The sequence below is a fragment of the Neoarius graeffei genome, chromosome 26 (genome assembly GCF_027579695.1).
Source record: "Neoarius graeffei isolate fNeoGra1 chromosome 26, fNeoGra1.pri, whole genome shotgun sequence".
Classification (NCBI taxonomy): domain Eukaryota; kingdom Metazoa; phylum Chordata; class Actinopteri; order Siluriformes; family Ariidae; genus Neoarius; species Neoarius graeffei.
The window spans coordinates 33,644,665-33,888,457 of NC_083594.1; the positions used below are offsets into that span (position 1 = coordinate 33,644,665).

At 43.1% G+C, this 243,793-nt stretch overlaps 1 protein-coding gene across 3 annotated transcripts; it reads left to right on the top strand.

Annotated features, from left to right (window-relative positions):
* The first annotated feature begins 92,166 nt into the window (after positions 1–92,166).
* On the top strand, positions 92,167–239,200 carry hdac11 (histone deacetylase 11). Of its 3 annotated transcripts, XM_060909880.1 has the most exons (12): positions 92,167–92,392; positions 92,746–92,806; positions 93,204–93,352; positions 116,018–116,118; positions 142,184–142,300; positions 158,152–158,194; positions 160,585–160,661; positions 161,841–161,903; positions 221,976–222,072; positions 234,642–234,820; positions 237,336–237,538; positions 238,064–239,200. In XM_060909880.1, the coding sequence occupies exons 2-12, from the start codon at positions 92,772–92,774 to the stop codon at positions 238,092–238,094; spliced, it is 1,095 nt and encodes a 364-aa protein (XP_060765863.1). In that variant the 5' UTR covers positions 92,167–92,392; positions 92,746–92,771; the 3' UTR covers positions 238,095–239,200. The 3 variants fall into 3 exon arrangements, with proteins under 3 accessions (XP_060765863.1, XP_060765862.1, XP_060765864.1); XM_060909879.1 differs by having other exon boundaries at positions 237,336–239,200; XM_060909881.1 differs by lacking the exon at positions 142,184–142,300 and having other exon boundaries at positions 237,336–239,200.
* The last annotated feature ends 4,593 nt before the right edge of the window (positions 239,201–243,793 follow it).

Sequence of the window (243,793 nt, forward strand, 5' to 3'; positions counted from 1 at the left end):
GAATGGACTCTGAGTCAGCTCTTTTAGATGAATTTTAAACTGAAAAAGCAAACAATGACCTGTATCTCCCCACAACCGGATGAGGGTAAGAACTTCTACTTTAGTCCAGTTATCACTGAGATTGGCTTGGAAATCATTTGACTCTCTCGTTTAAAGGAGGAGAAGTCTCATCTCATCTCATCTCATCTCATCTCATTATCTCTAGCCGCTTTATCCTTCTACAGGGTCGCAGGCAAGCTGGAGCCTATCCCAGCTGACTATGGGCGAAAGGCGGGGTACACCCTGGACAAGTCGCCAGGTCATCACAGGGCTGACACATAGACACAGACAACCATTCACACTCACATTCACACCTACGGTCAATTTAGAGTCACCAGTTAACCTAACCTGCATGTCTTTGGACTGTGGGGGAAACCAGAGCACCCGGAGGAAACCCACGCGGACACGGGGAGAACATGCAAACTCCGCACAGAAAGGCCCTTGCCGGCCCCGGGGCTCGAACCCAGGACCTTCTTGCTGTGAGGCGACAGCGCTAACCACTACACCACCGTGCCGCCAGGAGGAGAAGTTTGACAAGGAAAAGCACTTGAGAGGAATTGACTACTGAATTTTCCGCAAAGTGGTCTTATCTGGATGATAAATGACCCAGATGAATGCTACTGCGCACACGTAAGCCCTCTGCCTTGCCACTGATTGTGTTTCAACGGTGAGTGGGAACAAGTTGTTCCCGAGCAAGTTGCACCACCTCGTAAAGTGGAGCAAGTTGCACCCACTGGTGTCAAATTGTTCTGGAACAAATTGTGTTTAGATGGGCAGTTGTGCCGGGGCAACTTGTTCTGGGAACAACTTGTTCCAGAGCAAGTGCCCGTGTAAAAACAGCTTTACTGTCACGTTAATGTTTTAATGTAGATACTAGTGCATCTCAAACAATTACAATATTGTGAAAAAGTTTTTTTTTGTTTTAATTTTGATGATTATGGTTTATAGGTCCTGAAAATCAGAAATCCAGTGTCTCAAATTATTAGAATATTAGACCAAAAAAGGCCTTTTGCCCGTAGTCAGCTGGGATAGGCTCCAGCTTGCCTGTGACCCTGTAGAACAGGATAAAGCGGCTCGAGATAATGAGATGAGAGATGAGATGAGACCAAAAAAAAAGGATTTACAAACAGAGAAATATCCAACTTGAAGTATGTTCATTTATACACTCAATACTTGGTTGGGGCTCCTTTACCACAAATTACTGCATCAGTGCAGTGTGGCATGGAGGTGATCAGCCTGTGGCACTGCTGTGGTGTTAAGGAAGCCCAGGTTGCTTTGATAGTGGCCTTCAGCTTGTCTGTATTTTTAGGTTGGGTGTTTCTCATCTTCCTCTTGACAATACCCCAGAGATTCTTTATGGGGTTCAGGTCTGGCGAGTTAGCTGACCATAAGCACTGTAATATCATGATCAGCAAATAATTTGGTAGTAGTTTTGGCACTGCAGGTAGGTGCTAAGTCCTGCTGGAAAAGGAAATCAGCATCTCCATAAACCTTGCCAGCAGATGGAAGGCATGAGGTGCTCTAAAATCTCCTGGTAGATGGCTGCATTGACTTTGGACTTGATAAAACACAGGGGACCAATGCCAGCAGATGACCTGAAACCCCAAATCATCACATGTTGCGTGAACTTCACACTGGACTTCAAACACCTTGGATTCTGTGCCTCTCCACTCTTCCTCCAGACTCGAGGACCTTGATTTCCAAATGAAATGCAAAATTTACTTTCATCTGAAAAGAGGACTTTGTACTACTGAGCAACAGTCCAGTTCTTTCTCTCCATAGCCCAGGTAAGACACTTCTGACATTGTCTCTGGTTCAGGAGTGGCTTGATATTAGGAATGTGACAGTTGTAGCCGCTTTCCTGGAGATGTCTATGCGTGGTGGCTCTTGATGGACTGACACCAGCCTCAGTCCACTCCTTGTGAAGCTCTCCCAAGTTCTTGAATTGACTTTTCTTGACAAATCCTTTCCATGTCAATGCTGCAGTCATCCCTGTTGCTTGTGCACCTTTTCCAGCCAGCCTTTTCAGCAATGACCTTCTGTAACTTACCCTCTTTGTGGAGGGGGTCAATAATCGTCTTCTGAACAACTGTCAAGTCAGCAGTCTTCCCCATGATTGTGGTTGCGTAGAACTAGACTGAGAAATACACGGTATTAATACTGTTTTACACAAACTTGAAATGAAATACTCTAATATTTTGAGATGCTTTTTTGGGCACTGTAAATTATCAAATTAAACGTGCCTTGCAAAAGTATTCATCCCCCTTGGTGTTTGTCCTGTTTTGTTGCATTACAAGCTGGAATTCAAATGGATTTTAAGGGCGTTAGCACCATTTGATTTACACAACATGCCTACCACTTTCAAGGTGCAATTTTTTTTTAATTGTGACAAAAACAATAATTAAGATGAAAAAACAGAAATCTGGAGTGTGCATAAGGTATTCTCCCCCTCAAGTCAATACTTTATAGAGCCACCTTTTGCTACAATTACAGCGACAAGTTTCTTGGGGTAGGTCTCTATTAGCTTAGCACATCTTGCCACTGGGATTTTTGCCCATTCCTCAAGGCAAAACTGCTCCAATTCCTTCAAGTTAGATGGGTTGCGTTGGTATACAGCAATCTTCAAGTTATGCCACAGATTCTCAATTGGATTGAGGTCTGGTCTTTGATTAGGTCATTCCAATACATTTAAATGTTTCCCTTTAAACCATTCCAGTGTTGCTTTAGCAGTATGTTTAGGGTCATTGTCCTGCTGGAACGTGAACCTTCATCCCAGTCTGAAACCTCTGGCTGACTCAAATAGGTTTTCCTCCAGAATTGCCCTGTATTTAGTGCCATCCATCTTTCCTTTAGTCCTGACCAGCTTTCCTGTCCCTGCAGATGAAAAACATCCCCACAGCATGATGCTGCCACCACCATGCTTCACTGTAGGAATGGTGTTGTCAGGGTGTTGGGTTTGCACCATGGCATTTCCCATGATGGCCAAAAAGATCAGTTTTTGTCTCATTTGACCAAAGAATCTTCTTCCATGTGTTTAGGGAGTCTGCCACATGCTATTGGGCAAACTCCCAACGTGATTTTTTTAAGCAATTACTTTTTTCTGGCCACTCTTCCATAAAGCCCCACTCTGTGGAGTGTACGGCTTAAAGTGGTCCTATGGACAGATACTCCCATCTCCACTGTGGCTCTTTGCAGTGTTTCAGTGTTATCTTTGGTGTCTTTGTTGCATCTCTGATTAATGCCCTCCTTGCCCAGTCTGTGAGTTTTGGTGGGTGGCCTTCTCTAGTCAGTTTTGTTGCGGTGCCATATTCTTTCCATTTTGCTATAATGGATTTAATGGTGCTCCCTTGGATATTCAAAGTTTGGGACATTTTTTATAACCCAACCCTGATCTATACTTCACAACTTTGTCTCTGACCTGTTTGGAGTGCTCCTTGGTTTTCATGTTGCTTGCTTAGTAGTTTTGCAGAGTCAGGGTCCTTCCAGAACAGGTTGATTTATACAGACATCATGTGACAGATCATGTGACACTTTGATTGCACACAGGTGGATCTTAATCAACTAATTATGTGACTTATGAACTGAACTGGTTGGACCAGCTCTTATTTAGGGGTTTCATATGAAAGGGGGGTGAATACCTATGCACACTCCAGATTTCTGGGTTTTTTTTTTCATCTTAATTATGGTTTGTGTCACAATAAAACAACAATGTGCACATTTAAAGTGGTAGGCATGTTGTGTAAATCAAATGGTGTTAACCCCCCAAAAATCCATTTGAATTCCAGCTTGTAATGCAACAAAACAGGACAAACACCAAGGAGGATGAATACTTTTGCAAGGCACTGTACACACACACACACACACACACACACACACACACACACACACACACACACATACACACACACATTGCCCCTTCATGTTTTTCCTTTTTTCCTGTTCTGAAAGGCCCTCTGCAACACCACTAAGCAAGCAACATGAATACCACTGAGCTCTCCAAACAGGTCACAGACAAGGTTGTGGAGAAGTATAAATCAGGGTTGGGTTAGAAAATAACATCCCACACCTTCCAGAATGACAATGACCCTAAATATACTGTGAAAGCTACGCTGGAGTGGGTTAAAGGGAAACATTATATGTCTTGGTATGGTCTCGTCACAATCCAGACCTCAATCCAACTGAGAATCTGTGGCATAATTTGAAGATTGCTGTCCACCAACACAACCCATCTATCTGTTTTGCCCTTGAAGAATGGGCAAAAATCCCAGTGACTGTGCATGCTAGGCTAATAGAGACATACCCCAAGAGACTTGCAGCTGTAATCCTAGGAGACCACTGAAATACTCAAACCTGGTACCAACAACGATGCCATGGTTAAAGTCACTGAAATCACACTTTTTCTTCATTCTGATGTTTAATGTGAACATTAACTGAAATTCTTGGCCTGTCTGCATGATTTCATGCATTATGTTGCTGCCACATGTATTTAGAATATTGAACATGTTTCTAGACCTTTCAGTTCATTTGAAATTGTGCTTCAAACAGATAATTTTGCTTTTTCAAGAATCACATCTTGAGGGGAAAAAGTAAACTTATCAGGCAATGACATTTCAAACTTAACCAAAATGCTTAGAAATAATTTGAATAGTTGTAGTCTAAATGCTGATAATGATAGCTTTATACTTATTTTATAATAATGTCACATTATGAAGTATTTGATAAACTTACCCACATTCAGGATTTTTTTCAGTGTATGATTCACAGGCCCGTAGCCAGCATTATGGGGGGGTCTTTTTTCCCCAAAAGTGGACTTCGTCTGGCCCCCTACTCCCGTACCCCCCAAATACACGAGCACACTTAAAATCTTCTAATTTAGACATTTTTTTATTCGTTATAAGTTCTCTGTTGTCTAACTTATTATTGTTATCTTCCTACAACTGTGCTGTGACTTCATTGTCTGTCTCTGTTGCTCACCTCAGTTGTCTGTTGTTGCTCTCTTTCATTGTCTGTCTCTGTTGCTCTCCTTCATTGTCTGTCTGTCTGTTGTTGCTCTCCTTCATTGTCTGTCTCTGTTGTTGCTCTCCTTCATTGTCTGTCTCTGTTGCTCACCTCAGTTGTCTGTTGTTGCTCTCTTTCATTGTCTGTCTCTGTTGCTCTCCTTCATTGTCTGTCTCTGTTGCTCTCCTTCATTGTCTGTCTATCTGTTGTTGCTCTCCTTCATTGTCTGTCTCTGTTGTTGCTCTCCTTCATTGTCTGTCTGTTGTTGCTCTCCTTCATTGTCTGTCTGTTGTTGCTCTCCTTCATTGTCTGTCTGTTGTTGCTCTCCTTCATTGTCTGTCTGTTGTAGCTCTCCTTCATTGTCTGTCTGTCGTTGCTCTCCTTCATTGTCTGTCTGTCTGTTGTTGCTCTCCTTCATTGTCTGTGTCTGTTGTTGCTCTCCTTCATTGTCTGTGTCTGTTGTTGCTCTCCTTCATTGTCTGTCTCTGTTGTTGCTCTCCTTCATTGTCTGTCTCTGTTGTTGCTCTCCTTCATTGTCTGTGTCTGTTGTTGCTCTCCTTCATTGTCTGTGTCTGTTGTTGCTCTCCTTCATTGTCTGTGTCTGTTGTTGCTCTCCCCTCCTCTGTCTGTCTGTTGTTGCTCTCCTTCATTGTCTGTCTGCCTGTTGTTGCTCTCCTTCATTGTCTGTCTGTCTGTTGTTGCTCTCCTTCATTGTCTGTCTGTCTGTCTGTTGTTGCTCTCCTTCATTGTCTGTGTCTGTCTGTCTGTTGTTGCTCTCCTTCATTGTCTGTCTGTTGTTGCTCTCCTTCATTGTCTGTCTGTTGTTGCTCTCCTTCATTGTCTGTCTGTTGTTGCTCTCCTTCATTGTCTGTCTGTCATTGCTCTCCTTCATTGTCTGTCTGTCGTTGCTCTCCTTCATTGTCTGTCTGTCGTTGCTCTCCTTCATTGTCTGTGTCTGTCGTTGCTCTCATTCATTGTCTGTGTCTGTCGTTGCTCTCCTTCATTGTCTGTTTGTCGTTGCTCTCCTTCATTGTCTGTGTCTGTTGTTGCTCTCCTTCATTGTCTGTGTCTGTTGTTGCTCTCCTTCATTGTCTGTGTCTGTTGTTGCTCTCCTTCATTGTCTGTGTCTGTTGTTGCTCTCCCCCCCTCTGTCTGTCTGTTGTTGCTCTCCTTCATTGTCTGTCTGCCTGTTGTTGCTCTCCTTCATTGTCTGTCTGTCTGTTGTTGCTCTCCTTCATTGTCTGTCTGTCTGTCTGTCTGTCTGTCTGTCTGTCTGTCTGTCTGTCTGTTGTTGCTCTCCTTCATTGTCTGTGTCTGTCTGTCTGTTGTTGCTCTCCTTCATTGTCTGTCTGTTGTTGCTCTCCTTCATTGTCTGTGTCTGTTGTTGCTCTCCTTCATTGTCTGTTGTTGCTCTCCTTCATTGTCTGTGTCTGTTGTTGGTGCTCTCCTTCATTGTCTGTGTCTGTTGTTGTTGCTCTCCTTCATTGTCTGTGTCTGTTGTTGTTGCTCTCCTTCATTGTCTGTGTCTGTTGTTGCTCTCCTTCATTGTCTGTGTCTGTTGTTGCTCTCCCCTCCTCTGTCTGTCTGTTGTTGCTCTCCTTCATTGTCTGTGTCTGTTGTTGCTCTCCTTCATTGTCTGTCTCTGTTGTTGCTCTCCTTCATTGTCTGTCTCTGTTGTTGCTCTCCTTCATTGTCTGTGTCTGTTGTTGCTCTCCTTCATTGTCTGTGTCTGTTGTTGCTCTCCTTCATTGTCTGTGTCTGTTGTTGCTCTCCCCTCCTCTGTCTGTCTGTTGTTGCTCTCCTTCATTGTCTGTCTGCCTGTTGTTGCTCTCCTTCATTGTCTGTCTGTCTGTTGTTGCTCTCCTTCATTGTCTGTCTGTCTGTCTGTTGGTGCTCTCCTTCATTGTCTGTGTCTGTCTGTCTGTCTGTTGTTGCTCTCCTTCATTGTCTGTCTGTTGTTGCTCTCCTTCATTGTCTGTCTGCTGTTGCTCTCCTTCATTGTCTGTCTGTCGTTGCTCTCCTTCATTGTCTGTCTGTCGTTGCTCTCCTTCATTGTCTGTCTGTCGTTGCTCTCCTTCATTGTCTGTGTCTGTCGTTGCTCTCATTCATTGTCTGTCTGTCGTTGCTCTCCTTCATTGTCTGTCTGTCGTTGCTCTCCTTCATTGTCTGTGTCTGTTGTTGCTCTCCTTCATTGTCTGTGTCTGTTGTTGCTCTCCTTCATTGTCTGTCTCTGTTGTTGTTGCTCTCCTTCATTGTCTGTGTCTGTCTGTCTGTTGTTGCTCTCCTTCATTGTCTGTCTGTTGTTGCTCTCCTTCATTGTCTGTCTGTTGTTGCTCTCCTTCATTGTCTGTCTGTTGTTGCTCTCCTTCATTGTCTGTCTGTCGTTGCTCTCCTTCATTGTCTGTCTGTCGTTGCTCTCCTTCATTGTCTGTCTGTTGTTGCTCTCCTTCATTGTCTGTCTGTTGTTGCTCTCCTTCATTGTCTGTCTGTTGTTGCTCTCCTTCATTGTCTGTGTCTGTTGTTGCTCTCCCCTCCTCTGTCTGTCTGTTGTTGCTCTCCTTCATTGTCTGTCTGCCTGTTGTTGCTCTCCTTCATTGTCTGTCTGTCTGTTGTTGCTCTCCTTCATTGTCTGTCTGTCTGTCTGTCTGTCTGTTGTTGCTCTCCTTCATTGTCTGTGTCTGTCTGTCTGTCTGTTGTTGCTCTCCTTCATTGTCTGTCTGTTGTTGCTCTCCTTCATTGTCTGTCTGCTGTTGCTCTCCTTCACTGTCTGTCTGTCGTTGCTCTCCTTCATTGTCTGTCTGTCGTTGCTCTCCTTCATTTTCTGTCTGTCGTTGCTCTCCTTCATTGTCTGTGTCTGTCGTTGCTCTCATTCATTGTCTGTGTCTGTCGTTGCTCTCCTTCATTGTCTGTCTGTCGTTGCTCTCCTTCATTGTCTGTGTCTGTTGTTGCTCTCCTTCATTGTCTGTGTCTGTTGTTGCTCTCCTTCATTGTCTGTCTCTGTTGTTGTTGCTCTCCTTCATTGTCTGTCTGTTGTTGCTCTCCTTCATTGTCTGTCTGTTGTTGCTCTCCTTCATTGTCTGTCTGTCGTTGCTCTCCTTCATTGTCTGTCTGTCGTTGCTCTCCTTCATTGTCTGTGCCTGTTGTTGCTCTCCTTCATTGTCTGTGTCTGTTGTTGTTGCTCTCCTTCATTGTCTGTGTCTGTCTGTCTGTCTGTTGTTGCTCTCCTTCATTGTCTGTCTGTTGTTGCTCTCCTTCATTGTCTGTTTGTTGTTGCTCTCCTTCATTGTCTGTGCCTGTTGTTGCTCTCCTTCATTGTCTGTGTCTGTTTGTTGTTGCTCTCCTTCATTGTCTGTCTGTTGTTGCTCTCCTTCATTGTCTGTCTGTTGTTGCTCTCCTTCATTGTCTGTCTGTCGTTGCTCTCCTTCATTGTCTGTCTGTCGTTGCTCTCCTTCATTGTCTGTCTGTCGTTGCTCTCCTTCATTGTCTGTGTCTGTCGTTGCTCTCCTTCATTGTCTGTGTCTGTCGTTGCTCTCCTTCATTGTCTGTCTGTCGTTGCTCTCCTTCATTGTCTGTGTCTGTTGTTGCTCTCCTTCATTGTCTGTGTCTGTTGTTGCTCTCCTTCATTGTCTGTGTCTGTTGTTGCTCTCCTTCATTGTCTGTGTCTGTTGTTGTTGCTCTCCTTCATTGTCTGTGTCTGTTGTTGTTGTTGCTCTCCTTCATTGTCTGTGTCTGTTGTTGCTCTCCCTCATTGTCTGTGTCTGTTGTTGCTCTCCCCTCCTCTGTCTGTCTGTTGTTGCTCTCCTTCATTGTCTGTGTCTGTTGTTGCTCTCCTTCATTGTCTGTCTGTCTGTCTGTTGTTGCTCTCCTTCATTTTCTGTGTCTGTCTGTCTGTCTGTTGTTGCTCTCCTTCATTGTCTGTCTGTTGTTGCTCTCCTTCATTGTCTGTCTGTTGTTGCTCTCCTTCATTGTCTGTCTGCTGTTGCTCTCCTTCATTGTCTGTCTGTCGTTGCTCTCCTTCATTGTCTGTCTGTCGTTGCTCTCCTTCATTGTCTGTCTGTTGTTGCTCTCCTTCATTGTCTGTGTCTGTCGTTGCTCTCATTCATTGTCTGTGTCTGTCGTTGCTCTCCTTCATTGTCTGTCTGTCGTTGCTCTCCTTCATTGTCTGTGTCTGTTGTTGCTCTCCTTCATTGTCTGTGTCTGTTGTTGCTCTCCTTCATTGTCTGTGTCTGTTGTTGCTCTCCTTCATTGTCTGTGTCTGTTGTTGCTCTCCTTCATTGTCTGTGTCTGTTGTTGTTGCTCTCCTTCATTGTCTGTGTCTGTTGTTGTTGCTCTCCTTCATTGTCTGTGTCTGTTGTTGTTGCTCTCCTTCATTGTCTGTGTCTGTTGTTGCTCTCCTTCATTGTCTGTGTCTGTTGTTGCTCTCCCCTCCTCTGTCTGTCTGTTGTTGCTCTCCTTCATTGTCTGTCTGCCTGTTGTTGCTCTCCTTCATTGTCTGTCTCTGTTGTTGCTCTCCTTCATTGTCTGTCTCTGTTGTTGCTCTCCTTCATTGTCTGTCTCTGTTGTTGCTCTCCTTCATTGTCTGTGTCTGTTGTTGCTCTCCCCTCCTCTGTCTGTCTGTTGTTGCTCTCCTTTATTGTCTGTCTGTCTGTTGTTGCTCTCCTTCATTGTCTGTCTGTCTGTTGTTGCTCTCCTTCATTGTCTGTCTCTGTTGTTGCTCTCCTTCATTGTCTGTCTGTCTGTTGTTGCTCTCCTTCATTGTCTGTCTGTCTGTTGTTGCTCTCCTTCATTGTCTGTCTGTTGTTGCTCTCCTTCATTGTCTGTTTGTTGTTGCTCTCCTTAATTGTCTGTCTGTTTGTTGTTGCTCTCCTTCATTGTCTGTCTGTTGTTGCTCTCCTTCATTGTCTGTCTCTGTTGCTCTCCTTCATTGTCTGTCTCTGTTGCTCTCCTTCATTGTCTGTCTGTTGTTGTCTGTCTCTGTTGCTCACTTCAGTTGTTGTTTATGGCATCAGAACACTCCTGATCTGCCCATGCTTTAGCATTAAAACAACAATAATTTCTAACTGAGATAAATGTTTCAAGTAATCCTGAGATTGAAATAATGTTGCACAGCCCTATAAGGACAATTAATTTAAAATTGCCCAAATGCAGCAACAGTGGGTGTTTTCACACACACTGGTCTGAACATTTTCATTTTTCAGCTAGTGCACACGTTTCTTTTCACTCTGATCCAAATGCCAAACCACTGACAGGGCGTCATGTTACCATGATGCCATGTTACCATGACGACTGAAAAACACGTGCTCTTAAAGTCTCGCATTTTACTGTCTTCACACCACACCTCAGCTCCGATTTCCCAAGCTGAAAAAAAAGTAAAAGCAGCCCCAGGTCCGACGCTACTAGTACCTAGCCACCTACCTCATCTCTGTGTGTGCGTGTCACTGACACACATAGACTGACGGACGGGCTGACGCTACCCCCCACTGATCACTCTGACAGATCGATCTACCACTACTGTTGTAAACAAAAGAAAAACAAAGTCCTGCACTCAGCACCTTACCCATTTTGGCCCTTTTTTGGAACATGGCGCCAATATTTTGGGACAAAGTAGCAGCAGATTTCCTGCGTTTTCTGTCTTTATCTTCTTTTTTCCCCATTTTCTCTTCTATCCAGGGCTACCGCGTGACGTCTCCGTACCGCGAGATTGTGCTAGGGCGCCATATTGGAAGACCAAGTACATGCATACATACATACTCACAATATAAAACAAAGTACGAGCGAGAGTAAAGTGACACGATGGCTGATAATTCTGGTTATGTGAGTACATTACCAGCTGCAGAAAGGGCACGGTATGTGGAGAAACTGGCTGTGATTGATGGGTTTGACCCATATGATAAGACTCGGGGCAAGGGAGAATGGATTTTTTTATTTCATAATTTATTTTTAATTTACTACTTATCTGTTTTTATTTATATATATTTGAATTATTTGGACATGGGGAAAACTATATTTAAAATTCAAAGAGGGATGGAGGGAGGAAAATTAAAACAAAAGAAAGAAATGAAATATAGAGTAGAGTATATTTGATAAAATTAAGGATGTTTTTATTGAGTAAACATTTAAAAAAATGTTCTACAACACTCTAGCCTAGTGACTTACCAGTAACAAAATAGACTTGAAGTATTCAGATCCGCTCTGCATAAAGCAGCTAAATACTCTCTCTGTCTCCTGGCAGAAAGCTCCTTGGTTTGCTTGTGTCTCAATCACAGCTGGTATTCTGTAGAAATACTTCTTTTCACCTTTCCCATCAGCTTTGTTGGAACACCCTAACACAGCACAAAAGTTTACCATTGTAGGTTTTTGATGAACCAAGTGCCTCGTGGGTTCACATACCGCGCGCTGCCGTTATTTCCCCCTAATCACGAGTTTGCTGATCTTCCAATATGGCGCAGGGTTTGTTTACTTCCGGTTTCGGGTGACGTCAGTGAAAGGGGTCTAATGGGGGCATTACCGCCACCCACTGGATTGGGGTGTAAAGCAGTCTGAACAAAACGTGTAAACATAAACATAGGAGAAATGAACCCGGTTTTCTAACTCGTCCTCACTTAGTCTACTTTTCTTTTTTGATTAGTCTGGATTTGATATTGTAAATTTAAATGTGAATCAATGTATATTCATCGGACATGAACAAATGAATAAATCTTGAGTAATCTTGAGGGGCGTGTGTGTCCGGGGGGGGGGGGGGGGATCGAACGAACCCTCCGATCCCCCCTGGCTACGGGCCAGATTCAAATGACAGAACTGGAATCAAAGCTTGTTTTCTACTGATGTGTAAGCTGTTGTCATTAATAGCCATTAGGGAGGGTTTTGTGTGTGTGCACATGTGTGCAAGTGTGGTTGCATTAACAAGGCCTTTATCCTGCTCTAATGCAATTGTACACCTGCATCTGAAGTGCTTGTAGGTGTATTGTTTACATTCTGCTTTTGACTCGGTGCTCATTGTCTTGATTAACATTCATTAACGTCCATTTTGTGGTGATCTCAGCCCACATAATCATGCTGAATTGAAGAGTAAAATACAAAGATGCATGGGAAATCACAATGTGCCACAAGATTGGGTGGCATGTTTTGAGGTTTTGATTGTAAGGCTCTGAAATCTGATGTGTTTGATGTATTTCTCTGTCACGTTGTTAACATGCAGGATGTTTTCCTTCATGCTGCATTTGTTTCATAGACGCGAAAGCTTTCGAGTTGTCATGGGAGACTGTTTTTCCCCCATTTGCATTTTTTTAATCTCATGGGTTCAGATGCATTGTACAGGGAAGACAGATGCTGTGTGACTGTCCTCTACTATGGTTTTGTGCAATGTTACTAGCAAAAAATGATCTCAATATACTTATGCATTCATCTCAGTATTATTCAAATAACACACAGCCAAAAAGGGCATTCAACTGTACAATATTTCTACATTTGTATTAATAAAAGAAGATAATAGAAATCACTGAGATCTTGATCAGGCTGTTTTGAGAGTACACTTGTTTAAAAGAAAAAAAAAAGGTCCTTAGGTTTTCTCTCTCTAGGGAATGCCCTTAAAGGTTCTATATACAGTAGAACTCTATAGCACTGGCTTTCCCTTTAAGAGAGGAGTCTAAGTTGAGCCCTGTTATGAAAGGAAGAACCCTTGAGAAATCCTTTTTCAATGAGTGTTAAACATATCTGATTTGTAAATATTACAGCTCTAGGGTCTTAGTTTTGTGTGTGTGTGTGTGTGTGTGTGTGTGTGTGAGAGAGAGAGAGAGAGAGAGAGAGAGAGAGAGAGAGAGAGAGAGAATGTGACACTCCTGCCCTGCACCCAGTGTTCCCATTATAGTTTCTGGATCCCCCATGAACCTGACCAGGATGAAGCTGTTACCAAAAATTAATAAATAAATGAATACTATATCAAAATTGATGATCAATGGGACATGCAGTACATTGTTTGGAAGTAAGGGTGAAATAATCATAGAATTCTGACAGCACAGACAAGTTTATGTCTGGAAGTGCTCTTGGAAGTGGTGCAAGTTGTCTATGGCAGATGGCTGTGTCAGTGGAGCTCGATGACTGTGGGCACATCTCTCTGTATGGGACCATTGTTTGAGCAGGCTGAGGGTCACATGTCATTTTGTAACAACAGAAGGCAGTTGAGTTCAGGGATTGGTACAGATGGGGGAGAGACAGGAGGACAAAAATGATGGAGATAAAATCTTGGGCGTTTTTCCAGCTGTCACGGCTTAGCTGCTCTTGTTGTTCGGGACATAAATTTGTACTGGTTTTTACTTTGTTGATACAGACACTTATTGGATTGAGCCTCAAAAAATCCCCAAAACACTACAATTGTATGCTGGCTGTGCATATTGTTTGAGGCTAGACTTCAAATATGTACAGCAGGTGCTTATGGCATTAGGAAAACAAAGGCTATTTTTCCCCTACTCTTCCTTTCATAACAATGTTTAATTGCAGCCCATGAATGTAATGTGATCTTAAGAAATCTGTAGTGGCTTGGACAGTCTTTTGTATGTCACTGTTAATTTCAGTTATAGAAAACAGCAGTAAATGATCACAAATGCCCAAAACTGAGTCTGCCAATAATAAACTGTACTTTAGCACCTCCACCTTAGGATTTTTTTCACCAAAACAATGTGGAAATGTTTTTATTTAGGCTAAGTTCTATCCTTGCTTTGGCTGTGTGCCTGCAAATATCACATTGTGTAAGGAGCCAGTTTAACAAATGCAGCAATAAATGTAGTCTGCCTAAAGATATCTAAAACCTTGCTAACTGTGATTTCCTTATGCACTGAATTTCAATTCAATTCAACTTTATTTGTATAACTATTTTAAAAATGGATACTGACAAAAAGCAGATTTACAGAAATATATAAATTCCAGATATACATTTTTTAAATGTATAAATTTATCCCTACCAAGCAAACCAGAGGTGACGGTGACAAGGAAAAACTCCCTGAAACGACATGAGGAAGAAACCTTGAGAGGAACCAGACACAAAAGAGAACCCATCCTCAGCTGGGTGACACTGGATGATGTAATTACAAATGATTTCCCTTCTATAACTATGTACTATATGGTCAGAAAGTACAATTGTGCAACCAGGAACTTATGATCAACTTATGAATAGGAACATCTGAGTCACTTCTTAATTTAGTATAGTTTTAACTTTGTCAATTTTGCTGATTATTCAATAATGGAAACTTGACTGCAAGATTGTTCACAGTAGTCCTAAGGCTGCAATTTATTCACTAAAAAATTGACTGTAAATTCTATCTTAATTTACCGGCAACAGCATTGCACATAAATTACTATAAAATATTTACTGGAAATAACAGTAAACAGATTTACATCCATCCATTATATATACTGCTTATCTAGCAGGGTCATGAGGGAAACTGAAACCAGTCCCAACTGACAGGCAGGTCACACCCTAGCCAGGTTGCCAGTCTATCACAGGGCTAACAGAGAGACAAACATTCATACTCACATGGGCGATTCAGAGTTGCCAGTTGACCTAATCTTCATGTCTTTGGACTATGGGAGGAAACCCATACAGACCTAATGAGAACATGCAAACACCACACAGAAAGGCTACAGTCAGTGAGATTTGAACCCAGAAACGTCTTACTGTGAGGAGACAGTGCTCTCCACTGCACCACAGTGCCACCCATAACAGATTTACAGTAAAGTGTAATATCTTACATCATATAAAATAATCCAGTACATTTGCTCTAAAAAAAAAAAGTGCAATTTGCAATTGAGGCAGGATTCAACTGAGTCAAAGTTTTAGGGTCTTTTTTTAAATTAGTGAAATTACATTTTCCTAATTTAGATATGGCTAATTCCCATCCATCAGACATCTCACATTCCGTATCACATGACAGATGCTAACCAAAGGCTGGGCAAAGGGTATCATGTGCTTCCTCCAAGGCATGTGAAGGAAGCTGACTGCGTCTTTTTGAGCTGCTGCTCATGCAATCCACCCACTCCTGCATACATTTCATAGACACCCATAATTGATTAGTGGTCACTGATTGATAGGGGAGAGAGTATGCCACTCCTCCCTACAAGAGAGCATTTCCTCTCTTGGACTCCTGGCTAAGGACGGCTGTGGCATCATCAGGAGTTGAATTCATGATGTCCGGATAAAGAAGAAGAAGAAGAAGAAGAAGTAGCACTTTATCAGACTCATACTTCAGCACAGTGAAATTCCCCCATGCATTTAACCCATCTGAATGAGCACACACACATACCCAGAGCAGTGGGCAGCTATGCTACAGTGTCTGGGAAGCAGTTGGGGAGCAGTTTAGCCCATGTTTACATTAGACCGTATCAGCGGATCATCAGATTAACGCTTTTAAAACGATTAGTGTGCACACAGCAACACCAATACACGATTCGCGTGCACACAGCAATGCCAATACACGGATACGCTCGTCTCCGCAGGCATCCTGCGCTCCAAATCACTCCGCCCTGAACAGCGAGTGCCCTCTGGAGGGTGCGCACTCCGGCCCTGCGCAGCTCACAGAGCGCGCGAGTGAAGTGCACAAGCTGTGATTCGGGACTGAGCCGCTGTGTGTGTGATCCCAGCGCACATCACTTACCACTTGCAAGTGGAAGGATGGCAAGCCTAAAGACAATCATAACTACACAATGGGCAGTATTTGCATCAGTATTTGCAGTATTTTCATACTTTTATACTCTTTAATGAAAGGTGATACAAGGCGGAAGTCCGCGCCGTTTTTCAGCAGTCGCGTCACATGACCAACGCCAGCGAATCAGGAAGGTGGATGTCACAGTGACGTTGTCCAATGAGATGCCAGCTAGAGCTCAGCACAGCGTATCCGCGTATTCTGAATGTTTACACAGCACCGGAGCTGACACGATCTGGATTGAATACGTGGACGCTGGCGGATTCCCGTTTCCTGGCGTTTCCAGGCGGTTTAATGTAAACGGACAGTGCATCCGCGAAGAAAACAAGACAGATACGGTCTAATGTAAATGTAGCCTCAGATGCCTTGCTCAAGGGCACTTCAGCCCAAGGTTGACCTGTGTTAACCTAACTGCATGTCTTTGAACTGAGGGGGAAACCGGAGCACCCGGAAGAAACCCACACAAACATGTGGAGCATATGCAAACTCCACACAGAAAGGCCCCGTTGGCTGCTGGGCTCGAACCCACAACCTTCTTGCTGTGAGTTGACAGTGCTAACCACTCCACCACTGTGCTGCCCAAAATAAGGTTAAGTATCTTGTTGAAGTACACAACCAGAGTAGTTTTGCAGTGCTGAGATGTGAACACACAACCTTCTGCTTTGTAATGCAAATCCTTAACCACTGAGCTACCACAAATAGCACAACTGGCTTAAAATGATTCAGCCTCGTCTACCACTGAATTAACTCACACGAAAAGATCAGTGCAAGTTAGTTGACTTATATATATATATATATATATATATATATATATATATATATATATATATATATATATATATATATACACACACTATTATAATACTGTTATTCTATGTAAAACATTACAGTATATTACTGTACATTACTGTAAATATGTTTATAGTTGCTTAATATAATTTTATAGTACTTTATTTTCAACAGTAAGTTACTGTAAAAATTCATCAAATTTTTATACAGCATGTGAATTATACTTTATTCATCAACACTTGCATTGGTTCATAATTGGTGATCTGTGAAAATTATTAATATTAATGGTGGCTAATAAATGCATTATTAGTGCAGTCAGTGCTTTGTTATGTAAATTCTTGAACATAGATTCAAGATTAAAAAATGTATTGCCATTTCAGTGAAGCATTGATTGGAATTTGTGTATGATCTAAGAAGACATAAATACAATGTAAATGCACAACAGTGTAAACATATCCAATAATGATGTTACTGACCACTAGAGGATCTGAGACAACTGAGTTACAACTGAAATCAATTCAAACAGCCTACTCTCCCTCCCAGATGAATTTTGTTATGAAATGGAATACTGCAATAAAAAAAAAAGCTTATGTAGACGTTTCATCTTTTATTGTATCAAACTCAAATTTGAAATAAAGGGAAATTGCAGTGTTGTAGCAGCAATTCTCATAAATCACAAAAAAACACATAAATTATAAAAGTACACTTTAAGCTAGGTATTATACATAAAATTAATATGGACTCTGGGTATTGTCCATACTTCAGGGTGGTGGTGATTGTCCTACCTTAAAAGGTGAAAATTTGTTGCAGTAGGCCACTGGTCTCTGCGACCTTGTCTATCATCTTATCAGAGCCCAAGGACATAAGAATGTCTTTTGCTGTTGACATGAGCATAAATGCTTGTAAGTGCTCTTAGGTGAGAGTGCTCCTAAGTTTGTTCTTAACAAATTTCAGTATAGAGAAGCTCCTCTCACAGGCCAATTGGGTGACTGATAAGGTCAGGAGAAACTTATAGGCACGTCTAATGACATGTACTGTATGAGTAAAGAGATTATGAGATGTACACAAATGGCATAGTTCTTGTATAAAGAACAACTGCTGTCCACTGATATAAAATAAAAACAGCTATTATTAAGAGCACTACTAGCCTACATCACATACTTTAACTTGATCACATAATGACATAAAAATGACTTGGCTTGTTTGAGAATTATTGATCATGGACCAGGTCCATAATTATGTTTATTACATTATACAATAAGAATGCATATACATATTAGGCCTATAGCATAATATTTCTGAGATTTCTACATATGTTGAAATTTGTCCTGTAATTATCACTAGAGATAATGAGATGAGATTTTAATCATTTGCATTAGCAGACCGTTAAAAACAAAGCAAAATGGCCAGCTAATACAAGCATAGGGCTGCCTAGTGTTGTAATACTTGAGATCAGTCTTGGGCTCAAGACCACTTTTTGTAGGTCTCGGTCTCATCTCAGAATTGACCAAATTTTTACTCGGTCTTGACTCGGTCTCAGACATAGAGGACTTGAGATTTTATTTCACTACATTGCCTGTGCATTATCTGATTTATTTGTTAATATCATTACTGTGATTGGACGTAAAACTTCCTGCTTCAAATGCAACCAATAATTTGACTCATTGCTAATTTGAAATCTTCATTACTGTTAACGGCTGTCACCCCTCCTCCCCACCCCTTCACGCCCACTGGTCTTGTCCTGGTCTTGACTCAGTCTTGCCCTGCCTTGGTCTTGGTCTTGACTTGGTCTCAATCCATCACAGTCTTGGTCTTGTCTCAATCTTGATACACTCTGGTCTTGGTCATGACTTGGTCTCGGTTTAGGTGGTCTTGACTACAACACTAGGGCTGCCCAAAAACTAGTAGCTAGCCATGCTGGCCAAATTTAATATCACCTGCGCTAGCACCTAGCTACAATGCCCTAGCTTAGCATTTCACCTGCCGAGTCTTTACTGGATGCACCTCAGATTGTATCTGTTATTTTGGTACATTTCGCTGCATCCTCCTCCAGTGTTTTTTTTTTTTTTTAATCCTAGCCTTCTCTGCACTACCTTTCTCCTTTCTCTTTTTGCTACTGTCCATGCATTTTTTTCAATCAATGTAAACAGTTAACACATGCTCCCTGGATAATACCAGCAGGTCTCTGATAACTTTCTATGAGCCTGAAGGAGAGTTCACAGCTGTTATAGCTGACCAATTACAATTCAAGGCTTAACAGGGTTGTGCCACTTCAAGAGCCACCACTCATTTACCCCCCTAAACTACTGTAAATATAGACTTAGCTGCAGCTCGTGTGTTGGGAGACACAAAGGGCTGCAGGGGCACAGTTTACGGCTGGCCAGATGGCACAGCAAGGTCGGCTACTTTTATATAAAACACTATTGTTAGTCTACACAATAATTAACCCAGCCCTGACACATTAACGGCCCACTCGGAATTCTCCCGACCGACCTGATTACCAATCCACCACTGATGGGCAACAAATCTTGGTAACAAATCCAAGATGTATATTAAATCATCTCCAATTATGATCCAATACTGGTTATAAAAAAGGATTTATGAATAAAGTCTTATGCATATTAAATAAACTGTTTACACATTGGGGCTTTATTGAACAATGAACAAGAATCATGGTTATGCCAGTACATTGGTAAATTGATTTGATTGCAAATAACTGAGCTTGTCTTCAAATCCAAACAAACAATCTTAAAAATATTTGCAATATGAAAAAAAAATTCTCCCCAAAGAGATACAAGGGGTGATAACACATACAGACAATTCAAATTGACTGAATAATGAATACTGGTCAGCATGTTCTAAAATAAGTTCTGTAGGTCATATGAGAATGAAATAATATGTCTAATTTTGAATGCTTACCAAATGTTGATCTCTAGAACAACAGGAAGTGCATGCCTGCAAGAGTATATAGGAAATGCAGCAAGTATATTTTTACTGATCCTCCCAGCAAGCATGATCCCTCAAGCATCCAGGACAAGGTTGCCGGATTGTGTGTTTCCATTTTATTTTTATCCATTTTATTTTATCATCACAAACCACTTTATTAGGAACATCTGTACCCCGTTTTTCCTTCTTCTTTCAGCTGCTCCCATTCGGGGTCACCACAGAGGCTCTTTTCCATGTATTTGATTCGGCATAGGTTTTACACCGGATGCCCTTCCTGACGCAACCTTTCCCAATCTAGCCGGGCTTGGGACTGGCACTAAGTTTGCATGGGCTTGTACAACCCCAGTGGTTGGGTATTTTACGTAATCTGCATGTCTTTGAACTGTGGGGGAAACTGGAACACCCAGAAGAAACCCATGCAGACACAGGGAGAACATGCAAACACCACACAGAAAGGCCCCCGTTGGCCTTGAGGTTTGAAGCTGGAACCTTCTTGCTGTGAGGCAACAGTGCTAACCACTACACTACCATGCTGCCCCCTGTAAATAATCTGTACCCCTGTTTATTTATGCAATTATCCTTTCAGCACATCATATGGCAGGAGTACAGTGCATAAAGCTATACAGATACAGGTCAAGAGCTTCAGTTAATGTTCACATCAACCATAAGAATGGGGAAAATTGTGTGTGACTTTGTGGCATAGATGTCTGTGCCAGACAGGCTTGTTTGTGTAATTCAGAACTTGCTCATTTCCATCCACTTCAGGGTTTGATGTATGTTCTGAGATGCTTTTCTGCATCAAGACTCTTTCTCTGTCCTGAACCCAGGTGGTGGAATTAACTTCCCCAGGCTGTCCAAGGAGCTGAGTCACTGGCTCTCTTCAAATGAAGGCTAAAGACCTACCTCTTCACCAAGCACTTTAATTAATACTTTGTTTATATATACTATTTATTAAAAAAACTTGTCTTGCATTTTCTTTTTATTCTTTTTACGGCTGCTTTAATGCGCTTCGGAGCTACCATGGACACTCATGGACGAACACTTGCAAGCCAACGTGAGGCCCTTGCTTGTCATGAGGTACTGCTTCAGCAAATTGGGAAAGCCCTGGCACAGCTGACTCCTCTGCCCCATCTCCTGATCCTGTTCCTGCTCCACCATTGGCTCCCGCTCCAGTGCCTCCTGCCACGCTGCCTCCTTCACCTCATGAACCCTGCCTTCCTGTACCACAGAGGTATGACGGCAAGCACGGTGAGTGCCGGGAGTTCCTTACCCAGTGCCAACTCACCTTTGAGCTCCAGCCTACCACCTACACTACGGATCGCCGCAAGATTGCATTTGTGATAACTTTGTTAGCTGATAAGGCACGAGCTTGGGCAACAGCCATCTGGCAGAGACAGGGACCCGAGTGTTCTGATTTCAAGCTGTTTACGGAGGAGATGCTTCGTGTTTTCGATCAGGCGGACATCAGTAAAGATGCAGCCAGGAAGCTCATGTCCATCCGGCAGGGAGGAAGTGTTGCAGACTACGCCATCTCGTTCCGGATGCTCGCAGCAGTCAGTGGATGGAATGAGACTGCCCTGGTTTCAGCCTTCCACCATGGTCTGTCTGACCCCATCAAAGACGGTCTGGCCTCTATCGGATGCCCAAGTGACCTCGAAACACTGATCTCACATGCCATTCGTCTTGACAACAGGATTAGAGAGTGCCGCCAAGTCCTGAGCTTGCCCTGCCTCACTGCCTCAACCTGGAGTCTGTCTACCTCCTCCAGTGACTGTCCGGAGCCCATGCAAGTGGGCCATACTCGTCTCTCCACATCTGAGAGGGAGCACAGAAGGAGGGACAAGTGCTGCATCTACTGTGGCAAGCCTGGCCATTTCCGAGCATCATGTCCTGAGCTCTCGGGAAAAGGACCGCCCCGTCCAGACGAGGGAGGGTTGTGACGGGGTCTACCCTCTCTCCTGAACTTCCTGGCCAAGGAGTCTACATCCCTGTCTCCATCTCCTGGGGTGAGTCCATCCACTCTTGCCAGGCCTTGTTAGACTCCGGGGCGGCTGGAAACTTTATGGATGTCCACTTCGCCCAAAGAATCAATGTCCCTACGACACCTCTTGAAGTCCCGCTGTCTGTGTCTGCCCTGGATGGCCAAGCTTTAGGTGATGGAAGAGTCACCCAAGTTACTTCTCCAGTCTTTCTCCAGTCTCAAGGTCACAAAGAAGAAATATCCCTGCATCTGATTCATTCCCCAGAGTTCCCAGTGATTCTAGGCCTTCCTTGGCTTACCCGCCACAACCCTCGCATAGACTGGGTAACAAGCCAGGTTGTGGAATGGGGCCCTGCATGCCATGCCTCTTGTCTGCTCTCTAGCTCTCCTGTGTCTCCTGCCGAGCCTCCTGATCTCACCGAGTTATCTCAAGTTCCCACAGAGTACTAGGATCTGAAAGAAGTTTTCAGCAAGAGTAGGGCCACGGTTCTTCCTCCGCACCGTGCCTATGACTGTGCCATTGACTTGCTCCCTGGGACTACCCCTCCTCGGGGCAGACTGTTTTCCCTCTCTCAGCCAGAACACAAGGCCATGGAGGAATACATCAAGGACACCCTGGTCTCTGGGTTCATTCGACCCTCCACCTCACCTGCTGGTGCCGGCTTCTTCTTTGTCAGCAAGAAGGATGGGGGGCTCCGACTGTGTATTGACTACAGGGGCCTGAACAAGATCACTGTGCGCAACCGCTATCCCCTTCCGCTGATGTCCACAGCGTTCGACCTGCTCCAAGGCACCACTGTCTTCACCAAGTTGGACTTATGGAACGCATACCACCTCATCCGTATCCGACAGGGAGACGAGTGGAAGACTGCCTTTAACACCCCGTCAGGGCACTATGAGTACCAAGTGATGCCCTTCGGACTCACCCATGCACCAGCAGTTTTTCAGGCCCTTATCAACGACGTCTTGAGGGATATGATCAACCAGTACGTTTTTGTCTACCTTGACGACATTCTGATATTTTCCAAGACCTTGCAGGAGCACCGCCACCATGTCCGCCAGGTTCTCCAGAGGCTGCTACAGAACAATCTGTTTGCTAAGGCCCAGAAATGCGAGTTTCATGTCCCCGAGGTCTCCTTTCCGGGTTTTATTGTAAGGACAGGACAACTCCAGATGGATCCAGCCAAGACCCTGGCCATCCAGGACTGGCCCACTCCCAAGTCCGTTAAAGAGGTTCAGCGGTTCTTAGGATTTGCTAACTTCTACCGCAAGTTTGTCAGGAACTTCAGTTCTGTAGCAGCGCCCATATCGGACCTCACCTAAAAGACAGGTGGATCTTATGTCTGGTCTCCTCAGGTGGAAAAGGCGTTCAAAGACCTCAAGCACCGCTTCTGCACGGCACCCATTCTGGTCCTCCCGGACACTTCGCAACCCTTCATCATCGAGGTGGACACCTCGGACAGCGGCGTCGGCGCAGTCCTATCTCAACGCTCGGATGGAAGGTTGCACTCTTGCGCATACTTCTCCCACCGTCTGAGTCCTGCGGAGTCCCGGTATGATGTGGGGGATCGAGAATTGCTAGCAGTTAAACTGGCCCTTGAGGAGTGGAGGCACTGGCTGGAGGGAGCACAACATCCATTTCTGGTTTGGACGGACCACAAGAACCTGGAGTACCTCCAGCAAGCCAAAAGACTTAATCCACGACAGGCTAGGTGGGCCTTGTTTTTCAGTTGGTTCAACTTCACCCCATCGTACCGCCCCGGCTCTAAGAACACGAAACCTGACGCTCTTTCCAGGCTGTTCTCTCCCACCAACAGGGAGAGTGAAGCTGGGCCTATTATCCCTGTGTCCTGGATTGTGGCCCCTGTCCGCTGGGGTGTTGAAGAGGTCATCCAACAAGCTCAATGCCAGGACCCCGGTCCTGGGACGGGGCCACCGGGCCTCTTGTATGTCCCACATCAAGCCCGGGACAAGGTTCTCCAGTGGGGTCACTCGTCCCCTCTCACCGCCCACCCAGGAACTTGAAGGACCCTGGACTTCTTGAAAAGATGCTTCTGGTGGCCGAGCATGGAGAAGGAAGTGAGGTCATTTGTCCTGTCCTGTGATGTGTGCACCAGAACCAAGAACCCACGACAGCATCCCCAGGGTCTCCTGCATCCTCTGCCTATTCTCCAGCATCCCTGGTCCCATGTGGCAGTCAACTTCATCACGGGCCTTCCAGACTCTCAAGGTAACACTGTCATTTTGGTCATAGTTGACAGATTCTCTAAGGCCTGCCGCTTCATACCGCTGTGCAAGCTCCCTTCTGCCCTTGAAACAGCCAAACTAATATTTACTCATGTCTTCCAAGTCTTTGGGCTCCCACAGGACATCGTCTCAGACCGGGGGCCCCAGTTCTCCTCCCGAGTGTGGTGGGGGTTCTGCAAGCTCATCGGGGCCACTGCCAGCCTCTCCTCTGGGTTCCACCCCCAGTCCAATGGCCAGACTGAGAGGCTCAACCAGGACCTAGAAACCACCCTGCGAGGTCTGGTGATGAATAACCCGACATCATGGAGCACCTGGCTGCCATGCGCGGAGTACGCCCACAACACCCTGCAGTCATCGGCCACCAGGTTGTCGCCATTCCAGTGCCAATTCGGGTTCCAGCCACCTCTGTTTCCGGAGCAGGAGGAGGACGCTGGGGTGCCCTCAGTCAACCAGTACGTGAGACGGTGTCGCAAGACCTGGAACAAGGTTAGGAGGACCCTCATCCAGACTTCAAGGGCCAACCAGACTCAGGCCAACCGCCATAGAAGGCCTGCCCACATTTTCCGCCCTGGGCAGCGGATTTGGCTGTCTGCCAAGGACCTTCCACTGCGGGTGGAGAACCGCAAGCTTGCCCCTCGCTATGTTGGTCCCTTCAAGGTTGTGCGCAGGGTGAACCCTGTCGCCTACCGGCTCCAGTTGCCCCGGACTCTAAGGATCAACCCTACATTCCATGTATCCCTGTTGCGGCCCGTACTGTCATCCTCTTATGCTCCTGCCCCTAGGAATCCCCCGCCTCCCCGCATCCTCCAGGGTCAGACCGTGTTCACTGTGCGCCGCCTGCTGGACTCCCGCTGGGTCCGTGGCAGGCTTCAATACCTAGTGGACTGGGAGGGCTATGGCCCTGAGGAGCGCTGTTGGGTCCCCCACTCGGGACGTGTTAGATAAAGAACTTTGTTGGGAATTCCATTTGGCCCATCCTGATCGCCCTGGGAACGTCAGGAGACGCTCCTTGGGGGGGGGAGGGTCCTGTTAGGACTTGGGACTATCTTGGCCTCTAGAGGCCGCTATTATTTCTTTGTCTGGTTATGTTTGTTTTTGACAGCTAGAGGCCGCTATTGTTTCTGTGTTTTGTGTTTGTTTTGACAGCCTTGTTTTCATGTGCCTTTTGCCCCACCTGTTCTTTATTTTCTGCCCCACCTAGTTTCTTAATTACCCTGTGTATTTATACTTCCTCAGTTTGGTCCCTAGTCATGGAGTCTTTGTGCTGTTCATGGCTAGTAACCTCTGTTCCATGTACCTTGCCTATGTCCTTGTGTTTTTTGACATTTTTGCTTTCTTGTGAACTTTTGGACTTTTTACTTTGTCATTTTTTGGATCTTCTGAGCATTTGGATTTTTGCCTTTTCTTTTCTGATGTTGGACTTTGGACTTTGAACTTTTGGATGTTTTATTTTTCCCGTATATCTTCTGAGCGGCGGCACGGTGGTGTAGTGGTTAGCGCTGTCGCCTCACAGCAAGAAGGTCCTGGGTTCGAGCCCCGGGGCCGGCGAGGGCCTTTCTGTGTGGAGTTTGCATGTTCTCCCCGTGTCCGCGTGGGTTTCCTCCGGGTGCTCCGGTTTCCCCCACAGTCCAAAGACATGCAGGTTAGGTTAACTGGTGACTCTAAATTGACCGTAGGTGTGAATGTGAGTGTGAATGGTTGTCTGTGTCTATGTGTCAGCCCTGTGATGACCTGGCGACTTGTCCAGGGTGTACCCCGCCTTTCGCCCGTAGTCAGCTGGGATAGGCTCCAGCTTGCCTGCGACCCTGTAGAAGGATAAAGCGGCTAGAGATAATGAGATGAGATGAGATCTTCTGAGCATTTGGATTTTACTTTTGTTACTTTTTTGCTTTGGAATTTTCTGAACTTCTGGGCATTGTCAATAAACTGTTTCTTACTCTACTTTTGTCTCACTCCTCTGCACTTGAGTCATTCCCCTGGTGGCCTAGTGGGGGTTTGCTGGACTACCATACCAGCGACCCTGATTTGATTCCCAGCAAAACCCTAACACCCTGTGTCCGTGTGGGTTTTCTCCGGGTGCTCCAGTTTCCTCCACAGTCCAAAGACATGCAGGTTAGGTTAACTGGTGACTCTAAATTGACTGTGAGTGTGAATGGTTGCCCTGTGATGACCTGGCGACTTGTCCAGGGTGTACCCCGCCTTTCGCCCGTAGTCAGCTGGGGTAGGCTCCAGCTTGCCTGCGACCCTGTAGAACAGGATAAAGCGGCTAGAGGTGATGAGATGAGACTTTACCCCCAACAGTGCTTTTAGATTGATTGTATTCTTCATGCATGACCTACTGAACTAGCAAGAGGTTGTGTACATAATGACAACAAAGCACTTCTGTAAGTCGCTATGTGTAATGTTGCAAATGAAATATAAATACTCATCATGATTGTAATGTGGTTATTTACCATAGTTTACCAAGTTATTGTCGCTTTCCTGTCAGCTCAAACCAGTCTGGTCATTCTCCTCTCTCATCAGCAAGGTGTTTCCAGCTGCGGAACTACTGCTCACTGGATGTTTTTTGTTTTTTTTACACCATTCTGTTGAAATTTTTGTTTGAACAACAACAACAACAACAACAACAACAAAATATAATAATCAAATAAACAAGTAAATAAATAAATTCAACAACAACAATAATAGGAAACACAATATAAATAAACAAATAAAGAAAGAAAACAAGTATTAAAATTGAGTATTTTAGTAGTTTATTTGTTATTATCCATAACCACTTATCCTGTGCAGGGTTGTGGGCAAGCTGGAGTCTATCCCAGCTGACTGTGGGCGAGAGGCAGGGTACACCCTGGACAAGTCGCCAGGTCATCGCAGGGCTGACACATAGAGACAAACAACCATTCACACTCACATTCACACCTCCGGTCAATTTAGAGCCACCAATTAACCTAACTTGCATGTCTTTGGACTGTGGGGGAAACCAGAGCACCCAGATGCCCTTCCTGATGCAATCCTCCTCAATCTATCCGGGCTTAGGACTGGCACTAAGTTTGCACGGGCTTGTACAACCCCAGTGGCTGGGTATTTTACCTTATATGCATATCTTTGAACTGTGGGGGAAACTGGAACACCCAGAGGAAACCCATGCAGACACAGGGAGAACATGCAAACTCCACACAGAAAGGCCTCTGTCAGCCACTGGGCTTGAACCCAGAACCTTCTTGCTGTGAGGCGACAGTGCTAACCACTGCACCACCATGCCGCCCCGTTTATTATTATTATTATTATTATTATTATTATTATTATTATGCATGTCAGATATGTTCGTCTTATAACAAGCTGAAAGGTTTAATGTTATGGAAAGTCCGTGAGATGCAAGTCTTCGGAACATAGGAGTTTGTGCTTTCCGGTTTCTCTGTAACATGACAAGGAGATGGGTGAGGGGACAACTGTATATAGTTACTATACTGGACTCAATAACAGGTGTTAACTCCCACGTTGGGAAAATTACTGATTTTTTTTTACAAAGCACTGATACGCGAGACCAATGTTCCCTGTAACTTTTTTCTTGCTATTGGGTAATCCCTTCTGCCATTTGGCCAGAAATATCCTCTCAGCTGGACAGATTGTCCATGCCTGGTTAGCATTAGCTGGGAAGACATCTCTCAGCAGCGCTACTATGCTAACAGGATTGAATGAGTGATTGTCAGAGGTGTTGACATGGTTTGGCATAACATGGCTTGCTAAGCTCATAGATGATGAAGCTAGCTGGCTGAACTTGGGGGCAGTGGGACTGTCTCAGTTTTGACCTGCATTTCTGTTTGGGCTTTCAAAAAATAAGAAAAATGCAATGTTGTAAGGAGAGTCAGGTGTACCTGTGACTGGTTCAACTTACACACTGTACTTGTATAATGCCAGTATCTACATGATACTGCCACAGTTCTAGTTGTATTGTCTTGCATATGAATCACTTTTACCAGCTGCTGCTGCCACAGGGAATCTCACTGAATCTCAGGGGATTTTGGGATTATAAATTGTTTTTTAATGTTGTAGGACAATGCAATTCTTTTAACTGCCACAATCTCTAAACACATTTATCATACAAACACTTTCACTTCATGTTTGGGACTAAGAAAACAGTTAGTTCCAAGTGTTTGAGATAAAAACAAATCAGTTAATGTTATAATGTTAATGTTGTGCACTTATTGTGGATATATTAATTTCAGTGCAGGGCTAAATTATAACCAATGCCAAGTTTGTTGGAGGAGGTTATGTTTTTGCCTCCATTTGTTAAAATCTGAGATTTTTGCAAGTATGCTGATCTGCTTGTTTGTCCATTGGTGCTCTGGCGTCGCCATTTCTTGACCATCCATTCATCCATCCATCCATCCATTATCTGTAGCCGCTTATCTTGTCCTACAGGGTCGCAGGCAAGCTGGAGCCTATCCCAGCTGACTATGGGCGAGAGGTGGGGTACACCCTGGACAAGTCGCCAGGTTATTGCAGGGCTGACACAGAGACAAACAACCATTCACACTCACATTCACACCTACGGTCAATTTAAAGCCACCAATTAACCTAACCTGCATGTCTTTGGACTGTGGGGGAAACTGGAGCACCCAGAAGAAACCCATGCAGACACGGGGAGAACATGCAAACTCCACACAGAAAGGCCCTCGCCGGCCGCTAGGCTCAAACCCAGGACCTTCTTGCTGTGAGGCGACAGTGCTAACCACTACACCACCGTGCCGCCCCATTTCTTGACCAATCTTCACCAAAATGCACAGGACAACTCACTAGGCTCAAACAAAGACATCATTAGATTTTGGTGGGTCAAGGTCAAAGGTGAAGGTCACCAAGGTCAAATCTTGTAAAAACACCTAATTGGCCATAACTTCCGTTTCTTTGTAATTTTCGCAAGTATCGTGCTCTGCACGACTTTTCTTTTGTTTGTTTGTCTGTTCCCAATATAACTCAAAAAGTAATTAGTGGATTTTGATGAAATTTTGAGGAAAGGTGGTCCATGGGCCAAGGAACAATTGATTCAATTTTGATGCAAATCTGAATATGTGGCTTGGCGGAGGTAAGCACTCTACCGAGTGTCCTTCATTTGGCCCTGGAACTTTTCTTATTTAGATTCTTCAACCAGAATTTTAATTTTAGTAGATGAGTTTTCTGTAATTGATCAAATAATTCCTGTGCCTCTTCATGTTACAAACAATCCTTAAAGGCAGGTTTTCAAAACACTTCTGAACCAGATCCAGTCTTTTTATCTTTTAACTACAAATGTTTCCTGCCTTTAAATGCTGAATATTCCCATTTTTCTGCTAGAGATTCAAGATGAAAATAAGTTTATGAAGGTTTTTAGTCATCTTGCCTGTTTTAATTGTCTCATAAGTACAACCCTGATTCCAAAAAAGTTGGGACAAAGTACAAATTGTAAATAAAAACGGAATGCAATAATTTACAAATCTCAAAAACTGATATTGTAGTCACAATAGAACATAGACAACATATCAAATGTCGAAAGTGAGACATTTTGAAATTTCACGTCAAATATTGGCTCATTTGAAATTTCATGACAGCAACACATCTCAAAAAAGTTGGGACAGGGGCAATAAGAGGCTGGAAAAGTTAAAGGTACAAAAAAGGAACAGCTGGAGGACCAAATTGCAACTCATTAGGTCAATTGGCAATAGGTCATTAACATGACTGGGTATAAAAAGAGCATCTTGGAGTGGCAGCGGCTCTCAGAAGTAAAGATGGGAAGAGGATCACCAATCCCCCTAATTCTGTGCCGACAAATAGTGGAGCAATATCAGAAAGGAGTTCGACAGTGTAAAATTCCAAAGAGTTTGAACATATCATTATCTACAGTGCATAATATCATCAAAAGATTCAGAGAATCTGGAAGAATCTCTGTGCGTAAGGGTCAAGGCTGGAAAACCATACTGGGTGCCCGTGATCTTCGGGCCCTTAGACGGCACTGCATCAAATACAGGCATGCTTCTGTATTGGAAATCACAAAATGGGCTCAGGAATATTTCCAGAGAACAATATCTGTGAACACAATTCACCGTGCCATCTGCCGTTGCCAGCTAAAACTCTATAGTTCAAAGAAGAAGCCGTATCTAAACATGATCCAGAAGCGCAGACATCTTCTCTGGGCCAAGGCTCATTTCAAATGGACTGTGGCAAAGTGGAAAACTGTTCTGTGGTCAGACGAATCAAAATTTGAAGTTCTTTATGGAAATCAGGGACGCCATGTCATTCGGACTAAAGAGGAGAAGGACAACCCAAGTTGTTATCAGCGCTCAGTTCAGAAGCCTGCATCTCTGATGGTATGGGGTTGCATTAGTGCGTGTGGCATGGGCAGCTTACACATCTGGAAAGACACCATCAGTGCTGAAAGGTATATCCAGGTTCTAGAGCAACATATGCTCCCATCCAGACGACGTCTCTTTCAGGGAAGACCTTGCATTTTCCAACATGACAATGCCAAACCACATACTGCATCAATTACAGCATCATGGCTGCGTAGAAGAAGGGTCCGGGTACTGAACTGGCCAGCCTGCAGTCCAGATCTTTCACCCATAGAAAACATTTGGCGCATCACAAAACGGAAGGTACGACAAAAAAGACCTAAGACAGTTGAGCAACTAGAATCCTACATTAGACAAGAATGGGTTATTCCTATCCCTAAACTTGAGCAACTTGTCTCCTCAGTCCCCAGACGTTTACAGACTGTTGTAAAGAGAAAAGGGGATGTCTCACAGTGGTAAACATGGCCTTGTCCCAACTTTTTTGAGATGTGTTGTTGTCATGAAATTTAAAATCACCTAATTTTTCTCTTTAAATGATACATTTTCTCAGTTTAAACATTTGATATGTCATCTATGTTCTATTCTGAATAAAATATGGAATTTTGAAACTTCAACATCATTGCATTCCGTTTTTATTTACAATTTGTACTTTGTCCCAACTTTTTTGGAATCGGGGTTGTATTATGTCAGGGCAATTAGACCTGCCATAATCATGAAAATAGTTTACCTCTCATAGGAGGATCTTCATCAGTTTGACTGAGGTGTGTTGGGAAATTTCTTAGGAAGTTGTGCGATTCCCATCTAAGACATCAGGACACTTCAAATTCAGATGCCAAGATATCTAACTACTTGTCCATCACTGTAACACTGCACTGTGTCTCACAACATACACTGCTGCTGTCATCCATCTTTGACTGTTGTCATGGAAACAGACCAACTGGGCATCCGAGAGCAGCTGGCAGATCCTCACGAGTGAGCATTTCTGAAACATCACGGAGCATAAAAGGAGAGCAACAGATGTTCCAGAGTCATGTGCAATATCCATATCACACTAGGCCCCTGGGTTTTAAATGCATGGAATTTTTGAAATTGTAACAAACACTCTGGATCATCACAATGCTACACATTTCTTTTAACCTGATCAACATGAAGCTGTATGTATTCCTTTGTATGAGTGTATTCACCTAGATTAAGCATATGTAAATGGATTTAACTTCATAAACCATACAACCTTGGTTAATTGGACAAAATTACAGTTTGCAGTCAAACCAGTGATAACAGAAATTGAACAGCTGCAAAACTCTGCATGATAAACCAAAAGATATATCCAATGTTTCGTACAGTTTTCACAAAACTGTTCTGGTAACGTTTGTTTTCTCAGCTCCTGCACCTTTTGTTCTTTTGTCGGCCCTGTCTGTGTAAATGGACTGTTTGTCTGTGCTCCTTGAAAAGTCATATATTTTATTGAATGGGCTCAGATTATGATGAGCATAACTGCCTAAATGACTTCCTTTCTTTTCATACTTTTCCTCTTCTCTTCTCTCCTCTTCATTGATTTTTGATTGCATTCAGATGTACAGGATGTAAGAGTTGGTGAAATCTACTTGAGTAGCCACATTAAGATCTTGAAAGCATGTGTCCGCTCCCATCTGTTGTACAGCGTCCAAGCATGGGAATTATCGAGTACAAAGCTACAGAAGATGGATGTGATATGGAATGTTTTTTAGCTCGTCCAGCCACATCCGTTGTCGTCATCCGTCTACAATTTACAAAAATCACTACTCCTCCTACAGGATTGATCGGATTTCGATCAAACTCACAGACAATGTTCCCCAGGTGGGTGTGCATAAAAGTTGTCAAGATGGTGGTGCCATCTGTCATATTTACGATTTTATGGGCATCTTGGCCGGTATGAGCTACAGCCTCATTGAGGCTATTTTTTTAAGGAAAATGATTGCTGGGGATATGCATGGAAAATTTTTCTATACCAAAGCATTCACAAAAAGGGTGTCGACCTAACATCTCAAATGGAAAGGGACCTTGATTGGGCCTTTAAATTTTCAAATACGAAACTTTATCAAATAACTCAATCTGAATTGATCCAAGAATTTTGCCATATTCAATATTTGAAATACATTATGCATCAATGCAAGGCAACACAACATAGCACTGCACTCCTGGGAAAACTGAACATGGAAAATATTGATGAGAGCATCTTCCTTGATTTAAAAGGAAGAAAGAAAGCATCCATTATGTGTATATGTGGCCTGTATTTTGTTTGTCGGAAAAATTAGTTTCTCCATTTTGTCTCCAGGGCTGCCTGGAGGTGTTCTAATGTTGCAGGTGATTGTATGATTGCCTAAACACACAGGTTCTGGTTAGGAGGAGAACATATTGTACATTGGTAGAGCACACTGGGTCCATGAGAAGGTGTGGAGGGGTGCATTTTGTGGTGAACAGACTGGACTGGAATACTAAAACGGATGTAGGTTGTTTATATGGCCTATACTGAGAAGATTTTATATATTTACAGTGGTGCTTGAAAGTTTGTGAACCCTTTAGAATTTTCTATATTTCTGCATAAATATGACCTAAAACATCATCAGATTTTCACACAAGTTCTAAAAGTAGATAAAGAGAACCTAGTTAAACAAATGAGTAAAAAAAAAAACATTATACTTGGTCATTTATTTATTGAGGAAAATGATCCAATATTACATATCTGTGAGTGGCAAAAGTATGTGAACCTCTAGGATTACCAGTTAATTTGAAGGTGAAATTAGAGTCAGGTGTTTCCAATCAATGGGATGACAATCAGATGTGAGTGGGCACCCTGTTTTATTTCAAGAACAGGGATCTATCAAAGTCTGATCTTCACAACACGTTTGTGGAAGTGTATCATGGCACGAACAAAGGAGATTTCTGAGGACCTCAGAAAAAGTGTTGTTGATGCTCATCAGGCTGGAAAAGGTTACAAAACCATCTCTAAAGAGTTTGGACTCCACCAATCCACAGTCAGACAGATTGTGTACAAATGGAGGAAATTCAAGACCATTGTTACCCTCCCCAGGAGTGGTCGACCAACAAAGATCACTCCAAGAGCAAGGCCTGTAAAAGTCAGCTAGGTCACAAAGGACCCCAGGGTAACTTCTAAGCAACTGAAGGCCTCTCTCACATTGGCTAATGTTAATGTTCATGAGTCCACCATCAGGACAACACTGAACAACAATGGTGTGCATGGCAGGGTTGCAAGGAGAAAGCCACTGCTCTCCAAAAAGAACATTGCTGCTCATCTGCAGTTTGCTAAAGATCATGTGGACAAGCCAGAAGACTACTGGAAAAATGTTTTGTGGATGGAGGAGACCAAAATAGAACTTTTTGGTTTAAATGGGAAGCATCATGTTTTGAGAAGGGAAAACACTGCATTCCAGCATAAGAACCTTATCCTATCTGTGAAACATAGTGGTGGTAGTATCATGGTTTGGGCCTGTTTTGCTGCATCTGGGCCAGGATGGCTTGCCATCATTGATGGAACAATGAATTCTGAATTATACCAGCGAATTCTAATGGAAAATGTCAGGACATCTGTCCATGAACTGAATCTAATATATATATATATATATATATATATATATATATATATATATATATATATATATATATGAGTGATTCCACGCTTATGGGTACTGAAATGGGGACATGAACTTATTCACCTAAAACCATTTCTTTTTTTACCATCAGGTCACAAAACATGTAATCTTTAACGAATTATATGTTAAAAGATAACTTTAATTTTCTGAGATGTAATAAAAACATATTTATATGCCAAAGTCAAGCCTATGAGTTCCAAAATGATGTCTGTTACATTACTTCTGTTACGATTGTCCATCTCGTGTCTGTTACAAATTAATTACAATCTAGCTATATACCATGTTAATCTTATTGAAAGAATGTGCATGTTTATTCTACTACACATGTTTATTAATTATATTTGCTAAAACATCACCTTCCTATGTTTCAAAAAGTAATTCTACATTGTTAAAATTGAGAATATTTATGTCCACAACACTTCTGTTATGTTCTGACTTTGGCATATAAATATGTTTTTATTACATCTCAGAAAATTAAAGTTATATTTTAACATATCATTCATTAAAGATTACATGTTTTGTGACCTGATGATAAAAAAAGAAATGGTTTTAGGTGAATTTTTAAAAATAAGTTCATGTCCCCATTTCAGTACCCATAAGCGTGGAATCACTCATTATATATATATATATATATATATATATATATATATATATATATATATATATATATATATATATATATAAATAAGTGTGTGTGTGTGTGTGTGTGTGTGTGTGTGTGTGTGTACACACGTAATATAATTTTTTGAGACATTTTTTATCTACAGCATTTCTTTATATGTGTCTAAAACTTTTGCACAGTAATATATATAAAACCTATGCTCTTTGCATTTCTTTTTGCCTTTCTTTTAGGCTGTCGTACTTGGGTCAGAATTAACTTTGAATCAGAGTCTAAATCTGACAGCCAGCAACGCCATCACCATGCAGACTGTGAAGAGGATGTCCAAACAGAACAATATTTCTCTAAGATAGTAGATGCCAAGGCAGTAGACACATAGCTGGTGTTCAGCCACCAAGCTTTTATCAAGAGCTGTCTTTAAACACATTCTGCTTCTTGAAGATAGAAATTTTATCTGTCACAAAGCACAAAGAAATGCAGGAAACAAAGTGAAATCAGATTAGAGGGACCAAATTTGCTGAACACAGACATCCTATAATGGCCAGAAAGGTTCTGTGTTCATCATTTATACTATAGAGAACCAAAAGAAGGAAGTGATGACAGGCAAAGTAAAGTGGGATTCTGTAATGCCAGGTGTAAGACTTACTTTTGCTTCCTCATCACATGAAAGAGCCAATTGCATTTAACATAGCAGTCAATTACACAGTGCATGGCCTTGCTGATTTCACATTGGATGGGTGATTGCAGCATTGTCCCATAACAACAAACTACTTTCAATTTACACGTCTTCTGCCTCTCAATAGGACACTTTTTTCTTTTTAAATCTAGCTTATGTACAACCCCAATTTTGAAAAAGTTGGGATGGTATGAAAAATGCAAATAAAAAAAGGAAAGCAGTGATTTCTAAATTTACTTTGACTTGTATTTCATTGCAGACAGTATGAACCCAAGATATTTCATGTTTTGTCTGGTCAACTTCATTTCATTTGTTAATATACATCCATTCCTGCATTTCAGGCCTGCAACACATTTCAATAAAAAGTGAGATGGGAGCACTTTAGGGCTAGTAATGAGGTAAAGGAATAAAATACACTGCAAAAAATGATATCTTAGCAAGTGAAAATATCTTGAAAATAGTTGAAAGAATCTAGCATTTCCTATTAGAAGAATACAAGACACCAATTCTGAGATTATTAAACCTAGTTCTGGATTGCAACCAACTTATTCTAAGACGTCTTATCAAGTAAAAAATTTGTCCATACAGCAAGATAATTTCACTAGTATTAAGTAATTTTCTCCTCAAATTCAGTTTTCAATTTTTTGCAGTGTAATGATGTGATTTGAAACAGGTGATGTTAACAGATGACTGTCATGATTTGGTACAAAATCAGTATCCAGAAAAGTCCTAGTCTTTGAGGGGCAAAGATGGGCTGAAGAGCTCCAGTGTGTCAATATATGCATGAAAAAATTATTGAAATGTTTTAAAATATGTTTCTCAAAGAAAGATATGAAGAGATTTGGATATTTCACCCTCTACGGTGCATAATATAATTAAACAATTCAAGGAACCTGGAAAAATTTCGGTGCACAAAGGGCAAGGGCACAAGCCTAAGCTGAACACCCGTGATCTCCAATCCCTCAGATGGCACTACCTCAAGAACCATCATTCATCTATAGCTGATACAACCACATGGGCTCAGGATTACTTTGGCAAACCTTTGGGAAGCCCTACAACATGGAATTACATCCACAAATGTCAGTTAAAACTTTACTGTGCAAAAAGGAAGCCTTATGTTAACTACTCCAAAAGCGCCGTTGACTTCTCTGGGCTCGGAGGCATCTGGGATGGACCATCACACTGTGGAAACATGTATTGTGGTCAGACAAATCAGTATTCCAGGTCTATTTTGGAAGAAATTTGATGCTGTGTGCTCCAGACCAAAGACAAAAAGGACCATCCAGACTGTTACCAATAACAAGTCCTAAAGCCAGGATCTGTCATGGTATGGGGGTGTGTCAATGCCCTTGGCAAAAGTAACTTACACTTTTGTGATGGCAGCATTAATGCAGAAAAGTACGGTACTTTGAGATTTTGGAGCAACATATGCTGCCTTCAAGACAATATCTTTTCCAGGGATATTTCAACAAGACAATGCAAAACTTGGACATTTGGGACTCAACACCTCTCTTTGTAACTGGGTGCTGGACTTTCTTACAGGGAGGCCACAGAACGTGCGGGTCGGCAGTAACACCTCCAGGACCATCATGCTGAGCACAGGGGCCCCACAAGGGTGTGTGCTCACCCCGCTGCTCTTCACCCTGCTGACCCATGACTGTGTACCAATCTACAGCACCAACCACATCATCAAGTTTGCGGACAACACAACTGTGGAGGGCCTCATAACTAACAACAATGAAGCCAACTACAGGAATGAGGTGAGCCAACTGGTCCAGTGGAGCAAAGATAACAATCTCTTCCTGAACATGGGGAAGACCAAAGAAATTGTGATTGATTTCAGAAGAGGTCACTCACAGCATCCCCCTCTGACCATCGACGGTGCTGCAGTGGAGAGGGTGAGCAGCACCAAATTCCTAGGAGTGCACATCACTGAGGACCTCTCCTGGTCCAACAACACTGCATTGCTGGCCAAGAAGGCTCAAACTTGCCTCTACTTCCTCTGCAAACTGAGGAGTGCATGAGTCCCACCCCCCATCATGAGCTCATTCTACAGGGGCACCATTGAGAGTGTCCTCACTGGCTGCATCACTGTGTGGTACGGAGGCTGCAATGCCTCCTGCCAGAAGACTCTGCAACGCATAGTGAACATGGCCAGCAAGATCATTGGTACCCCTCAGCCCTCCCTTATGGACATCTATCACTCCCGTCTCACCCACAGAGCCATCAGCATCGCTGATGACACCTCCCATCCTTCACACTCACTCTTCAGCCTCCTGTCCTCAGGTAAAAAGTCCCGGAGCCTCCAGGCCCTCTCCACAAGAATGCTGAACAGCTTCATCCACCAGGTTGTCAGGATGCTGAACTCTGTCCACTACCTACCCCCTGCCCCTGGTCTGTAACACATTCATTTACACAAGAACTCTATCTCATCCGTTTGCACATCGCACTACAATAATTTGCATTACTGTTGCATCTGGTGCTATTGGTCATTTGCACTACTGTTCATGTACACCTCATAAGCTACTCTTCTAATGGGCCTTTTCCACTACCCTTTTTCAGCTCACTTCAGCTCACTTCAGCCCAACACGGCTCGCGTTTCGACTACCTCAGAGCAGCATGACTGAGCTCACTTCAGCCTTACTCAGCACCCAAAACTCACACGGTTTTGGAGTGGGGCTGAAGTGAGCCCAACCGAGCCGAGTGGGGCTAGGGGCATGAGGAGACACTCCCCTATGCACGGATTGGTGAGGAGGAGTGTCCTCACATGCCCACACACGCCCCGCGAGCACGCTGGGATCTGTAAACACCGTAAGCCCAGAAGAAGAAGAATTACGAGCAACACTAACCAGCAGCAGAATTACCAGCAACACTAACGACTCCATGTCCTCCATGTTTATTGTTTACTATCCGGGTCGTGAGACTACCGCTTAAAAGGTCACTGATGTCACTGTTTGCGCCGCCTAATGACATCACGTGACATCTACCCACTTTTGCTAACTCCACCCAATGTGTCCACCCACTTCCAGCCAGCACGGTTCAGCGCGGTTGTAGTCGAAATGCAACCCCAACAGCCCCACTCAGCTCGACTCAGCCCAACTCAGCACCGCACGGCTCAGCCCAACTTAGCCGCGTTGGTAGTGGAAAAGCCCCATAAGCATCTTCTCCATTATGGTTATTGTACTGTATTTGCACTACTGCTATTTTGTACATTGTTTGATTTTAGAGTGTATTTTCTCTCTAAATATATATTGATATAAGAGTCTCTCTCTCTCTCTCTCTCTCTCTCTCTCTCTCTCTCTCTATATATATATATATATATATATATATATATATATATATATATATAATCTCATTATCTCTAGCCGCTTTATCCTGTTCTACAGGGTCGCAGGCAAGCTGGAGCCTATCCCAGCTGACTAGAAGCGAAAGGTGGGGTACACCCGGACAAGTCGCCAGGTCATCACAGGGCTGACACATATGGCCCTTTTCCACTACCCTTTTTCAGCTCACTTCAGCCCGACACGGCTCGCATTTCGACTACCTCAGAGCAGCACGACTCAGCTCGCTTCAGCCCTACTCAGCACCCAAAACTCGCACGGTTTTGGAGGAGGGCTGAAGCGAGCCAAACTGATCCAAGTGGGGCTGGGGCGTGAGGAGACACTCCCCTGTGCACTGATTGGTGAGGAGGAATGTCCTCACATGCCCACACACGCCCCGCGAGCACGCTGGGATCTGTAAACACCGTAAACCTGGAAGAAGAAGAATTACGAATTACCAGAATTTCTGAAGCCTTATGTGCCTCAACTCATCTATACGCTCTTGCCAGTATCTGTTGGCATTGTCGGTGACAACAAGCCACAGCACCAAGACTAGCAACACGAACGACTCCATGTCCTCCATGTTTATTGTTTACTCTCCGGGTCGTGAGACTACTGCGTAAAAGGTCACTGATGTCACTGTTTGCACCGCCTAACAACATCACGTGACGTCCACCCACTTTCGCTAACTCCACCCAATGTGTCCACCCACTTCCAGCCAGCACGGTTCAGCGTGGTTGTAGTCGAAATGCAACTCCAACAGCCCCACTCAGCTCGACTCAGCCCAACTCAGCACGGCACGGCTCAGCCCAACTCAGCCGCGTTGGTAGTGGAAAAGCGGCAATAGACACAGACAACCATTCACACTCACACCTACGGTCTTTAGAGTCACCAGTTAACCTAACCTGCATGTCTTTGGACTATGGGGGAAACCGGAGCACCCGGAGGAAACCCACGTGGACACAGGGAGAACATGCAAACTCTGCAGAGAAAGGCCCTTGCCAGCCATGGGGCTTGAGCCTGGACCTTCTTGCTGTGAGGCGACAGCGCTAACCACTACACCACTGTGCCGCCCCATATATGTATATATATATATATATATATATATATATATTTTTTTTTTTTTTTTTTTTTTTTTTTTTTCTTTTTTAAATATAAATTTTTTTATCTGATTTTACAATTAAGGTGAGAGAGAAACGGCATTTCAATTCATCTATATATCCTGGATATACACTACCGTTCAAAAGTTTGGGGTCACTTTGAAATTTCCTTATTTTTGAAAGAAAAGCACTGCTCTTTTCAATGAAGATCACTTTAAACTAATCTGAAATACACTCTATACATTGCTAATGTGGTAAATGACTATTCTAGCTGGAAATGTCTGGTTTTTGGTGCAATATCTACGGTACATAGGTGTATAGAGGCCCATTTCCAGCAACTATCATTCCAGTGTTCTAATGGCACAATGTGTTTGCTCATTGCCTCAGAAGGCTAATGGATGATTAGAAAACCCTTGTACAATCATGTTAGCACAGCTGAAAACAGTTTAGCTCTTTAGAGAAGCTATAAAACTGACCTTCCTTTGAGCAGATTGAGTTTCTGGAGCATCACATTTGTGGGGTCGATTAAATGCTCAAAATGGCCAGAAAAATGTCTTGACTATATTTTCTATTCATTTTACAACTTATGGTGGTAAATAAAAGTGTGACTTTTCATGGAAAACACAAAATTGTCTGAGTGACCCCAAACTTTTGAACGGTAGTGTATAGTGAATTTACAATAAAAATATTTGAATCTTGAAAAATCACATTCTGCACACATTATAAACACATGGCTGTGGAAGGAGAGGGTGTCTGTCCCCTCTGTCCCCAATAGAGAAGGTGTGGTGAATTTTGAAATGAAAAACATGACAGTGATGACCCTGTACTGTGGAATACCTTCAGACCTGTTTGCAAGAAGAATGGCACAAAATAACACCTGAAACACTCCAGCACTTGGTGTCTTCAATCTTAAAACATTTTTAGTGTTGTGAGAAGGAATGGAAATATTATAAAGTGGTAAATGCTTTCCTGTCCCAAATTTTTTGAAATGTGTTGCAAGAATCAAAATTGAAATCAGTTTTTATTTTGAAAAAACAATAAAATTCATGCAGTAAAACATCAAACAATGTGCTCTTGTATTGTCTCATCTCATCTCATTATCTCATCTCATTATCTCATTATCTCTAGCTGCTTTATCCTGTTCTACAGGGTCGCAGACAAGCTGGAGCCTATCCCAGCTGACTACGGGCGAAAGGCGGGGTACACCCTGGACAAGTTGCCAGGTCATCACAGGGCTAACACATAGACACAGACAACCATTCACCCTCACATTCACACCTACGGTCAATTTAGAGTCACCAGTTAACCTAATCTGCATGTCTTTGGACTGTGGGGGAAACCGGAGCACCCGGAGGAAACCCACGCGGACACGGGGAAAATATGCAAACTCTGCACAGAAAGGCCCTCGCCGGCCACGGGGCTCGAACCCAGACCTTCTTGCTGTGAGGCGACAGCACTAACCACTACACCACTGTGCCGCCCATTATTTATTTATTTATTTATTTTATTTTATTTTTTTTACAAATCATTGTTTTCACTTTTAATTTCAATTTCAACATACCATCCCTACCTTTTTCTGATTTGGGATTGTATATTTTTGTCATAAGTACTGCAGATATACAACCCCAATTCCAAAAAAGTTGGGATAAAGTACAAATTGTAAATAAAAATGGAATGCAATAATTTACAGATCTCAAAAACTGATATTGTATTCACAATAGAACATAGACAATATATCAAATGTCGAAAGTGAGACATTTTGAAATTTCATGCCAAATATTGGCTCATTTGAAATTTCATGACAGCAACACATCTCAAAAAAGTTGGGACAGGGGCAATAAGAGGCTGGAAAAGTTAAAGGTACAAAAAAGGAACAGCTGGACGACCAAAGTGCAACTCATTAGGTCAGTTGTCAATAGGTCATTAACATGACTGGGTATAAAAAGAGTATCTTGGAGTGGCAGTGGCTCTCAGAAGTAAAGATGGGAAGAGGATCACCAATCCCCCTAATTCTGCGCCGACAAATAGCGGAGCAATATCAGAAAGGAGTTCGACAGTGTAAAATTGCAAAGAGTTTGAACATATCATCATCTACAGTGCATAATATCATCAAAAGATTCAGAGAATCTGGAATAATCTCTGTGCGTAAGGGTCAAGGCCGGAAAACCATACTGGGTGCCCGTGATCTTTGGGCCCTTAGACGGCACTGCATCACATACAGGCATGCTTCTGTATTGGAAATCACAAAATGGGCTAAGGAATATTTCCAGAGAACATTATCTGTGAACACAATTCACCGTGCCATCTGCCATTGCCAGCTAAAAATCTATAGTTCAAAGAAGAAGCCGTATCTAAACATGATCCAGAAGCGCAGACATCTTCTCTGGGCCAAGGCTCATTTAAAATGGACTGTGGCAAAGTGGAAAACTGTTCTGTGGTCAGACGAATCAAAATCTGAAGCTCTTTATGGAAATCAGGGACGCCGTGTCGTTCGGACTAAAGAGGAAAAGGACGACCCAAGTTGTTATCAGCGCTCAGTTCAGAAGCCTGCATCTCTGATGGTATGGGGTTGTATTAGTGCGTGTGGCATGGGCAGCTTACACATCTGGAAAGACACCATCAATGCTGAAAGGTATATCCAGGTTCTAGAGCAACATATGCTCCCATCCAGACAACGTCTCTTTCAGGGAAGACCTTGCATTTTCCAACATGACAATGCCAAACCACATACTGCATCAATTACAGCATCATGGCTGCGTAGAAGAAGGGTCCAGGTACTGAACTGGCCAGCCTGCAGTCCAGATCTTTCACCCATAGAAAACATTTGGCGCATCACAAAACGGAAGGTACGACAAAAAAGACCTAAGATAGTTGAGCAACTAGAATCCTACATTAGACAAGAACGGATTAACATTCCTATCCCTAAACTTGAGCAACTTGTCTCCTCAGTCCCCAGACGTTTACAGACTGTTGTAAAGAGAAAAGGGGATGTCTCACAGTGGTAAACATGGCCTTGTCCCAACTTTTTTGAGATGTGTTGTTGTCATGAAATTTAAAATCACCTAATTTTTCTCTTTAAATGATACATTTTCTCAGTTTAAACATTTGATATGTCATCTATGTCTTATTCTGAATAAAATATGGAATTTTGAAACTTCCACATCATTGCATTCCGTTTTTATTTACAATTTGTACTTTGTCCCAACTTTTTTGGAATCAAGGTTGTATAGTGCAATTACAACGCAGAAAAAAATATTGCAATGTAATGAAGGAAACCTGGATGGAGATGAATGAATGATTCTTTATATCAGGGCTTCTCTTTGAACCATGGGCATAATACAGAAGTGGGAGTACATATCTGTACCCCAAACTAGCAGTTGTGAGTCAAAACCAAAAGCCATCATTAAACACAAAGATTCTGAATTTCATAACAAAGAATGAGTCAAGGACCCAAGGAAATATGCTTTAGAAGTGCAGAACAAACACTGAAGAAACTGAGAAAAATGACGTAAACAGCAGTCTGTAATGAACAGCTTGACCTTTCCATGCAAGTCTTTTTAACCCTTCAAGACCTAACATGTCACTACTGTCTCTACATACTTTTTTCAATGCACAAATATCACATCAAAATTTTTTTTAGGTCTTAAAATCAACAGTTCACATGGAGGTAGTGAAATAAGCATAAATCACAAGAGAGTTCCAGTAAAATATTTTAGTTAATTTATAGTTTTGGTGTAAGTGGTCCTGTTATTAGAGTTTTGGTTTGAGCCTATTGATTAGTTTCACAGTAATGTGCAAAACAATACTTTTTTCCTCTTCTTTGCACACTATTTAAATCTATTTACATTTAATATTTTATGTGAGGGTGTGAATAACACACAGTATATTAACAAGTTGCAACAAAAATGATGAGATATGCACTGGTCATAGTGGTTTCGACATATGATGGCATGACAGATTTAGCATGGCAGTTTCATGTATCTCAGTGGGCTTCTGGTATTTTCCTCTCAGAAATAAAGGAACCAATCTGTGCCGAGTTTACCAAAAGCATCATGGCACAAAGGTCATCGTTAAATGGTAGCACAAGCCCCTCAATGAACACTCTCTCCTAGTTAAGGTATACTTAGCGTTAAGAAGATTTTGGGAAACTCGGCACTGTACTTGTCCTTGTTGCTGGGGGTCTTTCTTTCTTTCTTTTTTCTTTCTGTCTTTATATTGTCTTTTATATTGTATGGTATATTACTATTTCTTTCTGTCTTTATATATGTCTATATTTTAGAATATAAAGTAGTTTTTAAAATAGGTTTGTTAGGATTCGAACCTGGTTCGTTGGTGTAATGATCCAGCAAGCCCCCACTAGGCCACCAGGGGAATGACTCAAATGCAGAGGTGTGAGGCGGAAGTAGAAAAAGTAACAAAAGGTTTATTTATACTATGTACACTATATACAATCCAGGGCAAAACAAAAAAAAAAACAAAAACAAAGAGTATAATTCAAAAAGAAAAAGGCAAAAATGCAAAAGCTCAGAAGATCCACAAAACACAGTACAAAGGAAACTGGAGATAAACATAACAGCACAAAGACTCCGTGACAAGAGGACTGAACTCAGGGGTATAAATACACAAACTAATTAAGGACACAGGTGAAGATAATTAGGACTAACAGGCAATTAACAAAAACACAAAACACAGGAACAGTGGCGGCCTCTAGAGGCCAAAATAAACAAGACACGAAAAGGAAATAACAGCGGCCTCTAGAGGCCAAAACAGTCCAAGTCCTAACAGGACCCCCCCCTAGGAGCGTCTCCTGACGTTCCCAGGGCGATCTGGATGGGCCAAATGGAAGTCCCAACACAGTTCTTTATCTAGGACATCCCGAGCAGGAACCCAGCAGCGCTCCTCAGGACCATAGCCCTCCCAGTCCACCAGATATTGCAACCCGCCGCGGACCTGGCGGGAGTCAAGCAGGCGATGCACAGTGAACACAGTCTGCCCCTGGAAGATGCGGGGGGGTGGGGGGTTCCTAGGGGCAGGGGCATACGTAGACGTCAGTACAGGCCGCAACAGGGAAACATGGAAAGTGGGGTTGATCCTCAGAGTCCGGGGCAACTGGAGCCGGTAGGAGACAGGGTTCACCCTGCGCACCACCTTGAAGGGGCCAATGTAGCGAGGAGCAAGCTTGCAGTTCTCCACCCGCAGCGGAAGGTCCTTGGTGGACAGCCAAACCCGCTGCCCAGGGCGGAAAGTGTGTGCAGGTCTTCTGTGGCGGTTGGCCTGAGTCTGGTTGGTTCTGGAGGTCTGTATGAGGGTCTTCCTGACCTTGCTCCAGGTCTTGCGACACCGTCTCACATATTGGTTGACCGAGGGCACCCCCGCGTCCTCCTCCTGGTCCGGGAACAGAGGTGGCTGGAACCCGAATTGGCACTGGAATGGCGACAGCTTGGTGGCCGATGACTGCAGGGTGTTGTGGGCGTACTCTGCCCATGGCAGCCAGGTGCTCCACGATGTCGGGTTATCCATAGCCAGGCCTCGCAGGGTGGTTTCCAGGTCCTGGTTGAGCCTCTCCATCTGACCATTGGACTGTGGGTGAAACCCAGAGGAGAGGCTGGCAGTGGCTCCGATGACCTTGCAGAACCCGTGCCACACTCGGGAGGAGAACTGGGGCCCTCGGTCTGAGACGATGTCCTGTGGAAGACCAAAGACTCGGAAGACATGATTAAATATAAGTTTCGCTGTTTCAAGAGCAGAGGGGAGTTTGCACAGAGGTATGAAGCGGCAGGCCTTGGAGAATCTGTCAACAATGACCAAAATGACCATGTTACCTTGTGACTCAGGGAGACCCGTGATGAAGTCGACTGCCACGTGGGACCAGGGACGCCGGGGAATGGTCAGAGGATGCAGGAGACCCTGGGGACGCTGTCGTGGGTTCTTGGTTCTGGTGCAAACCTCACAGGACAGGACAAATGACCTTACTTCCTGCTCCATGTTAGGCCACCAGAAGCGTCTTTTCAGGAAGTCCAGGGTCCTCCGAGCTACCGGGTGGGCGGTGAGAGGGGAAGAGTGACCCCACTGGAGAACCTTGGCCCGGGCTTGATGTGGGACGTACAAGAGGCCCGGTGGCCCCGTCCCAGGACCGGGGTCCTGGCGTTGGGCTCGTCGAACAGCCTCCTCAATACCCCAGCGGACAGGGGCCACAATCCGGGACACCGGGATAATAGGCCCGACTTCATTCTCCCTGTTAGTGGCAGAGAACAGCCTGGACAGTGCGTCAGGTTTGGTGTTCTTGGAGCCGGGACGGTACGAGAGGGTGAAGTCAAACCGACTGAAAAACAGGGCCCACCTAGCCTGTCGAGGGTTCAGTCTCTTGGCTTGCTGGAGGTACTCCAGGTTCTTGTGGTCAGTCCAAACCAGGAATGGATGTTGCGCTCCCTCCAGCCAGTGCCTCCACTCCTCAAGGGCCAGTTTGACCGCTAACAGTTCTCGATCCCCCACATCGTACCGGGACTCCGCAGGACTCAGGCGGTGGGAGAAGTAAGCGCAGGGGTGCAGCTTTCCTTCCGAACGTTGAGAGAGTACCGCGCCGACACCACTGTCCGAGGCGTCCACCTCCACGATGAATGGTTGGGAGGTGTTCGGGAGGACCAGAATGGGTGCCATGCAGAAGCGGGCCTTGAGGTCTTTGAACGCCTTTTCTGCCTGAGGAGGCCAGCCATAAGATCCACCTGTCCCTTTGGTGAGGTCTGACATGGGTGCTGCCACAGAACTGAAGTTCCTGATGAACTTGCGGTAGAAGTTAGCGAATCCTAAGAACCGCTGAACCTCCTTAATGGACTTGGGAGTAGGCCAGTCCCGGACGGCCAGGGTCTTGGCAGGGTCCATTTGGAGTTGGCCTGTCCGTACAATAAATCCCAGAAAGGAGACCTCGGGAACATGAAATTCGCATTTCTGGGCCTTGGCGAACAGATTGTTCTGTAGCAGCCTCTGGAGAACCTGGCGGACATGGTGGCGGTGCTCCTGCACGGTCTTGGAAAAGATAAGGATGTCGTCGAGGTAGACAAAGACGTACAGGTTAATCATGTCCCTTAAGACATCGTTGATTAGGGCCTGAAAAACAGCTGGTGCGTTGGTGAGTCCGAAGGGCATCACCTGGTATTCGTAGTGCCCAGACGGGGTGTTAAAGGCAGTCTTCCACTCGTCTCCCTGTCGGATACGGATGAGGTGGTATGCGTTCCGTAGGTCCAACTTGGTGAAGACGGTGGCGCCTTGGAGCAGGTCGAAAGCAGTGGACATCAGCGGAAGGGGATATCGGTTGCGCACAGTGATCTTGTTCAGGCCCCTGTAGTCAATACATGGTCGAAGCCCCCCATCCTTCTTGCTGACAAAGAAGAAGCCGGCACCAGCAGGTGAGGTGGAGGGTCGAATGAACCCAGAGACCAGGGCGTCTTTGAGGTATTCCTCCATAGCCTTGCGTTCTGGCTGAGAGAGGGAAAACAGTCTGCCACGAGGAGGGGTAGTCCCAGGGAGCAAGTCGATGGCACAGTCGTAGGCCCGGTGCGGAGGAAGAATGGCGGCCCTGCTCTTGCTGAATACCTCCTTGAGATCCCAGTACTCTGTGGGAACTTGAGATAACTCGGTGAGATCAGGGGGCTCGGCAGGAGACACAGGAGAGCTAGAGAGCAGACAAGAGGCATGGCATGCAGGGCCCCATTCCACAACCTGGCTTGTTACCCAGTCTATGCGAGGGTTGTGGCGAGTAAGCCAAGGAAGGCCTAGAATAACTGGGAACTCAGGTGAAGGAATCAGGTGCAGGGATAATTCTTCCTTGTGACCTTGAGACTGGAGGAAGACTGGAGAAGTAACTTGAGTGACTCTTCCATCACCTAACGCTTGGCCATCGAGGGCAGACACAGACAGAGGGACTTCAAGAGGTGCAGTAGGTATATTGATGCTTTGGGCGAAGTGAATATCCATAAAGTTCCCAGCCGCCCCTGAGTCTATCAAAGCTTGACAAGAGTGGACAGACTCACCCCAGGAGATGGAGACCGGGATGTAGATTCCTTGGCCAGGGAGTCCGGGAGAGAGGGTAGGCCCCGTCACAACCCTCCCTCGGCTGGACGGGGCGGTCCTTTTCCCAAGAGTTCGGGACATGATGCTCGGAAGTGACCAGGCTTGCCACAGTAGATGCAGCACTTGTCCCTCCTTCTGCGCTCCCTCTCAGATGCGGAGAGGCGAGTACGACCCACTTGCATGGGTTCTGGACAGTCACTGAAGGAGGTAGACGGTCTCCAGGTAGAGGTAGGGAGGCTGGGGGGGCTCAAGGCTTGGTGGCGTTCTCACATCCTGTTGTCCAGACGAATAGCATGTGAGATGAGGGTTTTGAGGTCACTTGGGCATCCAATAGAGGCCAGACCATCCTTGATGGGGTCAGACAGACCATGGTGGAAGGCTGACACCAGGGCAGTCTCGTTCCATCCACTTACTGCTGCGAGTGTTCGGAACGAGATGGCGTAATCTGCGACGCTTCCTCCTTGCCGGATGGACATGAGCTTTTGGGCTGCGTCAGTACTGATGTCTGCCTGATCGAAGACCCGAAGCATCTCTTCAGAAAACAGCTGGAAATCAAAGCACTCAGGTCCCTGTCTTTGCCAGATAGCAGTAGCCCAGGCTTGCACCTTACCAGCTAATAAGGTGATCACAAAGGCAATCTTGCGGTGATCCGTAGTGTAGGTGGTAGGCTGAAGCTCAAAGGTGAGTTGACACTGGGTAAGGAACTCTCGGCACTCACTGTGCTTGCCGTCATACCTCTGTGGTGCAGGAAGGCTGGGTTCGCGAGGTGAAGAAGGCAGCATGGCAGGAGGCACTGGAGCAGGAGCTGGATCAGGAGCAGGAGATGCAGGCAGAGATGTCAGCTGTGCCAGGGTTTTCCCAATTTGCTGAAGCAGTTCCTCGTGGCGAGCAAGGGCCTCACGTTGGCTGGTGAGCGTACGTCCATGAGCGTCCATGGTCGCTCCGAAGCGTGTCAAAGCTGCCATAATTCCCTGAAGGTTGGCCGGGTAGACAGTTGAAGCAGCCTCTGCTGAGTCGGTCATGACGGAGTCTTTCTGTTAGGGTTTTGCTGGGATTCGAACCTGGTTCGTTGGTGTGATGATCCAGCAAGCCCCCACTAGGCCACCAGGGGAATGACTCAAATGCAGAGGCGTGAGGTGGAAGTAGAAAAAGTAACAAAAGATTTATTTATACTATGTACACTATATACAATCCAGGGCAAAACAAAACAAAAACAAAAACAAAGAGTATAATTCAAAAAGAAAAAGGCAAAAATGCAAAAGCTCAGAAGATCCACAAAACACAGTACAAAGGAAACTGGAGATAAACATAACAGCACAAAGACTCCGTGACAAGAGGACTGAACTCAGGGGTATAAATACACAAACTAATTAAGGACACAGGTGAAGATAATTAGGACTAACAGGCAATTAACAAAAACACAAAACACAGGAACAGTGGCGGCCTCTAGAGGCCAAAATAAACAAGACACGAAAAGGAAATAACAGCGGCCTCTAGAGGCCAAAACAGTCCAAGTCCTAACAAGGTTGTGTTCAGGCAGGGTGGCATGGTGGTGTAGTGGTTAGCACTGTTGCCTCACAGCAAGCAGTTCCTGGGTTCGAGCCCAGCGGCCGGTGAGGGCCTTTCTGTGTGGAGTTTGCATGTTCTCCCCATGTCTGCATGGATTTCTTCCGGGTGCTCTGGTTTCCCCCAAAGGCATGCAGGTTAGGCTAATTGGTGGCTCTAAATTGACTGTAGGTGTGAATGGTTGTTTGTCTCTGTGTCAGCCCTGTGATGGCCTGGCGACTTGTCCAGGGTGTACCCCACCTCTCGCCCATAGCCAGCTGGGATAGGCTCCAGCTTGCCTGCAACCCTGTAGAACAGGATAAGCGGCTACAGATGATGGATGAATGTATTCAGGCACGTGACTTTTGCCTGCGAGTTCACTTCCGGTGAAATAAGTGGTGATCAGTCAAACCAATTTGGCTGTCATTATGCAGAGAGCTATTGAAACTGTCTCTGACTATTTTTGTAGTTTAGAGGCCAATGCATGGTTAAGATACCTTGAGAAAATTGCTCTTTCCAAGGAGACAGAGCCTTACATGTTAACAAAGAAGGATTTTTCCTATGAGTTAGAAAATTATCCATCCATTAAGTTCCCCAATATGCCAAACTACCTGGTGCTGCAGACATCGTTCTACATGGCCAAGCAGATGAAAACCTGAAAAAGCATGGAGGCAAACAACTTTTTATATATGACTGGGCTAAAGATTTGGGGATCAAGACACTACAAGATAAATCTTGTATCATTTATGTCCAGGTAAGTACCGGTAGGCATTTTTGGGCTCTTTGTATGCATCTTTGCTAGGATACTACATGTTTTAGTATCAGATGTAAACAAACCACAGCCACTCAATTCTCACTTCTCCCTGCTCTTCTTTCCAGCTAAGTCATTCACAAAGATCCATTGAAACCCCTTTAAAGGTCCCATGGCGTGGTGGTTTGTTGATGCTTTAAATGGGCTCATGGAGGTTTCCGGATGTTATATCAGCAGCCTTTCTCGAAATGAACCCTCGGCACGTAGATATAGCCTCCTGGGAGAAAGCCCCATTTCAGCGCTTTTCCCAGTGTGTCATTTTGCTAATGAGAAGCAGGAGGTGGGGAACGGTAGAGGGTGGGGGTGGGTCTTATCATTAATATTCATGACATGTAAACGTGTTACCTCTGATTGGCTAACAGCACTGTGATGCTACCTCCAGTGGGTCAGAACAAGTGGATGTGGGTGTCTTACTATGGCGAGAGAGAAGGAACAAACCGTGAAGGGAAAAATACCGCGCGCTGACGTCATTAAGGTGCGACGCGAGGAAATAAAATAAATTCAACAAATGTTTGGGTTTTTACTGAACAAACAAACAAATAAAATGAACGAGTGACTTAAAAAAAGAATGTGGGTGTCTTTGTAAAAACTGTTTTGATTGGCTATTATAACAGAGCATGCTGCATGCTTTTTGGTTTTGTAGCGCAGAGTACCTGGCTAACTGCAGGAAGCGGTTAGCTGCACAGCTAATGTAGCCATTGCAAGGCTAACATGGCACCGATTTTAAAACATGGAAAAACGACCAGTTATACACTTACTTGTTCGGTGTTTGAGGCTGATGCGGCAGGGATGCTTGGCACAGACCCAGGCTTCATTAACAGTTGATGTGCAAAACCTGCCTGGTACTGTCCCAAGTTGTGGAAACATTCATCAGTAAAATGCTTCCGACAAACATACACCGTCTTAGGTAGACTTGACGGCGTATTATTGAAGTAAATAAAATTAAGCCACTGCGTCTTCAGGGGCTCTCCCGTCGGCAGTAAAAACAGACTCCTTTCTGTGTTGTCACATCCATGTACAGCACAACTTCCATGTTTCACTCGCTTAGGTGGTGCCATGTTGTTGTGTCCTCTATGGTCTAATCATTACAACTGAGCGGGCAATCCATACGGTGGGTGGGAATCCAGAGGGGGGGGGCGTGGGGATCATCTCCTTTGCTGACGTCGGCAAGGGAAGAGCTTCTCAATGTGTCGTTTTGACGCACCATTCTCAAATATTGGGCATAGTTTGGTTTACACATTATGAAATTTCTAGCCACTAGGGTGACTTAAGAAGGTCAGAGGAACTCATTTTAACGTTAAAAAACCTCAGAAAGTGAAAATTTCATGCCATGGGACCTTTAAAGTCCTGAGTATTGGTGAAACAGGACGGAGAAGTTATCATGGCTCACTGTAACTGCATGGCCAAGTAAGCAGTTTTATGCTGTTAACTTGTGAGCTTCGCTTTTGTGTTTCTGTAGATCATCTCGATTATCTTATCTATCTAGTTCAGTGTAGGAGCCCAATCGACATTGTCGTCCTTGTAAAGATTGCTAGAACATCCTGATAAATAAAGTGAAAACATATGCATTAGTTTACAATATGGCGACCACAATCAAACAGTAAACAAAACCACATCTGAGGACTTAAGCATCTCCTGAACATCAAAACATCACAAAATAACGGAAAATTGTGAGAAAAGTGATTTGCAAATCCAAACAAAATAAATCAGAGGAATTTACAAACCTTTCATGAAGTGATCACTGCAAACTTGAGTGTTCTTTGACTTGGCTCTTTTCCATCAGAGCAAAAGGTTCAAGAGCCACCTTTCTCATCGTCTTTTGGTAAATCCTTTGCTCTTTCACCTATTTTTATCACTTCATGGGGAACCCAGAGGAAACTTTTATCAGTTTCATGGTTTGTTCGATTTGAGCAGCCCAAAACAATATGAGTGTAGGACATTTTAATGACTAGCAAGGCACAAGGAAATACTCGTAAACCAACCATGTAAAGTACGGTTATAAAGTATAAAGTATACTTAAAGTAGCTAACTCCAGGCTAGACCATACACAGCCTAGGCTGGTCTAGACCAAAACGCAGTTACACAGTGGCCAGGGAAGAAGGGGAGAGGTGTAGTCTGAAGCAGTGAGTCTTCAGTCTGTGCTTGAAGGTAGTCAGGGAGTTGGCAGTTCTGACCTCAATGGGAAAGTCATTCCACCAATGGGGAACTAGGACAGACAGCAGTCTTGAGCGGGCTGGGCAGGAGTGGAGAGGAGGAGGGGCTGGGCAACCACTAGTAGCAGAGCATAGGGATCTGGCTGGTGTGTAGAGGCAAATCAGACTCTGGAGGTATGCTGGCCCTAACCCCTTTAGAGCCTGGTAAGCTAGCACCAATGTCTTAAATTTGATGCAAGCTACAATAGGTAACCAGTGCAGGTCGGCAAGCAGAGGGGTGACATGGGAAGGACGAGGGAGCTTGTAGACCAGGTGAGCTGCAGCATTCTGGATGAGCTGCAGGGGTCTGATGGCAGAAGCTGGAAGGCCATCAAGGAGAGAGTTGCAGTAGTCCAAGTGGGAGAGGATCAGCACTTGGACCAGGAGCTGAGTAGAGTAGGTGGTAAGAAAAGAGCGGATCCTTTGGATGTTGTAGAGGAGGAATCTACACATCCGGGTCACTGCAGTGATGTTTGCTGAGGAGGAGAGTTTGTCATCGAACATAACCCCTAGGTTCTTTGCACTGGGTGAAGGAGACCTAGAGATGTCCCCCAGAGAGATGACAATGACCAGGGGTGGAGAGGATGAAGCAAAAATGTAGATTGCCTCTGTCTTGCCTGGGTTGAACTTCAGGTGATGGTTGTCCATCCAGCTCTGGATGTCACACAGGCAAGCAGAGATGTGAGCAGCAATCTGTGTGTCAGAAGGTGGAAGAGAGAGAAACAGTTGTGTGTCATCAGCATAGCAGTGGTAGGATAGACCATGAGCATTGGGTCAAGAGACTGGGTGTAGAGGGAGAAGAGAAGCGGACCAAGGACTGAACCTTGAGGGACACCGGTGGTAAGTGGGTATGGTGCTGATACAGTACCAGACCAGGTAGCCTGGAAGGAGTGATCAGTGAGGTAGGACTTGAACCAGTCTAGGGCTCTCCCACAGATCCCTACAGCTGATAAGGATGACAGGAAGATGGAGTGATCAACAGTGTCAAATGCAGTGGAAAGATCAAGGAGAATCAGGACTGAGGAGAGGGAGGCAGCATGTGCTGCATGAAGTGCCTTACTGGTGGAGAGAAGTGCAGTCTCGGTGGAGAGTCTGGCTTGGAAGCCATACCGGTGAGGATCCAGGAGGTTGTTCTGTGAGAGAAAAGAAGAGAGTTAGTTAGAGTTCAAATGTCTTTGACAGGAAGGGGAGAAGAGAAATGGGGCGGTAACTCTGGATCACAGAGGGGTCTAAGGTGGCTTTTTTCAGCAGAGGGGTGATGTGGGCCCATTTGAAGCTGGAGGGAAAGTATCTGGAGGACAAGGAGGAGTTGATGAGGGAGGTGATAAATGGAAGGATGTAAGGAGTGATGGTCTGGAGGAGAGATGAGGGGATAGGGTCAAGAGCACAGGTTACTGGATGGTGAGAGAGCACGAGCTGGGAGACATCTGAAGTGGAAAGCAGAGAGCAAGAGGGAAGAGACAGGGAGGGTGGGAAGGGGGTGGGAGGGGGAGGCAGGTATGGTGAAGGAGTTGTGGATGGCTATGATCTTCTCCTCAAAACCATCTGCAAAGTCCTCTGCAGTGATGGAGGACTGAGGTGCAGCTGGTGGAGAGTTGAGGAGAGAAGAGAAAACAGAAAACAGTTGACAAGGGTTGGAGATGGAGGAATGAATTTTGGAGTGATAAAACTTGATCTTGGCTGATTTGAGTGAGGCTGTGAACTCAGCAAGGAGGGACTGGTAGCAGGACAGGTTGGCAGGGGCCCTGGATTTTCTCCACTTCCTCTTTGCTGCATGGAGACTGATTCTGTAAGGGCGAAGTGTTTCAGACATTCAGGGACTAGGAGGGGAAGATCTTGCTGGCCTGGAAACAAGAGGGGATACTGTGTCCAGTGATGAGGAGAGAGAAGAAAGCAGGGAGGATACAGCAGATTCAGTGGGGAGACTGGCAAAGGATTCAAGTGGAGGGAGGGAGGTAGTGACAGAGCAGGCAAGAGAGGAGGGAAACAGAGAGAGCAGAGGTTTCAATGGACTGTAACAGTGGGGGTAGGAGGGGGGATGATGGGTGGAGAGGAAGAGGGAGGGAGAAGGAAATGAACTGGTGGTCAGACAGATGGAGAGGGGTAACTGTGGGATCTGAGGCAGATCAGTTTTGGAGGAAGACCAGGTTGAGAAGGTTACCAGCTTTATGGGTTGGAGAAGAGTTCAGCAGGGAGAGATCAAAGGAGTGGAGTAGGAGAAGGAAGGCAGCAGAGTGGGAGGCTTCTCAGTGGAGGTTGATGTCTCCCAGGAGCATCAGTGGGGTGCCATCTTCTGGGAAGATGTGAAAAACAGATGAAAATACATAGGAAATGTATCAAAAACTTCTAACTTCCAATTGATAGTGAAAAACAGGTGAAAAATATATAGGAAATGTATTAAAAACTTCCAACTGATGGTACCACCATGCAACAAGAAAAAATACAGTTTGGTACCATCATTCTGAGAGTTTGATTGTTGTTTAAAGTCTTTTGCTACTGCAGGACTAAATCCTGACTGCAGTTTTGAAGACCCAATCAGAGAGTTTTTCAAGCTGGTCCAAGATTAGCCCTGAGCTTACTGACAGAGCAATCATATATACTGCAGGTTTTAGTAGGGATTATGTTATTATTTAAATTCCTGTTGCTGTGGGATTAACACTCAGGCCACATGTTGCAGCTATTCATGACTAGAAGCTAAGTGACAAGTGTAATGCATAATTGACCAGTTTGAAGGATTAAGGTCTCTCTTTAGTGAAAGTGTTGATGGAAAAGGAAAATGTAATTAAACAAAAGACTACAACAAAAAATATATTACAAAAATATTGCCAAAAAATGTAAAGTAACCAGACAAAATCCTTCTAAGCTTACTCTAATTCATTCTGGCCAACGCTGTTCCAGATACTGTAATTAGTTCAATAAATAAATAAAGAAATAAAGAAAGAAAAAGTCAAAAGTAAGAGTCTGTACATTGTATTCATTCATTTATGCATGTATTCAAAATATTTATTTGGCTTGAAAGCAATTAATATTACAAACAGCTCTCATATTTCTCCTTTGTTTGTATTTTATCATTTTACATTCACTTTGAAACTAAAATTAATGAATAACCTGGATGCATATCAGCAATTACAAGAAGTAAGTAGAATGCCGATCGCCATCAGTGCCTCATGGACTGCTAATATGGATCACAATGTGCTTTATAAAAATAGCAAGAGCGTGATGGTTAAGGAGGGCCATATAGTGGATGAAAAAATCTGCAGTTGTTTTTTTCAGGTGCTATAATTAAATATTTGAATCCCCCAACATTCATTTATGCATCATTTCTTTCCATTTTTATAATTTGTTTAAAAATTAAAACAGAATAAGCTTCCAAAGTATACACCAGAGAATAGAATGTATGGCATATGTGTTTGTCAACACTGTTCACACTGAAATATACTGCAGTGGCCTTTTTCATATTTGGATTCATAGATAGTTGATTTCTAGACTTTCTCTGGTAAAACAAGTGAAAGCAATGAAAGGTGAGTCAATATATTCTTTTGAAAAATAATTTTCTTTAAAAAAGCAACAACAATAATTTTCCTATTTTACTGTGTGCCAAAAAAAAACCCCACCCAAAAATAAAATAAAATGTGTTTCCTTGTCTGACCAATTTCATTTCAAAATACCAATAAAAAATGAATAAAATCAGCTCACATGCACTGGTAAGCAGTCTGCATTCAATAAAGAAGACTTGCTTCATTTATAAAGGAAGTGGACATGGTACCTAGAGGCACTTCTGTTCAGGTTAGGTAGTGGACATTTTTAATGGTAAAGTATTATGTAAGTTCATCAGGAATAAAGTAATTTATTTCTACCATGAAAATAAATGAAAACTGACAGCACCATTAATTAATCTAATAAAAGTCCATGGTTCTGTTCAAGCAATGCCATGTAATATTCTTGCTTAGAAGAAGGCATTGTATTCTGAGCTTTCTGAATACATTAATGCTGCTAATAAAAAATATTGAATATTTAAACCAGTGAGCTCCGAACACTTTCTGATACAATAGCTGTTTTGTTTTTTTCCTCTTGGTCTATACAATGACCTGAATATTTATAACTGATGACAGAGCAGATTCTGAGTTACATCATCTCTGATTGTGTAAAAAGACATCATTATTCTCCACATGCTGCTTTTTTATATAGCAGACGACACTGCTGTCAGGAAGCTAGTTCACACAGTAAACCTATTAAGATTAACTGCATTTCAAAATTACTCAAGCTGTTGCAACTCCTAAGAACTGTGCAGTAATTATGTAGTTCAATAGTTTATCTGGTTGCCATGACACATTGTTTGTTGCTAGATAGATCTGTAGGGTTGCAGATCTGTATACTTTAGAGCAGTGTTTCTTAACCACTGGGCCACAGCCTTTAGTGGGATGCAAAGCGCCATCTAGTGGGACATGATTTTTTTTCAAGTCGAAGCTAATTTTTACTCGTAGTAGGGTACAATTGCTGGGTTGCATCCGACGTCACATCCGCCTCATTAAGCTACAGTCACACTATCGCTCACGATGCTTTGCAATGGGTTATCAATGAAAATGAGGCGTTTTGATGGCGATATACATGTAAGCTAAAAGTTGTAGTCACACAGTAGGTGAACACTTGACTATCACGCCTTTGCGTGCTTGAGTCTGGTGCAGCTTGAGTGCACTTGAGTGTGGCACAGCTCGTGCTCACAGAGCGCGTTGTGCGTGCACTTGGGACCCAGTCATTATGGGAAACACCTGACACTGATTTGAGCGCAATCAGCACACACAGATACGGAAGCTGTTTTCACAGAGGCTTTGCGAAGCGTTATTATCATTGTTATGTTTGTTTCTTGCCATGTTTATAACACTGTTTAAATACTCTGCTTTCAGTTTTGCTTTTGTAAAAAAACACTTGGAAGATGGCTCTGGACACTTACATTTATGTCTGAGGACTACAGTTGACTTGCTAACTCTAGGACTGCAGTTGTCATGAACAGTTTTGCACTCAAGTTTCCATCAATGAACAGTTTATAACTTCAACAAAATAGACTTCATGTTAAAATTATCATGAATTTCCTGGTTTCATAGTCATACTTTGTCACTCTATAGGACACAGTTATAGAAGCGAGTTATTTATAATCATGTTATCTGTGATCGCCCAAATGAGCATGGGTTCCTTTCTGAGTCTGGTTCCTCTCGAGGTTTCTTCCTCATGTTGTCTGAGGGAGTTTATCCTTGCCACCGTTGCCACAGGCTTGCTCACTGGGGATAAAATAGGGATAAAATTTGCTCATTTTTTTTAGCAAATGAGCAAAAAAAAAGCTAATTTTTGTCTCTGTAAAGCTGCTTTGTGACAATGTCTATTGTTAAAAGCACTATAAAAATAAACTTGACTTAAATATCATGCAGCTAATAAACACTCTTCCTGCACTTATCCATCTACTGCCATCTATCTTGTAGTATACTGATCCCCAGATCTTTAACCCAGCCACATATAAAAAGTTGTACACCTCCATGCTTTTCCAGGTTTTCATCTGTTTGACAGTGTAGAATGATGTTTGCAGCACCAGGTAGCTTGAGATGTTGGGGAACTCAACGGATGGATAATTTTCCAACTCATAGGAAAAATCCTTCTTTGCTAGCATATAAGGATCTATCCCAATTAATGTTTTCTATAGCCACTTCTTTTGAGTGTATTTCTTGGTTTTAATAATTTGCTTGTTTGCTGTACACAAACATGGCAATAAGTTCTTGTGTTAACTGACCAGACTCCACTTTTGGATTATTAATCCCTTTTGACTGAGAATGCCCTGCATGCATGGTTTTATCTCTCAATTACATTCATTATGTCTTATATTAGATATGGTTAGTTTTTTCTTTTTTATCAGACATCTAGTTTTAGGTTTGTTTACCTGACATGTTTCGACGTACATAACTGTCGTCTTCCTCAGAGTGTCATCGGATGTTGCTGGTGATGCATCTTATCAGCTGATGTTTCCGAAGGCGTGACCTTCCTGTCTGGTTTGACAGGTCGGTCACATCTTCTGCTGTCCGTTCGTCCCCTGCAAGATGGCACTCCAGGTATGGGAGAGCATGTATGCTCCCTCATCCCGGTTGATGGTCCTTGGGCTTCGCTTTCGGATCTCCATGGCCTCCCTGATCCAGCGCTGATGTTTGTTATCTTCTGTGCAGATGACTCTGGCATTCCCCCAGTCCATAATGTGATTTTCTCTTTTGCAGTGGTCTGTTATGGCTGACTTGTAATTTTCCTGTTGTGCCTTTTCTTTTATTGTTCGGGTTTGTCTTGTAGCTGTCTCCTTTTCTCACTCTTTCTTATGTTCATTTTTCCTTGTGATGAAGCTCCTCCCTGTCTCCCTGATGTAGGTTTTATTGCATGATTGGCATGGAATCTCATATATGGTGTTGCATTTGTTTTCCGGATGTATTCTGTCTTTGGGATGAACCAGGATCTGATGGAGTGTTGTGTGTGGTTTGACAGGTGTGTTGATGTTGTGTTTCCTCATTACTCTTTGGATGAGTTCCGTTGTTCCTCTGATGTATGGAAATGTTACTACTCCCCTGTGTTCTTGTTTGTTGCTTTGTTTTTTCTCTTTCTTCTGTGTTTTGTTGTTCTTGACCTGTTCTGCCCCTTTGGATATTGCCCACTGTGGATATTGACATGCCTTCAGTGTGTGTTGTATGTGTTGTTCCTCCTGTTCTTTGTCCTGTGGATCTGTGATTATTGTTGCGTGTTCATGTAATGTTCTGACTACTGATAATTTGTGCATTATGGGGTGTTCGGAAGTCCAATTTAAATATTGGTCAGTGTGTGTGGGTTTTCTGTGTACTTTTATTTTGATGTCCCCATTCTCTGTGTGTTGTATTTTTAGGTCCAAAAATGCTATTGACTGCTCTGTTTCCTCTTCATGTATGAATTTTATGTTGCCGGTATTGTCTATGGTTTTGAGATGGTCGGTGAGTTGTTGAGTGTATCCTGTCTTCACTTTTTCCAGTATATTATCCACGTAACGTTTCCAGAGTGTTGGTCTGTATTCTGCCGGTATTGTAGTGAGTGCTTTCTGCTCCAGGTCTTCCATGAAAAAGCCACACATGATGGCCGATAGTGGGTCTCCCATGGCAAAACCTTCCTTTTGTCTGTATATTGTATTCCTAAACTGAAAGTATGTGGATGTGACGATGAATTGAAGGAGTTGAGTGATGTTTTGTACTGTGAGGTTTGTGCATTTCCTGAGCGTCCTGTCTGTTTTTAATCTGTCTTGCACTACCTGTATGGTGGCTTCCGTGGGTGTTCTGGTGAAAAGAGATATGACATCGTGTGATATGAAAACTTCTTCTTGCTGCATTTTGATGTTGTTTAGTTCTTCTGCCAGTTGTTTTGAGTTTTTGCAGTGTTGGTCTGTGAGTCCTAGTAATGGTTTGATTATTTCGGCAAGTGCTTTTGATAGGTTGTATGTCACTGAGCCAATGCTGTCTACTATAGGGCGTAATGGTGTTCCTGGTTTGTGTATTTTTGGTGTGCCATAAATCCTGGGGATGACGTTGACTGTGGGTACTAGGTGATTGTATGCCTGTTTATCTATTTTATTTTCATTGAGTAGCGGTTTGAGTAGTGCTTTGAGTTTCTTTTTCTTGTCTTCGGTTGGGTCTTTTCTTAATATCTCATAGGCGTTGTCACTGAGTAATTCCAGCATCTTTTATTCATATTCATCGGTGTCCATGATAACTGTTGTTCTGCCTTTGTCTGCTGGGAGGACTGTGATGTCTTTATTTTTTGCTAATGTTCTCATGGCTTTGGCTTCCTGTTTGGTGATGTTGCTGGGTGGTGGTTTGGCCGTTTTTAATATGCCAGCTATTGCATTTCTTAGTGCTGCTTTTTGTCCCTGATCCTGTATTTTTTCGCATGCTAATTCAGTTGCCAGAATGAATTCATCGTGAGGTATATTGTTCGGTGTGACAGCGTAGTTGAGTCCTTTTTCTAGTATACTGCGTTCTGCTTGTGAGAGTTTGTACCTTGATATGTTGTGGATCCATTTGTCGTTGATGTGTGCGTGCTCCGGTTCTGCCTTCTTTTTCTGTGCGATGAGTCTGTCCAGTTTTCGGATTTGTTGGGTTTTTGTCTTGGTGAATTCCTGCTCGTGTATGTCTGCCAAGTGTCCGTGTATTGCTATTTCCATGTCCTTATTCTGGGAAAACCGGCGTTTGAAAGTTTCCGTCAACAACATCTGGTGACACTCTGAGGAAGACGACAGTTACGTATGTCGAAACATGTCAGGTAAACAAACCTAACACTAGATGTCTGATAAAAAAGAAAAAACTAACCATGCATGGTTTTATGTTTGCTTCTGACACATCCATTGAGTTTTGAATACAAGACCTACAATTAAAAACAGTTTGTTTTTATTGCACTTATTTAATTCCTGGGCTCCCATCTATAACAGAGAGTGATGCTGCATTCCATTAATACACTTCACAATAGATTATAAGATTCTAATAGAATAGATAAGCCAAAATAATTGGGTATCTTTTTTAATGGGCCCCGATTCATTACAAAGATGAATAGGTGGGCAGAAAAGGTTGAGAACCCCGGTTTTAGAGTATAACAAGCCCTAATCTTCCCAACCATATTTCCTTCAGCATTGAAAAATTAAGTGCTTGCAAGCCACATTCAATTATACTTGCTACATAGCATGAATCATTGGGGGGACAAAGCATCCAAACCTCTCATTTTACCACAACTCTCTTTGTCCATAAACCCTTCAAGGACAGTAAGGAACATGTCCTCCTACACAATGAAATTCTTAGGACAGAGTGAGTCTGTAGCTGAATGGCGCATTCTGGGACTTTGTCTGAGAGCCAGGTCTCAGTGAAAATTAGAGCGTAGCACTCTCTTATTTCCCACTGTGCTGTGATTCTGGCTCTTAGCTCATCCAGTTTGTTTTCCAGAGACCGCACGTTGGCTAGCAGGAGCTTTTAGCTAAGCATGGAGACACACACCCCTGCCTCGCTTGCATTGCCATCTCCGGAGCACTCTCCTGGAGTCAGCTTGCTCACTCGGGCTCAGTGCTTCAGGGCCTTCCTGGGGCTGGTGGTGGCTGCAGGAGCGAACAATGAGTTGTAGCTCTGGTGGTATAAAACCAGTAAATTCCAAATGGCTGTGTGTGTTGGTAATGTCCAGCAGTGCCAGTCTGTTATATGTTAGCAGTGCATGACATTTGTGCACTGCAGAAAAACAGAAAATACACGAAAAAGAAGAAAAAGCCGGCATTCGAGAGTGGAGCAAGCAAACACGTCTGCCTCGGGGGAGGGCTGTTCCATAACTGAGTGACTGTGTGAGAGAAAGGACTGTCCCCTGCTGTAGTCTTCATTATTCTAGGTCACATCAAAGAGTCTGCACCTTTGGTTTGAGGCAAGCATGACTGATCATAAAAGAGTTTGCTCATGTAGTGTTGTTCGAGACCATTTAGTGCTTTATAGATAATTGGTGGTATTTTCTAATCAATACAATATTTTACTGGTAACCAGTGCATTGGCTAAGATAGGAGTGATGTGGTCAAATCTTTTGGTTCTAGTACAGACTCTAGCTGCTGCATTCTGGACTAACTGGAGTATATTTATGCACCTAATGGAACATCCAGAAAGCATTAATCCAAGCATGAAGTAATTTTTCTGCATCATGTAGTGATATTTGTATTTCTTAGCAATATTTGTGAGATGAAAAAAGACGTATAGTAGTAATTTTATCAACATAAGCTTCAAATTGGACTCAATATTGGAGGTGGAGATATATAATTAATTAATTCCACCTACTTAGCCTTGTGGTAATGAAAGAAACACTAGACTTTGAAATTTTAAAATTTTGGTGTTCTGCCACTAAAGGTGCCATGGCTTAAAGTGCTGATGACACATTTTTGACATCTTTGGCGATGTTTTATAACATAAAAAGTAATTCCCGATGATCCATATATTAATTCACGAAGGCGCCTATTTTACAAGTTATGATGATAAACGCGGCTATTTGGGCAAATTTGATGGGGCTGCAGCACCCAGGAGATATATAGCTATATGACGTCAGCGAAAGAACCTTCCTCCTAACTTACCAGTTTGTTGTTGATGCGACAGGTGTTCAGTTTATCATTATTAGTATTTTTATTATACATTATTATACATTATTATATATATAGTTATTATGCCTTCGCGTTGTGTTGCCGGCTTTTGCTCCAAAACCCACAAGGATGGGGTAAGTTTATTCAAGTTTCCCAGAGATCCCGAGCTGCATGCGAAGTGGGTGAAGCAAGTCAGGCGCACTCGTGACAAGTGGGAGCCCTCACCAACATCCGTCCTGTGCTCTGAAAACTTCGATTTGGATTGTTTTGACACCCTTCCCAGCTTAAAAGAATCTCTTGGGTGTTCAGTTCAGCACAAACGTGTGTTACTACCATCAGCAGTGCCTACACAGTGTTGCCAGATTGGGAGGTTTCCCACCCAGTTGGGCGGTTTCAAGTGCATTTTGGTGGGTTTTGAACATATTTTGGGGTGGAAAACGTCAGCAGTGCTGTTGCCAGATACTGCTGAAGTTTTCCAGCCCAAAATATGTTCAAAACCCACCAAAATGCACTTGAAACCGCCCAACTGGGCGGGAAACCTCCCAATCTGGCAACACTGTGTAGGCACTGCTGATGGTAGTAACACACGTTTGTGCTGAACTGAACACCCAAGAGATTCTTTTAAGCTGGGAAGGGTGTCAAAACAATCCAAATCGAAGTGTGAAAATTGCATGTTAATTTGGAAAATGCTTTCAAAACCCACTTATTGTTGTCATTGCTGTAAGAAATGTATTATAGAATGTTACTCAGGCAATTTTAATATGTAGTCAGTTTAATTCAGTCTCCTGTGTTCATACAACATTAGACTATGTTGGTAATTTTTGGCAAAGATTTTTAAAACTTTTGTGATTGAAATATGATTAATTGATGTCATGACTAAGAACACCTACATATGTGAAAAAAACTAATTGAGTACAAAAGTAATCAGTGGAAATGTGTGTCCCAAATTATCAAACATGTCATTATTAAAAATGGCTTTCAGTCAGTCTTGACTGAAGAGTAAGCCATGTTTTTTTTTAGGATATGACTGTGTCAGTAGGGGCGTGGTCAAGCATTGGTCTGTGACCGGAGGGCAGAGTCAGAGAAGGTAAGTGGCAGAATCACTGCACCTGATGTCAGTTAACCTGTGTTTGTGTGTCTTCCCCAGTGACCGCACCCTATATAAGGAGAGAGAGAGCAGAGGAAGGAAGCTCTCTCCCCAACCAGATGATTGATGTGTGTGTGAGTGTCTGTGTAGCTGGGAGATTGTGATAGCACTGAAAAGTGTAAAATAAAGAGTTTTGGAAACTCAGTTCTGGCCTGCCGTACTTCTGTGCTCCACCCACCCGCTCAAGGTTTTACAGTGGTACCGAAACCCGGGAACCGGAGCACAGAGGAGAACAGCCCCATGGAGTCCTCTCCCTTCGTAGACCTGATCCATGCCCTCACCACGGCCCAACAGAGCCAGCACCAGGCGCTGGTCGCCCTCTGAAAGGAGCAAGAGCAAAAGTTTGAGGCCCTGGTGCTGGCACAACAGGAAGATCATCAGGCGTTCCGGCACCTCCTCGCGTCGGCGGGATCCACCACCTCCACCGCCATGGGCCCTCCCCACCTCACTCTAACAAAGATGGGCCCGCACGACAACCCCGAGGCCTTCCTCGTGCTCTTCGAGCAAACAGCAGAGGCCTGGGGCTGGCCAGTGGAACAGTGCGCGGCGTGCCTCTTCCCCCTGCTAACGGGCGAGGAGCAGCTGGCCACGCTACAGCTCCCTGCCGACAGTCGGCTGGTCTACACGGACCTGCGCCGGGCCATCCTCCAGTGTGTGGGGCGCACCCCAGAACAACAACGCCAGTGCTTCCGCACTCTACACCTAGAGGAGGTCGGCCGGCCGTTCGCGTTTGGCCAGCAACTCCAGGACGCCTGCCGGTGGTGGCTGAGGGCTGACAACCGCGACGCCAAGGGAATCGTTGATCTGGTGGTACTGGAGCAGTTCGTCACCCAACTTCCCGAAGGGACCATGGAGTGGGTCCAGTGCCATCGCCTGGCATCACTGGATCAGGCCATCGAGCTGGTGGAGGACCATTTGGCGGCTGTTCCAACAGCAGAACAGCAGATCTCCTCTTCTCCTCTCTCTCTCTCCCCCTCCCCTTTTGTTCCTCGTCCTCGCCCCGTTCCCCCACCGCGGAGGTGGGGGCCGGCCCCACCCCAGCCGGCCCACCGCACCCACGGTGCCTTCCCCTTTCCCACTTCCGTGTCTGTCTCTCGCCCCCCTCAGGTGAGTGAGCCCCAGCGCACCGGTGCAGAGAGAGAGCCCGGGCCGGTTTGCTGGCGCTGCGGGGAGCCGGGGCACCTCCAGCATCAGTGCTCGGCAATGGAGGTGGGCACGCTGGTCCAGATCCCCGACGTGCCAGGGACCGCCCTCGATTGGGCTGGAGCGTATTACATACCGGAGAGTATCCAAGGGGATACGTATCAGGCTTTGGTGGACTCCGGCTGTAATCAGACCTCAATCCACCAAAGCGTGGTGCAAGATGAGGCATTGGTGATGAGCCCAATTGGTGAAGGTGTTTTGTGTGCACGGGGATGTTCACAGCTACCCTTTAGTCTCATCTCATCTCTCATCTCATTATCTCTAGCCACTTTATCCTGTTCTACAGGGTCGCAGGCAAGCTGGAGCCTATCCCAGCTGACTACTGGCGAAAGGTGGGGTACACCCTGGACAAGTCGCCAGGTCATCACAGGGCTGACACATAGACAACCATTCACACTCACATTCACACCTATGGTCAATTTAGAGTCACCAGTTAACCTAACCTGCATGTCTTTGGACTGTGGGGGAAACCGGAGCACCCGGAGGAAACCCACATGGACATGGGGAGAACGTGCAAACTCCACACAGAAAGGCCCTCGCCGGCCACGGGGCTCGAACCCAGACCTTCTTGCTGTGAGGCGACAGCGCTAACCACTGCACCACCTTGCCGCCCACTACCCTTTAGTGTCGGTCCATATTCTATTTTGAGGGGAGAAATTTAGTGTAAAGGCGGTGGTTAATCCTCGCCTTACCCACTCGTTAATTTTGGGGACTGATTGGCTGGGATTTCGGGAATTAATGACTCATTTAGTGAAGACTGGGTCCTTCCGTAGTTCAGCAGGGGGAGGTCCCGGTGTGGCATTGGTGGGAGCAGCTGTCACAGAGCTGTCTACATCATCACCGCATCAGAGTGAGGAGCAGCAGGCTCCTCCTTCCTCTCTTGGGGAATCCCTCACGGATTTCCCGTTAGAGCAGTCATGAGGCAAGACTCTGTGGCATGCGTTTGACCAAGTGAGAGTAATCGATGGTCAAATGCTCCAGCCAAACGCCACCCTGTCCTTCCCCTATTTTACCATTATGAAGGATAGATTATACCGAGTGATGCAGGACACTCAGACTAAGGAGCTGATCACACAACTTTTGATCCCAAAGAGCCGCTGGGAATTTGTATTCCAGGCAGTTCACTTTAATCCCATGGCTGGACACTTGGGGCAGGATAAGACATGAGCCCGAATAATGGCCTGGTTCTATTGGCCAGGGATTCGCGGCGATGTCCATAGGTGGTGTACGGTGTGCCGCGAATGCCAGTTAGTAAATCCAGCGGCCATTCCAAAATCGCCTTTGCGCCCTCTGCCGTTAATCAAGACCCTGTTCGAAAGAATTGGGATGGATCTTGTCAGGCCAATAGATCGGTCAACACGAGGGTATCGCTTTATTTTAGTTCTGGTGGACTATGCAACATAATACCCAGAAGCAGTGCCTCTTCCCAATATCTCAGCACGTAGTATTGCGGAAGCACTCTTCCACGTCATCTCCTGAGTCAGAATCCCCAAAGAGATTCTGACTGATCAAGCCACTTCGTTTATGTCACGCACCCTGCGCGAACCGTATGGGTTACTAGGAATTAAGCTGATCTGCACCAGTGTTTATCACCCACAAACGGACGGTTTAGTCGAATGGTTCAATCGCACCCTCAAGAACATAATTAAAAAGTTTGTACGCGAGGACACACGCAATTGGGATAAATGGCTTGAACCCCTGTTATTCGCAGTGCAAGAGGTCCCACAAGCATCCACGGGGTTCTCCCCATTCTAATTATTATATGGGCATAAGCCGCGTGGCATCCTAGATGTCCTGAGGGAAAATTGGGAGGAGGGACCTTCATCGAGCAAAAATGGAATTCAATACTTTATCGACCTGCACACAAAATTCCACACACTCACACACCTAACCCAGGAGAATTTGTGGCAGGCCCAAGAACGGCAAATCTGCCTGTATGACAGGGGTACGCACCTTAGGGAGTTCGCACCAGGAGATAAAGTACTCGTACTCTTGCCTACGTTGAGCTCCAAATTGATCGCCAAGTGGCAAGGACCCTTTGAGGTCACATGGCGAGTCGGAGACATCGACTATGAGGTGAGGCAAATGGACAGGGGTGGGGTGCTACAGATTTACCACCTCAATCTGCTCAAATTTTGGAACGAGGAGGTCCCTGTGGCATTGGTGTCAGTGGCTCCGGAGAAGGCAGAGCTGGGGCCGGAGGTCCAAAAGGGAACATTGACATCGCTTACCTCTCCAGTCCCCTGTGGAGACCACCCCTCCCCGACCCAACTCACGGAGGTTGCCCAGTTGCAGACCAAATTTTCGGACGTGTTCTTGCCCCTGCCCGGCCGCACCCGCCTCATAGAACACCACATTGAGACACCCCCGGGGGTGGTAGTGCGCAGCCGCCCTTACAGGCTGCCCGAACACAAGAAAAAGGTGGTTCGGGAAGAACTCGAGGCCATGCTCAAAATGGGCATTGTCGAGGAGTCCCACAGTGACTGGAGCAGCCCGGTGGTCTTGGTTCCCAAGGTCGATGGGTCGGTCCAGTTCTGTGTGGACTATAGAAAAGTCAACGTGGTGTCTAAATTCGATGTGTGCCCAATGCCTCGTATTGATGAGTTGCTGGATCGACTAGGCACAGCTCGCTTTTATTTGACACTGGATTTGACAAAGGGTTATTGGCAGATCCCCTTGACTCCACTATCCTGAGAAAAAAACGGCCTTTTCCACACCATTTGGCTTACACCAATTTGTCACACTTCCTTTTGGGCTGTTTGGGGCACCCGCTACGTTCCAGCGGCTTATGGACAGGGTCCTCCGCCCCCATGCCACCTATGTGGCCACATACTTAGATGACATTATAATCTATAGTAATGACTGGCCGCGGCATCTGCAACACCTAAGGGCCATCCTTGGGTCGCTGAGGCGAGTGGGTCTCACAGCCAACCCAAAGAAGTGTGCAATTGGGCGGGTGGAAGTATGGTATCTGGGCTTTCACTTGGGCAATGGGCAGGTGTGTCCCCAAATTAATAAGACAGCAGTGATTGCAGCCTGCCCGAGGCCCAAGACCAAAAAGGGGGTGAGACAGTTGCTGGGGCTGGCTGGTTACTATCGTAGGTTTATACCTAATTATTCGGATGTCACCAGCCCACTGACTGATCTCACTAAAAAGGGGGCACCAGATCCAGTCCAGTGGACGGAGCAATGCCAACGGGCTTTCTCTGAGGTGAAGGCTGCACTGTGTGGGGGGGCCACTCTTACACTCCCCTGACTTTTCTCTCCCCTTTATGTTGCAGACGGATGCGTCGGACAGAGGGCTGGGGGCTGTTCTGTTCCAGGAGGTGGAGGGGGAGGGTCGCCCAGTGCTGTACATCAGCAGAAAGCTGTCGGTGCGTGAGGGACGCTACAGCACGATAGAGAAGGAGTGCCTAGCCATCAAGTGGGTGGTCCTCACCCTCCGCTACTACCTGCTGGGATGCCCTTTCACCCTCTGTTCGGACCACGCGCCCCTCCAGTGGCTCCACTGCATGAAGGATGCCAACGTGTGGATCACCCGTTGGTATCTGGCACTCCAGCCCTTTGACTTCAAGGTGGTCCACAGGCTGGGGGCGCAGATGGTCGTGGTGGACTTCCTCTCCCATCAAGGGGGGGGGGGGAGTCGGCTGCAGGCCAGATGGCTCAGGGGCGGTGGGGGTATGTGGCAGCGGGGGCGTGGTCAAGCATCAGTCTGTGACTGGAGGGCGGAGTCAGGGAAGGTAAGTGGCAGAATCACTGCACCTGATGTCAGTTAACCTGTGTTTGTGTGTCTTCCCCAGTGACCACGCCCTATATAAGGAGAGAGAGAGCAGAGGAAGGGAGCTCTCTCCCCAACCAGACGACTGATGTGTGTGTGCATGTCTGTGTGGCTGGGAGATTGTGATAGCACTGAAAAGTGTAAAAATAAAGAGTTTTGGAAACTCAGTTCTGGCCTGCCGTACTTCTGTGCTCCACCCACCTGCTCAAGGTTTTACAATGACATTTATTATCCTATCATTTTTCTGTTACATGTAGAAAGGTAGGGGAGAGCAGGAAGACTTGGGACAAGTTTTCAGCTTTTATAGATTGTGTGAAATTCTTTGCAGATAGCATCACATTCATATTACATTAGAGAGTCTTTACTCGACTCTCTTACCGCAACATTAATTTCTCAGCTTGTCTCATTTATTGGCCTTTAGGCTTCACATTTTCTGTCATTATTATTTGTGGGAAGACATGAGACATTGAGGTGTAGGTATCATGCTGCCATTTTGTCTCTGGGGACTACAAGTCCCAGTCCTCTTCCGCGTGACCTACGTCACGCGTGGGCGGGATCATCTACGTCAGTCCACCATGCGCACATAAGTCCAAGCAGAAGTTCCGCTCTTTGTCTCTCGCGTCCGGATTTCAAGAAGCTAGATGCACAAAAGAGATGCTCTCCACCAAAAAGACGTCTTCTTTCTTGCAAGATCCATCACTCAGCGCGATTTTCTTTCTTACCCTTGGCAAAGGTAAACTCGAGAGTCGCACGATCTTTAAACTCAACCTGAGTTACAACCGGTTTACTTGTATTAGAAGTGACGTCACGACTGCAGCCCAGGCAGTTAAAAGTTAAGAAGCGATTGAATCCTTTTTAACTCAAAAGCGCTGTGCATCTTATTGTGATCAGAGACTTTTCCTCACGAACGCTGAGGTTCGGACCAAGAATCCTCTGCTTTCCACGGGAACCACCCAAGTGCTCCGCTGGACCCAGAAAGTTCTCTACGCCTCCATCACGAGCGGCTCACGTGCTGCCACGGCAAGGCCCGAGACTACACCGGCGAATATTTCTTCATATCTTGCTAAAGGCAGGATTAAGTAAGATTTTGGCATTTGGGCATAATTAAGATAGTCTTAGGAATTTGCTTTTATTGGAATAGTGTGAATTTAAACCCAGGTTTATCTGTTACACTGTTAGACACGCAGCGTGTTGATTTATTTTGGTTCTATGTTCTCTCAATTGTTTGATAGGTTGTGCATGCTCCTCTCTGACTAACACTTTAATTTCCTTATCATACATTTTGACCTTATCAAGGTTTCAGTGAGTTTGGTAATGTTATGAGTGTGGAATCTTTTTTGTTACTGAGAAAACACGTGCTCAACAGGCATGACCAGGCCTGATACACTTTAGATAGCTTCCCTTTGTCTTTAGCAACACGGGCTCAGTAGGCCTCACCAGGCCTAACAAACACACTTTAGCTAGGCCATAGGGCCTTTCACAAACACACACTAGCAACACAAGGCTAATCTAGGCCTCCACCACGTGTAGTTAGCTACACGAGGCTAAACACATGGTCAAGTCCTTCCCACACACACACACACACACACACACAAGCACACATTAGCAACAGAGCTAATCATTTGTTCTATTTAGATAACATTCCTTTGTTTTAGCTAGCAACAAGCTAGGCCATACACACACACAATATCATATTTGTATATATTGATTTATTATTTTTATCTTTGTATAATAAATTCATTTATCAAAGCTGTGTGTATTCATCTTGTTGGTGAACAATATCTGAAGTCCCCAATCTCCTCAAAGAATTCAAAAAGGTGCATATGTTATGTAATATGGTAAGTGATCGTAATAATTTGGAAATATACCATAATTTAGTTGTTTGGTAATTTATTAAGCACCAGGATTAATGGTATGATTCAGTAAATGATTCACTAAATGATTCATTGAACGATTCACTAAATGATTCACTAAATGATTCATTGAACGATTCACTAAATGATTCACTAAATAAATTCATTGAACGATTCACTAAATGATTCACTAAATGATTCATTGAACGATTCACTGAATGATTCACTTCAAATGAGACTGATTCTATGGTATGATTCAATTCAAATGAGTCAAAGTAAACGATTCAATGGGATTGATTCATTTTAATTATTAACCTTCAAAATTTAATCAGACTGATTTAATGAGATTGATCACTTAATTTCAATAATTAACTGATTGCACCCACAGAGGGGAGACATGGGACATTATGTTGGGAGACTTGGGACATAGTGCAGAGATAAGGAACGAAAATAAAACACATAGGCCTACATGTTAAATAATTATTTTTTTTAATCAAAACTTTTAACATATGAACTGTATGAACACACAATGCTGGTAGAGCTGGAGAAAAATGTCAGTGTACCCAAAATCTGATGAGACAAAACGGTTCAATTCTGAAAAAAGAATGTGTGGCAGCAGGGGCATGACCTAGTGTCAGTTTGTGAATGGAGGGTGGGGCCAGGGAAGGTGAGTGGCAAAGTCAATGCATCTGTTGTCGATTAATGTTTTTTGTGTGTGTGTGTGTGTGTGTGTGTGTGTGTGTGTGTGTGTGTGTGTGTGTGCTTGCGTGCATGCATGCGTGTGTGTGTGTGTGTGTGTGTGTGTGTTTATTGCTGTGATGATGGAGGATAAAAAAGGAGGGAGAGAGCAGAGAGAAGAGATCTCCCAGACCAGAACACAACTGTGTGTGTGTCTGTGTGTGTGTGTGTGTGTGTGTGTGTGTGTGTGTGTGTGTTTGTTGCTGTGATGATGGAGGATAAAAAAGGAGGGAGAAAGCAGAGAGAAGAGATCTCCCAGACCAGAACACAACTGTGTGTGTGTGTGTGTGTGTGTGTGTGTGTGTGTGTGTGTGAGACAAAAACGGATGTTAAAACTGAAACTCAACACGGGCATAATCCAAAATAAAAGTGTGTGTGAACGTCATCTCTCGCCTGCCGTGCTTCTGTACTCCACCCACATCCGGGACTTATTACAGTGGTGCCGAAACCCAGGAGTATGGAAGGGAACCACCACATGGAGTCCTTCCCATTTAAGGATCTCATCCATACTCTCGCTTACCGCCCAGCAGAACCAGCATCAAGGGCTGACTGCCCTCCGGAAAGAGCAAGAGCAATGCTTTGAAGCCTTGATGCTGTCCCAGCAGGAAACTCGCCAGGTGTTCCGGCATCTGCTTGTGTCGGCGGGGGCCTCAACCACCACCACAGCAGACCCTCCCCATGTCACCCTCATGAAGCTGGGCCCACACGACGATCCAGAAGACTTTATCGCTCTCTTCGAACAAGCGGCCAAAGTGTTGGAGTGGCTGGTTGAGCAGCATGCGGCATGCCTACTTCCACTCCTGACTGGTGAAGTGCAGCTCGCCATGCAGCAGCTCCCCACTGACAGCCAGCTCGTATACACCAACCTGAAGAGAACCATCCTGCAGCATGTTGGCTGCTCCCCAGAACAACATTGTCAGTGCTTCTGGATGCTGCCATTGGAGGAGGTCAGCCGGCTGTTCACGTTCGGCCAAGAGCTCCAGGATGCCTCCCGGCAGTGGCTGAGGGCGGACGACCTCAACACCAGCGGGATCATTGATCTGGTGACACTAGATCACTTGAGTTCATTGCTCAACTTCTGGAAGGAACGGCGGAGTGGGTCCAGTGTCATCACCTGGCGTCGCTGGAGCAAGCTATCGAGTCGGTGGAAGACCAACTGGTGGCAGTTCCGACAGTAGGTGAATGGGTCGCCTCTTCTTGTTTTCTTTCTTTCTCTCTTTCCCCCTTTCTCCTCCTCTTCCTTTCCCCACCCCATTCCCCCACCGCAGAGGCAGGGGCTGGCTCCCCCCAGCTGCCCTGTCGCACCCGTGGTGTCCTCCTGTCTCCCTCTTCCATGTCTGTGTCTTCTCCCCCTCAGGTGAGTGACGCTTATAATGCCGGTGCAGAGGGAAAACCTGGGCTCAGTCTCAGTGCTTAAGTCTAGGCTGAAAACATATCTGTTTAGTCAAGCCTTTTCTTAATGGTGTTTATGAGGTAAATGTATAGATCTGGAGGGTCCTCAGACATAGAGTGTTTTGGTAAACTGGGATGTATGGATGCTGTCAGTCCCCACTCGCTTGCTCACTCAAGTTTGTTGACAGTGTAGTGGCTGGCTGCTTTATGTCCCGGGGCTCCCTCATGCCTGTGTTACCTTCTGGCTCTCCCCTTTTAGTTATACTGTCATAGTTGCCGGAGTCCCTGCTTGTACTCAGTGCAATATGTATACTGTTCCTACTTATTCAGGTGACACTGGGCATACCTAACAACCTGTGTTTTCTCCCCCTCCCAATCTGTCCCTCTGAGTTACACTACCGTTCAAAAGTTTGGGGTCACTTTGAAATTTCCTTATTTTTGAAAGAAAAGCACTGTTCTTTTCAATGAAGATCACTTTAAACTAATCAGAAATACACTCTATACATTGCTAATGTGGTAAATGACTATTCTAGCTGCAAATGTCTGGTTTTTGGTGCAATATCTACATAGGTGTATAGAGGCCCATTTCCAGCAACTATCATTCCAGTGTTCTAATGGTACAATGTGTTTGCTCATTGCCTCAGAAGGCTAATGGATGATTAGAAAACCCTTGTACAATCATGTTAGCACAGCTGAAAACAGTTTAGCTCTTTAGAGAAGCTATAAAACTGACCTTCCTTTGAGCAGATTGAGTTTCTGGAGCATCACATTTGTGGGGTCGATTAAATGCTCAAAATGGCCAGAAAAATGTCTTGACTATATTTTCTATTCATTTTACAACTTATGGTGGTAAATAAAAGTGTGACTTTTCATGGAAAACACAAAATTGTCTGGGTGACCCCAAACTTTTGAACGGTAGTGTACATGTCGATCCTGGGATTGAGATGCTGACCTCTTCTGCTCCTCGGACCTGCCTGATCCATCCTGGTGCCCTGTGTCTGGTTGGAGTCTCATCGCATCGCTCCTGTGGAGGGCGGCCCCATGTGGACAGTTGGGGGTCACGCCTGTAGGGCACTCTGGACTCTTGCAGTGGTGCTTTTGTGGCTGGGGACTGCAGTTGACTCGCTGACTTTGGGACTACGGTTGTTGTAAACGGTTTTGCGCTTGGGTTTCCGTCAGTGGGGGGTATATGGAATCAACGAAGCTGACTTTATGTTAGGACTGTTAATGTTATAGTCATGTTGTCTGTTGTTGCCCGGATGGGGATGGGTTCCCTTTTGAGTCTGGTTCCTCTCGAGGTTTCTTCCTCATGTCATCTGATGGAGTTTTTTCTTGCCACCGTCACCACAGGCGTGCTCATTGGGGATAAATTAGGGATAAAATTAGCTCATATTTTAAGTCATTCAAATTCTGTAAAGCTGCTTTGCGACAATGTTTATTGTTAAAAACACTATACAAATAAACTTGACTTGACTTGACTTGGGCCGGTATGGTGGCACTGCAGGGAGCTGGGGCATCTCCAGAGTCAGTGCTCTGCAATGAAGGTGGCAGCTATGGTCCAGATCCCTGATGCACCAGAAACTGCCCCCAATTGGGCTGGAGCGTATCGTATACTGGTAAGTGTTCAAGGGGATACATATTGCGCGTCAGTGGATTCTGGCTGTAATCAGACCTCCATCCACCAAAGCCTGGTGCAAGGTGAGGCATTGGGGAGAGCACAAGTAGTCAAGGTTTTGTGTGTGCACAGGGATGGTCACAATTATCCTCTAGTGCCTGTCCATATTCTATTTCAGGGACAAAAGCATAGAATAAAGGCAGCAGTTAATCCTCATCTTACCCACCTGTTGATTTTGGGGACTGTTCAGAAACTTAATGGAACACATAGTGAGTGTGTGTGTGTGTGTGGGTGTGTGTGGGGGTGTTACCATGAGTTGGTCTAGTGGTTAGCATGTCTGCCTCTCGATTGTGAGATTGTGAGTTCTACTCACGGTCAGGTCATACCAAAGACCATCATATAAATGGTACCTACTACCCTCTGGCAAGGCACACTGCAATATAGATGTGAGTGGGGAGTCAAACTCTCACGGTTACCAGAGGACCAGCCCCCCACTGTAACCCTAGCTATGTAATAGGTGAGAGGCTGATGGCTATCGAAACAGAGATCTACACTGCCCAATGTGCCCATGGCACAGGAAGGACTTTTTATAGTAGGGGGTGGGTCCTGCAATGAGACGTCATGGGGGATCCTGGTGTGGCATTGACTGGGGAAGTTGTCACAGAGCCATCTACATCAGCACTATGTCAGGGCAATGCAAGGAGCAGGGCCGCGTTAACCCCTACCGAGGCCCTGGGCAAACACCCCCCCGAGGCCCCACCCCTGCCTGTTGTCAACTGCGCTCAGCAAATTCACCCCCTCAGACGTGCCTGTCTAACTAGACACAGAAACTTAAATAAAGACAGTGGCACAATTAGAAATACTATTGCACGATAAAACTTTATATCCATCAACACCTATTTAATTGAGAAAAAGCAATGGTGAAATAGGCAATTGCATGGTGAAAAAATCCATTAGGCATCACAGTTAACAAGTCTGGTTAACTAAAGTTTAGCCTCAAGAAGCCTTTGAATGAGTGAGTCAATGAACAACATGTCAAGAACATAACCTAGGCCTACAACAGTTTCTTTAGTATTCAGAACATGAACATTCATTTGGTATATAACCGTTCATTTTCATTTTGGAATCCAGGCAACTTTTAACTTGTGAAAACAAAGATCGATAACAAAGAAAGAAAAATATCTTGCTTCTCAGAAATAAATCTCAAAATGTTAGGCTATGTGAAACATTTCATCCTTTCACCACGTAATGTCCCAAACAGCAGTGGCACACATCTTTGCGCATTCAGTTTGACAACCATGGGTCAACTTACAAGGGCACTTTCCTACTTTTCTGGAAAACGACAGGACAAGGTGGGCTTCCTTACGGGTGGCGAAATGCATCAAAAATGTTATCAATATGATAAACCATATATGTAAACCTATACGGATTGTCCGGAAATTATATGGATTTTAGCTCATTTCAAGGGCGTATGGGCATATAAACAAAGTCTTACGGATTTTCAGTATTTTCTGACCTAAATTTATTTTGTGTATCTTACTTGAACATCGTCAGCTGATCGTCACAAAAACATACAAAAGCTCGATTTATAGACAAAGAACAGCGTGTATGCAGGGGCAGATAACCCAGACTATGTGAAACCGGATGTTTATTCCTCAAGCCTCGTGCAGTATCGCGACTGCGAGACTTCGCTCGTTCTGGTCATGCACACGATCTGCATTTCTCATTGTGCAGAGTGACATTGTTTACACCTGAGAGATTTTGAATAGCGTCTGCTGAGTGAAAGAATGGGAACACCGAGAAAGAAAATGAGATACGGCTGGCGGTATCTTCCTGAATGGAAGGAGACATTTAATGGTGTCATTGTTCAGGCGAAAAATGAGGAGTACGCGCACTGCACAGTTTGTGTGTGAGATATAAAAGTTGCGGCGTCTGGAGTTTACGACGTGAGGGAACACATGAGGTCCAACCTACATCAGCGAAATTTGCACCAGAAACAGAATCAGCCGCAAATGACGATGCTTGCAAAGCCTAAGACCGATGCTCAACCAACAAGTGTAATAAGAGCAGAGGTCAGGAAAATCCACACTGCAGAAAAAACCTGGGCACAGACACCCTTACTGCACTACTGCAATGCAAACTGAACACAGACTTCTGTTGTGACATCACCCCCACAGAAAGGCAGTTACAGCTGGCAAAGAAGGCTGCCAGTGATTATAATCAAGATCATATGTAAACATGACTGACTGTGGACAAAAATGGTGACATTTGAGTGCTTTCTCTGGCTATATGAAAAGTTGACTGTGGACAAAAATGGTCTCTGTGAAAAGTATCCCATTGAAATGGGAGCAGCCTACACTTTGACTGACAGTGCACAGACAGTGGAGTTTGAGTGTTTTCCCTGAGTCTGTAAAAAGTATTTTCCTTTGGAGTGGGAGCAGCCTACCCTATGAACAATAGGATAGCAGTAAATGTGTATTGTACAAATGTACATCAAAATAAAAGTTTGATGCGATTCGAAGGCTATAAGGATTTTATGTTGATTTTATGGATTTCTTCCTCTGATACTACAGGTGGACGCCCAAAGGGGTTGACATGTATGCAAAACTTCTGAAAATATAGTTTCATATTTTCCAATCTCGCTACCTCCGAGGCCCCCTAGTGGCCGAGGCCCTGGGCAGCTGCCCATGAAGCCCATTAGGATAACACATCCTTGGCAAGGAGTGAGGAGTAGCTCGCCCCTCTTCCCTCTCTTGGAGATTCCCTTGAGGATTTCCCGTAAGAGCATTCAAGAGACGAGACTCTGCGTCATGCATTTGGCCATGTGAGAGTAATCGATGGCCAAACTCTCCAGCCAAATGCAGCACCCGCCTTCCTGTATTTCACTATTATTAAGGATAGGCTGTATTGAGTCATGCAGGACACTCAAACCAGTGAACAGTTAACACAGTTATTAATCCCTAAGAGCCATAGGGAACTTGTGTTCCATGCGGCTCACTTTAATCCCATGGCCGGACACTTAGGACAGGATAAAACACTATCCCAAATAATGGCCCTGTTCTATTGGCCAGGGATTTGTGGGGATGTTCATCGGTGGCGTGCCACGAATGCCAATTAGTAAATCCTACAGCCACTCCAAAAGCGCCTTTGCACCCTCTCCCTCTAATCGAGACCCCCTTCGAGACAATTGGTCTGGATTTTTTCAAGCCATTAGAATGGTCAGCATGAGGATTTTAGTTCTGGTGGACTATGATATCTGGAAGCAGTGCCTCTTTGCAATATCTCTGCATGCAGTATTGTGGAAGCACTCTTCCACATTATCGCCTGGGTTGGGATTCCAAAAGAAGTCCTGATGATTTAATCAGACACTTAAAAATTTACGGTAATTCAAAATTTGTAAGTGAAGATGCATGTAATTGGGATAAACGGCTTGAGCCCCTGTTATTCACAGTATGAGAGGTCCCGCAAGCCTCCACAGGATTTTCACCATTTGAATTATTATACAGGCAAAAGCTGCATGGCATTTTGGACGTGCTGCAGGAAAATTGGGAGGAGGGACCTTCACCTAGTAAAAATGAAATTCACTATGTTCTTGACCTGCGCGCAAAGCTCCACACCCTCACACACTTAACCCAGGAGAATTTACGGCAGGCACAGGAATGGCAAGCCCAGCTGTATGACAGGGGCATGCGCCTTAGAGAGTTCACCCCAGGAGACAAAGTACTCATGTTATTGCCCACGTTGAGCTCTAAGTTAGTCGCCAAGTGGCAAAGGCCCTTTGAGGTTACACGGTGAATTGAGGACATCAACTATGAGGTGAGGTGACTGGATAGGGGTGGGGCCCTGCAAATATACCACCTCAACCTGTTAAAACATTGGAACGAGTGGGTCCCTGTGGCATTGGCGTCAGTAGTTCCAGAGAAGGCGGAGCTGGGGCCGGAAGTAAAAACAACCAAAGCAACAACTTAAACCGCTCTGGTCCCTTGTGGAGACCACCTCTCACCGGCCCAACTCACAGAGGTTGCCAAGTTGCAAGAGAAATTTTCCGACATGTTTTTACCCCTTCCTGGCCGCACCCACCTCATAGAACACCACACTGAAATGCCTCCAGGAGTGGTGGTGCGTAGCCGCCCTTAACACTTATCTGAACACAAAAAAAATGTGGTTCAGGATGAACTCAAGGCCATGCTTGACATGGGCATAATTGAGGAGACACACTGTGACTGGAGCAGCCCGGTAGTCCTGGTACCCGAGACCGACTGGTCAGTCCGGTTCTGTGTAGACTATGGAAAGGTCAACGCGGTGTCTAAATTTGACACATACCCAATGCCTCGCATTGACAAGTTGCTCAATCAGTTAGGTGCTGCTTGCTTTTATTCAACACTGGATTTAATGAAGGGATATTGGGAGATCCCCTTGACTCCTCTATCCCAAGAGAAAACGGCCTTTTCCACACCATTTGGATTACCCCAGTTTGTCACGCTGCCTTTTGGGTTATTTGGGGCTCTCACTATGTTCCAGCAGCTCATAGACAAGATCCTCCGTCCCCACGCCACCTATGCGGCAGCATACATTGATGACATAATCGTGTACAGCAATGATTGGCTGTGGCACCTTGAACACCTTAGGGCTGTCCTAGAGTTGCTGAGGCATGCAGGTCTCACAGCTAACCCAAAAAAGTGTGCAATTGGGTGGGTGGGAAGTATGGTATCTGGGTTTCCACTTGGGTCATGAGCAGGTGTGTCCCCCAAATTGACAAAACAGCAGCAATTGCGGCCTGCTTGAGGCCCAAGACCAAAAATGGGGTGAGACAGTTCCTGGGGCTGGCTGACTGGTAAGTTCATACCTAATTATTTGTCTGTCACCAGCTTACTGACTGATCTCACTAAAAAGGGAGCACCAGATCCAGTCCAGTGGATGGAGCAGTGTCAACAGACTTTCACCAAGGTAAAAGCTGCACTATGTGGGGGGGCCACTCTTACACTCCCCTGAGTTCTCTCTCCCCTTTATTTTGTAGATGGACACATCAGACAGAGGGCTGGGGGCCGTTTTGTCCCAGAAGGTGGAGGGGGAGGAACGTCCCATGCTGTACATCAGCTACAAGCTCTTGATGCATGAAAGTAAGTACAGCACCATCGAAAAGGAGTGCCTGGCCACCAAGTGGGTGGTCCTCACCCTCCGATACTACCTGCTGGGGTGCCCTTTCACCCTCTGTTTGGACCATCCACCCCCCAGTGGCTCCACTGCATGAAGGATGCCAATGCGCGGCTCACCTGTTGGTATCTCGCCCTCCAGCCATTTAAATTTGAGGTGGTCCACAGGCTGGGGACGCAGATGGTGATGGTGAATTTCCTGTCCCGTCGGAGGGAGTCCGTTACAGGCTGGACGGCTCCCCAGCCTGAGTTGGGCAGTGGGGGTATGTGGCAGTGGGGGCATGGCCCAGCATCAGTTTGTGAATGGAGGGTGGGGCCAGGGAAGGTGAGGGGCAAATTCAATGCACCTGTTGTTGATTAATGGTGTGTGTGTGTGTGTGTGTGTGTGTGTGTGTGTGTGTGTGTGTGTGTGTGTTGCAGTGATGGTGGAGGATAGAAAAGGAGGGAGAGAGCAGAGAGCTCCTAGACCAGAACACAACTCTGTGTGTGTGTGTGTGAGACTAAAAAGCAACACGAGTATAATCCAAAATAAAAGTGTGCGTGAATGTCATCTTTCGCTTGCCATGCTTCTGTACTCCACCCACACTGTCCCAACTCTCCCCATCTGGCAATTAAAAAAATCCTTAAATGTTTTCCCCCATGAATTTAAGTTTAATAAATAATACTATATATGGTATCTCTTGGCTACATACTTTAATTCCTAACAAATCCCGAATTCACCAGCATACATTACACCATAGAATGAAGGTGGAGGTGAAATATACAAGTTCTAACCCATTCTTAACTTTTTGTAAAATATATAATTGTTCCATTGAATGTGTATAATAATAATAATAATAATAATAATAATAATAGCTTTTTTTTCATGGTATATCAGATAGCTAACTCTTCCAGATAGCGAACTCTTCGAATACGATCTTTGGTCGAGGAGTACAAGGTGACTAAGGCAAAATCATTCATGACACTGAGAGACTCTAATGACCCAGTAGTTAAGAACATACATCCAGATGTGAAGTCAGGAAGGAAATGGACAGCCAATGTGGCAGTCGAGGAAGCTGAGTCAAGTTGAAGCACAAGGAAATTGTTGGTGCAACCCAGGTAGGATGTCAAGGACTTGGGCTAACTACCCACAAGTGGTGGTTGACCTCCACAGAGAAGGAACGTCATGCGATGGTTGCCTAAGAGGTCAGAGAGGTGGAAGAGGAGAAGAAGCTTGCCAAAGCAGTTGGACAGTCCAAACAAGGGACATGGACATGTTGGGAAAGTGTTGAACAATGGAATGTGACATGGAGCATCCTCTTGCAGATGGAAACCCTCCACATCTCTTTTCTGGTTAGATCAACATATGACTTACTACCAACCCCTGCAAATTTGAGCATATGGTATGAAGGTCAATCAGACTGGTGCATTGCTTGTGGGAACAAGGGGACTCTGCAGCACATCCTCAGTTCATGCCCATCTGCACTCTCAAGTAGCATGTACATATGGAAGCACAACAAAATACTCCAAGTAGTTGCTGAGGCTGGTGAGCAGCGAGACGAATGCTTCAATGCAGAACAAGTACCAATCAGTACCAAGCACTTAATCTCATTTGTAAAGGAGGGCTTCAAGTCAAGATCACAGAGTTCCTTTGCTAGATCAAACATCCTTTCTTCAGCGAATGACTGGCAAGTGAAGACTGACCCTGATGGCGAAGGCAGCTTTCTAGAAGACATACGGTAGCAATCACCTTGCTACAGCCTGACATTGTTATTTGGTCAACAAGAGAGAAAGAGGTCATCATTTGCAAGTTGACAGTCCCCTGGCAAGATAATATAGATGATGCTCATGAGGCTAATATAGATGATAATATAGATGATGCTCATGAGGCTAGCAAAATTTGCAGAGCTCAGGAGAGAGTGTAAGGACAGAGACTGGAAGGCTTTGTGCTACCCCTTTGAAGTTGGCTGCCATGGCTCTGTTGCATTCTCTTTCTAGAAGTGGCTGCAAGATCTAAGATTCAGCAGGAGGGACAGGCCCCTGAGTCTCCTCAATGCTGACATAAAGGTCCTGGCTAAGCTGTTAGCTATCCGCATTGAAAATGTTCTTCCCAGTATAATATCTGATGAGCAGACTGGTTTCATAAAAGGCAGGCATTCATTTTTCAATATTAGAATGCTGTTTGATATCATCTATTCCAAAGTCACGAGTCAACTCCCTGAAGTAGTCATCTCTTTGGATGCTGAAAAGGCTTTTGATAGAGTCGAGTGGGAGTACCTTTTCATTGTTCTGAAAAAGTTTGGCTTTGGGGGTACACTAATATCCTGGATACGCCTCTTGTACACCTCACCCCTAGCCTCTGTTAACACCAATAATATCAGGTCTGAATATTTCAATTTATCTCGTGGCACTCACCAGGGTTGTCCACTCTCTCCTTTGCTTTTTGCCATTGCTATAGAGCCCCTCTCTACAGCTATCAGAAATTCACCCTCATTCCTGAGGATAACCCGTAGGGGCATTGAACACAGGCTTGCATTGTATGCAGATGACTTGCTTTTGTACGTTACTGATCCTCTTTTTCAACTACCTAACATTCTGTCTTTATTACAAAACTTTGGCTCTTTTTCTGGGTACAAGCTCAATCTACAAAAGAGTGAATGTCTCCCTATAAACTCAAAGGCTCTCCTGCTTTCTCAGTCTGACCTACCATTTCATCTGAATAACTGTAGCATCAAGTACTTGGGAGTAACTGTAACTTGTACACTGTCTGCTTTATTAGATGCAAATTTTACCTCCCTACTTAGCCATATGAGGGCTGCTTTCCAGAGGTGGCATAATCTGCCCCTGTCTATGCTTGGTAAAATTAATGCAGTTAAGATTAACATTCTTCCAAAATTTCTATATCTTTTTCAATGCATCCCTTTATTTTTGCCAAAATCATATTTTAAATCTACTGATCAAGCTGTCATTTTCTTCATATGGGGAGGAAAGACTCCTAGGATTAGGAAGTCCCTCTTACAGCAATGCTCACTCAGTGGAGGACTCTCATTGCCAAATTTTATGTATTATTACTGGGCAGCAAATATCCATAAATTTCTGTTTTGGGTACATAACCCTCAAACCCTGTGGTGCCAACTTGAGTTGAGGTCTTGTGTGGCGTCTTCTCTTCCTGCTCTTCTCTTCTCATCACTCCCAACATCTCCCTCTCGTTACACAGATAACCAAATTGTCTGTACCTCCTTGAAAATTTGGTATCAATTTAGGCGCCATTTTAAGTCATACTCCCCCTCTACTCTTATGCCTATAACCCGCAATCATCTTTTTCCACCTTCTCTTTAAGACCCTGCATTTTGCTTGTGCGAGAAAAATGGCATACAGACGTTCAACAAATTATACACAAGCAGAATTTTTGGTAGCTTCACAGATCTATCAGCTTCTCATGATTTGCCCCAAACACATTTATTTAGATATTTTCAAATTAGGCATTGTGTCTTAAATATTTTTTCTGACTTCCCCTCTCCACCCCCTAAGCAGCCATGGGAAGACTTTTTTAAACTCAAACCCAATCAGAGGTCACTTGTTTCCCAAATTTATCAAGGTCTTTTGTCATTTAACACAGAGCACTGCTCTAAAAGCTGTGCTGTCTGGGAGCAGGAGCTGGGCATAGAGTTTGAGGAAGATTTCTGGGAGAGAGCCATTAACGGAATACGTCATTCATCATGTGCCCGTTTGGGCTTGATTCAATTTAAAATTGTGCAAAGATTGCATCTATCGAGTTCAAGGGTATCAAAAATATACCCTGACATTGAGGACACCTGTGTGGAGGCACACCTTGCCACTTGACTCATATGTTTGCGTTATGCCCCAAACTTGAATACGACTGGAATTCTATCTTTAAAATCCTCTCAGAAATATTAGGAATCACTCTGGAACCATGCCCTCTTGTAGCCATATTTGGTGTTTCACCCAGCCCACATGTCCTCAGCATGTCATGGTCCTACCTGTGGGCTTCTCTCTTCAGGTAACATCTCCACTCAGCATTACCGGCCACGCCCGCACTCACTTCCTCTTATTATCTTTCAGTGACTGTCATTGGCTGTTGCCAATCACCTGCTCTTCCCCTGTGTGTATTTAAGCTGCAGTTCTCCCTAGCTCCTGTGTCAGATCGTCTGCAACTCTCAGCCTGATAACCTGCTCTGTGTTCCTACTACTCTGACTCCTGAAGATTTCCTGTTCTGTCTGACTCTGTCTGCTCTCCAGCCCCGGTAACCTGATCTGCCTTCTGTTCTGTCGATTCTGCCTCTCGCCTGCCCCTCCCGTACCTTCACCTGATCTCCAGCTCGCTCAGCTCGCTCAGCCCTACAGCCACACCTCTCTGACTACACCTGGTCCTGTCTCATCTCTGAAGCTAAGCAGGGTTGGGCCTGGTCAGTACTTGGATGGGAGACCTCAGACGTCACCACCAGCCATCCCTGCCTCTCAGTTCTCCTGCCACTGGACTTCACCCACACACATTCTTCCAACTCCCCTTTCCCCTATTATTAATAAACTGTGGTTTGAGTGCATTTGATCTCCTCTCCTGTCTGTTCCGTGACAGAACGATCTGACCAGCATGGAGTCAGCACCTGAACCCTCTGCCCTAGACTGGCTGCAGCGCACCGAAGGGGATGTCAACCAGATGTCTGCCGACGTTACAGCCCTGATCCAGCATGGCCATCAGCAACAACAACTGGACCAAGCACTCCAGCTGCTCACCGCCCTAGCACCCCCGGGGCCTCAGGGAGGTGCTCCTGCTGCACTCGATGCCCCGGAACCCAAGGTTGGCAGTCCAGAGCGCTTTGACAGTGACCCCTCCCAAGTCCATGCTTTCCTGACTAGCTGCCAGTTGATCTTCGACCTACAGCCCAGAACCTTCGTGTCAGAGGCAGCGAAGGTGGCCTTAGTCATCACTCATCTGACTGGCCGCGCCCGCCTGTGGGGGACTGCTGAGTATGAACGCCGGACACCGGCATGTGCCTCCTTCTCCCTGTTTGCTGCGGAGATGATTAAGGTCTTCGACCCGGGCTCGTCATCAGTAGAGGCATCCGGAGGATTGATAAGTATTCACCAAGGCAGACGTACAGTGGCTGACTACTCGATCTATTTCCGGACCTTGGCCCGGCGCAGCAAGTGGAACATGCAGGCGCTGGTGGACGCCTTTCTGCACAGCCTGGTCGACTACATGAAGGACGAATTGGTCTCGTATGAGCAACCGTCGACACTCGACGAGGCCATCGCCCTGGCCATCCGCATTGACCACCGGGTCCAGACCCATTGACGAGAGAGGGCCCGCCGGACTCAGCCAGTCATCACTGCACGGAGAAGCCAGAGCTCACCAGACATAGGAGGGGCCCGGTTGGGTTCTATGATCCTCCAATCCTCCACCAGCCAGAAACCTATGCTCCAAGTTTGCCTTCGTCTGTCGGATTCCACCCACGCCCTGGTTGACTCTGGCGCCGAGGCTAACATCATGGACACTGAGCTTGCGCGCCAGTTGGGCCTGCGAAGCCACCACCTATCCTCTCCCGTTCCAGCCAGGGCGCTGGATGGCCATCTCCTTGGCACCGTCACCCGCCTCACTGCCCCTGTTCCGATGACTCTGTCAGGCAACCACCACGAAACCATCCAATTTCACCTGCTCCGTTCCCCCGGCCAACCTCTCATCCTGGGCTATCCATGGCTCCGCCAGCACAGTCCTCACCTTGACTGGGCCACTGGAGAGATAAGAGAATGGGGCAAGGACTGCCATCGGACCTGCTTACGAGCTGCCATCCTAAACACCCGTACTCCACCTGCCAGCTCTGCCCCCGACCTCACTAATGTCCCAGCGTGTTATCACAGCCTTCAGGAGGTATTCAGTAAAACCAAGGCCACTTCCTTGCCTCCTCACTGGCCCTACGACTGCACCATTGATCTCCTCCCAGGCACTGCACCACCCAAGGGTCGTCTCTACTCTCCATCTGCCCCGGAAAGGAAGGCTATGGAGACCTACATCAGTGACTCTCTGGCTGCTGGCCTTATCCGTCCATCCTCTTCTCCCGCTGGCGCTGGGTTCTTCTTTGTGGAAAAGAAGGATGGATCCCTGCGCCCCTGCATCGATTACAGGGGTCTCAACGACATCACCGTCAAGAACTGATACCCTCTCCCACTGCTTACCTCCGCCTTCGAGCTGCTCCAGGGAGCCACGGTCTTCACCAAACTCGATCTCCGGAATGCCTACCGCCTGGTCCAGATAAGGGAGGGAGACGAGTGGAAGACCGCGTTCAACACCCCCACCGGTCATTATGAATACCGGGTGATGCTGTTTGGCCTTACCAACACGCCAGCGGTATTCCAGGCTCTGGTGAATGATGTCCTGCGAGATATGTTGAACAAGTTCGTGTTTGTTTACCTCGACGACATCCTGATCTTCTCTAAAACCCTGTCCGAACACACCCAGCATGTCCAGCAAGTGCTCTGTCGCCTCCTGGAAAACTCCCTCTTCGTCAAGGCAGAGAAATGTGAGTTTCACGCCAAGTCTGTGGGGTTCCTGGGGTACATCGTGGCAGAAGGGAGCATCCAGATGGACCCTGCCAAAGTCTCTGCAGTTACTTCATGGCCAGTACCAGAGAGCAGGAAGCAGCTTCAGCAGTTCCTGGGCTTCGCAAATTTCTACAGGAAATTCATTCGTAATTACAGCACCATTGCGTCACCCCTCACTGCCTTGACCAGCACCAAACAGTCCTTCACCTGGACTTCGGCCGCCAACAAAGCCTTTGCCACCCTCAAGGCTCGGTTCACCACTGCTCCCGTCCTCCGGCTGCCTGATGAGGAGCGGCAATTCATCGTTGAGGTGGACGCCTCGGATGTGGGAGTCGGGGCAGTGCTCTCACAGAGGTCTGTGGATGACAACAAGCTCCACCCTTGTGCGTTCTTCTCCCGCCGGCTGTTGCCGGCCGAACGCAATTACGACGTAGGCAATTGGGAACTGCTGGCGGTCAAACTCGCCCTGGAGGAATGGCGCCACTGGCTGGAGGGATGTGTAGTCCCATTCCTAGTCTGGACAGACCATAAGAATCTTGAATACATCCGCACCGCCAAACGACTCAACCCCAGACAGGCCCGCTGGGCACTCTTTTTCACTCGATTCAATTTCACCCTTTCGTACCGGCCCGGATCTCGCAACACCAAGCCTGACGCACTCTCCCGCCAGTTCCAGAAGGGTGATGCCCCCTCCAAGGACCCGGCTCCCATCCTGCCTGACCCCTGTATCATTGCTGCGCTGACCTGGGACATCGAAGAACGAGTGTGGGAAGCCCTCCGTGACCAACCCAGCCCCAGTGCATGCCCCGCAAGTAGCCTCTTCGTTCCTGCAGACCTGCGATCCCAGGTTATACAATGGGGACACGACTCCCGTCTAGCCTGCCACCCTGGTTCCACTTGCACCTACCACCTGCTCACCCAACGGTTCTGGTGGCCTACTATGGGCAGGGATGTGCGAAACTTCATCCGAGCCTGCCCTACCTGTAACCAAAATAAGTCCTCCAGCCGGCCTCCTGCCGGTTTGCTCCAGCCTCTACCCGTGCCTATGCGACCCTGGTCCCATATCTCCCTGGATTTTGTTACGGGTCTACCCCCTTCTAACGGGATGACAGTCATACTCACCATCGTGGACCGCTTTAGCAAAATGGCTCACTTTGTTCCCCTCCCTAAACTACCGTCAGCCAAGGAGACTGCGCAGATCGTCTTGCAACATGTCTTTCGCATCCATGGGCTGCCCAAGGACATCGTTTCAGACCGGGGGCCGCAATTCGCCTCCTCTTTTTGGAAGGAGTTCTGTCACCTACTCGGGGCCACCGCCAGCCTCACCTCTGGATTCCGACCCCAGTCCAACGGCCAGTCAGAACGGACGAACCAGGAGTTGGAGAAGGCACTTCGGTGCATGGCGTCACACAACCCTAGGGCCTGGTGCGAGCACCTGCTGTGGGTGGAATACTCCCACAACTCCCTCACCAGCTCAGCCACCGGGCTGTCCCCATTCCACTGCGTGTATGGCTACCAACCACCCCTATTCCCCAGCCAGGAGGGAGAGGTCACCTGCCCGGCTGCCCTCACCTATGCACGCTGATGCCGCCGCTCCTGGTCTCAAGCCTGCGCTGCACTCCTCAAGTCAGTCACCAGCTACTCTACTGGCGCCAACCGGCGGAGGACGCCTGCGCCCACCTACTGGGTGGGCCAGAAGGTGTGGCTATCTGCCAAGGACCTGCCCCTCCAGGTGGAGTCTCGTAAGCTAGCACCTCGGTTCGTCGGACCATTCCCTATCCAGAGGATAATAAGCCAGTCTGCTGTCCGGCTTCGACTGCCCAAGTCCATGAGAGTGCACCCCACCTTCCACGTCTCTAAGATCAAGCCAGTGCATGAGAGCCCGCTGGTCCCAGCTGCTCCTCCTCCTCCTCCTCCTCCTCCTCATTTCATCGACGGTGGCCCGGTCTACTCCGTCCGGCGACTGCTGAAGTCACGACGCAGGGGCAGGGGCCTCCAATACCTGGTGGATTGGGAGGGCTATGGCCCTGAGGAGAGGATGTGGGTTCCCGCTGGAAGGATTCTGGATCCGGGCCTCATCGCCAACTTCCATCGGCTACACCCCGACCAGCCCTCCATCCGACGGGGCCGACGTAGGGGTTCTCACCATGCGGATCCACTTCCGGACCCTGCCCCTGCTCCAGCGCCTGAGCCTGACACTGAACCGAATCCTGGGCGGGGGTCCTTGGATGATGATTCTTCTGACAGTGAAGAGGGTGCGGAGGCTATCGACACTGACCGGTCTGAGGAGTTCTAACCCTCCACTGGTATTCCCCCTCCTCCCGCCCGTCTTTGGTGATCTGTGGCTAGGGACTTCTGGAGCCGTCCCTTGAGGGGGGGTTCTGTCATGGTCCTACCTGTGGGCTTCTCTCTTCAGGTAACATCTCCACTCAGCATTACCGGCCACGCCCGCACTCACTTCCTCTTATTATCTTTCAGTGACTGTCATTGGCTGTTGCTGATCACCTGCTCTCCCCCTGTGTGTATTTAAGCTGCAGTTCTCCCTAGCTCCTGTGTCAGATCGTCTGCAACTCTCAGCCCGATAACCTGCTCTGTGTTCCTACTACTCTGACTCCTGAAGATTTCCTGTTCTGTCTGACTCTGTCTGCTCTCCAGCCCCGGTAACCTGATCTGCCTTCTGTTCTGTCGACTCTGCCTCTCGCCTGCCCCTCCTGTACCTTCGCCTGATCTCCAGCTCGTTCAGCCCTACAGCCACACCTCTCTGACTACGCCTGGTCCTGTCTCATCTCTACTGCTAAGCAGGGTTGGGCCTAGTCAATACTTGGATGGGAGACCTCAGATGTCACCACCAGCCATCCCTGCCTCTCAGTTCTCCTGCCACTGAACTTCACCCACACACATTCTTCCAACTCCCCTTTCCCCTATTATTAATAAACTGTGGTTTGAGCGCATTTGATCTCCTCTCCTGTCTGTTCCGTGACACAGCAAGACCCATACAAATGTTGTGGCCTTTGCCACCCTATTGGCTAGGCATAGAATTCTACTTAACTGGAAATCACCACAGCCTCCTCTTCTATCTGTTTGGTTGGAAGACCTCATGTTTTTCTTAAAATTAGAGAAAGTCAAATTTACTCTACATGGGGACACAAGTAGATTCTTCAAGCACTGGAGTCCTTTTGTAGAATACTTTACTGACTTACAAACACTCCCATGATCTAGTATGTTTAAGACTACTTTCTAATCCACCAACTTGTAACTGTTCTCCTTCTCTACCAGCCTAGTACTTAGGATATATACAGTGGGGCAAAAAAGTATTTAGTCAGTCACCAATTGTGCAAGTTCTCCCACTTAAAAAGATGAGAGGCCTGTAATTTTCATCATAGGTATACCTTAACTATGAGAGACAAAATGAGGAAAAGAAATCCAGAAAATCACATTGTTTGATTTTTAAAGAATTTATTTGCAAATTATGGTGGAAAATAAGTATTTGGTCAATAACAAAAGTTCATCTCAATACTTTGTTATATACCCTTTGTTGGCAATGACAGAGGTCAAACGTTTTCTGTAAGTCTTCACAAGGTTTTCACACACTGTTGCTGGTATTTTGGCCCATTCCTCCATGCAGATCTCCTCTAGAGCAGTGATGTTTTGGGGCTGTCGCTGGGCAACACGGACTTTCAACTCCCTCCAAAGATTTTCTATGGGGTTGAGATCTGGAGACTGGCTCGGCCACTCCAGGACCTTGAAATGCTTCTTACGAAGCCACTACTTCGTTGCCCGGGTGGTGTGTTTGGGATCATTGTCATGCTGAAAGACCCAGCCACATTTCATCTTCAGTGCCCTTGCTGATGGAAGGAGGTTTTCACTCAAAATCTCATGATACATGGCCCCATTCATTCTTTCCTTTACACGGATCAGTCGTCCTGGTCCCTTTGCAGAAAAACAGCCCCGAAGCATGATGTTTCCACCCCCATGCTTCACAGTAGGTATGATGTTCTTTGGATGCAACTCAGCATTCTTTCTCCTCCAAACACAACAAGTTGAGTTTTTACCAAAAAGTTCTATTTTGGTTTCATCTGACCATATGACATTCTCCCAATCCTCTTCTGGATCATCCAAATGCTCTCTAGCAAACTTCAGATGGGCCTGGACATGTACTGGCTTAAGCAGGGGGACACGTCTGGCACTGCAGGATTTGAGTCCCTGGCGGCGTAGTGTGTTACTGATGGTAGCCTTTGTTACTTTGGTCCCAGCTCTCTGCAGGTCATTCACTAGGTCCCCCCGTGTAGTTCTGGGATTTTTGCTCACCGTTCTTGTGACCATTTTGACCCCACGGGGTGAGATCTTGCGTGGAGCCCCAGATCGAGGGAGATTATCAGTGGTCTTGTATGTCTTCCATTTTCTAATAATTGCTCCCACAGTTGATTTCTTCACACCAAGCTGCTTACCTATTGCAGATTCAGTCTTCCCAGCCTGGTGCAGGTCTACAATTTTGTTTCTGGTGTCCTTTGACAGCTCTTTGGTCTTGGCCATAGTGGAGTTTGGAGTGTGACTGTTTGAGGTTGTGGACAGGTGTCTTTTATACTGATAACAAGTTCAAACAGGTGCCATTAATACAGGTAATGAGTGGAGGACAGAGGACCTCTTAAAGAAGAAGTTACAGGTCTGTGAGAGCCAGAAATCTTGCTTGTTTGTAGGTGACCCAATACTTATTTTACTGAAGAATTTACCAATTAATTCATTAAAAATCCTACAATGTGATTTCCTGGATTCTTCCTCCCCATTCTGTCTTTCATAGTTGAAGTGTACCTATGATGAAAATTACAGGCCTCTCTCATCTTTTTAAGTGGGAGACCTTGCACAATTGGTGGCTGACTAAATACTTTTTTGCCCCACTGTATCTATTCTCCTCAATGGTACTGTAAAGTCTTCCTATTCTTCACTTTAGGGCCTCTATTACTCTTTTGTTATGATGTTATCACAAATACACCATAATTGTGATCATTATGCAGACAACCACCAAGGATCTGGCCACCAGTGTCCCCCCCACCAGTGTTATTTTTTTGTTCTCCTTTACTGTTAATGTTTTAGATGTCCTTGCTTGTGATTTGTGTGCCTGTGATGTCTTTGTATGCCTGTTTTGTGAAGGGATGGGAATGGTTGGGTGGATGGGAATGGTTGGGTGGGGTGGTGGGAGTTTGTGCTCTTTGACTTTCATACGAATATTTGTACTGTAAAATTTAATATTTGTGCTTTAAAAATGAATAAATAAACCTTGAACAGCAGGAGGGAGATTAAGCATGGCAGCGTCGGAAGCAGCAGTCAGGATCATCATGCATGCAGTCCAAGTATATCCAGAGGAGCAGACAGTCTGAATGTGTAATCTTTAGTTTCCTCAGTGGGAATTCCCTGGGTTTCCCTGAGAAGCAGGCTATTTTTGTGGTTTGAAGGAGGAGCAGCATCAGATTTCATAGAGGCCAATAATATTTTCGCTCATCAGCGAGCAGTGGTACCCTTCTTTTTGCATTGCTAGCCACCTCGAGGGAGTTTTGATCGTAAGAGGGCCGAAACTCCCCAAGACAGGTGGCAGATCAACTGATGATCCTGCTGGTGATAGCACAGGACAATTTCATCATAGCGTCTGTGTGTACTCAACTATATTCGACTTCAACTTGTTCAATATCATGCTAGCTGAATGGAATATATCTGATATACCACTCAATACTGGTTAGCGCTGTTGCCTCACAGCAAGAAGGTCCGGGTTCGAGCCCCGTGGCTGGCGAGGGCCTTTCTGTGCGGAGTTTGCATGTTCTCCCCGTGTCCGCGTGGGTTTCCTCCGGGTGCTCTGGTTTCCCCCACAGTCCAAAGACATGCAGGTTAGGTTAACTGGCGATTCTAAATTGACCGTAGGTGTGAATGTGAGTGTGAATGGTTGTCTGTGTCTATGTGTCAGCCCTGTGATGACCTGGTGACTTGTCCAGGGTGTACCCCGCCTTTCGCCTGTAGTCAGCTGGGATAGGCTCCAGCTTGCTTGCGACCCTGTAGAACAGGATAAAGCGGCTAGAGATGATGAGATGAGATACCACTCAATACCAGCCAATATTATTTAAATATGTCCCTCAGATGTCTGATGTATTTTGTATGAAAAATACGGGTTTTTCAACATGAGAAGATAAACTTCATATCTTCAAGCCAATGTGTGATTTTCTTTTTATTATATAGATGCGTTCAAAAACAAAAAAACCCCCCAAATTTATCAAAACAATTCATCGATTTCCTCATGAGTGATATATTGAAAAATATGTTACTCAATGTCCCGGACGTAGTTCGTATGAAAAATATGAGTGGCGTATTTCCCACTCAAACACTCATATATATATATATATATATATATATATATATATATATATATATATATATATATATATAATTCATGTAATTCTGATAATTTTAGAAACTATTTTAAGTATTTTATTTAAAAAAGTATATATAAAACAGCTAATTTCTTTCTGTCTGTTATCTCTGTCGGGTTTTAGGAAAGTTCTCACGGGTCCTCAAGATATTTTTGGCAGGCTACTATCCGGTTAATGACTTATGACGTCATCAAGAGACGCAGGCGCACGCCTGGAAGCAGAAAGGCAGGAAAAGGGAAAGTGTAACCAAGGGATAGTCGAGTCTGGTAGTGACAGGTTTTATTTATTTGAAACATTCGGGCATGTGAATACAGAATGAATAGCGCTTCTAGAAGATGCCAGTGTATATTCTTTGCATAATACACGACTAGACGACGAAAATAAGCTGACCCTAGAAATAAAGAGCAGTATAAAATGGCTAGCAGGTGAGTGGTGCATTTACAGCGCTGTTCCATGAAAACCAATATCAAATAGATTCTCTGTAAATATACTGTCAATAAATATCATTTACAACAAACCCACTGCATTTAGCTCAGAAATCGAGTAGAAATGCTAAAGCGAAAATATTTCCAAAGCATGGGGCGTTGCGTCTGATACATTGCTGTTGCGCTTGCGCAAGAATTGCAGAGGATTGTGGGAATTGTATTTTTTCCCCTTTCGTCCTCTGAGGAAGCAAAACAAAAAGGCTGTATTCATTATTGTTTTATTTGTGCCAGTTAGGCTGCATGCGCTGCTGCACTCACTGTGTCTGTTTTTATTTTTTAATCCATAATTTAAGCTGAACTCTGGGATGCTGTCGTCGACATGTCAAGTAAAGAAAGTTCAGAAGGAAAAAAGGGGTATGTAATACATAAACTATTCTAAAACCCTATTTGCCATCATATGCCCTACTAACTTATATAATAAGCTGTATGTTTATAAATGATTATTGTAGATGTAGTAAAATGTAAGTGAAGTTCACAGAGGGCTTATATTTTAATTTAACTTAATTATTCTTTCTTTTTTTGAGAAACTGGACATTTTGGACTAAAGTCCTTCATATATTTTATGGTTTATATTTGAAATAGTTGTTGTTGAAATAGTTGCTGTCAAAATCTGACATTCATTACATGAAGTTCCCACATCAAATGTATTGCAATATTACAGTGATTAAATCACGTTCAATGCATATATGCAAGCAATGTAGTTAACAATATGGCATAACAAAAATGTTTTTATTTGCTTTCTTTTCTCCAGCTCACACCAGACAGAGCTGTATGAACAGGTCCCAGCAACATGTCTGCCAATCGTTTACTCACCTGTGTATAATATCACCTTTATGGGTCTGGAGAAACTCCATCCATTTGACGCTGGGAAATGGGGCAAAGTCATCCACTTCTTAAAAGGTAATTACACTGTGAATTTTTAAACAATAGTAAGTAGTGTTTAAAATCCTGTAGTGGGCTTGTTTATCAGCAAAGTGAAGCTGCGTAGCCACCAACTGGGTTTCTGTCTTCTCTTACAATTAGAATCAGAATCAAGTTTGGCAAGTATGTTCTCACATACAAGGGATTTGCTTTGGTGGTTGATGCTTGAACAGTTACAATAAAAGAATTTTAAATATACACAAAACATAGTTAGAATAAAGAGGAAGAAGAATCCAAAATACACAAATTTTCTTAAAAAATAGACGTTTCAGCCAACGATCAGTGTGGAGAGGCCTGAAGAACGTCACCAACTACAGGAGACCATCCCCCAACACTGCAGTGAACCATCAGCTGGCTGACGAGTTGAATGTGTTCTACTGCAGATTTGACACATTCACACCTCTCCCCCCCCCCCCCAGACATTAAAGACCCATTTACACCCCCTGCTATTCTGCCTCCTCTCGCCTCTGACCTCACACCAGCACTCAAGATCTGTGAAGAGGATTTTTGTCAGCTTTTTCGCAGACAGAAGATCAGGAAGGCACCCGACCCAGACGGTGTGTCACCTTCCTGTCTGAAGGTCTGTGCTGATCAGCTGGCCCCCATCTTCACCTAGATCTTCAATAGATAGTTTTCACTGACGTCACGGCATTCCGGGGAACACCCTCCAGCCGCCGTATTGTGGGGCAAACAAAGGACCATCGCCATTACCGGCTACGTTATCTCGGACGAATTTATAAAGTTATATAGTCAGTTTTCTAAAATAAAGATCAATGTCGGCAAAATCAAGCAAACGGAAGTATATGGATACATTGGACGACATCTCACGACAACGGTATGCAGCCAGACTGGCCTTGATTGGGGGAATTGAGCCTTACGAAGTGGACAAAGATGCATTTTCAAGTGACTATGCAGGGCTGCCATCCATATCGTACCCTGATATTGTGAACTATTTCGTGAATAGTAAAAGTGCCTACACACTCGACGACCTCAAAGCATACAAGTCGCTGGAGTCATACAATTATTTTGTCTGTGGCTGGGTCCGTGAAGTCCACCATATAAAAACAAGTGACAGTCATGTCCTAATTACAGCCAAGGTATGTAAACATTGGAATTTTAGAGTTCTCAACACTGCATATAAATATGTGTGTATAATATCGAGTTGATTTAAGACTATTATGAATACTGTGCAATATTACTTTGCATCGGAAAGCTGCGCACATTTGCGCAGCTTTCCGATTCACTGTTTTTTTTTCTCATCCTTATACTTCCTATGTTTCATGGACTGTAACGGATTTGCTTATTTAGTAATTTTAATACAGAATTTACTTTGAAATTATAATCAGACACTCCAACGCCCCCCCTAAAAAAAAAAAAATTGGATCTGCGCGATTCAGCCGTGAAAAAGGTGGCATCCGCCAAAAGGCGCGCTGTTTGCATCCCTGCATACAGAATAGACCTAAAATGTTTTTCAAAAATGACCCTTGCGTGAGTGAAGTGACAAGTGTCAAATAGAAACGTGACAAACGAGCGATATTAAGTGTACATTACAATGTAAACGTACACTCAGCGGTTCCAGTTAGGCATTCTCTAGAGATTGTTTACATGATGTTTTGGTTTCCAAAAACAAACTTAAACACAATTGATTTGTTTAAATAAACAACTTGCCACTTATAAAATGATCGGAGCAGACTTTGCTGTGTTTGGAAGGCTGATAATCCTTGCGGTTGATTCTTGCAAGCCATGGATTTCTCCTTTGTGTGCTGAGTTTCTTTGTTTGCTCGCCTTCGTGCTCCCATACAGTGGGAATTCCATAAAAGCTCCACTTGACGTCATCATCTGACCTATTACGACAGCCGTGAATACAACAGGTGTGCACCATTGCTAGCTTTAAATAGCCTGCTTGGGTTCTTTTGAAGACTTTGTACTCGCACGTTACAATGTGTGCTCAGTGACCCGTACGTTAAGCTTGACCCGCAAGATGGCCGCCACTAGGGAATCCCTGACTCTGTGACGTCATGTGAAAACTATCTATAGATTCCTGGAGCTGTGTGAAGTCCCCTCATGCTTCAAACACTCCACGATAATCCCAGTTCCCAAGAAAACCACCATCACAGGACTGAATGACTACAGGCCTGTAGCTCTCACATCTGTAGTCATGAAGTCCTTCGAGAGACTGGTGTTGTCACACATGAAGGACATCACAGACCCCCTGCTGGACCCCCTGCAGTTTGCCTACCGGGCAAACAGGTCAGCGGATGATGCAATCAATATGGGACTGCACTACATCCTTCAACACCTTGACTCTGCAGGGACGTACGCCAGGATCCTATTTGTGGACTTCAGTTCGGTGTTCAACACCATCGTTCCAGACATCCTCCACACCAAGCTCACCCAGCTCACTGTGCCCTCCTCCACTTATCAGTGGATTATAAACTTCCTGACTGACAGGAAGCAGCAGGGGAGGCTGGGGAGCATCACATCTAGCACCCGGACTATCAGCACTAGTGCCCCCCAGGGATGTGTGCTCTCCCCACTGCTATTCTCCCTTTACACCAATGACTGCACCTCAAGAGACCCGTCTGTTAAACTCCTGAAATTTGCAGACAACACAACGGTCATCGGCCTCATCCGAGACAGTGACGAGTCTGCATACAGACGGGAGGTTGAACGGCTGGTCTGTTGGTGTGGTCAGAACAATCTGGAGCTGAACACGCTCAAAACTGTGGAGATGACAGTGGACTTTAGGAGGAGCCCCCCCCACCCCCCACCCCCCCCCCCCCCCCCCCACCCCCCACACACACACCCTGCCGCCCATCACCAGCAATACTGTGACTGCTGTTGAAACCTTCAGGTTTCTGGGCTCCACAATCTCTCAGGACCTGAAGTGGGAGACCAACACAGTCACCATCATCAAAAAGGCCCAGCAGAGGTTGTACTTTCTGTGCCAGTTCAGGAAGCTCAACCTGTCTAAGGAGCTGCTGACACAATTCTACTCTGCCATCATTCAGTATGTTCTCTGCTGTAGGTACAGTCCCTTTAAGAAACTACATTTCCCATCAGCCAACTTCAGCGTTGACCTGCGTCACGCGGGGGCGGGATCACCAACGTCACATCCTCCATGAAAGCATAAGAAACCCGGGAACTCCTAGCTCATCCTCTTTCGGCGCCGTGAATTCAACACGGACACAAGGAGGAATCTCTCGCTTCACCCGAGCAAACCAGAAAAAGACCTCTTTCTTGCAAGATCCACGATTTAGCGCAATTTCTTTCTTACCCTTGGCCAAGGTAGACTCCAGAGTCACGCGATCTTTAACTCAATCGAGTTACAACCAGTTTTATTCGTATTAGAAGTGATGTCACGACTGCCGCCCAAGCAGTTTTAATTCAAAGTTGAGAAAGCGGCTGGACCCTTTTTTTTTAACTGGAGCACTGCGCACCTTGTTCTACAAAGATTTCCTTCCCACGAGCTACGAAGCATCGGCCCAAGAATTCTTTGTTTTTCTACAGAAGTCTCTACGGGCTCCTGTGAACTCAGCCTCTCCAAGAAATCCCCTGTGCTTCATGGAGATCTCCACAATGGTGAAAACTCCAAAAGTCTCGGGACATCTTCTCATAATCTCGCGTAAGACTGGCATTTTTGGGCATAATCAAAAACCTAGTCTTAGGAATTAGCTTTTATTGAATTAGTGTGAATTTACACTCAGGAACGGTTTAATTGTTACACTGCAAACACGCAGTGTGTTGAACTGATTTATTTTGTTTCAGTCTCTCAGTTGTTTTAATAGGTAGGCTGTGCATGCTTCTCTTTATTCCTCACTAACACTTTAATTTCCTTATCACACATTTTGACCTTACCAAGGTTTCAGTAGATTCAGTACTGTTATAGGCTAGTGAAATTAGCCTACGGCTAATTTCTTTTGTCCCATTAGCATCCAAAGCTAAGTGTATTGTCTTAGAAACACATGGCGGTCCTCCCCCCCCCCCCACACACACACACACCAACACACCTTAGCTAGCATTCCTTTACCTTAGCTAGCAACCCACACTAGCCTTTCTTTTGCTAGGCCATAGGCCTTACCACGTGGTGGTCCTCCCCCACACACACAAACACACCTTAGCTAGCATTCCTTTGTCTTAGCTAAACACAAGGCTAATCTAGGCCTCCACACGTGGCCACATGCCTCACAAACCCACCTTAGCTAGCTTCCCTTTGTCTTAGCTTAGCCACACGAGGCTAATCTAGGCCTACACAAACATGTGGTCTCCAGGCCTCACCAGGCCTTTCACACACAAACACGTTAGCTAGCATTCCTTTGTCTTAGTTAGCTACCAAAGCTAATTTTCCTTGCTTTACTTAGAAACACGTGGTCACAAGGCCTCACACACAAACACATCTTAATTAGCACACAAAGCTAATCTTTTGTCTTCACACACACACACACACACACACACACACACACACACACACACACCTCTCACTGTTTGTATATATTTCAACTGCCATTATCCATTTTTTATCTTTGTTATAATAAATTCATTTATTATTGAAACTGTGTGCTTATTTGTGTCCCAATATCTTTGAAGTCCCCAATCTCCAAGAATTCAAAGGTGCATATGATTTATGTAATATGGTAAGTGATCATAATAATTTGGAATATACCATAATTTAGCTGTTTGGTAATTTATTATTATTAAGCACCAAAATTAATGGTATTAATTAATGAGACTGATTCCATGAGTGATTTAATGATATGAGACTGATTCAATGAAATTGATTCACTGAAAACGATTCAAATGAGACTGATTCAATTTTAATTATTAACCTTCAGATTTAATGAGATTGGTCACTCAATTACCCAAATGCACCTACATTAAATTGGTGCCCCGTGTGAGGCGATTGGTTTGTTGACTTCTTGAATATTGTTGCAACAACAGATAAACCATCAGTTTGTTTAAGCAACTGCTAAGGTATATTCCCAGGTGTGTTAAAACGGTTAACAGTAGTGTGATAACCATATCACAAAATACTAATAACCTATTCATAACTTAGGATAAGAGATAGCATTTTCAAGTAAAACAAACTTTATCAACTGATTAATTAATTACATAGTTAATATTAGTTAATAACAATTAATTAATTAATTAACTCATTTATTAATTGATCATCCAATATCCAACCTAAGCAAAATGGCATCCCCTCGTGTCTCAGAAACTGAAGACAATGCTCAAGACGTGTCTCTCTTTGACGTCATTGCCTACCTCATTCACTGCTCTGCCTCCAAAAGAGCAAACATTAGGGGCATGAGTAAGCGTGAATGCCAAATTAACATAGATAACTCAATAAAACATATGAGAGATCCAAAGAGAACAACTATTAGTGTCCAAGAGGCACTAGGTAAGCTATTCCTTTTACACTTCCAGGATACTGATCTAGAGATCAGATCCCTCTGCGGAGAGGTTGACAGGCTGACCACCAGCAACGCCGAGCTGGCAGCCGATGTCAATGATTTATATAGGGAGCGTAGTCTCTTGAAGAACTCCCTCGATTGCGCCGAAAGGCTAGAGAAAGCCGAAAGGGCTGCCAAGGAGCAGACCCCCCAAGAAGGGCGCGTGGGGTGTGAAAGACCCCCAACAATGCGCCGAAGCTCAGAGCAGGAAGCGGCGTCCGAACCGGACACCGTGGATTACCTGGTCCAGAACCAGACATCCCGCCAAACTCCATCAACTCGCTACTCGACTCCGTCGTTTAGCCAAGATGGAGCCGTCCTGCGCTCATCCCGAGCCCAGGCCCGTAGCACACCCAGGTCAGTGCGCTACAGTATCCCTGATCCATCTTCGGATGAATCAGACTACGCATCTCGTGCGAAACGGGAGCGATTCCAGAGTAGCTCAGATAGTGAGTACTCAGGAGAGCGAAGGAGGCCGCACAAGGACGTGCACAAAGCCCTCTGCATACGGCAAATTGACCTACTTGCCCAAGATGTCGAGCGATTCGACCCCGACAAGAAAAGAACAAATGTAAATGATTATTTGCGAGAAATTGACCAATGCCTGATGGACCTGCCAAATGCCACAACGCGAGAAAAACTTAAACTAATCTGGAAGACCTCCAGTAGCAGCGTTCGTGCCTTTTTAGAGACTACCCCCAAACATTCGTGATAGTTACTCGAAACTTCGCAATTACATGAGGGAAGAATATGCGCCGTACACAGATGAAACCTCCGCGACATTGTGTGCTATACAAATCAAACAAAAACGGTCTGAGGCGCCTCGTGAATATTATAGATGGCTACGTACTGCCTATTTCCAGGGTCGTAGCGTACCAGGCTTGGAAGAAGATAGAGGCTTCAAATCCCTCTTCTTACATAATCTCCACCCAAGCGTGCGGACTCAAGTCACACTGACGTGTCGACGAGGTTGCTACTCGATGAGGGAAATTAGGCAACTAGCCCAAATGACCTGGGAGACCATCGTCAAAACCGCAAATGGAAACGATGATGAACCCAGAGTCCTTAGTTTCCAGGGTGAGGACAAGCCCCCGCTAACCTTAGAAGGAGGTGAAGCTCCAAAAGGGGGACCCACCTGGAGAAACTACGGTCCAAACTGCCCCTTGCCGAGCCATCACAAGGGTGAGCGGGAGAATCGGCAAGGTAAGGCCAGGAGAGACCGATGGCAAGGCCATAGTGACCATGACAACCATTCATCAGATGAGAATGGTCATAAGGAACAAAACGGTTGGCAGCAAGATCGTCATCCCCGCTCTGGCCGGAAATGGCAGGAGCACGCCAACCGTAGCTCTCCATGTAGGGGTAGAGGTGACTGAGACAGTGACTCAGACCAACCTGGTGAGTTCCGCTCAGAGCTGGACTCTTTGAAAGCCCAGTTGGCTGAGATTAAATAACTGTTACAACAGAGGTCAGACCCCTCAACAGATAAGATAAAAGAGCCCAAGAAAAATGACAAAAGCTACCCGCTGGCATGACTAGGCCAGGAACCACGGGTATATCTCGTGAAAGGGGGAGGAGATCCCTCTGAAACAGCAGGCGATGGTCAGGATGTAGAGCTCCCCCGGTGGTGAAGGCAAACCCACAAAACGCACCTCTCACGTGCGCTAAAGTCTTCACCACCATCTCTCAGACACGGCTCTCACAAGGTGACCCAATCCCAACCAGGCCCTGCAACATAAACTTAGTCAGCTTCACACAAATCACGACCCTGCCGTTGTTGAACCCCACAAAACATGCACAAACCCGTTGCGATGAGATTAGTGTGAACACAGACCAACCAAGTGCCACGCGAGACCAAATTTCTGATGAACTTCAGTTCATGTCTTGGCACACAGAGTCTGGTGTCGAAACACCCGACATCGCGACTCCCCCTAGTGGCCACAATTCTTTGAAAAACCTCCCTCTATCCATCGACTCAGACACAGGCACCCATTTCACTGCTGGTGTAATGGCTGCGCTGTGGAACATGTTGGGCGTCGAGGCGAAATTCCATATCGCGTACCACCCTCGATTCTCTGGTCAGGTTGAACGAGCCATTCAAACCATTGTGAGCATGCTGCGAAAGTATGTCAACCACCATGGTAAAGATTGGGATGTGAAACTTCCCCTGGTGCTAAGGGCCATTAGGTCCGCCCCTCATCGCACCACTGGAGTCACAACCTCGGAGATGATGACTGGGCGAGGGATGGTTCTCCCCCTGCATCTCCTGTACAGACCAGAGGACATGAGCGTCGTAATTGCATACACTGCACATCAATATGTCGCTGACCTACAACGCCACCTACAGTCAACCTTTACATGGGCCCAAAAGAATCTCGATTCGAGTGTAAAAGGACGAAAGGCCTACTACGCCCAAATCTCAGAGAAGTTCCTACCACCCTGGTCGAGACCTTTCGATCGTGGGAAAACCGTTCCCCGTTGCGTATCACATTCAGGCCTAATCAAACGCTCTCATATCGATTGGGTCCATAATAATCGAATCAAACCTTTTGAACAGTCCTCACTCCAAAGGGGGGGGGGGAGACAGCTAGGCCCATCCTGTCCACCTAGCTTGTACGCCTCACTCACCCATAAGCGTACACTAACATTCCCGGTCAGACTTACCAACCCAATAAAGTAATAACCCTTTGGTATAACATGGTAGATAAAATACTAAAATCCGCTATTATTACTAGTGTGTATTCATCGCAAATACACCTGGCATATAGTCTTGGCAGTGCTATCCTCATTTTTGTGAATCCACAAGACTTAGAGATGTGCACCTCCACTAAAGACATCCACTGGGTCTGCCCAGGCAACCCATACATAACACTACACGCCAAGCTGGATAAGATGGTCTGCGTCTCTGACAGCTTTAGCCGCAGTAGCACACGCTTTCTGGCCAGACCACCTGCTGCTATCACCTTTCTAGAAGATTAGGTTTACCAACCCAAACACTAACACCTCTTTTCTTTCCTTCACTTCTTCTCTTTTCTTGTTTTTTTTATGTGTAGGAAATGAAGTATATATGTAGTGTTTACCGTTTAAAATTTTTGATGTGATTATATGCCCAAATGCCTATAGTGGTTATATGCCCAAATGCCTATAGAGTGATTATATGCCCAAATGCCTCTGCCTCCAGCTGTCTTACTGGAACACACAGTTTTCACAGGACACCATGGACTGTGCAGAGCAAGGCTGCCTCAAGGACTATGGACACGTGGACTGTACGGTGCTGTGCTCTCAGTGCTACGACTCCATCCCTGAGACCAAAAGGGGGATTGTAGGTACAGTCCCATTAAGAAACTACATTTCCCATCAGCCAACTTCCGCGTTGACCTGCGTCATGTGGGGGCGGGATCACCAACGTCACATCCTCCATGAAAGCATAAGAAACCCGGGAACTCCTAGCTCCTCCTCTTTCGGCACCGTGGATTCAACACGGACACAAGGAGGAATCGCTCGCTTCACCCGAGCAAACCAGAAAAAGACCTCTTTCTTGCAAGATCCACGATTTAGCGCGATTTCTTTCTTACCCTTGGCCAAGGTAGACTCCAGAGTCGTGCGATCTTTAACTCAATCGAGTTACAACCAGTTTTATTCGTATTAGAAGTGACGTCACGACTGCCGCCCAAGCAGTTTTAATTCAAAGTTGAGAAAGCAGCTGGACCCTTTTTTTTTTAACTGAAGCGCTGCGCACCTTGTTCTACAAAGATTTCCTTCCCACGAGCTACGAAGCATCGGCCCAAGAATTCTTTGTTTTTCTACAGAAGTCTCTACGGGCTCCTGTGAACTCAGCCTCTCCAAGAAATCCCCTGTGCTTCACGGAGATCTCCACAACGGTGAAAACTCCAAAAGTCTCGGGACATCTTCTCATAATCTCGCGTAAGACTGGCATTTTTGGGCATAATCAAAAACCTAATCTTAGGAATTAGCTTTTATTGAATTAATGTGAATTTACACTCAGGAACGGTTTAATTGTTACACTGCAAACACGCAGCGTGTTGAATTGATTATTTTGTTTCAATCTCTCAGTTGTTTTAATAGATAGGCTGTGCATGCTTCTCTTTATTCCTCACTAACACTTTAATTTCCTTATCACGCATTTTGACCTTATCAAGGTTTCAGTAGATTCAGTACTGTTATAAGCTAGTGAAATTAGCCTACGGCTAATTTCTTTTGTCCCATTAGCATCCAAAGCTAAGTGTATTGTCTTAGAAACACGTGGCGGTCCTCCCCCACACACACGCACACCAACACACCTTAGCTAGCATTCCTTTACCTTAGCTAGCAACCCACGCTAGCCTTTCTTTTGCTAGGCCATAGGCCTTACCACATGGTGGTCCTCCCCCACACACGCAAACACACCTTAGCTAGCATTCCTTTGTCTTAGCTAAACACAAGGCTAATCTAGGCCTCCACACGTGGCCACATGCCTCACAAACCCACCTTAGCTAGCTTCCCTTTGTCTTAGCTTAGCCACACGAGGCTAATCTAGGCCTACACAAACACGTGGTCTCCAGGCCTCACCAGGCCTTTCACACACAAACACATGCTAGCTAGCATTCCTTTGTCTTAGTTAGCTACCAAAGCTAATTTTCCTTGCTTTACTTAGAAACACGTGGTCACAAGGCCTCACACACAAACACATCTTAATTAGCACACAAAGCTAATCTTTTGTCTTCACACACACACACTCTCTTTCTCACACACACACACACACACACACACACACACACACACACACCTCACTGTTTGTATATATTTCAACTGCCATTATCCATTTTTTATCTTTGTTATAATAAATTCATTTATTATTGAAACTGTGTGTTTATTTGTGTTCCAATATCTTTGAAGTCCCCAATCTCCAAGAATTCAAAGGTGCATATGATTTATGTAATATGGTAAGTGATCATAATAATTTGGAATATACCATAATTTAGCTGTTTGGTAATTTATTATTAAGCACCAAAATTAATGATATTAATTAATGAGACTGATTCCATGAGTGATTTAATGATAATATGAGACTGATTCAATGAAAATGATTCACTGAAAACGATTCAAATGAGACTGATTCAATTTTAATTATTAACCTTCAGATTTAATGAGATTGATCACTCAATTACCCAAATGCACCTACACTGCTCTTCCATCACTGTTTGGTTTGGATCGGTCACCAAGCAGGACAAGAACAGACTGCAACGGACAATAAGGTCTGCAGAGAAAATTATTGGTGTCAGCCTGCCCTCCATCCAAGACCTGTACCTTTCCAGAGTCAGGAAACGGGCAGGTAACATCTCTGCAGACTCGTCACACCCTGGTCACAAATTGTTTAAACTTCTCCCCTCTGGGAGACGCTACAGAACACTGTACGCAAAAACAACCAGACACAAGAACAGTTTTTTTTTCCCTCAGGCTGTCTCTGTGATGAACAGCTAAAACCGGACTTGAATATCAGTAACATCAACTGTGAAATATATCTGCACACTCATACCGTCATTCTGTGCACACTGTATATTTATATTTACTAAGTCATCCTTGCACTATGCACCATTTTGCACCAAAAGATTTTAAAAAATCCTTGCCGAAACATATATTTACCCTTCTGCATGTACATAGCTTTTTGTTTTGTTTTTGTCTACGCTTTTTATCTGTTAGTACTAAGAGAGCTAAGTGAAACCGGAGTGAAATTCCTCGTGTGTGTTCACATACCTGGCAATAAAAGTGATTCTGATTTAAGGAGCACGTGCATGGGTTGTTTTGAAGTCCAAGCTGTGCAGTATGTCTCAGAACTTGCAAAAATAGGTCACAGGATGAAGATGAAGTGTCATGACATGAATGTGTGAGAAGAGGATGTGCAATGGGTTAAATAAATAACCAAACTGTACAGTGTGTGCCGGAATGTGCAATAAAAGTTCACAGAATGAAGATGAATGATATGACCATGAAATGTGCAAAATTGCAGTTCAGAGAGGAAGTGCATTTGTTACAGAATGAGAGTGTAATTTTAGAGTCAGTGGGGGGGAAAAGCTGGCCTTTACTTATTGCATGCGGTTTTGGTTCTAATGGACCACAATCTCCTACCAGAGGGGAGTGTCTCAAAAAGTTTGTGTCAAGTGAGAGGGGTTGGCCACAATCCTTTCTGTTCTCCTCAGAATCCTGGACTCATACAGGTCCTAAAGAGATGGAAGGTTGCAGTCAATCATCATCATCTCGGCAGAACAAATGGTGTGCTGCAGTTTGTCCTTGGCAGTGGCAGCAGTGCACCAGACGGTGATGGAGGAGGTGAGGATGGACTTGATGGTGGCGTAAAAGTGCACCATCATTGTCTTTGGCAGGTTGAACTTCTTCAGCTGCCACAGGAAGAAAATCCTCTGCTGTGTTTTCTTGATGAGAGAGCTGGTATTCATCTCCCATTTGAAGTCCTGAGTGATTGTAGTGCCCAGGATATAGAAATACTCCACAGAGGTTACTGGGGAATCAAACAGGGTGGTGGGGGGAGGGTGTGGCAGAGCTCCTCGTGAAGTCTACAGTTATCTCCACTGTCTTTAGAGCATTGGGCTCCAAGTTGTTCTGCCTGCACCAGGACACCAAATGGTCAATCTCCCACCTGTAGGCAGACTTATTCTCATCAGAGATGAGTCCAGTGAGGGTGGTGTTGTCTGCAAACTTTAGGAACTTGACAGACTGATGACTGGAGATGCAGCTATTGGTGTACAGGGAGAAGAGTAGAAGAGAGAGGATGCAGCCTTGTGGGAATCTGGTGCTGATGGTTTGGGAGTCAGAGATATGTTTCCCTAGCTTCATGTGCTGCTTCCTGTCAGACAGGAAGTCAGTGATCCACTTGCAGGTGGAGTTGGGCATGCTTAGCTGGGAGAGCTTGTCCTGCAGAAGAGCTGGGATGGTTGTGTTGGAGGTGGAATTGAAATCCACAAACAGGATCCTAGCATAGGTTCCTGGGGAGTCCAGGTGCTGGAGGAGGAAATGAAGAACCATGTTGACCGCATCATCTGCAGATTTGTTGGCTCTGCAGGCGAACTGCATGAGGTGCAGGAGTAGATCAGTGATGGCTTTAAGGTGGAGAAGCACAAGACGCTCGAAGGATTTCATAACAACAGAAGTCAGGGCAATGGGTCTGTTGTCATTTAACCCTCTGGGGTCTGAGGGTATTTTCTGGCACTCTAATGATTTTGGCATGCTCTGATTTTGTCAATTTCGACAAATCTAAGGAGTATTTTTAAAGTCATATGCCTTTTTTCTATTCAGCACATGTTCAGCTGCAGTAATATCTACTAGTGCATCTCAAAAAATTAGAATATTGTGAAAAAGTTCAATATTTTCCATCAGTTATTTAAGAAAGTGAAAATGTTGTATATCAGGGGTATTCAATTAAAAGTCACTGAGGTCCAGTTATTAAATTTTGTCCAAGTAGAAGGTCCGAACCGAAGTCCAGCTTGTGTCTTATAGCCTTCCCCTATGTCCACATTTTCATATGGTTTCAACAATATTTATTGTTCATTTCCAATGCAGGAAATGAACTGAGTGCACAACTATCTCTTTTACCATGTAGTGGAAGTTCATTATGTCTGACTATTTAAGTATTTTTAAGTTTGTTTCTTAGACAAGGACTTTAAGATCGTTACCTTGTTAACAGTTTCAGCGCGAATCTTCCGCCTTCCTCAGAACTGTCCTGTCAGGACAGTTCTGAGGAAGGCAGAAGATTCGCGCTGAAACTGTTAACAAGGTAACGATCTTAAAATCCTTGTCTAAGAAACGAACTTAAAAATACATAATATCTCTTTTACCATAAATGAAAGTAGTCCCAGGAAAATAAATTCAAGGCCTTTATTTCAGGTTAAAGAAAACAGAAACCTCAGAATAAAATAAATAAAAAAGTGCAAACAGAGTGGAATAACTCCTTTTTCTCTTAAATTAAAGAGGTCCCAACCTGAAGAATTGAAGGCCTACACTTTTTCAAGTAAAAAAGTCAACTCAGAAAACATTAACTAAAAAGTGCAAACAGAGCATTGACTTAACATTTTCTCTTCTTTGTTCTTAAAATAAGGAGGTCCCAGCCTAAAAAAATGAGGGCCTACTTTTCAAGAAAAAAAAGTCCACATCTTCAGAAAACAAGTGGCTTTTTGGGGGGGAAATGCAAACAGAACATTTTTCTTTGAACTTTTCTCTTTTAATTCTTCTTTTACTCTTCTTAATGAGAAAAACGGGCATGTGGCTGACCTGCCAGTAATTTAAATCTTGGTTGGAGTGCCATTCTCATGCAGATATGTAGGTGTTCATTGTTGAGCCTAGAATGGTACTTGGTTTTGACAATGTTCATAGTGGAAAAAGCTGACTCACAGCTGTAAGTTGATCCAAACATAGTCAAGGTGTGTAGTGCTACTTTGATTAGACCAGGGAACACACTCCAATGTGTTTATGTTGCCCCAAAATCCACGCTACTTTTAAGGAACATTCGTTTGCACGTTGCTGGGCTGTAAATGTATGTGTGATGAGTCGGGTAGACCTGTCATACTGTGCTTGCAGTTCGGTTATTTTGCGTGCCCTCAGCTCGGACTTCAGGGGATAACTTTGCTCAAAAGAGCTGTTCTTCGTTTCGTAGTGGCGCTTCACGTTGCCGCTTTTAATTAATGCCATGTTTTCGGAGCATATGAGGCACACTGGTTTTGAACTGCTCGCCGGAAGAATGAACATATATTTCTCCGTCCATTCATCTTTAAAACAACGATTTTCCTTGTCTACTTTCCGCCGCCTTTTGGAGCAAGCCATGTTGTCTCGGTCGGTTGTCTCTTAACTCTCTTCCTCTCTGCTTGTTGCTCTGCCTTGGTGCGCTGGGTAAACTAATGATTTTATTGGCTCAACTGAGTGAAGCTATTGTCGTATTAACTGGAGTAGCAGCGCCCACTGTCAATAGCCACGACCGTCCAAAATAATGCTTCATGAAAATTACTTAATCTCGTGAATTTACCATTGGTCACGGGTCCGGACAGAACCATCACTGGGTCCGGATCCGGACCGAGGTCCGCCATTTGGTGATGCCTGTTGTATATTATCGACTCATTACACGTAAACTAAAATGTTTCAATCATTTTTCCATTTTAATTTTAATCAGTATGGCATACAGTACAAAAACATAAAAAAAACCCCATCTCAAAATATTAGAATATTTCATTTCGAGTTTGAGTAAAACAGTATGAACACAGTGTATCTCTCGGTCTAGATCAGTACACACAACCACAATCATGGGGAAGACTGCTGACTTGACTGTTGTCCAGAAGATGATCACTGATGCCCTCCACAAGGAGGGTAAGCCACAAAAGGTCATTGCTGAAAAGGGTGGCTGGAAAAGGTGCACAAACAACAGGGATGGCCACAGTCTTGAGAGGATTGTCAAGAAAAGTCGATTCAAGAACTTGGGAGAGCTTCACAAGGAGTGGACTGAGGCTGGTGTCAGTGTATCAAGACCCATCACGAGCAGACATCTTCAAGAAAGGGGATACAACTTTTGCATTCCTAATATCAAGCTACTCCTGAGCCAGAGACAATGTCAGAAGTGTCTTATCTGGGCTAAGGAGAGAAAGAAATGGACTGTTGCTCAGTGGTCCAAAGTCCTCTTTTCAGATGAAAGTACATTTTGCATTTAATTTGGAAATCACGGTTCTAGAGTCTGGAGGAAGAGTGGAGAGGCACAGAATCCAAGGTGTTTGAAGCCCAGTGTGAAGTTTCCACAGTCTGTGATGATTTGGGGTGCCATGTCATCTGCTGGTGTTGGTCCACTGTATTTTATCAAGTCCAAAGTCAACACCGCCATCTACCAGGAGATTTTAGAGCACTTCATCCTTCCATCTGCTGACGAGCTTTTTGGAGATGCTGATTTTCCTTTTCCAGCAGGACTTAGCACCTACCCACAGTGCCAAAACTACTACCAAATGGTTTGCTGACCATGATATTACTGTGTTTGATTGGCCAGCCAACTTGCCTGACCTGAACCTCATAGAGAATCTATGGGGTATTGTCAAGAGGAAGATGAGAAACACCCGACCCAAAAATACAGATACGCTGAAGGCCACTATCAAAGCAACCTGGGCTTCAATAACACCTTAGCAGTGCCACAGACTTACCCCTTTTCCACCAAATCAGTTCCAGGGCTGGTTCGGAGCCAGTGCTGGTGCTGGTTCACAACTCGTTCAACTTGCGAGCCAGCTGAGGACCAGTTTGCTTTTCCATAGCTCGCGGAGCTACATCGTTACGTCGCTGTATACGTCAGTTACGTCGCTGTATACGTCATTACGTCGCTGTATACGTCAGTTACGTCGCTACGTTTGCATAAACCTTGGCGCGAATATCGAAGCAAAAACAACACGGAAGTAGCAGTAATAATGGATGACTTCGCGTTTGTACAGCTGCGGCTTCTCGTCGCTTAAAAATGGCGATCTTTTGCGGTCTTGTTATTGTTGTTGGTCTTAACAACTCCGCCCCCCCGCTGACGTAAGCGGTTCTTTCCTCTGGCCCAGCAGAGAGTTGGTGCTAGCCTGGAACCGGTTTTTCTGGCCCCAGAGCCAGTTCTTTGTCAGTGGAAACAGAAAACCCGGTTCCAAACTAAGCACTGGCCCCGAACCAGCCCTGGAACTGCTTTGGTGGAAAAGGGGCAACTGATCACCTCCATGCCACACCGCATTGATACAGTAATTCATGGTAATGGAGGCCCAACCAAGTATTGAGTGTATAAATGAATATACTTTTCAGAAGTTGGACATTTCTGTATTGTAAATCCTTTTTTTGATTGATCTTAGTGAATATTCTAATAATTTGAGATACTGGATTTCTGATTTTCATGAGTTATAAGCCATAATCATCAAAATTAAAACAAAAAAGGCTTTAAATATTTCACTTTATATGTAATGAATATAGAATATATGAAAGTTTACCTTTTTGAATTAAATTATGAAAAAAAGGAACTTTTTCATGGTATTCTAATTTTTTGAGATGCACCAGTATGTAGTATGTATGTCATGATTGTACTTTAACAAAAAAACAGATACATGAAGATGTTGTAAAAAGCAGTTTTAGAACTGTGCTGGAACGTGTGGGGGGAAAAAACCAAAAAAAACCAAAACGTTACCCATTGTGATGAACCGAGGTCACTTGAGGTGATTCTGTTCAGTCTTAGGAATGTATCAAGCACAAAAACTTAAATCTGCTCCATTGATTTGGACAATTAACTGGCCATCAAAAAATGTATGTCCTATTGTTTTGGAATAAAGGGTTGGCAATGGGAGGGGTATTCAATGAGAAGAGTAAAAAATTCCATTCCATTCAGTGCAGGGTTTTTATTAGTAACCAATTGCCGATCGAAATCATCGGTTGTAATGACATCTAAATTGGTTGTTTTTTCGACCAAATGCAATTTTCCCGTAATTGTTTGAACTTTCTTGTCGGGCTTATTTGATAAGGAATGCTGTTACTTGCGCGCCGTTTGATTACTGAGGCTGTGTACATGTGACTAGATAAAAAGTGGGAACCGATTGGCTAATCCTTCTTATATTGTCCAATCATTTAGTGCGTATTAAATTATATCACGTTGTTCCCACATGGTAAGATGGCGACCCTATCCTGTATGGTATAGTGTGATGGAGACCACGAAAAAACGATTTCGGCTTCACAGAAAAAATGGTAAGTTTCACGGAAAATGCCCAGCACTATTCTCCACAGGTGCTTTTAAAGTGGTGCATCGCCACGTTATAATTCTGTCCTGCCACTCTTCCCTTGGCCCAAAAAAAAAAAAAAACAACAAACAAAACACTGCCCCGTAACTTCATCAGTATACACCAAATAAATTGTAAAGTATTCGCTTTGTTATAATTTTGGAACTATTTCACATGCAGAAGACCATTAAACGAATGCATACGGGGGCTACGTGAAGCAGCCAAAATAACTAGCCAACAGCTAAATAACTTTGCAGGTGTTTGTAGCGTTATTGTGCAACAGTTACGCTTATCTATCGTCTTTTCTGACCATACATAGTTACAGTAATCATATAACAGCGCACACACACACACACACACACACACAAATTAAGTTCAGGTCTTTTATTTTACGTATCTGTGATTGTGTAGGCGAAAGCTACATTTTCCTGCTGCTTCAGTGTTCGTTTACTGCAGGACTTCTGGGTTCCTGGGTCAAAGGACCCAAACTACGGAGGCCGGGGTGGCTTTGTAGTACCAGTCTTGGGCACGCGCACCAACTCATGCATTGACTGGAGTGGTTTCACCCAACTAACATTATGTGTATTGTAAAAAATGTATGCATTTATTGTAATTGGGTATTTTGTTTATGCATGGAAGTTCATTTATTTTTCACACACAGAAAAAAAATATAATTAATTCAGGGATGTGCAACAGGCACATCAGTCTCAACTGAAATGTCATATTAGTCTCACATTGACAGTAGAATAGAATGCCTTTATTGTCACTGCACAAATGTACAACGAAATTTAGTTCATCACAGGAGAGCAAAGCTGCTGCATACTTATGCACCGCCACTCTTGGGCACTGCAGCCCAAGGCTGTCTTATGTTAACCTAACTGCAGGTCTTTGAACTGTGGGAGAAACCCACGCAGACACGGGGAGAACATGCAAACTCCATACAGAAAGGCCCCTATCGGCCGCTGGGCTCGAACCCAGAACCTTCTTGCTGTGAGGTGACAGTGCTAACCACTACACCACCGTGCAGCCCAAAATAAAGATATGTACAGTAAGAATGTGTTAACTTTTTTGTAAAATGATTTTAACAATGATTTAGCATTTCCTATGCATCTATTGGCCAGTTTCACTGTCAAAAAAGCCCAAAGTCTGTCAGCTTCAGGGGGATTTCGTCCCCCTGCCCCGCCCCCTCAGCCACCTTTTATTTTTGAAAAGTGGAGAACCCTGCTCAGTTTACATTTTAAAAGTTATTGCTACGTATTTTGCATGTTTGTCGTTATACATTTGATTTCTTCGTTCTGAAAGCGCTCGTGTTATGTTCTGATTTCCCAAATCTTGATTGGGCTTTGTGGCACACGGACTGTAATTGCCATGAGACCCAGGAATGACTGCTGAATTTCTATTTCAGATGGACCATGGAAAGCTAATGATTGGCTGTTAGAAATTGCGAAATTTGTTTTCGGCTGGGGGGCAAACTTAACTATTTTTGAGGAAAATACAGGGTGTTTCAAAAAATTTGATATTATTTGAGATGTAAATATCCCAGAAACTACATAGTTTAGGCAAATTAAACTGAACAGGCTTAATGTTGAGCAATATAAGATTTATTCCTCAAAATTTGAATGAGAAATTCAAAGGTATGTGGATTCCATGAACGGTTTCACAAATTTTCAATACACGCGCTGCCTGAGACGCAGACACACACAGACAGCCTCCTCTTTTAACCCAGTACCTCTTTGAACTTTTTGTGTCGTGTCCAAATCTGCATTGCAGTTGGTGCATTTTTAGAGAATTCTCTCATAAATGCATGCTGCACAGTCTTGTTCGACTGTGTTCGAGCGTACTCCAACACAAAATGCCTTTTCTTTTCCAGTGAATGGCATTTCTATATCTAAAAAGATAAAAACAAAAACAATTAAACATAAAATTTTGACCTGTTTCCACACATGCTGTTAAAATTTGAGGTCAATTGAACAAGAATTGGCAAAGTTATTAGACTGAAATGATATCAAATTTTTTGAAACACCTTGTACTTCTTAACTCTGGGGAAAAATTGCTCAGTCATTTTTCCTGTGGATGCATGACAGCACACACATCAACCGATAGGCTCATAAGAAGTAGAAGAAATATTTACACTTACTCGAGTTGATCTTTGGCTGGATCAAGTCGCAATCCATCAATCATCTGTAACCGCTCATCCTGTGCAGGGTTGCAGGCAAGCTGGAGCCTATCCCAGCTGACTACAGGCGAGAGGCGGGGTACACCCTGGACAAGTTGCCAGATCATCGCAGGGCTGACACATGGAGACAAGCAACCATTCACACACTCACATTCACACCTACGGTCAATTTAGAGCCACCATTTAGCCCAGCCTTTCTCAACTGGGGTGCCGTCTGGCTTCGTTAGGGGTGCCATCAAAAAATTATATATTCTAACATTGAAATAAATAAAATGAATTAAAATTCAAAAAAATGATAGTTACACTAATGCAGATCATCACCGCCTCATGCATCATCAAAATTTGTCTCACAGCCCCCTTTCCCATGTCACGTCACTGCCGGGGTCAGCGTATGGTCAGCGTGACTGCATATATTTTATACAGGGGTGCCTTGAGAATTTGCATACTTCTGAAGGGTGCCGTGACTGAAAAAAGGTTGAGAAACGCTGAGTTAGCCTAACCTGCATATCTTTGGACTATAGAGGAAACTGGAGTAGCCAGAGGAAACCCATGCAGATACGGGGAGAACATGCAAACTCCACACAGAAAAGCCCCCATTGGCTGCTGGGCTCAAACCCAGAACCTTCTTGCTGTGAGGCGACAGTGCTAACCGCTACACCACCATGCTGCCAGTGTCACAGTCCTCAAGATTGAATTTAATTGCTGTCCTGAATCATGAATTGAATTGCGGTCCTGAATCATCTGAAGCGTCTTCTGAGCAATTGCCGTGCCATCTCGTAACAAGTTTTACCTCCAAACAGGTAGCCTAAACTATGACTGATGTATTTTATCCTGTTTATGGTGGGCGTTCCCAACGCAAACGAGAAACCAATCTAAACCGAAAGAGTGAAAGTGATAATCATTCCGTTACCATGTGAATAGTCTTTTATTCTACTCAGTCAGAGTATTCAGAGTGCTGAGTGCATAAGTGGGCACTCAGCACTCTGAGGTGGGGTTTACATTAGACCGTATCAGCGGATCATCAGATTAACGTTTTTAAAATGATTAGCGTGCACACAGCAACGCCAATACACGATTCGCGTGCACACAGCAACGCCAATACACGGATACGCTCGGCTCCGCAGACATCCTGCGCTCCAAATCACTCTGCCCTGAACAGCGAGTGCCCTCTGGAGGGTGCGCACTCCGGCCCTGCGCAGCTCACAGAGCGCGCGAGTGAAGCGCACGAGCAGTGATTCGGGACTGAGCTGCTGTGTGTGTGATCCGAGTGCATATCGGGTATGCGCGTCACTTACCACTTGCAAGTGGAAGGATGGCAAGCCTAAAGACAATCATAACTACACAATGGGCAGTATTTGCATCAGTATTTGCAGTATTTTCATACTTTTATACTCTTTAATGAAAGGTGATACAAGGCGGAAGTCCGCGCCGTTTTTCAGCAGTCGCGTCACATGACCAACGCCAGCGAATCAGGAAGGTGGATGTCACAGTGACGTTGTCCAATGACGACGCCAGCTAGAGCTCAGCACAGCGTATCCGCATATTCTCAATGTTTACACAGCACCGGACCAGACACGATCTGGATTGAATACGTGGACCCTGGCGGATTCCCGTTTCCAGGCGTTTTAATGTAAACGGACAGTGCATCCGCGAAGAAAACGAGACAGATACGGTCTAATGTAAACTTGGCCTTAATACTCTGACTGAGTAAGGTGACAAGTTTTATGTTTCATCTAATTTAGGTAATTTAAAATATATAATATTATTTGGCAGTGGACACATAGGAAAGTATAAAGTTTTTGTCAATATGTTTATCATGCTTGTATGATTTAAAAACTTAAGATATTTATCTAAATACATTATCTACTCATTATAAATCTGCCGAGCTTCGCTAGCAAAGCTCTTGACCCCAGAGGGTTTAGTCTGTGATCCTTGGCTTTTTGGGGACGGAGATGATGGTGGAGGCCTTGAAACAGGCTGGCACATGGCATGTCTCCAGTGAGGTCTTGAAGATGCCTGTGAACACTGGACACAGCTTATCAGCACAGTGCTTCAGGGTGAATGGTGAGACAGTGTCACAACCTGCTGCTTTGTGGGGTTCAGCTTCTTAAAGAGCTTGTTAACATCCCTCTTCAGAATGGAGAGTGTTGAGGGTGGGTGGACCATCAGGTTGAGAGGTTGTAGAGAAGCCCTGGCAGAAGTAGAAGTGGGGGAGGTGAGGGTGATGGGCAGGAGCTGGAGTGTGGGGTCACGGGGGATGATATCAGGATGGTTCCATTGTCTTTCAAAGCGACAGTAAAACTTGTCCACATAATCTAAAACTGGTTAAAACGAAAAAAAATAATCATATACTGCCTGGCCAAAAAAAAAAAAAAGAAAAAGTTGCTCGTACACAGTAATATTTCATTAGACCGCCTTTTGCTTTGATTACAGTGCGCCTTTGCCCTGCCATTGTTTCAACAACCTTATGCAATGGCAGAACATTTATTTCCATCCAGATATGCAAATATATTTTGCCGAGATCTCATATTGATTACAGGAGAGTCGAACCATTCGGTAAATTCTTTTCTCATTGATTTGCAGTGGGGTTAACCTGGTCATTCAGTACATTCAGCTCATCAGCTGGCTTAATTTTATTGCCACATAACATTGCTGAGCCTTGAACCAATTGAAGCAACCCCAGATCAAAACACTGCCTCCAGTGGCTTGTACAGTGGCCAATATACATGATGGGGACATGCTTATGTAACACAGAAGAAAAGCATGTAAAAGTCAAGTGGTAGGAAGGCATAAATATCACCTCGCGAAGTGAAAATTGTACTTTGGTGCATTTTATTTTAGTTTGATAAGCTCTGCACTCAACATTCTCTCTATTGTCACTATGAGTAAAAAGTGTTAGCGCACTTGGCTTCATTTGTGTTGCTTGCTGTCATTACTGCAGGCCCACAAACTCACTGGGTTTGTGCTCTGAAGGAGCCCTAAGAGGCAGCAAGGATTCACATTTTAAAATCTGTTTGGAGTACCATTTTAATTTTATGAATCAGTTATATGGTTATGTGACAGGTACCCAATTAGCCAGCTTCTTTAACACAGAACTATTTTCACGACTGATGTATGGAAGTCTGAGATCATTAGATGATGAAGCCCCTCTGATGAGCAGCAAAGCATCTTCAAGCAAAAGTTCACATGGGCTCACTACTAGACACTGCTATATTAACTAATGGTTTACATCTGTTATTCTGTTCACACATAGAGGAGCAGTTCATCACAGATGAGACTATTGTTGCAGCGAGGGAGGCCAGCGAGGAGGATCTCCTGGTTGTTCACACCAAACGCTACCTGAGCAGACTCAAGGTATTTTCCTGCCTTTATACCAGTCATTGCTCTATTTTTCACTTGCTGAAAAATAAACTGGTGCTTCTCTAGCCCTCCTGCCTTCTTCCCATTCAAACAGGTACAAAAAAACCAAAAACAAAACAAAGAATCAGCAGCCAGTTGGACCTCCATCAGAGGCTAGTTTTAATATGACTACATTTGTGTTTACAAGCAACTAAAAAAAAAGCACTCCTCCAAGAGTAAAAAGAGCATTTTTATGTATAAATCTATAAATGGGTGGTTTTTTTTTAGAAATCAGTTTTCTCTCTATTTTGTTAGGGGGTAAATTTTTTTTCATCATGTTCAAAATTAGAATCAGTGATTATTACACAGACAGCTCTCTGAAGAACAGTCTGTAACGGCACATCTAAATGAGAGGGATCATATGACTAAAATACATGATGTTCAAGCATGGAGAGCTCTTTCCTCTGTTAGTGCACAGTGTTATTGATCAGACTGGGATACTGACTGACATTTACCATTAATGTAACTGTTATACATTCAGCGTATTCAAATGCAGATTAAGTTAACAGATGTTTATTATCCCCTGCCCAAACGAAGTTTGGTGGGGATATGGAAATGGGTTCCGTCTGTCCGTCCGGTCACGTTTTCATTTCCGGGCCATATCTTTAAAACTACTGAAGACATTTTCATGAAACTTTATATACACATCAAGCAACATGTGAACTGGTGTTTTGCTTTTTTGAAAAAAAGTATTTTTCAAATTTTTACAGAAACAAAAAATATTTTTAATTAGTTTCTAAGAGCAGTGTTCGTTTCTGGAGCATATATCCAAAACTATTCATGATATGGATCTCAAACTTGGTATACATATTAACAAGGTGATGTAGATGTGCGTTTTCATACTAATAGATTTGAGAAATTTTAATTTATGTTTTCTATGGAAACAATTTCAGACTTAGTCTCTCAGGTTAGCCTTGGGCTAGGTTTTGTTTCCGGAGCAGAACTTGAAAACTATAAATGGTATGGTCTTGAAAGTTGGTATATGTGTTGATTAAGTAATGTATATGTGCCTTTTGATACTAAGAAATATGAGAAATTTTAATTTTTAGCTCACCTGGACCAAAGGTCCAGTGGGCTTATGCCATGGGCTGCTGAGTTCAGTGTAAAGAGGTAGGGTTGGTTTCCTGCAGCAGAACTTGAAAAATGTGACAAATAATATCTTGAAACTTGGTATATAGTTGATATATAGAGTGGGGGATATAGATGACTGCCTTCTTGTTTTTATTTCTTTCCTGTGGTTCATTTTTAAAATGCACTTTATATTTCTTGAGAGCCCAAGTAGCACAACCAAGCAAACACATACTAGTATAAAGTACAAATAATAGAGATGAAGAATTTCAGTTATAACTTGACTGTGAAGTGCAATCTGTTTTGGTTTTGTTCATTTATCCATGGTTAATATATAACTCCAATTCCAAAAAAGTTGGGATGGTGTGTGTGTGTGTGTGTGTGTGTGTGTATACAGTTGTGGTCAGAAGTTTGCATACAGTGACATGAATGCCATGGCAATATTTGGGCTTTCAGAAATTTCTTTGAACTAATTCTTTTTCTGTGGCAGAATGTACAGTGTATATATTTTAATTAAAAAAGCTAGAATTTGGTGCACACGTTTTAATTTTCTTTGGGTTTTCTGAAATCAACACAGGGTCAAAATTACACATTACAAAGAGACATTTTACTCAAATATTAGGTGTGCTGTATATACATACAGCACACCTAATATTTGAGTAAAATGTCTCTTTGACTCACCTTGACCAAACATTTTTGTTTGCCAATAAACAAGCTTCTGATAGAATTCTGGTTGGATATTTCATGACTCTTTATGGTAGAATTGGCAGAGTTCAATTAATTTTTATTTTTCTTGGCATATATATAATATATGGACCGACTTATAAGCACGGTCCATATATTTTCAATAGGGTTGAAATCAGGACTTGTTTTAAGCTTAATATTAGCCTGCTTTATCCTCCACAACCAGCTCTGATGCGTGTTTGGGTTCATTGTCCTGTTGTAACTCCCAAGTCGTGTTCAAGTTTCTGATGGTTTATGCTGAAGAATTCTGAGGTAGTCCTCCTTCTCCATTATTCCATCCACTTTGTGCAATGAACCAGTTCCACTGGCAGCAAAACAGCCCCAGAGCATGATGATCCCACCACCACCAGCTCGCACAGTGTCCCTCTGTACATGGTGGTCATTGTGGCCAAACAACTAAATCTTTGTCTCATCTGACCATACAGCTATCTTCCAGGAGGCTTTTTCTTTGTCCGTGTGGTCAGCTTCAAACTTTAGTTAAGCTTGAAGGTGTCAATTTTGGAGCGGGGGTTATTTCTTGGACAGCAGCCTCTTAGTCCATGGTGATCTGAACTGTAGACAGTGATCCATCAGCTTCCAGTTCATGGCAGGGCTGTGCCATGGTGGTTCCCAGGTTGTTCCTGACCATCCAAACCAATTTCCTTTCAGCTGAGGGTGACATTTTTGGTTTTCTTGAAGCAAAGTGGCTTGGCAAAGTGACTACACCTCACAATAACGTGGACACAATTGTTTGAACTGATCATGGAATTTGCAGTTGTTTAGAAATGGCTCCAAGAGGCATTCCAGAGTTGTGCATATCTGTGATCCTCTTTCTCAGATCTGCACTGAGCTCCTTGGGAAACCATTTTACTGTGTGTTGGTCAATCCAATGAGTGCTGTAAACAAACCCTTTTTATGAAGGCACAGAGAAGCTACCAGCTGTAGTCAATTATGATCACTAACAGGAAGTTAGGAGACCTCGAGCTTGGCAAGATGAGACATTTTGAAAGTTTCAGCACCTCTGAATTAATAATCTAAGTGAGTGTATGTAAATTTTTGACCCTGTATGTATAATTTTGACCCTGTGTTGATTTCAGAAAACCCAAAGAAAATTAAAACTTGTGCACCAAATTTTCATGTTTTTTTTGAATACTTTATTTTCACATTTTCACTTTTTCAACTTAACATACATACCTATAGGTACAATAAAACAAATCAAGACACAAAACAACCACACATACACAAATAGAGACAAAAAAAACCCAAACAAACAAAAAAACTCTGAAAGATCAGAACCTTGGTCAATACTAAGAAAAATACAGAAATAAAACTATTACCAATCCCACATAGCAGCCCAAATCACAAACTGGTCATTTAGGCCTCATCAAGTAAATCCAAGAATGGCTTCCATGCTTTTTCATAATACTTTGGTGAGTTCCTTCTGCTAAAGCGAATCTGTTCCATCCTAGAAACCCAAACCATTTCGTTGAGCCTCCTCTTAAAACATGGGGAAGATAGAGATTTCCAATCAAGTAATATCAGTTTTTTGGCTGCTACCATGCCTGTTTTGAGAACCTGCTTACAGTAGGAAGGAAGGGCCGATGTCTTTTCAGAGGAACCAAAAATGGCCAGGTTACAGTCTGGTTGAAGATTTGTTTTATATTGCTTAGAGAACCAATTAAATATGTCACTCCAAAAGTTGTCCAGTACAGGACAGTACCAGAATAAATGTGCGAGTGAACCTTCGGCTCTGTTACATCTATCACACATGGGAGACACTGATTCAAATAGTCTATTAAGTTTAATTTTAGAATAATGCAGTCTATGTATGACTTTAAATTGAATTAACCGATATCTAGAGTTTATAGAACACTTCTTTACATTGGACAGGCTCTCCTCCCATATTTTATCTGACAGTGGAACTCCCAGTTCTTTTTCCCATGTATCCCTGAGATAACTAGTACTCGCTGATGTCTCAAAAGCAATGACGAAGCGGGAAATCAAATGTTTGGAATTTGGTTGTAAGCGAAGTGTATCATAAAAGTTATAATTTTGTGGTCTTATTGGGAAATCCGAAATATGTTCCTTTACAAAGTGTCTGACCTGTAAATATCGATAAAAATGTGATTGAGGAAGGTGATATCTAGCCTGGAGCTGAGGGAAAGAAGCAAAATTGTTATCAATGTAAAAGTCTGATATGCAATGTAGGCCTCTCTCTCTCCAGTCCAAAAACACCCCATCCATCAAGCCTGGTTTAAACAAGTGATTGTCTGTTATTGGGGCATTTATCGAAACATTTGGTAATTCAAGGACTTTTCTAATTTGATTCAATATCTTCAGAGAATTATTAAGAATGAAGTTGTAACCAAATAGTTTATGGGATGATTGTGAAATTGAAAAAAGCAATGCTGAGAGCGAAGTTTGTGACACCGACATGGATTCAATTTTTAGCCAGAGTGGAGATGAACAGTCATCATAAGGCAAAGCCCCATTCCAAAAAATAAGAGCTCTTGCATTTGCAGCCCAGTAATATTGCCTAAAAACAGGGAGGCCGAGACCCCCACTTTTTTACATTCTTCTGCAAATGGGCTTTAGAAATACGAGGGGGTTTATCTGCCCAAATAAATGACAGGATAATTGAATCCAGTTGTTTAAAAAAATGTAATGGCAAATAAATAGGGAGGTTTTGAAAAAGATACAAAAACCTTGGAAGTGCAACCATTTTAATGGCATTAATGCGGCCAATCGTTGAGAGAGGAAGCAATTTCCAATTCCTAATATTGGCTTTTAGTTTATCGACCATTTCCAAAAAATTCAATTTCAATAAAAGTTTGGGGGTTTTGGAGATTTTAAGGCCAAGATAATTAATATGGGTAGTAGCTATTTTAAATGGCAAGGTTTTCAAGAAAATAGGACACATGTTAGTCAATGGCATGAACTCACATTTGTCCCAATTAATTGTGTACCCAGACAATTTACTAAATGATTTTATATAATTCAGGAGGTTGGGAATTGAGACTACTGGGTCCAATAGAAAGATCAATAAGTCATCAGCATACAGGTTAACAAGGCTTTCCACATTACCAAACTTTACCCCATGAATGCCTGTATGACCTCTTATACCAATTGCAAGTGGTTCCAGGGTAATATCAAAAAGGAGAGGAGAAAGAGGGTCACCCTGTCTTACACCCCGCTGTAACTCAAAGAGTTGGGATCTATCTGAATTGGTGAGGACAAAGGATACTGGTTTAAGATAAATTATCTTCACCCATTCAATGGAATTTTCCCCAAATCCAAATTGTTTTAGTGTCTTCAGCATATAAAGCCATTCAATCTGATCGAATGCCTTCTGAGCATCAAGAGATAAAACAACAGCCTGTGTATTTTTCCCATGCACTGAATATATTGTATTTAAAAGCAGACGGACATTACTAAAAGAAAATCGACCTGGAATAAATCCAGTCTGATTAGGGTCAACAATTGTGGAAATATGCCTACCTAATTTTGTAGCCAAGACTTTAGTTATTATTTTCAGATCACTATTCAAAAGAGCAACAGGTCTGTAACTTGCAGGATCCAACGCTTCCCTTCCCTCTTTTAAGAGTAAGCAGATATTTGCCTCATACAATGAACTGGGGAGCATCTTATTTCTCATAACATCATTCACCATCCTCAGCATGAGTGGAACTATTTTGTCATGAAATGATTTATAAAATTCGCAGCCAAAGCCATCTGGGCCAGATGTTTTTCCAGAGGGAAAGGCTCGAATAGCATTCAAGAGGTCAGTTTCAGAAATTGGGGCATCTAAGTCATCTCTAGCAGTGCTATCTAATTGGGGAACAGTTAAATTAGCAAAGAAGTTACAGAAATCTGCTTCAGTAGCCTTTACTTTACTAGAGTACAATTCCTTATAGAAATCTCTGAAGCAATCATTTATGTCTTTCGGCTTGGTTAGGAGTCTGCCTGATTTAGGTTTTATCCTGTGAATGGCCTGTTTGGCCCCTTCACCTTTAAGTTGACTAGCTAGCAGTTTCTCCGGTTTATCTCCAAGTTCAAAATATTTCTGTTTAATTTTTAATAGAAGATTACCAACTCGTTTATTAAGGATAGTATTATATTCATATTTTAGTTTCAAGATCTTATTGTAGTCAGCAGATGAGAGGGAAGATCTATAAGCCTCTTCCAGTATCGAAAGCATTTTTTCAATGTCCTTAAGGCGGTTATTAAGTTCTTTTTTCTTGGCTGCTTCAAATGAAATAATGTGGCCCCTCATAACTACTTTGAAGGTCTCCCACAACGTAGAGTCAGAGACTTCCCCATTATCATTTGTAATAAGGAAGTCATCTATACGTGCAGTCATATATTGAGTAAAAGACTGGTCCTCAAGAAGTAGAGGGTTGAAACGCCAGCTATATTTTGGACGAGATAGGATATTCCTTAAGTTAAGAGAAACTGGACTGTGATCAGATATTAAAATGTTATGATAAGTAGAGTCAGTAACACTGGGCAGTAATTCAGTAGCTATCAGAAAATAATCAATCCTAGTGTAAGATTTATGGACATGGGAATAAAAAGAAAACTCCTTCTCTGTAGGATGCTGCAGTTGCCATATTTCAACCATATTCCTTGTTTTAATTAAATCATTCAGAATTCCCACTGAGGCTATAGGAGAAGGTGGTTTTGTAGAAAGTCTATCTAGGACTGGGTCAAGATAACAATTAAAGTCACCTCCAATAATAACATTCGGGGTAGAGTAAGGTATCACATCAAATATTTTACGAAAGAAATCAGGATTATCAATATTTGGACCGTATATGTTAATCATCGTTATCGGAAAAGAATTAATGTGCCCAGATATCATTAAATACCTGCCATATGGGTCTGCTGTCATACAATCAAGGCGAAATGGTATATTTTTTTGGAAAAGAATAGCAACCCCCCTTGCCTTGCGGGTAAAAGGTGCTTGATAAACTTGGGAAATCCAATTTGCCCTCAACCTGCGCTGCTCATTTACACTAATGTGTGTTTCCTGAAGAAAAATTATGTCTGCTTTTAACGATTTGAGATGCGAGAAGATGCGACCTCGTTTAATCACATGACCCAAACCCTTAACGTTCCATGAGACCAATGTGAGATTATCATTTATACTGCTATGTGTTGTGGCATCAGATACTGACATTATTTCTGTAATAAGAGCAACCTGGTATCCTCTCAAAAGCCCACAAAATATAAAAAAATAAGACACACAAATAACAAACATTATAACCTAAATTAACACACTCAAACAAACCCATGAACTTGAACATATCCCCTTCCCGCCCACAAGTACTTCCCCAAATGAAGCACAGGCCTCCCTTCATGCTCGGGACCGCTACACGCACGGTCTGAGACCCGCTTTCAAACCTGCAACTCACTATTACAGCTGTGATAACTAACTCCACTGCCAAACATGTTTGACCTAAGTCAGAAAAATCAAATTGACAGTCTCGCCAAATGTTGAACACAGTTAACTGAATAAAAAAATATATAACATTGAGATAATGTTATTAGCCCTCTGTATAAAAATATACACTAAGGGACCACAGCAGTCTTAAGTTCTTTAAGTCAGTGTTGATAAAAGTCATTGCCTCACTCGGTGTACTGAAGACCCTAAACCGATCCTTGTGTTTTATCCGGAGCCGCGCCGGGAAAAGTAGACTGTGCTCCACCTTCAGCTCCCGCAGCTTCCCCAGGGTCTCGATGTATTCACGCCGCTGCCGCATCACCTCAGGCGTATAATCCGGAAAAAATAAGCACCTTGTTGCCTTTATACTCCATCTGTCGTCCCCTCCGGAGGCGGAGTATGAGCTCCTTCTCCCGATAGAAGTGGACCCTGGCGATAATGGCGCGAGGCCTAGCTCCAGCTGCGGGCAGCGGCCGCAGGATCCGGTGTGCCCGGTCGATAACCACCGGAGACTGAAAGTTGTCTTCGCTGAGAAGCGTCGGGATTAATGCCTCGATGAATTCTGTTGGTTTACCGCCCTCTTCATGCTCAGGAATGCCAACAATCTTAATATTATTGCGACGCGACCGGCCTTCAAGGTCGTCCACCTTTAGCTTGAGCATGTTGTTCTCATCCCTCAGGCCCGAGACCATCCTCTCCAAGCAGGTTATGCAGCTCTCATGGTCCAAAACTCGCTCCTCTACCGTTTCAACCTTCTCCAGTAATTCTCTTTGAGAGCTCTGCACTGCTTGAAATGTTTGCTCTAGTTTATCAAACCTGCCATTGATATGTGAAAGGATCTTGTCGGAGACTTTCTCCCAGATTAAAGGCAGATGCTCTGTGTCGCTATCGCTGGACTCATGATCTGGCTGGCTGCTACTAGCACCTAGCCTGGGCCCGCCCGTCCTAAGCGTGACGTAACACGAGGGCCTGTTCCGAGCTTAGTCTGGCCAGGCAGGCTATCTACAGCATTTCCAAGCTCCCGAAAAATCGGGAACCAATCAACTTTGAGCATCTCCAACGGCCCTGGGTAGAGGCGTGTTCAAGGCAGTGACGTAGTAGAACTGCGACCGGAAGCCATAGATTGTTTACAGAATCTATGCCGGAAGCGCTTCATTTACATCACGAACATGGAGCAGCGGCAAGCCTTTAACACAGCGGTAGATGCTGTATTGAAAGCATTCAACGGGAAGTTCTCATTGAAAACGGAGCAAAGAGCAGCCCTGGAGGTATTTATTGAAAGGAAGGACGTTTTCGCCTTGCTCCCGACCGGCTTCGGTAAGAGTTTAATCTACCAGTTAGCCCCGTCGTGTCACATATGTCAGAGGAAAGAGTGATGCGATTGGTTTAAGCTTCGTCACAGCCTTTTCCGGCTTCGACCAGTAGCAAACTGAGGCATTTCAAGGAGGCGGGTCAACCACGGGCTCTGGGAAACGGTTTGGCTTAATAGCTTGGCCAGACCAAATGCTCGGAGAGCTTTGAAGTCGCGTTAGCCAGGCTAACTAGCACCGCCAGCGCTAGCTTTAGCAGTCGCTGAGGATGGTCGAGGGCACTCGACGTTTGTGGGTGACTTCTTCGGCATATCGTTGCAAAAACTTAACTGGTTAAGCCTCCAATTTGTAAAGTTATTCCTGTGGCCAATAAAAAATATGTATGAGACTGTCAAAATAATATTTTTACATATTGGCTCGGAGGAGTCCCTAAAAGCACGTCTACTCCATGCGCTGCTCACTAGCGCCCCCCAAATTTTCATGTTTTTTTAATTAAGGATGTATGCTGTACATTCTGCCACAGAAAAAGAACAGTTCAAATAAATTACTAAAAGCCCAAATATTGCCATGACATACATGTTAATGTATGTAAACTTCTGACCACAAGAGTGTATGTATGTATGTATGTATGTATGTATGTATGTATGTATGTATGTATATAATATTATAAAACCCAGATTCCAAAAAAGTACGAATTGTAAATAAAAACGGAATGCAATAATTTACAAATCTCAAAACTGATATTGTATTCACAATAGAACATAGACAACATATCAAATGTCGAAAGTGAGACATTTTGAAATTTCATGCCAAATATTGGCTCATTTGAAATTTCATGACAGCAACACATCTCAAAAAAGTTGGGACAGGGGCAATAAGAGGCTGGAAAAGTTAAAGGTACAAAAAAAGGAACAGCTGGAGGACCAGATTGCAACTCATTAGGTCAATTGGCAATAGGTCATTAACATGACTGGGTATAAAAAGAGCATCTTAGGCCCTGTCCACACGGCAACGGATTCAGGTGAATCTGATAAAATTTTTAATCGTTTCTGCCTGGCGTCCACACGGCACTGGCGTTTTGGGTGCCCCAAAACGAAATCTTTTGAGAATGGGTTCCAGAGTGAAAAAATCTGGCAACGGAGCCGTTGCGAAGTCGTCTGGATGAGTAGAACTGATTTGTTTACGATGACGTCACAACCACATGACTAGAACAAGCAGCACTCTCGCGCGCATCATTCGTAACAACAGAAATTGAAATTGTTTACACATTAACCTGACTGACCTGCCAGACAGACAATTTACACCTGCTTTGATGAACAGAAAGTACAGCCTTCCACACAAAGCAACAGTTACCTGACTATAATGGAGGCAGAGGGGAAAAGGGTCAGAAGACCCTTCAACAGACTGTTTTGTATGAACCACTGCATTGCATTCACTTTTGTATACAGCTTTTCTTTTAAATAAACAAGTACCTGAACCATTTCTTGAATTTCTTTTTTTATTGGATAAGACTGCTTTTCAGAATGTTCACACACAATATAAAAAGTTATATAAATTATATAAAAATGCTTTTCAAAATGTTCACACACAATAAGAAAATTAAGTTATATAAAACTATGCACACTAATAAAACTAATTTGTACACACAGAAGGCACGATTTCCTCGCGTAGTCGCAGCCATCTTGTTGTTGTTGTTGTGTGTTTGTTCCTGTGAGTGCTTCACGCCGGAGAGAAGAAGGGGTTTATGCGTGTAACAGATGTTGCGTTGTGTTGTTCACCAGTCTTTTTATTCTGAAAAAATGAGACACAAATACACTGCTGAGAATGGGCTGCAAACGTCCAGTGGCATTGGCGCTTACATTTCCAAAATGAACTGAAAGAGGCCAGCGCCTCGTTCCCATAACTACCTGCGCTCTTAAAGGGCCAGCGCAGAATTTCCCCACCACTACACACAATGGCAAGTGGAAAAAAATAAACCCGTTACATGCGCATGCGTCCTACTTCTTCTATTGTTCTGGTGTCTCCGATGGGACCGTCTTACAGCGCACGTAGAGGTGTGGCATGTGTATTGCATCGTTTTCAGCAAGCGTTGCGTTGCCATATGGACCTGATATTTTACTGATCCGTTGCCCATGTGGACGCGATATTTTTTTTTTTTTACCCGCTAAAAAAAAAATCTCGTTGCCGTTGTCGTGTGGATGTAGCCTTAGAGTGGCAGCGGCTCTCAGAAGTAAAGATGGGAAGAGGATCACCAATCCCCCTAATTCTGCGCCGACAAACAGTGGAGCAATATCAGAAAGGAGTTTGACAGTGTAAAATTGCAAAGAGTTTGAACATCTCATCATCTACAGTGCATAATATCATCAAAAGCTTCAGAGAATCTGGAAGAATCTCTGTGCGTAAGGGTCAAGGCCAGAAAACCATACTGGGTGCCCGTGATCTTCGGGCCCTTAGATGGCACTGCATCACATACAGGCATGCTTCTGTATTGGAAATCACAAAATCTGAAATCTGGGCTCAGGAATATTTCCAGAGAACATTATCTGTGAACACAATTCACCGTGCCATCCGCCGTTGCCAGCTAAAACTCTATAGTTCAAAGAAGAAGCCGTATCTAAACGTGATCCAGAAGTGCAGACGTCTTCTCTGGGCCAAGGCTCATTTCAAATGGACTGTGGCAAAGTGGAAAACTGTTCTGTGGTCAGACGAATCAAAATTTGAAGTTCTTTATGGAAATCAGGGACGCTGTGTCATTTGGACTAAAGAGGAGAAGGACAACCCAAGTTGTTATCAGTGCTCAGTTCAGAAGCCTGCATCTCTGATGGTATGGGGTTGCATTAGTGTGTGTGGCATGGGCAGCTTACACATCTGGAAAGACACCATCAATGCTGAAAGGTATATCCAGGTTTTAGAGCAACATATGCTCCCATCCAGACGACATCTCTTTCAGGGAAGACCTTGCATTTTCCAACATGACAATGCCAAACCACATACTGCATCAATTACAGCATCATGGCTGCATAGAAGAAGGGTCCGGGTACTGAACTGACCAGTGCAGTCCAGATCTTTCACCCATAGAAAACATTTGGCGCATCATAAAACGGAAGATACGACAAAAAAGACCCAAGACAGTTGAGCAACTAGAATCCTACATTAGACAAGAATGGGTTAACATTCCTATCCCTAAACTTGAGCAACTTGTCTCCTCAGTCCCCAGACGTTTACAGACTGTTGTAAAGAGAAAAGGGGATGTCTCACAGTGGTAAACATGGCCTTGTCTCAACTTTTTTGAGATGTGTTGTTGTCATGAAATTTTAAAATCACCTAATTTTTCTCTTTAAATGATTACATTTTCTCAGTTTAAACATTTGCTATGTCATCTGTGTTCTATTCTGAATAAAATATGGAATTTTGAAACTTCCACATCATTGCATTCCATTTTTATTTACAATTTGTACTTTGTCCCAACTTTTTTGGAATCGGGGTTTTGTGTGTGTGTGTGTGTGTGTGTGTGTGTGTGTGTGTGTGTGTGTGTATTTACCACATAATTCCACATGTTCCATATATTTTCTCATCGTTTTTGATGTCTTCAGTACTGTCAAAATCCGGGATGAGAATTTTCCGCCGATTGGCGGATTTCCGACTTTTTCAGACCAAAATGATAGTTTTTGAGATCGATGTAAATCCGTTGAGAATTTTTTTTGGGGGGGGGGGTATGATTAACGATCTGTGGTCACCTTATAACGCAGACATCCCAAGTCTCCCGGAAGTTCCGGGAGTCTCCTGCATATTGATAGAAGCGAGCAAGAGCGTGCGCGCGCAACATTAAGGTCTGCATCACGCATCTTAGAATGTGCGCGCGCGAGGGGGTGCGCGAGGGAGACTGTGTGCAGTGTTGCCAGATACTGATGACATTTTCCAGCCCAAAATATGTTCAAAACCCACCAAAATGCACTTAAAACCACCCAATCTGGCAACACTGCCTGTGTGCCTGTTCATGTAGCGCATGCCAGACAAAAAGCATCTTGATTGGGTTACTCAGCAAAATAAGCCAATCAGCTTTCAGTGTGAGCGGGCTTTTATCTCTTTTCTCGAGGACCGGAGTTCAGTGCAGCCTACAGGATCGGCATGGCAGAGAGAGAGCGCGCGCCCCAAAAAATATATGTCAATTACATGTCATATATAAGTGTGTATCTTTTATAAATGGGGTTAGCTTATCTAATGTAGCATGTTGGGGAGAATCATAGTATCATATCTATATTTCTAATGAAATTTTAAGTATGATAGCATGTATAACTCTCCTACTTATTGCTCATTTCATGGGGGGGGGTTGCTGGCATGTGCCGCGCGGGAGCGTCTGCCCAAATTTTTTAGGCCGAGATAAACTTATAGTTTTTGATTTAAAAAAATTTCCAATATGTAATGCCCATTGTACATGCCTGTTCTTTAATTCAAAATCACCATCTTGATCTTCAAATTGACCATATGGTATATGTATTACATTACACAACATCCTGTCCAGATAAATCCTAGTTAGTACACACAACAGTTGAAAGGGAAGTGATAAGTGATGTTGAATGTTGCCTGCTTAATATGCAAGACCTCCTGCTACCATGATAACATCAGAAGAAAGCTTAAGAGAATTATATGATAGAACTTTTTTCTGGTTTGCACTTCATTTTAAAGGATTAGAGTATTCAAAGACATGAATAGCTAAAATGCAGAAATATAATACTGTAGAGCTCGTTTATATTAAAAGGTGCATTGATTTTTTGAAATCATCAAATGTGAAGTGATTAAAAACAAGTCTCTTGTACCATATTAATCATTTTCACCTGGGAGTCCACCAAGAAGGGGAATTTATTTCAAAATAAATTGCAAATTTTTGCTGATAAAATTAATGGTTTTGGGGTAAAAAAAAAAAGCCAAAAATCATTAGCCCCGGGCCCCGCCCTGGTTTTTTCAGACTTTTAAAATATTTTTCATTCTCATCCCTGATTTATGGGTCTATTGTTTCAAAACCTAAAAGGTTGCACTGAACATGCTGAAAAAGTCAAACAAGGTGGGACATGATATTTAAGAAAGAACACTTGTCATGACACAAAAGTTTCAGTTGATGGCATGTTGAATTGGGATATCAACTTCGAGAAAAATACATATATTTCATTGCTAAAATTAATGGGTTTTGGGTGTTTAAATCGCCAAAATCCATCAGCTTCGCCCCCTGGTCCCTCACCGAGACGTTGCCCCTGGACCCCACTGGGGACCTGCGGGCCGGCCCCCCCCCCGCTACTTTTCAGATTTTTTTCTCAACATGCACTCTCTTCCCTGCAAAATCAGTCAATCAAAATTGTCAGAAAAACCTATGAATGAGTAGTTGTGTCCAAAATTTTTAAAACCAATGCTTATTTTCAATTTAGTGCCAGCAACACGTTTCAAAAAAGTTCGGACAGGGGCAGCAAAAGACTGGAAAAGTTGTGTAATGTTAAAAATTAATAAGGTTAACTGGCAACAAGTCAGTAACCTGATTGGCTATTAAAAAAGAATCTCTGAGAGGCTGAGTTTCTCAGAAGTAAAGCTGGGGAGCGGTTTCCCATTCTATGCAAGACTGTGGGCAAATAGTGCCACAATTTAAGAACACCGATCCTGAATTAACAGTTCATAAAATTGCAAATAATTTGCAGATCACATCTACGGCACATAATATCAAACAATGCCGATAATTCAGAGAAATCTCTCAACGCAAGGGACATGACCGAAATCCAGCATTGGATGCCTGTGATCTTCGGGCCCTCAGGTGACATTGCATTAAAAAAAAAGGACATAATTCTGTAGTGGAAATTGCTGTATGAGCTCAGGAACACTTCTGAAAACCATCATCTGTGAACAGTTTATCAGTGCATCCACAAATGCAAAAACCATAAGTTAAAATCATATATAAACAATATGCAAAACACTATTGCCTTCTCTGGTCCTGAGGGCATTTACTGAGGCAAAGTGGAAAACTGTCCTGTGGTATGATGAAGCATATTATTAAAAAATGTTCTGTTTCCGGTCCACTGGCCGGGTGAGTGCCGTTTGTGCGGGTGAAATTTTTTTTTTAATGCCGGTTTTTCGATATTTTTTTTCGGGTTCGTAAATCTAAAATCGAACTTGACATTTACGCATTCCCAGAGCTTTCCATGAAGGCTCATACTAGCCAGCCATTACAAATAAGTAGCCAGCCGGGAGGGGGGAGTAAACACAAAACTAGAGACGACAATCCCCCTGTGTGAAATGGTGAGTGATGCAGTGCGCGTATCGCAGGCTATGAGGCTCCGATGCTGTGAGCCTGTGTGTGTTTGAGAGAGAGAGAGCATCCCCTCCCCTCTCTGCTCCCTGAGTGGAGCTCGTCGCCTTGGTAACGGTGCTCAGGTGCAGGGAAGAGACACAATATGACAAGCAAAGAGCGCTTTTTCTCAGAGTTCCCTCTCCTCGAACAACGCTGATTTACACGGAAACGAAAGGAGCTATTCACAAAATTCTTGCACATTGAGCGCTACAAGGCTCCCATGAACACATTGATGTAATTTTTTTCTCCCTAGTGTAAAAAATGTGGACAATAGAGCGAGTTAAAAACAAGTGACATTTCTGATTTTGCAGTCAGAGAGCAGCCAGGTTTATAATGGGAGTCTATGGGGCAGCGCGCCTGTCCTCTCCTTACTTTCAGGCTTCTCATTCAAAAACTGTAAGTCCTATCGCTCAGGTAGACACATTGTGTGAATCAAGACAAGTGTGACTACAACTTTTGAGAAAATTGTGTGTAGAGTGAAATTTGTGGCTGAAAACACAGTTTAAATGAGAAAGTTTGAGCTACTTTTTCAAGCTGTCTACACTCTAACTTAACGACCTCCACTGAAGTGTAACGCCATAGACACCCATTATAAAGTGTGAATTTCTCCAGAATTGATCATGGTGTTTGATCTGTGACTGATCAAAAAGTATAGAACCTAGCAAAAAAGTTGAATGCCAGATCCACACAGGAGAGGTTTGTCTACGTTTTAAAGTTTGAATCATGTCTCTAGGTGAAAGCATGCCAGAGCAGCGGATGTTTGAAAAACATTGAAAATGTGCGATTTTTTTCAATTAATTCCATAGAAAATGAATGGGAAATTGTGTGATTTTTTTTCGCGACTACATCCCGAAAAAAATCGTAGAATGCTGAACAAAGTAATAGCATAGCGAGTCTGATCGAGCCACACATTTTGATGTATTGTTTGTCTGTGTGCGATGTACAGTTATTGGGTTATTTGAAATCGAAATTTGTACAGAAGATGAAAAATGGAAGAACAAGAGTTTGCTGTGCTTTGCTCCCTATATGGGAGTCAATAGTTTGCAATGCATAGCACTGCATCACTAATAATAAACTCCTGTGCACGCAGTTCCCAGGATTAAATGTATTTTCCACAGACCATTTATTTATTCACTTTACTCAAATACAAAGTAAAATGGCAGTAAATCATCTTTCTTTTCTTGCGTATTGCATCATGAGGCGTTCCTGGCTTGTAAATCTCTTTATTTTTGGTGCATGACACATTCACGCAACTGAGCATGCTATGAATTAACAACGACAACGGTCTGCAGTGGTGGCTACACAAACACTCAGCGAACATTTCTCCATTTGTGTATGAAAATACACTCCAACGATTCAGCTTGGTTTCATTTACAACCAACAGTGTCTTTTGATGCCAGCACGTAATTGAACGAGAGAAGACTGGTTTACCGGAGACAAAATAAGCGTTATCTCTGCTTCTGCTCCCTCCAGTGTCGCCTCCGACGGCCCCGACACACTACTGCCTCCGCCGAGTGCGCGCGCACACACCGCATGTCGGGGCTGCGGATGAGTTACTCTCCCTTGACCAACAAAGTCGGCGGGGAATTTTTGGTTATCGGTACAAACAGCGCGAATCACAACTTAAATGAGTGCGGTTCAGTTTGACATTATTGTCAGTCCGTTAGATAAACATTTAATTTTATTAAAATCGAAAATTAATACTTAGAGCCTGTGGGCTACAAAAATAATAGTCATTAAAGTAGCCGGCTGGACTTAATTGTGTAGTCGACTGTATGGCCGGCAGCCGGCGCTTGTGGAAAGCCCTGTCGAATCAGCTCTGCGCATGCGCCGTGCGGCACAAAAAAATGGCAGCCACCATGAAGGAAGGAGATCCGGAGTTTTCAAACATTTGCTTAAGTGTGAAATCGCAAAATGGTACTCTAGCGAACAACAAAATAGTAAAGATTCAGAAAAACAAATCATTCAGTGATCATTTTAATAGTGTAATTTCATCCGAACTAGGCCTAATGGTCGATTTAGAACTACAGAAAGTCCGTGTGTCGGACATTTTTAGTACCTTTGTAAAAGTTTTGCAAATGTTGCAGTCAGCATTTAAAATGCTAACTTAAAGTTTTTGTACAAGTTTCAGTTGATTAAACTGTCATTTTATTAAATGTGTCTGCTTTTGTAATAAAGTACTGAAAGAAAAAGCAAACACAGCATTGCGATTACTTATCCATCCGTTTAAAAAAAAAATCCCTCCCTCCTTACTGAAAATTTTTTTGCTCACCCGGTGGACAGGAAACGGATTTTTTTTAAAGGATGGCCTGAATTGAAATTCTTTTTGGAAATCATGGACACTGCTTCCTCCAGGCTAAAGAGGAGCGGGACCATCTGGCTTACAAGTGCACTGTTCAAAAGCCAGCATCTGTGATGGTATGGGGGGGGGGCATTAGTGTATGGGTAGCTTGCACATCTGGGAAAGCACCATTAATGCTGAATGATATATACAGGATTTGGAGAAACATGCTGCAATCTAGATGACTGTCTTTTTTAGGGAAGGCCTTCTTTATTTCAGCAAGACAATGCCAAACCATATTCTGCACGTATTACAACTGCCTATTTGAGCTTTTACAACTCCGTAGTAAAAGAGTCTGGGTGTTAAACTGGCCTGCCTGCAGTCTAGACCTTGTGTCCTATTGAAAATATTTGGCACATTTATGAAGTGAAAAAAATATGACCGACATTACATTACAGACATTTAGCAGACACTCTTATTCAGGGCAATTTGCAACATACCCGAGAGCAGCCTGGGGAGCAGTTGGGGATTAGGTGCCTTGCTCAAGGGCACTTCAGCCATTTCTGCAGTCCAGGGAATTAAACCAGTGACCAAAGCTGCTTCCACATGGCCTAAAGGTTCATCTCAAAAGAGACCTCAAACTGTTGAGCAAATTAAATTGTATATCGGGCAAGAATGGGAAAATATTTCACTTTCAAAACTACAGCAGTTGGTCTCCTAAGAATCGGTCCCTAACATTTGCAGAGTGGTGTTAAAAGTAGAGGTGATGCACTCCAGTGGTAAACATGCCCCTGTCCCAACTTTTTTGAAATGTGTTGGCATTAAATTCAAAATGAGCATATATTTTTCAAAAAACAATAACATTTCTCAGTTTTAACATATGTTGTGGGTAGCACGGTGGTGTAGTGGTTAGCGCTGTTGCCTCACAGCAAGAAGGTCCGGGTTCGAGCCCCATGGCCGGCGAGGGCCTTTCTGTGTGGAGTTTGCATGTTCTCATCTCATCTCATCTCATCTCATCTCATCTCATTATCTCTAGCCACTTTATCCTTCTACAGGGTCGCAGGCAAGCTGGAGCCTATCCCAGCTGACTACAGGCGAAAGGCGGGGTACACCCTGGACAAGTCGCCAGGTCATCACAGGGCTGACACATAGACACAGACAACCATTCACACTCACATTCACACCTACGGTCAATTTAGAGTCACCAGTTAACCTAACCTGCATGTCTTTGGACTGTGGGGGAAACCGGAGCACCCGGAGGAAACCCACGCGGACACGGGGAGAACATACAAACTCCACACAGAAAGGCCCTCGCCGGCCCCGGGGCTTGAACCCAGGACCTTCTTGCTGTGAGGCGACAGCGCTAACCACTACACCACCGTGCCGCCAGTTTGCATGTTAGATTAGATAAATTAGATTAGATAAAACTTTATTGATCCCTTTGGGAGGGTTCCCACAGGGAAATTAAGAAATGTTCTCCCCGTGTCCGCGTGGGTTTCCTCCAGTTCCCCCCACAGTCCAAAGACATGCAGGTTAGGTTAACTGATGACTCTAAAGCTGTGTTCACATATACTGGTACGATAGTGGTATAACTGTATCAATACAAAGTATACCAGTACAGTTTAGTGCATCTGTCCACACTAGTAAGAAATGTTTGCGGTTTTCTTTCACGGTAGTTGAAATGCGCGTGCGCGAAATGTTTCCGTGGTTACTGAGTAACTTCCTTCCGAGAATATGGTGGATGAAACAACGTGTGTGTGCTTTTTGTTGTCAATGTACAGTCTGTATTTCTAGTGGTCATTTATTCAGTCGAATTGTATAAAACACGCGAGGCAGTTGAGAAAGAAACAAAGAAAACTAATCTCCTGTTCCAACTGTTCCTGGCATCGCTCGTCTCCCCAAAGCTCCAACAAACACACAACTTCGTCTTTGCTCCATGTAGCTCCACGGTCGTTTTGAGCCATTTTGACGTTTTATTTACAGCTGGAAAGCACGGGCGTATTGTATTGTATGAATAACCCGGAAGAAGTAGGAATAGTTCATTGCGCATGCACATTATATTTGTATCGATACAGAACCGCTTCATCTGTCCACACTACAGCGAAGCGCTACAGTACCGATACTGTACCGGTACGAAACCCATACAGTACCGGTATAGTTGCTAGTGTGGACAGGTGTTGCGGTACGAAAATAGTATCGTATCGGTACAAAATCCCTAGTGTGGACAGGGTATTAATTGACCATAGGTGTGAATGTGAGTGTGAATGGTTGTCTGTGTCTGTGTCGGCCCTGTGATGACCTGGCGACTTGTCCAGGGTGTACCCTGCCTTTTGCCCGTAGTCAGCTGGGATAGGCTCCAGCTTGCCTGCGACCCTGTAGAACAGGATAAAGCAGTTACAGATAATGAGATGAACATGTGTTGTTTTTGTACTATTTTCAATGAAATAAAGGGTTTCCATGATTTGCAAATCATAGAACTGGGGTTGTATTTATATTATGCTGAAAAAAGATGAGCACTAACCGCTTCCCATGTCTCGACTGTGGATGTAGTATTTCGTGTTTATTTCAGAGGATGCTTCTGATTGGCTGGTGGTGATGAACATCACTCTGTGTGACCAAAGTTTGATCTAAAATCGCTTCATGTACTACTTGTCAGAGTGTAGCTTAAGTGTTTGTGGTGCAAACAAAATACACTGTCTACTCTCAGTGCATGGCTTCGGACTGATATGCTGACTTGTGATCAAGCTTAAATTTATCTGGTGCAACTGGCTGCTGGGTCTCATTTTTGGAAGAAAAAATTCAAAAGTTCAACAAAGATTTTTCCATGTCATTGCTAGATTAGCAAAGGTGTTGAATGTTAGTCAGGTCTCTCTCTCTTTTTTTTTTCTTTTAAATGATATTTGGTTATATTCTCCTCACATTCTGGTCAAAACACAACCCTAAATTTAGTCAGTCCTGTATGTAACATTAAAGTGGCTGTTACGCTGCCTGATATAAAATTATAAATGACAACTGTTTATCTTATCTATTACATTTTATATCTGATGTGACAAACTGTATTTCACTGAGGTGTCCATGTGTGGTGAGCTCAGACCACAAAAACACTTCCCAGTACTTACATAAAGAAATCCTACTAATTTATAAATAAAAAGAAAATAAAATACATTTATATTCAGTTGGCGTGTGCAGGGTGCATTATGAACAGAATTACTACTAGAGGGTAGGTTTAAGTTATAACGTAAGGCTATGTTAAATCTATCTTTTTCAGTACTGTTGATATTTTAGCATTTTAAACTGGTCTCTGATAGAACTTGCATTCTCCTGGTTCAATCGGCTGCTGGTCTCTGAGGTGCTCTAGGTTCTGTAAACAGAAGAAAAAACAAAAATTCGGGACAGGGAGAAGTGTCTAATTTTATGTCCGTCTTCCTGCCTGTTAATTAAGAAACCTCCCCGTCTTGTAGTAGCATTAAACCTAGATATGTGTTTTGGGGCATGGCTTTGGAGAGACTACTAGAATAAGATGCTGTATTTATTTGAATTGTTACATTGAAAACAGCTAGCATCTGCTAAGGTATGTTGAAAACACTAACTATACCGTTCTGTGCTCGTAATGGAAAGATAAGTAAAAAAAAAAAAATGCAGGGTTCGGGTTTATTTAGGATTATTGTTGTTCTTGTACCTCAGCTTGTGTTCAATGGTGAGATGTCAAAAAGAGAATAGACGACAAGAAGTCTGATTTATCATTCTAAGGTTTAAAAGATAACCAAATTGCTTATATAAAGTACCCAGTTAAGTGTTTGTCGCCTTCACGTTCCACCCTTCTTTCAGGTTTGCCATTTCCTCCTAGCAGTGACAGACTAACAGACAAAAAGCATGCCCAATTAAAACGCACCCCAAGGAGCACTTGTTCCCAGGATCCCTTCCAGATCGATCAGGTCACAGTCATTTCTGCTTTTTTAAAGCACGATTCAACCACACGTCTTTATTAACTCTGCAAGAAGGCTAAGTTAAGGGACTCCCTAATGCTCAGAACGCATATGCCAAGGTCAGTATGTGGCCTGGCCACTGCCTGTGTTTACTGATGCATGTCTCGTTGCAGTGTGAATCCCCATTGCTGTCCGTGATCTCAGCATGTACTGACAACAGAGCTCTGAGGAATTACCACTGAGCTGGAATGTGTTTTCCACCCTCAAATCTCACCTTTTACCAGCATGAGACTGTTCTCAGATGATGGACAACTTTGTTCAGTTAGGAAGTATTAGTTCTATAAATTGGACGGAGTTTGTTACTCTTAAAAATGCCTCTGTGTATTTATTCTCTTTCTGCATGCAGAACGATATCTTGGAGGGCTCGAGAGAGGTATATCAGTTCCACTGTGGCCAAATGTTTATACATATATGCTTTACCCTGTTCTACTGCTGTGCAATATACACTGTATGGCCAAAAGCTTGGGGATACCTGATCATAATGCCATACAGTATGTGCCACTAGATTTTGAAGCATTACTGTGGGAATGTGCTCATTCAGCCTTAGGAGCATTAGTGAGGTCAGGCACTGCTGTTGAGTGAGGAGGCCTGGGGTGCAGTCGACATTCCAATTCATCCCAAAGGTGTTTAGTGGCGCTGAGTTCAGGGTTTTGTGCAGGTTCTACCACACCAACCTTTGCAAACCATGACTTCATGAACTTGGCTTTGCTAGTTCCAGTGAGGGGAAATTCTAATGCAACAGCATACAGAAACATCCTTAACAGTTATGTGCTTTCAGATTTATGGCAACAGTTTGGGGAAGACCCGCTTATTGGCGTGATGGTCAGGTCCACATACAGTTGGCCATATAGTGTACTTACAAGTGATTTGGCAACCAGTAACTTCAAACAGCAAACTCACATGAAAGAGCCAAATGTTAATTTTGGACCTGATTTACGAGACTGTGGGCAAGTTTTCCAAAAGTATTGTGTGTTCATCTCAAGCTGGTAGTGTAGGCACATGCTTAAAATGATCATGCTCTTAACAATACAATGCTTTTGGGAAACCGGGGCCACAATATTAACATAAATGACACGATTTGTGTGGCGGTCTGGGAAAACCCATCAGATGTCGCAGTGGCTGAAATCTGACAAACAAAAAAATATAATGAAAAGTCGTGTATTGACCAAAGGTTTTTCTGCCAATAATGCACCTTAACACAGCGTTAAAGCAACATTTAGGTAAGATTTTTACCTTAAAATATCAGCTTCAAAATCATTTTCATGGCAAATTGACTTGTAATAGGGAGAATAGCTTGTCCAAGTTCGTGCCAAGTTCACCAGTAATAGCACTATGTAACTCTGGTAGCCTGTCATTGAGACCTCTCGCGAGAACTGCGTAATGCTTTACAGCACCGTGAGAACTGTGGAACGCTTAACGGACATCATGGCAGTTGAGGTTAAAAGACCAAAGAAGATGCTGTTGGAGGAACCCAGGAGCAGATGAAGAGCGAGTAACCAGACAAGTGTAAATCTTGGACTGGCTTTTATTTGTTGGCGAGAGCTAAGAGAGGTTAAAAAAGGCTGCAAGACAGACACTGAGTTGACCTTCTTTCTGTTGAACTAGTAAGTAATATTACATTAGCTGCCTTGCTGTGTCATCGTGTTGCACTTGTTTGATGTTTGGCAAAGTTGTTGGCTCGCTAGCTTTTGATCATAACCCAAGTTGGCCCATTTTGACAACAGTTTAGCTGCTAGCTACATCTCAAGGCGATATTAGCAAACTTGCTAGATAACACTCAGACAATGGCACCAGTAATAAGTGCTTTTTGTCTGTTGCTGTTTTAGCTTTGTTGGTGAGCTTGCACACCCAAATCATGGTGTCTGAGCATGCACGTTTACATCAAGAAATAAGCAGTGATCCGTCACATGGCTAACGGTGAAACAATGACAATCAGGCAACAGAGTGTACATCCCTTCCAATATTATTTATGAAATATTTTGATGTAGGCCATAACCTTATCAGTGTTATCCCCCTTCTCACTAAGATTAGTAGTTTTTCCAGATGACAAAATCATTTAACCTTAGTCCTGTCTCAGGCTAGCATGCAAATAAATAAATTTGGCTCATGCCAAAATGTTTGGTCAGTCTTTGACAAGCTCACGTCAAATAAGCCTTGAAAGCTTGCAAGTTTGCAAACATATCTCCACTAGATTGTAATAAATTACACTGCCCAATGTATGTTATGTGCAATTTGTGACTGTCATGTCGATTTTACATACACACTCCACATTCAAATGCTTTGCAAACAATGTCTATGGCCTGAAAATGCAAGCATATTTCAGTGAAACTAAAACTTTGTTATACTTTGTTAGTGTTCATCTCTGAAATCGCAATAAATAAAACTATGTGGCCATATTTGTGTAAAATCCTATAATATTACTCTGCCTTTTCAGTTGACATGGTTCTTTGGCTTCTGCCACTCAAAGCGTCATTTATATTTATGACCGTGGTATAAAAGTGAATTACACTCTGCAACTGTAGGGGGAGCACAGGAGCAAACAATAGGAGTTCTCGCATATGTTGAAAGTTTTTATTTAGGTTGCTTTCTAACCTTGCCTTTGCTGCTGGCTTTTCACGTGCAGTGAATGTCAGGCTTTGATGAAGTTGCTGTATAGGTGTGTTGCATCCGACGTTACATCCGCCTCATTAGATATGCAAGACATGAAGTGGTGGTCAGCTGAGCTCACTGTTTACAAAGTAGTACTATCGCTGGGGCGCCTTGCTAGTCTTTTAGAATGCCCTTCACTTGTTGTTTTACGCTGTTCGAATCAAACAAACTATAAAACTGCTAAAAGTTTCTTCTAGGTTTCCCTTGAATTGATAAAGGGTGAAAAAGCAAAGAATATTACCAAAAGACGACGAGAAAGGTGGCTCTTGAATCTTTTGCTGCGAACAAAGGGAGCGGAGTCGAAGAACGCTCGAGTTTGCAGTGATTACTTCATGAAAGGTTTTATGAATTCCTCTGATTTATTTCGTTTGGATTCGCAAATCACTTGCCATTTCCCATTATTTCATGATGTTTTGAAGTTCAGGAGACACTTAAGTCCTCAGATGTGTTTTTGTTTACTGTTTGATCATGTTTGCCATGTTGTAATACCCAGGTATTTAAAGGGGTTTCTGTCGATCTTTGTGAATGATTTCCCTGGAAGAGAAGAGCAGGGAGGATTGAGAATCGACCGGTTGTGGTTTGTTTACACTCGATACTAAAACTTGTAGCGTCCTAGCAACCATCGCAAAGATGCGTACAAAAAGCCCCAAAATGCCGACTTACCTGGGCATAAACAATACAGGATTTATCTTGCAGTGTCCTGATCCTAAGATCTTGAACTCAGCCACGTAAAAAGTTGTACGCCTCCATGCTCTTCCAGGTTTTCATCTGTTTGTCCGTGTAGAATGATGTCTGCAGCACCAGGTAGTTTGAGATGTCGATGAACTCCACGGATGGTTAATTTTCCAACTCGTAGGAAAAATGCTTCTTTGCTAGTGTGTAAGAATCTGTCCCATTTGCAAAGAGTAACTTTCTGAAGGTCTCTTGACCGTGCATTGGCCTCTAAACTGCAAAAATAGTCGAAGATGGTTTCACTAGCTCTTCGCATCACGGCAGCCAAATTGGTTTGCCTGATCACCACTTCATTCACCAGAAGTAAGCTTGCAAGCAAAAGTCTGAACACAATCTATACCTACATCATATGGCCAAAAGTTTGTGGACACCTGAGCATCACACCCATAACTGATTGGTGAACATCCCAATCCAGATTTAGTCCTCCCTTTATTGTTATAATCCTGTCCACTCTCTTGGGAAGGCTTTCCACTAGATTTTGGAGCATGTCTCTGGGGATTTTCCCATTCAGCAACGAGCATTAGTGAGGACGATCACTGTTGTTAGCATTCCAGTTCATCCCAGAGGATTTCTGTGGGGTTGAAGACATGGCTCTGTCCAGGCCGCTCAAGTTCTTCCACTCCAACCTTGCAAACCATGGGTCTCACTTTGTACACAGGCGCATTGTCCTACTGGAATATGTTTGGGCCTTTTCGTTCCAGCAACAGGAAATTGTAATGCTACACTATACAAAGACGTTCTGCATAATTGTGTCTTTCTTTGTGGCAACAGTGTGAGGATTGCCCACATATATATGTCATTGTCAGGTATCCACAGGCTTTTGGTCATATAATGCACATGTGAGAAATGATCATGAGCATAAGCACTTTCAGGTAGCGGCTCTCAAAATGGCTCTCAAGATGTCCTGTGCCATCATATCAGCAAAACTGAGAGAAGGGCATGCACACACTATACAGATGACAAAGTTTTTAAAATGTTTAAAACAATTAGTCAATAAAACAGAGATCAGTCGAGTAATGAGACAGAGACTGATGAGAATGGTACTGGTAATCAAATTCAGCACTCAGGTTATTTCCAATATTCCAATATTTCCAATATAAATGTATATATATTTTTAAATTTCAGTAATTAAGTTATAAATGTTCAGATAGATGGGTGGGCTGTATTTCAGTGGAATGACATCTTCAAATGCCCCCCACAAATTTTACTTCTGTCAGCAACCAGGATTTAAAATGCTAGAGCTTTTCAGTACTATATTTAGGACAAAATGTGAACCTCTGAAAAGATTTCCCAGGCCATCACATGTGTTATACTTTTTATTTCTTGTCTCACAGGTAGTTTGTTGTCCCCTGTTTGTTGCTTTTATCTGATTTTACATAGAAATCCTAATACATAACCAGTACTTATGTTTCAGCAAGCAAATGTGTGTGTGTGTGTGTGTGTGTGTGTGTGTGTGTGTGTGTGTGTGTGTGTGTTTTGTATTTTTTATGTCTCCAGTGGTCTCTGGTGGTTGCCACCATCACAGAAATACCTCCTCTCGTTTTTCTGCCCAACTTCTTGGTGCAGCGAAAGGTGCTGAGACCGTTACGCACCCAGACTGGCGGCACTATTATGGTAGGTCCTTCAGAGAATTTCATACACGCTGCAGAACAAAATGATTTCAGGACCTTTTAGATTCTGTGTTGTGTTTCAATGCTGTACTTTCATCTTCAGCACAGCTATGACATTTTCTTCCCCTTTCCCTTTGGGTGGGGAATCTGGGACTTAAGAAATTCATTGTAGTGTTGGGGACACACACACACACACACACACACACACACACACACACACACACACACACACACACAAAGAACAGAGCAGTATTGGATTTAAAAAGAAGACGTTTATCCTTAGTCTCTCTCTCTCTCTCTCTCTCTCTCTCTCTCTCTCTCTCTCTCTAATATTCTTTCTATTATATACACATCAACACATCAACAAAAATATGCAAGTTAATCAAAAGAATTTTAATTTTGAACTGGTTCGCCATTTTGACAATGTGCCTTTTGTTAGCGAGAAAACACTGGGACTGAAGTCATCGGAGTGGAATGTCGGGAATTATTATACATACAGGCCACTTTTTTGATGGAATAAAACTTGTATTCTATTCCCTTTTAGCGTGTCTAATTCATTTGGTTTGATAGCATGCAATATTAGGGCGGCACGATGGTGTAGTGGTTAGCGCTGTCGCCTCACAGCAAGAAGGTCCGGGTTCGAGCCCCGTGGCCGGCGAGGGCCTTTCTGTGTGGAGTTTGCATGTTCTCCCTGTGTCCGCGTGGGTTTCCGCCGGGTGCTCCGGTTTCCCCCACAGTCCAAAGACATGCAGGTTAGGTTAACTGGTGACTCTAAATTGACCGTAGGTGTGAATGTGAGTGTGAATGGTTGTCTGTGTCTATGTGTCAGCCCTGTGATGACCTGGCGACTTGTCCAGGGTGTACCCCGCCTTTCGCCCGTAGTCAGCTGGGATAGGCTCCAGCTTGCCTGCGACCCTGTAGAACAGGATAAAGTGGCTGGAGATAATGAGATGAGATGAGATAAGCATGCAATATTATCATATCGCTTATCCTACGTATATTAAGTCACTCTACCCAATGGAGAATAAGCACTGAATACGGTTTATGATATTGCATGGTTGTCAAGACAACATGACACCACACGTCTGAGCTTATGTGAATATTCAATGAGAGAGTTTTCTGCTGTGCATGCATGGAAGCATGTTTTTTTTTTTGGCTCGCTGGCGGTACTTGCAGTAAACTTTCGCAGTGAGTTGAAAATGCCATAAGACACATATTACACAAAATTTCTATACTAGTGAGCGACTGTAAAAATTTGTAAACAAACATGGCTGCCAGGTTTGTTACATTGAATGTGTATATAATAATAATAATAATAATAATAATGGCTTTTTTTCCTTTTCTCGTCTTTGACTCATTCAGTATCATGCTTGCTGAATGGTAGACCACTCAACCCAAGCCAATATTATTTAAATATGTCACTTAGATCTGCGATGTATTTTATATGAAAAATATGAGTTTTTCAACCTGAGAAAACAAACTTCATATCTTCAGGCCAGCGTGTGATATATATATATATATATATATATATATATATATATATATATATCATTATCTCTAGCTGCTTTATCCTTCTACAGGGTCACAGGCAAGCTGGAGCCTATCCCAGCTGACTACAGGTGAAAGGCGGGGTACACCCTGGACAAGTCGCCAGGTCATCACAGGGCTGACACATAGACACAGACAACCATTCACACTCACATTCACACCTACGGTCAATTTAGAGTCACCAGTTAACCTAACCTGCATGTCTTTGGACTGTGGGGGAAACCAGAGCACCCGGAGGAAACCCACGCGGACACAGGGAGAACATGCAAACTCCGCACAGAAAGGCCCTCGCCGGCCCCGGGGCTCGAACCCAGGACCTTCTTGCTGTGAGGCGACAGCGCTAACCACTACACCACCGTGCCGCCTATATATATATATATATATATATATATATATATATATTAGTTACACACAGTATCTTGCAAAAGTATTCATCCCCCTTGGTGTTTGTCCTGTTTTGTCGCATTACAAACTGGAATTAAAATGGATTTTTGGAGGGTTAGCACCATTGGATTTACACAACATGCCTACCACTTTAAAGGTGCAAATTGTTTTTATTTATTTTTATTGTGACACACACAAGATGAAAAAAACAGAAACCTGGAGTGTGCATAGCTATTCACTCCCTTTCATATGAAAGCCCACAATAAGACTTCATAAGTCATATAATTAGTTGATTAAGAGCCACCTGTGTGCAGTCATTGTCACATGAGGTCTGTATAAATCAACCTGTTCTGTTGAAGTTTTAGGCATGTTGTGTAAATCAAATGGTGCTAACCCCCCAAAAATCAATTTTAATTCTAGTTCGTAATGCGACAAAACAGGACAAACACCAAGGGGGATGAATACTTTTGCAAGACACACACGTTTTATATATATATTGTGCAAAAGTCTTGGGCACATTTAAAGAAATGCTGTCGACCAAAAATGGCTTAAAAATAATGAAATGCTTCAACAATAAAAAAATTAGCAGTCATAATAAATGACCTTCAATATAAAGTCAATATTTGATGTGAGGTGACCCTTTGCTTTAAAAAAAAAAAAGGAGTCTCCGGTAGAATGAGTGCAGTTTTATAAGGAAATGAGCTGTAGGTTTTACTGAGCATCTTGCAGAACCAGCCACAGTTTTTCTGGACACTTTGAATGTCACACTTGCTTCTTAATTTTGCAGCAAAACCCAGTAGCCTTCATTATCTTTTTTAAATCTGAAAAGTGGTCTCTTATGTAATATGCTGCTCAAATACAAACTTTTTCTGTAACAATTTTGTGCTGGAAAGCGAACATTTGGGACTCTAAAATGTTTTTGTATTGACATGATAATGTAGAAGTCATAAAATAATCTATAATAAAGTTTGCATGAAAAAAAGGGTATCTAAGACTTTTACACAGTACTGTGTGTGTGTGTGTGTGTGTGTGTGTGTGTGTGTGTGTGTGTGTGTGTGTGTGAGAGAGAGAGAGAGAGAGAGTGTGAGGATAAAGGTATTCTTTTTTAAATCCAGTACTTATCTGTTCATGATATGTATATATTCATGAATTTGGAGTGGGAAGTTACGGCTAAATGAGAATTTTGAGTGCTCTTCTAAACTACTTTGGAAACCTGGGAAGATGACCTTTACAAATGACCCATAACGTTTGTGTTGGAGGAGCAAGGGGTATGTCTTTAAAATTTGCTTGGTTGTGCCACTCTGTGTCTTACATCCCATATTAAACATTTGCCTGAGGGCATTGTACAGCCAATGATCATGTTCATTTCAAAGCAAATGTTAATTTTCCATTTCAGAATGTGATTTTATAGCAGCCACTAATGGTCACATACATCTCATAAACTCATAAATGTTTATTATCCTCTGGGATTGCCTTGTACTGCCTCAGAATTGTATATGTTGTAGCATAAGCAATAAGAGGAGTAGTGTCTGTGGTCAGGAAAAGACTCCACTGGGCACAATTCAATGTTTTATTCAGAAAACAAGTGTTTTTGATTGTGGGATAGTGACAGAAAAGCCAATGTGGACACCTTGTTAGCAGAAGCAAGTGTAACCTGGGGAGGAATGGCTAATTTGAACATCTGCAGTCCATCCAGATATCAGGGCTGCATTATGTCTAACATTCCCTTTTGAAATTATTATAGGAATAGACATATGACTGAGTTTGTTTTTGACAAGAGTGATGAGCAGCACAAAGGACTCTCTTTAAAGAGAGTTTTTCTGGAATTGTTAATAAGTTAGCCAAGTGTGGAGAAGTGAATGTTTGAACAGGCTAATCTCAGATGGGGGAGTGGGGGCATCAGTCACTAGAATGGCAAACACTTGAAGTAGTTACTTCCTTTGAGGTTTTACTTCTGTACTGTTTCACTGAAGATTGTTTCAGTACTTCAAGTGTAATATTTTCTGGATTATTATAAGTGCCCATGTACTGTGTGGAACTGCACAGTGATGGCTAAAATGCTCAAAATGTTTCCACCCTTAGTTTGAGTAACTGTGTGAAAATCATATACTGTATAATAAATATGAACTTAGAGATTGGCTGCTTCGTTTTTCATCCTGACCAGTAAAATTCAAGCTGAAAGAAATTGCTGTGTATTGTGTTGCTTTAGTGCAAGTAGTCTGCATCAGTTGTATAGATGACTTGCAACCACATGATCAAAATGTGCTACATCATGAGCGTCTGCCATGATGGTGGATATACAAAGCAACTAGGATGGCAGCTGCTGAAAGTGTGTCTGTAAACGATGCTGAATTTTCTCAGTATTACCACGATTTGAACGATTGAGCGAAGATAGATATGTGTGGTTTTGAGCCATATTATTTAAAAAAAGCCAGACTTTTCTGAAGATAAGACGCTCCTACTGACCAAGTACCCAGATATCGCTTTCTATCTGGTTTGGCTGCCGAAGAATCAAGTCCGACCTTGTATGAAACATAGCCCATTTTCTGAGTGGGTGCCCAGTCTGGATTGTTCCTATCATATAATTTTGCTGGTGCTCCTAGAAGTGAAATAGTAATACACATGTTAAAATTATAACAACGTCCGAGTGAACCACGATAAGAGAATGCTCATTTTATAGCAAGATTCTAGCAACATGAAATAAAATTCTTCCATGATATTATTGAGAGAGCTTTTGAAGCTCACCTGAGATAAAAATGATTACTGCAAATACGAGCCGTTTTGGTTTTAGCCTCTGTTAGATCAGCCCTGCCGATGTTGTTCAGCCGTGCTCGTCTCCTCTCCATACTAAGCCTCAGAGTTTCCTCGCCCTCTTTCCGAATCATGGACGGAATTCTAAAAAATCAGAACATGCCACGGTCACGAGTACTGTTGTGACCACAACCATATACAGCACAAAGATATGGCACAGCTAAAGGAATGCTTAAAGCAGTGGAAAAACAAAGAGAGTTGCACACACATGACTGTTTGTTTTTTGTATGGAATGTCGCTTGACCCCGCATTTGTACAGTATATCTACCAACATGGCTGACATCTGGGTTTCTATTTTGTTTTGACATCACTTGCAAGTCAAGGATATTGGATTTATGGTGCTCTGTGGGTAAGTATATAGTGAACTGACCACCAAATATGGTCGAATTCAAGCAACACTACAGAATGGCTGACATGTAAATAGTGCACTGTGTGGTTAATAGGGAACAAATTGGGGCTCCTTAGTGGCACAACAGAAAGAGTTCTCTCTACTGATGTGAGATTGCAGGAATCCCAACGATGACACCGCCATCTGTGGCCGGAAAACCAAGGGAGCCAAACTGGACATGTTTTCTGAGCGGTAGAGATGGCATACTCTTTCAATCACACATTGACACTAAACACTTGCAGTCATCTGTAAGCTCATGTATGCTGAAGAGGGCAGATAGCACTTTCCTCCAAGTGTGTTACACTACCTTGTGATGTAGCAGTTCAAGGAGATGCAGTTTACTGGTGTCTTGTGCTAGTTTTCATCCTTTCCAGTTTGGGTAGATGCCATATAAAGAAGAGAGCTGGCTAATGGGTTGGTATTGGCAAGACCAAAAAAAAAATTGAGCTGCAATATGATGAGGATGATTTCTTTCCTACATAATATTGTTACCATGATCTCCTGTGACCTTTAGCGCAGATTACATTGAAGTACCCGATCTGCGAACCTTTATGCATTTAAGTATGCTTGTCCTAGTTATAACTGAAAAATACACCAAAAGAGCACCAAGTAATTTTCTCTTTAATAAAATAAGCGGTGAGCCAACCAACATATGAATCTGGAATGATTTGTTCAGGTGTAATGAACTCCCCATTATTTACAGACACTTTCTTTAATCCCTGCAGCCCCACCCCCAATCTCATGAACTGTCATCTCACATGGCTTCCTCACTTTATCATGGTAAATGGAGAATATTTTCAGTTCATGAATGTGAAATAAAATCTACCAGTACATGTTCATCTTGGCTAACCTTAGACACATTTATTTTCACCATCAGTATATTTATTTGGGATGTCTGGCAACATTACTGTCAGAGCTATTCTGTTACAGAAAATTAATCAACACCTTCTGACCAATCGCAACAGAGGGTTTAGTAGCACTGTGGTATAACTAGTGATTGAGGGTGAGATTTCAGTAAAGCATCAGTTTTTCCTATATAGCTGTTCCAGATGGTGATGGTAGGTCACCTGTGCCTTGGTGGACTCATCCATAATGGTCGGAGTTTGTGATGAGTTTGTTTCAGATGGAGAGTGTAATTACGCCACCTGTCTATCCCTTCTCACTAGCATTCATGCGCTGCTAATTGACCACCAGGCTTGTCTGGCTGTGGAGCAGCATGTGGCAGGGCTTTGAGGAATAGTTTGTGTATAGGTGTGGTTTGGAATTGGTTTCCTGGAGGGCTTCTAACCTTTTCCCTAACCTCTTACTTAATGTGTGTGTGGTTTGTTTGTGTACAAAAGATGTTGCAGCTGCAATTCTTTTCTTGCTGCGCTTATAGTCCTGTATTTTTCTTTTTTCTTTAAGACTTGGGTGGGTATGGTCTAAATTTACACAGAGATACAGACGTAAACAAGAGATATACAAGTATAAAGTGGTTGTCGGCAGCTCCTAGTCTCCTTTTTAGGCCTTTAAAAGAGCTAAACTGCTTCAATCCATCTTGCAGGGGGGGAAAAAAGCACACCACATGGCTTTTTTTTTTTGGCCACGCTGACACAGGCAGCGCAGTCTGTAGCTGCTGTGTCTGTTTGCTGCTGGCAGCCATGTGTGACACTTCCTCTCAGCTTAATGTGTGTGTATGAGGGTTGTGGAGAGGTATGAGATATGTCAGTGATTGATGGTTCCATCAAAATAATTCTGCTTGACTTCTGACTCGCATTTGGAGCGGCAGCTTAATAGCTTTGCGAAAATGTAATACATAGGCCAGTATATGCGAGCTATTCTACCTGAATTGCTGAAGGATGATTGCAATTTCAAATATCTTGTGCTCTAGCAGGTGGGTCCTGTATCAGGGAGATGGAGGGCGAGTGAAAGAAAGAGAGAGGGAGGATTGAAGGGGGGAGAGAGTTATATAAAGTGATGAAGCAGAAAGGGATAGGGAGGGATGTGCCCCTCGGGGCCAACACCTCCTTGATAACTTTGATATCATGCAAAGCCTTGTATTGGGGGACACTGGAATTTGTTATATCAATAAGGTTATTGCGCGTGTTAGGACTGGGCGAATAATTGAAAATAAAACTCAGTTATGAGTTTTGCTTCCAGTGATTTATGAAACAAGATAATCCAGATAAAATGAGTATTATGCCACACTCTGTTTCGCAATGATACGCTCTCATTTGGTCTTGTGTTATAAACCCAGTGTACCCTTTTCCTTTACAGCGGTGTGCTCTGCGCCACCTCCCCCAAAAGCCCAAACTCTCTCTCACCCAGGCTGTGGCATGTTTTAGTTTCTTTAGCTCAATTCAAGACGACAGAGACACCAATAATGTTTTTTGATGTGACGATTAGATGACATGTAAGACCTGTAACTTCTCCTCTTTTATGTAGCTAATGCAAGGCCATAAGCGGGCTAACTAATGGATGCATTATGAACTGAATTGAACGCATGATGAGGTGCTGTACAGTGGATGCTCTCGCTGCTGGGTTTCTTAATAAAACAACAACTGATGTTTAAAAAGTTACTCAGAAGAGCTGGAGTTTGCTGCATGGCTCTGTTTCATGAAGTTCTTGGATAGCGTGGCACTCTCAGGTGGGACGTGATGCTAGTTATTTGCACACTATAGCTGTAGCTGCCTAACTTAAATTAGTTTTTAATAGTTAGTGTTAGTTAATATTTTCTGTCAGAGTAATTGTGCTAAAAAAATTGCGATCTCAGCATTGACCAAAATAATTGCGATTATGATTTTGATCATAATCGAGCAGCCCTAGGGTGTGTGCATGCATTTTCTTGGTGGAACTGGATAAAATGTGTGAGTGAAAGTCCATAACTCCAGCTGTGGCTTTCTGACTGGAGAGGACATTAGTGTATGGTGTATTGATTACATGGACTTTTCTTGTTAGTGCTTGCCTCTGGATTACTACCAGAACCTGAACATAAACTTGTGTGCACCGGAAGTAGAAATGAAAACATTGACTATCATTAAAAATGTCGAGTAATAATGTCTAAAATCAGAGAGCTATAGATTAGAAGAAGCTTGTATTTGTCACAGTCCAGTGAAAATTCCTTTCTTCGCATAGTATACGGTGTCCCTGGAATAGAGAGGGTTCAGGGCCTTGTTCAAGGGCCCAACAGCAGTAGCTTGACTGTACTGGGGCTTAAACCCTTGACCTTCTGTTTAGTAACCCAGTGCTTTAACCATTGAGCCTGTTAATGTATCTGTAAATTTCTTTTTGATCAAACTGTTGTGCCCAAATTAGTTTCCAGTTATTTTATAGGCTCTTGTGTCAAGTTTATGAAAATTTCTACACATGGTCCTATTAAAGCAATTCCCAACAGGCCGGCATGTTATAGTGAAGTATTTCATAAGACCTTACACTTCGAAGAAGTGTCTGAAATATGCAGTTGAGGAGAAACATTTATCCATACCTCATCGATATATTTTGCTCTTGAATGAAGCTCTTCTTTACCGAAGCCCATGTTTACTCAGATTGTTAAACATTTCTGAAAAACGTTACATGCTGTGCAATGAATGAAAAGGTACTGTATGGAAATGAAGTATTTATATGTGCTAATTGTGCTTGGGAGCTGTGGTATTGTCTGATTGAAAAGGTACTCCTGGAAGAGTAAAACTGAAATTTGCTGACATTTATGTAATTATGGCTCAGTGCAAACAGATTAAAGGTGATGAAACGCATTAAAACTTATTCACATACTACACAAGAAAAGAGATGTGATTTGTACACTGACCGGCCACTTTAATAGGAGCTTATAAGTTACTATATCCTTCCTGGCAGCTTTAACCAATCAGGCCATTTTCCTCTGACCTCTCTTATCAACAAGATGTTTCCACCTACAGAACTGTTGCTCACTCAGTTTTTTGTTTTTCGCACCACTCTGTGTCAACTCTAGAGACTGGTGTGTGTGTGTGTGTGTGTGTGTGTGTGTGAGAGAGAGAGAGAGAGAGAGAGAGAAAACCCCAGGACATCAGCAGTTTCTGAAATACTCAAACCAGACCATCTGGCACCAACACCCATGCCACAGTGAAAGTCACAGCGATCACAATTTTTCCCTTTCTGATGTTTGACGTGAACATTAACTGAAGCTCTTGATTTGTATCTGCATGATTTTATGCATTTTGCTGCTGCCAAGGGATTGGCTGATTAGATAACTGCATAAAACAGCAGGTGTTCCTAATAAAGTGACCGGTGAATGTATGTTTGTTTATATAACACATTTTAAATGGCTATGTTGAATGCTGTTGGCTTGAGCCATGCAAACGTGCAATGACCATCTAATATGAAACTGCATCTACTACAGAAATATTAAATAATGATTTTAAGAAACTTAAATATATTTGTCTGATATTTTATCTTATTTATTCAAATGATGACGGTAATCAGATTTCTCATCTCATCTCATTATCTCTAGCCGCTTTATCCTGTTCTACAGGGTCGCAGGCAAGCTGGAGCCTATCCCAGCTGACCACGGGCGAAAGGCGGGGCACACCCTGGACAAGTCGCCAGGCCATCACAGGGCTGACACATAGACACAGACAACCATTCACACTCACATTCACACCTACGGTCAATTTAGAGTCACCAGTTAACCTAACCTGCATGTCTTTGGACTGTGGGGGAAACCGGAGCACCCGGAGGAAACCCACGCGGATACGGGGAGAACATGCAAACTCCGCACAGAAAGGCCCTCGTCGGCCACGGGGCTCGAACCCGGACCTTCTTGCTGTGAGGCGACAGCGCTAACCACTACACCACCGTGCCGCCCGGTAATCAGATTTAACAAACTGAATACCTACTCTGAAGTTTTTTTTACACACGCAATCACAGATTTCAGTCTTGGTGTGTGCTAAATTCATTTATTTGTATTTTGGACTTTTCGGTAGAAACACTCCAGGTCGCATTAGGATGTGCAATTTTACATGTTTGATTGATACAGAGCCTGTTAGGAATTCTGCTTTCATCGCTTGACATTTAACTTTTAAACCACTTGCCCTAGGGGGAAAGTGGGGGGAAATTTCCACTTGCCCCCTATTTTGTGAGTAGTACTATTATTTTTATTTTTTTTTAAATAAGGAAAACCATAGAATAGTTGTGAATTGCAACATAAAATGAAGATCACACACTGAGTTGAAGTTTGGTTATTAAGTTTATTATTGTTTGGTTATTGGTTACTTTTTACTTGTAACAGACAATGACAATTTTATCCAAAATAGTTTTTCCTGCCTTAGTCGATTTATTTCCATTTCACATGCATGCAGCTGTTGTAAAGTTCAGTGTGCTTGTATAGAACTCTCTGACTGCTGGTTCATTACTCGATAATGTAGAAATCATAAAATAGAAGTCTATAACAAAGTTTGTATGAAGAAAACAATAGGGTGCCAAGACTTTTGAACAGTATGGTGTTTGACAATATTTATATATCGGGGTTAATTTTTTTGTATTTTTTATATCATCCACCTCTAGGTTTTAAAAAAACAAAAAAAACCACGCTACATCATGACAGACAGGATAATGTTTGAGTTTAAAATTATTGTTTAGTGTGTAGGTTGTGGGTGTTTTTATACAGATCTGGCAACCTGTAACTGAATCAGTGCAGCCGGTCTGTCATGACGTAGCGTGTTTTTTTTTTTTTTTTCACCTAAATAAACCTAGAGATGGATGATGTAACAAAAAACCATATATAAATATTTTGCATAGGACTGTGTTCCTCTGATAACAGAAACAAAGCTCCAGCTCTCTCTGCTCTTAATCTGTTATGTTCTTTCAGGATTTATTGCACGTCACTCCTTGTTGAGTTTTTATGCCCAAGTTGTTTGAAACCAATCTGGGTTTTCTGTGTCGAATAAGGAAGCAGCTTCACCTTTAAAAAAAATCAAGCACTTTTTCATGAAGGAGCCAACTTGAATGCGAGCAGAAAAAAAAAGAGATTCTTAAGCAAACTCTTCCATACTCACTTCTGACTTTGTTTTTGTAAAATACATTTTAAATATAATCATGAATTTCTCTGGAGTTTTCAGGCTGAGCTCCTCTCGTTGTATTCTTTAACCACTCATTTCCTCGTTGTTTTTGAAGCGTTTGCTTCTATTTGTTAACATATTTTTTCTTGATAGCAGGGAGACGGTAATGCCTTTTATCTATTTCTCTGTTTGAACAAGCAAAAACAGAGCAAAGATTAACCATGTTGAAGACAGATTAAGCCTTGCTTGCATGAAAGACGGTGTCTGTCTGACCCCAGCTATAATTCACGTGATGCATGACATCATGCACAAGGGATCTATAAACAGTAGGCGTACCATACTACAACAGCAGGGGTATATAAAATAACTTGCAAAGCAGTAAATGAAACCGAGACGAAGAAACAGCCAAGACATAATGGTGGATACGTAGTGAGGGACGCTTTTAGGAACTGAAATAAAAGATCAAAAAACCCAATTTTTGTGGCAGAGATGGGCCAGACCACCTGCAAATGCAGAGAACACGTACATCAATTTGACAATGCGTAGTTTCATCACAAAACGTCTTGTAAATTGAGACAATAATTGCAAACATAGGAGAAAACATGCAAAAACAGAAATGTCCTGCAAATAGCCACAACATGACTGAAGCTTTCGCAGCACGGAGAGAGGTTTCCGCTTAGAAGACTTGCTCATGGTCCATTTAGTGCTTTTTGGTCTCTTAAGTTGAAGTTAATTTTATTTAGGTATTGGTTAGTTGGCTACCATCAACAAGACAATAAATAACATTTAACAATGTCTCTATTCAATAATAAAACATAATATAGCTATCTTAAATCATCCAATAAAGTTAAGTTCAACTTACTCAGCCTGCAAAGCATTTTAGGGTCCGTCATTAGGGGAAGTCATTCGGACAGAAACCTCTCTTTGTTGTGGCTACTCCTGATGTGTTGTGGCTATTTGCAGTTCATTTCTGTTTTTGTGCATGTTATCTGAATTTGCAGCAGAGACGTTATCAAATCAAGTAGTTGTATGTGCTGTAGGTTATATTTCTTTGTGTTCTCTACGTTTGCAGTCATTTTCTCGATTTGCAAGACATTTCGTGATGCAAATATGCGTTATTGAATTGATGCATGTGTTTTCTACATTTGCGAGTGTTGTCTTAATTTGCAAATGTTCTCTTAATTGGAAAGTGAAGTAGCTTCTCTCAGCCACCATATAAAATGGCCAAAACGTATACAATATTAATAGTGAGAAAACAAAATCGTATAATGTATGGCAACCCTTTTATATGTGCCTCTCATACTCTCTGAGCATCTTTTGGATGCTCTTCTTATTCTTCTTTTCATATTTTTAGATACACTGACTGACATCTTTAATAGGAAAATCTGTACAGCTGCACAGGCTCAATGAAACTGGACAGTTGAAAATTGGAAACCGATCATGCAATGCTTGTTTGTTTATTCATTTGTCAACTGTCTAGTTTCAGTGAACCTGTGCCCACTGTAGCCTCAGGTTCTTCGTGACTGACAGCTCAACACACCTGTAAAGAGTGAATTACTTGAATTACCTGCCTTCCTGATCATTCTCTTCTGACTTCTTCACTCATCAAAAGAACAGCCTCTCAGTTAACATTTTTGTTTATTTTACACACCATTCTGTGTAAAGTCTAGAGACTGGTGTATGTGAAAATCTTAGATCAGCAGTTTGTGAAATACTGAAAACAGCTTGTACACCAATAACTATACCACAGGCAAAGTCACCGAGATGACATTCTTCCCCATTCTGATGTTTGATGTGGGCATTAACTGAAGGTCATGATGTGTATCTGCATGATTTATTCATCCATGTGATGCATGCCAATATGTAACTCGCTCATACACTGCCTTCGGCACATACGATCTGGAGACTGAAAGGGTCATGGAAAGGTTCATTTTGATTTTGTCTTATGATTTTAAATGATCGTCTTGTTCCAGCATATACCCACTTTCCATTTCAAACATCATGATTGCCAGTTTAAAACTTTTTTACTGTGAGGACTCAAATTGTATCCAAATTCATATCCTCTTCTCAGTTGCTCAGGAAGTGTTCATTGCAGTGAGGTGAATCTCGTATCACGTGAATCAGCATGACTTGATCTCTGTGATGAAGTGTTGGCAAGAAAAATAAATTTGAATTTATAACCCCATTTCCGGAAAAAAAAATTGGGACGCTGTGTAAAACGTAAATAAAAACAGAATGTGATGATTGATTTGCAAATCATGCAATCATCTTTTAACAACACTCTGTAAACATTTGGGAACTGTTGGGACCAATTGCTGTAGTTCTGAAAGGGAAATGTTTTCCCATTCCTGCCTGATCTATAATTTCAGTCGCTCAGCAGTTCGAGTTGAAGTCTGGACTGATTACAAGTTGGATGGTCCCTCTCTTCTTTAGCCCAGAGGAAGCAGTGTCCATGATTTCCAAAAAGAATTAAAATTTTTGATGCAGCGGTGGTGGTGTTTCTGGGTATTGTTCATTTATGAATTTATCTTGCGTTCGTGGATGCAGTGATAAACTGTGTTCACAGACGATGGTTTTCTGAAGTGTTCTTGAACCCATGCAGCAATTTTCCACTACAGAATCATGTCTGTTTTTAATGCAATGTCGCCTGAGGCCCTGAAGATCAGACATCCAGTGTTGGTTTTCAGCCTTGTCCCTTGCGTACAGAGATTTTCTCCAGATTCTCTGAATATTTTAATGATATGTACCGTAGATGATGTGATTCCTGAATTCTTTGCAATTTTACACTGAGGAACGTTATTCTTAAATTGTTGCACTATTTGCCCACCCAGTTTTTCACAGATACCCCTCTTCCACCAAATCAGTTCCAGGGCTGGTTCGGGGCCGGTGCTGGTTCACAACTCGTTTAACTTGCGAGCCAGCTGAGAACCAGTTTGCTTTTCCATAGCTCGCGGTGCTAAGTGGAGCCACGTCATTACGTCGCTGTATGCGTCAGTTACGGCGCTACGTTTACATAAACCTTGGCGCGAATATCAAAGCAAAAACAACACGGAAGAAGCAGCAGCGGCAACAGCAACAACAATAATAATGGATGACTTCGCGTTTGTACAGCTGCTGCTTCTCGTCGCTTAAAAATGGCGATCTTTCGCGGTCTTGTTATTGTTGTTGGTCTTAACAACTCCGCCCCCCCCGCTGACATAAGCAGTTCTTTCCACTGGCCCAGCAGAGAGTTGGTGCTAGCCTGGAACCGTTTTTTCTGGCCCCAGAGCCAGTTCTTTGTCAGTGGAAACAGAAAACCCGGTTCCAAACTAAACACTGGCCCCGAACCAGCCCTGGAACTGCTTTGGTGGAAAAGGGGCAGCAGTGTTGAACCCCTCCCCAGCTTTACTTCTGAGAGAATCGGCCTCTCTGTGATGCTCCTTTTATACCCAGTCATGTTACTGAACTTTTTTTTTTTTTTAATTACACACCTTTTCTAGTTTTTTTGAAACGTGTTGCTGGCACTAAATTCAAAATGAGTACACATTTAAAAAAACAAGACAATAAAATGTCTGTTTCAACATTTGATGTGTTTCTGTACTATTTTCAATGAAATATCGGGTTTCCATGATTTGTGAATCATAGCATTCTGTTCATATTTGCATTACATGACTTTAAATTGCAACTGATGGTGAGTCTCAGGTCCGGGAGGACTTGAGTATTGGGGAAGGTGGAGTTACCCCTTAATCACCATTGCTCCCAGGTCCACTCTGACCCAGAGTGGTAGCATCTGCCTGGGTTCTAGCTATGGGATAAATAGTACATCACCAATAAGATGCTGACAGCAGGGTGCTTTTTGGTGCAGTGTGGCAGATGAACCCAACAGGGTCAATGGCATACCACCAGATGGCATGTGGAAGAGCCACTCAAATGGCCAATGGATGGCATCACTCGGCAAGTCCACTGTCAGGTCTGTGGCACTTTTGTGCACCACTTGGCATCAGATCCGGAGGTCCAGAGAGACAACATGAGGAGGGCACGACATCATTTGTCTTAGCTTATTGTACAAGGTGCTTCGTTAGGAGAGGAGAATAGTATGTGAGAGCTCACGAGGCCAGACATTCCGTGGCGGCTCGGCCAGGCCATTTGTGCCACTGCTGTGTGCGACTCCTCTGTCACTCTGGTGCTGGCCTTGCGGCCCATCTGCATTTCTGCGCATCCTAATGAAGCAGTTATCATCTTCTGCAAAGTAATATCTTTTACTAATTTCTTCACCCATTTTCACACTCCTGTTTCTCAGTTGAATAAGTCACCCATGTATCACTTCACCACATATCAAAATAAACATTTTGTTTAGCCTAAGATTGAGAGTGGAACAGTGTGATGTTTTTGAAAACTGTTGATTTTGTGCCAATAAATTCATGCTAAATCCCTTTCTCAGAATAGTTCTTGCTATTTTATTCAGCATTTGTGATTTGTGTTAAAAAAAACCCCCAAAACTACAGCAGCCAAACCCCTCATTCCATAGCTTTAATAACAGCATGTTTCAAAGCTTGTGTTAAAATTGCATCATGCATAATGTAGTTGCTGATCCTGAAACATTGCCCTTTCATAATGCTTGAGACACTCCAAAAACTCTTCAGAAAACATATTTAAGTTTGGCGCCTCCCCAGTAACTCAGTTTAAGTGCTTTTTTTTTTTTTTTAAATATAACCAATTACTTTTGTTTTCTAGGCTGGAAAGCTCGCCATGGACAGAGGATGGGCAATTAACGTAGGTGAGTTCTTTTTTTCATAGTCTTTCATTTTGTTTAGCCTACAATGTTATCTTGTTACCAGGCTATTTAGGCAATGTTAAATGGTAATGTTAGGTCTTATATTTAATTTGTTGGCATTTTGCATAATTACCTTGTTGTTATTAAAAATTATTATTTAATAAAAGCATTGCTGTGATGTAAATATAAAGATTAAGATGAAACGTTTGCTCAGTTGTACTTCTTTCTGTGTTCTGACTGTGCTGTTATAAAACATGCACAAAAACCTCAGACCTTGATATTCCCAGTTATTATAGGTTTGTACAAATGAGTAGTTCAGGTACCTGGGTCAAGCAGAATCCGTGTCTGGCTTAATATAGATATTTAGGCACTGCTAGAAAGTGGCACTCCTGATGAATGTATGAGCAAAATATTTGCAAGAGCACAAAATCAGCCTGAATAGAATATTATAGCATACGAGCCATCAAATTGTGTAGTGTATTTTACCTCAGTAAATTGCTGTATTGTCTTGTGACAGTGATGCCAGTAATGAGATACACATCACAGTTACGAATACATATTTATTCCTTTCTTTGACATCGCATGTCATGTGCCAGAAACACCACCATGACATTTATTATGGTGTGACTCTCCTGAGTGCCTGGTGGACAGCAGTGAACCAGCACTTTCACTTTACACCATTAATATGATGATTAGTATGAACCAGTCTGACCATTTTCCTCTGATCTCTCTCATCAATAAAGACAGAACCGTCACTCAAGTGTGTGGTTTTTTTTTTTTTGCACCATTCTGTGTAAACTGTAGAGACTGTTGTGTGAAAACCCCAGATGATCAGCAGTTTCTGAAATACTCAAACCAGTCCATCTGGCACCAACACCTATGTCACAGAGATCACAATTCTTCCCATTCTGATATTTGAAGTGAACATTAACTGAAGCTCTGCATGATTTTATGCATTGTGTTGCTGTCAAGGGATTGGCTCATTAGATAACTGCATAAAACAGCAGGTGTATGGGTGTTCCTAATAAATATATAACCTATATAAAATGTGTGTAGGCTATAATTGAAAGGTATCAGAAAAAAATGGTGTATCGCAGCTTGCTGAACATGGAGCTGTATACCTGCCGATAAGTTAGTGTGCCCAATTTGACCCCTGTCCACCACTGAAAGCCCCTACAATGGGCACCTGAGCATCAGAACTGGACCAAGGAACAATTAAAGAATGTGGCCTGGTCTGATAATTTTTTTTTTCTTTTACATCATGTGAATGGCTGAGTGTGTGATTGTCACTTACCTGGGGAAGAGATGGTACCAGGATGCACTATGGGAAGAACGCAAGCTTGCGGAGGGAGTGTGATGTTCTGGGCAATGTTCTGCTGGAAAACCTTGGGCCCTGGCATTCATGTGGACGTTACTTCAACACATACTACCTACCTAAATATTGTTGTACATCCCTTCATGGCAACGGTATTCCATGATAGTAGTGATCTCTTTCGCAGGGTAATGTGCCATGCCACACTGCATAAACTTTACAAACAGTTCAGGGTGTTGACTTGGCCTCTAAATTCCCCACATCTCAATCTGACTGAGCATCTGTGGGTTGTGCTGGACAAACAATTCCAAATCCATGGAGGCCCCAACTTACAGAACTTAAAGAATCTGCTGCTAACATCTTGGTGCCAGATACCACTGCACGCTTTCAGAGGTCTTGTGGAGTCCATGCCTCGATGGGTCAGAGTTGTTTTGGTGGCACAATGGGGACCTACACAGTATAAGACAGATGGTTTTAATGCTATGACTGACTGATGAATTTCTTTAAATGTGCCCTAAGTTGTAAATATAATGTTAAGGCATGGAAATGTGTTGCTATTCACCTCCATCTGGGTAAATATACTGTGCCACCAGCTTTGATATTCCTATGATTTAGGTAGTGTATTATTCCCAACACAGCAGTAATTTGGCAGTGTTAGTGTGCGTTGTGCTGATATAGCAGCAGGATATTTTAAACACCCCAACAGGTTGAAAATATGCCATCAACCTTTGAAAACATCTAGCCAGCATTGGTCCTTGAGCTAGAAACTGCTCTAACAAACCTGCTAAACACGGCTGAGTCAAACTGTATGTTGCGAGCAGGGAAATCACCAAACTGACCTGAATTACAGCTTTCCAGGACTGGAATTGGGAACCTCTGTCTTCAGATAAACATGTAAAAAGCCACTAAACATGCATTACCCAGGTGATAGGTTTGTTCTTGTATTGGAAAACAGGATTTTTTTTTCTTATAGCACCCAGTCCTGCGATCCACTCAGTGGGACACTTTTTTAAATGAGATCTCCTGAGGAGTTGTGCATGGCTGATGGCACTCAATCTGCCTTTCTGCCTTTCTGTCTCAGGAGGAGGTTTCCACCACTGTTCCAGCGACAAAGGAGGGGGTTTCTGTGCATACGCTGACATCACACTTGCTATAAAGGTACAACACAACCATTTTAAAGCAAGAAATTGTTTGAATTGGCATTTATCTTGATAATGGTCATCCTGTTTTTAATAATAGGCTGCATATGTAGCAGTAGATGTAGATTATCCTCTGTTTTAGACCATTTAACTCTTGCATTCTGTTCACTGCTTAGCATAGGATGTAATGTGCAAGTCGCCTTTTTAAATTTTTTTTTGTGCAGTGTATAAATATTGTATTTATTTATCCAATATACAAGTACCAGTCAAAAGTTTCCACACTTGTTACTATGAATGTGTCCAAATGTTTGATTGGTGCTGTACTTGGTCTGCATTATTAGTAAAATAAACTAATAATGTCTGTCTGCATATCGCAGACCACAGAAAGTAGGGAGTGGGAACCATGTTTTCTAGATATGGCTTGTCCATGTATCTTTACAGATTTTGATAGCCAACTAACGAACATGAGCCATCCAGACATAACTTCTGAGAGAACTTAAGTCATATTTATATCTGGTGTTAATATGCACTGAAAACATTAGCCAGCTAACTAACCTTAGCTACCCAGGCAAGTCTTTGAGGAGGATTCTTAAGTCTCATTTTAAAATTATCAAAATATTTACAAACAATAGCCAGCTAGCTAACTTGAGCTAAGCACACAGGTCTTCTGAAATTATTTTAACTCATATTCATGGATGTACATAATTTTCACTAATGTTAAAGGGTTTGTCCTGCCAGCTTGCAGTCTACAGACAGACCTTTCTCAAATAAACATTGTTATGGATACTCCTTGTACGCAGAGGCTTAAATTGTCCCATAGAGTGTGAATGAATAAAAGAAATGTGACTCTAATGGGAATATATGGTAACCATTTTTATTTTTAAGACCAGTCATATACATTTTAATTCACCTTACTCTACTCAGCTCAAAAGGAACTGAGCCAAGAACATCAAATGCAATTCAAATTAAATGCATTTTAAATTGTATTATAGTTTACCCACCATTAAATAAGGAAATAATTAAACAGTTGTTTCATCGAATACATACCGGTAAATATCTCAGACATCAGTCTTTTTCTCTGTTTTGCCCACCTCTCCCACATACACACTGATTGTTGCCATGTACTTGTACACACAAACTCTCCATTCTTTTTCTTGTGAAACTGTAAAATCCTGCCCTGTGTGTTGTCTTTCTACAGTTTCTGTTCGAGCGAGTGGAGGGGGTCTCCAGGGCCACAATCATTGATTTGGATGCTCATCAGGTGAGCAGCAGTAATTTTCTGAGAAGCTACAAAGGAACTGATACTATAGACAAGATCTCTTGTTTAGCGATCAATTGAACTGTCTATTGCCCATTCATTGTCTCCTACACTACATGTGCACCAGTTTGTACCTTGAAACACACTGTGGTATTCTTTAACTTTTCATACCAAGTTTTAGTGTGTTGTTAGAGTAGTTGCAGGATAATTACTATAAATGGCATCCTTTTTTTTTTTTTTGGCACTTATTGCCCGTGAAGGCACAAGGCTAAAGAACATTACACCATGGTGTGAAGATATGAAGTTTAACTTCTCGTGTTGAGAAATATTTTAATCCGTTCCCTCCACTCACTTGTGAAATATACATTCACCATTCAAAGCTAAACTTCATATCTTCACATGACTGTGCAATCTCCTATCTATCTATCTATCTATCTATCTATCTATCTATCTATCTCATCTCATTATCTCTAGCTGCTTTATCCTTCTACAGGGTCGCAGGCAAGCTGGAGCCTATCCCAGCTGACTACGGGCGAAAGGCGGGGTACACCCTGGACAAGTCGCCAGGTCATCACAGGGCTGACACATAGACACAGACAACCATTCACACTCACATTCACACCTACGGTCAATTTAGAGTCACCAGTTAACCTAACCTGGATGTCTTTGGACTGTGGGGGAAACCGGAGCACCCGGAGGAAACCCACGCGGACACGGGGAGAACATGCAAACTCCGCACAGAAAGGCCCTCGCCAGCCCCGGGGCTCGAACCCAGGACCTTCTTGCTGTGAGGCGACAGCGCTAACCACTACACCACCGTGCCGCCATCTATCTATCTATCTATCTATCTATCTATCTATCTATCTATCTATCTATCTATCTATCTATCTATCTAGTATATGAGAGCACGCGCGTGCTCTGGAAAAAAAAAATTCCAACACAAGCACACCTCATTTTACATAATGAGGTACTGATTAGGTGATTACCTGAACCAAGTCTTACTTAACGAGGAAAAGTATAATAACCACTGCTGTGGTCATCACTATCATCTTGCAATAGGACCAGTTTGGATGGCAAAAACAGTGCTAGTAGTACACTAAATTTAACTGGAATACAAAAATATCTATTCATCTTGCCAAAAGAGTTAAAAAAAAGAAGAGTTTTGAGTGAGAAAAAGAAGGGTTCAATTCTGGCTTTTCTGGCAGAGGGATACAGTGAGCGTCATGTTGCTTCCATCCTCAAAATTTCAAAGAGGGCAGTTCATAAGAACAAGGTCAAGCAGCAGACATTGGGGACAACAAAGCTGCAGATTAGCAGAGGGCAAAAACAACTTTCCACTGACTGGGATGATCATCGACTCCTTCGAATGTTACTCAACAACCGTAGGATGACATCAAGTGACCAGCAATAAGAAGGGCAAGTGGCAGCCATGGTTAAGTGCACAGCAAGGACTGTTTGAAATGGGCTCCTCCGAGTGGGGTTGAAGTCATGCAAAGCTAGAAAAAAAGCCCTTCATCAATGAGAAAAAGAAGAACCAAGCTGAGGTTTGCCAAAGACCATAAGGATTGGACTGTAGAGGACTGGAGTACGGTCATCTTCTCTGAGGAGTCCAATTTCCAGCTTTTCCCATCACCTGGTCATCTAATGGTTAAACAGAGACCTGGAGAGGCCTACAAGCGGCAGTGTCTCACACCCATTGTGAAATTTGGTGGAGGATCAGTGGTGATCTGGGGGTGCTTCAGTGCTGATGGGGCAGATTTTTGTTTGTGATGGACACAATCAAGCCATGTGCAAGGTTATCTGGAAAAAAAAATAGCTTCTTTCTGCTCTGACAGTGTTCCCTAACTCTGAGGATTGAGTTTTCCAGCAGGACAATGCTCCATGCCACACAGCTAGGTCAATCAAGGTGTGAATGGAGGACCACAAAATCAAGACCCTGTCATGGCCAACCCAATCTCCTGACCTGAACCCCACTGAACACCTCTGGAATGCGATCAAGAGGAAGGTGGATGGTCACAAGTCATCAAAGCTGAGCTGATGGAATTTTTGCATCAGGAGTGGCATAAAGTCACCCAAGAGCAACGGGAAAGACTAGTGGAGAGCATGCCAAGACACATGAAAGCTGTGATTTAAATGTCAGGGTTGTTCCACTAAATATTGATTTCTGAACTCATCCCAAGTTCAAACATGAGTATTGTGTTGTTTAAAATTGAATATGATCTTGATTTCTATGCATTATTCAAGGTCTGAAAACGCTTCATCTTTATTATTTTGACCAGTTGTCATTTTCTGCAATTTAATGCTCTGACAGTATTTTTATGTAGAATTTGGGAGAAATGTCAGTAGTTTATGGAATAAAACAAAAATATTCATCTTCTTCAAACACGTACATATAATAGTAAAACCAGAGAAACTGATAATTTTACACTGGTCACATAATTTTTTCAAGAGATGTAGGGGTGTGTGTGGGTTTTTTATTATATTAAAAAAAAAAAAAGGTGTGTGTGTGTGATATATACGGTATATATGTATGTATGTGTGTGTATATATATATATATATGGGGGCGTTGTGGCTCAGGTGGATAAGGCGCCATACCATAAATCCAGGGTCCCGGGTTCGATTCCAACCCGAGGTCATTTCCCGATCCCTCCTCATCTCTCTCTCCCACTCATTTCCTGTCGCTACACTGTCCTATCCAATAAAGGTGAAAAAAGCCCCCCCCCAAAAAAATCTTAAAAAAATATATATATATATATATATGTATGTGTGTGTGTGTATGTATATACATATATATTTACAACCCCGATTCCAAAAAAGTTGGGACAAAGTACAAATTGTAAATAAAAACGGAATGCAATAATTTACAAATCTCAAAAACTGATATTGTATTCACAATAGAACATAGACAACATGTCGAAAGTGAGACATTTTGAAATTTCATACCAAATATTGGCTTTTTTGAAATTTCATGACAGCAGCACATCTCAAAAAAGTTGGGACAGGGGCAATAAGAGGCTGGAAAAGTTAAAGGTACAAAAAAGGAGCAGCTGGAGGACCAAATTGCAACTCATTAGGTCAATTGGCAATAGGTCATTAACATGACTGGGTATAAAAAGAGCATCTTGGAGTGGCAGTGGCTCTCAGAAGTAAAGATGGGAAGAGGATCACCAATCCCCCTAATTCTGCGCCGACAAATAGTGGAGCAATATCAGAAAGGAGTTCGACAGTGTAAAATTGCAGAGAGTTTGAACATATCATCATCTACAGTGCATAATATCATCAAAAGATTCAGAGAATCTGGAAGAATCTCTGTGTGTAAGGGTCAAGGCCGGAAAACCATACTGGGTGCCCGTGATCTTCGGGCCCTTAGATGGCACTGCATCACATACAGGCATGCTTCTGTATTGGAAATCACAAAATGGGCTCAGGAATATTTCCAGAGAACATTATCTGTGAACACAATTCACCGTGCCATCCGCCGTTGCCAGCTAAAACTCCATAGTTCAAAGAAGAAGCCGTATCTAAACATGATCCAGAAGTGCAGACGTCTTCTCTGGGCCAAGGCTCATTTCAAATGGACTGTGGCAAAGTGGAAAACTGTTCTGTGGTCAGACAAATCAAAATTTGAAGTTCTTTATGGAAATCAGGGACGCCGTGTCATTCGGACTAAAGAGGAGAAGGACGACCCAAGTTGTTATCAGCGCTCAGTTCAGAAGCCTGCATCTCTGATGGTATGGGGTTGCATTAGTGCGTGTGGCATGGGCAGCTTACACATCTGGAAAGACACCATCAATGCTGAAAGGTATATCCAGGTTCTAGAGCAACATATGCTCCCATCCAGACGACGTCTCTTTCAGGGAAGACCTTGCATTTTCCAACATGACAATGCCAAACCATATACTGCATCAATTGCAGCATCATGGCTGCGTAGAAGAAGGGTCCGGGTACTGAACTGGCCAGCCTGCAGTCCAGATCTTTCACCCATAGAAAACATTTGGCGCATCATAAAACGGAAGATACGACAAAAAAGACCTAAGACAGTTGAGCAACTAGAATCCTACATTAGACAAGAATGGGTTAACATTCCTATCCCTAAACTTGAGCAACTTGTCTCCTCAGTCCCCAGACGTTTACAGACTGTTGTAAAGAAAAAAGGGGATGTCTCACAGTGGTAAACATGGCCTTGTCCCAACTTTTTTGAGATGTGTTGTTGTCATGAAATTTAAAATCACCTAATTTTTCTCTTTAAACTGAGAAAATTTATCATTTAAACATTTGATATGTCATCTATGTTCTATTCTGAATAAAATATGGAATTTTGAAACTTCCACATCATTGCATTCCATTTTTATTTACAATTTGTACTTTGTCCCAACTTTTTTGGAATCGGGGTTGTGTGTATGTGTGTGTGTGTGTATATATATATATATATATATATATATATATATATATATATATATATTAGGGCTGTGCAATATATCGAATATACTCGATATATCGACAAAAATTCTGTGCGATACATAAAATTATTATATTGTAACTATCGAGTATTTTATGGTCATTTTCCGACTTGCGTTCGTTTCGTGTTTGTTGTGTTTGTTTAAAACATTTCCCGGTGGTTTTCTCCCTGTCCCTCAGGCAGTAACGTGAGAGGCTGCCTAAGGGTAAAGAAAACAATAAAGTCATGCACTCGCCAACCAATCCCGGGTGACATCTCGGTGCTGAAAGGAACTTCCGGGAAGATTTTCTAGTTTTGGTTGTGTTGCCAGATTGGGCGGTTTTAAGTGCGTTTTGGTGGGTTTTGAACATATTTTGGGCTGGAAAACGTCAGCAGTATCTGGCAACACTGCCGGCGGGAAGATTTCCTGGTTCCGGTTTACAGCACTGACTCAGTTCATGCAATCGCTGATTTTGCATAGGCTACCGTGTAAGCTCTGTCAATTTCAGCGACAAATTAAAAATGGAAGCGGACGAATTGGTTCCTAAAAGAACTAGTAAGGGGTCAGTCATCTGGCATTTTTTTGGATATCGCGAGGAGGACATGGAACAGCAAATGCCAGTTTGTAAAGTGTACAAAAAAAACCCTGTCATCATGAAAGGCAGCAGCCGGAATTGTACACATCTGAGAGGCAGAGCCAGAAAACATTGAGTTCAAAAGTGTGCAAAGAGAAAAATTGTGTTTTGCAGATCTCTCTCTTCTCTCCCTCAATCTCTCTCTCTCTCTCTCTCTCTCTATTGTGAATGTTCCAGTGGTTCTCAGTAGTCAGGTTAATAGCTTGGAGATCTCATCTCATCTCATCTCATCTCATCTCATTATCTCTAGCCTCTTTCTCCTGTTCTACAGGGTCGCAGGCAAGCTGGAGCCTATCCCAGCTGACTACGTGTGAAAGGCGGGGTACACCCTGGACAAGTCGCCAGGTCATCACAGGGCTAGCTTGGAGATCTATTTTTTTAAATAATTTAATGAAAGAGCACTTTTCTTATTTAGGCTAAATGTCTTTCTCAGTGTTGAGCTTGCACTTTATTGGTTTGAGCTCTGAGCAGCTCTGTATTGTATTGCCCTTTGTTGCAATTTTCAAGATTGTTTTTGCAGTTTGTGCCACATCTTTGTTGAATAAAAATACTGTAGTCTTATTTCAATTCAATTGTGATTAATCATGAACATGAAAATTTAAAATGTGTTGTTGAAAACCACTTGTAAAGTTAACCAAGAATGTTATTTAATCTGCAGGGATTGTAGTGAAAACAGTAAAGAATAAAAGTTAGATTTCATGGGGTCCTTTAGAGGAGATTTAAATATATCGAGATATATATCGTATATCGTGAAATGGAGAAAATGTATCGGGATATTCATTTTTTCCCATATCGCTCAGCCCTAATATATATATATATATATATATATATATATATATATATATATATATATTAGGGCTGTCGAAGTTAACGTGATGATAACGCGTTAACGAGATCTCAATTTATCGCAATTAAAAAAAATAGTGCCGTTAACGCAAATTCTAATTTGGCCTTGCGAGTCACCCGTAGTTCCTGTTGAGGCTTGTCGCGCGCTGCTTCAATAAGAGGAAGTGTGAGTGATGGAGAAAGGTCTGTTAAACGGGAAGTTTCATTTCAAAAGTAGAGTGTGATTGAGCATAGACATATAAACATAGACGCCACCTTCTGCGTAGAATCATACGTCATCCCTGTACCAACAGGTTTACCGTCCAAACGAGATCACATGGGATTACCTTTCACAGGTGAGACTGGAAGAATACTTTTCATTGTATTTGGTCATTATAACGTAATATTACGAACAGATTTTCCCGACTTTGTGGCTAATATGATGTCTCGCGCATAATAGCCGCTCGGTGAAACCTGTCTCCAAACAGCGAAGTATTTCCTTCGTAACTACGCTGATAACACTTTGTGTTTTTGTCAAACATTGGAGCTTTGTATTCATTCTGAAGGTTTATTGTTATTAATATTGAATAAAAAGTAACTGGGATACATCATTGTTAATTATCATTCAAATTTTAGGTAAATTATTTTAATTTGCATCTTATACGGATTTTATAAGGGAAATATGGATTTTGGAGGTTGGTTATACAGGTTTGATTGACCAAAGGTTGACATGTATGTTTATAACCATCACCATTAAAAGTTATGTGTTATTTTGATGCCTGTTTGTTTCCCAAATATATACGTGTGTGTGTTAATGGGTGAATAAAAGGCATCGAGTTAAATATTATTGTAGAAAGGGGCTTCATGAAGTTCAGTCCATTTACTTGCATTGGTTTACGGGGAAGATTTGCCACATCCAATATGGCGGACACTCTGACGTATCCCAGCAACGGGGCCACCAGCTCAATGCGGCGTCTATGTTTATAATATGTCTATGGTGATTGAGTTGGTTTTGGTGTGCACTTATACTTTTGCAAAGTGAGATTTCAGTATGCTGTAGCACTGTGATATGACACTAAATGTCTTTATTGAAGTCCAACTGCAATTTATTTTTGTTTGCACAGTACTGTGAAGTCCTATAGGCTGTGACTGAATACAACTCCAGCACAATTGAAGTTTTATTTCATTTTTATTTTCTTTTGTCACACATGTCTGAACTGAGACACAGTAGTATGTGACTACATGTTTTATATTTGACACTACAGCTCCCTAATCCATCACAAAATCCAATTTTGTGTTTTGTATGTTCAGTACTGCCTAGTATGTGAGTGAATAAACTCCCTTACCATTTTCTCTTGTCCCAGCAGTTTTTAACAAGTACTTTTAGCATAAAATGTGTTCACCATTTTAATTGTAACATTTCACTTTAAAAGTCTTATTCATTTACATAGATTTAAAAAAATGTGATTAATCGCGATTAACTATATGAAATTCTGAGATTAATCGCGATTATTTTTTTTAATCGTTTGACAGCCCTAATATATTTATTTATTTATTTATTTATTTGTATGTAGAATAGAAAAATTTCACTCTGATGCCCAACTTTTGAACATTATTAAAAATTTATTCTCGACAAATGTTTCAGCCTTAGGAAGGCTGAAACGTTTGTCGAGAATAAATTTTTAATAATGTTCAAAAGTTGGGTGTCTGAGTGAAATTTTTCTATTCTACATTATCTATATTTACACTGTTGGGACCCGTGGTATCCTCTGGATCCTTTTGGACAGAGTGGTTGTTGGCTGACAGAGACTTTTTACTCTACTTATATATATATATATATATATATATATATATATATATATATATATATATATATATAAAATTACACACAGATATATATTTATATATATAATGTGCGTGTATGTGTGTATACTGTATGTGTGTGTGTATATATATATATATATATATGTGTGTGTGTGTGTATGTATGCATGTGTGTATACTGTATGTGTATGTATGTGTGTGTGTGTGTGTGTGTATATATATATATATATATATATATATATATATATATATATACACACACACACACACTGTATATCATGTCCTGACTTCAACCCTACTGAAAATATATGGACCATGCTTATAAGTCAAGTCCATGCCAAGAAAAAAAAATTAATTGAACTCTACCACTTCTACCATGAAGAGTCGTGAAATATCCAACCAGAATTCTGCCAGAAGCTTGTTCATGGTAAACAAAAATGCTTGGTCAATGTGAATCTTGCGAAGTGACATTTTACCCAAATATTAGGTGTGCTGTATGTATAATTTTGACCCTGTGTTGATTACAGAAAACCCAAAGAAAATTAAAACTTGTGCACCAAATTCTAGTGGTTTTTTTTTATATTAAAGATGTATGCTGTACATTCTGCCACAGAAAAAGAACAGTTCAAAGAAATTGCTGAAAAAATAAAATAAATAAATCTACGCAACTGCCCAAAATGATCTAAGAAATCACCCAACATTTATCATAATGCATGTAAACCCCAAGCATGGCTATTGTTGGTACTCCCAGCTGTTGATTAGTTCACCATTTTTAGCAATATATCTGCAATACGTCTGCTTAGCCTTGTACCTTCACCGCCAAGGAGTGCACAGGCAGAGTGCTTGCAGGTCGGTCAGTAGAGAGGCAGGTAGGCCATCCAGTCATTTCATTTGGACCAAATGAAATGATTGGATGGGCTTTTTACAAATCTGTGTCTGCCACAGATGACAGATTTTTCCTTTTTATTTCCAGAGCATTTGATTTTATTCATTGCTGTCAGCTGTACAGAAATATAACAAAATTGATGCACATTTTATGCTATAAATGCTGTCAATAAGTTCCCTACCCTGCTTTTAATTGTCGTACATAAATTTTCCAGAGAAACATGATTGCTTGATAAGTGTCCTCCATCAGCTGTGTAAACAGTATTCTTATGAGGAGGTGAACCCAACAAATATTTAAAATAGTTGATAATGAAATTAGCTTTTGTTAAAACATGACATTTATTCAATGGGGCTTCAAAGTACTGAGTGTGTAGATGAGCTCTTTTTCCTTTTTTTTCTCACTTGATTGCTTCCCTAATAACTAGTGATGGAAACAGAGATGTCATTAATGTTATGCCCATCACTGTTGGGGTATAATATAGCAGACACACACACACACACTTCAACAGTGATGGGCGTAACATTAATGACATCTCTGTTTCCATTACTAGTTATTATGGAAGCAATCAAGTGAGAAAACAAAGGAAAAAGAGCTTGTCTTATGTATTTTTTTTAAATCAGAAGTGGGTGTGCAGTGGATATAAATAATAATAATAATACATTTTATTTGGCAGTGCCTTTCACAGCACTCAAGGACACTTTACAGATACAGTGGGGCAAAAAAGTATTTAGTCAGTAACCAATTGTGCAAGTTCTCCCACTTAAAAAGATGAGAGAGGCCTGTAATTTTCATCATAGGTACACTTCAACTATGAGAGACAGAATGGGGGGAAAGAATCCAGGAAATCACATTGTAGGATTTTTAATGAATTAATTGGTAAATTCCTTGGTAAAATAAGTATTTGGTCACCTACAAACAAGCAAGATTTCTGGCTCTCACAGACCTGTAACTTCTTCTTTAAGAGGCTCCTCTGTCCTCCACTCATTACCTGTATTAATGGCACCTGTTTGAACTCGTTATCAGTATAAAAGACACCTGTCCACAACCTCAAACAGTCACACTCCAAACTCCACTATGGCCAAGACCAAAGAGCTGTCAAAGGACACCAGAAACAAAATTGTAGACCTGCACCAGGCTGGGAAGACTGAATCTCCAATAGGTAAGCAGCTTGGTGTGAAGAAATCAACTGTGGGAGCAATTATTAGAAAATGGAAGACATACAAGACCACTGATAATCTCCCTCGATCTGGGGCTCCACGCAAGATCTCACCCCGTGGGGTCAAAATGATCACAAGAACGGTGAGCAAAAATCCCAGAACCACACGGGGGGGACCTAGTGAATGACCTGCAGAGAGCTGGGACCAAAGTAACAAAGGCTACCATCAGTAACACACTACTCCGCCAGGGACTCAAATCCTGCAGTGCCAGACATGTCCCTCTGCTTAAAGTGCCATTCCACCATTGGATGTATTCTTTGGCATAAAATACAATATATTTTGACAACATATATAAATGGTATCACTAGATAGAGAAATCTTTTAGCTTCAAAATGATATATCAAACATAATTTTTTGACAACGACAAGTATATTAATTTTGCGACCAAAGTCACCTACCCTTTTAATTTCTGTGCGTGATGTCATCGGCAGGTTCCCCTTCTTGTGTACCACGTGACGTGTGACGTGGCACATATTATCAGCAATGGCGGATAGAAGGCGATAAAAATAATACCAATAAATCTAGCTAATACCAATAAATCTAGCTAACTGAAAGATTAACTCAAAATTTTTGGCAATTTTTTTGGCCCCCATATACAAGGAGAAATGACTCTCTCACTTTGGGGGTTTCCTGGTCTAAACATAGACCGACACGTGGTACACAAGAAGGGGAACCTGCCGATGACATCACGTTTCACTACCGCGCGGAAATTAAAAGGGTAGGTGACTTTGGTCGCAAAATTAATATACTTGTCGTTGTCAAAAAATTATGGTTGATATATCATTTTGAAGCTAAAAGATTTCTCTGTCTAGTCATATTGTCATAAAATATATTGTATTTTATGCCAAAGAATACATCCAATGGTGGAATGGCACTTTAAGCCAGTACATGTCCAGGCCCGTCTAAAGTTTGCTAGAGAGCATTTGGATGATCAAGAAGAGGATTGGGAGAATATCATGTGGTCAGATGAAACCAAAATAGAACTTTTTGGTAAAAACTCAACTTGTCGTGTTTGGAGGAGAAAGAATGCTGAGTTGCATCCAGAGAACACCATACCTACTGTGAAGCATGGGGGTGGAAACATCATGCTTTGGGGCTGTTTTTCTGCAAAGGGACCAGGACGACTGATTTGTGTAAAGGAAAGAATGAATGGGGCCATGTATCGTGAGATTTTGAGTGAAAACCTCCTTCCATCAGCAAGGGCATTGAAGATGAAACGTGGCTGGGTCTTTCAGCATGACAATGATCCCAAACACACCACCCAGGCAACGAAGGAGTGGCTTTGTAAGAAGCATTTCAAGGTCCTGGAGTGGCCGAGCCAGTCTCCAGATCTCAACCCCATAGAAAATCTTTGGAGGGAGTTGAAAGTCTGTGTTGCCCAGTGACAGCCCCAAAACATCACTGCTCTAGAGGAGATCTGCATGGAGGAATGGGCCAAAATACCAGCAACAGTGTGTGAAAACCTTGTGAAGACTTACAGAAAACGTTTGACCTCTGTCATTGCCAACAAAGGGTATATAACAAAGTATTGAGATGAACTTTTGTTATTGACCAAATACTTATTTTCCACCATAATTTGCAAATAAATTCTTTAAAAATCAGACAATGTGATTTTCTGGATTTTTTTTCCTCATTTTGTCTCTCATAGTTGAGGTATACCTATGATGAAAATTACAGGCCTCTCTCATCTTTTTAAGTGGGAGAACTTGCACAATTGGTGACTGACTAAATACTTTTTTGCCCCACTGTAAACGGACAATAAAAAAGAAAACAATGAAATTACAGCAAATATGCAGATTTAAACAGATGAGTTTAGAGCAGGGGTGGGCAATTATTTTTTCCATGGGGCCACATGAGAAACAGAAAATTTTGTGGAGGGCCGGACCAAAAGGCTGAACTAAATTCTGCATAATATTAATTGTATTTCTTTATATAAAGCAGTAAATAATATTGTTTTTACAAGCTGCTAAGACTGGTAAGAGTATGGAAAAAACGAGGTTGCCTTACAAAAAATGTAATTTATTCAATCAAATTTCCCAAAACAATGGTTAAAAAAATGTGAACGTTTGTACCATTTTTTTTTTCAGTCACATTCACCCCAAAACACAATAAAGACATCACAATATTATCTTTCTACTCCAAATATCAAGCAAGATGCATCATATTATAATAATGATGCTGTGTCGATTCGGTGTAGGTATCAGATCTACAGATCGGCTCGGGCTCCAGCGCCTGCTGGTGACGTCACACTGTGTGATTGGCTGGACCGTTTGAAGGATGACGTACAAGTTTGTGGTTGGTCTGGACAAATTACGGAAGTAGTTATCGCGGGATTAGGTTTCGTGGGATTTCATGTCGTTCATGTCGTGCGCATTGCGTTTTTGTTGAACACAACTTCAAAATAAAAGCACTGCACATTCAGTCCATGCATGAGGTAAAATTAGAAAATGCGTTTATTTTGTAATTTCTAATTAACCTTACGTGGGCCGGTCAGAATGAACCAAAGGGCCGGATGCGGCCCGCGGGCCGTAAAATGCCCACGTCTGGTTTAGAGTCTTGATTTAAACTGAGATAAAGAAACAATGTTACGGATGTCTGGTGGAAGAGAGTTCCAGAGTTGGGGAGCAGAGCGGCTGAAAGCTCTGCTTCCCATGGTGCTGAGGCGGGCGGGTGGCATAGAGAGGTGAAGGGAGGAGGAAGACTGGAGGGAACGAGAGGGGGTGATAATGCGGAGGAGATCAACGAGATAAGGGGGAGCGAGGTTGTGGATACCTTTGAATGTATAAAGAAGGATTTTGAACGTGATACGAAATTTGACTGGGAGCCAGTGGAGCTGCTGGAGGACGGGGGTGATGTGGTGAAAGGAGGGGGTTCGAGTGATGATACAGGCTGCAGAGTTTTGGACCAGTTGAAGCTTATGGAGGGATTTGTGGGAGACACCGAAAAGAAGTGAATTACAGTAATCAATACGCGAGGTGACAAGGGTGTGAACTAGAATGGCAGTGGTGAGAGAGGGGCGGAGACGATTAATGTTGCGTAGATGGAAATATGCAGACCGAGTGATGTTATTGATGTGGGAGTGGAAAGAAAGTGAGCTATCGAGGATGACACCCAGACTCTTAACCTGTGGGGAGGGGGACACTGTGGAGCTGTCTATGGTGAGGGAAAAACTGTCAACTTTGGATAGGGAGGATTTGGTGCCAATAATAAGAAATTCAGTTTTATCACCGTTTAATTTGAGGAAATTTGCGGTGAACCAGGATTTGATTTCAGAAAGGCAGTGGGTAAGGGAAGAGGGAGGGAGAGTGGAGTTCGGTTTACTGGAAAGATAGAGTTGGGTGTCATCCGCGAAGCAGTGAAAGTGGATACCATATTTATGGAAAATATTGCCGAGGGGAAGGAGGCATATGATGAAGGGGAGGGGCCCCAGGACAAAGCCCTGAGGCACACCTGAAGTTATGGGGGAGGACTGTGAAATAAAGGACTTGAGCTGAATGAACTGAGTGCGGCCAGTGAGGTAAGAGTGGAACCAGAGAAGGGGAGTGTGAGTGATGCCAATGGAAGAAAGTCTACTGAGGAGGATGGGGTGAGAAACGGTGTCGAAGGCCGCACTCAGATCAAGGAGGATGAGGATGGAAATCAAACCAGAGTCAGATGCCATGAGAAGGTCATCTGTGATCTTTATCAGGGCTGTCTCTGTGCTGTGGCGGGGACGGAAACCGGACTGGAATTGTTCATATAGGCTGTTTTGGGTAAGATGGGTGTGGAGCTGAGAAGTAACAGTTTTCTCTAAAATTTTGGAGATGAAAGGAAGGTGAGAAATGGGGCAAAGGTTATTAAAGTTATTAGGATCTGAACCAGACTTCTTCAGGATGGGGCTGACGGCTGCAGATTTGAAGAGAGTGGGAACAATTCCAGAGGACAGTGAGGAGTGGATAATAGCTGATATAAGGGGGAGAAGAGAGGGGAGGCAGGATCTGACCAGAACTGTAGGGAGGGAATCCAGTTGACATGTAGAAGGCTTGGACTTGGTGATAAGCTCGGATATTACTGAGGGACGAGGGAGTTCAAAGGTGGAAAATGAATGACAAGGCAGAAGTTGTTCAGGAGAGGGGGGAGGTTGTGGAGCCAAGATGCTGGTGGATTTTCATGACCTTTTCATTGAAGAACCGGAGGAGAGAATTACAGGTGTCCGTGGAATAGAAGTGGGGGGGTAAGGAGTCAGGGGGTTGGATGATGCTGTTAAAAATGGAAAAGAGAGTCTTCGTGTCGCCTGCATTAGAGCAGATGAGTCCAGAGTAGTATTGTGATTTAGCATGAGAGATGGAGTCCTTATAAAGAGATAGCTGAGCAGTATACATGTCTTTGTGGATGGTAAGACCAGATTTCCTGTAGATTCTTTCAAGCTGTCGATTTTTGGATTTCATGGCGCAGAGATCGGGAGTGAACCAGGGAGCAGACCGAGTAAAGAAAACAGAACGAGATTTGACAGGAGCGAGTGAATTGAGAATGTTGATAAGACCGTTATTGTACAGGGTGACAAGATCATCAGGAGTGAAGGAAGAGTCCGGTGTCAGGGTGGCGATACAGGAGGAGAGGGTGTCCTTGTTAATGTCCTTAATGTTGCGGAATGAAATGACACGGGGGGGTCTTGGAAATGGAGAGACGGAGGGTGACATTAAATGAGAGGAGGAAATGGTCTGTAATATGGAGTTGATCAGCAATACAGTTGGAGGGGGTGAGACCAGAGCAGCAAATTAAGTCCAGGGTGTGTCCTTTTATGTGTGTGGGGAAGTCTGAGAACTGCTGGAAGCCAAAACTGTCAAGTGATGAAGAAAAGTCTTTGGTGAGGGGAAGAGCAGTATTGTCCAGGTGTATATTGAAATCTCCCAGCAGAATTACATTCGGAGAGAGAGTGGAAAGGTGGGTGAGAAGGGCAGAGAACTCATTTAAAAAATTCGGTGTGAGGCTTGGGGGGACTGTAGACTGTAGCAATGATTGTGGGAGTGGGTCCAGATATTTGACAGGCAAGGCATTCTAATGACGAGAGAGGAGGCACAGAAACTGGAACAACCTTCCACTTCTCGCGGTAAAGTATCACGAGACCACCTCCATGACCAAAGCCGCGAGGTTTGCAAAAGTAAGCAAACCCCGGAGGAGTAGAGTCATTGAGCTGGGAAAAGTCACCAGGTAGTTGCCAGGTCTCATTCAAACAAAGAAAATCAAGCTTACGGTCAGTAAGGAGATCCTGGATGAGATGTCCTTTGCCCGTGAGGGAGCGGATGTTCAGCAGACCAAAGCTGACGCTGGTGTTGTCACTGGAGAGAGGAGCATTAGCCGGCCTAGCCAGGCGGGCTAACACACTGTGGTCGACAGACCGGCCAGTGTTTGTGGGTGGGTGGCGAGTGGAGGACCAGAAGGAGGTAATCCCTTTGGCGCCGGTGAAGAGGAAACCCCGCCGAGAACCACGGTGAATGTACCTCGGGCGATGCTGGAAGCCGATGTCCGGATGGAGATGAAGAGCTGCCGGTGGAGATCTGGACCGCTGAGAGCGGAGCCTGAGAAGCTCCGCTGCCGAATACTGGAGTAGTCCTTCCACAGGTAGATGGAAGAGAGACAAGAGAGTCCAGACCAGTAGGGACCACACACAAACCCTGCTGGCCCACATAGTGAAGCGCTGTAGAAAGGCAGTGACGTGCAGCTGGGCGGTGAGCCGAGCAGGTGGGCAAAGTTATCCTGCTATCACATCAGGCTACAGAGGAGGATTAAGATTCCCAAAAGAGTAGAAATATGGTTGGAGTGTGGCTGGAGAACCGTAAAAACACTTTTTAAAAGTTGCCGGTGAGCAGCATCAGCAAAACGCTCCAGCGTTCACTCAACCATTGTATACATAAAATGTATACACACTGTTAAAATTGTAGGTTTTGTGATGGAAAAAAATTTAAAATGATTGTCAGATTTTTTTCCCATGCTTAATGTAATATAGCAGCCATCCATCCATTATCTAGACCGCTTATCTGTTTGGTGACCAATTCCCCTATCTATCAGAGCTAACACAAAGACAAACAACCATTCATGCATGTTCTCCCTGTGTCTGTGTGGGTTTCCTCTGGGTGCTCCCATTTCCCCCACAGTTCAAAGACATGCAGTTAGGTTAACGTGAGGCGGCCTTGGGCTGAAGTGCCCTTGAGCAAGGTACTTAACCCCTGACTGCTCCCCGGGCACTCTGGTGTGGCTGCCCACTGCTCTGGGTGTGTGTGTGCGTGTGTTCACTGCTTCAGATGAGTTAAATGCAGAGGATGAATTTCACTGTGCTTGAAGTGTGCATGTGACGAATAAAGGTTTCTTCTTCTTCTCTATGAGCAATTTGGAGCAGCCACTTGACCTAATCCGCATGTTTTTGGACTATGGGAGGAAACCGGAGCACCTGGAGGAAACCCACGCAAGCATGGAAAGAACATACAAACTCCACACACAAAGGGCCCAGTCAACCACGAGGTTCGAACCTTCTTGTTGTGAGGTGACAGCAATCAACAAAGTCCAAGTGAATAACAAATATCTCTTTTTAGAAACAAGAAAAAGAAAAAACTTGCACTAACCTAGTTGCACAAGAATTGCACGCCCCTTAACTACAACTTTGTTGAAGCATCTTTTGCTTGTAATGCAGCAGTCTTTTTCTGTAAGAGTCCTGAAAAAGAAGTCCTGTTTGTTGGTGTATTAACAACCAGACATTAAACAGGTCAGCCAAGGAAAACAGCCACAGTTGATGATGACAGAAACATTGCGATAGCTGTGAAGAAAAACCCAAAAACAGTCGGTGACATCATGAGCAACCTTCACAGGGCAGCAGTGCCCTTTTATCACAATCCATTGTTCAAAGAAGACTTTGAGAGCAGAAATATAGTGACCACAGCACAAGATGTAAACCACTCATTAGCAGTATGAATCTGAAACCCAGATTGGAATTCACAAAGAAATACAGAGATGAACCACAAAAGTTCTGGAACCAAGAATACCCTATTCCAAAGTGATGGAAAGACCAAACTGTGGAGAAAGAGAGGATTGGCTCATGAGCCAAAACGTATGAGCTCATTGTTCAAGTATGGTGGCATGAGTGTTCTGGCTTGGGCTTGCATGGCTGCTTCTGTAACTGGTTCACTAATCTTTATTGATGTCATGATATTGGCAGCAGAATTAATTCAGAAGTCTACAGAAACATTGTCTGCCAATTTACAGAGAAATGCATCCAGTCTGATTGGGATGAACATCATGCAGCAAGACAATGACCAAAACCACACACTAACACAACAAAGGACTTCATCGGGGAGAAAAAGTGGAAGGTTTTAGACTGGCCAAGCCAATTGCCAGACCTTAACCTAATTGAACATGCATTTCACCTCCTGAAGAGGAGCCTGAAGGGAGAACTGAAAGACTGCAATAAAAGCCTGGAACATCACAAAAGAATGCAACAATTTGGTGATGTCAGTAGTTTGCCTGGCTTGATTCAGTTATTGCAAGCAAGGGATATGCAACCAAATATCTTTACTTTAAGACTGTCCAATAATTTTGCTTACCTGAAAATTGGGGGGGGGGTCTGCCACCATATACATTGCGACCCCGCTATAACGAACTCTTACTACGAAATTTTGCATATAACAAACCAAGTTCATGTCCCCCACCTTTAATGACAATGAGTCGGAGTCTTAAAAAAAAATCATTACTGAGACACGTCTACACATATTGGCGCTGCACGCTCCGAGCACCATTAGGACTAATTGCAGTATTACAGTATGATGCATCTGTTCCAGATTAGAGCGCAGTCACAGTGCACGCTTATAAGGATTCTCAAAATACACAGACTCAGTGAAGTATGTGTGCTGTACTTAGTGTTTCATATTACCAAGCATTGTATCTGTGTGTAGCACTTCCTGATGTGGGTGGAGCTCATGAGCTTCTTCACGGGAGGCGAGAGTTGATGTTTATCCAAAGGTTTTATTGAGCTTTTCAGCTTCTATCTATCTATCTATCTATCTATCTATCTATCTATCTATCTATCTATCTATCTATCTATCTATCTATCTATCTATCTATCTATCTATCTATCTATCTATCTCACACATGCATTGTGGTTGGGGAGAGAGCCCCCTTTCTCTGCTCTCTCCTTTTATGCTCCGTCCCTGTAACAAACAGTGATGCACACATTAATTGACAGCAGGTGGAATGACTTAGCCACTTACCTTCCCTGACCCCGCCCTCCATTCACAGACTGCTTCTTGGCTATGCCCTCGCCGCCACATATACCCCCCACCGCCCGACTCAGGCCGGGGAGCCATCCGGCCTGAAGCTGACTCCCCCCCCCGATGGGACAGGAACCACCATCTGCGCCCCCGGCCTGTGGATCACCTCGAACTTAAGTGGCTGGAGGGCGAGATACCAACGGGTGATCCACGCATTGGCATCCTTCATGCAGTGGAGCCACTGGAGGGGCGCGTGGTCCGAACAGAGAGTGAAAGGGTGCCCCAGCAGGTAGTATCGGAGGGCGAGGACCGCCCACTTGATGGCGAGACACTCCTTCTCAATTGTGCTGTACCTGCCTTCACACATCGAGAGTTTCCGGCTGATGTACAGCACGGGGCGTTCCTCGCCCTCCACCTCCTGGGACAAAACGGCCCCCAGCCCTCTGTCCGATGCATCAGTCTGCAAAATAAACGGGAGAGAGAAGTCAGGGGAGTGTAAAAGTGGCCCCCACACAGTGCAGCTTTTACCTCAGAGAAGGCCTGTTGGCATTGCTCCGTCCACTGGACCGGATCTGGAGCCCCCTTTTTAGTGAGATCGGTTAGCGGGCTGGTGACGTCCAAATAATTAGGTAGAAACCTACGATAATAGCCAGCCAGCCCCAAGAACCGGCTCACCTCCTTTTTGGTTTTGGGCCTCGGGCAGGCCACAATTGCTGCGGTCTTGTTAATTTGGGGACACACCTGCCCATGGCCCAAGTGGAACCCCAGATACCGTACTTCCACCCGCCCAATCACACACTTTTTTGGGTTAGCTGTGAGGTCCGCTCTCCTCAGTGACTTTAGGACAGCCCTCAGGTGTTCCAAGTGCCGCGGCCAATCATTACTGTAGATTACAATGTCATCTAGATAGGTGGCCGTGTAGGCAGCGTGAGGGCGGAGGACCCTGTCCATAAGCCGCTGGAACGTAGCAGGCGCCCCAAACAACCCAAAAGGGAGCGTGACAAATTGGTGTAACCCAAACGATGTGGAAAAGGCTGTTTTCTCTCGGGATAGAGGAGTCAAGGGGATCTGCCAATACCCCTTTGTTGGATCCAATGTCGAATAAAAGCGAGCAGCGCCTAACCAATCAAGTAACTCATCAATGTGAGGCATTGGGTATACATCAAATTTAGACACCACATTGACCTTTCTATAGTCCACACAGAACCGGACCGACCCGTCGGTCTTGGGAACCAGGACCACTGGGCTGCTCCATTCACTGTGGGACTCCTCGACTATGCCCATTTCGAGCATGGCCTTGAGTTCGTCCCGAACCACCTTTTTCTTGTGTTCGGGCAAGCGGTCAGGGCGGCTACGCACTACCACTCCTGGGGTCGTTTCGATGTGGTGTTCTGTGAAGTGGGTACGACCAGGAAGGGGCGAGAACACGTCGGAAAACTCCTTCTGCAATTTTGCTACCTCTGTGAGTTGGGCTGGTGAGAGGTGGTCTCCCCAAGGATCCGGAGTGGTCCGAGATGTTATCTTTTTTACCTACGGCCCCAGCTCCGCCTTCTCTGGGACTACCAAAGCCAACACCACGGGGACCCCCTCATTCCAGCGTTTTAAAAGCTTGAGGTGGTAGATTTGCTGTGCCCCACCCCTATCCGTTCGCTTCACCTCAGTTGACGTCCCCAACTCGCCGTGTGACCTCAAAGGGCCCTTGCCACTTGGCGACTAATTTAGAACTCGACGTGGGCAATAATATGAGCACTTTGTCTCCCGGCGTGAACTCTCTAAGGCGCATGCCCCTGCCATACAGCCGGCTTTGACGTTCTTGTGCCTGCCGTAAATTCTCCTGGGTTAGGTGCGTGGAGGTGTGGAGTTTTGCGTGCAAGTCAAGAACGTACTGGATTTCATTTTTACTCTGTGAAGGTCCCTCCTCCCAATTTTCCCGCAGCACGTCCAGAATCCCATGGGACTTACGCCCATATAATAATTTGAAGGGAGAAAACCCCGTGGAGGCTTGCGGGACCTCTTGTACTGCGAACAACAGGGGTTCAAGCCACTTATCCCAATTACGTGCATCTTCACTTACAAATTAACAGATTATGTTTTTGAGTGTCTGGTTAAATCGCTCTACTAAGCTATCCGTTTGTGGTTGATAAACACTGGTGCGGATAGACTTAACCCCCAGTAACCCATACAGCTCGCGCAGTGTACATGACGTAAACGAAGTGCCTTGGTCTGTCAGGATTTCTTTCGGAATCCCAACCCAAGAGATAAAGCGGAAGAGCTCTTCCGCAATACTGCGTGCTGAGATATTGCGGAGAGGCACTGCTTCCGGATATCGCGTTGCATAGTCCACTAGAACTAAAATAAAGTGATATCCCCGTGCTGACTGATCTAATGGCCCGACAAGATCCATCCCAATTCACTCAAATGGGGTCTCGATTAGAGGAAGACAGTGCAAAGGCGCTTTTGGAATGGCCGCGGGATTTACTAATTGGCATTCACGGCATGCCGCACACCACCGACGGACATCCCCGCGAATCCCTGGCCAATAGAATCGGGTCATTATTCGGGCTAGTGTTTTGCCCCAAGTGTCCAGCCATGGGATTAAAGTGAGCCGCATGGAACACGAGGTCCCTATGGCTCTTTGGGATTAACAACTGGGTTATTTGTTCCTTGGTTTGAGTGTCCTGCGTAACTCGGTACAATTTATCTTTAATAATGGCAAAATAGGGGAAGGTTGGTGCTGCGCTTGGCTGAAGAGTTTGACCATCGATTACTCTTACTTGGTCAAACGCATGCCGCAGAGTCTCGTCTCGCGACTGCTCTAACGGGAAATCCCCAAGAGAATCCCCGAGAGAGGGAGGAGGAGCGGGCTGCTCCTCACTCTGTCGTGGTGTTGATGTAGATGGCTCTGCGACAGCTCCTCCAGTCAACGCCACACCGGGACCTTCCCGTGACCTACTAGTGCAGGACCAACTGCATGTTAAATATTCCATTAGGTTTTTAAATCCCGGCCAATCAGTACCCAAAATCAACAAGTGGGTGAGACGGGGACTAACCGCCGCCTTTATTCTATGCATTTGGCCCCGGAATAGAATTTGGACAGACACTAGAGGGTAATGGTGAACATCCCCGTGCACACACACCTTCACCGCTTCTACTCCCCCTAATGCCTCACCTTGCACCAGGCATTGGTGAATTGAGGTCTGATTGCAACCGGAATCCACCAAAGCGTGATATGTAGCCCCTTGGATACTCACCGGTATGCGATACATTCTGGCCCGATTGGGGGCGGTTTCTGGCGTGTCGGGGATCCGGATTACAGCACCCACCTCCCTTGCGGAGCTCTGACCTTGGAGATGGTTACATTCCCTGCCACGCCAGCACACCGGCCCAGGCTTTCCCTCTGCACTGGTGTTATGGGTGTCACTCACCTGAGGGGGAGACAACACAGACACAGGAGAGAGGAGGACACCATGGGTGCGATGGGCCGGCTGGGGAACGGGGTGGGGAGGGGGGCGAGAGACAGGGGGAGAAAAGAGAGAGAGAAGAGAAGCAAGGGGAGACGCCTCATCTGCCTGCCGTCGGAGCCGCCTCCAGATGGTCCTCCTCCAGCTCGATGGCTCGCTTCAGCGACGCCGGGTGATGACACTGGACCCATTCCGCTGTTCCTTCCGTAAGTTGAAAGACAAACTGCTCCAGTGCCACCAGATCGATGATCTCATCGGCGTCGTGGTTTTCCGCCCTCAGCCAACGCTGGCAGCCATCCCGCAGTTCCTGGCTGAATGCAAATGGCCGGCCGACTTCCTCCAATGCCAGCGTCCGGAAGCGCTGGTGATGTTGCTCCGGGGAGCGGCCGAGCCACTGCAGGATGGCTTTCGTTAGGTCAGCGTAGACCAGCTGGCTGTCAGCAGGGAGCTGCTGTGCTGCGAGCTGCGCTTCGCCAGTCAGGAGCAGGAGAAGGCACGCCGCGCGCTGCTCCTGCGGCCACCCCCACACCTTGGCTGCTTGCTCGAAAAGAGCGAGGAACGCTTCCGGATCGTCCTGCGGTCTCATCTTTGTGAGGGTGGCGGCAGCGGTGGTCAACGCCCCTGCTGATGCAAGCCGGTGCCGGAACGCCTGGCGATCTTCCTGCTGGGCCAGCATCAAGGCTTCAAAGCGTTGCTCCTGCTCCTTTCGGAGGGCGATCAGCACTTGATGCTGGTTCTGCTGGGCGGTAGCAAGGGCAAGGATGAGCTCTTCGAACAGCGGGGACTCCATGGGGTGGTTCTCTTCTGTGCTCCCAGCTTTTGGCACCACTATAGCACTTCCTGATGTGGGTGGAGCACAGAAGCACAGCAGGCGAGAGTTGATGTTTATCCCAAGGTTTTATTGAGCTTTTCAGCTTCCTTTTATCTATCTATCTGCCTGTCTGTCTATCTATCTATCTCAGTGTTTCCCACAGACCAGGTAGCAATTTGTGGAGCTCCACTGTGCCGATGAGGGAATCATGCGCGGTGGTGTCGTGGCGGTCGGTGGAGTCGGTCATTGGGGTGTATGCAAAGTGTTTACAGCGGGCGGTGTTCAAACACACAGTATTTTTCTTCAGAGTCACCTGCTGGGACTATTTTAAAGCTACAAGAAGCATTTGAGATTATTCAGTTCAATCTAAATTCTTTAAAGTTCTTAAAGAGAAGACAGCTAAAACAATTTTTACCAGAACCCTGCCTGGTTTCATTCCTCGACCCAACTTTACATTACAGGGCAGGCCATTAGTTTGCTGGGCTTGATGTTGGTGGAAAACCTGTCTTTTAAATTTATGAAAATTACTCACCAAAATTGAAGTTAAAGTTTAGTTTTTACTAGAGCTGCACCGATTGCAATTTTTTGGGCCGATTCCGATTTTCCATGGAGTGTGACCTGCCAATACCAATTTTGGCCGATTCCGATTTCATTCTTTCAAACCACTTCACAGCACACACAAAGACTATTTTCTTTTTATCTTTTCTTGAATAGAACATTCTGCCAGATTTTCAGTAATAAATTTTCAGCACCTCAAAGGTTGAAAACAAACAAAAAGACATTGTTCTTTGTAAAATATTTCTTCATGTTTGGTATTAACATATTAATTCCTGAAATAGGAAATTCCCACAAACATTTTTTTCTTTTCCCATCCAATATCTGACACAAAAACAACTTCCCCCTCATATATTATTTGCCTACTGCTATGGAACACACTTTCATAAGCCTATTTACATCTGAAAACTTATGCCTTATGGAACAACCCATTTCTTCATTCAGTTTCAAAATACAAAAATAATTTCCAGTCATACTTGTACCATAGCCATTCTATCATCTTTGTCAAATGTGTATTTGTAGAGTAATTTCCAATGGAATCAAGTGCAACCAAGGTTGTAAAACAAAAAGACATTTTTTTTCTCTCTCTCTCTTTGTACAAATCTAACTAGATGTTTGGTAATAGGTTAACGTATTAATTCCTGTAATTGGGAAATTCACACAACCGCAAACATTTTCTTCTTTTCACATGCAATATCTGGCACAAAAAAATTCATTATATTTGGATATATAATATATTCAAATATAGTGAATTTTTTTTTTTTTTTTTTGGTTAACGGCGTGCGCGCCGGAGCTCGTTAGGCGTGCAGGACTGACACTGTTCTGCGCAAGCGCAACACAATCGCACTAGAAAGCATGTTCAAGCTGCCAGTGTAGCTGCAGTCTTTTTAGTTGCGAATTACGAGTATTTCCACTTTCATCCCTATGTGATACACAAGTTTTGATCGGCAGAAAATCGGCATATTTTAATTTTGACTGGCCGGTCGCGGCCGATCACGTGAAAATCGGCCGATTCCGATCAGCAGCCGGTCAATCGGTGCATCTCTGGTTTTGACCTTAGTTTTTTGCCTTTTTGGTGGCAATCTTTCAATCATTCTTTAGTTGACATTCAAGGAATAAATTGCAAAAAATAAGCTGGAGGTTTTTATTTTAAATATTGAACTCAACACTTACCTCAACCAATACTAAAATGAAATAATAGTATAATGTAACAAAATAATAATAAAATAAAATATCATAATTAGATGTAAGAAACCACTTAAGGTAACACCAAGGCAACTAACAATAATGAAAAAGCATTACCCTAATTGGTGCAAAGCCTGCATGCCCTATCAGAACATTTAATTCTGCGTGGCTTCCTGAAAAAAAAAACCCTCAAGTGCCCTATCGTAAGGGAAGTCATTGCTGAAGCGGGATAAACGGGATAATGCAATAAGGCCGGTTCCTCGTGTCAAGCTGCTACTGTATGCATTAAAATTGGTTTATAGCCTGACTCAGGGATGTCCGTTTCCTGTAAGCCAAGAAGGCTATGATAAAGCTCATCACGAGCATGACGTAGGCTACCTTTTAAAATAAGGGGTCGGAAGGCGAATCGGGAAAGCTGCGTTATTTTTAATTAGCCTAACAGGCCTACTTGCAGTCCGGGTATATGCGCACCGGCAGGCCTGTGTACACACCTCTCCGTGGGTGTGCGCGCGCGCGTGAACGAGAAGAAAGAGCACTATGAATGAACGGAACGATACGCAACGGAATTTTTTTTTTTCCAAAATCGCGAGTCTGATTGTGTGGCGATAGGAATCCATTGTGTGGCACTGCGCCACACAATGGTCTATGTATGGGAAACCATCTATCTATCTATCTATCTATCTATCTATCTATCTATCTATCTATCTATCTATCTATCTATCTATCTATCTATCTATCACTCACTCACTCACTCACTCACTCACTCACTCACTTACTCACTCACTCACACATGCATTGTGATTGGGGAGAGAGCCCCCTTTCTCTGCTCCCTCTCTCCTTTTATGCTCCGTCCCTGTAACACACACACACACACACACACACACACACATTAATTGACAGCAGGTGGAATGACTTAGCCACTTGCCTTCCCCGACCCCGTCCTCCATTCACAGACTGCTGCTTGGCCACGCCCCTGCTGCCACACTGTGTATTGCCTTTCTAGTTTTGACTTTTTGTGTATTTGGACTCTGCCTTTCTTCTTGGTCTCCTCCGTTCTGTTTGTGCTTCGCTTGACCATTGCCCATTTCATGACCCAGCCTTTGTCTTACATTTTTGAATTGTTTGCCTGCCTGTTTGTAAATGAACACTCTTGTTGAAATATCCCTGGAAAAGATGACATCTTTTCCAGGGATATTTCAACAAGATAGTGCAAAACCACATTCTGCACACATTCCTTCCACAGCCATGCCTTTGTAGTGGGTGCCTGTGTCCTCTGTCCCCAACAGAGAATGTATGACCTGTTTGCAGGAAGAATGGGACAAAATAACACCTGAAACGCTTCATGACTTCAGTCCCTAAACATATTTTAAGTGTTGAGAGAAGGAATGGCAACATTATAAAACTTTTTTAATTTGTTGCATGAACCAAAAGAGAAGTCTTTTTATTTTGGGGAAAAAAAACCTTTTGAATGCAGTACAGTTCAAAGATCATTAATAAATCACTGTTTTCAGTTTTAATTTCAATTTCAACATACTGTCCCAACTTTTTCTGAATTGGGGTTGTACTAGTGTGTGTGTGCGTGTGTGTACATGCACGCACATGTATGCAGTATGCTGAATCACAAAGCTTGAATGAATATCAGCCCTGCAAATTATCTTGCATCCCGTTCTTGCATTTATTGTTAGCTAATTAATTAATTAATTAATTAATTGCACATTCATTCATTTATTTGATCACCTATTAAATATCTGTTAATATCTCTGTGCTTGGGCAATTTTTATACTTTTTTAGCATGGCAGATTTTCTTCATTTAAAAATTAGTGCATTGGGAATAATCCTTCACTCGTAGCCACTGGCTCTGCTGTTCATTTTGAGACTGGAATATCACGTCACCAGATGCCACGCGAGTGATTTAAGACCTTCCGAGATTCGTGTGTCACCTGGGGATTTTTAGTTCGTTAGTTTTCCACCAGGGAGCCCAGGACAAGTGAAGGCGAGTAAAGGGAGAGAGACATGAGTGTGTATCTGAGGGAAGACAGAACAAAAGGAGAAAAAGAAACATTAGGAAAATTTCTTAATATATACAGCACCGTGTGATCTAACTTTTCTCAACAGGTAACAAATCTTCTATGAGTATTATACAGTATCTATATACTTCATGCATTAGCAGTAGTACATGCTGATTATTTTCCTATAACAGCATGTCCCACCATGATTACTGACTGCAAGAAACAGATGGCGAGATGGGTAGAGCACTATTCTGAACTGTACTCTCAGGAAGCGCTGGTCTCCAATGCTGCTCTCATCAACATCAAAAAACTGCCCGTAATGGAGGAACTGGACGAATTATCATCTATGGAAGAGCTCAGCAATGCTAACGATGCTCTCCTAACAGAAAAGACACCAGGCAATGACAACATCCCACCTGAAGCCATTAAGCACAGAAAACCTGCCTTGCTTCAGCCGCTGCATGAGTTACTCTGCATCTGCTGGGAGGAAGGTGGAGTCCTCCCCCATGATGTGTGACACCACCATCGTGACACTCTATAAGAACAAGAGAGATCACAGTGACTGTAATGACTACAGAGGGCTCTCCCTCCTGAGCATTGTTGGCAAGGTGTTCACCTGCATTCTCTTCAACAGGCTGCAGTTGCTTGTGGATTGCGTCTAACCAGAGTCCCAGTGCAGCTTCAGGGTAGGCAGGTCAACAATAGACATGATCATCTCCCTCCGCCAGCTCCAGGAGAAGAGTAGAGAGCAAGGCCAGCTGCTCTACATGATGTTGATTGACCTCACCAAGGCCTTTGATCTGGTCAGCAGGAAGGAACTATTTGAACTCCTCAGGAGGATTGATTTTTTTCCCCAAAGCTTTGCAGTATGGTGATCTCATTCTATCCTCACATGAAGGGAACAGTCCTATGTGACGGATCCTCCTCAGACTCCTTTTCTGTCAACAGCAGAGTCAAGCAAGGCTGTGTCTTAGGATACATTTTTGCACAATCCTCTTCAGAATCATCTTTTCTCTCCTCCTGTAATATGCCTTTGACTCATCCACTGCACACCAGATCTAATGGGAAGTTATTCAACCTGGCACAACTACGTGCAAAGACCAAGATCAGGATGGTGCTCATCAGAGAGATGCTCTTCTCCAATGATGCATCCCTCATGGCCCACACCAAGGATGCCCTCCAACGACTAGCCGATCGCTTCACCAATGCTTGCAAACAGTTGACCTCACTATAAGCCTGAAGAGGACAAATGTCTGCACACAAGAGTTCACCCTGGAAGCTGGGACAACTTTACTTACCTGGGGTCAACCATCAGCAACACCCTCATGCTCAAAGTTGAGCTTGACTGGTGGCTCGAGAAGGCAAACACCATCATGGCCAAGAGCGTGTGGGAGAACAAAGCACTGATGGAACATACCAAGCTCTGAGTCTATCAGGCCTGTGTTCTCAGTACTTTATGACAGCAAAGCCTGGACCACCTACATACGAAGGCAAAAATGTTGGCTCAGTGCATTCCACATGCGGTGCCTTAATCACATCCTAGGTATCAGCTATCAAGACTACGTCCCACACAATGACATCCTGCAGCGCACCAAGATCCCCAGCATAGACTCCCTGCTGAGCCAACACTGCCTACGGTGGCTGGGACACGTCCAATGCATGGAAGATGGGAGGATACCAAAAGACACATGGGCAGTTAATCCAGGGTACCAGAAGAGTTGGCTGTCCCTTACTCAGATTTAAGGATGCCTGTAAGAGAGACATGAAGGCCTACAACATTTCCTTAGATAGCTAGGAAACGCAGGCCATGGATAGTTCTGCTTGGCGTCAAATTGTCTGCAAGGGCATCATACATGCAGACACAAGAAGAGGTAATCTTGCAGCGGAGGAGAGAGACCAGAAGAAGCGTGCTGCAGCAACCCAGGCCTCTCAGTTCATCTGCACTGAATGCAACAGAGACGGTCATTCACGCGTTGGCCTGCATAGCCAGAGCAGATGATGCCACAACCCATCCAACAGGCAAAACCCCAGGGGTGCATCAGACATGGTCTCCTGAGACTGAGGTGGTGGTGGTGGTGATGATGATGATGAATGAGCACACCCCAAAATGTTTTATTCATCATACAGTACAAGATTTGCCAGAAATTGCCTTTTTTAATGAACAACACTTTGTGAAATTTAATTGTTTATAGTAACATTTAATGCTGTGGAACATTTGCAAAACAAGCTCCTATTATTACTTGTATTATAACAGCTGTAAACAGACTTTTCTTCATAACCCACTTTTTAAAGTAAGTAATTAAGAGAAAATAATGCAATTAAGACAAAAAAGCCACTTGTCATGTTGCAGAGGAACAGCAAAGTGTATACACCTCTGTCCTGAAAATTTTTGTGTGGTGGAAAACTTAGTTTTGTCTCTCTGCCCCATTCCTCAGTAGAAAAAGGCCATCATAACACAAAGTCAAGTTTATTTTTATAGTGCTTTTAACAATAGACATTGTCACAAAGCAGCTTTACAGAAATTTAAAGGCTTTAATACATGAGCTAATTTTATCTCTAATTTATCCTCACTGAGCAAGCCTGTGGTGACGGTAGCAAGGAAAAACTCCCTCAGATGACATGAGGAAGAAACCTTGAGAGGAACCTGACTCAAAAGTGAACCCAGCCTCATTTGGGTGATAACAGATGGCGTGATTTATAAATAACTCACTTCTATAACTGTCCCCTATAGAGTCACAAAGTATAACTGTGAAAACAGGAAGATCATTATAGTTTTAACATGAAGTCTCTTTTATTGAAGTAATAAACTGTTCATTGATGGAAACTTGAGTGCAAAACTGTTCATGACAACTGCAGCCCTAAAGTTAGCAAGTCAACTGTAGTCCTCCAACATAAATATGTTACTGTAAGTGTCCAGAGCCATCTTCCAAGTGCGACTTTCAATTGTCCATATGGGGCCGTCCTTCACAGGCGTGATGTGATGAGATTCCAGGTATGCCCAATGTCACCTAATGAGTAAGAACAGGATACATTTTACACTGAGTGCAAGCAGGGACTCTGGCAAAACTAACTATGACAGCATAACTAAAAAGGGAGAGCCAGAAGGTAACACAGACATGAGGGCACTCTGGAACATAAAGCATCCCCAGCCACTACACTGTCAACAAACCCGAATGAGCGAGTGAGTGGGGGGATGACAGCATCTATACATCCCAGTTTACCAAAACACACTATGCCTGAGAACCCTCCAGATCTACTCCTTTACCTAATAAAAACTATTCACAAAAGGCTTGACTTAACAGATATGTTTTCAGCCTAGACTTAAACACTGAGACTGTGTCTGAGTCCCAAACACTACTTGGAAGGCTGTTCCATAACTGTGGGTCTTTGTAAGAAATACCACCGCTGACTAGATATTATTTTGCTAATGGATCATCTCATACTTATTATACACAAGTTGTTTACTATTAGATACAAACTGTTGTGAAGTTTGACATGTTTTTACAAATTGTTAATCCTGCGGTAGTGTCAGCATGAGATGCTCAGCTGGCTGACTTTCTGATGTATACTCCACACATACCTTGTCACTTACAGTCTCATTAGCTAATGGTGGATGTATGCGTTCACCTCCTTGCTTTTATCATTCCAGTAAGCAAACAAACATCAGAACACTGTGACAGTAATGAGCTTTCCAGGGAAAGGTGTACAAAAAAGTTTGCGAGATGTTTTGTTTCAACCAATTAGTGTCAAGTAAATGTGATATCCTTGTATGTTTGCTGATGTTTTCACAACTCTCTCCCCTGTACATCAAGCAGCAACAACTATCTATGGTTCATAATTTGCACAGTCGGTCAGAAAGCCCCTTCTTATTAAAATAAGTGGCTCTTAGCCACATTGACTGATAAATTAACAGAGAAGTTATATAGAAAGGCTAGAAGAAGGCAAGCAAAGTGTGCATAGAAAAGCATGGGCTACAGACTGTAATTTTATATCTATAAAGTGGACCTACATGGACATTTACCTGATTAAATGACCACTAAGTGTCAGTAAAAAGAATGTGTACCTAATAAGCTGGAAAATATGTGGCCAATTAAAACGTCTTTTGAAGAACCAAAGCTACCCATCAAGTGCCCAAGTTAAGTGACTGCTTACAAAGTGCACCTATATTGCAAATAATAAACCTGCAAATGTTCTGTCATGTAAGTTGTTAAGTGAGGTATAAAACACAATGAGACATTATGTTTTTGGAAAAAAAATCCAACATGAGGTGTTGCATTCTGATGCAAATCCAGGGGCGATTTCTCAGAGACAACAAGGGAAGCCGAACTTCCCCTAAAATTCTGTCCCCAAACTGCGGCGTCTACGACGTTGAATTCTCATTAAAACAATGACTTGCATAACATAATATATGCCCAAGATTGTATTTACGTTCATAACTATCCCTATGTCATCCTGTAACTTATTTGAGTGATGTCTGATGAACTTGCAGTTTGCTACGAGAATCACTTTTGCTGGCAGCCGGGTATCCATTGCAGTCTACGAGACGGCTCTGAACAGCCAATTTCGGCTAGTTGTTATTGGTTAAAATCGACAAAATCGTCACTTCCAGGGAAGCCGGGTATCTCTGGGGGTAAACGGGACATGGGAGGGCCAAGAAGCCGGGCCGATAAAGGATTATTGGAGGTGGTGTTTGAAAGACATGAGGAGGGCGGTCGCTGTACTTCAGCGTCGGCGAGGAACACGGTAAGCATGATCAGTCAGTCCCTAGCGGATGTCGAGAAAGTGTAGTCGTGTGCCAAAGTGCTGTCCGAATTTCTTTTCATATAAACGTTTCTTCTCATTGATGTCTCTGTACATTACTCTGTAAATAAATATAAATATTACTCGTTGTGCTCCGTTAACTTTCATCCATTCTATCAGTTTGATCATTCGTGAATTCACTCGTTTATTTCATTTGTAGTTCAATCAACGTGGTTGTAGGCTAGCTTGAGCCTTATTGGGCTCTGCAGTGCTAGCTGCTAACAGCTGGTATCTATCTGCTATAATGGCAAACGTCGTGGACATGCTTTTGTCAAAACGTTTTGACACTCTGCCATATGAGGAGAAAGTGAGAATTAAAGAGCAAGGCAGACCAAAGCCCAAGCTTAATCTCCTTCAAAAATCAGCAGGTCATAACAGGTCTTTTCAGGTGTCTTGGTATGAAAATGTGAGCTGGTTGACTGGGTCTCCTGTGACTAATAAAATGTACTGTTGGCCATGTCTTTTGATGAAGCCCTCTCAGGGAAATTTAGTTTGGTCAAAAGATGGGTTTGGGGACCTGGTGAATTTCAAAAGGGCTTGCAAAAGGCATGAAATGAGCAATGAGCATGTCACTTCATATGCAAGACTTAGCTGTCTGGGGAGGGTCAGGGGTATGACAGGGTCACAGACCATTTTCTGGAAAAGGAGCGGAGGGCAGAATTTGTGTATAAATAGTGTGCATCATATAATGTTCATGAATCTGAAGTGTGTATATTGTTCAGTAATGTTAAGAGAATGGTGGCCTCTGTGTTATAGGTTATACCTGGATATAATATTCAAGGTTCTGTGTGTTGCATAGCCTACCTGGTTATGAATTTCCAGACTGTGTTGCAGAAGATGTTCAAGGATGTGTTGCACAGCTGGGTGTTGTGTTGAAGACTCTGTGTTGCATATCAAGGTATGATGTTCAAGGCTCTTCGTTGAATAGCCAGTGATTTTTGGATGTTTGATATTTTTGATTAAGGATATGAGGCACTAGCCTGGCAAGCCAGACTATAACATGAAATGTACAATCAAAAATACTTTCTGCCACTAGGTGGGGTTGTCTAGTTCACTATGCTAATGGGGCACGCCTTTCTATGCTTTGATATCCGGCCTACAGGTTTTACGATGAATGCATAAAATGGGCTTCCCCTGTTTTAAAAACCAGCAGCCGCCACTGTGCAAATCAATTACAGTGACAGCCCCTAAGTTGATCATTTTCCAATAACAGCATGTCCTGATGTCTTTTGTTCCTCTTATACCACAGCATGTTGCCAACAATTAGTTTTTCACTTATTCATCACAATATGGCATATCTTGATACGATATGTCTGTTTCAAGCAATACATTCAACATTCTGCATAATGAAGTATGCTATTCTTCATAAAATAAAATATTCTGTGAATTGTAAAAATAAAAAAAAACCCAACTCCCTACCGCCTCTGAAAAAGTACTTATTTCAAATTAGGAGAGGGTACAGGGGTTTAAATAAAGACACACCTCCTAAACTTTTTTTTTTTAATTTCCTAATGCATTCACATACTAGCCAGCACTAAAGCATTGCATCTGCGGTGGGAATGTTGCACCTTTATTCTGCCTCACTGTTCTGTGTAAAAGGTCAAAATGTGGAGTGAGGGGTTATTTTGTTCCAACCTGGAACAGTTGGTAGTAACAGACTTGGGATTGATATAAAAGTCACAGCTGGTACAACGGACAGGGGTGTGATGTTTATGACATTTGACATTCTTCTTTCTGAGGCCAGCATGAATTCAAATGTCTCAGTCTATGGCAGCGTTTCTCAACTGCTGGGTCGTAGCACATTAGTGAGCTGTGAAGCACCATCTAGTGGGTAACGCTCACTGACTATGACGCAGGAGAGCGGGGTTCGAATCCCGGTCGGGGCAAAACATCATCCAGTAAGGGTCCTTAGGCAAAACCCCTCATGATATATCAGCCTACCTCAGGAATGAGTGAAGACATAACTGATAGAGTCATACCGGCTCAGACGTTGCCCGGGTCAACAAGGTCTGCGTCAGTTGCTAGGGAACCAGGGCAAACTGATGAGAAATGGGCTACTGGAACAAGACATCGATGGACAAGGACAGAAAATACGGATTTGCTGGAATGCTACTATACAAGCAATCCCAGAGAGAGGGGATACATGCAGCGAATGTGGGACCATTGGATACTTCGAAACCCACAATCAAGGCTAACAAAGAAACAGCTATTAGCCCAGTGTTCCAACATCCGTAATCGAAATCTACTATCACAACTAGAGATTAATGAAATACAACAACGATGCTACGGCAAGGGGGAGCCAGGAAGACAGGTCAGCGGGGAGATGTCATCATCCCCACAACCAGAGATTGGGTACCAAGCCCCAACAGCTAACAGCCTCAACACAAGAGCTGCTGACCTGAGAAGGAAGATCGTGACCCAACTGGAAACCTGGAGCCCCCGACGAATACCGAAGCTGAGTTGCCAAGTACCTTCAGAAGATCTACTAGTAGATGTGAATGCTGCTCTGAAGACAATCTCCACAAGAACCATCACTGAGACCAACAAGCTGATACACAGTACAGCAACAGTAATCATGGAGATGCTTGGACACAAGGTGGGCTCGGGACATAACACATAGTATCCACCATGGAAGAGACGATTAGAGGCCAAGATAAAGGCAGCACGGAGAGAAGTTAGCCAGCTAGCTGAAATACAGAAAGGGAACATGGTGAATAAAGGGGCACCCAGGAAGTACAACTCACTCTCCATACCAGAGGCACTCGAAACTGCCAAACAGCGACTAACAGCTCTGGCCACCCGGTTGAAGAGATACACCAAGGAGGGAGAGGCCAGGAGAATAAACAAGCTGTTCTCCACTGAACCAGCCAAGGTGTACTCTCAGTGGCAGGGGAACAACAACCGGTCAGACCCACCAAGAGCTGAGGTGGAAAAATACTGGAAAGACATATGGGAAAGAAAGGCATCACACAACACTGATGCCCAATGGTTAGTGGACCTAAGAGCTGACCACAGCAACCTCCCAGAACAAGAACCAGTAACCATCTCAATGGCAGACGTCCAAGAAAGAGTGTCAAAGGTGAAGAGCTGGACAGCACCAGGCCCCGATATGATCCATACGTACTGGCTGAAGAAGCTAACTGCACTCCATGAACGCCTAGCAGCACAGATGAACCAGCTGCTGAGGGATGGAACCCACCCAGATTGGCTAACCCAAGGCAGGACAGTCCTAATCATGAAGGACCCCCAGAAGGGACCCATCCCATCCAACTACCGGCCAATTACCTGTCTCTGCACAACATGGAAGGCCCTGTCAGGCATCATTGCGGCAAAAATGAGTAAGCATGTGGCTCAATACATGAGCGAGGCACAGAAAGGAATTGGCAGTAACACCAGAGGAGCCAAGCACCAGCTACTGGTCGATAGAACAGTTGCCCGAGACTGTAAGAAGAGACAGACCAACCTGTGCACTGCCTGGATTGACTACAAGAAAGCCTACAACTCAATGCCACACACATGGATACTGGAATGTCTGGAACTGTATAAGATCAACAGGAACCTAAGGACCTTCATCCAGAACTCAATGGAAATGTGGAAGACAACCCTAGAGGCCAACTCAAAACCCATTGCCCAAGTCAACATCAAGTGCGGCATATACCAAGGAGATGCGCTATCACCACTGCTGTTCTGTATAGGCCTGAACCCCCTCAGTCGGATCATCACGAAGAGCGGCTACGGGTACCGATTCCGTAGTGGGGCAACAATCAGCCACCTGCTCTACATGGATGACATCAAGCTGTATGCCAGGAATGAGCGAGAAATAGACTCGCTGATCCACACCACCCGGATCTACAGCGATGACATTGGGATGTCATTCGGATTGGACAAGTATGGCCGGATGGTCTCAAAGAGAGGCAAGATGATCCGGACTGAGGGGATTGACCTACCAGAGGGCAACATAGGTGATATCCAAGACAGCTACAAGTACCTTGGCATCCCACAGGCTAATGGAAACCATGAAGAAGCCACAAGGAAGTCAACCACAGCCAAATACCTCCAGAGAGAAAGGCAGGTCCTGAAAAGTCAGCTGAATGGTAAGAACAAGGTCCGAGCCATCAACATGTACGCACTACCAGTCATCAGATACCCTGCTGGTATCATAAACTGGCCAAAGGAGGAGATAGAAGCCACAGATATCAAGACTAGAAAGCTCCTCACCATGCATAGATGGTTCCACCCCAAGTCCAGCACCCTGAGACTATACACTAAGTGGAAAGAGGGAGGCCGAGGGCTAGTGAGCATCAAGACCACGGTCCAGGATGAAACATCGAAAATCCGAGAATACATCAGAAAGATGGCCCCAAAGGATGAACTGCTAAGTGAATGTCTCAGGCAGCAGAACCCTGATGAGAGTGCAGAGGAGGAGGAGGAACAGACAACCTGGAGAGACAAACCCCTACATGGCATGTACCACCGTCAGATAGAGGAAGTGGCTGATATCAAGAAATCCTACCAGTGGCTGGATAATGCAGGACTGACAGACAGCACAGAGGCACTAATCATGGCAGCACAAGAACAGGCCATAAGCACAAGAGCCATAGAGGCCAGGATCTACCAGAGTAGATCAGACCCAAGATGCAGACTGTGCAAAGAAGCCCCTGAAACAGTCCAGCACATAGTAGCAGGGTGTAAGATGCTAGCTGGATCAGCGTACATGGAGAGGCACAACCAAGTGGCTGGGATAGTATACAGGAACATCTGCAACCAGTATGGAATAGAAGTACCCAAGTCCCAATGGGCCATACCACAGAAGGTGGCTGAGAACAACAGGGCCAAGGTTCTGTGGGACTTCAGCTTCCAGACTGACAAACAGATCGTGGCTAACCAACCGGACATAGTGGTGGTGGACAAAGAGCAGAAGAGGGTGGTGGTGATAGATGTGGCGATCCCAGCTGACGCCAACATCAGGAAGAAGGAACATGAGAAACTTGAGAAGTATCAAGGGTTGAAAGAGCAGCTGGAACGGATGTGGAAGGTCAAGGGTTGCGTGGTCCCTGTGGTAGTGGGGGCACTTGGGGCAGTAACCCCCAAACTGGGAGAGTGGCTCCAGCAAATCCCAGGAACAACATCTGAAGCCTCAGTCCAGAAGAGTGCAGTCCTAGGAACATTGAAGATACTGCGCAGAACCCTCAAACTCCCAGGCCTCTGGTAGAGGACCCGAGCTTGAGGATGACATGGATACCACCCCCCCGCCGGGGGTGAGAAGGAGATTTTTTATATATATATATATATATATATATATATATATATATATATATATATATATAAGCTTATTTTTAGTAGGGTACAATTGCTGGGTTGCATCTGACACCACGTCTGCCTTAGTGAATATGTAAGACATGAAGTGGTGGTCAGCTAAGCTCACTGTTCACAAAATGTTACCATCACTGGGGCACCTTGCTATTCATTAAAATGCCCTATGCTTGCTTTGTTTTGGGCTGTTCGAATCAAACAAACCATGAAACTAAAGTTTCTTCTGGGTTCCCTGTGAAGTGATAAAAGGCGAAAGGATTTTACGATGAGAAAAGTGGCTCTTGAACATTTCACTGGGAGCCGGGTCAAAGAATGCTTGAGTTTGCAGTGATCACTTCGTGAAAGGTTTGTAAATTCCTCTGATTTATTTAGTTTGGATTCACAAATTACTTTTCTTGCCATTTTCTGTTATTTCATGATGTTTTGAAATTCAGGAGACACTCAAGTCCTCAGATGTGTTTTTGTTTACTGTTTAAGAAGAAACCTTTATTTGTTGCATGCACACTTCAAGCACAGTGAGATTCATCCTTTGCATTTAACCCATCTGAAGCAGTGAACACACACACACTACCAGAGCAGTGGGCAGCCACACTACAGCGCCTGGGGCGCAGTCAGGGGTTAGGTACCTTGCTCGAGGGCACTTCAGCCCAAGGCTGCCCCATGTTAACCTAACTGCATGTCTTTAAACTGTGGGGGAAACCGGAGCACCTGGAGGAAACCCACACAGACACGGGGAGAACGTGCAGACTCCACACAGAAAGGCTCCCGCCGGTGGCTGGGCTCGAACCCAGAACCTTCTTGCTGTGAGGCAACAGTGCTGACCACTACACCACCGTGCCGCCCCATTTGTGGTCACCATATTGTATAGATGAAAGTCTTCCGGATTTATCCGGATATTTGACAAAACTCTGACTTTACCTTCAACTGTCTGATTTTTTTTCAAAATAATGAACTGTGTAGCCAGGAAAATCACCGCATTTTTTAAATGCACTCCTGAAAATTACTCATTAATTAGGGGAATTAAATTTGATATTTTTGATATGTTAATCATTAATGTACATGAAAGAAAAAGGCTTAAAAGTTGTAACTTGTTTTAGTGAAAATAAGTACTAAAATGCACTAGAATGCAGGGTTTTGCATGTTATGTTATTAAAATTTTTTCGGGGGACGTTGCCCCCCGACCTCCCCCCATCTTAATTTGACTTTTTCAAAAGTTCAGGATTTTTTTCTTTGCTCCACTTTCATCTCTAATATTGTAAACTAACGTGTGTGTGTGTGTGTGTGTGTGTGTGTGTGTGTGTATAATATGCATGAGACCCAGGTCTTTGAATGGGTAGCTGTGGATCTTTGTGAATGATTTACCTGGAAGAGAAGAGCAGGGAGGATTGAGAATTGAGCAGCTGTGGTTTATTTAGACCTGATACGAAAACTTGTAGTGTCCTAGCAACCATCACAAAGACACAAATGAAAAGCAAGAAAATTCCTACTTACCCAGGCATAAACAGTACAGGATTTATCTTGTAGTATCTTGATCCCCAGACTTTTAACTCAGCCACATATAAAAAAGTTGTATGCCTCCATGCTCTTCCAGGTTTTCATCTGTTTTGTCTGTGTAGAATGATGTTTGCAGCACCAGGTAGTTTGAGATGTTGGGGATCTCAACGGATGGATAATTTTCCAACTCATAGGAAAAATCCTTCTTTGTTAATGTGTAAGGATCTATCCCATTGAGTGGTCTCCTTTGAGTGTACTTCTTGGTTTTAATTACTTGCTTGTTTGCTGTACACAAACATGGCAATAAGTTCTTGTGTTAATCGACCAGACTCCACTTTTGGATCATTAATCACTTTTGGCTGAGAATGCCCTGCATGCATGGTTTTATATTTGGTTAAAAACAGTTTGTTTTATTGCATTTATTTAATTCCTCGGCTTCTATCTGTAAGAGGGAGTGATCTTGCATTTCATTAATACAGTTTACAATAGATTATTAAATTCTAATAGAATAGATGAGCCAAAATAATTGGGGATCTTTTTCAATGGTCCCCGACTCGTTACAAGTATGAATAGGTGGGCCTCAAAGCAGAAAAGGCTGAGAACCCCTGGTCTATGGTATCCAAGATCCTCATGCCTTTCTCCCTCACACAAACACAATGCTCAGCAACTTTCCTTGCATTTGAAGAGTGGTATAAATGTGTGTAACTATCAAAAGCACTTCAACACTCAGTTCACCCACCATTATTGTTTTGAAAGCAACGTTGGTATGCTTGGGGTTTTCATGCTTCCGACACGTAGTATATTATAGGTCACCCTAGACGTTAACACTCTGCTGTGTTACATGTAACATCTCTGGTTCTGGAATGCTATGTAAAAACGCACACTGGTTTTGTTTGTTTCAGTGTAAACACCCAAAGCCGGCTTAACAGTAATATTGTGGGATCTCTGTGTAAAAGGGGCTTCGCTTGCTCTCTCTCTCGCTTCAAGACAGCATTTCCTGGCTGATTCTAACCAGGTTAAAGAAATTACCAGTGGTTGGGAAGTTCATAGCTGCATATGAGATTCTGCTCACAAGTGGAGACTGCAGGGTTCAAAACCAAGTTTGAGCTCCAGAGAGCTGTCTGACTCAGATACACCCTCTTGAGAATCTCACTAGCAAGGATGGGGCATGGTGAAATTTAAGCAGATTAAGACCAAAGAAAAAGAGGAAAAATGTGTCTCTGTTTTCAAATATGTAAACTTTTTGGGCTAGGTTCAAGTCTTTTTGTATAGTTTTTGAGCTGTAGTTGGGGTAGAAATGTTTTTCAGAGACTTGACAGCCCTGTCCATCAGTCAGTACATTTAGTATTCCACTATTATTCTAAATATGACAATATTCACAATTTGATACGGGTCAGGTAAACAACATATTCCATTTGGGCATTATGAATTTGGTCTGGGTGGCACAGTGGTGTAGTGGCTAGCACTGTCACCTCGCAGCAAGAAGGTTCTGGGTTCGAGCCCAGTGGCCAATGGGGGCCTTTCTGTGTGGAGTTTGCATGTTCTCCCCATGTCTGTGTGGGTTTTCTTTGGGTGCTCCGGTTTCCCCCACAGTCCAAAAACATGCAGATTAGGTTAATTGGTGGCTCTAAATTGACCGTAGGTGTGAATGGTTGTTTGTCTCTGTGTCAGCCCTGCGATGACCTGGCGACTTGTCCAGGGTGTACCCCGCCTCTCGCCTATTGTCAGCTGGGATAGGCCTCCAACACAGGGTCAAATTTATACATACAGTGTCAAATTTACATACGTTCACTTAGATTATTAATTCAGAAGTGCTGAAACTTCCAAAATGTCTCATCTTGCCAAGGCCGAGGTCTCTTAACTTCCTGTTAGTTATCATGATGACTACAGCTGGTAGCTTCTCTGTGCCTTCATAAAAAGGGTTTGTTTACAGCACTCATTGGATTGACCAACACACCGTAAAATGGGGAAAGTCCAAGGAGCTCAGTGCAGATCTGAGAAAGAGGATCACAGATATACACAACTCTGGAATGTCTCTTGGAGCCATTTCTAAACATCTGCAAATTCCAAGATCAGTTCAAACAATTGTATCCAAGTTACTATGAGGTGTGGTCACTTTGCCAAGCCACTTTGCTTCAAGAAAACCCAAACTGTCACCCTCAGCTGAAAGGAAACTGGTTTGGATGGTCAGGAACAACCATGGCACAGCCCTGCCATGAACTGGAAGCTGATGGACCACTGTCTACAGTTCAGATCACCATGGACTAAGAGGCTGCTATCCAAGAAATAACCCCCTGTTCCAAAATTGACACCTTCAAGCTTAACTAAAGTTTGAAGCTGACCACACAGACAAAAAAAAAGCCTTCTGGAGGATAGCTGTACAGTGCTCAGCGTAAATGAGTACATCCCCTTTGAAAAGTAATATTTTAAACAATACAGTTAGGTCCATAAATATTTGGACAGAGGCACCGTTTTTCTAATTTTGGTTCTGTACATTACCACAATGAATTTTGAACAAAACAATTCAGATGCAGTTGAAGTTCAGACTTTCAGCTTTAATTCAGTGGGTTGAACAAAATGATTGCATAAAAATGTGAGGAACTAAAAGCATTTTTTAAACACAATCCCTTCATTTCAGGGGCTCAAAAGTAATTGGACAAATTAAATAATTGTAAATAAAATGTTAATTTCTAATACTTGGTTGAAAACCCTTTGTTGGCAATGACTGCCTGAAGTCTTGAACTCATGGACATCACCAGACGCTGTGTTTCCTCCTTTTTAATGCTCTGCCAGGCCTTTACTGCAGCGGTTTTCAGTTGCTGTTTGTTTGTGGGCCTTTCTGTCTGAAGTTTAGTCTTTAACAAGTGAAATGCATGCTCAATTGGGTTGAGATCAGGTGACTGACTTGGCCATTCAAGAATATTCCACTTCTTTGCTTTAATAAACTCCTGGGTTGCTTTGGCTTTATGTTTTGGGTCATTGTCCATCTGTATTATGAAACGGCAATAATTATTTGGCTGGATTTGAGCACATAGTATGTCTTTGAATACCTCAGAATTCATCTGGCTGCTTCTGTCCTGTGTCACATCATCAATAAACACTAATGACCCAGTGCCACTGGCAGCCATGCATGCCCAAGCCATCACACTGCCTCTGCCGTGTTTTACAGATGATGTGGTATGCTTTGGATCATGAGCTGTACCATGCCTTCGCCATACTTTTTTCTTTCCATCATTCTGGTAGAGGTTGATCTTGGTTTCATCTGTCCAAAGAATGTTCTTCCAGAACTGTGCTGGCTTTTTTAGATGTTTTTTAGCAAAGTCCAATCTAGCCTTTTTATTCTTGAGGCTTATGAGTGGCTTGCACCGTGCCGTGAACCCTCTGTATTTACTTTCATGCAGTCTTCTCTTTATGGTAGATTTGGATATTGATATGCCTACCTCCTGGAGAGTGTTGTTCACTTGGTTGGCTGTTGTGAAGGGGTTTCTCTTCACCATGGAAATTATTCTGCGATCATCCACTACTGTTGTCTTCTGTGAGTGTCCAGGTCTTTTTGCATTGATGAGTTCACCAGTGCTTGCTTTCTTTCTCAGGATGTACCAAACTGTAGATTTTGCCACTCCTAATATTGTAGCAATTTCTCGGATGGGTTTTTTCTGTTTTCGCAGCTTAAGGATGGCTTGTTTCACCTGCATGGAGAGTTCCTTTGACCGCATGTTTTCTTCACAGCAGAATCTTCCAAATGCAAGCACCACACCTCAAATCAACTCCAGGCCTTTTATCTGCTTAATTGAGAATGACATAACGAAGGAATTTCCCACACCTGCCCATGAAATAGCCTTTGAGTCAATTGTCCAATTACTTTTGGTCCCTTTAAAAACAGGGTGGCACATGTTAAGGAGCTGAAACTCCTAAACCCTTCATCCAATTTTAATGTGGATACCCTCAAATGAAAGCTGAAAGTCTGGACTTTATGTCCATGTCCATTATATAACTACAACTTGAATATGTTTCCGTAAACAGGTAAGAAAACAAAATTTGTGTCAGTGTCCAAATATATATGGACCTAACTGTATCTCAGTGAACACAAACAATTTCCAAAATGTTGAAAAGACAAAGTTTAATATAACAACTGTTTAACTTATAACAGGAAAAAGTAAGGTTAATAATATAACTTAGATTACACATTTTTCAGTTTTATTCAAATTAGGGTGGTGCAAAAATGGATACACCCCATAACAAAAACTACTACATCTAGTACTTTGTATGGCCTCCATGATTTTTAGTGACTGCACCAATTCTTCTAGGCATGGAATGAACACGTTGGTGACATTTTACAACATCAATCTTTTTCCATTCTTCAACAATGACCTCTTTTAGTGACTGGATGCTGGATGGAGAGTGATGCTCAACTTGTCTCTTCAGAATTCCCCGTAGGTGTTCGATTGGGTTCAGATCAGGAGACATACTTGGCCACTGAATCACTTTCACCCTGTTCTTCAGAAATCCAACAGTGGCCTTAGATGTGTGTTTAGGATCATTGTCATGTTGGAAAAGTGCACGACGACCAAGGGCACGGAGTGATGGTAGCATCTTCTCTTTCAGTATAGAGCAATACATCTGTGAATTCATGATGCCATCAGTGAAATGCAGCTCCCCGACACCAGCAGCACTCATGCAGCCCCACATAAAGACACTGCCACCACCATGTTTCACTGTAGGCACCATGCATTTTTCTTTGTATTCCTCACCTTTGCGACGCCATACAGTTTTGAAGCCATCAGTTCCAAAAACATTTATCTTGGTCTCATCACTCCAGAGTATAGAGTCCCAGTAGTCTTCATCTTTGTCAGCATGGGCCCTGGCAAACTCTAGGTGGGCTTTTTTGTGCCTGGGCTTTAGGAGAGGCTTCTTTCATGGACGGCATCCATGCATGCCATTCCTCTGCAGTGTAAGCCGTATTGTGTCACAGGAAATAGTCACCTCAGTTTGGCTTTCTACTTCTTTAGATAACTGCAGTGAACTTGCATGTCGATTTTCTTCAACCCTTCTCATCAGAAGACACTCCTGTCGAGGTGTTAACTTCCATGGACGACCTGGACGTCTCTGTGAGATGGTTGCAGTTCCATCTTTCTTACATTTTTGTACCACTTTTGCTACAATATTCTGACTGATAAGTAAAGCTTTGCTGATCTTCTTGTAGCCTTCACCTTTTTGGTGGAAATAAATTATTTTCTTTGGGGAATTCTGAAGAGACAAGTTGAGCATCACTCTGCATCCAGTCACTAAAAGAGTTCATTGTTGAAGAATGGAAAAAGATTGATGTTGCAAAATGTGGCCAACTTGTTCATTCCATGCCTAGAAGACTTGGTGCTGTCATTAAAAATCATGGAGGTCATACAAAGTACTAGCTATAGTAGTTTTTGTTGTGGGGTGTACTCATTTTTGCACCACCCTAATTTGAGTAAAACTGAAAAATGTGTAATCTAAGTTATATTATTAACCTTACTTTTTCCCGTTATAAGTTAAACAGATGTTATATTAAACTTTGTCTTTTCGACATTTTGGAAATTGTGTTCATTGAGATATTGTTTAAAATGTTACTTTTCAAAGGGGGTGTACTCATTTACGCTGAGCACTGTATGGTCAGATGAGACAATGATTGAGTTGTTTGGCCACAATGACCACCATGTACAAAGAAACACTGTACCAGCTGGTGGTGGTGGTAGGATCATCATGCTCTGGGGCTGTTTTGCTGCCAGTGGAACTGGTTCATTGCACAAAGTGGATGGAATAATGAATAAGGACTACTTCAGAGTTCTTCAGCATTAACCATCAAAAACTTGAGCATGACTTGGGAGTTACAACAGGACATTGAACCCAAACACACATCAGAACTGGTTGTGGAGGATAAAGCAGACTAACATCAAGCTTAAAACAAGTCCTGACTTCAACCCTATTGAAAATATATGGACTGTGCTTACTTGTACAAGTCGAGTCCATGCCAAAAAAAAAAAAAATTCACTCTACCAATTCTACCATGAAGAATTGTGAAATATCCAATCAGAATTCTGCCAGAAGCTTGTTCATGGTAAACAAAAATGTTTGGTCAAGGTGATTCTTGCGAAGAGACATTTTACCCAAATATTAGGTGTGCTGTATGTATATTTTTGACCCTGTATGTATAACAACCCTGTGTTGATTGATTTCAGAAAACCCAAAGAAAATTAAAACTTGTGCACCAAATTCTAGTGGTGGTATTTGTTTTTGTTTGTTTTTTAATTAAAGATGTATGCTGTACATTCTGCCACAGAAAAAGAACAGTTCAGTGAAATTACTGAAAGCCCAAATATTGCCATGACATTCATATCCAAGATGATATTCATGTCACTGTATGTAAACACCTGGCCACAACTGTATGTAGTGTATTAGGAATATGCATCTCAATTGGTTTTTTTACAGCAGCTTATGACGCACTGCCTCTTGCCTGTTTACAGTCAGCTCTGTCCATTGTACACAAATGAAGTAGACAATTGGAGAATGCATGGCTGCATGTGAACAGGAATATTGGTAGAATATTGCTTTTCATTAGCCATGTAAACAGCTTAATCTGAGTATTGTCTTTTTTCCAAATAAGGACAAAAACCCGAATATTTTGTACTTGTAAACATAGTGATTGAAAGCTTGGCCAGAGAGTTTGTGTTTGATTAAATGTTTAATTTTGTTACATTCGAATACACAGCTTTTTTTTTTTTTTTTAAATATGACGGGTGGGTGGAGCACAGAAGGACAGCAGGCCAGAACTGAGTTCAACAAAACTCTTTTATTTTCCACTTTTCAGTGTACTTATTTTCCACTCTCCCAGCCACACACGCACACAAGGCGTCTGGTTGGGGAGAGAGCTCCCTTCCTCTGCCCTCTCTCTCCTTATATAGGGCGCGGTCACTGGGGAAGACACACAAAACACACGTTAACTGACATCAGGTGCAGTGATTCTGCCACTTACCTTCCCTGACTCTGCCCTCCGGTCAAAAACCGCCGCTTGACCACGCCCCCGCTGCCACATACCCCTACCGCCCGACTCAGGCCTGCAGCCAACTCCCCCCCCTTGACGGGAGAGGAAGTCTGCCATGACCATCTGTGCCCCCGGCCTGTGGATCACCTTGAAGTTAAAGGGCTGGAGTGCCAGATACCAATGGGTGATCCGCGCATTGGCATCCTTCATGCGGTGGAGCCACTGGAGGGGCGCGTGGTCCGAACAGAGGGTGAAAGGGCGCCCCAGCAGGTACTAGCGGAGGGCGAGGACCGCCCACTTGATGGCTAGGCACTCTTTCTCGATGGTGCTGTAGCGCCCCTCACGCACCAACAGCTTTCTGCTGATATACAGCACTGGACGATCCTCCACCTCCTGGGACAAAACAGCCCCCAGCCATCTGTCCGACGCGTCTGTCTGAGAGAAAAGTCAGGGGAGTGTAACAGTGGCCCCCCACACAGTGCAGTCTTCACCTCAGAAAAAGCCCGCTGGCATTGCTGCATCCACTGGACCGGATCTGGTGCCCCCTTTTTAGTGAGATCAGTCAGTGGGCTGGTGATGTCCGAATAATTAGGTATAAACCTCTGATAGTAGCCAGCCAGCCCCAGAAACTATCTCACCCCCTTTTTGGTCTTGGACCTCAGGCAGGCCGCAATCGCTGCTGTCTTGTTAATTTGGGGACGCACCTGCCCATTGCCCAAGTGGAAGCCCAGATACCGTACTTCCACCCGCCCAATCGCACACTTCTTCGGGTTGGCCGTGAGACCCACTCACCTCAGTGACCTAAGGACGACCCTTAGGTGTTCTAAATGCCGCGGCCAGTCATTACTATAGATTAAGATATCATCTAAGTACGGGGCCACATAGGTGGTGTGGGGGCGGAGGACCCTATCCATAAGCCGCTGTAACGTAGCGGGCACCCCAAACAGCCCAAAAGGAAGTGTAACAAATTGGTGTAAGCCAAACGGTGTGGAAAAGGCTGTTTTCTCTCGGGATAGTGGAGTCAAGGGGATCTGCCAATAACTCTTTGTTAAATCCTTTTGTTAATCCCTTTGTTGGATCCAATGTCAAATAAAAACGAGCCGTGCCTAGTTGATCCAGCAACTTGTCAATATGAGGTATTGGGTATGCATCGAATTTAGACACCTCATTGACTTTTCTATAGTCCACACAGAACCAGACCGACCTGTCGGCCTTGGGAACCAAGACCACCGGGCTGCTCCAGTCACTGTGGGACTCCTCGACGATGCCCATTTCGAGCATGGCCTCAAGATCTTCCCGAACCACTTTTTTCTTGTGTTTGGGTAGCCTGTAAGGGCGGCTGCGCACTACCACCCCCGGGGGCGTCTCGATGTGGTGTTCTATGAGGTTGGTGCGGCCGGGCAGGGGCGAGAACACGTCCGAAAATTCGGTCTGCAACTGGGCAACCTCCGTGAGTTGGGTCGGGGAGAGGTGGTCTCCACAGGGCACCGGAGAGGTACGCGATGTCAGTGTTCCCTTTTGAACCTCCGGCCCCAGCTCCGCCTTCTCCGGAACCACCGACACCAATGCCACAGGGACCTCCTCGTTCCAGAGTTTGAGCAGATTGAGGTGGTAAATCTGTAGCTCCCCACCCCTGTCCATTCGCCTCACCTCATAGTCGACGTCCCCGACTCGCCGTGTGACCTCAAAGGGGCCTTGCCACTTGGCGATCAATTTGGAGCTCGATGTGGGCAACAGTACGAGTACTTTTATCTCCCGGTGCGAACTCCTTAAGGCGCGTACCCCTGTCGTACAGGCGGGTTTGCCGTTCTTGAGCCTGCTGCAAATTCTCCTGGGTTAAGTGTGAGAGTGTGTGGAGTTTTGCGCGCAGGTCAATATTGTATTGAATTTCATTTTTGCTGGGGGAAGGTCCCTCCTCCCAATTTTCTCGCAGTACATCTAGGATGCCGCACGGCTTATGCCCATATAATAATTTGAACAGGGAGAACCCCGTGGAGGCTTGGGGGACCTCTCGCACTGCAAATAACAGGGGTTCGAGCCATTTATCCCAATTGCGTGCGTCCTCGCGAACAAATTTTTAAATTATATTCTTGAGTGTGCGATTGAACCGTTCTTCTAAACCGTCTGTTTGTGGGTGATAAACGCTGGCGCGGATCGGTTTAATTCCCAATAACCCATACAGTTCGCTCAGTGTGCGTGACATAAACGAGGTGCCTTGATCAATCAGAATCTCTTTGGGGATTCCAACTCGGGAGATGATGCAGAAGAGTGCCTCCGTAATACTGCGTGCTGAGATATTGCGAAGACGCACTGCTTCTGGGTATCGCGTTGCATAGTCCACCAGAACTAAAATAAAGCGATACCCTCGTGTTGACCAATCTAATGGCCCGACGAGATCCATCCCAATTCTTTTGAGGTCTCGATTTAATGGTAGAGGGCGCAAAGGCGCTTTTGGAATGGCCACTGGATTTACTAACTGGCATTCGCGTAATGCCGTACACCACCTACGGACATCGCCGCGAATCCCTGGCCAATAGAACCGGGCCATTATTTGGGCTAGTGTCTTATCCTGCCCCAAGTGTCCAGCCATGGGATTAAAGTGAGCCGCCTGGAATACTAATTCCCGGCGGCTCTTTGGAATCAAAAGCTGTGTAATCAGCTCCTTAGTCTGAGTGTCCTGCGTCACTCAGTATAATCTATCTCTCATAATGGAGAAATGGGGGAAGGACGGGGTGGCGTTTGGCTGGAGCGTTTGACCATCGATTACTCTCACTTGGTCAAACGCATGCCACAGAGTCTCGTCTCGTGACTGCTGTAACGGGAAATCTGCAAGGGATTCCCCAAGAGAGGTAGGAGGAGCCTGCGGCTCCTCGCTCTGACACAGAGATGACGTAGACGGCTCTGTGACAGCTGCTTCCGCCAATGCCACACCGGGACCTCCCCCTGCTGAATTACGGCAGGACCCACTCTTCACTAAATGCCTCATTAACTCCCGAAATCCCGGCCAATCGGTCCCCAAAATTATCGAGTGCGTCAGGCGAGGATTAACCGCTGCCTTTACACTAAATTTTTCCCCTCGATAAAGAATGTGGACCGACACTAAAGGGTAGTTGTGAACATCCCCGTGCACACACAACACCTTCACCAATTGTGCTCCCCCCAATGCCTCGTCTTGCACCAGGTTTTGGTGGATTGAGGTCTGATTACAGCCAGAGTCCACCAACGCCTGATATGTATCCCCTTGGACACTCACCGGTATGAGATATACTCCGGCCTCATTGAGGGCGGCTCCTGGCATGTTGGGGATCTGGACCACTGCGCTCACCTCCATTGCCGAGCACTGCTGCTGGAGGTGCCCCGGCTCCCCGCAGTGCCAGCAAACCGGCCCGGGCTTTCTCTCTGCACCGGTACTCTGAGGCTCACTCACCTGAGGGGGGGAGAGACAGACACGGAAGCGGGAAACGGGAGGGCACCGCGGGTGCAGTGGGCTGGCTGGGGTGGAGCCGGCCCCCACCTCCGCGGTGGGGGAACGGGGCAAGGACAAGACACAGAAGGGGAGGGAGAGAGAGAGGGGAGAAGAGGAGATCTGCTGTCCTGCCGTCGGAACAGCCGCCAAATGGTCCTCCGCCAGCTCGATGGCCTAATCCAGCGACGCCGGACGATGGCACTGGACCCACTCCGTGGTCCCTTCGGGTAGTCGGGTGATGAACTGTTCCAGTACCACCAGATCAACGATTCCCTCTGCGTCGCGGTTGTCAGCCCTCAGCCACCGCCAGCAGGCGTCCCAGAGTTGCTGGCCAAACGCGAACGGCCGGGCATCTTCCTCCAGGTGCAGAGCGCAGAAGCGCTGTCGATGTTGTTCAGGGGTGTGCCCCACACGCTGGAGGATGGCCCAGCGGAGGTCCGCGTAGACCAGTTGGCTGTCGGCAGGGAGCTGTAGCGCGGCCAGCTGTGCCTCGCCTGTTAGCAGGGGGAGGAGGCGCGCCACATGCTGTTCCACCGGCCAGCCCGAGGCCTCTGCTGCCTGCTCAAAAGAGCGTGAGGAAGGTCTCGGGGTCGTCGTGCGGGCCCATCTTCGTTAGGGTGAGGTGGGGAGGGCCCGTGGAGGTGGTGGACCCGGCCGACGCGAGGAGGTGCCAGAACGCCTGACGATCTTCCTGCTGTGCCAGCACCAGGGCCTCAAACCTTTGCTCCTGCTCCTTCCGGAGGGCAATTAGCGCCTGGTGCTGGCTCTGCTGGGCCGTGGCGAAGGCGTGGACCAGGTCCACGAAGGGGGAGGACTCCATGGGGCTATTCTTCTCTGTGCTCCGATCCTGGGTTTCGGCACCACTGTCGCAATTCTGACGGGTGGGTGGAGCACAGAAGGACGGCAGGCCGGAACTGAGTTCAACAAAACTCTATTTTCCACTTTTCAATGTACTTATTTTCCACTCTCCCAGCCACACACGCACGCGCACACACAAGGCATCTGGTTGGGGAGAGAGCTCCCTTCCTCTGTCCTCTCTCTTCTTATATAGGGCACGGTCACTGGGGAAGACACACAAAACACATGTTAACTGACATCAGGTGCAGTGATTCTGCCACTTACCTTCCCTGACTCCACCCTCCGGTCCAAACCACCGCTTGACCACGCCCCCGCTGCCACAATGCTGCTAAGAGACTGAATGGCTTATAGAAACATTTGTCTTGATTAAATTTCAATTATAGTAGTTCTGAAACATTGAATGTTTTACTCAAGTAAAAATTGAAACCGAGAGAAGTTATTACCTGTTCTCAGGTATGTTATATAAGCTGTAAGCAATCACTCCATCACCAACCTCTTTTTTTTCCCCTCTCATGTTACTAGCAAACTAGAAACTCTGTTTGGAAGACTTTTGCATGGCAGAAAACTGACCATAGGATAGCCCTGACAAAGGAGACTCCTTCTAGAAATGTTAAATAAATGTCTCCTTTCAAAAAGCTTTTATATAGATATTTAGACACTGCCTAAAAGTAGAGCTCCTGGTGAGTGTATGAGCAAAATATTTGCAAGGGCACAAAATCAAACTGAGTATAATAATAATAATCTCATCTCATTATCTCTAGCCGCTTTATCCTTCTACAGGGTCGCAGGCAAGCTGGAGCCTATCCCAGCTGACTACGGGCGAAAGGCGGGGTACACCCTGGACAAGTCGCCAGGTCATCACAGGGCTGACACATAGACACAGACAACCATTCACACTCACACCTACGGTCAATTTAGAGTCACCAGTTAACCTAACCTGCATGTCTTTGGACTGTGGGGGAAAACGGAGTACCCGGAGGAAACCCACGCGGACACGGGGAGAACATGCAAACTCCACACAGAAAGGCCCTCGCCGGCCCCGGGGCTCGAACCCAGGACCTTCTTGCTGTGAGACGACAGCGCTAACCACTACACCACCGTGCCGCCCATAATAATAATAATAATAATAATAATAATATAGCCTGGCGACTTGTCCAGGGTGTACCCCGCCTTTCGCCCGTAGTCAGCTGGGATAGGCTCCAGCTTGCCTGCGACCCTGTAGAAGGATAAAGCGGCTAGAGATGATGAGATGAGATAATAATATAGCATCAAATTATGCAGTGTCCTGTATTTCGCATCAGTAAATTGCTGCATTGTCTTGTGACCGTGATACCAATTACGGTGTACATTGCAGTTATAAATACATATTTATTCCTTTCTTTGGCACTGCATGCCATGCACCAGAAACAACACCATGACATTTATTATGGTGTGACTCTGCTGGGTGCCTGGTGGACAGCAGTGAACCAGCACTTTCACTTTACATCATTACGATATAGTTACCATCAAATATTATCAGACATAAGAACTAACCGATAACGATCTGCAGTCGTATTGGATTATCTAAGACCTCATAAGATGCTCAGAAAGATGCTCATAATTGCTATTGAACTACACAATAATTGTTTACACGAGTGTGCAGAATAAGAAATCGTTCAGGTTAAAAAGCATACGATGCAAAGATATGTTGCCCACAATGGGGGGGTTAATCAATATTTTCCATAAAACGTGCATAAATAATCCCATTTTATTTTTTAAAAAGCAAATTAAAAATAAGCACTGGATAAAACCCCATATATCTTGTGTAAATAAAGCTACAAATTTTGTTGTCCGATGTTCAAGTGTTTGAGATATGTTGCCTTGCATGTTTGATCAGGTACCCTGTGATGGAACATGTATGTCATTCGTATGTACAGACATCGTTCAGTCGCAAAAGCCATCCAAAATCATATGTAGTGAAAGTTCATTATGTCTACCTATTGAAACTATTCTTTAAATTCGTTTCTTAAGACAAGGATTTTTTAAGATGTTACCTTGACAGTTTCGGCGATTAAACTTCTGCCTTCTTCAAAACAGTCCTGTTTTGAAGAAGTGGACTGTTTTGAAGAAGGCGGAAGTTTATTGCCGAAACTGTCAAGGTAACATCTTAAAAAATCCTTGTCTTAAGAAACGAATTTAAAGAATAGAATAAAAACCATCCAAAATCAGCTCGATGCATTACCATATTCTCTTAAGTATGGAGCCCTGATCCACTTTAAAATGATAGCATGTTTTTCTTTGTTAAATAATTACAGTTTTTATTTTGTTGATTTGTTGGGTTTAAATTATGTGAAGTGTTGTCCATGCAAGTTCTTGTCAAAGAGCTTTTACAAAAGAAGTGATAACGTATTAGAACAAGAGCTTTATTATAAAATTGTGCTTTTAATTATAGCTGGGACCATCAGAGCTGCTCTTTTATTGGCACATCCTTGTCAGTCAAATTGGAGAATTCACAGTGCTATGTGATAGGTAATGCTTCACACTTCTTTGACCAATGTCAGTTTTTGTTTATGGAACACTCATGTTTATTGTAGAACACAGCAATCAGTAATCATACCTAATGTCTTTAATGGAGGAGTAAATTATGATGCAGCTGCAGTTTTTATTTGTGATAATAGCATGTTTTACTCGCTACAGTAAGTTGTTCCGTGTGAATACGGACCATGGATTGGATTTTTTTTTCTATTATTTTTTTCTTAATCTTTGCCAAACAGGCAATTGGAATTTTAGTTTCTATTTAACTGTGCCCCACCACTGTAATGACTCTGTTAATGAGGCAGGCCATTTAATGGTGTTAGCATGGACGATGGGCTAAGCACTTTCTCTGTTTTGGCTTCTGTCCACAGAAGTGCCATGTACAATTTGAATCATAGCTTGATTATAATTATGGTCTTTTGCTTATCGATGAAGACAAGGTGGAAGTGAATCAATGCACAAGCAGAATAAATAATTCATGAAGGTCCACATGGGAAGCAAGAGTCCAAATGTACTTGTGGGCTTAAACAGGCATGAATGCGCAGTCTCAGCTCTGTTTAGAGGCTGTAGAGTATACAGAGAGGCGTAAAGCTGGTGTTAAAATGCCAATTAACCAACCAGAATTATGACGTTATTTCAGGAAATGAACTCTGCTGGCAAAGTACTTTGCATATACGACTTCATAAGTGCTAATTAGATGCACAATCAAACAACAGATTGCTTGCAATACATATGAGCAATGATCAGTTTTCATTCATTTGATTGGTCCATGGCTGGGAGAACAGACCAGTATGGATTTCCCACCACTGAGCGTATGGTGTTACGTGAGTTCCTATGGAAACTGTCATCTTTAGAAGATGCAATATATCAGGCTAGTATTAAAAGCCATCTAGCTTGAAGTGTGAAGTGGTGTAATCCATAAGTTTTATCCACATAAACCACATGTTGAAACACATGAAAAGCCAATAAAATCATGATTAGCCTGAAGACAGGTAGGATTTTCAGAAGTTTTTATGGGTTTAAGTACCAATCAAAAATAACTGACAGTCTTGTGTAAGAACGAGGGATAGGGATTCTGTAAAATCATGACTGCCTTACTTCTACATGCCACTAGATCTTATTTTATTTCTGCCATTTACTATTCTGAGAGTGAGTTGTGGTGCACAAAATGCTCTCAGTCCCTTCACATAACTATTTTATAGCTATGATGGCAGCTTCCGTCATCACCTTGCTATTATACAAGTCCTTTGATGGCTGCTGCTTAGCTTGGGGGCAGTTCAGGAGTTGAAATATAGCCAAGAATAGTAAAACTCACCACAGGTCCAGCTGAAGGGTTCATCATGTGATAGTTTTTGGGCCATAGGACCATAAAGAAGGCTTTATATGCAATATCAGAACTCTCCCCTTTGCATCACTGGGATGGTACTCTCGGTCTATAATGGTTCATCTCTAATTGTCCATGACAGCATGGGGATTAAAAGGTCATGTCCTTTAGCCCAATTGTATGCAGAAAATTAACATTTCCCTGTAACAAAGGTGTTCACCTTTCCATCTGATGGAGTCAATTGGATGGTGCTGAGAGTGGGGCAAAAAAATGTTTCTATATCAATTTTTACCAGAGTATAAAACACAAAAGCAGATCAGCCGTTCTGTTTTCTGCTGAGGGATGTAACTAGGCTGCCTTTATTTTCCTATTCAAAGATTAATTTTTGATAGCCTTCACATTTCAGTTGGTTTGAATCGTGCCTGTCGACAGTTGATGCAGGTGATTAGAGGAGCTTTATGGATGTATCTTCCAGCTATTTGAAGCTGTATAGAGTTCCACTGCTTCATTGCATGTTTGAGCTTTGAAAAGAATGGAGTTTTGTCCCTAATGTGTGGTTTTTGTTCTCATAATTAACCAGGAGTCTTTCTCAAGCTTAGACACATTGTTGTGAAAGCAATATTGATGTATTCTATGAAGATATAAATGAAAAAGTGATGGTCAGAGGTGGGTCAAATAAGTAAAAACTATACTCAGGTAAAAGTATTGTTACCTTATAATAATGATGACTCAAGTAGAAGTACTCATCAAAATTATGACTTGAATATGAGTAGAACAAGTCTCATTAAATGATTACTCAATTAGTGAGTAATTTCATATGGTGACGTGGGAGTGGGGGCGTCTGCTCCCGGAAACACTGCCAGATGGTCCTCTGTCAGTTGGACCACCTCCTCCAGCGATGCTGCGCTGTGGCACTGAACCTAGGCCAATACGCTCCTTCTAGCCATTGAACGCCAAACTGCTCCAGTACCATTCAGTTGATATTATCATCGGCATCGCAGGCATCTTGGAGCTGTTGGGCGAAGGTGAACGGGTGGCTGATCTCGCTGAATACCAGTGCACGGAAGCGCTGGTGATGTTCCAGGGTGCAGCCAACCCACTGCAAGATAGCCCACTTCAGATCCAGATACTCTAGCAAGTTCTTGGCTGGGATTTGCCAGACTGCGAGCTGGGCTTCCCCCGACAGGAGTGGCAATAAACAGGCTACCCACTATGAGGTTGGCCAGGAGCACACTTATGCAATGCTCAGATGGCTCCATGAAGGCTTTGGGATCGTCCTGCAGGTCCATCTTGACCAACATAACGTGGTGTGGAGACAGCATTTGTGGAAACGGCTGCTGGAGTACCCGCTGGCTGGATCAGCCTCCAGATCTCCTGTCGTCCTTTGCCTGGGTCTGGAGCAAAGCCTGGAAGCACTGTTTCTACTCTGATGTTGTTTTTTTTTTTTTGGATGTTGACAAGGGTCAAGAGGATCTTGTGTGGACTCCATGATGGTGTTTCTCCTCAATTCCTGGGTTTTGGCACCAGTGTAATGCTCTCGTGGCTCTTGGGGAAATGAGGAAGAGGGAGACAGGCTTGTCAACTCAAGGTTTTTATTTTTATTTTTATTTTTTTTTAGTTTAAAGATCATTCTTCAGTGACTTTATCTCTCTGATCTTTAGGCGCACACACATGGCTCTGGGTTGTTCAGCGCTCTCTCTCTCTCTCTCGCTACTGGCTTCTCTGTGCAAGAACACAAGAGATGCACAAATACAACCCCAATTCCAAAAAAGTTGGCATGCTGTGTAAACTGTAAAGAAAACAGAATGCAATAATTTGCAAATCATGGAAACCCTATATTTCATTGAAAATAGTAAAAAGATAACATAGCAAATGTTGAAGCTGAGAAATTTTGTTTTTTTGAAAAATATATGCTCATTTTGAATTTGATGTCAGCAACACGCTTTAAAAAAGTTGGGACAGGGGCATGTTACCACTGTGTTTCATCACCTCTACTTTTAACAACACTCTGTAAACGTTTGGGAACTGAGGAGACCAATTGCTGTAGTTTTGAAAGAGAAATGTTGTCCCATTCTTGCCTGATATACAGTTTCAGTTGCTCAACAGTTCGGGGTCTCCTTTGTTGTATTTTGCACTTCATAATGTGCCAAATGTTTTAAATGGGAGACAGGTCTGGATTGCAGGCAGGCCATTTTAGCACCCTGACTCTTTTACTATGGAGCCATGCGGTTTTAATATGTGCAGAAAGCAGTTTGGCATTGTCTTGCTGAAAGAAGGGAGGCCTTCCTGAAAAACATTTTGTCTGGATGGCAGCATATTATTCTGAAATGTGTATATATCATTCAGCATTAATGATGCCTTCCCAGATGTACAAGCTACCCATGTCATGTGCACTAATGCACCCTCATACCATCACAGATGCTGGCTTTTGAACTGTACACTGATAACAAGCCGGATGGTCCCTCTCCTCTTTAGCCTGGAGGACGTGGTGTCCAGGATTTCTAAATAGAATTTCTACTTTTGATTCATCAGACCTTGGGACAATTTTCCACTTCGCCTCAGTCCATCATAAAAGAGCTCGGGTCAAGAGAAGGTGGCAGTATTTCTGGATATTGTTTATATCTGGTTTTAACTTGCATTTGTGGATGCAGTAATAAACTGTTTTCACAGACGATGGTTTCCTCAAGCATTCCTGACCCCATGCAGTGATTTCCAATGCAGACATGTGTCTGCTTTTAATGCAGTGTCTCCTGAGGGCCTGAAGATCACAAGCATCCAATGTCAGTTTTCAGCCTTGTCTCTTGTCTACAGAGATTTTTCCAGATTCTCTGAATCTTTTCATGATATTATGTACCATAGATGATGTAATCCCCAAATTCTTTGCAATTTTACATTGAGGAACGCTATTCTTAAATTGTTGCACTGTTTGCCCATGCAGTTTTTCACTGAGTGGTGAACCCATCCCCATCTTTACTTCTGAGAGATTCAGCCTCTCTGGGATGTTCTTCCCCAATCATGTTACTGACCTGTTGCCAATTAACCATATTTTTTTATCATTACACAACTTTTTCAGTCTTTTGTTGCCCCTGTCCCAACTTTTTTGAAATGTGTTGCTGACATCAATGTCAAAATGAGCATATATTTTTCAAAAAACAATGAAATTTCTCAGTTTCAACATTTGATATGTTGTCTTTGTACTATTTTCAATGAAATATAGGGTTTCCATGATTTGTAAATCGTCATATTCTGTATTTATTTATGTTTTACACAGTGTCCCAACTTTTTTGGAATTGGGGTTGTAAATTGGCAGGAATCAGACACAGGTGAAACTCCTCACATTACCTACTAGTTCTACCTGTGTCCTCACTGTCCACAGCCAACGCTCGATCACGCCCTCACTGCCAAAGATGATTTAATACATCTATAATGTAATACATTCAGATGTATTAGAATATCAGTGTAACGCTCTTGGGAAATGAGGAAGTGGGAGACAGACTTGACAACTCGATGTGTTTTATGTTTCAGGTAAAGTTTATTTTGCAGCTACTTTATTTGCTCTGTGTAGGTGCGCACACAAACACACAGAGCTGGGTTGCTCAGCTCTCTCTCTCTCTCTCTCTCTCTCTCTCTCTCTTTTTCTAGTTACTGGCTTCTCTGCAAGAACACAAGAGACACACAATAATTAAAATGCCATCAGACACAGGTGAAACTCCTCACGTTACCAGTTCTATCTGACTCCTCACTGCCCATTCTGTAGCTTATCATGCCCCTGCTGCCACAATCAGTTATGTCCAAAATAAAAATTTAAAGTGCTTGTCTAATAAGCAAAGCATAAAATCTGCTCATTCAAGTATATTCCTAATAAAAAAATATTGATTTACCAAATAACATAAATTAAGGCAATTTTGCCACGATTCATTTTATGAATCCTTCCATATTAGCTTAATGGTAAGGGAATGGAAGGACAGTCTCTTCCATTTCATCTGACTGCAGCTGTAGAGCCACGGTTTTACAACAGCAGTTTCTGGCCAGTGGCATTCCGTGTACACACTGATACTTTGTTTGGTTTGGCTAACCATTAGGCTATTCAGCATTTCACTTGTCTTAGGCTTACGATACCGATGATATCCCTTCCTGAATGGGAATATTCATGGCAACATACACAACCAGCAAAAACGGTTGCTGTCTACATGGCACAATTGCGTGAATTGGCAGGTTCACACAATGTCCTACTGCGTGTGTGTTCAATGCCACTGGCCTGAAACTGCAGCTCTGCAGTCAGTCACTTCTCAGCTGGTTCGGGAACTTGATCTCACACGGTTCCACGCTGATGTTGACATTCTGGAAGCTGTGCACATGTGAATGAATGAAAATAATGTAATAAAATAAAAAGTGGTGAGAAGTATGTAGTTGAATGTAATTGAGTACAAGTACATAAATTGTAAATGTACTCAAGTAAGAGTGAAAAGTATTATGCATTAAAACTATTCATAAAATTACAATTTATTGGAAAAGGTTACATAAATACATGTAACAGAGTAAACATAATGTGTTACTGCACACCTCTGATGACAGTGATCACTTGAACACTGGTTGTGACAAAGAGTACGGGTAATGAAGAGAGATGGATGTTTGGGTGACATGGTTGCGATCTGAGAGGAAATGCTCATCATGCATCTAACCATCAGTGATACTTTTACATAAAAACAAAATTACGTGCATTTTTTCCCCCCATCTGTTGTATGCAAAAATGTATGTTGTCAATATTATTTGAGAGTTTGGTGATTAATTAGGAAAAAGAGAGAGAGACAGAAAATTAGAAAATTCATGTCACTGTAATAATAAATGAAAAGAAGTCCCTGTAGGGGGAACTTCTCAAAACACCTGAGGTTTTACTCTAAATTGTGAAGCAAATCTGCACATAGTTCTGTGTTAATGAAAGAGCTTTTCCTCTAGTATTGGCAGTTTATACAGTACATCAAAGAGCACAGAGTAATTAAAATCTGTGCTCGTGGCACAAAGCTGCCATGGCAAAGTGGCCTGCTATGTCTGCTCATTCATCATAGCCCCAGATTATACAGGCTTCATTAGAATTGTTGGTATCACACTCCTAGGCTTTTTCTAAGCAATCAGGGAAGGAATTTCATTACATGTTTGTCCTCTTGGACCATGGTATATTATATTATTATGTACTGTGGCTCAGGGAAGTGGTTCAACTCCAATCCAGTCTGCTCTGCAGTTTGCAGTCGAACCTGATCCATCCTATCAAAACATTGATCCAACATGAACTTGTCTTCCCATCATGATCTGGAAGTACATATAAATTATGTATTCATTAGCATGAAAAAGATGTTAAAGAAATGGAATTGCTAGGGGGAAAAATACTCAGACTATATAAAAATAAGTGTGTGTAAAGGATACATAAAATGAAACCAAGTTCTAGATATAAATGCTGCAAAAAATAGGCTTATGCAAATTGCACCTGGTGTCATTATAAAAGACGTTGCAATTGGTTGGGAAGATTTCATATAGGCAGTCACTGTCAATGGGAAGGTTCTTCCTCAAGTTCTCGGGGACAGCATTATTAAACAACATGTAAATGGAAGAAGTTACAGAGCCGTAACAAAGACCTTAATCATCCCTGTCAGTCCAATATTTTTTTAAAATAATAATATGCAGGCGGAAAGTTCTTGGAACTGCAACTAATTGTCCTGGACAGGTGTACTACACAGGATTTCAAAATATGCTCTCATACTTACAATAAGGAAGGGAAGAGAGAAGGTGGTCATTTTTGCAAGAAGACCTGAAAGCAGCATGAACAGCAGTAACCCAAAGAACAATAAGAACAAGCTGCATTGCAATCATTTTCGTTCCTACACCCCACTCAAAACTTCTCTGCTTAAAAAAAGCTCAGAGGTGTGCATCTGAAAGCATGTAAACAAATCAGGACTCTTTTAAAACAATATACTCTGAGACAAAATAAAAATAGAACTCTTTGGTAGTTATTTAGCTCATCATGGTTGGAGAAAGGAGATCTCAAGGACATTCCACAGTGAAGTACAGAGGTTGGAGCATCATGATATAGGGCTGCTTCTCTGCAAATTGTCCTGTGGCATTACACATCAATCAAGGAATCATGAATGGAGTGATGTACCAGTATATTGGAGGAGAATTTAACCTCATTATTGGACGAGAAACTAAATCTGGGTGAAAGATGAACTTTCAACAAGTCAACGACCCCAAGCATAGAGTGAAAATAAATCAAGAAGGCTGAGTATGGCTGAGCCCCAACTTCCTGAATCTCATTGAAAATTTCAAACCTATTGAAAAACCATTTTATAACCTTGGAGAAGTTGAGATGATTTGGAAAGAGGAATGGGCCAAAAGTGAACAATACTGCAAAAAGCAAATTACTTCTTACCATACACAGCTCAAAGCTGTAGTTGCCAAGGTAGCATAGTGGGTTCCATCATAGTCAAATGGAGTTTGGAACCAACAAGACTGTACTTGGATCTGGCCATTAGGCTAGAAGGGCTATGGTCAGAGGGGTGACACTTGCCACTCTAACAGGGCTTCATCGGTAGGAAATCCTGCCGCAAGGATAACCAGCAACACAATCAGGACTTGATGGAAGAATGGCTACCAGGTACTGCTCAGAAACTGGTTAATACCGGACCATTTGCAGAGAAGCAGCCCCAATATCAGTAAAGCACGGTGGTGGCAGCCTCATGTTATGGGGGTACTTCTAACTGCAGGGAGAATTGAGGGAAGGATATATGCATCCAATATAGAGAGGTCCTTGAAGGAAACCTGCTCTAGAGTGCACACAGCCTCAAACTGGGGTGAAATTTCATGTTTCAGCATAACTCCTAAATCTAGGTGTGCGAAGCTTGCAGATACTTCCCAGAAAACCTTGTAACTATAATTGCTGCCAAAAATGCTTCTACAAAGCACTGAAAAAATGGTGTGTGTATATGAAACTAAAGGAGAGAATCAGTTTTTGATTTTTTTTTTAATTGGCAAAAATGTCTAAAAAATGTCTTTGCTTTAAATGTATAATGCAGTAGGCATGCAAAAACTGAAGGGGTGTGAATCCTTTTTTTCCTTCATCATAATCTCAGTGTTCAATAAATTCAATTAATTTTCCTTCTAAGATATTGTTTTTGTGTTGTGAACTTTGTGTTTTGCTCTCTCCTTTTGTTTTCCAGGGAAATGGACATGAGAGGGATTTCTTGGATGACAGACGGGTTTTCATAATGGACGTCTACAATCGGCACATCTACCCTGGGGACGGATATGCAAAGAGTAAGTGTTCAAAGCTTCGATCTTAAAATCACATCACACACAGGGATTATCTGAAGATGGCTGGGCTGCTGTGATATGAATAATTGTAATCCTGTATTGAGACACTTTTAGCAATTCTGCACAGTTATGATCAACATTTGCATGTACAGTTAGTCTGAGAGAGAAATGAGGAAACCAGACCTTACATACAGATATGAAACAGTGCATTTATGCTCCTACAGGGGGCAGTGTTGTTAAGAGTTATGTTGTAATGTTGTGTTGCTTTCATTGGTCTAGGAAAAGTGTTCTTTTCCTTGTGTAGCAAGATGTAAGCACAAGATGTTGAAGTGTGAGATGAGTCAGTTTATATCTGTTTATGCTACGGTACTTTACATGATTCTTGTATTACTCTTCACTAAGCTCAGCAATAAACAGAAAAAATAACATGAGGATAAACAAATTTATATACTACATATATCATACACATATCACTACATATACCATACATTTAAAATACAGTATAACATGACTTACAATGTGAAGTAAAAACATATATAAATTATATGGACACGAGTGTTTTATTGGGAAATACACCACTCGTATTTTTCATATGAGCTACAGCTGGAAGCTGTACGAATACGAATACTTTATTGTCCACAATGTGGAAATTTGTCTTCAGTTCCACCACAGACATTTAAACAATTAAACATTAAAATCACAATACACAAATCAAACATTCAAATGCTGCATTTTGTAAAAACAAAAGGAAGAGAAAACTAAGTTATTATAAAAATACATTAGCACTCAAGAGTGTTTAAAAAAATAAAATAAATAAAATAGCTAACAAGTAATAAAAATCATAAATATAACAATAAATAAGTAATCAGACCAATAAAAAGGACTGGAGTGAATTAAGTAAGAATCCCTGTATTATTTATCGCCCTTATTCCTTTTGGGACAAAGGAGTTTTTAAAGATGTTCTTATTAGCGTTGGGCACTCTAAAACGCCTCCCAGAGGGTAGAAGCTCGAATTCACAGTGGAGCAGGTGGGAAGGGTCATTTATGATTTTCCTGGTTTTGTTTAAAATCTGTTCATCATACATTATACTTAAGTGCTTTTGTGGCTTTCCTATTATCTTTGTGGCCATATTCACTATTCTCTGTAGCTTATTTTTTTCTCTGCATGTTCAAGTTACCATACCACATGATCATATTAAATGATAAAATGCTTTCAACAAGATTTTTATACACTGTTTGTAGGATGTCCTTGTTCACACCAAAGTTTCTGAGTCTACGGAGTAGGTAAAGACGTTGTGAGCACTTTTTAAAAATAAAATCTGTTTTCTTTAAAAATGAGTTTACTGTCTATAAAAGTGCCAAGATATTTAAAATCATTCTCAACTTCCACTGTCTGTCCCTTAATGATTATTGGAGATAACAGGTCCTTATCATTTTGAATGACAAGTTCTTTAGTCTTACTTACATTAATTTCTAAAAAGCTATTTTGGCACCATTCTTGAAGAGATGATGTATGGCGGGCGTAGGCATATTCTCTCTCCATATCACCCTGCTGCAGTAGACCAACCAGAGCCATGTCATCAGCATATTTAAATAACCTAAAATGTTCTTCTTGGATTTTGAATTCGTTCGTATATATAGAGAACAGTAAGGGAGATAAAATGGTGCCCTGCGGTGCCCCAGTATTCAAAACAGTGAGGTCTGACTCAATATTCCCCAAGATAACCCGTTGAGGGCGGTCAGAGAGAAAATCCCTAACCCAATGAATTATTCCACCATTAACCCCTAAATCAACAAGTCTTTGCAACAGTACATGAATTTGCATAGAATTAAAAGCAGATGTAAAATCTATGAACAAGATTCTAGCGTAGAAACTTATTTCTAGTGAAATAAGTTTGTCAGCACACCCTTTAGCTGGTGAGAGCAGAACTTAAGGACTTTACCACTCAAACCATCAGGACCGGGGGCCTTATTAGGCTTAATACGGGTCAGGCTTGAAAGGATTTCATGTTCAGTCAGATTGATTGAGCTATATTCCGGGACAGTTTTACACACCTCCTCCCGTTCAGTGCTGAAGTCTGTCTTATCAAATCTACTGTAGAAAACATTCAAGTCATTTGCAAAAGATAGGGTGGGGGGTGGGCCAGTAGGGGTACCTCCTTGTTTTGTTTCCCTCCCCATCATTTGATTTAAACCTGCCCATGCAGTTTTGGCATTGCCAGAACAGAATTGTTTCTCCACTTTATTTTTGTATTCCAACCTAGCCTTCTGCAATTTGCTTCTCAATTCACATCTTTTTTCTTTCACAAGTTCTGCATTACCCTTGGCAAAAGCTTGCTTTTTCTCTATTATGCATTCTTTTAAGTCTCTCGTTATCCATGTTTTATTATTGGGGTAAATTCATACAGTCTTTGTCTGAATGACGGTACTCTCGCAGAAAGTTAGATACGATGTGATAGTTTCAGTCAGTTCATGTGGGTCGTCGCAGGAATTAAAAAAGATCTGCCAGTCCGTTTCATCCAGACAGTCTCTCAGCTCCTCCTTACTGTCATCAGTCCATACTTGAATATCTCTCGTTACTGGCTTGTCGCGCTTCAGTTTCGCCCTGTACCGTGGCAGTAGATGCACAATGTTGTGATCGGATTTTCCTAATCCAGGTCTACCGATGGACTTGTACGCGTCCTGTATGTTACCAAAACATTTATCCAGGATGCACGTGTAGGGCAGTCCACGTATTGATGGAGCGTGGGCAGATGACTTGACAAATCACACAAGTTTAAGTCCCCCAGGATAAACACTGGCTGTTCCGTTGACCGGGCCATTGCATTGTTATAGCTGTCCGCAATTTTGGACGCCGCCCCTTCGAAGTCCGGTCCGGGCACATAAGTTAAAATAATGATAATCTGGCCAAACTCTCTGGGTAAATAAAAAGGACGAAATGAAACCACCAGGATTTCGTAGTCGCGTGTGCAAACTGTCTCCCGTACAGTATACTGTGTAGCCCATCTTTTATCAAAGTACATGCACAGGCCACCTCCTATTGATTTCTTTGATTTGTGCGCATCTCTATCTGCCCTTATCAGAGTGTAACCAGGCAAGTTTGGGTCTGGTATGTCCTTTTTAAGCCAGGTCTCTGTAAAACAGATTAGGTTACTTTGTCTGTAGTCTCTGTCGTGCTGAAGTTTTGCCATCAGTTCGTTAATTTTGTTACTGATTGATCGGACATTAGAAAGAGTCATTGTGGGCAGAGGGTGTTTGCAACCTCTCCTTACTCTCTCCCGTACACCTCCTCTAGAACCCCTCTTTTTAAATTTGGCCTTGGGCCTTGTTTTAGTTCGTTTAAGTTCAGGGTATATATTAAAAATATCCCCGTACAGATCCTCTTGCGTTGCTGAAGATTTCAGAGAAAGTAAGAACTCATGAGTGTAGGTCAGGACGCCGAGTTTCCTACCGTGAGAGTCTTCAAACGCCCAGGCATTGAGGAGGCACAAGGCCAGGGCCAGCCACAAAAATATTCCAGAACTCATCTTCATTTTGTGCAAAATGCAGTATCCATTCACTCACGTAAAATCCACAAAAATCACAAAAAACACGAACTCAAACACAACAGGTGAAACTCGGGGTCAGCAGCAGAGCCGCGCCCCCGATGACGTCCCCAATCACATTTCATTCATTTGGTTTGATAGCATGCAATATTATTAGCATATCGCTTATCCTATGTGTATTACATCACTCTACCTAGTGGAAAGTGAGCATTGAATATGGTTTACAATATCGCATGGTTGTCAAGATAACGTGACGTCACGTGTCGGAGATGTAAAAACTCATATGAAAACTGTGACATTGAATTGACATTGAACTGTGAAATTGAATTGACATAAATGAAATAATTGTGACATACCGTATTTATCCTTATAGAAGCGCCCTCCCTATTTGACACGCCTCCACGATTTTCAGAGCTAGAATAGTATTTACCAACCATTTTCTTCATTTAACAAACTTTAAATCCAACAAACCACAACAGAGACGTTCAATTTCACCGCTGATTTTTTTTTACCGGAAATTGCGTTAGTAAACATGGACAGTATAAAATATGGACATTCACTCTGCTGCGGATATCAATACGGGTGGAGACATACCTTTTGTTTGCACCACTCTTGTACACGTTTACGGTGAACATTAAATGTTTTTGCAGCTAAGTGTTTGCCTTTCTGCTCTGCCAGTTCTACAACCTTTAACTTAAAACTAGCGGTGAAGGATCGTTTTGAGGACGACATTTTGTTTTGTGAGCTCATAAACATCGACGATGACGTGAATTGTGACGTCACTACAAATAGTTTACTTACCAATGTTATCCTTATAAGCGAGCTGGACATTGTTTAATTGACTTTTTGGACATATAACTGTATTTTCATGTGTTTCAAAATAAATGTTTTAAATTCCGATGATTTTGTCATGTTCGATTTTTGTCATTTAAGGGTCGAAATTGACGCTCCCCCTTCATGTTTTGCATCGCGCCCGGGCGCGTTTATTAGGATAAATACGGTAATTGAATTTACATAAATGAAAACTGACATAATTCTGTGTATGCCACTCATGAGGAAATTGATGAATTGTTTTGATAAACTTTGGTACTTTTTGTTTTTGAATGTATCTATATAATAAAAAGAAAATAACACATTGGCTTGAAGATATAAAGTTTATCTTCTCATGTTGAAAAACTCGCATATTTCATACAAAATGCATCGCGGATCTGAGTAACATGTTTCTCGATATGGGCAATTCCATGTAAATGTCAACCTCACCATGCAAAAATAAAGCAACATGTAATACATCAAAACCACTCCCAGAGATATCACCTAGGCCTGTATTTTACAGATGTGAATAAGTTGAACCAATTTGTAACCAACCTAATATGTCACTGTCAGTCTTTCTTTCTTATAATGTAAACCCCAAGCTAAAATCAACTTTGATCATGTACAATTCTATATTATTGCCACAAGCCACAGAAATGTATGCTAAAATCCACAAAACAGCAAAACAATAGCCATCCTAAATATTATTTAAGAACTTTGATAGTTTTAGCTGATATTTAGAGAGTTTTTCAAAGGGTTATGGTGGTTAAATTGCTGATTTTCTAAACATATGCCATGTCTATTTCAGACGCGTCACATCCATAACGGAATTTCGTCACATCCATAACGCTGACTTTTCCTTCCGAAACTCTGCATGAAATACAAAATATTTTAAACAAAGATTTTTTAATATTCACCTTGGACCCCTCTATCAAATGGATATCTCCATTTCGACATTAGGTTTACAATTTCACAGAGTTTGATAAAAATGTACAGTAACCCAAGAAAAGTGATACTTTTTCTGTCACATCCATAACGCATCTTTTATTGGCATTTTCTGGCATGCCCTAGATGTACTATGGGAATTGTTCTTGTTCTATCACTTCTCCAGTATGGTACAGCCTTAACATATGCAACACCTGTTTAAATACTGGGAGACAATAAAACATGCACTGGGTCATTTGTTGCCATTTTGAGTTCAAGTGTCACGTCCATAACGCTGGAATTGCTCATATTTTATTCAGATGATGCCACGCCCAGTGTTTTCCCGCTGACTGGATGTGTGCTGTTCAAAACTGAAATTCTTTTGATTAACTTGCTCTTTTTTTTTGGTGGATGTGTTCATCCCCCTTGGTGTTTGTCCTGTTTTGTCACATTACAAGATGGAATTAAAATGGATCTTTGGAGGGTTAGCACCATTTGATTTACACAGAATGCCTACCACTTTAAAGGTGGAAATTGTTTGTCACACAATAAAACAACAATTATAAAGATGAAAAAAACAGAAATCTGGAGTGTGCATAGATATTCACCCCCTTTCGTATGAAACCCCTAAATAAGAGCTGGTCCAACCAATTCACTTCATAAGTCACATCCATCCACCCATCCATTATCTATAGCCGCTTATCCTGTACAGGGTTGCAGGCGAGCTGGAGCCTATCCCAGCTGACTATGGGCAAAAGGCGGGGTACACCCTGGACAAGTCGCCAGGTCATTGCAGGGCTGACACATAGAGACAAACAATCATTCACATTCACACCTACGGTCAATTTAGAGCCACCAATTAGTCTAACCTGCATGTCTTTGGACTGCGGGGGAAACAGGAGCACCCAGAGGAAACCCACACAGACACGGGGAGAACATGCAAACTCCACACAGAAAGGCCCTCGTCAGCCACTGGGCTCAAACCCAGGACCTTCTTGCTGTGAGTCGACAGTACTAACCACTACACCACTGTGCCGCCCCATAAGTCACATAATTATTTGATTAAGATCCACCTATGTGCAATCAAAGTGTCACATGATCTGTCACATGATGTCTGCATAAATCAACTTATTCTGGAAGGACCCTGACTCTTCAACACTACTAAGCAAGCAACATGAAAACCAAGGAGCGTTCCAAACATGTCAGAGACAAAGTTGTGAAGAAGTATAGGTTTGGGTTATAAAAAAAATCCCAAACTTTGAATATTCCACGGAGCACCATTAGATCAATCATAGTAAAATGGGAAGAATATGGCACCACTACAAACCTGACAAGAGAAGGCCGCCCACCAAAACTCACAGACCAGACAAGGAGGGAATTAATCAGAGATGCAACAAAGACTCCAAAGATAACACTGAAGGAACTACAGAGATCCACAGCGGAGATGGGAGTATCTGTCCATAGGACCACTTTAAGCCATACACTCCACAGAGCGGGGCTTTATGGAAGAGTGGCCAGAAAAAAGCCATTGCTTAAGAAAACACATTTGGAGTTTGCCCAACAGCGTGTGGCAGACTCCCCAAACATGTGGAAGAAGATTTTCTGATCAAATGAGGCAAAAATGTATCTTTTTGGCCACCATGGGAAATGCCATGTGTGACGCAAACCCAACACCCTGAGAATCCCGGTCCTACAGTGAAGCATGATGGTGGCAGCATCATGCTGTGGGGATATTTTTCATCTGCAGGGACAGGAAAGCTGATCAGGACTGAAGGAAAGATGGATGGCACTAAATACAGGGCAGTTCTGGAGGAAAACCTGTTTGAGTCAGCCAGAGGTTTCAGACTGGGACAAAGGTTCATGTTCCAGCAGGGCAATGACCCTAAACATACTGCTAAAGCTACACTGGAGTGGTTTAAAGGGAAATATTTAAATGTCTTAGAATGGCTTAATCAAAGACCAGACCTCAATCCAATTGAGAATCTGTGGCATAACTTGCAGATTGCTGTACACCAGCGCAATCCATCTAACTTGAAGGAGTTGGAACAGTTTTACTTTGAGGAATGAACAAAAATCTCAGTGGCTAGATGTGTGAAGCTAATAGAGACATACCCCAAGAGACTTGCAGCTGTAATTACAGCAAAAGGTGGCTGTACAAAGTATTGACTTGGGGGGGGGCATGTTGTGTAAATCAAATGGTGCTAACCCCCCAAAAATTCAAGATGGCGGCGCGCGTGGTTGCAGCGGCTTACGGCTCTCCTCTTTAATCTCATTGTACATGTGTATAGTGACAATAAAGGCATTCTATTCTATTCTAAAATCCATTTTAATTCCAGCTTGTAATGCCACAAAACAGGACAAAGACGAAGGGGAATGAATACTTTTGTATATCGCAGGGACAGAAATGAGGAAATAATGCGAATATAAAAATGTAAAAATATATCTTCGTGTGTAGAATAGAAAAAAAAGTAAATTTATAATTATAAGTAATATAATAATTGTAATATATATATATATATATATATATATATATATATATACATATATATATATATATACATACAGTGGGGCAAAAAAGTATTTAGTCAGTCACCAATTGTGCAAGTTCTCCCACTTAAAAAGATGAGAGAGGCCTGTAATTTTCATCATAGGTATACCTCAACTATGAGAGAAAAAATGAGAAAAAAAATCCAGAAAATCACATTGTCTGATTTTTAAATAATTTATTTGCAAATTATGGTGGAAAATAAGTATTTGGTCAATAACAAAAGTTCATCTCAATACTTTGTTATATACCCTTTTTGGCAATGACAGAGGTCAAACGTTTTCTGTAAGTCTTCACAAGGTTTTCACACACTGTTGCTGGTATTTTGGCCCATTCCTCCATGCAGATCTCCTCTAGAGCAGTGATGTTTTGGGGCTGTCGCTGGGCAACACGGACTTTCAACTCCCTCCAAAGATTTTCTATGGGGTTGAGATCTGGAGACTGGCTAGGCCACTCCAGGACCTTGAAATGCTTCTTACGAAGCCACTCCTTCATTGCCCGGGCGGTGTGTTTGGGATCATTGTCATGCTGAAAGACCCAGCCACGTTTGATCTTCAATGCCCTTGCTGATGGAAGGAGGTTTTCACTGAAAATCTCACGATACATGGCCCCATTCATTCTTTCCTTTACACGGATCAGTCGTCCTGGTCCCTTTGCAGAAAAACAGTCCCAAAGCATGATGTTTCCACCCCCATGCTTTACAGTAGGTATGGTGTTCTTTGGATGCAACTCAGCATTCTTTCTCCTCCAAACACGACAAGTTGAGTTTTTACCAAAAAGTTCTATTTTGGTTTCATCTGACCATATGACATTCTCCCAATCCTCTTCTGGATCATCCAAATGCTCTCTAGCAAACTTCAGACGGGCCTGGACATGTACTGGCTTAAGCAGAGGGACACGTCTGGCACTGCAGGATTTGAGTCCCTGGTGGTGTAGTGTGTTACTGATGGTAGCCTTTGTTACTTTGGTCCCAGCACTCTGCAGGTCATTCACTAGGTCCCCCTGTGTGGTTCTGGGATTTTTGCTCACCATTCTTGTGATCATTTTGACCCCACAGGGTGAGATCTTGCGTGGAGCCCCAGATCGAGGGAGATTATCAATGGTCTTGTATGTCTTCCATTTTCTAATAATTGCTCCCACAGTTGATTTCTTCACACCAAGCTGCTTACCTATTGCAGATTCAGTCTTCTCAGCCTGGTGCAGGTCTACAATTTTGTTTCTGGTGTCCTTTGACAGCTCTTTGGTCTTGGCCATAGTGGAGTTTGGAGTGTGACTGTTTGAGGTTGTGGACAGGTGTCTTTTATACTGATAATAAGCTCAAACAGGTGCCATTAATACAGGTAACGAGTGGAGGACAGAGGAGCCTCTTAAAGAAGTTGTTACAGGTCTGTGAGAGCCAGAAATCTTGCTTGTTTTTAGGTGACCAAATACTTATTTTATCGAGGAATTTACCAATTAATTCATTAAAAATCCTACAATGTGATTTCCTGGATTCTTTCCCCCCATTCTGTCTCTCATAGTTGAAGTGTACCTATGATGAAAATTACAGGCCTCTCTCATCTTTTTAAGTGGGAGAACTTGCACAATTGGTGGCTGACTAAATACTTTTTTGCCCCACTGTGTGTGTATATATATATATACAGTGGTGCTTGAAAGTTTGTGAACCCTTTAGGATTTTCTACATTTCTGCATAAATATGACCTAAAACATCATCAGATTTTCACACAAGTCCTAAAAGTGGATAAAAAGAACCCAGTTAAACAAATGAGACAAAAATATTATACTTGGTCATTTATTTATTGAGGAAAATGATCCAATATTACATATCTGTGAGTAGCAAAAGTATGTGAACCTTTGCTTTCAGTATCTGGTGTGACCCCCTTGTGCAACAATAACTGCAACTAAACGTTTCCGGTAAGTGTTGATCAGTCCTGCACACCGACTTCGAGGAATTTTAGCCCATTCCTCTGTACAGAACAGCTTCAATTCTGGGATGTTGGTGGGTTTCCTCACATGAACTGCTCGCTTCAGGTCCTTCCACAACATTTCGATTGGATTAAGGTCAGGACTTTGACTTGGCCATTCCAAAACATTAACTTTATTCTTCTTTAACCATTCTTTGGTAGAATGACTTGTGTGCTTTGGGTCGTTGTCTTGCTGCATGACCCACCTTCTCTTGAGATTCAGTTCATGGACAGATGTCCTGACATTTTCCTTTAGAATTCACTGGTATAATTCAGAATTCATTGTTCCATCAATGATGGCAAGCCGTCCTGGCCCAGATGCAGCAAAACAGGCCCAAACCATGATACTACCACCACCATGTTTCACAGATGGGATGAGGTTCTTATGCTGCAATGCAGTGTTTTCCTTTCTCCAAACATAACGCTTCTCATTTAAACCAAAAAGTTCTATTTTGGTCTCATCCGTCCACAAAACATTTTTCCAATAGCCTTCTGGTTTGTCCACATGATCTTTAGTAAACTGCAGATGAGCAGCAGTGTTCTTTTTGGAGAGCAGTGGCTTTCTCTTTGTAACCCTGTCATGCACACCATTGTTGTTCAGTGTTCTCCTGATGGTGGACTCATGAACATTAACATTAGCCAATGTGAGAGAGGCCTTCAGTTGCTTAGAAGTTACCCTGGGGTCCTTTGTGACCTCGCCGATAATTACATGCCTTGCTCTTGGAGTGATCTTTGTTGGTCGACCAATCCTGGGGAGGGTAACAATGGTCTTGAATTTCCTCCATTTGTACACAATCTGTCTGACTGTGGATTGGTGGAGTCCAAACTCTTTAGAGATGGTTTTATAACCTTTGCCAGCCTGATGAGCATCAACAAGGCTTTTTCTGAGGTCCTCAGAAATCTCCTTTGTTCGTGCCATGATACACTTCCACAAACATGTGTTGTGAAGATCAGACTTTGATAGATCCCTGTTCTTTAAATAAAACAGGGTGCCCACTCACACCTGATTGTCATCCCAGTGATTGAAAACACCTGACTCTAATTTCACCTTCAAATTAACTGCTAATCCCAGATGTTCACATACTTTTGCCACTCACAGATATGTAATATTGGATCATTTTCCTCAATAAATAAATGACCAAGTGTAATATTTTTGTCTCATTTGTTTAACTGGGGTCTCTTTATCTACTTTTAGGACTTGTGTGAAAATCTGATGATGTTTTACGTTATATTTATGCAGAAACATGGAAAATTCTAAAGGGTTCACAAACTTTCAAGCACCACTGTACCAGTAAGAGTAAGGCAAATAATAAAAGTTAGTTAAATACTAATGTGACCAAACTTTGTTTGTTTGTTTGTTTGTTTGTTTGTTTGTTTGTTTGTTTGTTTGTTTAAATGGTGGTATATGGAGCCTTTATTGGTGATGTGTTCTAGAACATACTTTATCAGGCATTTGATGTCAGTGTAAGTGCTAATAGGCAGCCAAGTGAAATGATGCTAAAATAACTCTAATATAATATAAATTTCTAGTAAGTGGTAATGAACTTGTATCACCCCTTCCTTTTAGTATTTTCCCTGCTCCAGCATACCAATACTGACTCGGGGAAGGCCTGTTAATAAGCTGATTAGCTTGATAAGGTGTTATGAATCAGAGAGCAAAATATTCAGCATTGAGATATACTGTATTTCAGGACTCGCTCCACTAGCCTATAAGACTGCACTCTGGTTCTCTGGTTTCCTCCCACAGATTGGTGACTCTATATTGGCCCTAGGTGTGAATGAATGTGTATGTGTGTGTATGGTGCCTTCTGATGGACTGGCATCCCTGGTATTCCTACCTTGCACCCTGATGTGTAGTAACTCTACTATGTGTAGTGGAGCTCTGTGCTAGAGCTGAGTGGCAGCCTATACATTATTCCATATTATTTTCCACAAACTCAACCTGTCAATTTCAGTGACTATGTAGTTTCTTTTTTTCAACATTTCCAGTCTTTATTTTTGAAACAAAAGCTCTAATTATATGAACATGTGAATGAGTTTGTCTGTCAATCCTACATATTCGTTAGAGAGTGCGGCCTGGGTTTCCAAGATAAGGTGTGTTTTGGCTTAGTTTCTCTTTGTTGTTCCTCACTTCCTTTTTGAGATGTTTTCCTTTGGTAACATTGCACTGTATTTAAATAAAAAAGTGCCTTGCTTTTCAACTTTTCCATCCATGTCTTTATCTGCACTGAATGGCAAAATAGGCTAAATATGTATTGAAAGTGTTTAAAAGTGCTTTGTCTCCTTGACATGAAATGTTATGCTTAAATTTGGATATCCTAGTAATCCAGGTCATCTCTTCTCATTTTATAGCAAGGCAAATTTTATGTCACGAATTCACCATATGAGCAAGAAGTATTAAAAAATTAACATGCAAATCCACTTCTTGTATGAGAATGACTTGATAGTCGAGCAAAGCAGGAAAAAAAGTTGCTGTTTCATAGGAAACTGTGTAAGGTGTCAGTAATATTTAATATTGGGTCAAGCAAGCAGAGAGGTTATTTCAGTGTAAGGTGTCAGTAATATTTAATATTGGGTCAAGCAAGCAGAGAGGTTATTTCAGAAATAGTAATAGTATTCTTTAGGGTAGTAATTTGTACTGTAAGGGTGGCATGGGTATGCAGTATGTAGTGTTGGTGCCTCATTGGGCACTGCTTCTGCTAGGATGGTTACTGAAGAATAATAAATAAATGAATGAAGCTGAAAACTGCAATGAAAGACTCATTGGATCTCATGTGTGCATAGGGGCTATTAAGAGGAAAGTGGAGCTGGACTGGGGGACAGAAGACACAGAGTATCTCCAGAAGGTGGAGCTCCACTGTGAGGGCACATTGAATGAGATCAGACCTGACATAATCGTGTACAATGCAGGCACTGATATTCTAGATGGTGATCCTCTTGGAGGCCTGTCGATTTCCCCTCAGGTACAGAACCCAGTGATATTATACGCATCTTTATTTGGACTATTTGAGAAGTAGTAGTTTCATATTAGCCATGCGCAAGGTGATTTTATTGAACCAGGTCTATTCGGTTTTGTATTTCAAATATGGTGTTAGGTCATGTAACCCACTTTATTGGTTACATAACCTAACCAGAACCAGGTTTATTCTGCAGGTAAATTATTGGGTTGGATATAAATATTGAATTAGATTTCTGCATCAGGAGCCGTTTCATGCAAAATGTGCTTCATTAAATTCTACCAGACAAAGTTTGAGTATATGAAGGAAACTTTAAAAAATGCTCTCAAGTAAGAAAGTTTTGGATACACATGTTGGAATGGAGATGACAGGAGGGAGCGAGTTTCATGATCTCATTCAAGAGTTGAAGCTGAGCGACAGGATGCTTGGCAACAAGAAAGAAAGCAATTCTCACTGTGTTGTTGGTTTCAGGGGTGAGATATAGCCACTCCTCTCCCAGACATGGGTAACGCCGGTGCATAGTAGAGGCTCGCCACTACATTTGAGAGCATTTTGCTGCTGTCACCTACATCACTACAAGAAATTTGTTCCGTACAATGTGATTAGTTGATGCACTTATTTGTGGTGTGGAAGCTCAGAAAAATGGACCTTGTTGTGGGAAAATGTTACTTTTTCGCTGCATAATATTCGCGAAAGTGCTCATGACAAAAACAGCAGTTTAAAAAAAAAAATACAACCCCGATTTCCAAAAAAGTTGGGACAAAGTACACATTGTAAATAAAAACGGAATGCAATGATGTGGAAGTTTCAAAATTCCATATTTTATTCAGAATAGAACATAGATGACATATCAAATGTTTAAGCTGAGAAAATATATCATTTAAAGAGAAAAATTAGGTGATTTTAAATTTCATGACAACACATCTCAAAAAAGTTGGGACAAGGCCATGTTTACCACTGTGAGACATCCCCTTTTTTCTTTACAACAGTCTGTAAACGTCTGGGGACTGAGGAGACAAGTTGCTCAAGTTTAGGGATAGGAATGTTAACCCATTCTTGTCTAATGTAGGATTCTAGTTGCTCAACTGTCTTGGGTCTTTTTTGTCGTATCTTCCGTTTCATGATGCGCCAGATGTTTTCTATGGGTGAAAGATCTGGACTGCAGGCTGGCCAGTTCAGTACCCGGACCCTTCTACGCAGCCATGATGCTGTAATTGATGCGGTATGTGGTTTGGCATTGTCATGTTGGAAAATGCAAGGTCTTCCCTGAAAGAGACGTCGTCTGGATGGGAGCATATGTTGCTCTAGAACCTGAATATACCTTTCAGCATTGATGGTTTCTTTCCAGATGTGTAAGCTGCCCATGCCACACGCACTAATGCAACCCCATACCATCAGAGATGCAGGCTTCTGAACTGAGCGCTGATAACAACTTGGGTCGTCCTTCTCCTCTTTAGTCCGAATGACACGGCGTCCCTGATTTCCATAAAGAACTTCAAATTTTGATTTGTCTGACCACAGAACAGTTTTCCACTTTGCCACAGTCCATTTTAAATGAGCCTTGGCCCAGAGAAGACATCTGCGCTTCTGGATCGTGTTTAGATACGGCTTCTTCTTTGAACTATAGAGTTTTAGCTGGCAACGGCGGATGGCACGGTGAATTGTGTTCACAGATAATGTTCTCTGGAAATATTCCTGAGCCCATTTTGTGATTTCCAATACAGAAGTATGCCTGTATGTGATGCAGTGCCGTCTAAGGGCCCGAAGATCACAGGCACCCAGTATGGTTTTCCGGCCTTGACCCTTACGCACAGAGATTCTTCCAGATTCTCTGAATCTTTTGATGATATTATGCACTGTAGATGATGATATGTTCAAACTCTTTGCAATTTTACACTGTCGAACTCCTTTCTGATATTGCTCCACTATTTGTCGGCGCAGAATTAGGGGGATTGGTGATCCTCTTCCCATCTTTACTTCTGAGAGCCGCTGCCACTCCAAGATGCTCTTTTTATACCCAGTCATGTTAATGACCTATTGCCAATTGACCTAATGAGTTGCAATTTGGTCCTCCAGCTGCTCCTTTTTTGTACCTTTAACTTTTCCAGCCTCTTATTGCCCCTGTCCCAACTTTTTTTGAGATGTTTTGCTGTCATGAAATTTCAAATGAGCCAATATTTGGCATGAAATTTCAAAATGTCTCACTTTCGACATTTGATTTGTCTATGTTCTATTGTGAATACAATATCAGTTTTTGAGATTTGTAAATTATTGCATTCCATTTTTATTTACAATTTGTACTTTGTCCCAACTTTTTTGGAATCAGGGTTGTACTAACATGCGAATTCATTGCACAAAATAACACCTCCAGTGTGTAAAGGCCTTAAATGTAACTATAAAAAGGGATACAAAGTATGATGTATCATTCTATGATATCATTTTTAATAAATCCTTACTTAATGATACTTGTGTCAATGTGACAACCTAGACAAAAGCTTTATCCCTATAATTGTATACTTAGGGCATCGTGAAGAGGGATGAGATCGTGTTTAGGGCAGCACGGAGGAGAGGGATCCCCATTCTCATGGTGACATCAGGCGGCTACCAGAAGAAGACAGCACGCATCATTGCTGACTCAATCCTGAACCTACACAGACAGCATCTGATTGGTGGAGAGGTGTCGGAAGAGGCGGGGCAGTCAATGGTGCCAGTCATGATGAGCAAGTCTGTGTCAGCAGAGGCAACTTTCAATGCCATCTAATGTTTACATCTAGCTATTATTGGCCTGTTTCTTTAAAGTTAGCAGCACTGTCCTCATTTTTGTTTACTAACAGAAACATTTAATCCTGACAAGGTCATCCAAGAAACTTTATTCTTCAGTTTTAGTGAGGGAAAGTTTATATTTTTTAACTGCATGAGCCTAGATTACTTTAACGTGTGGTACTTTAACAAGGATTTTAATTCTTTACATTGGTACTTTATGCAATGCTTATTTGCACAATTTGAATTTGATTTTAAATGATGATAAAAGCTCCAACTGTTCCAAGGGAGAAAGCAGTTTCTAAATTTACTTTACAAATTTGCTTTATAACATTACCATAAGTCATTTAGCACGAAATACTCCTGTTTATTATAAGAGTCTAACCTGAATCTTCACATGCATTGCTCATCATTTTATTACTCTTATTACATTTCTATACTGTTCTAAATGTCTAAAGCCATAAATAATGACAGTACTCTATCCCCCAGGTCTAGCACAATCCAACAGCCATATCCTTAGAGAGGTAATCAGCAAGTTTATTGGCTTGGCTTTGTGGGACTGACCAACTGAATGTGCTGTTCTCAAGAGGATTGCTTGCCTCTTACCCAGGTTGACTTTTCAGCAGACTTCATTTAAAGGTGTTTTTCATGAACCATAACCCTCTCAGTGCCCCCAGCAAGTCTTTGCAAATTCTTTTTCTTCATGCTGACTCAACATCTACTTTTAGATATCCAGCACTGAGGGAATATAAATTATAAATATGTGCAGTCCTTAGGTGATGCTCAATCCACCTCAAAAAAAAAAAAACTCTCTTTCCTCTCCAAAGGTATCTTCTTACAACTGTGGTGATTTATTTTGTCAAGATACTCATAATGTTGACAAGCTAAGAATAAAATAATGAAACGGAGTTAACCAGAAAGTGGACACTTAACTAGCAATGACGTCTTCTTTTATGAAAACATAAAAACAAATTCATTATGGTTAATAGCCTTTTAAAGCAAGGTCATCTTTTAAGGTTGAGCTGCATCTCCCATCTGTTGGGTTTAGTGCTGGCTGCTGGAGTGATATGGGAAATAGCTACTAATAAGTTTGATGATGGCTTTCTGTGTTATTCTTTGTTGAAAGGGGTGTGTATGAGAGTAAGATGAAAGGTAAATAAATACTTGCAGATAGATTGCCAAGGTTAATTTTATAGCTCCTTGAGGAAGCTTGAGTGTACCAGTAGGTGCGTGCATTTGCAAGATTCAGTACATTTAATGTGACTTTTTAGTAGATATTTGGTCAATAAATTTGTTGTGAACACTACGTAATAATGTACATTTAACATGATAATTCTATTCCCTTTCTGTTGATTTTGGTGTTGTGTATCTTATTGATATGAATATACTTTAAACTGATTCCTGCACTTATACCCCTCTCAGGGGAGCTTAATCTGATGTTTTTGGAGCTATAATCAGGTGCGTGTAAGTGTTTAAATTCTCATGTACCCTCTTACTGTACTGTATATCACCTAACAAAAGTGCCATGATATTATATGCATTCTTAATTTTTTTTGGTATCTGGCATTCAGATTTAAACCACTTCTGTGTGAGAATGGAACAAATAAATCAAATCTAATTACATGATTATGGCTGTGCTTGTGTTAGCTGTTCACATGATTTATGTAACTCTATTAGCGTGCTACCTCTAGAAATCGCCCCTTTATTGTTTGAAAGCCTCTCCACTCCTGGAGAATGTGATTAATGATGAGAGCACTTATTTTCTAAGCTTGGTGAGAAAATGAGTGGCACTATTTGTCATCATTTCTCCACACAAAGATTTTGTCTCCCTGGTTCTGATTCTTGGTGAGACTTGGGTGCACGTTCTTGCATTTCATTTTTCCCCAGCTGTTCCACATGGCGCCATACATTTAAACCACTGAACTGCTCTGAAGTAGCCATGTGGATGTGCAAACATCTTGCAAAATGGTTAAAAGAACATGTTTAGGTGATGTCATGGGTTATCTTAATATGTATCAATGAGTCTCAACCAAGAAACATCTGAGCTCCTTTACATCACACAAATTGCGAGTCCAAAAGTTATACAGTCAATTAAATGGTCTGTTTGAACATGATCCCCGCTGGTTCATTTTTATAGACCTCATTAATGGTGTAGGCTTAGGTCATTAATTTTCCATCTGACACTCACCTCATGTGCACTCACACTACAGCCTCGTCCAGTGGTGTTTTACCTGGATGGGGAAATTCCTGATATGGAAATAAGCATAATGAATTTTTGATGAATAATTTAAACTTTTAAATACATTTAGAACATTCAAGTAATTAATAGATAATTTACCTTTTGACTTTATATATATATATATATATATATATATATATAAGCGATGTTAAGCCTGGGTGGCACGGTGGTGTAGTGGTTAGCGCTGTCTCCTCACAGCAAGAAGGTCCGGGTTCGAGCCCCGTGGCCGGCGAGGGCCTTTCTGTGTGGAGTTTGCATGTTCTCCCTGTGTCCGCGTGGGTTTCCTCCGGGTGCTCCGGTTTCCCCCACAGTCCAAAGACATGCAGGTTAGGTTAACTGGTGACTCTAAATTGACCGTAGGTGTGAATGTGAGTGTGAATGGTTGTCTGTGTCTATGTGTCAGCCCTGTGATGACCTGGCGACTTGTCCAGGGTGTACCCCGCCTTTCACCTGTAGTCAGCTGGGATAGGCTCCAGCTTGCCTGCGACCCTGTAGAAGGATAAAGTGGCTAGAGATAATGAGATGAGATGTTAAGCCTACACATGGGCTGCTCTGATATAAACAGAAAAGCACATACATACCCTATGTACATATACATTCAACAGCCACTTTATTAGGAATGCCTGTTCACCTGCTCGTTCATGAACATATTCAATCAGGTAGTCACATGGTAGCAACACAATGCATTGAAAAATCATTGGTCTTTTTCCAAACTTCAAAAGTCCAGTTTCGGTGACTCTGTGCCTACTGTAGCCTCAGATTCCTGTTCTTAACTGACAGGAGTGGAAGCTGATGTGGTCTTCAGCTGTTGTAGTCCATCTGCTTCAGGTTTCAGCATGTTGTGCTTTTGGAGATGCTTTTCTACTCACTGCAATTGTAAAGAAAAATTGCATGGTCTTCCTGTCAACTTGAACCAGTCTGCCCATTCTCCTGTGATCTCTCTCCTCAACAAAGCATTTTCTCCTCACTGGATGCTCCCCCCCCCCCCACACACACACACACCATTCTGTGTAAACTCAGTTTCTGAAATACTCAAACCAGCCTATGTGGCACCAACAACCGTGCCATGGTCAAAGTCACTGAGATCACTTTTTTTTCTCCATCTGGTGCTTGATATGAATGTTAATTGAAGTGTTTGACCTTCAGTTATGTGCAAAAGGGTCTGCACTCACTGCTGCCACATAGCTGACCTGATTACCTGTTTGGATAATTGCACGAATGAGCAGGTTTACAGGTATTCCTAATACTGAGGTCAGTGAATGTAGATGTCCATTATTTTTTTTTTAAATGGATGTATTCAAAATGGAGATTGAAGTGCACTTTAAATTTAAATTGTACACACACATTCTTTAGATGAGCAAAAATAAACCAAAACATGGGCACATGCATAGCAAAAAGAAAATGTTTAATGGCCAGTCATTGGTTGGAACCTTTATATATAGCTTCCCTTTTTCAGGAACTGGAACCTATACTATACTAATTAAGTTCTCAGACTCTTTAGAATTTTAGATAGGACTGTAATTTTCCTGTTTGGAATAATCACAATGAGTAAATCTGGCATGCAATGTCATTTGCCGCAAACACTTTGAACATGCAGTGGTGCTTGAAAGTTTGTGAACCCTTTAGAATTTTCTATATTTCTGCATAAATATGATCAAAAACATCAGCGTCCGGTTTCACTAAGATAGACTATGACTATAACTTAGACAGAGGGTATAGTCGGACTTAGCATAGACGTCTAACAAAAACTGTTGCACAAAGCAGTGAAGGCTCTGACTATCTTAAGTCGTACTATGCCGCAAAGGATCGTTGGTAATTTAAGACTCTTTTCAAAACAAAAAAAATGGCGGACAGCAACCGGTCAGTGCCGTTCACGCACTCAGAGAATTTAGCCATTCTTGAAGAATTTAATTCCTACAAAGGGGTTTTGTTGGGGAAATTCATTGAGGAGTGTACCAACAAAAAGAAACATGAGGTGTGGAAAAAAATCACCGATGCGGTGAACAGCGTTAACCCCGCTGCGGTACGAGACGTGTCAGCTGTGCAGAAGAGGTTTAAAAATATGGTGCCAGAGGCAAAAAAGGAAATATACAAGCGGAAAACGGGACCCCCAACGGGAGGAGGGAAAGCGAAGAAACTAAAAGTCACCACCGAAATGGTGATAGAGACCTACGGAGGCGAGTCGCCGTTATTATCTACATCACTCCTCCATCTGCGCGAGTCTCTTCAATTTAAGTTGCAGTCTTTCCTTTTGGAGCGACTTAAATTGAAGAGACTCGCGCAGATGGAGGAGTGATGTAGTAGTGTGTGTGTGTGTGTGTGTGTGTGTGTGTGTGTGTATGAGAGAGAGATAAGTGATGAGTGGTGATGTAATTATATGCATAAATGAATTGATATATTTATATTATTTATATATATTTATATTATTTATAAGTAATAAAATGAATAAGCTGGCATTACACTGTTTGTTCTTTATTGAATACTTTATAGTTAGATTATAATAGCCTAAATTTGTGTATTACATACTTGCACTTCACTGCCTTAACATTTCAAACTTTCTTGTAGTTATTGACATTGATGGCACTTATGGCTTGACTGTTTTTTTTTTTTTTTAAATTAAATTTTATTCATTTAAGAAAGTATGTCCAGTAATAATAGTAACAATAGTAATAATAATAATAATAGTAATAATAACAAGAACACAATAACAAGAACAACACTATAATAATAATAATAATAACAACAACAACAACACACACACACTGATTCACACACTATTTCAGTGATTACCATAGTGATATAGCCCTTGGACCCATATTAGACTGGGGGGAGGGTGTCTTACTTTTTAAGCCTAAAATTAGACTTAAAAAATTAGTCTTAACTTTTGTGAAACCGTCTTACTTGCATTAGACTGGTCTATAAAGAAACTTAAGACCAATCTTAACCCATAGACCAGTCTAAACTACTTTAGTGAAACCGGCTGCAGATTTTCACACAAGTCCTAAAAGTAGATAAAGAGAACCCAGTTAAACAAATGAGACAAAAATATTATACTTGGTCATTGATTTATTAAGGAAAATGACCCAATATTACATATACAGTGGTGCTTGAAAGTTTGTGAACCCTTTAGAATTTTCTATATTTCTGCATAAATATGACCTAAAACATCATCAGATTTTCACACAAGTCCTAAAAGTAGATAAAGAGAACCCAGTTAAACAAATGAGACAAAAATTTTATACTTGGTCATTTATTTATTGAGGAAAATTATCCAATATTACATATCTGTGAGTGGCAAAAGTATGTGAACCTTTGCTTTAAGTATCTGGTGTGACCCCCTTGTGTAGCAATAACTGCAACTAAACGTTTCCAGTTACTGTTGATCAGTCCTGCACACCAGCTTGGAGGAATTTTAGCCCATTCCTCTGTACAGAACAGCTTCAACTCTGGGATGTTGGTGGGTTTCCTCACATGAACTGCTCACTTCAGGTCCTTTCACAACATTTTGATTGGATTAAAGTCAGGACTTTGACTTGGCCATTCCAAAACATTAACTTTATTCTTCTTTAACCATTCTTTGGTAGAACGATTTGTATGCTTAGGGTCATTGTCTTGCTGCATGACCCACCTTCTCTTGAGATTCAGTTCATGGAAAGATGTCCTGACATTTTCCTTTAGAATTCGCTGGCATAATTCAGACTTCATTGTTCCATCAATGATGACAAGCCGTCCTGGCCCAGATGCAGCAAAACAGGCCAAAACCATGACACTACCACCACCATGTTTCACAGATGGGATAAGGTTCTTATGCTGGAATGCAGTGTTTTCCTTTCTCCAAACATAACACTTCTCATTTAAACCAAAAATTTCTATTTTGGTCTCATCCGTCCACAAAACATTTTTCCAATAGCCTTCTGGCTTGTCCACGTGATCTTTAGCAAGCTGCAGATTAGCAGCAATGTTCTTTGTGGAGAGCAGTG

Excerpts from the sequence above, each read along its gene's own strand:
- hdac11 (XM_060909879.1), top strand. The coding sequence starts at position 92,772 with ATGTCAAGTAAAGAAAGTTCAGAAGGAAAAAAGGG. Across the intron at positions 158,195-160,584 it reads AGGATGGGCAATTAACGTAG|GAGGAGGTTTCCACCACTGT; the intron begins GTGAGTTCTTTT and ends TTTCTGTCTCAG. Across the intron at positions 160,662-161,840 it reads ACATCACACTTGCTATAAAG|TTTCTGTTCGAGCGAGTGGA; the intron begins GTACAACACAAC and ends GTCTTTCTACAG.